This window comes from Pseudopipra pipra, chromosome 17, assembly GCF_036250125.1.
Source record: "Pseudopipra pipra isolate bDixPip1 chromosome 17, bDixPip1.hap1, whole genome shotgun sequence".
Lineage (NCBI taxonomy): Eukaryota > Metazoa > Chordata > Aves > Passeriformes > Pipridae > Pseudopipra > Pseudopipra pipra.
In genome coordinates, this window is record NC_087565.1 from 14,998,432 (window position 1) to 15,255,227 (window position 256,796).

The window sequence follows — 256,796 nt, forward strand, 5'->3', positions numbered from 1 at the left end:
TGCAGCTCTAAAGCTCCCTGCTGTTAGACAGAGAGGAATCCTTTACTCAAGGATTGTTCTGCTCGTGCCTTTTTATGTCCTCTACAGTCTCTGGGACAGGGACCCACCTCTAGCACCTCTCTGGTGGGACAAGGGCAAAGCCCTTCCCCAACCCCCCACAACCCTCAGAGGTGTCAGAAGAGGAGACAGGGCTCAGTCACAGGAGTAATAAAGAGGAATGTTTGATACCTCTGATCAACCGTTTGCTGGAGCAGGGATGATTCCTGGGCTTTGCCTCACCCTGCTCCTGGCTTCTGAGTCAGCTGGAAACACAAAGAAACTGAGAAAAGATTTCTTTGGTACCCAGAAATTACCTTCCTTCCCCATTTGTCTTCATGTTTTCCTCTATTTCATGAGACCCTTCTTAACCCAGCTGCACCAAACTTCCTCCTGCGGCCTGATCTTCCCTCAAAGGCATTCCTCACACTGGCACAGAGAGATCAGTGCTGCTTCCAAAAAAACCGCATGCTTTCCACTGCTGTTGCTGTGCTTGTCATACAAGATTGTCCTTCGGGATCCTTGGTTTGCATGGTTTTGTCTGCATTATGTACATTAATCCCGGGCATGTCTTGTATACAACAGCAAACAAGAACAAGTAAAATGCTCTTTTCCAAAACTCAACTTCACTGGAAGCGCAGTACTGAGGTATCTCACCAACACGTGCTCGAGCCATCTAAGTGCTGTGACTTTCTGATCTGGGCTTGAGAGGTCCCACACGGATAACCTCTCTGTGCCTAATCACTCATGGGGTTTGCAGCGTGGGGCCTTGGACATCCCTTTCGCAATTCGTAGCCTGCTGCTTCCCATTGCTTTTCCTGATGCTTCTGCTCACTGTTGGGAAAGACCAGAACTGGCACAATCTCCATATAAATAAAATTAATCCCAATTCTCTCAAAATATCTTTGTCACAAGTGTAAGGGAACAAAGGGAAGGTGGAGCTGAAGGGACCCCAGGGTGACAGGACACAACCAAGGACCCTTCTGAGACATCTCTGCTGAAGACCAGCAGCTGGAGGAACCCAGGTGGCTTTGCCATCCTGCATGTTGCGGTGAAAGGCATGTTACAGGAGACCGAGAGTCAGCTGGCAGTGGGGAGAAGGGAATAACATGACATGGAGGGGAAAGAGAATAGAAACATGGGACAGCTCCAGCACTGCCACCCTGATGTCCTGCTGCTCACCCACGCAGGCATGTCCTGCAGTGAGCTGGGCTTCAGGCTGATCTCCAGAGCTGAGCTTACTGCACAGCCTGGATCCACACTGGAGAACTTGGATATTCCTGGATCTTGCCCAGCCTCTATAAACCGTAACCAACCCAGGAGGAGCTGTGGCTGCCCCATCCCTGGAAGTGTTCAAGGCCACGTTGGCCAGGGCTTGGAACAACCTGCTCTAGTGGAAGGTGTCCCTGCCCATGGCAGAGGATGTTGGAACTGAATGATCCTTAAGGTCCCTCCCAACCTAAACCGTTCTGTGATTCTGTTACTTTTGGAGCTAAATCTGTCCTGTCATTCTGTTTGTGGAACTCCTCCACGAGCAGACCCTCAGATTGTTTTGGATGCTGAAGTTTTGCTGCAAAACCAACGATACATAGTAATACCATGTCACCTGCAGAGGACAGCTACCTGCAGCAAAGACAGCTGTCTGAGCTGCTTCATTGTCCACAACAGAACAGAAATGCATTTGATACCATGGCAATCAAAATTGTGGTTTTATTTACATGCATTTCATATGACAGTATTTTCATAGGGCAGGTATTATACAGGAAAATTAGGTAGACTCATAACCAGCTTTAGATTTTTCCAAACTTAAATTTTATACAATTACTTGAACAAAGTAATTTCTCCTCTAACACTGATACAATGCTCACTTGGAGAGAAGGAACAGGGATCTGTTGCACTGCAGTCGCAGTCACTTTTGACCTAGGATTTTGTTGAACTGTGAGTGTGGTGAGAAAGAGATAGGCGGGCAATTGGTCATAGATGTGATAGACAGGATGGGGGTGCACAGGAGTCACCCTCTCCTCCTCGACTCCGAGGATATGGAGCCCCAGCTGTGCCGGGAATGGTCCTGGTGGGTGAAGGTCCATGGCTGCTCAGGAACTGTTGTCACACGGGATGCTCCCTCAGGCAGCAGGTCAGCTCTGACAGGACAATCTGCACCTGAAAATGCTGTGGCCACTGGAGAGCCCTTTGTGGACAGTATGTGTCAGTGCTCTGGTACTCCTACTCCATCTGCCCTCTGCACAGGTGTGCTTCACTTTTAGATGTTTCCCTGCCTCTCTGAAACCAGCTCTGCCTGTCAGAGCTCTCCTTTCTCTGGCTAGGTGCAGATTTCCATCACTGAAGTTTAGAAGAAGTTTCCAAAACTGCTGAAAACACCTGGGTACTACAGGAGCTCTTCCCACTCCACCTGATTCTTTGCAAAACCTTACAAAACTCTCAGTGTTTTTGATGTTCATAAAAGAGATGCAGCTTTCCTCTCGTGGTGTTTACTGAGGCCTGACTCCCCTTTCTCTCTAGCCAGTGTCCGGGGTCAGTCCTGTTGGGTTGGGCAGCAGGCAGAAGGAGGCTCTCAGATGGTCCAGCCAGAAGGACCCAGTAGGCACCTGGAGGGTCCAAGCTCCTCCAGCAGCAGCTGAACAGCTGACACTGAATGGGCACTTTCAGACTTGCTGCCCCAGCTGAAGGACCCTCAGAGAGACACTGGCAGGGCTGCAGAATGTTGGTCATCATCCCTGGAGCTAGGGACCAGAACCTGCTGCCCCACCTATAGCAGCAGCTCTCTGCCTTCATCTGCCCCTGACAGTCCCCAGTCCCCTGAAAGATGGAGCAGGACATGCTGCTGGTGGTCCTTGCTGGAGGGCAGGAATGCCCTGTGTGCCCAGGGCTGCTCTTCAGCAGGTCCCTGTGACCAGGGGCAGTGGGGGAGCCTGAGTGGCACCAACAGTGTGACTGACCACTCTGACAGTCCCAGCAGCACCTGGCCATCCAGAGTGGTGGGAGCAAGGTGGGCTCCAGCTCCTCTCCGTGCCTGGGCAGCAAACGGACAGTGATGGGAACAAAATAGCGCAGCCAAGGGCCAGAGCAGGCTCATTCCCTCTAGCTGCAGGACGGCAGCACTGGCTTCTGCCTCATCCCCCCTTCGGGCTTTCACCCCCAGCCATCAGTGCTTGATGCACATGGGAGAGCAGCAGCACCTACAGCCAACAAGGCAGTTTGTTACTTGTGCTCTTGAGGGGCATCCAGCCCTTGTGAGAAACACTGATAAACTGCTCACACTCAGTGGCAGAGCCTGGCTCCAGTTTATCCCCATGCAAAACCAGTGTGCATCGATGAGGAGCAATGCGAGCCTGGGCAGAGACAAGCTGATCGTGTTCCAGATGATATATTGTTATATTTGGCAAAGGCATCTATTTTTTTAAATTTATTTGTTTGTGTTTATTTTGTTCCTGTATTGTTTTTCTTAGCCCCTTTGTATTTTGTGTTCTGAGCTGCTCACTGACAATTTCAAGTCAAAGTTTCAGCACAAACTCTGCTTCAGAGATGTCACATGCCTGCAAGGGCCTGGCTGAAATCAGCACAGGGACTCTGCACACATTCTGTCTCTGGAATACAGCCCTGTGTTTCCCAATGTCCATCTTACCTGCATTGAAGAAAACATCAGGTATTTCTTGGTACCTCACATTAAATTTATCAAGTCTTATCACAACAGATGGGCTCAAGTACCAGGGACACTGGGCCAAATAGCAGATTAAGGGTTTCCATATCAAATACATCTGTGCTATACTGATGCTGCTTTTAAACAGAGAAAATGGGAAATAATTCAGAATACCTTTACTTATCTTAGCATTGACCTTGTGACCTAAGTACTATCTTCCAATTGTTTTCAGTTTTCTCTTTTTTGCAACATAGGCCATGATCCAGCAGAGCACTTTGGAACATGCTTTATTTTAAGATTATGAATAATTGCTGCGAAATTGTACCTCGGGGCACATGAATGCCCTTTTGAATCAAGACCAAAGTCTTTTTACTGCCAAACATATACACAGTTTCCAGCATCGGAAGTTGGTGAATTCAGTTAATAAGGAGGAATTTCATCTTTCAAAGTGTTTTGTGATATTTCATGCAAAGTATTGCTGTGACAACTGATCAGGTATTTTGCAGCTGAGCACAGTGAATCTCTGTGCCGGAGGGGCAGATCTGGTCTGGGACAGACCAGAAACACCCAGATCTCCCCCAGTGAGGTTCAACACACGGAATTGCCACCTTCCCTTCCTGTGGAGCCTGATAAGGTCTGCTCCAAGACACGTGAAGTGTTATGAACACTCCAGCTTTGGGCAGTGACCAACTCTAGTGCTGACGACAGAAAAATAAATAAATAGATTGGTGTCCCTGTGGTGAAGAAAGTCTCTTCTTGGTGGCACGGAACACAATGTGCCAAAGACAACGTTCTGAAGTGCTGCACCCCCGTCCCAGCTGAGGGGATTTGGAACAGCAAACAGCACTGGTGTTGCCATTGGCTGGCACTGCCATGCTCCTCTCAGGGGTGGCTGCTCTTCAGCAGAGCATGAAAACACCTCTGTCCTTGCTCAGCCCCACACGTGAGGCTTCACGTAGGATGTTCTGAGATCCACGGCTGGCGGATGGCAGGAATGATTAGTCTGATTTATCTGCCATGGGGCCCCAACTGCCCCAAAACGACCCACCTGCTCCCCATGTCCAATGGCCACAAGTGTCAGAGGGTGAGTTACAAACACATGGGTGTCACAGAGACCCTTGGGAGGAAGGTCAGGTGTGACTGGTGTGATCATCAAATCAAGGAGCAAGAGAACCATAAGCAGACATACATATATAATATGTACAGTGGCCATAGATGCATTTGCACCATGAAGGAAATCAACAAATTTTAGACCACAGAAAATTATCACTCAGGAATTTTTTAGTGCCAGGTGTCTCTAAGTTGCCAGTAAAAAGAACAGGAAATGTCCAAACATGGGCTGACTGAAGTGGTGCAGCTGTCAGCTGGGGTGTTCTTTCTTCACTTGATTTCAGACATGAAATGCAGAAGCATTCTTGTATTTTCACTACATGCTGCAGACAGAAAATGATCTCAGTAGTGTTTGAGTTGGTTTGTACATTTTCTCTCACTCTCTTCAGCTGTTCCAATAGACTCACCAGTACAAAAACATGGAGCTAGAGTACTGCCATGAATTCAGTCGGCAGAAAATCCCAAGCTTCTCTGTAGGAATGACCTGATTTAGACTTTCGGAGTAGACTGAGATAAGGCAGTGGAAGGAAGGCCCTGAACATACCCAAATGTTCTCCATATGGTTTGCAGTCTGTGGTGTGTGGTTTTTCACAAATCTGTGGAGTACTGCTAGAATATCTCCAAAAGGTGTCTAAGAAAATTAAGCCCATTACCACCAAGCTCAAATTTACCACGGAGGAGGCTGAACCTCTCTAAGAAAACCATTGGGGGGTGTACAAGTTGTTAGAGGAAGAATTTGTTAGAGGTGTTGAAAACCATTGCTCTGGGAAAGATAGGGAAGTGAAGATATCAGCATCATCATCAACTGTTTTTTCCTTTGCTAATGTTCTAGAACTTGGCTTTGGAAAGACTGAAATTATTAGCAAGATTCTCCCAAAAGAAAAGTGTGCTCCTGGCATTCCTGTAACAAGGACTGGGCTGCTTGCAATGCAAATAAATGAAAAATAAAAAAAAAAACCACAAAACAAGAGCAGGGAGCTGCATGTTGGTGCTGCTGACTTCCCTGGTGCTGCCTGGGGTGGTGAGTGCAGAACATCTGGGTGGGGCTCCCCCAGGGCTGGAGAAGAGGCCACTTCAGAACATGCACATCACTTGGGTTGGTGTGTGTCAGCATTGTTCAGACAACAGGTCACCTGGGAGGTGCTACAATATTGTGGCTCCAGCAGCATCTGCACTCCTGGGGTCCTTCAGGCCAATGATGAAACTGTTGGTTCTCCTGGCTCCGTGAACTAGGGAGACCACTGGGACTTTATCCACCTGGTGGCCCCTGGCTACAAGAAATTCTATATCTTCTTCAGGAAACTCACCTGTAGGGATTTTAAAAGGGGAGTTTTTAACTGCAAACAGCGTTGCCTGTGATGTGAAGCTCTGTCTAACCCTGCTGGGATCTGGCGTGGGGGGGAACCTGCCTGCAGCCCCTTCAGAAGGTTCCAGCTGGGCAAGCCAAGGGTCAAGGGGCCACTGCTTTGTGCCATGGGGTGTGACAGGATCTGCAAGACCATTTAAGGATGTGGAAGATTCTCCTCTTTGGAAAAAGGGGAAAATACATTGTTGGCAACAAATGTAGTTATTCTTAGAGAACAGGAGGCAATGCCCACTGCCCACTCTGAGTTACAAATAAGAATATTAACAATTTTTAGTCAAAATAAAATTCAAGGCAGCTGAAACCAAATGACAGTAAAACAAGTTGTTAAATGATAAACTGTGTGCTAATCCTTCCAACTTGCCCTGCACACATTTCTTAATCTTCCAGGCATCTACCTTAGGCTGCTGCTCTTCTGCTTCTATTTTGTTAATTTGATGGTTTGTAATTTCTGTATGAATAGAAGTGCCCGAGGTCATGGAGCTGGGGATCCAGCTGGACAAAACCGAGCAGGCACACAGAAACCCCACTGGTATTTAAGCTCTATACATTGCACATGTGTCTTAACATGTACCTTATTGATGTCAAAATGTCCAAACCCACAAATTAGGATGTTCTGAAGTTTTCAATTTGTTTTAATTACATCCTAGTTTTCAAGTCTGCAGGTCACACTAGACAGACCCCTTTTAGATTTTCCTCTAAAATGGGAAAGCCCAGAAACTTTGGCTATTTGGTGTGAAATGAGAACCAAATTTCACTTATGGTTTGCCCTGATTGGTACCAGGCTGTGTGAAAAACATCAGATAGACCAAGACTTGCAATATCAAGGACAAGAGCTGACAGTACAGTCTCAGAGTGCCAGCACTGATGCTGCACTTCCAGCACTGTCAAGCCACAAACCTTGCCATAAGCCTTGTCTTCTCCCCAGTTGCTGGAATTAAGGGACATGGGCTGGAAAGTGAAGGAATATAATTTATGGCAGTGGTAATAAAGTGTAGGAAGCTTTCAGAACCTGTCTGGTGTTTATTTGGGTATCCTCAGTGGCATCAGATTGCCAAAAAGTTTTAAGGCCAGGACAAGGCTGCTACCAGGAGGGAGTAGGGATGGAGGGAGGGCTGGGGAGAAGCACCTGAAAGAGCTCAGACTGGTGGTATTGGACAAGCCAGGGAGCATTTCCAGGATGGAGAAGGCATAGCTTAGCAAGGGCTCCAGGCTTTGAAGAAGCTGGATTCTGCTTTTTGTCTTCTCCAAAACCCTCTACAGCCATGGGAGCCCTAGAACACAGTGAGCTGTGCTCGGGGCTGAGGCACTTCCATAGCAGTATGCCAAGAAAATCCTACCCTTTTCCTAAACACACACTGGATTTGTAGGCTGCACCCCACCCACTGTCCATACTCACTGTCAACCTGCAAGGTGTTGGACTGAAGCTGTGGGTGAAGTCGACCAAGTGACAAACTTTCACTCAGATTCTTGTGAAATGTTAAAACATTTACCAAAACCTGCAAGAGAACAAAATACCCTCAATAACAAAAAAAAAAAAAGTGGCAAGAATAGGAGAGGCCAGCTTCCTAAGCATCCCACAATTTGGTGGCTCCAACATCTGCAGATGCAGCAGGCAAAGAAGATTTTCAACCATTTAACAAACTGCATGCACACACTAAGAGGTCCTTGAAATAGGGCCTGTATGTTGTTGGTGGAAAAGTAGGAAATTTTCAGGATTGCATGGGCTTTTTGTCACATAGTTCCTGCCAAACTAGCAGAGTTGTGTGTCTGGAACATGATGTAATCTGTAAATAAGTGTTTCTTACAGCCAAAAGCTCAGCATGTGCCTTCTCCAAACAAAGCACCAGGAAGCGATGCTTGGCTTCGGTTTTGCTCTGAATAATGCTTTCTAAAAGGTAAGGAAACTGAGAGCTGTTCTTGTGCCTTTCTTTTTAGCTAAAAAAAATGTTGTACATGCAGTCAAGCTATTGGCAAGTACTTCACCTCATTACAAATCATAAATTAAGAGGAGCTGCCCAATTTATAGCAAGTGTTGAGCAGGGAGGAATTCAGTCAGGAATGCAGTAAAAGGAACTTTTCATAAGGAAAAGGGCTAAAGGGTGCCAGTTTCCTGTAACTCTCTGAATACAAAGTGTTCCTTTTTTTCTTAATGATCCTTAAGATGAGCTTTGAACAGATATGAATGACAAAAACCATTACAGATTTTGCCAAAATGCTTCTCCTCTACAACTATGAGTGGTGCCACCAGGAAAGGTACAAGAGAAGTAAACTGGTGGCTCTTAGAGATTTGAGACACCAAAAGTGTGGAAGTGGTGGCATCAAAGATTGATCTGGTAGTCCTGTGGCCACCAGTTTTGGCACAGCCTGGGACAATTAGGAAGGAAAAGGCTGCACTGTGGGAGGGGACCCTACTCAGCCTTGAGCTCAGTAGCTACTCTAAGAGGACACAGCACTGACCTGGACGATGCTGCTCAAGGCTCTCTCCCCGTTGTTGGCCCCCAGACACAGGTACGTCCCACACATGCCCTCAGAAGGCCTCACAATGGTGGGCAGCAAGAAGGACAGGGGCCGTTTCCGAGGCTGAATGAGATTTTGCTGCAGTTGAAGAAAAGACACCCCAAAAATGTCAACAAGCTGACTCTTACAGAGGGACCATGGAACCAGTCACCCACTTTGAAAGTACCAGCCCAGCAAAGTGGGATGGTTTTACAATACACAAGGCAGCACTGAAAGCCACCAGTGCGGTCCATAATTGTTTCGTTCCAAGACCTGAAGATTTTTTTGCTGCTATATGTTACTTTTTAACCTGCGGAGCAACAATTCATGAATTCATTAAGTGCACACAATTGCTTAAAGTACATCTGGACTGCAGGGAAAATAGGTAACTATCACTTGATAAAATTGCCTTGTAATGATAACTAACTGATACACATGGAGCCTTCTGTTTCCTCTTTCAGTACTCATGTAGTGAAAAACAGCAGCTTTCTACAGACTATTGTCTCTCAGTTATCAGTAAGGCATTAAATAGGCTCCCTGTTGTGAAGATGAGAATAAAATTGAAAAAAAAAAAAAGATGCAGGTAGCCCAAATAAAGAATTTGTCATGTCATTCATTACCGGCCTGGAAATGGAGTGGTTCATTGCTTTGTTTTGCCAGGAGAAGTCCAACATCTGGCTGTTGAGGAGGATTCCAGAGGGTGTTATGATTCCACTGCCAAAGGGACGATTCAAAGAACTGAAAAGAAACACAAAGAAGTCTTGTAAAAATCATCCCAGAGATTTTTGTACACCTTGAGGCTTTTAGGGCTCCAACTTTCCATCCCATCTTGGCTTGATAGAGACTCTTTGGGGGTTCTTTAGGACTGGTTAGATGTGAGGAGTAACAGTTTCCATGTACTTAGGAGTAGGAACCACGTGGGGCATAGCAGCTCTGTCCCTCCCTGTGTTTAAGGATTCTCCTTGATGTGATGGATCTGCCTCCATGCCCACACCATCCTCAAATTTGGCCATCACTTCTTCCCCAGCAGATTCAGGCCCCTCCAGCCCTGTTTCAATATGAGAAGGCTACAGGATTGCACGGGGCAGAGCAGCACCACCCCACACATCTCCACCCCACTGCTCTGTTGCAGGACTAACTGGGACAGAACAGCCAAGCTGCTCCAGGGCTGCTCCCATCCTGTCCTGTTGAACCTGCTTTCTTCTCCCTGCTCCCGCCCCCTGAGCACACTGTGGAGGGAAGAAGTAAATCCTTTACCTCACAACTGTGATGATGAAGTCGTCGGGCCCCATGACAAGGACCTGGCTGGCAGCTGGGCCGCTCTCCACGGAGAAGTGAGGGATGTGGAGATCGGATGGGAAGGACTGGGAGTCATTAATCAGCTGGCGTAGGGAATTAGCTTCTGATTTACTTCAGCAAGGAGGGAGGGAGAGAAGGAAGCAAGCCATGAGCCTGGGAAGCTGGACATCTCCTGGTCTCTCTGCAGGGTACAGCTACACAGTTTGTACTGCAGTGTTCCCTGAGGGGCTGCACTGGGACAGGAGCTCCTTTGGTTCACCCCATAGAAGGAGACAAGATGGCTCAGTATGCACAGAGAGGCAATGCTGTGGACCTTCAAAGGCTCTGTCTACCTGTGTTTACCCTCATCAGAAGTAAATACCCCCCCAAAGGACAAGGTGGCACTCCCAGCTGAATGCTAGCACTCAGGAGGAGGGCAAGTCAGGACCATCTCTGGCCACCAATCATGGCTAAACCTGGCTCTGAGGTGGGAGGCTAGGCTGAAACCCCAGGCCTGGTCTCTCCCACACATCTGGGTGTTCTGCAAGGCACCGACCACTACGGTGGGGCAGGGAGAGGCAGAAATAGCTTTTCTGGCCATGCCTATGCCCATGGTCATGGCTGTTTGTCGGACCCACTGAGAGGGAATGTTTACAGGTGTGAGGAAGTGGAAGGAACCCTTAGGTTCAAGCTGGATGCAGCAAACCTCTGTGTGAGGACATCCTGTGACCCATCCCCAGAGCCCTGGGGTATCAGCTGTGATCTTTGTGGAAGAGTGATCCCTGGGAGGGCACTCAAAGACTGACCTTTCCTCAGTAAAACAGAAAAAGCTCAGGGCACAGCAAACCCAGAAATGATATCAACCACACATCTTGCAACTGTCACTGTGCCAGTCACCTCAGACCTACCTCACCATCCCTTCTGCTGTGTGAGCGATGGACATGTCACCAGACGGGTCTCCCAGGTTGCTCGCTAGACTCAGGGCTATTTTTAACGTCTAAAGAAAGAAAAGAAAGAAAAGAGAAGAGAAGAAAGAAGGAGGAGAGCAGAAGGTGAGGGGGGGGGGAGGAGGGAAAGGAGAGGGAGGAGGGAAAGAGACCGGAGAGGAGGGAACGGAAGGGAAGGCAAAATGTGCTGTGGGAGCTGAGTGTATCCAGAAGTGTTTGTACAGTCACAGAATCACAGATGGGTTTGGATGGAAGGGACCTTAAAGATCTTGTTCCAACTCCTGCCATGGACAGGGCCACCTCCCACTAGACCAGGTTGCTCCAAGCCCCGTCCAACCTGGCCTTGGACACTTCCAGGGATGGGGCAGCCACAGCTTCTCTGGGCAACCTGTGCCAGGGCCTCCCCACCGTCACAGCCAAGAATTTCTTCCAAACATCCCATCTAACCCTGTCCTCTGTCAGTGGGAAGCCACAAATGGAACATACTTGGCAGGAGCTGACACCCAGCTCAGTGGTTCAGCTTCATTGCCAGCTGGCAGGCAGGTCACCAGGATGCCATTTACTTTCTATTTCCTTTCCTAAGTGGTCACCACAACAGCAGAGACCAGACTGAATCCCAGTGGGAGAGTGGGTCCTAGGCTCACTATTGCCTCTGGGTGCCAGCTCTGCTGGCGCAGCACCAGTGCCGAGCAGAAATAAGCTGTTCTGCTCACTAGCTGCTACCCAGCTCCTAGTTATAAGCCATCCAAAGTGTTTGAGCAGAAAGCATTAGTCCCAGCAAACTTTGGGAAATGATGGTGTGAAAGGAAGAAGGGATCTGGTTTCTCAAACATGCAGAATCCTGCCTAAGCCAGTTGATTAAATACGGGAAGATACAATTTCAAAAGACACAGTTTATCCAGCCCTAGGATTACATCACGGCCATAGGAGAGCCACAAGGAACAAGGCTCATCAACGGAGCCAGCCTGTGCTGAGCAGAAACACACTTGACTTTCAGCTTGCAGGTCTTGCCACGGTCATTCAAGATTCAAGACAGTCCACTCCCCTGCAGGCAGATAGCAAGGTGTGACTGTGGTTCGGAATGTACCACAAAGCAACAGCTTCTCCTCAGTTATCTACTGGTGTAGAGTGTAGAACATGATTAACTTCTGGAGAATGTGGTGTTTCCATGCAGCAGTCTCCAGACCATCACACCATACAGGGATGTACAAGGGCTTGATGGCCAAGGAAGAGCTCCACTGAAACAAGCAGAGCATGTTCACCCCTCAGGCACAGATTAAGGACATCTTGGTCCTGGCTGTTCCAGGGCTGGATACTTGGTGCTGGCCTAGCACTGAGCCTCAGCCACATGTTCAGCTGTGTGACCCCAAGTAACCAGGGTTACACATCTCCTGAAGTGACTGCCTTTGATCTGGAGGTTGGAGTTCCAGGATAATCAACAGCTGAAACTCTTGGCCTGGTGCAAATGCAGAGCAAACAGACTCACCCAAAGCTTCCTGAAGAGAGCTCAAAATAGCCCAGGTGAGTAAAACTTTTGTGTCTCTGCAAAGGCCTGGCAGTGTGTAACACTCTTATAGTTTTCCTTTTACTTTTTCAGCCTCCGGTGAATTTTTTCCACACCAACCTGGCTGGGGTGGAGTAAGGTTCAGGCTTTATTGTTCGCTGGCTCAGACCTGAACGAGCGCCCTATTGAAACGCTAACGACTTTCTCTCTGCAAGGAGCAGGACTCTTCCGTTTCCCTCTACCCGAGGCCGGCGGGGGCGGGGAGGGGGGGGAAGGAAGAACTCAGGTTTGGTGGATTTTTTTTCCTCCTCCTTTCTTTTTCCCTCGGGGGGAGGGTCTTGGTTTCTCCGCGGCTCTCGGGGCGCGGGGTGGGGACGGGGTCGGAGCTCGGACGGGCGGCTGGTTTTCTTCTATCTTCGAGGAAGACCCCGTTTCGCACCCGAGTCCCCGCACTCTGCTCTGCTCTACTGCCTGTATTTGCCTCGAATTCATCGAAAAGCCAGTGTGGGGGAGCCTGTGGGGGAAGAGCCGCCCTTCTCCTCCTCTTTTTTTTTTTTTTTTTTCCCGTGACGGCAGCAGCCAGCACCTTTTGACGAGGAAAGGAACCCACAGCCGGAGCCAGCCTTTGCCAGCGTGAGTCCACGGCGGGAAGCGGCCCCTTCCCTTCTCCCGCTGCCCGAGCCCCGGGCCCGCTCGGCCGCCTCCGTGTGGGACCCGCGGCCAGGCCGGACAGCGCCCCCTGCCGGCCACGGAGCGACACCGCCCCCCGTCCAACAGCGCCCCCTGCCGGGAGCGGCGGTAACTGCGCCGACGGGCAGAAAGGACTCGATCGCTTTGGTGCAAGTTGGTTACGGGATTGTTGCTTGGTTTTTTGTTGTGTTACCTATATATGTATTTTTTCTTCTTCAATAAATAGCTGTTATTTTTTCTTTTCCACACCTTTCGACTGAAGCCCCTTAATTTCAAAGTTATAATTACTCAGAGGGAGGAGCTTGATTGTTTTTCCCATATCCTGCCCTCCTAATGAAACATTTCTGTATCGTTAAACTGAGACAAACACCTCCAGCTGTTACCTTTTTGCTGAGAAATAATAAATTCCAAGCACCTGCTGTCCTGCCTGCTAGAAGGATGTGGTTAAATCCTTGACTGAAATTCCCAACTCATAAAGCCCAGCTGTGGATCTGTGAAGCATCTCAGAGCATAACTCTGCTTACAGAGCAAGTGCCAAACCAATTGCTTGACCTCCTAGGAAGCTACAACGTTTTGGTAGGGCTGACAGTCCTAAATATTGGAAAAAATCTGGACCACAGAGATCATGAGGTGGGCAAAAATGTAAATATTTTCTTAAAATATGAAGTATTGGGTCAGTTCTCCTTGTTGTCACCACATATAGGCTTTTGCTTGTAGCACTCCTTTCAGTGCCTTTAGGTGCTCTGGAATGGCCAGGGCCATTGGAGCTAAGAGATGAAGGAACTAGATGGGACCACCCTCAGGTGCTGTGGGGTCATTCTGAAGAGATGACTGCATATGGGCAAAAGCCGCAGTTTGTTCTGAGAAAGCTCTGCCTGAGCAAGAAAGAGCTCAGCTGAGCAGGAGACTCCAGCCACTGCACCTCCCTGAGACAGCAGCACCACTCAGTTTTACACCTTAGCAGTCTATTTGCTCGCTCTCCTGTGGGAATTGCCTACGAACATTTCTGTACAATCAAGGAATAAATAAATTTTTCTCTAGCAGCACAAGCAATTCAGCCAATTATTGAACCTCTTCTTACCTCTGCTATCCAGTGCAAGTTATTCCCCCTGGATCCTTTGCTTGTGATGTTAAAGCCCTCGAGGATGTTCAGTGCTGTGATCAGTGCAGGACCTGCATGTGGAGGTGGGGGGCTGAAAACAAGGTGACCTGTGGAGGGAAGAAGAGAAGAATGAAGCTGCTTTTGTCAGATACTGTCCAGTTAGAACACTCTCTGAGCTAGTGTCCTTGAGGACAGGGAAATCCTTCCAGATTCAAGGGGAAATAACAGAAAGCAACATGATTTGAGAAGGATTTTTCAGAACATTCCTGTTGTATCTTGCTCTTTCTTTATGAAGGATTAAAGAAGCCCAAATAGGAATGCTTTTTTAACATCTGAGATTCAGCTCTTATTGGTTGGCTTTTGGTTTCTGGACTGAGTATGGAAAAATAGAGATAGAATCATGAAATGGTTTGGGTTGGAAAGGAAGGGACCTTAAAGTTCATTCAACACCAACCCCCTGCCATGGGTAGGGACTCCTTCCACTAGACCAGGTTGCTCCAAGCCCAGTTCCAACCTGGCCTTGGGACACTTCCAGAGATGGGGCAGCCAGAGCTTCTCTGGGAAACCTGTGCCAGGGCCTCACCAACTTCATAGGGAAGAATTGCTTCCTAACTACAGAATTGCTTCTATACCTCTCCTCTTTTAGTTTGAAACCACCCCCATTCTCCTGTCACTATCTGCCCATGTTAAAAGTCGCATTCCCTGTTTTTATAAGCCCCCTTTAAGTACTGAAAGGCTGTGTATAAAACAGGTTTGCAACATTACAGCTATAAGGAGAGTAAATATAGGGATTGCTAGAAAAGAAAGACATTTTAGAAACTTCTTGCATAAAGTCAGCTTTTCTCCCTTGTAGCTCAAGTTTGGGAACTGTCTTCAGATGTAGCTGCTGGCCTATGACCCAGCTTCTTATGCAGACATTGCATCAAGATGGACCATGTTGCACCTTCACACTTCAACACTATCAAAATACCATTTGTCACTATCATGGGAAAAAACATTTCAAAGTACTGAAAACCTCCTGAACCCATGATGCATCACTGTCAGCAGGCAAGAGCAGGAAGCTGCGTAGAAGGACTTTCTGCAGACACATGAGCACAGCTTTAACTTCAGCTCTTGTTAAATACTGTTGGCACCTCTTGCCAGGTGAAGCAAATGTTTACCTGGAGTTGCATGACAATGAGTCACAGTTTACCTCGATAGACTGTGTGGATGGGATCCTCCACTGTGACACTGTAATTGCTGAAGTCTTCCTCCACCAAGACTCCACCGTAGTTGTTGACCTGCATGAGAGTAAAGCAGCACACACTGAGCAGGCTGGGTCAAGGCTCTCTATGCTCCTCGTGCTGGGCCAGAGGGACTCACACCTCACTGTCAAACAAACACCATTGAGATTCCCAAGCCAAGTGCCACGTTCCTTGGGATAACCTGCAAATCTGTGCTTTCATGGCCTTGTTGGCCTGGCTCACCATTCACCAGTGTGGGAAGGCTCTGCAGCTCACCCACCTCAGGGGTGCTCTGAAGATGTTCTGCCTGCCCAGGAAGACGGGGACTGGCACTGCCCTGCAGTCTTCTCTGCCCTGGGTGGCAAGCACGAGTGTGTTAAGGTTTAGAGTTATATATAGATCCAGGAGAGAAGGAACCTGGGTGTAGCAGGTGGCCATCACTAGAAATCTCAATTAAAAAAATCACAATTCCCACTCTATTTGAAATTATTTCAGGTGACCGTGGGTCTGCTATAGCCTTGGTCCTCCTGTAAGACTCTCCTAGAGGTACAATTTACTAGGGTTGTTAATTTTCATGAACATGGTAAAGATGGGCGACTCCCTCCACTGCAGGTCTTCTGTTGTTGAGTCATGATGGAGATGAGGTAGGACCATCAGAGGATGGTCAGACACTGGAAACAGGATCCTCAGGGCAGTGGTCACAGCCCCAACCCTGCCAGAGCTTATGGAACATTTGGACAACATTCTCAGGCACATGGTGGAATTGCTGGGGTGTCCTGTGCAGAGCCAAGAGTTGGACTCAATGATCCTTGTAGGTCACTTCCAACTCAGGATATTCTATGATTCCATGATTCTATGAGTTGCACTCTGCTGATCTTAACCTGCCCTGAAGGAGGTGACACTGTTAGTGTACAGGTGCTAACGGGCCAACTCCTTTCTTCCACCCAGGAGAAGCCACACAGCCTGGTTAGATGTTCTGCTGGGGTGAATTGCTGCTGTAAGTCCTTTGGATTCTCATTCAAAAAAAGGTAGGAACAAACCACCTGTGTGTGCTCTGATCTCTAACCCAGCCAGCTTACTTGGCAGCAAAACTTCTCTGGCAGAACTGGATGAATCACTGGACAAGGAAAGCTAATGCAGGGCATGTTGTGGAGCCAGCATGTCAAACCAACCCAAAGTGGCTAAAGATGTCTCTCCTACTTGAGATCCCCATTTCCTTCTCAGGGAAAAGGCCGGTTGAACTCAAGGGCTGTGCTGAGCCACCGGTGCCTGTGCCAAGAGCTGCTTCCTTGGAGCCCGGCCAGCAGAGACCAGGGCAGGAGGAGCAGGATGGCGCAGAAACGGGAGAAGCCCCAGTCAGCCACACGCTGCAGACACCATCTCAAATTCCCCAGAGAGCACTTTTTTGCACCTGTGCCTGGAAGCAAAGGGTGGGGCATTTTGGAGCAGTGCTTGATTTTACCACATGGATGTCTTCCCTGTGGGAAGCCAGCACTTTGCTCTGCAGCCAAAGCTGGAATTGTGTACTGAATGCTAGAGCTTGCCAGGGTCTTTGGTGTGGCAACCCTAGGCCTTGCTCCTCCATAGAGAATTTGTGTTTCCCTGCAGCAGCCCCAGGTCAGGGAAATGGGGTGACAAAGCAAGGTTTAGCTGAAGAGATGCTTACAAGTTTGGGACTTTTCCTGTTCCTCATCCTTCACCTGCGCTGTGGCCCAGGTGAACTGTATATTTCCAAACACAGAGCTCACAAATCTCTAAGGCTTGAGCAGAGTGAACCCATTCCAGATTACTCACCAGATACTGAAGATGCATCACTTGAACCACAGCGGTTGGAAAAAACAGTGCTGCCAACCACTCTGACTGCAGCCACACAAGTATAAAAGTTGTGGTTTTTTTTTTTTAACAGAATAAGTGCTTCGTTTGTCATTGATATTTTTTCCAGAGCACATCTAACAACAAGAGTTAAACTAGGGCAACCCCACGTGGGACCAAGCCTGTCTAATCCTCTGTTCACATGGCTCAGTTTTATTTTTAAACCATCTTCCTAGAGTCTTTATCTTATAGTCCCATTAATGACAACAACAACAACAACTTGTTTCTCATCAGTGGGGCACCTCTAATTCTGGGGGAAAAGGGGTTGCCACTTAAACTAACACAGCCCAGAGGGGCCTTATAATTTTTTTTCCTTCAAAAAAACAGTCTCTCCTGGTTATAGAGGAATTGGAGGTTTCACTTCTGAGGGCTGTGGGAATGGCCTGTGTGTCACTTACAGCACTGCAGGGACGGGGACAGAAAAGAAAAAGGAGGTTCCATGCATCTGTCCTCATCATTGTGCTGACACTTGGCTTTTCTCCTTGGGCAGGTGACATAGCAAGTGGCAGCCCCACCCCAGTAGGAGATAGGGACAGTCCTGGCTCACCTCAGAGATCATCTCCTGGGTCAAGTTTCCGCTGTAGAAGGCTGACACCCCTTCTGCCCCCACCAGCTCCAGGACGGCCGCGAGATCCAGGCGCCGGACAAACGTGCCAGGCAGGAGGGGCTGCCCATCCGGCAGGAACAGCTCCCGGAATCGGTCAGAGTAGTTCAGGTCCTTCAGTTCACTCAGGGCTTTGGCTGAAGGTGAGAAGGGGAAAGACATCCAGAAACAGTAGGGATCAGGAAGGTGCAGGGGACCTGGAGTCACTGTGCACCCACTGGGGATGTTGGGGGCTTGCTGCTGCCTCTGGCCCTATTGCAAAACTAGAGGGAGGCTGGATCATGGATCCATTGGAGCTGCAAAGGAAACACAAAGAAGCCTCAGTGCCCTTCCCTGCCTGACCCTGGGTGCTGCCCAGTGTGGGCTGCTCTGACCTGGCTCTGACCAGCCATAGCAAAAGGCTCCAGTTTTGCTGCTACCATGCTCTGACCATGGCTTATGTATTGCTCAGCTCCCAACATCATCCATCTCCAGGTCCAAAGAGCCTTGATTTCCCATGAATAACCACCTATATCCCCAGCTGCCTCACACCCCAGTGCAGTGGCCAGTGGGCCGCCCTGTGCTGAGCAGTCACCCTTGGCTTCCCATCAGGTACTCACCCAAATCATGTGTGACATTAAAGCCGTTCTGGGCAACACCAGCTGCGAGGTCCAGCAGCTCGGACCACGGGAGTCTGCCAAAGGACAAGGAGAAACATGCCTTGGGGGTGCAGTGGGGCAGGGTGGTGGGGAGCAAGTGCAGGGCTCAGCTCTATGGTCAGGGGCTCTTAAAAGACCAGGCTATGGGGACAGCAGTGGCCAAAAGGAGCACTGAGCTTTCAGTGGTTGTTTCTTCTTAACAGGATCATCTCAGTGCTCCAGGATGTGCACCAGAGAGGAATGGCAGTACATGGATGGGGAAAGGGGCATCTCAGGAGCAAAATCTGAAGCCAGGCTCTGGCCCTGAGCAAGTCATCTAGATCCCTCCCTCTCTATCCCAACAGGGCACTAAGGGCAGCCACAGTTCCTAGGATCCAGCTAAGGAGAGAATAAAAATACACAGACAAGCATGGAAATGTGCTGTGCCTGTGTCCAAGAGAATGTTTATTATCCGTCCTGTTAGCCAGAATTTCACTTTACAGAAAACCTGACCAAGCGAATTCTTTCTTTTGTACATTAAGTATCAAAAAATGAACATCTTTTTCAACACAAGCCTCCAAGTACCTCTCAGCTAATGGTTTTGACTGGTGGCTGAGAACATTATCTGATGGCAAGGCCTTGTGTGCTCCCAGCTCTCCAGTGGGGACCCCAGGGCACAGCCTGTGCCAGCCTTGTGTCTTACCTGCCATGTAACTGATGTGCCTGGTGCATCCCTTGTATCATGCCTGGCACCCCCACGAGCAGACCTGGCTGTAAAATAGGAAGGACAAAAAGGAAGAATAGTCTCCTTTCCATGAGGACATAGCACATGGTCCCCAAATGCAAGTCAAGGAGATGCAAGTCATGCTCGCTTTGGAACTATCTGCATAGTTCCTAATTGTGTAACAACACAATTAGGGAATAAAAGGTTTTGGAAGGAAAGAGTCAAATTCAATCTTGTTCTCAACCCAGTTTGGTCAGGAGAAATAACTCAGCAGGATGACCTGGGATTATGCTCCTTCTTGGAGCTCTTGTTCTCCTGGTTCTCCCCTGCCAGAGGGACATACCTCTCTACTCCCCAAGCCCTGCAGGCATTTTGGGGCTGAAAAGGCAATATTTTCCTTGGATTCCCCATGTCTGTAAGGCCCAGGAACTCTGATGGTAAGAGGCCTCCTGTTGCTTTGCTGGGCATCTGCCCTCAGCCTGAGGGTTGCAGGGAGGAGAGCTGGAGACAGCAGCCCTGAAGGGGTGGCTGTGGGACACTGGTCCTCACCTTGGTGTCCTGCTGCAGGTCCCCTTCCAAAGGGATGCCCAGGGGAGCCACCTCACGGAAGTCAATCACCCAGCTCCTGTTCTTCCGGATGTCGTGGACCAGCATCACCCCACCCCTGCAGCGAGAGGGGGGTCAGGGCACGGCACCGGCTGTTCCTGCAACAGCTGCTGCCGTAGAGCCAAAATGAAGAGTGTGAGTGCCACTGGGGCCAGCATGACAGGTCACTGTGGTAGGTCACCAGCCCCAGCTGGTGTGGGGAATGCTGCTGTCCTTCCCCAGAGCACATACCAGGACAGCCAAGGCAGAGCCAGTGTGGGATGCAGGCAGCCCTGTGCTGAGCTTGGTGAGGCTGGATCAGTCCCTGCCAGCCTGGCCAGGGAGCTACTGGCTCTGTTCCAATGCCAGGTGGGGAAAATCTGGGATTTTCTTTCTAATATGAGCAGTTTTGCAACAAAAGAGAGTGTTTGTTTACACCAGCAATGGGTGGTGCAGCTGGAGCAGGTATTAGATGGCTGTGGTTTATGCAATACTGCTGAGCCCTCCTGCAGAGCCAGGAGCATAAGGCTCATGTGGATGCCACCCTGGGGATGAGGGTTGGAAGAAGGCCATCCCTCACTGCCATGCCTCCCTGGCAGCTGCCTAGAGCTGGTATTGGACCCCGATCTCAGGAGCACAGCTTATGGAGGGGAGAACTCAGGCTCTGAAAGCACTGGGACTGAGCGTTGCCAGCTCCTAGCACACTCACAGTGGGGCTTGTTAGCCCTCTTGAGCCTGGGGCTTCCTGGCAGCCACTATGGCAGACAGAGCTTTTCCCTCCCTGGGAGTCTCTGTCCTTCACTGTCAACAAGGTGCACAGGAAGGGTCTCTGTCCCTGTGCAGACAAGGACACATCCACCACCTGATGTCAGAGACCTAGTACTACACGCTGGATCTCATGCTGCCATGAAGGCACTTCTCAGCTGAGAGGGACTTTTCACAAGATAGTTGCCCAGAGAAGCTGTGGCTGCCCCATCCTTGGAAGTGTTCAAGGCCAGGTTGAACAGGGCTTGGAGCAACATGGGATAGTGAAAGGTGTCCCTGCCCACGGCAGAGGGATGGAATGAGAAGAGCTTTAAGGTCCCTTCCCATTCTGGGATTCTATGAAACCACTTCCTTGAGGACAACTGGAGGTGACAGCCCAGGGTGAGTGACCAACACTTACCCTCCAAGCCCTGAGGTGTGGGGGTTGACGATGCCTGCGCAGAGGGCTGAGGCGATGGCTGCGTCCACCGAGGAGCCCTGCCTGCCCAGCACCTCCGTGCCCAGCGCCGTGCAGGGCGCCGCGTCCGTCACCACGGCGCCACGGTGGAAGAGCTGCCGGAAGAGCAGAGCGGTTGTGCCCAGGGAGCAGTGCCAGTGCAGCCCAGATCTTCACCCAGCAATGTGGGACCTGAAGCCTGAGGCCAGTGCCAAAGTCGTGGCTGATCTGCATTTTAAGGTGCCTCCAAATGCTGGTGGGAGTCATATGTCCCTTGGCACACCACTGCTCCAGGGCAGCTGCGTGTAGCCATGCCATCAGCTCAAACAACTTACAACAGCAGACATGCTAAGCTGGGGAAGCCACAACTCCGTCTCCCACAACCCCAGAGCAAGGTCAGACTAATCCTCAAGAGCAATGGGTGACCAATGAGTGCTGTCACTGCGTTGCAGGAGGTGGTCACTGGGAAGGGGAATATAGCTACAAAGAATGCAGCGTCCCCCTCAGTACCATGATTTGCTCTCATCCTTCCCTGGTACCAGCACCAGTGCTAATGCAGTCACAGGATGTTTTAAAAGCTTGATTTTAACCCAGTGGTACAAAGGTGATGGCGATTACTGGCTGCCCATGACCCTTCCCAGGCTGTAGTACTTGGCAGATATTCTGCAGGAAGATCCAAGCCCATGGCCATGCTGCCTTTGCTCTGCAGTCGAGCAATGAGCTGTGGGACACATTAGCAGAAGGTTCACTTCTGTTTTCAGTTACTTCCCTGCTTGGTCCTGGATGGATCTTCCAGAGATTATGGGCATTTATGCCCATAATCCATAAAACTCTCTCCAAGTGGACAAGATGCCTACTGTCTAAATAAGGACTGTTTTTGGAAAGCACTCACACCAGGCTCAAACCTCAGCTGGAGTCATGGCAGTGGGGCTGTGTGTTCCCCCCCAGCAGCACCCTCAAACAGCCCCCCACACCCTGGCCACTGGGCAGGCACTGAGCCCAGCTTGGCTCTCCAAGCACAACCTCCAGGTGCAGTAAAAAGTTTTTGAGACAATTTGGGGTACAGACTCAGCACCCAGGGCCTTGCTGACACTGGCTGTGGCTCACCAGCACTCACCCTGCCAAACTGTGGACAGGAGGAAAGTTAGGGAGCTTCTCCTATTTTTGGAGCCAAAGCCAGCGTTTTGTCTTACCTGAGGGTCCCCAAAATAGATCTGCATGATGAGGGCCACCGTGACGCCCGTGGCGAAGGTCAGGCAGGCAGTGATGATGACAGTCAGCCCATCCTGCCGGCAGCTGCAGTCTCCAGAGAAAGGGTCCTTGCTGGTCTCCTGGAGAGGGGACACGTCCTGGCTTCCCATCTCCGAGGAGGATGAGGGCAGGCGCTGGAGACGTGCAGACTTCAGGAAGGAGTCTGGGTCTTTGTGGGCAGCAGGGAGAAAACAAGTGTGAGTTATTGAGCAACTCAGGACTCTTATTGCAGTGTTTACCCAGCACTAATGTTACATGGAGCCCCTTCCAGCATGGCTATCACCTTCCCCATTGATCACAGCTCTCAAGAGCCTTTCTGGCTCAGATGCTGCTTTCGGTCATTTTACTGATCCTTTAGTTTAGCTCTAGTTATTCCAAACTGACTTCCCTAGAGATTAAGAGAGACAAAAACCGCCTGAATTTTGCTCCATTTCAGTCCATTCATCAGTCTTCGGTGATGGGCCCAGTTGCTGCTCTGCTTGAAGGGGTCCTTAGTGCTGACTTGCAAAGAGGTCTCTGAAATGCAGCAGGACTGAAGAAAAGGAAATTTAGATATAAAAAAAAAAGAATCCAGCAGCTTTATGCAGAGCTGTTTTCAGCTAAAGCACCTGAGCAAAACAGAGGCAAAGCAAAACGTGGCCTGGGCACAGAAAATACCTCTAGGGAAGCATGGAAAGGTGAGGGCAGAGAGGAGCAAACCTGCAAACTGGAGGCCTCAGGACATTCACCCGCTCCGACGGCAGGAAGGACTCTGCTTTAATTCCTTGCTTCCTCTGAAGGATGAGGCCCACTGGGAAATGAAGCCACTCACCCCAATGCCTGGCTCCAAGATGGCAAAGCAGTGGGGCAGGGGCTTGCTGGGCAGCAAACACAGCTCATCAGGATGAAAAAGTCTCTTTTTTGCTCTGAAAGGTGCCTTGACCCTCTGCGAGTGTCAGCTGCCACCTTCACAGCCAGGAGGACACCTGAGCATGTCCTGCCTGTCCCCCATCACTGCTGGGCACATGGAGCTGCTGGGGCAGCTGTGAGGACGTGCTCATCCCTGCCAGGCACTGAAAGAACCAAGCAGCTCAGGGCACCATCCAGGGCTCCTGGATGAATCTTTTCATGGGCTGCAGTGCCCTGCACACCTGTGGTGGGAAAAAGAGGAGCACTAAATGGAAAAGACAAGATGAGAAGCTTGTCCCTCCACACAGGAGATGTTTCCTGGATTTGGAAAGGGAGAAGGGAGTGAGCCCGAAAGCCCGCATTCCCCATCACCCTGCCTGCCTCTGTCTGCTCTGGCAGGTGGTGTCACCATGGGGACAGCCAGCCCAGTCCTCGCTGTGACATTAACAAGACTTCCTAGGTGCAGCTCTTCTGGGGCCAGGAAGGGAGGTAGTTTTAGTTTCAGTGATGCTGCGAGCAGGAGTAAACTCCCCACAGCCAGGGAATCCCCTCAGGGTGAATTTAATCTCATTCATGCTGTGGTGGTTTAGGAGTGCAAGGAGGAAATGCTCAGCTTTCCCAGACTGTGCCTCTGAGCACTCACTGAGCCCCTCACCAGCTTTTCTGGTCTAAGTGAGTTGGGCCTGCAGCGTGTGGGCAGAGTGGGAGGACTGGCTGGTGGCCTTGGGTGGGAGCCACGACAGGCCTAGCAGGGGATGCCATTGGGGAGGGATGTCACATACAGCCCATGGCACCTCCAAGCGAGGCCTCAGCCCCACCAGTGGGGCAACAGCAAGGAGTGAGCTGGGCTCCTCTGCTCAGTCCATCTAGGACACCGGCCCTCTGCTCTGCTCCTGTAGGTCTGGTGACAGGCCAGCCCAGCACGAGGGGACATGAACACCAGGGAGCAACCATAGGAGAGGGCAGGCCACAGCCGTGCCACCGCACAGAAGCACCTTTGTTCTCCACCACAGACATCTCATGTGGCCCTAGTCACTTAGTCTCCGTGACCACCAGCGCTGTATGGGGAGAGCAGGGCCATGGTTTGGGGACAGGAGCAGCTGGAAGGGCTCGGTCGGGAGCACTGGGGGCCAGGAGCAGCCTGCACAGCCAATGTGCAGGTGCCCATCCCCCCACCAATGTCCACCCTTTGAAAGACAAGCCACCAAACCACATTTGGCTTTCATGGGGTCTGTGAAGAAGATGTGGCTTCACAGCGGAACCAATGCTTTCGGGAACCAGGGGCACCTCAGCTCTGGAGCCGCTGCAGAGGGGACAGCAGAGAGTGGAGCCACCCACGGGCTCTGAGCCATGGAGGACAGCTAGCTCCTGCAACACAGTGTTGGGCAAGTGTGTTTCCACGTCAGGAGAGTAGGAGCCCCTCCAGCCACCCCATCTGTGGGCACCAGCACAGCCAAAACCATATCGAATTCTGGGTGTGACACGAGAGGCCTAGTGCTCCCAGAAGAGCTGTTCCCGCACACCTGTATGCAGCGGCTTTATCCCAACGGCACCAGAGGGCACAGGGCAAAAACGGGCGATGGGAGCTTCACCTGTGGGCACAGTGGGACAGGGCAGAGGGCAAGGGGTGAGAACATGGGCCTGGGGAGTTGGATGTGTACAGCTGAACTGCAAAGCAACCCCGGAGGACGAAGGGCAATTCTGATGGGAGAAACTCGACACGGGGGAGAACTGTTTCTCTCAACTATAGAGGAGGAAGCAATCAGTTAAAAAGAGGCAGAGGGTCTTCTCATGGATTAAAGGATCACCTGACTTTATTCCAGCCGACCACCAGTGGAGAGATACCCAAGGAGCATCCCAGGTGGAGGGATGATGAAAGAGCATCCCAGATGGAGGGATGCCCAAGGAGCATCCCAGGAGGCCATACCCGAGAGGTCCAGACTGGAAGGCCAAGCTGGCTGTGAGAGAGCTCACTCCAGGCTGCCCTGGGATGCTCGGTGGCGAACCCCTGAATCTCTAGCTGCCTTCCGCGCCCGCTGCTCCCGGCCCGCCCCCGCAGGGTGACCGCGGGACCAGGGCACAGGGAGCCCGGGGAGCCCCTCCCGGGGAGCGGGGTCGGGGAGGTTGGGGGGCCCGGGGGCCGCGGGCGGGCGCTGCCGCCGCCCCTCACCCGTGTCCTGCTCGCCCAGGAACGCGTCCTCCTCCTTGCGGGCGCGGAGGCTGCTCTCGGCCGCGCCGCCCGGCTCCTCCTCGGGCAGCCGCGGGAAGCTGGTGATGCTCATGTAATCCACGGGCGAGCCGGCGGCCAAGGCCCGCTGCCGGCCAGGCACCGCCTCCGCCGCCGCCGGCACCGCCATCGCCGGGGCCCACCGGGCCCACCGCGCCGGTCCAACGGAGCCGCACCGCGCCGGGCCGGGCGTGGCCGCCGGAAGGGGCCGGGCCCGAGGGCGGCTCTTCCCGCGGGGTGGCAGCGCCGGGGACGGCCTGGGGCCCGGCCGGGGCTGAGCTTCCCTTAGCTCCTGACCCGCAGCGGGGGCAGCAGCCCCAGTCCCCCCAGGCCAGGGGCGTTCGCGGTCCGGGCCAAGCCGCTAGGGGAGCTGGGTCCAAGATTTCTTAGTCCTGCCTCCAGAAGGCTGGAAGAGCTTCCCGAGAGACTTTGTGTCGCCGCTGATTGAAAGCAGCCTGTAGCAGGGGGGCTCGCATGTGACATGTCACCTATGACCACGGGGCAAGGGGGGTCCAACCCCAGGGGGACCATCAGCAAGAGACGCGGTGACATTGCCACTGAGCGATGTCTCTGCTCTCCCATAACCTTCCGACGTGGGTTGCTCGTGAAGGCCCTCTGGGGCTGAGAGCTGAGGACCGAGTTCCCCTCTGCGGAACAGCAGGTTTGTTTGGTGTTTGCAGGTGAAGCTGGCCAGGCCCACCTGGCACTGGTGTCTCTCCCTGCTCCTGGCTCCAGCAGCACCCGCACAGGTATCAGGAGGGGCTGAGGCTGCCGGGCAGCACAGCTGGTCCGCACGGGGCCAGAACTGGAGCCATACCTGGGGCAGACCTGAGCTGAAATATTTAATTTCCCCCCCTACAGTTCTTTTGGAAGTTGACCTAAAAAAAACCCAGTAAAATAACTGGAAGATGGAAGAGGTTGTTTCTTTTCATGGCTCCAAGCTTGTGAAAATCCGTTATCCCCGTAACAACACTGGCCTCTCTCAGCTTGGCACACACTCTTGGCTTTTTGGCTGCCAGGTATGAAAAATCTTTCTACTGCCCTAATCTCTCCTGGACATCTGTTGTTTTGGGAGACAGAGCATGTGGAGTGCTGGGCTGTTTGGCTCTGGGGAAGTCACCTGAGAGGTATGTGTCCTACTTTCTCATCCTCTAATGAGCCAGCTAATACTCTCCACTCTTCCCTGCATGAGCAGCTCCATTAGCTCAGTGCTTCTCAACACGGGGAGATGTAAACCTTCCTTTGCTGTGGCGGTAGTAAGGTTTTGGTTGTGCCTTCAGTGGCCTGAGGGCATAATGGCCACTGCCAGTTAGTAACTAAATAAATAGGAATAAGAATAGGTTCGTTTGGCTTCTACAAGCCAGTCTCAGCCTGCTCCACTTTCAGGCATCTCTCCAGTGTCCCCATCCTCAGCAGTTGGAGGGGGGTCCCTTCCCCACCACTGCAGCTCCTCTAAGGCTAGGCGTGTGTCCATACTGAATCCTCCTCCACCCACTGCCTGGCAGAGAATTAACAGATCAACCCAACAAACAAATCCAAACCAATTGGTTGTGGCAGGAGTACCCACCTCAGCCCCTCTGGCCGGTGAGCCGGCCATGTCCCGGCTGGCTGGCACGACCAGCCCCGTCACACCCGCGTGGTGGCTGTGGTGGGGCAGGAGGTCAGACCCCGCTCAGTGAGGGGTAACGTGACTGTATCTGACCACAGATCACATTCAGTGGGGCTACAGACCGAGCCCCAACGGGGATCAGTGGAGCTGCTCCTCCTCGGAGCTGAGGGTCAGCAGACAGGGGCTCCCCTGAGGAAACTCCTCAAGGCTGAGAGCCCTCATTGTGTGAGGGATTGTGCATTCTGGGTTACCCTTCTGAAATCGTGGGAATTCTTACAGTTGGGTAGTTCCAATTCGATATAATGAATGTGTATTCAAATGTTGGCCAAGCTTTAATTGGCTTATTTGGTTTATCTGGTTTAACTGGTTTATAAAATAAATTCATTTGAATATATTATTTGTCTCAATTTTATAAGCCTCTGCAATATATGTAGAGAGCAGAATGCCAGCAACAGTGAGCCCAGCCTTTGCAAGCTTAGAAATCAAGCTGTGGAACTGCGGAGGTGCTAACACCCCATGGAGGAACAGTGGTGTGCTGCCACGCCAACAGGCACCGCTCGCTCTAAGGACATCCCAAGGACTGCTGAAGGCAAGTGACAGCAGCAGCATTCCCTTGCTGGGCCAACCCCCAGGTAACCGGTTTTGGTCATGCTGGTTTGCATGTTTAGCTGGGCTCTGACAGCTGGTGCTGGCGAGACTTGAGATACCCAGTGGCACAGCCACTCCCCCCAACACCCCTTTGCACCCACACTGGTTTCCTCCCTTTAACACTGAAAGTAACCTGCATTAGTTTTAACAGATTGTACTCTTGAAGCCCGAAAGAGACCAACAGAAACTTCTCTTCCAGTTCCACACCAGAATACACTTGCTGCTCATGTCCCAGTGAGGTTAGGCTGGGGAATATCTCCCTCTCCTTCCAGCCAGGGACTGGCTGCTCTTTGGTGAAAGTCAAAGCGATGTTCCTGCATGTCTGCAGCTAGCAGGGAGCTTCACCGAGCCCGTGGGCAGTGCAGCCTCTTCTCTGCACCCTCTTGTCAGCTCCATAAGGATACAGCTCCTGGTGGATCTGTGTCCCGACAGCTGTGGCTTCCATAGCGCAGCTCTCCAGCACAGGAAGGACATATTTGTCCCCAGGTTGCTGCTCCATGCAAAGACCCCCCACCAGCCATTGGTTCACTCTCCTTCCCATCAAGGAGAAGAGAGGGCAGAGCAAGCTCATTGTGCCAATCCAGAAGTGCTGAGGGCAGAGGTGCTGCCCAAGCCCTGCTCTCCCATGGCAGTCCCTACTCCAGTCCTCCTGAGCTCAAGTTCTGCCTCAGCTTGCAGCCACTAGAACTGCAAAGAAGTGCAAAGCACAAGAAACTCAGCTGGTGGGAGCACAGGCAAGCAAGGAACAGAGCAAAGGGGCAGGGAAGCAGCTCTGCACATGTTACAGCAGTGCTCAGAGTCCTGCTCCAGACCAGCCTGGAGCACTCTGGAATGCAGCAGTGGCTCTGCCATGACTGTGTGTCACGTGGCAGGGACACCTGCTGAAGGAGCAGAACAGTTTAAACAGGCAACACTTGGCTGAACCTGCTTAATTGAAGGATGGATCTAAGCATTATCTACTACTGTCACTACGAATGCTTCTGGCCTCTTTTGAAAGTGCAGGACTTGAGCCTGCAGCACAAGAGATTTGAGAATCCCCAAAATTTTTACCAAAAAATCAAACTCTGAAAGAAATTCCACGCTCCCACCATTTTATGAAACATCAAAGACCAGACGATACAGAAGCTGCACAGTGGGTTATTCAGGCAACATTTATTAGAGTATTTCAAGTATACAATGGTTTTACTGATGGCTGTGAGCAGCTAAGATGCAGATGCCAGCAGGAAAGGGTGACCTAGAACTAGCAGGCTGTGCAATTCTTGTGGAAAGTTAATGGTTTCAGCTGATAGAAAAGGAAAAGAAAAGTAGCAGACTAAAAGTTTAAGCAAGTTTGGGGATGGAGAGGAGAAAATATAGAAGTTATTATTTGAAATCATTTACTTAAATTGGCCACTCACATATAGCAGAAGCTGTCTGCTATTGCACTCTTCCCTTGGCATCCCAAGGACCTAAAATAGCCAGGGGTGTTTTTTCCACCAAGAACAGACAGCATTTTCCCTGGTAAGAATGGAGGCCTGCACTGGTGGGCAACTCCAGAGCCCTGGCTCAGCACTTGGAGATTGAGATCCCTGGCTTTGCACACTCACAGGTGAGAGCCAGGCTGTGGCACTTCCACCAGTGAGGAGGCAAAGCAGACTTGCAGCAAGAGCACACTAAACTATCAACCCCTTACTATAAGGCAGCTTTAGGTCAGGACTCTTTTTGGGTGCCTGAGCTGTTTAGAAAAGCAAGGACCACATGGCAACAAGACTACAAGGTCCTCTGACAAAAACAAGGACTGTGCGTATTTCCCAAGAACTATTTCTGAAAGACACTTCCTTAAAAATATCTTAATGCAGAGATTCCCCTTTGATGCACAAAAAGAGCACAACTAGGGAGGGACTGAACTATGAAGTGACCAAGCACCTCACAAATCAGAAGCTGTGTACTCTGCCAGACTTGCAAGTCTGCATTTAAGATAATAGCTGCCTCAATTGTGTCTTAGTCTCCTGCATTTATTAACAAGGAGCAGTCAAATTCAAGAGCTTAAAACCAAATAAATTTAAATGCTAATATTTAAGAGGGTATCTCCAGAATGACTGTCCTTTGAGACTATGAAGCTCTGAGGTATGTGATAGCAACTTGGTAGTCAGGCTGGCAGAGTGCAGTGGAGCTTCCGAGCTTCTTGAATACATCTTGGTTAACCAAATGAATCAATTCTTCCTAGCAAAATTGCTTAAAAATTTCTCTTCAGCAAAAAGCATTTAAAAATTCTGATCGACGGCTGATTTGCAAGTAAAATAAAAAAATATTAGAAATGGTTAACAACATAGTCTGTTTAATCAAATCAGATCTGATTACTACAAAAACATGCCAAGGGCAGCCACCAGCTCATGTCCTGGGTGCTGCCATGCCCTCTGCCCACATACCTACAACTGCTTTTGAAACACTGTTTGTCTAAAGGACAACCATGGAAGACAAGTCAGGATTTAATGACAGATTTCAAACAGATGGGCATACATACATTAAATTAACAGATTCAACCTTCAGCACACAGCAGTTTGTAGAGTTACTGGCTAGAGTCACAGAAAGTTACACATGTGAACAGTCTTGAACCACTTCCAAAAATTCCAATGGCTTTTTAATAGTTCCAATAATTCATGGGTATATAAAACAGAGACAGGCTTCTCCAGCAGAAGAGTTGGGGCTCCTCCAGGCTAATCAGACCTCTGGTCTGGAACTGGTTTGGCTTCCCCACCTTCCCACCAGTCCACTAAAGACTAGGACTTATTAAAACCTTCTTGATTTACTGACTACTGATTTAACAGGCAAATGCTGCAGACTGTGTCAATCATAGTGGATGGCAGTATAGAAGATTATCCAAACAACCTGTGGGGAGGAAAGGAAGCGAAGTTTATCTGGATACCTCTGGAGGGGGTTCAGACAGCTAACAAGCCTCAGGCTTTGCTCTCAATAGAGGACTGAGGACTGAATTCCAGCTTTGAGATGGTCTTGGGGAGATTTCAGGATCACCACATGGCACAAACGGTGGCATCCAACTTGCTTGACCTCTGGAGTGCCCAGCCTCTCCACATTAAACTCCACCACAGCCCCTCTGGTGATTTAGAACACCACCAAACCAAGTGCTGTGATTAGAGACTTGAGTGAGGGGAGTAAGGAAAACAAAGACATTCAAAACACCAGCTTAACTAGCTCTATATGGAACTCCACCAGGATATCTGGGACAGAGGATGGGAAAACATAAAAGTGGTAGATGTAAAAGTACAGCTGCCTGTTCCTACATCCTTTCTTACAGAGAAATCCCAGGCACTGGCACTGTATTTTATAGCCAGTAGCCATTGGATTTTGTGATTTTCTTTCCCAAATCAATGTCACTTATTTGATAATGTTAACACATCTCTTCTCTCACCACCTCACCTGCCCTCCTTCCAGATCTCTTCCCTCAGAAAGTGCACAAACACAATTCACTAATCAACTTGAGAAAAGCAAGAGGAATTACCAGAAACAGTGCAAAAGATGTCATGAATCCTTCCTTTGTTAGCTCCCACGTCCCGCCATACTCCTCCTCATCTATCTGCTGGAAGCTACTGAAGTAGAGGTACAGAACACCAGCATTGATCAGGCAGAATCTGGAGGAAAGAGGTTAGGAACTGTCACTCCAGTGATATAGGTTGCAGATATCCCACATACCATACAGTGAAATATCTTTCATCCACAGGGGAAGCAAAGAGGAACTCTTCCTGCAACGTTTCCCAGGCAGCTCAATCACCTCCTTGAAAAGCCCCTCCAGGTCAGCTTGCCATAGTATGCCAGGGTGGGATGAAGTTCACCTCACAAGGCACAACCTACTCCTAGTAGGGCTCAACAGGCAGAAGTCAAAAGCTGGAAGTATCCTCCAATCCGCAAACCTGCACATTTTCCTGTCCTGGAGATCCACAGTCCTGCTCCCACAGAGAATTCAATCTCCTTGTGTGTGCTGCTTGATTCTGAGGCTGCTGAGAGGGAAGACTGTTGCTTTCATGCTCAGGGTAACATCCCTGTGAACACCAAATGTGATGGCTTGGAGACGAGAGCCAGGAAGACTCAACAGTGCCCTGAGCCCCAGCACTGGGGCCCAACCTGAGCCAGCTCTCAGTGCTCTCCAGTCTGTGCTGACAGTTGGGCTGCAGCAGAGAGAACAAACGTGTTCCTGTTTGTCCTTAGATTTGCTTGGCTTTACACCGCCCCAGCTTAGGGCTGGGGCAGCCTGGAAAGGGACAGGATGGTGTCCTGAAAGGAAGGCTGTATGGGAAGGGTGGTATGAGAACACACACACAGTCAGTCACCAGCTGAGAGCAGCTGTGTGACTGCAACAGCACAGAGAAACCACACACATGCTTCCAGCAGCTTTTAGTTTTCCATACTACACCAAATCACTCTTATTAACATTAAGCACAGGAATTCTTCTCCCGGGCAACTAGCAATAGGACAAGAGGATACAGTCTTAAGCTGTTCCCAGGGGGGCTTAGGTTGGACATTAGGAAGAGATTCTACACAGAAAGAGTAATTGGACATTGGAATGGGCTGCCCAGGGAGGTGGTGGAGTCATGGTCCCTGGAGGTGTTTAAGAAGAGACTGGATGTGGCATTCAGTGTGCTGGTCTAGTTGACAAGGTGGTGTTGGGTCATAGGTTGGACTCTATGATCTCAGAGGTCTTTTCCAACCTAGTTGATTCTGTGAATTGGCTTAGGTGCCTGAAGGTGCTTTGTGAATTAATGGATGACTATGTAAGGACATGCTCACCTACCCCACACCTGTTTCTGGGGGCACTTCAGATTCATTTCTTTGATGTAACTATTGAGTTCCTGCTGGAGCATTGACCCTTCGCTTCCTTGGCACAGCCAGGACACTCGGGAGGAGGGACAAGATGACAAGTGAATTTTGCCTAAGAAAAGCTGTGAGTCAAGCTCCAGCTTGACTGTGAGACCTTGGCCAGGCAGAGATACTTGAAAATGGAGACAGCTCAGAGCAGACCCAGCACCTTCCCAGAGCCCATGTCCAGAGCGCAGGGCTGCATTCCCATCTCTGCTGTCCCTCAGAGGCTTTCAGGCACGTGTCCGCGCCAAACAGATTTTCAGTTCATAACTCACTGCAGCCTTCAGACACCCATGGGGAAGTGACCTGGCTCCCACATCCTGTGGGGATCCGATGCACATGCCCCCTTCTAGGCACTGCCTTCCCCCACACCACAGCTGGAAGAGCTGCATTGGGAAGCGCTGCCTGAGCACTGCCAGTGCCGCTCTGCCTGCCTGGGACCTGCGGCCTCTGGGGCTTTGAAGAAACCTTTCCTTCTTCACAAAGAAGCTGCCCCTCTTATCTGCTGACAGAGCCTCTTCTCCGAGCAGGGCTCCTGCCTCAAAGACAAGGACTACCACACCTCTACAGACATTCCTTCTTGGGAGATCACACCAGGCACCACACAGCCCCTGTTCACACGTGCAGGACACACATCCCAAGTCAACTAAAATTCCTGTTCCCTTCTTCTGCCCCCACCCCCCTTAACAAAATAAATAATAAATTAAAAAAGCATAAATCAGGCTGAGGAGAAGGAGGCTGATGGACATGTTATGATTTGGATGAATTTCATGGCAACGAACAGCCTGGAATGCAATGCTGGCTGTCAGACATAGCAGGCAGAGCCAGCCCACTGCTCACAGCACAGCCTCGAACAGGCTCTGAGTCCAGTCCAAACGTGGGAAAGTACATGAGACAGAAAAGGAAATAAACCTTACACTGCTATTCCCACGAAGCCCTTCAGTGGAACTACTCCCCAGATGATTCCCAAAATAACTGCAATGATCTGCCGGAACCAGTAGATTACATCTAAAAACTCGTCCTGAGGAGATAAAGCACAAGAAAGATTTTGGCATATATTATGTTTCCTTTTTTTAAAGCATCACAGAATTGACAGGTAAGAATTGAACACACTGAACACTTAGTTCTCCATTAAGAGTATAAGATATTGCATTAGAACAGATAAAAACCACTTAGGGCATTGTGCATCCTGGGCTTCTCTGCTTCCAAATTAAATACCCGGCTTTGTCCTCTGATGGGTGAACTGCAGAGGTGAACAAGTACCGAGCCTCCTTGTTTACTAAAGATTCAATAAAAGTTCACTGGAATAAAAGTTTAAAGAGTTGTTTGTGCTTTAAGACTGTTACGGCAACTCTCCAGCCAGGCCCTCCCGTGCTCATGAGCTCCCAGAACCCAGAGCAGCGCCCAGCCCAGCTGTACCTCACTCCTGTGCCTCCCAAGCAGCAGGGACGTGCTCACTGCTGTTTGTCCAAGGGACCACACCGCTGCACTACTGCAGCTGGACAGTGCTGGCTCACACTTTAAATAAGATTTACTTAAGCTCACATACCTTCACCCAGCCTCCCCAAGGCTGGGATTGTCCCACCATACCCCAAACACCAACAGCCTTTGTGATGTTACTGTAGGATGTGCCAGTTGTTTGGTTCCATGTGGAAGACTTGAATCCATGTCGAGTAAAGACACTTCCCTTGGTCACTACACTGGTCAGTCAGTTCAGCCTTCAGTTCACATCCTACTGCACCAAAACGTGGGCGCAGCTGTCATTGGCCCCCTGCTGACTCTGAAATTCCAGCCCCATCAATCATAGCGGAGGGGCAGGGACAGACGAGCCCTACCAGTTCTGGGAGTAACAGGTTAAGGCAAAAGTGACAGAGTCTGTTCCCCAAGGAAATGCCGCGCAGATCGTGCACTTTCCCCACGCCGAAAGGCAAAGCCAAAGGCAGGGAGCAGAGATCCTGGAACACACATGGTGTGCCCGGGCCGTGCCAGGGATATGGCAGGGGCCGGGACACGGCAGGAGCTCAGGGCAGCTCGTGGCCGTGCTGCTGGGAGGCAGCAGCAGGGAGAAGCACCGAGCAGGAGCACGGCAGCACATGGGAGACACGCACAGGAAAACTGAAAGTGGATTCAGTTTCTAGTTTTCCTTTAGTTACACGAATTAATTTTTTATTTAATCCAGGAAGAGTTTAACCCACAAGCCAAATGTAACTGAGGTATCCTAACAGTAATGCAGGTTGTGCTTCCTTGGCTCCCCGCCCGTTGGCGCTGCGGGCACCGGCCCGGCAGGGGCTTTACCCGAGCTCAGCGATGGCGGCTCCTCCGACCCCCCCGCGGGACGGAGCCGCCCCAGGCCCCCCCGAGCCCGCACCTCACGGCCCCCCGACCCCCAGGGCCCACCTTGTCGTGCCAGGCGGAGTCGCTGCGCAGCGCTTTGCCCCACACGGAGCCGCGCCCGGCCGCGCCGCCGTTGGCCACCGCGTGGTGCTGCGGGTGCGGCGGCTCGTCCCGGCGCCGCCCGCCGCTCATCCCGCTCAGCCGGAACCGCCCGGACCCTCCTCGGGACCCGCCCGGACCCTCCGGACCCTCGGCCCGGAACCAACCCCGGCCCCGCCCGCGCTCCGCCAATGGCGCCGCCGCCCTACGGCGGCCGAGAGGGGCCAGGGCAGGACGGGCGGGGCCAGGGCAGGACGGGCGGGGCCAGGGCCCGGCTCCTCCTTCGGGAACAGGGAATGGGAAAGGGAAAGGGGGGCGGGGAAGGGGCAGGGGAAGGCTCAGCCTGGAGGGGCCGCTCTTCGGCGGAAAGGCGAGACAGCAGCCTCCCGGTTGTCCCCACGTGTTGGGGGGGAGAGGGACCTTGGGACCCCCGAAGCACCTGCTGAGCCTGCGAACGGGGCCGCGTGGGGATCCCGGGATCTCGGACAATCCCACGGGATCCCGGACAGCTTCGCCTGCGGCACATTGTCACCATGCGACGCCGTCGGCTCACGGCTCACAGCCAGGCTTTGGAGACGCCCCAGCTCCTCCCTGGGGACGGGCTGGGGGGTGGGGAGCAGGGCAGCTTTTGGGACACACACGGTTGTGCCGCTCATTAGCTGGTGATCTGAGCAGACCTTACAGCAGCCGAACATACGGCGGCTGTGGCTCAAGTAATGACATGTGGAGTTCTAAAGATTTGACTAATTTTTATATTCTTGCCTTCCAAGAGCAGTGGTGCTCAAGCCACTCACACTCATCATGGAAAAACATATTGAGAATTATTTCTGCATGGCGTGGGCTGGATATTTGGTTGGGATTGACTCTCTGTTATCCTCTTCAGGGTGTGATTATGTGGGCATAATAATCTACTTCCCAATTACCATTAAATAAAAATCTGTACTATTGACTTTGACATATGGTCTGATTTGCACGTTAATTTGGGCAGAGGCATCTTTCTAATAATTTTCAAGAATCTGATCATAACATGCCTTGCTGCTGATTCCAACAGGATCTTTTGGGGCAGACTGACCCTCCCTGGGCCCTGTGGGGTTGGCAGAGGGAGCAGGCAGACAAGTCCTTCTCCCAGGCCTCAGATCACTTCCAGCCAAGGCCACGTAATTTAAATACAGATTATGCAAGATACTTATGGACTTCAAAAGTATCTTGCCCTGATCCAGCCATCAGACCTCTGATCACATGTCCAGCCCCTTGGGCATTTGCCTCATGCCAGAGGCTGGTTCAAGCCAAGGGACCCACATGGCATTGGCAAGAAGGGACGTGTGTGTCATCGCTGTATCTCTGGCAGATCCTGTGCCTCTGACCCCACACCATGGCAGGGCCAGGTCCCACGTGTCCTGGTTCCAGCCTTGCTCCTGGGACACTCCTCGGGTGCCTGGGCCGTAGCAGCCCCAGCTACTCTGCACCTTCTGCTCTGTGATGGACTCACCGAGGGCAGGGGGAGGTGACAGCTGCAGCTGCAGCTCTTCCAGGCCTCAGGCTGTGTCCTAAGCAGGTGAGGAGTGCCACTGTCCCCAGCTCTGTGCTCCTCCCCCAGGCCATTTCACAGGGATAGAAACATTTGCACAATAATGAAACACCTGGATCAGGGAACTGATTTAAAATTCACATGCTAAACAAAATGTCTTGTTTTACTCTATTTCCATTGCCTGATACAACTGGCCAGAGAAAAGCAAATTAAATTTGGGCTTGAAAGGGCCAGAAGGAGGCAGGAGAGGTGCCAGAGTGTGTCCTGAGGGTACAAGCAGCCCCCAGTAAGGGATGGGTGTTGGCAGACACTTGGAAATGGGGGAGAAGGATGACATGGAGAGCCCTGGGCACAGGCAGGGGAAGGCAGGAAGAGCTGGATAGGGCTCAAGGGACAGCATGAGGTGGCCCAGCAGCAGCCCCTTGTGTGCACACAGCTGCAGAGGCTGCAAAGCCTTCAAGGAGTTGACATGTCCATGCTGCCCTTCTCCAGCAGCTCCCCTCTGCAGGGGCCCAGCCTGACACTTGCTCAGTAGTGAGGAATTGGGGCTCAGTGAGGGACGGTGGCCACCCCGAAGTGGCTGGAGGATGGCTCCTAGGACCGCCTGGACCAAACTGAGACCAGGATTCTTCTCCAGCACAGAAAACCCGGGGACCAACCACAGGGTGGCAGCTCGGGCTGGCTGACTCCCGGTTCTTTTTCTTTCTTTCTTTTTTGTTTCTTTCCTTAAATTTTTAATAAAAAGATAAACCTTTCTGGGGACCCCCTGTGCAGCTCACCGGTATGACAAAGGTTCTGTGCTCTCCCTGGCTCGCCTCTGCCCTGGCACTGCACTCGGCAGCATTTCCAGCCCCATTCCTACATTTGGCCAGCTCCTGATCCCGCTTCTTGTCCTTTGACGGGGCTGCAGGCACATGCCTGCAGGACTATGATGAGGCTCAAGGTTGCTGATGAGAAGGAATCGTGAGCAGAACCTGTTGCCCTGGAGAGGTGTCTCAGAATTGGTGCCTTCCTGCCTCGAGAGAAGGGTAGGAACTCCCCATCCCTGTTCCTCTGGGCTCTGGATCCCTGCTTGGGAATGGGGCAGCTACCTAGCTGTTCTCTGCTCCAGGTCACTTTTTAGAGGGCCTTTGAGGGGCTGTTTTACGGGGTCCTTCTGGGGTCTCACAGCCCAGGGCAGCGGCAGAAGTCAGCGCTGATGGCTGGTCCTTCTGGCCACCCTTCCCTTTGCGTAGCCTCAAGGACCGTTGGCAGAGGTTTTCGGCCACTCGTGGTGCAGCCTGCGAACATCCTCCGGCCTCTCCACGGACCCCACGGGCCGCTGCTCTTCCAGCAGCCCCACGCCTGCCCCAGGGACCCACCCCTGCCCCAGGGACCCACCCCGGCCACACCATCGCAGCCAGAGCTGTCCAAACAGCCGTGGGCCCCCGGCTGGTGTCACCCGTCGCTGCCCACGGCTTCTCCAGAGAGTGGCATCCCTGTGTCCCCTGGCTGGGATGCGCAGGGGCGCCCACGGGGACGCGCCGGTTCACAGCCCCCCGGTGCCAGCGCGCGGGACGGGGGGCACGTGTGGGCCACTCCTTTCGTCTATATAAGGCCGTCCCGCCGGCCCTGCCCCGCGGCCCTGGTCCCGCCGCATTCTTCTGCCTTGTATGGGCCGAGTCGGGTCGGGGCGGGCCGGGACCCGCTGGCCGCCCGCCCCGCAGACCCGCGTCCCGCAGAACCGCGCCGACCGCCTCGCAGCTCCGGCAGCTCCCGCAGCTCCCGCAGCTCTCTGCTCTGGGACAGGTGAGGCGGCTCCGCCGGGGCCCGCCCCGGGACAGGAGCGAGCGGCCACGGCGGGGAGGGGGGCGGCCCCGGGCGGGATGGAGAGAGCGGGTGGGATGGAGCGGGCGGGATGGAGCGGGCGGGATGGAGCGGGCGGGATGAAGCCCGGGGCTGTCCCGGTGGACCGGGCGGGATGGAGCCGGGGAGAGCGGATGGAGCAGCCCCGATCGTCTCGGGAGAGCGGAGGGAGCAGAGGGAGGCAGCTCCGCCGCTCCTCCAGCTCTGCGGTGCTGGAGCTGATGCCGAGGTCAGCCCTGGGACCGGGGTGACTCGGCGGCAGGATTCCCGGTGAGCCCTGCCGGGCACCCTCTGCCCGGGAAACCTCTTGCCAGGCCCGGCAGGCGTGTCCGGGCGACGGCAGGTGAGGGGGAACTGTCAGGCTCTGGGGAACTGTCCGCAATGCCTCGGAGTTGGGACATCCCAGCTTCCCCGGCATGGCACAGCTAGAGGAGCAGATCCTGCCGCCCGCGGTTGCACACGCCTCCTGGTCTGTGAGAACTGTTCCTGTCTGGAACATCTGCTTTTCCCCTAAGTCCTTTTGCTGATGGCCAGAGGCAAGATCTGGATGCATGCGTGATGCTCCAGAGATCTCCCCAGTGACCTGGGAGCAATGTCAGGCAATAAACTGCTGTAAGGCAGAAAAGCCTTATTTAGCTAATTTTCCTCAGCCTTAAACACAGAGGGATGTTGGGTTTTTTAGCCTTTCCCATGAAAACATGAGGTCCTCTTGGCTTCCTTCCCGGCATGCCCTTTTGGTACAAAATGTTTCAACTGTGATAAAAGCCAGGGATACTCTAAAACGTGGATGTGTAGGAGAAGGCGGCAGCTGGAGCAGCATTCTTTGGAGTGGAACATCCCCGAGTGTCAACAACCACCGCTGCTGACCAAAGATGGTTGGGTTCCTTCAGTTGCTGGAATTTTTTTCCTTTCTCTCTGGCAGGCTCTGTGTGCCGTAGGAGGAGTTTGTGGTCACCTCCCCCTCGGAGGCGCTGCGGCCAGATTTCCCTGCAGAGGTGAGCAGGGAAAATACCAAGCCCTGGGAAAATACCCTGGGAAAATACCAAGCCCTGGTCAGGGCATGTTATGCTGCTGGCCCAAGGCCATGAAGTCCTTCAGCCCCGTGGTCCATTTCCCAGCCTCCTGAGCATCAGAAGGTGCTGGGTGTTGGGTCCTTTGCATACTGAGGTTGCCTGTGCACAGGCTTCTTCTCGTGGAGGCTGCAGAAGACTTGCTGTTTGGAAGGGTTTGCATGTGCAACATGGGCACTGTGAGGTCCTTGTTCCCTAAACTTGGCAGGAAGGAGCTGGTCCAGAAATGTTCTGCTGAACTCGAAGCTGAGCTCCACAGCTGTGCATGGGCCTGGAGAGGTCCCCAGTGTCTGGTGAGAACTCAGGGAGGGCTGGGATGAACTCTGCCTCCCGGGGGTCACTGTATGCTTTGCTCTGCCTCCTGACTCCTGCCCTGCTCCTTCCTTGCTGGCATCAGTGCTGGTGGCTGTGGCTGGAATGGAGACATAGCTCAGGGCTCAGGTTCTGCTTTCTCTTCACCTCCAAGCCCCCTTTGCCCATCTCTAATAAGGCAATAAAAGTAGCAGAACGGCAGCTGCCTCCACTCCTGCAGTGTTGAGCGGACCGGGGACTCCTCACGCAGTTCCTGGAGCCTCTGGCTGGCAGTGTGGCTCCCCTGGCACCAGAACCCGTTGCTCAGTGGAGCTGAGCAATGCCACATCCCAAGTGCATCCTGAGAAGGGCTGTGCTGGAGGAAAGGGGTAGTTTAACAACAAATTAGGCAGGGAAGATGAACTGCTGCCTGCTCTTCCTCCAGTGTGACCCCCTGGTCCATGTGTCCTGCTGTCTTGCAAGGCAGGATATCTGCTCAGAGGCAGTCCCAGTGCTGGGAGAGGTGCCTGCAGATGGCAAAGCTTTACAGGTGGAATGATACCCTGGCTGCAGCACTGCCCTGCAGCGTCCTGTGCCACAGTGGGATGCTGCAGGGCACCACCTCACCCCTGCTGGCCCTCATGCCACCTTGGGAGAGGGGGTGGCAACTGCTGCCTGTGCAGGGCTGTCAGGGGCTGAGGTGTGGGTGGCTGTGTGTGGTGGAGGGCCCGTCCTTGCCCACCAGTGAACATGGCTGTGTCATGGCTTGCCAGGACTTGCAACTTCTTTTGGAAAGTGGCATTGGGCAGAGATTTAACCACAGTCCCCCTGAGGAGCCATTGTTCACCCTGCAGGGATGTCCCTTGGGACAGCCCAGGCTGTTGGAATCACTTTTTCCCTCCCTGACCAAAAGCATCCAGCACACCGTGCCTCTCACTGCCCAGTGGAGCTGGGTGGAGTGGGTGATGTCCCTGCCCGGCTGTGCCAGGTGGCAGCAGGCAGGACGGAGGAGGATGGGGATGGGATGGGGCTGCCTGCCCTGGCAGCATTGCCACGTCCCTTTGGCTTGTCCCACCCTCCCCAGCGTGGCCTGGAAGCAGCACCAGGATGTAGTTGCTTGTTTGTTTTTTACCAAGGAGAAAACACATGGGAGTTTATATTTCTGATAACTGTGGATCTTTTCCTCTTTCTCTTTAAAACTAAACTGTTTACTAATTTCTGAACTCTTTAAGCCAGCCACATGGTCCCTTGGGTCTGGCTCTCAGGTGGGGGAGGCACAAGCCTTGTGGTACAGGAGGCTGGGAGATGGTCTTGGCAGGAGCAGTGGCAGAAGGACAAGGAAATAAGAGCAGCTGGTGATGGGGTGACTTTGGGATCAGACCAGCACATGGCTTTGTGGTGTCACTCCAGCACTCACCTCCTCAGCTCTGCTGCCCAGGATCTCCAGTTCCTGGGCTGGAGCAGTGCTGGGATGGGGCTTTCAGTGGGGATCAGCAGAAGCAGGACCAGTGTCAGTGGGTTTGCCTCTTGCTGCAGAGGAAGCTGAAGGTTTGGTGGTGCACCATTTATCCGAGCTGAATCCATGCCAGCATGCAGGGCATCAGGGCTGGGCATTCCCTGAAACACTCTCGGCATGGGGATTTGGGGAATCCCAGAAAGCATGGCCTCGAGGACCAGGGCAGCATGTTTGCCCCAGTCAAACCAGGTCTCACTGCGGATCCCTTCTATCTCATACACAGGAACCTTTCCCCACACTGGCCCAAAAAAGTCTCTTCCCAAGTCCCAGCCAGCCCAAGGAAGCTGTCTAACAGCAGAGGTAGAATGACTGAGCTGGACCTGGGGACTGAGCATCTTTCCAGGGCATATTTTGGATCAAACAGCAGATCCATGTGCTGTTAAAATCGTACTTAATCCCCTTAAGGAGCACCATCCCTCTGGAGAGGTCTCGATCTGGTTACAGCCAGGGCAAGGTAAATATTTGGATAAGAGTAATTCCTGTGGTGAGATCAAAACTCATGCTTATTTCTCTAGTCTTCTGCTAATAATTCTGCTAATAATTTTGTGTGTTTTGAAAGTGGAGCCCAGTGCCGTGGGCCAGCTGCAGAGCTTTTATTGCTGGTTCTGATGGCCTGGTAGAGCTGAGGTGTTGAACTGAGCTTCACTGCACTGCTGCTGTGGGGTGTCACCCTGGGGATGTCACTGGCATGTGACGGTGCCTGGCAGGGCTGTCCTGCTGCAAAGAGCTTTATGGTGCAGTAGTGCCAGAGGAAACAGTGGGCAGAGATGGGCTGGGGGGGGTGAGGTCTCCTGGCCACCCTGTGTGGGCACAGCTGGGCTCCCAAGTCCTGTTGCTCCCCTTGGCTAGCCGGTGACAAATGTCTCTTCCCTGGTGGGCACTGGGAAAGGATGTAGGGTTAGGAGGATGGTGGGGTGATTCAGTGGCTGCTGTCAGGTGTTGGGTGCAGTGCAAGAGAAGGGGCTGAGGGCAGTGTGGATTCCATCCCAGTGCCACAGCCACTGGGGAATATGAGGGACAAGGGAGGACTGTTTCCTGGGGACTGTCTCCTCCAGGCACGTCCCCTGCAGTTAAAGGGCCATGCTTGGGTTTGGTGGATGCTCCCGCAGTGGGATGGGACCGTTGTCGGGGTGTGGGAAGAGTCCCCAGCCCTGTCTGAGCTTGGCTGGTTGCCAAGGTGTGTATAACTGGGATTTGGCACTGCCTACCGCCCCTGGAATGTCCTTCCAGCCCAGCCCAGCTAGGGGAGCCTGGGGACCACAGAAGGCTGGGGACCAGGCTGGTGGCTGCACCAGCCCCTGCCTCTGCTCCCCCTTGAAAGAGTATAGCAGGAGGGAAGGGAGAGAGTGGAAAGAGAGTCCAGTGTGGGGGGCAATGGGGAAGCTTTGGAAGGGCAGGGGAAGGCTGTTTTTGTTCTGCCCTGGTCTGTGCCGGTGCCAGAGTCCTGCTGGAAGGGGTGCTCCCCAAAGTTCCACAGTCCCCCTGAGGCAGCACTAAGGACCCTGATGGGAAGCAGATCCCAGAGCAGCCAACCCGGGGGGTCCAGGCCTGCAGGATGGTCTTGGCCCACAGCTCACTGGGGGTGTTGCTTTGTGTTGCTTCATGTGGCATGACGTGGCTCCTGAATTGCATCTGTCCCAGGGCAGGGCAGGAGCCCAGGTCCCTGCTGCCCACCAGGCATGGGGCACACAGAGCACAGGACTGATACTCTGCTCTTCCCCCGGAATTCCTTCATAATCCATTAATTTACCATTGCCCTCGCAGCTGCTCCCCAAACCAGACGCTGCCCCAGATGAGGAAACTGAGGCCCAGGGCTGTGTGTGAGGGAGGAATGGCTGCAGCAAGCACAAGGGCTTGGAGCAGTGAAGCTTCCCTGGGCTGACCTCGGGCCAGCCTGTACCGCAGGACCATCCCAGCCTGTCCCACAGGACCTTCCCTCTGCCAAGCTGGGCTTTGCTGGCATCCTGCTGAGTTATACCTGGCAAGATTCCCCTGGGAGAAGCCTGAGCATCCTCCTCTCAGTCAGTGTAGGTGGTTGCTGGGCATACTGAGCACCCCATACAGACCCATTTTGGGTCCCCAGCATCCACAGTGCAGGGTGTCCCAAACACTGACTGCATCCTTCAGCCTGGTAATGTGGGGATATCACCAGCCCCCTGCTCAGAGACTGTGAGGGAGCCTGGGTGCCATCCCAAGGTGGTAGTGGGCTCTGTGCTCTAGTCCTGTTCCTGCTGGGGGCTGGAACCCCCACCTTGGAAGGATGAGGTAGGTTTCCTGCCTTGGTGGTGCTTGCAGTTCACATGGTCCCTTTGCCATTGGCCATGGTACACATGTTGCCCCAGCTGTGTTCCCAAAGGTCTGTCTGTCCCACTGCTGTGTTCCCAAAGGTCTGTCTGTCCCACTGCTGCCTTCCCTGGGCTCTTCTCTTCTCCTGGCATTCATTAACTGTAACAAGAGCACCAGTGCTCAGCGTCCCACAATCCTGGTACTGCTTGGCCTCTCTCCCCTGCCCTGGAGGGGCTCTGTAGCCCCTTGAGGTTAATAGTCCCCTCTCCCCTCTGCTTCAGGGCCCTTCCCATGGGCTCCCCAGGCAGGGTGGGGGGCACCTGGGCAGGGAGAGCAGTGGCAAGTGGCCTTTGACCTGGCAGGAGGTGGGATGGATGGATGGATGAATGGATGGATGGATGGATGGATGGATGGATGGATGGATGGATGGATGGATGGACAGAGGGGGATGGGAAGCAGTGGTATGTGAGGAATGTGCCCATAGCAGATAACCCCTTCCTGCTGGGTGCTGGGTGCTGGGGCTGCTTCTCTGCCACAACATGGAGGGTTTGAGGTAAACTCACCAATCCAGGAGCTGGGCTGGGGCTTGGGAGAGCCCTGCCAGGGTGAGGGGAGGCTGGAGGGGCATGGCCATGATCTACCCAAAATGGCCAGACACCCATCCCCATAGCCCCCTGGGACTGGCACCCAGATGGGTGCTGGGCTGGGCATCTCTCCCTGTGCCCATAAGTAAAGGGGACAGGCAGCAAGTGGGCTTGGGGGCTGCCTGCAACCCCTGGGGAAGGAGTGCTAGTGGGCACTGCCTGCGCTGGGACTGCCCAGGGGACTTATCAGAGCCCAAGTCTTGCCTGTCTCCATGTCCGAGCATGTGACCTCCTTATCTCCCTGTTCCCAAACTGTGTGACAGCCAGGGAAACTGAGGCATGGGATTGGGGCTGCCAGAAGTTTTATGTTCCTGCCCCTGCTCCAGTGCTCCAGCCTCCTGATGCTCCTGTCCCCAGGTACCCCCCCAGCTGCCAAGATGTCCAGCAAACGTGCCAAAGCCAAGACCACCAAGAAGCGCCCCCAGCGCGCCACCTCCAATGTCTTCGCTATGTTCGACCAGTCGCAGATCCAGGAGTTCAAGGAAGCCTTCAACATGATTGACCAGAACCGTGATGGCTTCATCGACAAGGAGGATCTGCACGACATGCTGGCGTCCCTTGGTGAGGAGGCCCTGCCCTTGCAGCCCCTCTGCTCCCAGCATCTCTTCAGGAGTAGGGGGAGCTGCTGGGTGACCTAATACCCACACCCAGTGCTGGAGACCAGCTGTGGTGGGATGCTCCAAAACCTGCAGGGGAATTCTCTGCTGGCACCAGCTGACCACAGAAAGTGCATTTGTGAGACACCCAAGGGCAGCAGCTTGGTGTGCTGCTTTTACAGCCGTGCTCACCAGAAGTGAAGAGACCCTTCGGGCTGAAGAAGCTCTGCTCTGGGAGGGAGCATGAGCTGCAGGCAGAGTAGAATGTCACCTGAGGTTGTCCCTTCCTGTTGCTCTCATCTGGGGTAACAAAGGCTAGTTCCCATGCTGGTGTTCCCTCGACTATAGTTCCCTCGACTGGTTGAGACATGCAGGTCTGTCCCCACACCCCACCTGGAGCTTGTTTTCCTCTGCTGCAGACCGTGGCTCCCTCCTCCTGCTCCCAGCCGTACCTTCACTGCACTTTGGGAGGTCTGTCAATGATTGACCTGGCAGCCAAACCTGTTCTGGAGGTCCTGGCTGGCCCTGGGAGGAATCTCCCTCCTCTCATTGAGCTGGAGCTCTGGGAGCAGAGAGGGGCCAGTGCTGGGGGCACAGACCTCAGCAGAGGAGGTTAAACCACGATAGGACAGGGGCTGGGGACATCAGCAGCATGAGGCTTGTGTGGGGACATTGCTCCCTCTCTCCATGGGAGGGCTGGGTGTCAGCTGCCAGGGGAGTGGGAAAAACCATGGGTTTCGTTCCCAGTAACCCCTAAATTAATTACTGCATCTCCCCCAAGGCAGAGCTTGGTTACAGATATGGATTATAGCATGGAGGGAGATGCTGAGGGGGGAGCACTGGGCACTGCAGAAACCCCCTCCCCATGTTTATGGGGTGGTGAACAAGAGCCAGCAAATTAATTTGCAATGAAAAAAAGCCCCGTCCAGCTGAGTGCATGGGCTGGCCATTGCAATGGGAGCTGGGGGAACAAGGGCTAGCACCCACCCCCCTGCCTGTGTCCCACAGGGAAGAACCCCACTGACGAGTACCTGGAGGGGATGATGAGTGAGGCGCCGGGGCCCATCAACTTCACCATGTTCCTCACCATGTTTGGGGAGAAGCTGAACGGCACTGACCCGGAGGACGTGATCCGCAACGCCTTCGCCTGCTTCGATGAGGAGGCGTCAGGTACAGCAGGGCCCTGCACGCAGCCCCTCGGGCACGCAGCCCCTCAGGCATGCAGCCAGGGTGAGGGCTGGGGCCAAACCCTTGGGGACAGGCCCCAAGCAGCTCCAGAGTGGGAGAGCTGGACAGGGAGAGGGGAGGAAGGTGCTGCCACTCAGCCCTCATGGTGTCCCCTGCTAACGCTGTCCCCTGTCCTCCCTGCAGGCTTCATCCATGAGGACCACCTGCGTGAACTGCTGACCACCATGGGGGACCGGTTCACCGATGAGGAGGTGGATGAGATGTACCGGGAGGCGCCCATCGACAAGAAGGGCAACTTCAACTATGTGGAATTCACCCGCATCCTGAAGCACGGGGCCAAGGACAAGGACGATTAGAGCCCTGGGCCACTCACCCCTTCTGCCTCCTCCTGTGCACTTCCCCCACCCCTTGGCCACCCTTGTTGTCCCACAGCAGATTCTCCCCATGGGAAACACCTTCCAGGACCAGCCCACATCAGGACAAGCTTAGAGGGAACACACTCCTGTCACTGTGCCACTATGTGCCCATCCATCAGCCTCAGCCCTCCCCTCCCATCACCTCTGCCATCTACAGGCTCACCCAACTAAGCCCCCCAGCCTGGCTGTGTCGCCCCCCCCCCCCCCAGCAGCCATTGACCCCCTCAAAGCCACCACACCATTGGTCCCTGGGGCCGGGGTGAACATCCCCCACTGGCCTGCAGGGATTTGGGCTGGCTTGAGCCTAAGCGATCCCCATCTCAGGGCCATAACACAGAGGGAAAGCATCTCTCCCCTCTCCTCTCATGCTCTCCTCCTTCAGGAAAGAAACCCCTCTTTGTTCCTCCTCCCTGGCTGTTTTATTGCTTTAGAGCCTGATATCTGAGGGATTCAGGAAGCTGAAGTGGTGTATAAAGCCCGATGGGTGTGATAGAGATGTGCTGTGTGTGGCTCCCTCGTGACCAGTGCCATGCTGTGCTGCTGCCTGTCAGGTTTCAGAGGTTGGTTTGGGCATTACATGTCCCCACCTTGCTACCATTGTCAGCCAGGGCCCCTTCCAGTGGGACAGCCAGTTTTCAGAGACAAATGGTTCCCAATCTGTGTAAAATCAGCTTGAGCATCATTTTCTGCCTTTGCTGGTGGGATGAGAGTCACTCTGCTCAGCCCCAGCATCGGGGTGGGCTGAGAGACACTTGGGAAAGTGCTGGCCATGCTTCCCCCATCAGCTTATCCAGGGTCCTAGGGGCTTAGTCACCCTGAGAAGATGGGGGGAGGGGGTGGGCAAGAGACAGAGAGGGTAAGAAATGGGGATGGGATTTGTCCCCTTGATTTGGTTATTTATCACCACCCTGACAAGAGTGCTTCTGCCTTCCAAAGTTTCTGTCTTAAAGTGCTTCTTTAAGTCCGCCCATCTCCCTGGCCTGGAGGGAGGGATGAGTTTCCTGCAATTCTTTATTTAAAATGGGGAGGAAATGTGATGAGAAACCCACAAAACTGGTGAGGGCACAATGCATGGCAGAGAGGCTCCCACTGCTGAGAAAGCTTGGATGAAGTCTGTGCAAGCTCTGTGGGCACATGCTGCTAGGATCAGAGGTGTCAGAAACCTGCCAGGCCCCAGGTAATGCTCTCATCTGAGAGATAACCCATGACTGAAAAGCTTCTCCTTGGTCTCAGTCCTTCTATTTTGCAGGCACTGCCAACACCAGGAAAAAGGAACTAAATTGTCAGGGACACAGAGATGTGAAAGGCTGAACCTGCACTCTCCCAGGGAGCTCCCCAGGGACAGGGCTCGTGCTCTGCAGCAGCAGTGCCAAACCAGCCCACGGATGCCAAGCTCCTTGCCTAACTTCATGCTGTACCAGGGAAAAAACACTTCCAGAGCAAATTTCCATGCTGCTGGGAGGAAGGATGCTTTATAAAATCCTCCTTCCCTGAAATGCAGATGTCACTTTGGGGCAGGCAGGCTGATGCTGGAGCTGTGGGCGGACTGTCTTCTGGGGGTAGCTGCATACAGGAGGGATGTTCAGCCCCACTGATCCCAGGAGATCACCTTGTGTGACCAGCCCAGGTTCTCGCAGTGCCGCGAGTGGGATGGACGTGGTGGCTGATCCCAGCTGTGGGCACTGCCGGCCCCAGCTGGGAGCTGCCACAGGCTCTAGCATGGGGCTCTCAGAAGTGCTGCCTTGAGCAGCTGCCAAAACTGTTGGGTCTGAGCTGCCCTGTTGCTGGAACGGCCATGGTGACACCACAGGACTCTCAGGACAGGGCGTCCTTCAACCCTGAGGCAGCAAAGCAGAGGAAATTTGTTAGTGGACACTGGGGTACATATGGGAAGAGTAAATAAACCTGTTCCACTGGCACAGAAGCTGTGGCTGCCCCATCCCTGGAAGTGTCCAAGGCCAGGTTGGATGGGGCTTGGAGCAACCCTGTTTAGTGGAAGGTGTCCCTGCCCATAGCAGGGATGTGGAATGAGATGACCTTTAAGGTCCCTTCCAGCCCAAACCATTCCGGGACTTGATGATTCTGTGAAACTCCAAAACTACTTGGGCTCATGTGAACCTCATGCAGTTCAACCAGGCCAAGTGCAAGGTCCTGTATCTGGGTCAGGGCAACCCCCAGCATCAGCACAGGCTGGGGGCTGGGTGGGTTGAGAGCAGCCCTGGGGAGAGGGACTTGGGGGTCCTGGTGGGTGACAAATTGGATGTGACTTGGCCAACTGCCCTGGCAGCCCAGAAAGTCAGCTGTACCCTGGGCTGAATCAGAAGTAGCGTGGGCAGCAGGTCAACCTGACCTGACTAATTTCAAAGGTATTAAATAGCATCGAAATAAAACAACATTTAATTTCAGAAGTGGTTGTTTGGGGCAGGGGAACATCAACTTAAGCAAATAACCCTGCTTTTGGGTCAATCTAGAAGAGCTGTCCACAGTGGGAAAGTGTGTCCTGATGCTCAGAGGGCCCCTCCTGTGTGTCAGTTCGTGCCCATGGCCCCTGGGTCTGTTCCTGGGCACTGCTGAGCAGAGCCTGGCCCCGTCCTTTCTGCACCCTCCCTCCAGGTATTTATCCACACAGATGAGATCCCCTGAGCCTGCTCTGCTCCGGGCTGGGCAGTCCCAGCTCTCTCAGCCTCTCCTCATGGCAGAGATGCTCCAGTCCCTCCATCACCTTCATGGCCCTGTGCTGGACTCTCTCCAGTCTGTCCCAGTCTCTTGTACTGGGCAGCCCAGCTCTGGGCCCAGCACTCCAGAGGTGGCCTCAGCAGTGCAGAGCAGAGGGGAAGGGTCCCCAGCCTCCAGCAGCTGTGACACTGCTCCCAGTACAGCCCAGGACACCCTGACCCAGGAGTGTTTTTTTCTCCAGTGCTATAAACTCCATCCTAGTGTCCCCAGAGCACCACAGCTCCTCTTTCCCTGTCCAATGATGCAGGTTAGAGAAATATCAGAGGGGCAAAGGGTACGGCAGTACCTGCTGAGAGAGGGTCTGTCCTTCCCTGTGCTCTCTGGGAAGAACAACAGGAACAGCAGAGCTTCCTCGTGGGAAGGGGCAGGAGGAGATGGAGGGGCTGCAGTGCCCAAATGTAGGGCTCCAGCACAGTGCCCAAATGTAGGGCTCCAGTGTTGGAGCCCAGCTCCCAGGGGAATCCCAGTCCTACTGGGGAAATTCCAGCCTGCAGGGGTCCACTGGCCCTGAGCAGGGAGCAGGACCCACTGCTGGATGCAGTGGCCCCCAGGGCAGGGCGGCAGCAAACAGCCAGCACAGCCCACCACAAATCCACCACAATCCATTTTTTTCCTTGCTAAAAATGAAGATTTACATATCACAGGGTGGGCAAAGGGTAGAGAGAATCCTGACTGAGATGGGTCAGTACCCTGGGAGGCTGCCTGGGGACTCCAGCATCCCCCCTGGGGTTCCCAGCATCCCTCTGGGAGTTCCAGCTTCCCCTGGATATCCAGCATCCCCCCTCAGGCTCTTGCTGGCTGATTGTTGTTGAAATTGCTGAAGTTTAATAGTATTATCATGTCAGTGGGCCTGGGCAGGGCTCAGCCTGGACAAGCTTGCAGTGGGAATGGGCAGGGAGATGCCCCACAGCCCCTGCCCTGGCCCCTCATCCCAGAGGCTCCTCATTCCCCATCAGTTGGGAGCTCCCTGGCTCCTGTGCCAGGCTGGGCTTGCCCAGGGATTTAGGTTGCCCTCATGCTGCACTCAGAAACCCAGTGGGATTTTTCCAAAGCTCCTTCCACACTACCAGTCCAGGGAGCACAGGGGGGTGGGAGGGCCTGAGGGGGCTCATGGCTGTTTCCTGGTTGTCTCAATTTGGCAGCTTTTTCCAGAAGGTGGGAGCAGAAGTAGACTGCTTGGAAGGATAATCCTGTTGGGGCACAGTGGCTGACACAGACCATTGGGGGTGTCCAGGGGGGGGCCTGCAGTGTCACCCACCAGGAACTGGCTGCACAGGGAGGAGAGCAGGCAGGATGAACCCTGCCTGGTGATGGCCCTGGTTCGGAGTGGGCAGAAGTCAGCCTGGTGTGAGAGGACTGGAGGGGCCAGGGGATGCTCCCTGGCCGGTGTGACCCTGCAGTGTGTGGCATGTGCATCCAAGGCTCCCACCCCTCACTTGTGCTTCACCAGCCCTAGCTCTGTTGGCATTAATGGAGCAAAAGCAGGTTGAGGCGCAGTTTCACTCAGGACATGGTAGATTCAGCAGCAATTAAACAAATACTTTAAGGAATTCTCCTTTTTTTTTTTTTTCTCCAATTTAATCCTTTATTGCACCACGCAAACTGGCCATAAAAGAATGAGTTTTGCATCTTTTCTCAAAAGGAAAGGATCCCCATCTTTTGCCCTGTGAACATCAAAAGAGGGGAGGGAGGGGAGCCACAGCACAGCCTGCAGAGGTGGTGGAGCCTAGCAGGGGGGAGCTGCCCCAAGGCCAACTCCTGCACCAGGGTGATATGGAGTGGGATCTGGTGACCTCGGGGTGTTGTGCCCACCAGCACACAGGTCCCTGGGGAATGCACACATGTGTGTGGGGCTTGGCTTGGCAAGGATGAGCAATGGAGGGGCAATGGACATTCCAAAAAGAACATCTCCAAGAGGACATTCCCAAGACAGGGATCTCTGCTGGCAGGCCTCTGGGCTGGCTGCTGGACAGGGTCATCTTGGCTTCCCGTAGTGGAACTTCTCCATTGCAGGAGCTGAGATGTGCCATCGGTGCTCAGAGCAGCTCTTCTCTCTGTCGTTCCCACTGATAAAGATACCATTCCAGGGTGTCCATGATGGACATGTCCCCTCTGGGCTCAGCTGAGCACCCTCTGGGCAGAGGGTGATGGTGTGACTTAGCCCTGCATCTCAGGAGGGCACAGAGCTATGGTGGGGAAATCCCATGGGAGCCACATCCCAGACCAGCAGCAGGCTTGCATGCAAACAGAGAGATTTGGTTCCCAAAATCCAAAAGGTGACCTTGGGCTCTGCTGTGGTGGGGGGGAGGCACAGGGAGAGCAGGGGCAGCCCAGAAGGGCTTCCAGAGACCTTGCCAAGCCTGATGGCCATGGCATGGTGGGAGTTCCACCTGGTGCCTCCTTGGTCATCACCATTGCTTGGACACACCTTCCACTGTCATGGGAACAGTGATGTGCCGAGCTTCTGCTCAGATTTCCTATCTAGTAAGACACCAAAGAAACCACTGGTGGTGCCTCATGGTGGTCTAAGGTCCCCAGGGCTGTCACCCACACCTGCCCCCACAGCTGCTGTCCCAAGGCCTAGCCCTGTCCCCTGCTCACAGACACCAGTAACCCGCCGGGGCTCAGCGATAGGATTCAGCTAGGGGGAAAGAGCCTGTGCAGTGCCTTGTGGAGTGTCCCTGGGTGGGTATCCCTGAATGGGAGTCCCTAGGTTGGAGTCCCGAGGTGGGTAACCCGAGGTGAGGGTGTTCCCGGGTGGGTGTCCCTGTGTTAGGTGTCCCTAGGTGGGTATCCCTGCATGGATGTCCCTGGGTGGATGTCCCAGGTGGCTCCAGGTGGATGCCCGTGTGCAGGTGTCCCCAGGTGGGTGTCCCTGGGTGGGTGTCCCCGGGGGGTGCCCTCGGGTGGGTGCCCCTGTGCGGGTGCAGCTCCATGTGGGGGTTCTGCAGAGCCGGGCGGGTGTGGGGTCTCCGAGACTCCCTCTCTCCCTCCCCGCTCCCGCCGGGGGCTGTGTCCGAGAGCGGGGGCCGAGCCCCATCCTCGCCGCGGGGCCGTGCGGGCAGGGGTCTGCCGGCGCCAGGTACCGGCTGGGGCTCGGAGGGGCGGGGGGACCCCGGTGCCCGGTGACAGCCGGGGGCGGGCGGGCCGGGGCCGGGGGCGGGGGGCCCGGCGAGTTCCTGCCTCCTCGGGAACAAAGGGAACTCTGTCTCGGCATCTGTCACCGCCGCCCACCCAAAACTTTCCGCCGCGCCCGGCCGCCCGGCCGCCGCCGCGGGACGGCCCCGCACCGGCCCCGGCACCGAGAGCCCGGCGCGGCCCATGCGAGCGCCCAGGCGGCGGCGCGGGGGTGAGGCAAAGATGGATCCCGGGGGGCGCGGGGGGAGCGGGGCGGCCCCGCGCCTTTGTGCGGGACGGAACTGGACGGGCCGCGCCGCCGCCTCGCAAAGTTTGCGGGAGCCGCGGGCGGGGGGTCCCGCCCGCCCCGCGCCCGCTGTAACTTGGCCGGCGGAGTTTGCCCGGCCGGGGGTGCCCGGGGCCGGCGGCGGAGTGCGGGGTGTGAGGCCGCGGCCACTTTGCAGTTCCTCTGCCCCCCCGTGCCCGGGGGGGCCGCGGCTGCCGCTCCCCCGCTTTGTGTCGGCGCCGCGGTACCTGTTGCGGCCGGAGGGGCTGCGGGGCCCGGCCCGCCCCGCACCGCCGAGCCCCCGCACCGCAGCCCGAGCCGAGCCGAGCCCCCGGCCCGTGACAGCCGCCCCCGCCTCCATCCCCGCCACACAATGACCCCGCGTGGTTCCTCTCCCACTCTCCAGTTTCGGCCTCTTTCTCCTGCTGAGATTGTTTTTATTTTTAACTTCCCCTCTTCACCGCTCCCCCTCCCCCGCTTTATTTGTTTTTTTTGCCCCCTGCGGTGCCCCCCGAATCCCGAGTGACCCCCGAACCCTGAGCGCCCCGGAGCCCCACGCTGGGGTCCCCCGCATCCCGGGGCTCTGGTCGATGCCGCTGTTGTCCCCCGGAGCCAGTCGCTTGTCCCCCCCCGGGCGTCTCTGCCTCTGGATTCCCCCCCGGCGGGGCACAGAGGGGGTGAGACCCCTCCGTTGGAGGGGGTGGGGGATCGGTTGGAACTCCCCCCTCCCTCCCCTGGCCGGACACTGCCTGATGCTCCCTTTGGCTCCCTCTTGCCAGGCTTTAGCCAGGAGGGACCCGCGGGCAGCTCCACCATGTCGGACAGTGACCCGGGGGAGGAAGACGGCGCCACGTCCCCTGACCCCCTGCAGTCCAAGAGGAAGAGAAGGGGCAACCTGCCCAAGGAGTCTGTGAAGATCCTGCGGGACTGGCTGTACGAGCACCGTTTCAACGCCTACCCCTCGGAGCAGGAGAAGCTCAGCCTCTCAGGGCAGACCAGCCTCTCTGTGCTGCAGGTAGGAGCCAGCCCCCACCCGCTGGGGACACTGCTGGGAACGGTGCTGGGGCCACTGTCATGCTGCATGGGACTCGAGAACCCCACCAATGCTCCCAAAGGACTTGGCACGCCGGGACCACTTGCCTCTGAAGGGCAGCGAGGAGGCAAGGGAGGGGATGTTGGGAAAGCAAAACCACCTGTATGACGGGTGGGAAACGTCTTTTGGGGAGACGTCTGAACCCCGGGGGACCAGCTTTATGGCAGTGCTGCAACACAGAATTTTGGCTGGCCAGAAGATGGAGTGAGAACTGGAGTGGGGACAGGCTGAACAATACCTTATTGTTAGTAAAAGCTGCACAGGTAGGAGGGTTTTGGGGAGTGCTATTTTATGCTGTTCCCCTGGACACACCCATCAGAGGCCAGGGTGACCACCCCCTGAGAACAGAGCTGGGCAGGGGACAGTCCTGAGGCTGGGCGTGGCCAGGAGTTGGACTTGATGAGCCTCATGGGTTCCTTCCAACTCAGCATGTTCTATGATTTTAACCATCCCAGGGGGGAGAGGCTGGGCTGGGCTTTGAGCTCAGGTGCACTGTTAAGTACTGGTTGGCTCACCTGGCCCCAGTTAGAGTGGGAGCATGTGCATCCCCAGTTGTATTAAGGGGAGCCCAGGTGGGGACTCCTGCCCAGGAGTCCCTTTGTCCTGCTCCCGGCTGATATTCTTCTTGTGGCACCATGATGGGTGCCCAGGCAGGAGCCCTGGCCAGCCCTGGGGGTGAGTAGTGCTTGTCCTTCCTGCTCTGGTGTGCTCCCTGCTTGTGGTTAGAGTGTCTGGGAGAGTTGCCTGCAGCTGCTTGTCCCTGTACTCCATGCACAGCCCTGTGTGCTTTGAGCCCTGTTCTCCCTCTCCCAGTCTGGCAGGGGGGAAATGAACGGGGGCTTTGCTCAGTTCTCTGGTTCTAGGGATACAATGGAGTGCAGGGGAGCAGGCAAGGGCCAGTGGGTTTGCAGCTGGACTCCTGAAGCTTCCTCTGCACCTCTGGCTCCTGTTCCTGTGGCTCAGCATGGTCCTAGTCAGCCAACCTGGACACGGGAGTGCAGGCAGGGCTGTCTGCTTTCCCTTTTCCTGGCCAGCAAGGCAAACTTGCTTATTAATTTTAATGTATTTCTGTAAGTGCTGGCTGTGCCACAGGTGTGTGTCGGGCAGCTGCTCCCAGGAGAGGCTGGAGCTCCTGGGAGGGCTCGAGGCAGAGTGGTGGGGGAGCAGCAGTGGGTTTGCAGCTGTAAGAATCTGGGCTTGTCCTGTCCCAGGCAGATATGGCAGTGCCTGGCACACGGTGTTACCCCAGGGCTTGTGGCAGTGGGACTGGCACTGTCTGTGCCCTGAGCCCTGTGGGACCCAAGAGGGGGGTGGCACATGTGTGGGCTTATGCTGAGGTGTGGCCTTGCCATGTGCTGGCTACTGTTTGCCCCCGTGGACCACCACAGCCAGCATGTGCCCCTGAGGGGGCTGCCCTGTACCCCTGGGCAAAGGGTCCCAGCCTGGTGACATTCCCAGGGCCAGCTGAGGACTGACACTGGGATTTCTGTCCGTTTGAGGGGATGCAGTGGGATACTGTGGGGAAGCTCCATCTGCTGTTGGGCTGAAGGAGTGGGACACCTCATGGTGTGGCTGTGGGGTTCAATCTGTTGGTGCTGATCTGACCTCTCCAAGAGCCCCTGGAGCACAGGGCTCTGCTGCAGCCGCTGGCCAATCCCCCCGGGTCTTTCTTTGTGCATCCCCCTGCCTGCTCCATTGGCCTGGGGAGCTGGAGCCAGGCACTGGCAGACAGGGAGCAGGGAGACTGGGAAGCCATGTGCCTCCTTTGAAGAATATTGGGAGGTAAGAAAGTGGCACCTGCTCCCAATGAGGCTTCCCAGATAGCAGCTTTCCAAGCCTGTGCCCTGCTGTGGGGATGGATGGGCTTTTCCTCCATGTGGAGGGGATGCTGCTCTTGCAGTGGTAGGAGAACAGACACTGCTTAAAGGGACGGGGTGGTGTGGGCTGGTGGGATGGCTGTGGTTAAAAAGGGATGGCCGTGGTTAAAAAAACAATAAGCTGCTTCAAAGCCGGAGCATAAGCCAGCTCCTGGGTGGGTGACACCAGTGGTTGTGTGTGCCCATCTCTGTGCTATGTTCCCCAATGAGAATTGAATGCTGGAAGGAGCATGGTGGGGAAGACAGGCAGGGTTTTAGGGAGTTCTCAGCACTGTGGAGTTGGTCAGGTTTTTTGTTGCCAGTGCAGCCCTCTGGTTGGGGATCACAGTGGTGGATGCTCGTGGGATCATAGGATCATGTCACGGGGACTCAGCTAAGGCTTGCAAGGGAGGAGGTTTGGAAGGAGAAAGGAAGTGAGACTGGTGCATTTGAGAGTTTTAATGCCAAATATTGTCTTAAGGACAGAAAAAGGACAACTGAAATCTTGCTGTGATTGAAGCTGTGGCAAGTTCTCTCTCTGAGGGAAATATTTCCCATAGCTGTTGAGTCAGGAAAGATCAAACATTTTCCCCCCTGATTTATTCTATTCTAACTGTTTTCTAGGAAGAAGGCAGTTATTTTAATGTAGCATTTTATATAAAGGTGCTGAAACAATCCATGGCTGAGGCTGAATTCATGGCAGCTAGGTTCCGAAGAGCTACCAGAGGTGCAGCCTCTGTGGTGTGCAAATGTTTGGAAGAACCTTTGCCGTGAGCTGTGCCCCTGCTTGTGGGCAGGAGGCACTGGAAAGTGTCTGTGCAGCCACTGTCCCGGCCCCATTAGAGGGTGGGGGGCTGCAGCTCCATCAGCTGATGGTTTCTAGGGCTTCCATCCATGCAGCCTCAGTGTTCCTGTCCAGGTCGGCAGCACGTTGGCACTGGCATCAGCGTGGAAACAGTTGGGCGTGCCAAGCTCCTGGATGGGTCACCTGGAGAAGGAAGAACTGTACCCAGCCTGGGACCTGCAGGATGGGCTCTGAGCTGGCTCTGTGCAGTGCCAAGTCCTCTGGCTGGGGCGATGGCAGGAGCTGTGCCCGCTTCACCTGTCTGAACCTGGGCACAGGCAGGGGCCAGGACTCTGGGGCTGTGCTGTGGGGTCAGCACTGAGCCCATCCTTCCCTGGGGGGCAGCTCTGCTCAGGAACCACTGCAGCTCCTGTGGCTCCCTGCAGTCGTGCTGTGGCTTGCGGGGTGGCTGGGCCCCAAGGCTGCTCAGGCTGTGCTCACTCTGTGCTGCAATGGAGAGAAGGTGCCAGCAGTGCCGTGGGGGCACAGTCCCTGCAGGGTGGGCTGGCAGGGCTTGGGGGAGCGTTGCACCACGGGCAGCCGGTACAGGGGTGCAGGGAGGAAGGGGCTGCCTAGGCTGGCGGTGCCAGGCAGGAAGCAGCTGGTGTTGGGGTTTCCGTGGGTGCCAGCAGTAGTTCTGCCTCTTTGGAGCCCCATGGGAAGGAGGTGCTGAGCTGGGGGGGGGACCTGTGGTAGGTGGGGTGTGTGGATGCTGTTTGCTGGATCTGGGGGAGCTGCTTCTGGCTTGACTTGGGGCTGCAACCCTCCAGCCAGCACTGTGCCCATGTGGCAGCCCTGGGCTGACCCCACTGTGTTCCTCTCTCCTCCCAGATCTGCAACTGGTTCATCAATGCTCGGAGGCGTCTGCTCCCGGACATGCTGCGCAAGGATGGGAAGGACCCCAACCAGTTCACCATCTCCCGCCGGGGGGGCAAAGCCGGCGACGTGGCCCTGCCGCGGGGGGCTGGCTCCGGGATGCTGGTGGTCCCTCCGGTGGGGGCCTCCAAGGTGCTGTCGGTGTGCCCACAGGTACTGTGCCACCCGGCCCAGGCGCTGGCGGTGGTGAGCACCCACAGCCCCGAGTGGGAGAAGCCTCCTGGGCCACGAGCAGAGCTGGACCCTGTCCCCAAAGCACCAGTGGGTGCCACCAGCAGCACCCTGACCCTGCTAGCGCGGGCTGAGGCTGCCAGCCCCACCCCCGGACTCTTCAACACGCCACCCCCCACACCCCCTGAGCTCTTCAGTGACGACTTCAGCAGCTTCCAGCTGCTGGTGGAGGTGGCTCTGCAGAAGGCAGCTGAGCTGGAGCGGCAGCGGCAGGGTGGGCAGCTGCCCCTGTCTCCCCACACTGAGCCCCCAGGAGCCTCCAAATAACCCCCGGGCTGGGTTCCGCAGGGCGCCCTTCCCTGGGGGTGCCTGACTCTCCCAGCCTCGTGCACCTCTGACCAGCCCATCCCAGAAGTGGACTCTGGCCTCCCAGGGGGCTCTGGTCTCTCTTGTCAGCCAAGGAGGGGAGAAGGACTGTCCCATCACACCATCCTCCTGCTGGGAGATGCGCTGACCGCTGAGGGTGGTGCCCCAGGTGACAGTTGTGACCAGACCTTTGCAGCATGCTGACCTGTCCCTGCCACGCTGCCGGAGCCGTCACTATGGAGCTCCCCTGGAAAACCTGCTGAGTTCTTCCTCTCTCCTGCAAACAAGGGTCCAGCCAGCACCATTTTTTCAGGAGGAGAAAGAGAGAACTTATTTTTTTAAGTGTTGGTATCTATTTTAAGGACTATGGATGAAAAGTTTTTTTGTCTCCCAAATCTCTGATCCCTTCCCCCTTTTTTTTTCCTTTTGTTTTGGGGGGCCCTTTCTGGTTCCTGGTCCTGACCAGGAGCCCTGCCTTGCCCAGGGAAGGGCAAAGTACAGATGAACTGGAAACCTGGAGTCTCTGGTATTTTATCATAAGGAAAAAATGGGACCCTCCTCTTCCAATTTAGGGTGTTCTGGATGCTGTCAGTAGAAATCTCTGTGGTGCTGTTTAGCAAGTTTTGTTGAAACATTTTCCCTTTAATTGTGATTTATTACATGATTATTATTTTTTTTTCATCTGTAAGCATTTCCACAACTTCCCCATGTTTCCTTCGAGTTCCTGCTGAATGTGCGCACGTTGTGTCCAGAGCAGCAAGTGCATTGCCGAGCCTGCAAGGTGCTGACAGCAGGCTGAGCAAAGCTGAGACTGGGAATTTTATACCAACTTCTTTTTCTTTTCTTTTTTTTTTTTTTTAACCTTTGGAAAGGGGCATGTTGCGGGCATGGCCAGTGCATTTGGTGAGTGCAGCCCAGGGCTCCTGCGAGACCTCATAGCCAAGTGCTGATGAGCTGCACTGGGAAGGCTGAGGATGGATTTGCTGCTTCCTGTCCTCTCCCTCCTGTTCTCACTCTCCGAGTGTGGCTGTCCTGTGCTGGGGACCTCTGGTGACAAACTGGTGCCTGCTGGGAGCTGCTGGGCCCCCCCAGCCTGGGCTGGGGTGGTTTTTGGGCTCTGGGCAGCTCTTGGCTGGGCATCTCTTGTTGTCCCTGGGTGCTGTGCTGGTCCCAGGGCCCAGGCATTGCTGGTTCCTTTAAGATGTAAGTTAATAGTGCTGTGTATGCACTGTGCTACCTGTCCTGAGAAGCCCTAATCACAGGTAATTAGCCTGATGAGTCGCATGACTAGAGCTGAAAAGGGCTGCAGGACCTGGTGCTATGCAGTGTCTGGAGCCAGCGGTGTTGGGGGAGCAGCACTGGGGGTGATGGAGCTGGAAGGGAAAAGCACTGATTTGGGGGACTGGTGTTCCCACCCCCCTTTCTTCAGAAAGAAGGTGCCAAGGGAGAGGGGATCCCCAGTGCTGGTGGGGGCTGTTGAAAGGCTTCCCAAGGTGTGTCACCTTGGCCACATGCAGTGCTAGGATGGCTCTGGCTCCAGCACTGGGCAGAGGGCACCATATCAGGTGAGTGGTGCCCATTGTGTGCCTGTGGCCATCCCTTTCCTCACCACCAGCCTTTGCCCTCTGTCTCTTTTCTGGGGAAAGCCCTGAATTTTGACTCCCTCCCTTGTTTCACCCCCCTGCAGCCCTGTCCCTCCACCCAGGGAGGGAGAGGCTTTTTGGCCTCCTCCCCCTGATCTTGCCCCAGTCAAACCAAAATGGTTTCCTTCCCCCAGGGCTGTGCCTGTGCCAGGGGCTGGTGCTGCTGCTGTGGGATGGACCAGGAAGAGTGGTGAGGGCAGGGATTATTGGAATGAAATTATGGAGGAAAAAAACCCCTACTGTAAATATATTTTTCTTTGTTTTTCTGTTGTCAAATAAAAGGTTTTTAGTTTTGGTTGTTTTTTTTTAAAATACGAGCTGTGTGTCAGACTGGACTGTCATTTGTGAGTGTCTCACTTGATCCTCCCCCACCACCAGCTCTGCCCACACATTCTGACACTCAGCCAAAGGAGCTTTGGAGCTGGAACACTGATGAGGTGGGAATATGGGGCCAGTGCCCGGCACAGCTCTCTGCCCATCCCACTGTCGTTTGGACTCAGGAGGTATATGCTCACTTCCCATAGGGTCTGATCCCGGTGTTGGGAGCCAGGAAGCATTTGGCAGCAGCAGAAGTTGGTGTGTTTGTGTCTTCCCTCCTGGTTGGCAGGGACAGGTAAGCCAGCACAGCTCTGGGGGCAGGAGCCTTGGGAGGGGTGTGAGGGTCTCGCAGAGCAGCAGCTCCCACCAGCTTTGCCACAGCAGGCAGGGAACGGACCAAAGGTTCGTACTGCTGCCACAAGTCAGAGATCCTGAGCTGGAAGGGCTCCTTGAGTCCAACTCCTGGCCCTGCACAGACACTCCAACAATCCCCCCCTGTCCCTCAGAGTGTTGTCCAAAGCCTCCTGGAGCTCTGGCAGCCTTGGGGCCGTGCCCACTGCCCTGGGGAACCTGGTCAGTGCCCAACCACCCTCTGGGGGAAGAACCTTTTCCTGAGATCCAACCTCACCCTGCCCTGACACAGCTCCAGCTGTTCCCTTGGGTCCTGTTCTCTGTGTCAGGGCTGTGACATGCTGGCAGCACAGGCACTGCAGCAAGGGGGGCTCAGGGTGCCCCAGGGGTCACCAGCCCTGCACACACAGGGCTGCAGTCCATGCCAGCTCCCTGCCATGGTGGGGGTGCCAGCCCCAGCCCCTTGCAGCCCTCTCACCCCTTCCTGGGCTGTATGGTGACCCCTGGAGCTCTGGGCGGGGGCTGGGCAGGGATGGAGGCACCAGGCCTCCAGCCAGGCCTCACTCCTGCAGCTCCAGGGAAAACCCTGGGCCACCACGGTGTCAGGAATAGCACCAGGCTGTCCCCCACTTTCCATGGGCCACTGGTGCTTTGTGCTTGTGGTGAGGGATGTGGAATGGGGCATGTTCCCATGGAGAATGGGAGGTTGGAGCCGGGACTCAGCCAGGGCAGGGTCTGCAGCCCACCTCAGGGGTCTGCAAAGTGACAGATGGTCATAGCTGGGGGAACCACAGCTGGTGCCCCCCAGCTCTGCTGCCTGTCCTGTGGCTTCAAGCAGCACCTCAGGGCTCCTGAGCTGCACAGAGGTGCCTTTGCCAGCCATCAGTCCCTGGGGACCTGCAGACACGACAGGCAGAGCCTCAGGGAGCTGGACCCACCACCATGGGGAAGGGACCCCTGGCCCCAGCAGGGGTCAGGACACAGCGCTGCGGGCGATGGGGCCCGGCTGGCACTGAGCGACGTTACAGGGGAGAGAGGCACTGGTCTGACCTATCCCACCCTCAATACCTTCCAGGGCAGCAGCTGGGACCGGTGTGATGGCAGGAGGGGCCCTGCTCTGTCCCAGCCCTGGGCACACTCAACAGCCTCGTTAATGCCACATTTTCGTACTTAAAAGAATCATCGAACGGTTTGCAGTGGGAGGGACTTTAAAGACGATTCAGTCCCACCCCCTGCCATGGGCAGAGACACCTTCCACTAGACCGGGTTGCTCCAAGCCCCATCCAAGCTGGCCTTGAACACTTCCAGGGATGGGGCAGCCACAGCTTCTCTGGGCAACCTGTGCCAGGGCCTCACCACCCTCACATTGTGACATTTCTTCCCAATATCCCACCTCACCCTGCCCTCTGGCGCTCGGAATCCATTCTCCCTTGTCCTGTCCCTCCACACCCTTGTCCCAAGTCCCTCTCCAGCCACCTTGGAGCCCCTTTAGGCACTGGAAGGAGCTGTAAGGTCTCCTGGAACCTGCTCTTCTCCAGGCTCGACACCCCCAGCTCTCCCAGCCTTTCACAGTTCTTACATCACTGCCAACACTGCCCCAAAAATACCCACAGGTGGGTCAGGCCCCGGGCCCCCATCCCTGGCAGCTGCACCCCCATTGCTGAGGCTGTGCCTCGAAGCAGCAGGGACCCCCCCGAGGGTCCCCGAGCCCCGCACGTGTGGCCGGGGCAGCAAAAACCCACCCGGCTCCTCTTGCCGGGATCACCCGGGAGCGTGTCGTGGAATGGCCTCCCGGGGAGGCGCTAGCCCGGCTCCCGAGCCCCGGTTTGACGGGGGGGACCGGAGGCACCTGAGCAGAATGTGCGGGGCCGGTGCCGCGGGGCCCACGTGCATTCACAGAGAAAGAGGCGCTACGGGGGAGCCCCGGGGAACAGCTGCTGTGTCAGCGGCTCCTGGGCCGGGAGAGCCCGGGGCTGCAGCGCCGGCCGCGGCACGGAGCGGGATAGGGACCGGGCACGGGGAGGGCACACTCCGGGACATGGACTGAGTCTCCCCCACCCCCCCCCGGACCCTCCCCCGCCCGGGCCCTCGGGGGCGGGGCTGGCCTTGCCTGCAACTAGGTATGTGTTGTGATTGGTTGGCAGGACCAGTCGCCCCCCCCACGAGTTATTCCCGGAAGTATGTTTGACACAAGGCCACACCCCCGTGTCCGCTGGAGGCGGCCATTTTGTTCCGCCCGCCATCTTATGATAGGGCGCAGCCATTTTGTGAAACGTCATGCCGCTCTGTGATTGGCTGGCAGCCATCTCGTGACACTAGGGTACCCACGTGATCTCAGGCAGCCCTGTGATTGGCTGCGTGCTCCCTCTGGCCTCAGGTAAGAATTATATACGTGATAGTGGAATTGTCATTTAAGGGCGTGTTTAAATACGTGTAAGAAATTTTTTTTGTTTATGTGTTATGCACCTATTTATATATGTAACACTTTACCGCGTGTTTAAATATGTGTAAGACATTTTTTCTATATGTTATGCATTTATTTATATATGTAACACTTTATCCCTGTATTTGTATGTATATATGTATGTACTGCATATATATGTAATTTAATATAGTTATGTAATTAACAATGTAACAGCATTTATGAAGCTGTAGGGATTAGGTAATTTTAATATATTTAATATATTTTAATATAAATTACATGATACTGTATAATAATATATAAACACATAAATATTATTTATATTTATTATTATGCAACTAATATAAATGATATCTATAACACACAGGTGAGCAGGTAAAGCCCGGGGGGGGGGGTGCTCTGCCATCCCCAGCGTGACCACAGAGGGCACGAACACGCGGGCCCTGTGAGGCTGCGCAGGGGGCAGGACCCCACCCTGCCCTGCCCACCCCACCCCGAGGAACAGCCTCGTGTCCCCCTGCCCTGGGATGTGGCCCTTCCACAGATCAGACCAGGGGCAGTGCGTTGGTTTTGGGGTAAATAACCCACTCTCTGCACTCCTGGGAGCTCTTCTCTCTGAGGGGCAGCAAACAAACAAGTCAGGTGGGCACAGCTCCCCCAAGCTCCCAACCCACTGCCCACCCAGCGACCCAGCCCGGGGCTGTGACTGTCACTGAACAATTTGGGGGGCTGGGCTGGTGCTCACTGACCCTGGAAAGGGGCAGCTCTCAAGGACAGCTCCCAGCAGCAGCCTCAGCCACTTTGGGAAGAGTAAATAAAACAAAAATTTAAAAAGTTAAAAGAAAAAAAATCACATTTCCCTGGTATTCCCTAAAAGAGCATCTTTGCAACCCTTCCAAAAACCCGACAGCGCAAGACAACAGTGTTTCTACCCACACAGAATCATTAAGGTTATAAGAGGCCTGCAAGATAAGAGTCTAGCCTTTAACCAAATCCCCCTGTGCTCACTAACCCCTCTCCCCAGGTGCCACCTGGGAACACCTTCGGGACACATCCAGGGATGGTGCCTCCAGCATTGCCCTGGGCAGCCCATGCCCGGGCCTGACCACCCTTTCCATGAAGAAGTTTTCCCCAATATCCAACCTCCTCTGGCACAACTTGAGGCTGTTTCCTCTTGTCCTGTCCTTTGTTCCGTGAGAAGAGCCTGACCCCCACCTCAACCCAGTGCTGAATTTGAATCACATCATGGCCAACCTCTGATGGGAATCCAGCCCCATGTTTCAGAGTTTAGGGTTGTGGGCAGAAACATCTCATGGACAACTCAGGACAGCACACAAACGCTCAGACAGCATTCAGGATTTCACTTTTATTTAATTTTTGCTTTCTGGATCACCACCACTCTCACTGAAACCTCTGGGATTCCACCTCCACCCCCATGACAGTAGCATACAATCTCCCAACTTGTTCAAACATGAAGAAAAAAAAATCCCCAGCAAGATCCCTCAGGATGGGACAAAAACCTTTAGTGGGAGGGAGTGGCAAAGAATCACATAGTGGCAGCTCTGGCTCCGAGAAGCCAGAAAAGGAGACTTACAAAGGGAAAAACGGGTTAAAAAATATTTAGCAATCCTTCCTCTACCCAGAGAGCAGGGAGATAAGGAAAAAATAGTCATCTGCTTACACACAGGGTATATATTTTTACACACACTTTTACACACATCTAGATATAGTACATGTAAAAATATATGCTATACATCAGCCCACCCTCACCTAGGTGTGTCCCACCTGCATGGGGTGCATGGGCAGGTATACGTGTGTAGGAATTACTATACAGGTACTACTAAGTGTCTATGTGCATATGTACACATCGTACAGGCCGGTGGCCGCTCCTGCCCCCCTCTCTGTACACACACAGATCACCCACCCCAGCACCAGGATGCTCCCCTGCCCTCCCCCGGTCCCACCCACTCAAACAGGTCCCCCTGTGCAGCAGCTTCTTTCTCAACAAGCGATTCAAGGGAGGTAACTTGGGAAAGGAATGAGAAGAAAAATCGAAGTGATGTGGCTCGTGTTCTGTGGTCCTTCAGCTCCACTCCTATGCCTGGAGGAAGGTCCAGCTCTCAGGATCAGTTGCTCGCTGTCCCTTCCCCCCTTGCCAGGTTATTGCACGTTTGCTTCTGGGCTGCATTTTAACCCCTCTGTACATTCTACAGGCCCCAGCATCTTCTCCCTCCCATAAACAGAGGATACAACCCCCCGCCCCCAAATCCTTGCCCACCCCAATATCCCATCCCAAGGAACACAAACCCCGAGGAAGGCTGCTGGCTGGCAGAGTGCAGCAGGAGTGCACACCAATGGGTGTTCTCTGCAGGAACGGGGGTTTGGAACACGGGAACTGAAGCCATGCAAAGAGTGGGAAAAAGGGAGCAAGGGGAAGGAAAAATAAAGGATGAGAAGGGCAAAACAGATCTAAGGAGGAGAAAGAATACAGCATGGCAAGTGCTCAAGGCTTCATGTTTTCTTGTCCTCTTCTTGTAAACAAGCTAATAATTTTCATGAGATAGAACAAGTAAAAAGACTGAAGTTCCAGGTCGAGGGGCTGGAGTTCCCAGGAGTCTGTCCAGTCCATTCAGCGACACCACAGCCAGGGAGAAAACGAGGGGCATTTTTTTCTTTTCTTTTTTTTTTCTTTTTTTTTTTTTTTTTGTTAAAATCTTCATTACTTAAAGCTGAGAGAAAAAAGCCAACTCAGGAGCCCTTTTCAAGGATGGCTCATTGTCTAGACTGAATAAATCACACTAGTTTCAAGAGAACCTTTTTTTTCCTTTTTAATGACTTATAAAACCCACCCGGTGCCGTGCTCTGCCCGTGGCTCAGAGGCGGGTCTGTGCCTCGGGGACGTAGATCTCGATGCTGTCGGCGCTCTCCGTGGCCGAGTTCTGCCGCACCGACGCCGCGCGCTTGGCCGCCATCAGACGTTTCCGCGCCTCCTGCCGCTGCTTGTCCGAGTCGGAGCCTTTGTCCCGGTTCAGCTGCGATTTGGACTTGGCTGGCTTCTTTGGCACTGGAGGGGGTGGTTTCTTCTCTTCCTTTAGGGAGACAGTAAGGAAAACCCCAAATCTAAAATAAACATGCACAGACAGATGCCTGCTCTGACCTGGTAGGGACTTTAGGTGTGAGGGACTGAGCAGTGAGATCCAGTGTCAGGGGAGAGAAGCAGGAGCAGCTCTTGAGCAAAACACACCTAAAAACCAGCTGCCCCAGTTTCTAGAGATGTGCCATTTTGCATTTCACAGACTCATAGAATGTCTCTGAGTTACAAAGGACCTACGAGACTCGTGGAATCACAGAATGGTTTGGGCTGGAAGATCATCCAGTTTCACCCCCCCTGCCATGGGCAGGGATACCTTCCACTAGACCATGTTCCTCCAAGCCCCGTCCAACCTGGCCTTGAACACTTCCATGGACAGGGAGTCCACAACCCAGAGGTTGATGATCCACAGACAGGATCATCGAGTCCAACTCCTGGCCCTGCAGAGACACCTCAACAGTCCCACCGTGTCCCTGAGAGTGCTGTCCAGACGCTCCTGGAGCTCTGGCAGCCTTGGGGCTGTGACTACTGCCCTGGGGAGCCTGTTCAGTGCCCGACCACCTTCTAGGGGAAGAACCTTTTCCTGATATCCAACCTAAACCTCCCCCAACACAGCTCCACGCAGCTTCCACGGTACAGGGGCCTTCTGAGGTGGCCTGGAGTTCAGAGGTTGTGTCTGGCCGAGCTGGAGGTCAGAGCACAGCACAGGCGGCAAGAAAACATGACTTGATCTGGAACTGCAAAATTTTAATATGCTGCCCTGCCCTGAGCCACAGTCCTTCTACCCTTACCTGCAGAGCCAGGGACACCACCTCTTCTGCATTTTCAAAAGGTTCCAGTTGTTTTCTACACTACTCAGGTACTAGGAATAGTTAAACCCATTCACCCACTGCTGGGAACACTGGAGGCCCCTGCAGCACTGGTCACCACTCTGGGCTCTCTCCATCCCAACAGCTTTTCCCCTTGTACAAAACTGTTCCCAATTTTACTCAAGAAGAATGGCTTCAGTACCTTGCAAGGCTGTGAGACCATTCAAGTGCCAGATGGCAAAAGTCCTTGAGAGCATCTGTCTGCAGACAGAAATAGATACCCAAAATTGTCTGCAAGGTGCTCTGGCCACTCTCCAGTGCCCCACACTCACCTTTCTCTCTGGTGTCTCTGCCAATTGCCAGCTATTTGCTTTCAGGTGGTACAGCTCATCAAACTTCATGCTGATGTCTTCAATGGACAACTGAAGGAGATCCCAAAATCCAGCCAAATCCTGGGCTGTGGGTCTGGGATTGGCATTAGGGTTCTAGAAGGGAAAGCATTAAAAAACCCCCTTGAGAACAAACATACCTTCCTGCAAGCAGAGCAGCCTGCAACCATATTTTACCTTTTACCCTTTCACGCCTGCCTGCAACCAAAACCATCAAGAACCCACAGGAGACACCAGCCCTGAGCATGCAGACACCCAAAGTCATCATTTACAGCCCAAAACACTTCTGCCAAGCTCAGGAAGCAGAGGTACTGACTGCACTTCTACAGCAGCCTGAAGAATAGCCCTGAGATAGACACTCTCTGCTGGCACTAATCCCACAGCAGGAACCCCCACCTGAAGGTCCCCAGCATGGGAATCAAAGCCAGAACACAGAGATCCTGATTTCAGGGTGGGAAATAATGGAAGTGGACACACCACAACACAGACACAGCTCTGATGCCTGGAGAATTCACATGCAGATGTACAGCACTCCAAGGAGCCAAACAGAGCTTTCATGAGCAAAATTACTTTGCTCCATTCCCCCCCAAAACAATGTGAAAGCACCAGTACTTCTCAGGCTAGGGTAAAAAAATTTTAAGTAGCTTAAATTTCTTCCAGGAACAGGATTTTCCCAGTTCCCAGACAGCTGAACTGCCATCGTCAGCCCTGGAAAGCCTGGGATCACATTGGAGCAACTCAGCACAAAGCTCTGCTGATAGCCTGGCAGCCTGTGGTGCTGCTGCTCAGCTGTGATCAGCCAGAGATCAGCAGGCAAATGCTCAGCACTTTACCCTCTCCTTCTCATGTTTCTCTGGGATTATTTTGCATGTAAAGGGGAATTCACCTCTGAGAAAGTTGGCAAAATCCATAAAGCTCGAGGGGAAAACAAACCCACAGATTCCATCAATCCACATTAGCCCTGTTCAGCTCTGAACAAGGGCAAACCCCTACATTCCCTTTGCAGAAATCGATTCCACACTGGTCACTGTGTGACCAGTGTGACAATTCTGTCGGGACAGTTTTACCAACCACATCATCTACACACAAAGGAAGCATATCTGGTCAAGAGTAGGCTTTCCAAACAGTCCCTCCTCTTTAGCCAAACCTCAGCAGTTCACCCCAAAAAGCCCTTGAGAAGCAGCAGGTTAAGCCAGCCCTCACCCACCGTGGCATTGACCTGAGGCTACAGCTGCACTGCCCTTGTTTTCAGTGACAGCAGCCTGTTAATACCTCACCATGTTCCTGTAGTGCTGCTGAAGCAGATATATTCCCTCTCAGAAACCAGAAGAGACAAATCCAGACTCACCAAGTTTTGTTCACAGAGGCCATGGAATTGCTGGAACTTCTGTGACATTAGTAATTGTGCACTGCCCACTGCACTCAGGACTTTTCCTAAGACTGTGGGTGAGGAAAAAAGAAAAAGACTTCATTTGAATGGAGTATTAAATGCAGCAATAAACTCCAGTGTTTCTGAAGCAAAGAAACACTCAAGTTATTAGAAAAACAGTTTCAGAGATCTTCAGGCACTAAGTGCTCTCAGGGAGAGATGATATTTTGAAACTACATTTGTCTTTACCATCTCTTAATGCTCCTTCTGGTAGGCCAAAAGTAGACCAGGCTGAGGACATTACAACACCCAAGATGGCAGAAAGTTCTTTAAACTGCCCTCAACCCCTCAGGAGCCACCAGCACCACCTGTGAGTAGGTCTGCTGGCACCTCCTCACAGATCACATCCTGCTCTTCCACCCCTGCACGAGGTGAAGGTGGCAAAGGGCAGGAGACCTGTCTGCAACCTCCGTGTACCAGCAGGGATTAACATACTGAGGACAGGACTTCTGACACCCAGGACTTCATGCTCCTAACAGGTTTTCCAAGCAGCCTTTGGGCATGGCTCATTAGTGCAAATACACTGTTTGGGTTCTTCCCTTCCAAAGGCAGGTTCAGAGCCTCCCCCACTCCTGGGCCTGCAGCTCCATCACTAGCGGGGACCAGCTGAGCCCCACTCTCCCCCTGCTCTGCTGCTGCACCTGAGCTAGTTCAGAGTGTTTGGAAATCTTAGTGGGACAAGCGTGTGCTGGGCTCACTCACACCCACCAAGGGTTTGGTTACAGGATCTACCAGCAGATTGTTCTTAGAGGTCACAGCTCACATGAGTGTTGGTGTGTTTCCTTGTCAGAGCACTCCTGCCACAGGTCAAACCAGGTCACCCCGAGGCAGGGAGATCCCTGGCAAGGCCTGCACCCTTGGCAGCCAGGGCAGCACTACAGGGCAATCGGATTAGGCATTAGCTCCCCGGGCCCCAGCAGTGACAGTGAGCTAAAACTGAGCCTCACCTTTGTTTCACCTTTCTCAGGTATTAAAAACATAAAAACCAGACTCCATACAAAGATCCTGCCCTCTGCAACCCTGTCACCCACTCCTGTCACTCTACATGCACCATAGGCATGATTCCCACTGCAAAAAGCTCACAGTTTGTCAACTCATTTGAAAATAATGAAACAAGCCCAACTGGGACTGAACCCAATAATATCAAGTGGCCTTGTGTTCCCTGTGCATATGCTTTTGGTGTATTCAGCACAAATTCAGTGAGGCTTTCCCATATGAAGAAACCTCCACTTTCCTATAAAGACAAGTTCATCAACTGAACATATGAAACAAGCTCAAAAGTTGTGTTCATTTTGTCCCACTGCCAGATAAGCTTTTCCCTGTTTGAATGTAATGCGTGAGGCTTGGAGAGATCCCACAACCTCCCTGAAAGCTTTTCCCATTTAACTTCTTTTAAGATTAAATCCATTTAAGCTTTTAGCAGTTTCGAGTAGTCAGAAGCCACATCATCCCGTGCACGTCTTACATGCTGCATGACAGCCTTATTTCTTATTCCATTTGCTAGAGGAAGTTACCTTATCCTTTCCAAGGAAAAAGTGTTCCTTATCCCATCCTCACCTCCATGCTCTGCCTCTGTGGGCTTCAAGTAATTTCACAGAATCAAGGAATGGTTTGGGTTGGAAGGCCATCTCATTCCTACTCCCTGCCATGGTCAAGGACACCTTCCACCAGGCCAGGTTGCTCCAACAACACCCATCCAACCTGGCCTTGCTCACTTCCAGGGATGCGGCAGCCACAGGTGCTGCCAGGCTGCTCCAGTTCAGAGGCTGCCAACACCCACCTTCCTCAGAGAGATTGTTCTCTTTGGTCTCCTGGTCCATCTGACGGCACCAGCCTTCCAAGCGCTCTGTCTCTGCCTGCAGCAGCTTCAGGAACCAGAACCCATCCCGCCGGCAGGCCCCGGGCTGCGTGGGCTCCGATGGCGATGTGGAGGTCTCAAGCCAGGGGTCAGGAGGAGGAAGGGAAGAAGGCTCCAGGGCTGGGTCATTGTTTTCTCCATAGGAGAGGTTTCTCTTAATCTGTGAGGGCTTGGCTGGTTGCCTGGTGGCGGCATCAACACCAATGGAGTTGTGCTGGGGGCACTCAGCGAGGCTTCTCTCAGATGATTTACAGTTGGAGTTATTGGGCTCCTGTGTGTCAGAGTCTGTGTCCTGTTTGGAGGACATGCTGCGAGAGTGGCTGTTTCTAGAGAGATCAAAAGCAAACATTCAATAGCAGGACTCAACCTGGCCAGCCTCCCGCACTGACAGTGAAATCCATTTGGTTTATGCCTACAGTGGAGCCTCACCCTGCCCCTCCTCACACACAGACACACCACACACTCAGACAGACAGAATTATAAGGTTGCCTGCTTACTGCAATCGGCCGTTCAGACGAGAGGGCTGACGCACATCTATAATTACAGCTTGTATTTTTTTATTTTTTTATTTAATGTCAAGCTCCTATTGATTTGGCTGTTACAGAACAAGTGGTTTTTGCAGTGGGTACGTGCTGTGGAGGAAGAGCTCTCCATGGGCCCCATTCAACACCACTCACTGGCACAAAGCAGGGAAGAAGGTCTAAGCAGAAGTGGGGGAAGCACAATTTAAAAGAAAGAAAACTACACAAGGTTGCGTCTCACTTACCGCCACTCGTCCTCTACCTGTACCCCGATGGACTGGAATTTGGTGGCTGGTGGAGGAGGCTCCTCTTTTGCCACTGGCTGAAGGCAGTCAACCTTATTAAACAAAAAAAATACAGACAAAAACAGACACAAGAACTCGCTGCTGGAATTCACATTAGTAGACCGGGGTGCTGCACACACACAGAGCAATGCTGACACCACACGCCAACGGGAGGGTTGTCTAAGGAGAGGCATGAGGCTACTGCTCAGCTCTGCTCCCACCTGAGGATCAGGGCTGTGTCCTCCGGGCTGCTGCCAGGTACCTGCTCTAAGAGCCCACCCACCTGTGTCTGCATGGCAGGGCAGGGCCGTGTGTCCCTGTGTGTGTGCCATCCCACATGGGCAAGGGCCAAGGGATTCAAGTGGGGACAGAGAGCTGATTGAGACTGACAGCAAAGCCCTGCTTCCTCTCTCCCAGGGACTGACACCCTCCACAGCTCCAGATAAGAGGGTTAGAAGGTTTTAGGAAAGAAATCTAGGTGGCTTGGGAACTAGCTCAGAGAAGAGGAGAAGATGGCACTCAGCCTCTCAATGCATGTTCTCTCACCTTGCTGCCCTTCCAGCAGGTGTTCTGCCCCACTAACCCTGCAGAGAAGCTTCACTGTCACCTGTACCTCACTGGCCGGGTAGCCTTGCTGTAAAGCTGATGGAGAACTTGTTCAGCACACACACGGTGGCTCAAAGCTCAGATCCTACATTTAAAGCTGCTCAAGTTCCCATCTGCAGGAAACAGCCCTGAACCAGCACCTGGGACAGAACAAGAGCTGATAGCCACCTGTAACTAAGAAACCTGTCCCCAGAGGAGGGTGCAGCTCCAGAGGATGCAGTTTTGCTGACTACAGCATGGATTTACATGGGTTCTCATTTGACCACAAAATCAACAGCTCATTTCCACAGACTTAAATGCTTCCAGGAAGGGAAGCAGCAACCTGCTGGGAATGGTGGACAGCAAGGAATTGATCCCTCCTGCCTACAGCTCTGGGACCACGTGGCACTGCAGCAGCCCATCCCATGTGGATGTTAAGCAGAAGGTCCCTAGAACCATGGCAGACAAGGAGCAGGCTGATGGGAAGGAGTACAAAGTACAGGCAGACCAGCAGCAAAAGGCCTCTTCAGAGGTACTCACTCAGTTAACATGATCCCACTGCTCTCGGAAACACTAAATTTGTACTAAAAGAACTTAGTCCTTTCTGGGCTGTTATGGGAAGGTGCTACTGTCCCTCACCCCAGGAACACAGGCAGTTAGTCTGACAAGGCAGTGAGTGTCTCTTGCTATTCTAAGTGAGCTCAGATGCACACTTGGTCACAGAAAAGGCACACGCTAAATGGATGGGGTAAGGACATTCCTTGGGACAAAGGAGAACAAACTACTCCATACTTGTATGCCTATAGACGACAGCTTTCTTTTGGGGATATTCTCCACTTTAGGCTCTTCGCTAGTCAGAGTCCCTTTGTCACTTTTCAAAGTTGCATTTTTCTGAGGTAACTCTGGAGTGTCTCTGGCTGGAGTCACGACGCTCCCCCTCGTCACACTGGGTGTCCTGGTGCTGTCCAAGCTGTCCGAGGAATTGCTGAGCCCTGACTGGCTGGTCACCTCACTCTTGTGGTCCTGGCTGTCCAGGTAGGTGTCCTGGGCTGATTCAGTGCTGCTCTGCACAGTGACAGAGATGAACGGCTTTGATGTGGTCCGTGGTGGGACAGGAGGTGGAGTCTTTTTATATGCCACTAGGCATGATGAACCTGCAGTGACGGAGGTGGGAAGAATGGAGAATGCAAAAGACAGATTGGAGAGAGAGAAAGAGATACAGTGAAAGAGAAAGAAAAAGCAAGTCAGTCACAACATTCAAGAGGCACCTCCAAGCAGCAGCTGGAGGCAGAGAAGCAGAACCAGCCCACAGCCAGCAGCTCACACTGGGGACCCAAACCAAAGCATAGGGGAAGCGGAAGGCAGAGCCAGAGCTAGCTTGCAAAAGAAGTCAAAAGGAATACCATGATGTGTGAAAATCTGGAAATAGAGAAGAGGGATAGAAAAGCCTCCCAAGACTGCTACAGGGTTTGGCAGGTGTAAGCCTCCACAGGGGGAAAATATTCTTTGTCTAAACCCTATGTTTTAGTGTCCTAGAACAGCCAAGTGTCTCAGTTCTTTGTCCCATCAGTTGACAAGTTTCAGTGTCTGGATCAGGGTGACAGTTTTTCCTATAAAAATGGAAAAAAGCCATAAGTATGTTAGATGCTGATTGTAGGAATATATCTGAAGTACCTGACAAACCTGTCTGCTATGTGCTAAAGGAGAAGACACCACCTGGACACAACAGTCCAAGGGTGGCTACTCCATGACTCCAGTTCCAAGCAGCTGCGAGGCTGGAGATGCTGGCACAGAGCACACGTATCCACCACAGGTATGGATACACACATGCCTGGCCACACAGATCAGAGGAGCACCCACATGAACCTGGCCACAACCACAGCCTCATCTTCCTCCTGTCACTGGCTTGACAGAATGGAAGTCCACTGATGAAAATACATGTAAAAGGTGGATCCTGCAGGCATGTTTAGGCTCTCAGTCTGCCAGGGATATACAAGCCCCTGAGGCCACAGTCCCACTCCAGCTGCTGTCCACCCAGGACAGGCTGCAATGGGCAGGGCATGGCCAAACACACTGACCAGCCACCTAACCACACACAGCTGACCCCTTTTATCCCCTTAACCCTGTACTTCCCACTCTTGGTCTTCCCCAAATGACCGAATGCTCTTATCCTACCTTTGGTGTCTCCCCTGAAGTCCTGTACAATCCCAAACTGCTTTTCCTCTACACCCCATAACACATCCCAGCCCCTGCCAGCAGCCTCCTCGGTCTGAAAGATCTACAGTTTCTCCCCATGGCTCACAGTGACATGTGTCAGACCTGGGCACCGAGGCTGAGGCTCTGCTGGGACAACCCCCAGAGGGGCCTGGGCAGTGCTCAGGGGTTCTTGGCTTGGTGACCCACCTGCCATCATCTGTCCCTACTCTAAGGTTGTGCAGATGGGCCTCTGGAATCAACCTGGGAGAAGCCCAGCAGGGTGTGATCTGAGCTTCTGCTGTTGTCTGAGCCTTCATGGGTGTGTGGAGGAGCTCTGTCACATCTAACATTGCCCTGCTTCTGGGCATCACCAGAGAGGCTCCATCACCCTCCTTGCACAGCACTGCCCCACCACTGCTTCACCTTCTGTGAGGGCCACATTCCCAGAGTGGGAAAAGGTGCTGCTGCCAGGTTTCTCGCAAGGGGTCTTTAGGTCTGTGTGGCTCTGGCATGCCAAGCCCTCTGGTCCCACTCTCCCGGCAGGGAGCTGAAAGATTGCATGGATGCAGGTTTTGGGGGAATCCCTGACCAGTCAGCCCAGGGTTACCCTTCTCTTGCCTCACTGTCTTGGTGGTGGGCCACAGCCAGGCTTTGTCCTGCAGGTTGGGCAGGAAGCTTTGCTGCTCTAGGTTGGGAACAGATCAGCTCCATGACCACCCTGGGTCACAGAGAGCCAGGCTGGCCTGAGCTGTACCTTACACGTGAAAAGGAAACGTGTCCCTGCCCTGGACACGGTGAGGCAGCACATCACTGAGGCACAGCTACAGGGCAGCCCCTTTCCCACATCAGTGACAAACCAAGTGTCCCTAAGTCACTGCAGTACAATGATGTGGGAAGCTCTGATGGTGGCAGGGCTGCCACTCTCCTTGGTTCCTTGCCCCAATCCATAGTCCTTGGTCTCCAGCAAAGGGATTCTGTCCCTCAAATTGAACCCCATGCATTATCTTGGTCCATGCACACCTTTTCCCAGGCCCTGACACACAGATGTTGTCAGGTACCAGCTCAAACTCTGCCAGGTCACCCAGCACCATAGAAGGGCTGTACAAACTTAAAACCAGTTCTTAAGTGTTTTCCTAGTACAGCTCTGATGGCTGCAGGGGCTAGGATTCCCTTAGGTTCTTTCCATGCTTCAATCCATATTCCCTGATCTCAGTAAAGTTTTGCACCTCAAATTGCAAGCTCCTACATCCCAGTCCCATATACAACCTCGCCAAAACCTGTGGACAGTGACTGATATATATACATATATATGCAAATACAGATAATTTTCATTAAACGATACTCTTAATTTTACCATTTCCACCCCTTAAGTAACCACTAGCATATTAACAAATTTAGTACCAGATTAGACCAGTCCCCTGTTAGGAATCCTTTGACTATTTAGAAGTGCAAGGGCAGGCAGAGGTACCTGCTGCTCCCCAACATTACCCTCCACCCCCAAACCTCCTGCATGCCCTGGGCAGCTCCCAGGAGGGCACCTGACAGATGTTTTGATGTTTCAGGACAATTAGACAATCTGTTCCATGGATAGTTTTAGCACAGTTAACTGAGAAGTATCAAATGAACCTGATCCAAATGGATTACAGGTATGGAAAGGGATGTTTCAGGTGACAGGAGCCTCCTGGCAGCTTCTGTTTCTGTCCAGACAGCTGCCTGTCTGTGGAGCCTGAACACACTTGAGGGGCATCCAAGAGGGGGATTTCAGCTGCCTCAACTGTTTCCAATGGGACCAGAGCCAATCCCAAGCAACCCTGGGAGCCGTATTCCCTGTGGAGCAACTGCACAGCTCCACCCCAGGCCTTACTGACAGTATTTGGATGTGCCCGTATTTACATATCCCAACATTTACTGTATTAACAGCTAAAGTTACACTTCAAAGGAGGAACCTAAATGGGAGGGATTATGGCAGGAGGAGATCTGTGTTTCCAAAAGCATTTCTGTACCCCAAGACGCTGAGCAGCCCTGACAGTGACACAGTGCTGCCTTGTGTTACTGTACCAGGGCTACAGCAGCTCCAGGCCAGGGCAAGCCACAGCCACTCAAACTGGTGAAAACATGTCCATGTGCCCCTTCAGTTAAGTACCTCCCTACTCCATATGACTTCCGTCCTTCGCCAGGGACAGGGCCCAGCCCACAAACTGCAGGGTCTCCTGCCACCCACGGGCTCTGTGACACCGCTGTGCTCAGGGCCAGACTGCTGGCAGCACTATGGTGGCTTGGCTGGCACCTTCATGAGGAGCTCATCTCAGGTTTCCCTGCTGCTGACACCAACAGGGCTGTAACTGGGGAAAGGAAATCGATGGCTATCTGACAGTCAACAGTGCAGTGAGGCAAAACAAGGGGAGGGCACCGCCGCACAGAAAGGCAGCAGATCCTGGGGGAGATCAGGAGTGTTCAGGGTCAGTAACTAGACCCAAATTCCTTCTCCCACCTACCAACAGACAGCACAAACTGTTTGTACTGCTCTGTTTACAGAGGGAAACTGCAGCATCCCCCTTGGCTTGTTCATGGGAATCCCTTTGTGCCATCCCACTTGACTGAAGGGCAGCACAGGCTCTGCTAGAAGGGAAACACCCGGGACCAACAAAACACACCCCTGCTCATGTACATGTGGTCAAAGGGTTGACTATGAGAGCTGTAAGTTTAAGGCTCTAAGAAACATTGCAAATGAAAAATGCAAAAAGATCAGGAGCTTTGAAGAGCTAGGGATGCATTTATTAGTGCAATTGCAAATTAACCCCACTGAAGCCCTCCAGAACCATAAAACAGGACTTCTGAATGCCCAGCAAACCCAGAAAACACCCCTTCCCTAAATGCATTTCAAAAGCACAAGTCAGAGCAAGCCCACCTAGAACAGTCTGCCCTTGGCCCTCAACACAACTCTTAACTAAGGTTCAGTGTTTCTTGCATCTGTGGGAAGAGACAAACATATTGAGGAAGCCAACAGCATCCCAGTGTTTCCACAGGAAATGCAGGTAGCATGCCCTCCTTGCTCAGAGGCCATTTATACCAGTCAGGAGCATTCCAGTTGCTGACTTACTCTTCCAAAGGGCTACAGCGCATCAGGGCATAGATCTGCTCTGGAGTTGCTGCAAGTCACAGTCTGTTATATTTTAAAATCAGCTTGTGCTGTAATGTGGAACTACAATCCCCATGGGTACTGGAACAGGCACACACTTCTGCAGAACCATCAGCTCAGTCTGCTTGGCAACATCAGCAAACGCCCCAAAAAGGTGCAGAACAAGGAAGTGTGGAAGTTGTGCTTAAGCTTCCAGCTTTGCAGCACTAGGCTATTCCTGCTCACAGGATCTTCTAAGGTTTATTTCAGCAAGTTGTTGGAATTGAAAACGTGCTGTGGATGACTGATTTTGGGGGGGAAGGATGTTTGTTTATAGCCTTCCGTCATTATTTTTAGAAAGCAGCGAGTTTCCAAATTTGCACCTTCCACCTGCCCTGGAGGCTTGGGCAATCCCCACTGATGTAGCCCCAGGCAGAGGAGCTGTGTCTGCAGAGCCTTACACCGGACAGTCCTCCAAGACCCTCAAAAAACAGCTGGGCATGCTGGGATCTTCTCCCTGTCCTTCCAAAGAGCCAGGCATTTGATTCTTGGAAGACTATACATAGAGTAATAAGAGAATACTAAATCCAGCCCGTCTTAAGAGGCCCCTGTTCACACCCCACCAGGCTGTTACCTGCTCAGTACCTAGAAGCACCAGGATCACAGCCAAGTTATTTGGGTTCAGATTTAAATATCATAATTGCCCTCAAGTGTGTCTGCATGAAGTGCTCAGTTGTTCCACTGCTTTTGCTGATTCAATACAGCCTGGTGACACTTCTCATCATTCCAGGAACTTCAAGGACCTATTCAAACCATCCTCATTTTTGTTAAATCACCTCAAAGGCGCCCAGTCAGAGTCAGCTGTGCAGTGAGTTCAACTGCCCTCAAACATCAGCAGGGCTAATTGTTATCACTGTCCTGCTCTGTGCATCCCCCCTTCTCCTTGGGAAGAGCTGAAGGAATGACCTCTGTTCCTCGCAAAGCAGAATGCCCCAAAATAATCCCTTCTACAAGACAAGCTCATTTGCCTTTTAAATAAAACAACCCTTGGTCTCCCAAGGGTTGGTCTTCCAGTTGCATGGCTTTGGGCTGGCCTTTGCCACAGGATCTCCCTGCTGGAAGGAGCTGTGTTTGGAGGCAGTTTTCAATAGCAAAGGGAACTGCGACAGCTGCATTCCAAGAAGCCTGACCTCTGATTTTCATCAGCTCAAGGAACACTTCAAGGTTGGAGCTTTAATGAACTGCAGAATGCTTTACTTGTAGAGAGTTGAAGTGAAAATGATCCCCAGTTACAATTACTACTGAAGACAATACAGACACTGATTGATTTTATGGTTCACAACAATCCCTTCAGACCTGATTTTTTTCATAAAACAACATTTCTAGCCATTACAGCCATGGCCAAAGAATACAGGTCTCCTCAAACCTGTATTTGGTCTGTAGAGAAGCTATTTTGAATATTCTGCAGATTGAATGTCAAGATACCTTTAAGATACCAGGTGGAGGCACAGATGAGAAACCTAGCCAAATTTTGTTAGTGAACAGGAAAATTACAGAAGTCAGAAATCATAAAGGCTTAGGTTGGAAGAGCCTTAAAGCTCATCCCATTCCACTGTCTGCCACGGGCAGGGACACCTTCCATTAGACCAGGTTCCTCCAAGCCCCATCCAACCTGGCCTTGGACACTTCCAGGGATGGGGCAGCCACAGCTTCTCTGGGCAACCTGTGCCAGGGCCACGCCACTCTGACAAGGGAGAATTTCTTCCCTAATATCTAATTTAAATCTCTCCTCTTTCAGTTTAAAACCATTCCTCTTTGTCTTATCACTATCTGTCCACGTAAAAAATCAGTCTCCCATATAACTCCATCTGAACACAATGGGAAATCCCCATGAAGATGTCATCTCTTGCTCTGACAGAATGACTGTCTTTAGAGTGCCAGAGAAATTTTAAAAGAAGTCTTACTGTGGTTAAACAAAACTACTCCTGGAAAGCAAAGACAAGCGGCTGCATTTGTTCAGAAAGACAGTTTTTGGAAATGCTATAAACACCTTCTGCCTCAGTGTTTCCCTTCATGAATCTTAGTAGCACTGATCTTTGAAAAAAGAAAAATCTCACCTTGATACTACACAGGTAACAGGCACCTGATGGGGAAATGCTGCTGACTGACTAGGCTGGGGGAGCCAGGGAAGGGCCATGGGCTCTCCTGCCAGCCCTCTATCCATGCTGCAGTCTGACCCTCAGCAGCAGCAGCATCCTGGAGAGAGCAGCTCCCCCACATCACTATCCAAATCACATGCTGCCTCCACAGGGGCTGATGGTGTCCACAGAGCCCTGCAGAGTGACCAGCCAGGCAGAGCCCTTGAACTTTCAGATAACCCAAAGAAACACTAACGCTTCACCAGCTCCCACAGCCTTTGGCTTTGCTTACTGTACCTGCTGTTTATTTATCATGAAGCTGATTCACAAGCCAGGCTCTGCTTTAAGTCTGGGGACAGGGCATTCTCCAGGAGCTCCTCCCAGCAGCAGCACCAGGGAATAGCCCTCATCCATGTGCACTACAGCCCTGTGCATCCAAATCACCTTGAGTAGTTTGAAGGGGGTCAATGGAGATATTCAACATTCCCCTTGTTATTGACCTACCCATCCTCAGCTTTCAGCCCCGGCACAGCTCAGCAGGCAGAGCAGCAGTGTTTGGGCATGGCTGGAGTGACAACTGGGACAAGGGGACCACTGTGGGCTTGTCGCTTCTCCCATCTTACAATTATCTTGTTCCCAGGACAGATAACCAGGCCTTGGGCTCTCTGCCCCCATCCCTCCCCACAGGCAATGGGACCTGTCACATCAGCCCCTGGATTCCAGGCAGAAGCAAGAGCATCACAGTGGCATCAGCAGGCACAGCAAAGAGGCCACACCGAGAGCAGGCACGTCTGCAGTAGGGACCAAGGAGAGCTGAGGGGCAGCAGGCTGGTGTCACATCCTGGCACCCCAAGGCAGGAGTGTCACTCCTACTACTGCAGCTGTTCCTACCACCAGCTATGGAAGACGAGCAACATCACTCAGGGTTGTACCTCTCTCCCTTTTCCTGACCCAACCAGCTCTGGAATGGCTGTTGCTATTTCCCCTTGAACAGCCTCAACTCACTTGTGAGACAAGTACAGAGGGGAGATACAGAGGGGAGAACCATTCCTCCCACTCAAGCTCTTCTGGGAGCAGCCACAATCCAACACATACCTGACCCACACTCAGCTCCCCACTGGCACAACCTGTACCAGGATTGCAGGCTGCATTTCAGCAATCTGGCATTTTGTTGCAGAAAGAAATAATTTTTTAGCTTTAAGCAAACACCTTAAAGCTCCCCAGTGCAGCAAGAGAAGCTGTCACAGGAAGCCCTTCCATGTTTGCAGGAACACAGGATTAAACAGACCTGTGCAAATAGGTCTTCGCTTTCCAGCTGGGAAACCGCTTGCAAGTGCTGCTCCAGCAAGCACAAAGCTGGTAGATCCATCACCTCGTGCTCCTGTTCAGGTCCAGCACCCAACCCTGGTCACAGCACTCCTGCACATCCCCCCTGCTGGCAGGACCCATGTATCCATCTGCTATTAGGAAACGAGGGCCGGCCCTGCACTTGCCCAACCACTGCCAAGTAAGCAAGCTCATGCATATCCCTGAAACGAAAGAACAGGACAAATCTGCAGGAAAAGGACCTCAGACTCAAGGGAGCATCTCTCAGATGCTGCAGTCAAATGCAAATAAAGAAGCTAAAGGCTCTCTCTGAACATCAGCCGTGCATTTGTAGACTAACAGTAGAGCTCTCATCCAGAAATCCATCACAACATACTTTGTACAACCACTTGTGTTCTATGGTCACCCATGACAGAGATGCCCTCAGGGAGAGCTGCAGTGTCCCTATGCAGTGAGACTCCCAGGGAGTGCCCAGAGCAGGCAGGGGGCTCAGGTGGCAGTATCCTGTCACTTCGGGTTGCACAAACCTCAGCAGCCAGTTCTGATTAGAGACCCAGTCCCTGTACTTTGGAGGGGGGAGCAGGAACACTACCTAGGGAAGGAAAAGCTGAAAACTGTGATATCTTTACATGAGAGACCTAGGATTTTTCCATGTACCAGAAGTTTGAGCATCACTGAGATGCTCCAGTTTGGAATTCCTGCACAGGGAAAAGATAATAAGCACTGATACACTGAGAACTGTTACACAGGGAAGACAAGGCAGCTCGTTTTTTTAAAAAGAGCCTCTTGTAGAAGGTCATAAATTTAAAAGAGGCATGAAGCAGAACCACAGACACTCCCAAACCCATCTGCAGCAACTATTACTGGAGCTGCTGTGTTTTAGAAGCAGCAGCTTCTAAAACTGATTTCTCCCCACCCTCCCCAAAGTGATTGTCAGCAGGGGTTTTAAAGCAAGTTGCAACAGTGGTAAGAAACTCCAGCCTGCTCCAGCCACGAATCCAGCAAGAGTCCATCTGCCCTGAGGGACTCAGGCAGGTCTCCAAACCAGCTAGCGCAGAGCAGTGGCCTAAAGGAGCATTCCCTGCCGCTCCCTGCCCAAGGGCTTAATTCATTAACAAGAACCAAGATTCCCCAAATCAACCATTCTGCCTCAAGAAGTCACTGGGAAGACAAACACCATGGTCCCAAGGGAGCATGGTCCCAAGGGAAGTGGAATTGCATCTCTGATGGGTTGGGGGTGCCTGGACCCCAGGGACAGGGCCCTTTGCCTCTCACCTGCCAGCTCACTGCCCATTTAGTGCTGGCACACACCTTTTTCCAGAGGGGTGAAGGGTTGGTCCACCAGATCGGAGTTCCTTTGCTCTGTGCTGGGACTCAGGCTGTGCTTACCTCTCCCCCCTCCCCCCCAGCACCCTCCCTAAAAAGGGGTGATGCTTTGGGAGCTTAACACACCAAGAGAGGTGAAGCAGCACAGCTAAATGGAGCCCAAGCCCACAGAGCCCTGGGATCTCCGACTATCAGCCATGCTTCTGTAGTCTCCACCAAGCCCAGGGCCCTGCTCCAGGAATTCAGTCATGACAGCAGAAGAGTCCCCAGCAGCATACAGACTGTCCTGCCAGCGTGGGCACAATGGAGTCACCACGGAGTCCTCCTGCTGCCAGATCTTGCCTGGCCCCACCAGCAAAGCCAGGCCTGCAGAGTTGCCAAACCAGCCAAGAGCTCACCCAGGCAGGCCAGAAGCTTGAGCTGCTCCATGACCACACCTGGCCCTTCCCCAGGCAGATCCCTGGGCATGCAGACCCTATGGCACAGAATAGGAAGCAGAGGCTATCAGAGAAATGCCAGTGGAACTCAAACCCATGGCAGGTTTCACAAGTGTAGAAAGCTCTTGGCAACAGCAGCCCAGCTGGACTTTAAAGCTGCTCTCAGACACATCATTTCTGCCCACTGGCCTTTGTGCAGGGGGTGCAAAACTGGCGGTACCACAGTGCCAAGGGGCCCCCAAACTATGAGACCCAGCAAGACTCACTGCATCAGCCGGCAGCCTCTTTGCTACACAGACACCCCACTGAGCCCTCTCCTCACCTCAGGACCCACTCACAGCTCCATGCTGGCTCTGACCCTGGCTAAGCTCTGAACCATCCATGCCACAGAGGATTTCTAGAGACAGCAGACACTTCCATCAGACCCTGCCACTGGAACAGGTCACTGCAGCCAGTGCCAGATAAGAGAAAGTGAGACTCGACAGACAGGAGCACACACCACCTCACAGAGCCCACCTAGGGTCAGCAGCTCAGCATCCCACCACTCGCAGGGCTCCAGGAGACACGAGGACCCTTTCAAGCACTATAAGGGCCACAGCTTAGTGACCATGTATCAGCCTGCACTGAAAGGTGCTGCCACAACAAGAGCAACAACTCTTTCTGCTAATGCATCAAAGCATCCTCCTATTCCAGAGAACCGTGCCTGCAGCATCTCACCCAGGTGCGGCAAATAAAGCTTAGGACTAGCACAAGGAACTGTCCACTGGACTCAACCATGAACAGGTTGTCACTGCAGCAGCATGACCACACAGTGCTCAGGGCAGCTCCAACACCATCAGCCAGGAGACTGGAAACAAGAGTGACCCAGTTAACAGAACAGGAGAGAGAAAAGGCAATTGAAGTTATCTAGAGACTGGCATTCCAGAGAATATTTTTCAGGAATAGCACTTATTGCAGGCCCTATTCCTCCTTGCTTTTAGACACATACTATGGCAGTCCTGAAACACCGATTCACTCGCTATGGGACTGCAGATTCTGTGGCTGCCAACTGCACACTGAAGCTTTTTGTCTGGGCTAGTTTGGGCTCTCTCTGTATGAGAGAGGCCTTGTGCAGAGCAAGAACCACACAGGACATCCCAGACCATGGATAACAGGGGAAGTGAGCACTGGGCTGAACTGAGTGCCACAGAATTCCTGTCACACAGCAGTGTGCTCCTCTCCCTGTTAATGTCGCCCTTTCTGCAAGGTTTGCTCAGGGTTATGGCAGCACAGACATGAAATCAGGGCATAAATGTGAACCAGATGTGAATTAACCAGTGCCCCAAGATTGCAGGCTTCTCCCCCTCTCCTTTCCCCACCAAAGGATGTTATCCTGCTGCTCTGCAAAGCAGCAAACTGCACAGAGCAGGGGAGGCCTTTGGAGGAGACACCAGCCTACAGAATGACTGCGAATCCTCCGTGTACCCACTACTACAGCCACTTCTAAGTGCACTGAGAGTATTAGCATTAATTAAAGTGTTTAAGAAAGCTAGTGTAATTAGGCAGGTCTTACTAGTTTTCCTTCAAGCTAGCAGTTTCCAGAATATCCTGCAGAAGTAAGTCCCACCAGCTAATTATGCACTTCATAACATATCCTCTCTCTTCACCATCACTTCACTTCATGCACTGCCACATCACTCAGAGGATGGCATATGTGGATGCTTTTAACTTGCTTCCCTGCCACTGCAGAAGTCCAGGGAATCTCAACACACCTCCTCAAAGTCACAGCCAGTCAAAATCCATATGGCTAGAAATGGCTTAGAAACTATGGTAAACTAAGCCCGTTCTTGTCTATGTCAAAGCTCAGCAGCTCAAATGCACTATTTCAGGATATGCCGATTGCTAAACCCCAAATCAAGTCATTCCCAAGCACCTGCTCACGTGTCAAAGGAGACACATCACAAGTTCTCAATGTACAGGCAGTGGCTGAATCTTGAGCAATAACCCAAGTCCTCCCTCTCAGAAAGGTGCATGTGTCAGTCCAGCATGGTACAGATGACACAGTTACTCTGTGGGAGTTCCCACACACCTCTTTCAGCCCAGTGACCATCCTTGCAGCCCATCAGGAACCACTTTGTCCAGGATCTTTTAACAGATGCAGGAACACAAATTTCTCCTGTACAGCAGAATCACACCTAAAGGTTTAGGGCAACCAAGCCCACAGACACTACTGTGGTCCATGGAAGCTTTTACAAAAACTGTCCAGTTGCTGAGGCAATATTGGCACATTCCCACCGATGGACAGTCCTGGAAGCAGGGTGGATGAGTTACTATCATTTTAAGTGTGCCACTAAACACTGTTCACAGAAGAGCTGGCCAAGAGGGTGCTGAAAACACTGATGGCAGCCAGCAGCTTGTCAACACAGAGTTGTGATAACAGGAGCAGGCCTGCGCTGATGTCAGCCATCGCCGAGCTCCCTCTACAACGAAGAGGGCTCCCAGGGGATTGCTCCATCCCCAAGAACAGCAAGCAACTCTCTAGCCTACCTAAAAGATCCAGAGGTTGCCGTCATTGTTGCCAAAAAACCCTCAAGGCAAGAAGAATTAAATTTCTCCATCACTTTGATCAGCATCAGGATTTGCATCACAGTTGTCAGTTACTGTATCCCAAATTTTATCTGATGCGGGTAATCTGCTCACAGGAAGATATTTCAGCTATTTTAGGCAAGGGAAGCATTCAGTGATGCCACCAGGAGCAGCACAGGCGGTTTTCCCAGACCATTATGAAAAACCCTCCCCACACCCAGATGACTAGAAATTCTTTGTAAGCTGAAAACAAACCCCACCCTGTACCCATAGGGCGAGGGAAAGCACATGTGTCAGCAGCTGAGGAGACAGCAATGAACACAGCCTCTTCACCAGGGAGATGGGAAGGGATCAGGCTGGACTCATCTCCCTACCAAAAATTCCAGCCCTTAGTCAACACTCTTTCCACTCGGACATTGGCTGTCAGGCAGTCAGCAGAGATTTACATCTTCAAAGCTACAATCATCAAGAGGTTTTAATAGATTCAATTGAAGCTATTTCCTCCTTTAAGTATGTACAAACTGAGATGTGGCAACATTATGTTAATATTGAAGAATCAAAGTTAAAATTGCTGGGAAACTTCTGTTGGCTGAGGGACAGGACAAATTTTGCATGTTAGAGAAAGCTATTCCATATTCTAATTCACTGTTTAACATGATATTAGTTATGAGATTAAAAAATATCACATGAACAAATATAGGAAAGGCTGTAGCAGGCGGCTCCCTCTTCATTAGCATTAAATTTGACAGTGGTTCAGCTGCTGCACCATATTCTGGTCTGATCTGGCAAGGAAGGGAAGTACTCAGAGTCAGAGCAGGCAATTAAGCAAATATTCCAACCTTCTAATCCTTTTGAGTAGGGTGCTGGGGAGCTTTGGAAAGCACAGCTGTGATCATTGATTGGATTTCTGAATGCTCTCACACAAACTAAGCCCCAGATACCACAGAGCCCAGCTGACTTTGCTCCCCAGCCAAGCAGAGGTACAGAGGAACAGTGCCATGTGTCCCCAGTGTCACTGCTCACACTATTCTCCCAGAGGCCAAGAGTCCCCAGCTTTGACTCCTTAAGAATTTCAAATATCACAAGTACTCCCAGAACAATGGATACCCCAAAGGAGGGGGGATCCGGACTAAACCCAGCACTTTCTGGAACACTTCATTTCGGGAATTGAGCAGGCCATTTGACAAAGGAGCCACTGTGCAGGCTCCAGTTCTGAAGTGAAAGAGCTCAACAAATCCCAGGTGTGGACCCAGAGCCTTCTCTAAGCACATCTGAGGCTCCAATATCTGTGACCTACATAGATTTCAGCCACCACCAAGTCTTCATCTTCACAGCTTGGTTTGCTTTTCTTGGAAGCTCCAAACCACCACGTTCTTAGTTCACAGGCCTGAAGAGTCCCCATAAGCTCTCATGTTCAGATCCCAGATCACTACTTTGCAGCCACAAATATGGGTAGCAAGGTCTGCATTCATGGGTACAGAATCTGTTCGCCCATGCTCACCTGGTCCCTCCAGCCTGCAGAACCTGCCATGAAGATATTCTGAGGATCTGAGACTATAACTAGAAAAGGGACACAATGGAGGGGTGAGTGCAGAGCCACATCCACTGAACAGATTTAGTTTTAGGCAACAAAACTAAAGCACTGGCTTAGTCATGCTGTTCGTACGCCATTGTGTGCCACGGCACTCAGGTCCTACTCCCTTCTGTCCTACAATTCAGTATGTGACAATGACTCCCTGGCCTTCCAAGGAGGGTTAACAGTAAACCCCAACCTCCAGCAAAAGCATTAAATGTCACTGGAGCATCCCCTGCTGCTTTCAGGAACCTGCTCACCATAGAACAGACCACTTTCCTGCCTTGGAAGCTACATGCCAAAAGAATTCTTGGCTTAATTTCCCATCTTGCTTATATTTATTCCTGTTTCCAAATGAGTGATCTTCTCTCCCTCCACTCCTTTCAACTTACCCATTGTATAGCTCCAACTACAAAGTAAACAACATCCACACCAAACTGAGAAGTCTCAGGGTGTTCTGCAGGATATTCCAAAAATCTTCTTCCCAAGACTTCACCTGTAAACACTAAGTACCAACCAGATGAAGTAGACCTTTCAGCACTTGTATTTTTGCTTTTCCTCATTTGCCTCATGACACTAAAGCAGGTAATGAGTGATTTAGAGTGGCTTGAAGAAGGCAATGAGAATGATCCAGTCAGACTGTTCTGAAGGTATTCCTGCAAGAGGCAGTTTACCAAAGGTGTTTTTGGAAGAAGCCACTCCTTGCTGAAGCACAGCTTTTTGAACTTCCTGAAAAACAGTGTTTACTTGGTCTCCCAGAGCCAGAAGGGCCTCCAGATCTGCTGGAAGACACACCACAGCAGCCTTGAAAGAAGCCTATCCACAATGCTCCCTTTTTCCTGCTCATCTTCTCCTAGCACATACAACAATTCCACAGGGCTCTCAGGCACCTGCTCTCATGGCAGGCACCACAAAGAGCAGTAGGGTTTTTGGGAATGCAAAGTCCCTGCTCCAAACAGGCACAGAAGCCTTTGGTCAGTTCCAAAGTAGACTAACCAGGAACTACAATGGGGCCATGGCAAAAACACAGGATCTGCTGGACTCTTAATCTGAAGTTCCAGATAGGTATTCATGGAGCTTTTGCTACAGGTCTTCAGAGTCACAACCCTGCCCCAGAGCTGTGCTACCAGCCTGCCGAGAACACACTCAAGAGGTTCAGCAAGCTGGTGCTTGGGCTGTTGCTAACCATGTCCATACCCATCTCTTTCCCCTTTCCCCCAGCCCTGTTACAGCCCAGAGGTAAGGACAGCTCTAAAGCAAACAGGCCACATTCTTCCTGCAAGGGCAGGATGGAGTGAGCAAACCAAACTGCTCCTTGCAGAGACCTCCTTACCCAAGCAAGGACAAAATGGTTTTGGAGAAAACCAGCTTGGAGTTTTTAAACAACTCCTGGCAGTCAGAACCTGACCTTGCTCCCACGATACACCAAGGTGAGCACGCTGCCATCAGCTCTCTGTGAAAAATCTCACCTCTACATTTCTCCAAAAATCCCAGCCAAACTAGACACTCCAAAGATTGCCCAAGGCTGGAGTTATTCCTCAACTTGGCCATCTCTCCACACTTGGTCTGGGAACAATTTTAGGCTTGGAACGCATTACTGCATTCAAGCGACCACTCCCTGTCATGCCAGTTGTCCAACCCTCAGACCAGCTGTAGGATGAAATTCCTAGGAACAGCGAAATGCCAATCTTTGGATGCAGTGCTTTGCAGGGCAGTCACCAGCTTGGCTTCTGCCACATTCAGCTCAAAGAGATTGCTGAGAACAGCTACACCACTCTACTGACCATGTCAGCTACTCAGGGTTAGTCCAGCAAGGGCTTTCACCTGAAGTGGCCTTGTGAAACACGAACCACCAGCCAAAAATAACCCAACTGTGATCATAGACCCAGAGCAGCACCGGACTTGTGGGGCACAGCAAGGGGTCAGTCAAGGAGCAGGTCTCCAATTATCTGCTCAACAGATTTGACTGCCAGGAAGACCCTCCACCAGTCAGAATATGGCAAGGTACACCAAGACATGGTGCCTCTGAGGGGGACATGGCAGGAGGGACACTGCTCTGCCCTTGTCACTCTAGCATGAAGCACAGACTCTCAGAACATACAGTGGTCCCAGTATCATTTGTAAGGGGATCATGCACTTTCGTGCTCAGGGTCACTCCTGCTGTCTGTGATACCGCATTGGGAAACAAACCTGCTCAATTCCTGCTTCTACATTTTCCTGGAAAGCACTTTCAAGAAAACATTCAAGTTGTTTATGCACCAGAGGCGCAGTTTCAGAGGAATCACTGCCCAGTCAAGTTTCTTGGATCTGGGACACATCAGAAGACTTAAGACAGACACATTGGATGCTGATTGAAGATGAAGGTCAGTGGAACAGGATGTCCCTACCGGGTCTCCTCTGTACAGCTCTGGCAGCCAGGCAGGAGGAACACTGTGAATGTGCTGTCAGGAAGACACTGACACAGCAGGGAGAAGGGTTGTCATGGTGATGTAAACAGGGAGTGCTGAAACTCCCACGCAGTCCAGGTTAATGGAGACCTAGAGCATATGCTGCAGAGATAATTTTCCTCCTCAATATACCTAAAGACTGTTCTCAGCTCTGTCACTGTATGACAGCAAGAGAAAAATCTCCTTTATCCCCCAACAGCCTTTCCAAAGCCCAAACCAACCACGAATGCTTTTGAAGATAAATTAACAGTCCTGTGGCAAGCAAAGGGGTAGGACAATACCAAGTAAGTGCCTGGTTCACCCCCAGAAACACGTAAGGTCTCCCTGCCCCGCAGCCACCTCCCCAGAGCCCTCACGCTGCCTGCAGGGATGGGGCTCCACCTGCTCCAGCGGCATCACAGCACGTGCTGGAGGTGCCAGCTGCACTGGGATTAGCTTTTTGTGGCCTTCCAGGGAGGCTAGGACAGCCCTTCTCTCAGAGTGCCCATGCTCCACATACAGGGACTGGTATGTCCAGCACCATCATCACACCAAGAACAAATCCAATCCTCAGGGATGTTTCTATTCCTGTCCCAGACACCTAGCAGACACAGGATGCCTAGGAGATGACAGCAGACAAACTTCATACCTACAAGCCAAAGGCTTGAGATGGTGAAAACAACTTTGTATCAGAGCAGCCATAGGAAAAAACATTCAACCTCCTTTCAGCAACAGATTCAGTTCTATTTCTTTAGCTGTAACCATGACACACAGCACAGCAGAAGAAACAAAACAGTAACACGTTATTTTGGATATTGCTTTGTAAACAGATGTGTGGCCAGTTATCTAATTGTGGGAATACTAATATGAGTAGGCTTGGAGCAGCAGAGCATTTGCAGGGTTACTTCACTCAGAGCATCTTGCATCATCTCCATCAGGAAATTTCCACGGAGTGCAATGTCAGCAGCTTGTGCTGCAATACACCTGGGAGAATCTGTGAGGTGCCATCTCCCTTGGGTACCACAGGACTGCCCCCTCCCACTCCAGCCACCAACAGACACAACCACGAAGACATTTACAGGAGGTACTTCCTCAGCTAATTGTTAATTACATGAATTGACAAGAGATCTGACTCAGCTGCTATAGAGCCTCATGAAAGCTGGGCCTCCTACTCCCTGCAGCAGGAATGCCTTCTCCATGGGGAAAGGGTGTAGCAACAGCAGTGAGTCACCTTCCAGACACAGCAGGCCACTACTTGGACAGGATTTATGTTAGGACAGCCTACTGACTGCAGTATGATCTGTCTGCCCTGGCAGCTTCATACCAGGCAGTCATTACTGGGAACACTTTGAAAAGCTGCATACGGCTCACTCGGGCACCACAGGGCACAACATGAAAACAAGCAGCAACACTAAAGGGAGGCCTTCCACACAAGTTAACACCGTGTGATGAGATCCAGGGACAGAGGATCACAATCAATACCAGTGAGATCAAAGGGAAGACTGAAAGAGAAGCCCACAATTAGATGGGTGGCCCAATACAGAATATCTCATGAGTCACACAGTCACTTGCTCCACTACCACCAGTGTCACAGCCACAGATCTGAAACACAGAGCACCCCCCAAAGCTGCTTCTGGCGGGACACATGCCTGGCACAGCAGTGTCTCCCCTCAGGATTTTTCAGTTTGAGAGAGAGTTTCAGAAGTGCTCCCTGTTCAGAATTCAAGGACAGAGTTCAATGCTATGGCAGTGCAGAAGCAAATGCCTTGATACAACTCTTTTGGGAGTTTTGGACAAGTAGTGAGCTCTGCACAGATGCACCACTGAAGCCCAGTTCTGCAGGCACAGATGTGCACACACATACTATTTCAGTGAGAAGTCAAGAATGCATTGGGCAGCTGAGTACTCACATCCAAACTAAAACCACCCCTGCGATTTATTGTCCAAAGGACTCCAGTCTGAACTTTCTCTTTGCTCACTTCTTCAGTGATCTTAAAGTATGAACATGATTTAAAGGAAGTTTTAACAGAGTATGAATTCACATGATCAGTTGAAGCCTTGCCTTACCAGACTACCTTTTCTTCCATCCATTACATTCTAGGATGCCTGTCCGTTGCCTATCCAGGTAGAATGCAGCAGTAGCCCTCCTTATTACCACACTCAGCAGGGAAAAGCAGAAACAGCACTTCTCAAAGCTAGAGATGGTCTCCCCTGAGCAAATGATCCTGCACTTCCTTATCCTGGATATTATCAGAGAATGCTCACAAGAATCTGACTAAGGAGAGAACTGCTTTATGGTTTAATTCAGCAGCCCCTGCTGGAACAAATGAATGCGCCTTAGGCTTTGTTTCCTGCACATCAGATGTCAGGAGTTTCAAAACACTGAAACTATTTGACACTTGCTTTAGATTTTCCATATATAATATAAATCCTCTGTGCATTAGGATCAGAACAGTCCATAGTTCAGGTGTCTGTGTGAGAGCAGTAAAGTGCAAAGAGCACTGCAATGGATTAATAATCGCTTCTGAAGTTGGAAAGCTCTCAGTCTGACTGTGGTAGGTGTAAGTCAGACTCCATCCTGCCGTGCCCCTATGGCATTGTGTTTGTGCAGCCCTTGGACAGAGAGGGCTGTTGACCTGTTGTTTCCCTGAAGGTGCCAGGGAACAAGATGGAAAACTGAGCAAACCAGAAGGCACAACCAGAAACTGTGGAGGCAGACCACACTTCGAAAATCCCCCAAAAGCCATTAAGTGTAAGTTTCCCCACATTAAGATGACCCAGCTGTCCCCCTTCCTGCCAGTAAGCACTGCAGGGGACTCTGTGCAGTCCCCCGAGGTGAATGACGAGCACTGCTGCCTCTCAAGGCCAGGCACACAACCACAGCCTCAGCACACACAGCAAGGCAACTGCCCTCTGAGGAGCAGGGACAAAGCTGGAATGACACCACTTCAACAGAGTAATTTCCAGTATGTTTGAGAACACTGCATAGATTTTCATGCCCTGGTACCTAGCAGGATACCAGGCAGCAACTCAGATGTGCTTAATAAGCACTCTGCTTAATCAATACTAGAAAAAATCAGACCTCCTAATCAGAAACTCCCGATTACATAAATTTATTTGCATGTTTTATCAATGCGACTTCACCATACAGACAGCTAAGAAATTTGTTCATAAATCTCACCTGTAAGAGGAAAAAGGAACTTTAATTTTTAGATACTGAACATGCAGAAACTGTGCAGAGAGACTAGAGTTCCCATATGCGCAAGTTCTACTGCAGAACATGCAGAGTTCCCCCTTCAACAGACACTGCTGGACTACTTCCTTCCCAGACTTCTGACTGTAGCTACATGGAAACCCCAACTCTGATGTTCAGTACATAAGAAATGCAGGAAAGCAGCAACCAAAGGATTTGCACATGGAGTTCAGAGCTGCAGTCAGTGCTTCCGAGCAAGAGAGACTTCCCTGGCAACCTTCCAAGCCTGTTCACTGGACCTCGACGCATTACATAAGGCAAACTCCAAATCAAGGCAGCCATAAGCACCACATTCCAAGGGCAGGGCCAGGTTTGGCAGGAATCAGCTGTGGCACAGATGGACAGGCTTGAAGAACTTCAGTACAAGAAGCCAACTGAAGAGCAGCCATTGACCTTTCAAATAAGACAGACAGTTGGTAACCTGAAGCCAACTGCACGGAGACAACATGCAGAATATATGACCATAGGTGTGCCCATGTCACAGCACAGCACACACAGGGATCTCCTAAACCAGCACAGACCAGCTTCCTCCTGAAAACATTCACTCTCCATGAAAACCTCAAAGGACTTGGAAAACCTGGTCATGGGCTTAAGTTACGGCTTCCAGGGACACAGTGCTGGAAGTTACACAACGATTTAGTTTGGAAGGGACCTTAAAGACCATCCAGTTCCAACCCCTGCCATGGGCAGGGACACCTCCCACAGCCTCTAGGGCCAGGTGTACAGGCTTTCAAGTTTACCAGCTAGTCCTGAGTTTCTTGCAATCCTGCAAACAGGATTAAGCACCAGCCAGCCTTAACACAGTTAAATTGTCAGCTCAGCTTTCAGGAGCACAGACCAAGCGATGCCTGACAGCACCACCAGCTGTGCTTCCCTCCGAGCTTTAAAGTTTCTCACAGTGTTGCACAACCCACTGCACACCAAGTCTGCCTAAAATATGCAAATATTGACACAGAAGTGATTCACAGTCCTGAAGTGTGTCATTGGCTAGACAAGGAGATCTTTAAGACTGAAAGCAGCCAAGTGCCACCCTTGTCCACTCTGTGCTTGCCCCACATGTGGCACCACATCAGCACACAGTGCGCTCAGAGTGAGCGTAAAGAGCGCAGGCAGACCTTGGCTCACTCAGGTATTTTCCTTCTGCTGAGGGGTTAGAAAAGCATGAACAAGACCAAGCAAATGCATTTCTCTTCACAGCAGCAGGAATGACTCTTGTCTTTTGTCACTCTCTGACCAGCAGTTACCAAGAGATGAAGAGAGACAGCAACAACAACAAAAACGTCCTACTCTGTAATTCTGAAGCATGGCAGCTTAGCCAGGCGAGAACCTAAGGCTTCCAGACATTAAGTAACCTCACCTTTAGTCATCTGCTTAAGAGCACTTGCCAGCTCTGCAGCATCTCTTCTCTATATATGTGCTTTGAGCACAAATCTGTATTTGTTAACCTCCATCTCTGGGTGAAGCTTGCAGGAGCTGTTACCTGTACACAGGTACACACAGCCATGGCTGCAACAGGATCCGGCTGCTCTGGTTTCACAGCCTTTATCAGAGATCACACACAACAACAACAACAACAACAACGTGATTTTCTCTCCAGGTCGTGGCTTGTACCAGGCAATTTGCTGACTTACCATCTGAACAAGCACTCAGTGTCACAACCCTGAACTAGCTCCTGCTGCAAGAATGCCCAAAACTTCAGTGCTGGAAAAATGTCCAGACAGACTTGTAGCAATTTTCAATTTATCTTTCAGACAGGAATGCCACTTCCCTTTAAATATATTTTGCAGAATTATTCTACAAAAATTGTCAGTGCCCACTCACTCTTCCCTTTAAGTCTGGACACTCCTCAGCACTGTAGGTGGATAGGTGACCACCTTCTACAAAAATGGCTTTTAAAACTTGCTTGAGTGACAGGTCTGAATTTCAGAGAACTCAGCAGACCACCACATTAATTTATATAATATTAGGTTTTATGTTTCTGTTCTGATCCTCAAACACTCACTCTACCTTGGTTAGCACCTCAGCTTTTCCTTCTTTTCCTTTTTCAGAGGCCAGCTGAGCCCACCTAAGGGGTTCAAGAAACCTGCAGATTCTGAGGGAAGGGGTTTGGCAAAGGGGAAAAGAACATCACAAGGTTAAAACACCTGCACTGCAATCTAAGGTGGTCAATGCAAGCAAGTGAGAGGCTGCAGACCAGGAGGCAGGAAAGCTGGTGCACTGGCACTTGCACAGCTGTGGTAGAGGACAGGGTCTCTGCCTCTCCTAATCTGCTCCCTGAAGCAGCACAACACTGACCTCATTTTCCTTTGGCTTTGTAGCAGCAACCATGGAAAAAGCAACACCCAGTGATGTGCCACTCAGAGCTCCTCCCATTCAGCCCATTCCAGAGCTGGATAACCCTACTTCTCACCTGCACAAGATACCTGCCAGAAGCAACAGGGAAAGGAGAAGAGCTTCCAGGCTCCCCAACACAGGGCCATTAATTCAGTTAGGTTCTTCACATTTTTGAAAGACAGGTACATGAGCAGTCTACACAGCACCTGCTGACAGACTCACAGGACATCCTGTGTTATTCAGAGTCCAGCAGTGGACATGGTATAGTGGTCAGGTTATCTGATGGCACTGATGGCACTGCCAAAAGTCATCACTGGCCTAAGAACAGAGCAACCGAGGCCATCTGATCACAGACTCATCCACAGAATTCTCCCCAGTTAACCTTCTAGGGCACAAATTCAGGAGATAAGGAACTCCACGAAGTCTTATCCTGAAAGAATAAACCACAGCAACTTGCTCATGTATTGAAGGAATTTGATGGGGCTAACTGTTTAGACAAGCCCATGACTAAGGACAGAACTAGTTTCCTTCCAGGAAGCAATCTATTCATAGCCTTTAATGGAAATCCAAATACTTGGGAATTAGCTGTTTCGGTGTATTAAGGGAAACTTCATCTTCCCCTTCCCATAGATGAGGCAGTTTTCTACACACACTGAAAATGGAAAACATGCTAAAATACAGCAAAACTTACAAACTATGCACAGTTTGTAGGTGAGCTTTTAGCTCCTTTCCTAAACAGCATCTGTCTGCCCACTGCAGTAGTAAATGGGTATACTACATCATTTCTCACATCAGTAGTGGAGTAGGAGCCTTAAAATCACAGCTGTAATTCAGGTTCATTTAAAAGCTTTCAGTCTTCACTGAAACCTATTGAACTGCTCTGTTTTCTGCTCCCAGCTATTGATTACTGGGGTGGGTCAGGTGAGGGGGAGTATGAACAACTGCCTTCCAGCCACTTCTGAGTGATGCCACAGCTTGTGACATCACGACTGTCTCCATGGCAGCACAGCAACACAACTGAATTGAAACAGGAGGAGGCCAATTAGAACAAGAAACCTCCTTTGTAGTTGGAACCATAGTAATTAACAGAAATAAGAGCAGCTGTTATAGAAAGGACATTGTTCCAACAATAAAAACCTTGCTTTTAACTTGCCAGGTGAACCCAAGACACCCAAACCACGGCTAAGTACAAAAGTCCTTCCAGACTGGAAACCCCATGATATCATTAGCTGCATTTCCAGCTCTACAGAACGCTAAGCACAGCCTGGATCTGTGAGGTCATTTTTCATCTCCCCTCACATCAAGTTCTCCTCTCCACTGGAGCCTGCCTACACTCTTAGGAGGCTGCTCAGCACATCACGCTCAAGGAAAGCCCCCTAGCTGAAGTGCTTTCAGCCTTCTACATTTAGCAGACATATCTCTGTGGAGGGCACACAAAAGAAACCAACACCAGGCCACCAACCCACAGTGACTCATGCCAGCTAAGTCTCTACCTTCAAGGATGAAGCATACTCAGGGTTTGGAACAGATGATATGAACAAGATCTGGACCCTCTAAGTATGTACATTGTTTTGTTTTCAATCTCCAAATCAAGAGACACACAGGAGCAATCTCAGCTATTGTCAGTTAAGTTGTGACAGTGCAGTTGGGGGCACATTAAGCCAAATGTGACTCTGACTGATCTCCATCCTACGGTGCACTTACGGCAGTCCCAGAGATAAGGCAGCTGCTCTATTGCTCCAGAGTGGCCAGGAACAACACACAGCTCATAAAAATTCCCCAGGGAGAGCCCACACTGTTAGGAGTGTACCACAGTCAGGCTCTTAGCCTTAGGCACCTCTACTAGATTCAGCCCAATAAAGACCAGCTACATTCTGTACATTTACCCCATTTTTCTTTTCCCAGGCAAGCCTAAAAGCTGCAGCAGGCCAGGAACAAGCTGAGTGTAAACTTTCCTAGAAAACAAGCTTGAAGGTGTAAGGCACAGCACAAAGTCAGGGCACCTGGAGTGAGGAGACCTGCACCAACACAGAAGCTCAAGCACAGCGACACAGCATGTGCTTTGGCTGGAGATGAAACCTTCATGGGTAATGCTGCTTCCCACAGCTCCTGTGAGCACACCTACTGTGCTGTTCTGCAATTCCATGGCAAAGTGAGGCCTTCACTGCTGGCAGGGGAGAGAGAGCACATAGGTCCCTAGTACTGGCACACTCATGGCATGTGGAGGCTGGGCAGCAATCTGGTTAACAGCTGCTTTGTGATATGAGGCACAGCTGGCTAAAACTGAGTCACCTTAAAAAAAATACTGAAAAGCATCACACCATAAGAATTAGGATAAAAGATTTAACTGGTATCTTCACAACTGCAGCGGAAGCAGTTCTCAGTCATAATTCAGTCAAGTGAGTCTTTGTACAGAACACTTCCAGTCCCTATATCTCAGTCAAGTGCAGTTATTTCACACACAGAGGCAGAACTTGAGGTAAGGCATTAACAGTGACTGGGGTTCCTGCTGGGATTCACCCTGCCATTAAAAACAAGGCATCCTCTGGCACACATCTGAGAAATGGGACAATGGGACTTCCTCAAGCCTCTGTCACTCGTGAACACAGCTGGTTCAAACAGCAGACATACCTTCCCGCACACAGCTTCTGCCAGGCAGCACCCGACTGGTTCCAGCTTTCACAAGCTGGAGCTCAACTGTAGGTCAAAAGGCTGTAGGTCACTTTTTAGTTCATTCTGGCCTCAGTGCTCCTGGTTTACCAGCTCATTCACCCAGAACTGCAGTCACATGCACCTGCTGCCTGAACACACCATCACCCACAACCAGGGGATGTTTGTTAACAGAGCAAGAAACTAGAACAGAGCAGAAAACATGATTTACTGTATGAACCAGGCCTTACTGCAGTAGAAAAAGCCATTAGCTACAGAAAGGAAAGAAACCAGGCAGAGGCAGAAATAACCAGCTTTCTAAAGTTATTTTTAGAGCTGCCTCCACCAACACTAAAGATATTCAGAGCTGTTGAAAAAAAGTAAATCAAAGGTAAGCACACAAATAGTGCCAGAAGAAAGCAGACAGTGCTTCAAAGTTACTGTTGCCACCAGTGCAGCAGCTGCAATTGCTGGCCCAGTTCTGTCCTTTGATTTGGGACAGCATCATTATCCTGGGCTCTGCTTTGCTCTGTCAATGAGCTCAGGGGAGCTGTGCCACCTGCGTGCTAGAATGCAGCAGGACAGTGTCACCCAGGCAGTCACTGCTGTGGGACAGGCTGAGCACAGCCTGGACAGGGGAAAGGACAGGCAGCACTTCCATTCCCTTTGTACAAGGGGCTGTTATCACAGAATCAGCTAGGTTGAAAAGGCCTCTGAGATCGAGTCCAACCTATGACCGAATACCACCCTGTCAACCAAATCATGGCAGTCCAGTCTTTCCTTAAACACTTCCAGAGACGGTGACTGCGCCACCTCCCTGGGCAGGCAATCCCAATGTCTAATCACCCTTTCTGTGAAGAAATTCCTCCTGATGTCCTCCCCTGGCACACCTTGAGGCCGTTTCCTCTCATCCTGTCCCTTGTTCCCTGGGAGCAGAGCCCGACCCCCCTCTCTCCTGTCAGGGAGTTGTACAGAGCGAGAAGGTCCCTCCTGAGCCTCCTTTTTCCAGGCTGAGCCCCCCAGCTCCCTCAGCTGCTCCTCATCAGATCTGAGCTCCAGCCCCTCCCCCAGCTCCGTTCCCTTCCCTGGACGGCCAGGATGACAGGCTGAGCACTGTCCCCGCACACTGACAGAGCACAGGGCGCTCTCTCCGAGCAGGAGCCGGAGCTCTCCCAGCTCAGCTCCGCCGGGCACGGGGGCGGCCCGGTCCGCGCTCACCTCGCCCTACGGCCCTGCTGCAAAGCGCGGCGGCCGCAAAGCGCGGCCGGGCCGAGCCGGGCCGGGCCGGGGCCGCCGCCCTCCTCCGGGGAGCCCCGAGGGACCCCGGCCGGGACAGCGGCACCGCGAGAGCCCCGAGGGATCCCGCGAGCAGGGCAGTCCCTGTCCTGTTTGTGCGGCTCTGGGAAATCCACTACACACAAGCACTGGGCATCTCCCAACTCCAGCCCACGGTTCCCGGGGTCCGACAGAATCATTAAGGCTGGAAAAGACCTCCGAGATCACCCAGTTCAACCCGTGACTGAACACCATCTTGTCAACTAAACCAGCACACTGAGTGCAACTTCCTCTGCCTCCCTTTTATCTCCTAACCCTGCAGATTTCTTCAGTCCTGATGTCAACTTTGTCCCACAGAAGCACTGCAAACAGGAATTGAAGCACCACATAGATGAACAGCCAGAAAACAGGGATCCCTCCCAGCTGGTGCCTGCACAGGGACCCAATGGGTCAGATGGAACACGGGACTATCAGACCAGAGTGTTCACCAAACCCACACAGCTGTGCACGGCTGACAGGGAACAGCATTCATAGCAGCAGCCACAGGCAAGGTGACTGCTGACATCTCCATCCAAGCCTTCTGTTTCCCTTCCCCAAAGCTCCAATTCCCCCCAGTCAGCCTGAGTTAGTGTTTGACTTGAGCAAGAACAAGTCCTGTGAGAGAGCAGGGCTCTAAGGGCTGCTCTGGCAGCCTCCCCTTAGCAACCCAGGGCACTCTGCAGCACTTATCTCCAGCGAGGACCTTAACAGAGCAGCGATAAAAGCTAATGTGTGGGGTAACAGTGCTGTTAGCAACAGTGCCTCTGGAATGGCTGACAAGATTGCAGGGTGACAGCGAGACGCAGACATGGAGCCTGGTGCCAAGCGCAAAGGCCAACAGCAACAGGCTGCTGGTGAACAGAGCTCTGCTTCCCAGCATCCAGGATTCCCCGCTCAAGGCCTGGCTCTTGGCATGCTGCAAACTTGAGGGTCACCGAAACTAAATACTTTGGAAATAAAGTAGCTACTTTGTCCAGGACCAGAGCTAAAGAGGTGCAAGCACTGTCCAACACCAAGGGATCAGCTTTTCAGGCACTGGGAAGAGTTCTCCAGCTCTGTTTGACCAGTACTCATCTCCTCAAATCTACCTGGAAAGTTCCAGTCCACACTGTACAAGCTGGGCATTACAGCAGCCCTGCACTGCCAGGGAGCTTGCTTTGCTCAGAGCAGCAGCGCTAAGAGGCCAGAAATCCCAGCCCAGGGCCCACTGCTGGAGTGGCAGGTCAAACAAGACAGCACTGGCAGCTGTTCAATAGAGCACACCAAAATCTGGGAGAGTTCCTGGACAGAAATGTTGTGACTTGGGACCCCGTGTTTGGGCCAAGCTGAGAAATTGAAAAGCCTCAGGGTTCAAACAAGGAAAGGGAGGCTTCCCAACAAAACAGCTACTCAAGCGACCTCACAGCTCTGCAATAATGTGCTGGCTCCCGAGCTGTCCCCACACATGCTGTTCTCCATAGAAGCAGCACTGACTAGTCTGGCAGCCAAGCAGGCAGGACACAGCAAAACAGAGACCTTCAGGAGAGGGTCCAGGGACTCCCTTGGGGACAGTTCCACAGCAGCTTTTGGGACACTTTCTCTAGCTTCAGACTCAAATAGTTGTCTTATGTGTAGGGCCTAAGAGGGATGTAACATCCATGCTTTAATGTTCCAATTTTAACGCATTTGTAGATATGCCCACTCCGGGTAAGAAGTTTAGGCTTGGAGTTCCCTCCTGAACACAGCAAATACCTGGCTGGGCTTTGTTCAGTAAGATCTCAACCACTTTCAGAATAGAAAAAACCCAAGGCAAATACTACTTAGAAGTTTGACTCATCTTATGACAACAACTTGCAATAAGAATTCCCTTTTATCAACTCTGAAATACTTTTCAGCTTTCATCAAACATCGCTTTCCACTATGACAGTGCATCAGTAAAAAGGCATAAGCAACTTCTGATCTTCACTTTAATTCCAGCTCTGACAGACCTGCACCACAGGTAAGAATTTACCTTTGAAACATTCACCACTCAAGTTTCTCAGTCGACTTCAAACTGGAGAGACAAAACAGTAGCTTAAGCTTTGATCTCTTAGAAGGAGGTTCAGAAAAGATCACTGCAGTGAAACCTGGATGTCTTAATGAAGAGCACTAAACAGGATACACAAGATTGATTGTCAACACATCCTTGATGTAAATACTAGTGCTAAGGTTTAAAATTTATGCACTTTCACAGTGTTCCCTGTCGCAGCAGGCCTAGCTCAGGTGAGTCCCTTGAGAGACTGGTTTCAATTTCTTGGTGTTGCCAGAGCCGACAAATTTCACCCTCCTGAGACTCTGCAGAGCAGTGGGGATAACACAGCTCCTGTGTGCACGTCTGCTCAGGTGACACTGCAGCACCTGTGAGGGCATTGGGCACCCTGCATCTCAGCAGGGGCACGTGCCCCTCTGGCACATGCCTTTATAGGCAATTCATGGTGCAAGACTAAGCTCAGCAGCAAGAAGGTAAGTAGGAGAGAATCAAAACTCAGTTGTCTTCCTTCACAGTATTAAAATGTACAGAAGTTTGGGAAGAGGTCTGGCAGTGCATAGCCCGCAGCCCTATCCCTCTCCAGAAATCCAACAGTTTCTGGGCCTGGGGGACCGATAGCTCCCCCAAGACTGTTTGTCACTTGTCCTTGACAGCAGACTAGCACTTACCTCACTGGTTCTAGTGGAAATCACAAATGCTGTTGCAATAGTGCCTTTTGGATTTCTAAACCAGACTCTGGCAGAGCAGAAGTGAAGCACAGGCCTGAGCACCTGGTCAGGACTTCAGCCATGGGGCTGCTGTTCCTCTTGCCCCTGGCTTCTCCAGGGGACAGACTGCACCCATCTGCACTAAACACAATTAATTAATTCTGCAACAAAATGAAGCAGACAGAATTTCCACTCTCCTAAATATTTTCTTCTCTCCTAAACAAGCCCATCTGCAAATCCTCAAAAAACTTCCACTTGTTTAAAGGCAGCTTATGTCAAACCCTGGTAATCACTTTTCCCTCTCTCTGGGTGGCAGGCTGGCATGGAGACTGGGAAAGAAGGGGAGGATAAACTCAATCTTTCATGAACTGTTCTGGAGAGACCCAGATGAGAATTCACCATTCTCATCCCCAAGTGCAACTACAGCCCTCACAGTATCTGACCGCCTGAATTCTAATCGCCTTTCACAGCGAACAGCAATCATACTTAGCATTGCTCCCCTCCCTTTTAAATCTGCTCTGATGGGAAACACACTGACAACTTTTCACTGCAGAAATTAAAGTGGATTTTTCTTGAACAAGGCCACCCGCCTGCACAGCCTTAATCCTTCCAGCTCACATATGTCCCCGTAACTTGCACTGCTCTGAATCCAATTATGCCTCCTCAATCCATTAAAAAATATTTGAGGCTGTTGTGCAGGTTGCGCTGAGCAAGAGTATCAGCTAAAGAGGCACTAGCAAGCCCTGCTTGATGCCTTCCCTCTGCAGGCGTGCATGGAGTGGGTTATTAGAAAAATTAAATGTCACAGAGTGACTTTCACAAGGCCCAGTGAACTAGTTCCAAACTACAGAAGTCAGGGCTTAGACGACAGGAAAATCCATACAGCAGACAAGACTTGACACAGAGTTATTTGTAAGCGCCTGGCAGTTATTAGTTGTCCATTACAGGCTTTTACAGTTCTCTTGCTCTGGCAACACACACAGCTAGGAACAAGCTCATGGAGCAGCTGGTCTCCCATGCATTACACTGGAAGAGCAGAATAACCCTGAACGAAGTCGTCAGAAGTGTCCACAAATCTAAACTGCACGCACAGATCAATCACCAGAGTACCCAAGGACTCTCACACAGCTGTGAGTGAATCACAAGCTGACAGTGTGTGCCAGGACACTGGCTACGGTTCCACACCGGTACCTGTTGGCCTCCCAGTGCTCCGCACTTTACGAAATTCCATTGTATTCTCCAGACAGACAATCCACATATCACAGAAACCAAGTTCTTCCATTATCATCTTTGCTGATCAGGGTCTGGCAGAGGCTGCACAGGGTCTCCTTGTCCTTTCCAAGCTGGCAGTGCCCAGCAGTTACACCCAGCACTTCCACGGCCATGCTACAGATCCCAGCATCCTGAGCTATACCACAAACTTACACTGCCACTACAGAAGTGGGACAGAAGTAGCAAGCTGGATGCAAAAATAGCAGATGGCAGTTTAGCACTTGCACCTTATAGATGAATTTTTAGGTTTTCCATGACTGCAACACATCAAACAAATTCTGCACGTAACCCTCTTCTGAATACTAAGGTACATGTACATCAATACTTTATCTGAAAGCCAAGCAGACTGCATTTGATCACTAGTTAAACTTACTTTTCTCCACGCGTTCAAGAACATGTAACTTCATAGCACCAAATTCCTGTTGAAGAGGAATTACCAACAAAGTAATTTGGACCCTCTGGAGTCAAGTCTGCCAACTTACACGACTTGGCAATCTGGCTTGTTAACATCCCACATGATTGGAATTTATTTTAGGATCCAATGCCACATGCCGTGAGGTTTTTTTTTTTCCCCTTTTCTTCTTTTCCTTCCCCAAATGACAAGCTAAAGCCCAAGATTCAGAGGTCCTAATTCCATTCCTGTCTCTAAAACGCACACCCTGGGGTCAAGGTCCTTTGCAGAATAAGTAATATTAGTCCTATCAACGGCATCCTGCAAATAATTCTCCTTTTTGAGCCTCTCATTGAAGACTGGAGTAGAAATTAAGAGCCACATTTACTTACTGCTCACAACCAACCCAACATCCCCACCCTCCTGCATGGCACACCAATGGTGAGCTGCACCTGCAGTTAAATCCGGAGGGATTCAGCCTCAGCTCTCGGACAGGTCGGGCACCTCGACGCTAGGGTGCTACACTAGGTACCTTTAACCAGGACTTGTTCTCCCAGGCTAAAAAAAGAGACTTTCCAGAGCCAGCTCTGGCCGGGAGGTGCCAGCTCTCTGCGCTGCGAAATGTCAGCCTTCAGCTTCGTGCCTCGCCCAGGCAATTCCCTTTTCTTTTTCGGAAGAATCTGAACGCCTCCCCAAAGAAGGGGCCCGTGTTCCCCGCTAGGGAACACACTTAGGGAAGCGCCGCTTCCTTCCCTCCAGCACAGGGAGGGATCTCCTTAAGGGCCCGAAGCATCGGGCTAGGCACCCGGCCCCCGACCCTGTCCCCGACCCTGCACGGCCCCCGCAGGGTCGGGGACAGCGGGCTCGGCGCTCCGGGGCTGGCAGGGGGGCAGAGCCCGGCCCCCCGCGGCCCAGGCGACATGCGGGGGAGGATAGAGCAACCCCCCGCACCCCTCCCCACCCCGGAGCCGAGCGGGGCGGCAGCGGGACCCCCCCGCGGCGGCCGAGCAGGTCCCACGGAGGGCTGGGACGCGCGTGGGAAGCGGAAGGGGCGGCGGGCCCGGCAAGCGGCGGAGCAGCAGCAGGAGCGAGGGAGGGAGAGGGCGGCACCCCCGCCCGCAGCCATGCAGGGCCCGGCCCGGCCCCCCGCCCGCGCGGTCACTCACATTGCCTGAGGAGCTCCAGACACAAAGCCATGGGAGACACAAAGAGGGGCGGAGGGGACCGGAGAGACGCGGGGGGCGCGGGGCGGGGGCGCTCGGCCCGGCCTGGGTCCCGCGGAGGGGAGGAAGAGGAGGACGAGCCGCAGGCCGGGGCCGCTCCGGCTGCTCGTGCGGCCGCCGCTGGAGGAGGGAGGAGACGCGCGGAGCCGCCGCCGCACTCACCGCGCCCGCCGCTCCGGCCGCGCGCCCGGGCGGGGCCGCGCATTAAACCCCCGCCCCGCCCCCGCCGCGCGGCCCCGCCCCGCGCGGGTCCCCCCGCCCCGCCGGCCCCGCGGGAGCGCGCTCGGCGCACCGGGACCCGCGGCACCCCCGCGTCCCGCTCGCTGCCGACGGGGCGGGGGTGCCGCTGGCCGCTCCCGCACCGGCGCTGCCGCGGGGGAGCCGGGCGCTGCTGAACAAAGCGGGCGCCGCTCCCACCCCACGCGGAAGCTTTGTCTCCTTGTCGCGTTGACATCTTCCCCGGCGCGGCCCCGGCTCCACCCACGCGCGAACGTGGGTTTGGATGAAAGAGCCCCCGTGTCCCCCCCGCTCCAGCCGCTCCTGCCCCCGGCGCCGGGCGCGGGTGGGACCCGCGTGGCCGGTGGGCGTCTACCCACCCGCCACGCACCTGCTGCAGGATCGCCAGGAGGAGTCCTCCGGGGCAAGGGGACATACATGGAAAGGAAACAGCGGGACGGGGAGGTTTTCCTTGAGGGTGTTTTCCCCTGGTACGAGAGATTTGCTGGTGGAGTTCTGCCCCGATGGGCACGGGGAGGGGGAGTGGAGCCTCACTGGGTGCGGGTGCCGTGCTTGGGGTTGTGCCTTATGCCTCCCCTTGGGCTGCCTGAGCAGGGCTGATGGGGGATGAGGGTGCGGAGGGGAGCGGGGCTGGCACAGCGTGCAGGCTGCGGGAAGAACCTGCCTGGGCAGAGCCACCCCGAGTTGGCACCCTGGGCACAGACGTGCTGGGTGGTGGAGCAGTGTCCAGCTCCATCCCTCCGATCCTGTTCTGAGACACATGGAACTGAGCACCCAGTTCGCCTGGACATGGGGCTGGGGATATTTCTGCAAGACCAGAGCCACGCCATGTAGTGTCTGACTGAGATGGGCAGCTGGTGCCCGCCAGCCCACCATAGTGTGGGCACTGCCCAGCGGCGCTGCCCGCGGGTGCTTGGCCCTGGGCAGGGCTCCTGGCTGTGCGGGGAGCGGTGCTGCCACGTGGCTCCCGCCAGCAGCACGTGTGCCGCCCCGGCTCCTCGCTGCTACCATCACTTCTTGAGTGCTGTGATTTATTGATGACTCCCTGGGTTCCCAGCACTAGGAGAAGGGCTAGTCTGCAGCAAGGAGCAATCAAAGCGCCGTGGGAAACACTACACTGAGCTCACGCGCTGAGCCATCGCCCCCCTCGGCGTTCAGAGACCGAACTGCTGCAGCTTTGCTGCTTCTGCTTTAGGAAGCAGCAGCACAATGGGGCTGAAGGAGGATCTGGTCGCGTCAGCCCTGAGCCTGAGGACCAACAGCCCAGGGCCTCCCCCCTCCGCTGCCTACAGAAGAAAACAAGGAAACTTGTTTTCAGTTCGGGGGCTCCCAGGCAACGAGTGGGGAGCAGCTCAGGATTGAGAGCCCCTCATCCACATGGACTGCGAAGCCCTGAGCCAAACTCTTCCTGAATCCTCAGGAATACCCATGTCATGGCTCAGTAGATGGAAAAGGTAATGGAAGAGCATGAAGGAGAGGAAAAGCAATGCCAAAGGAGAACTACATACAAAGAAACCCATTTGCCTGTGATGTCTGACATCCTGCAAATGCTCCAGGCTGTTTGCATGGCCTCGCTCAACCCCACCCAGCCCAGTTCTCCTGGTACAGGTGTGTGTGCCTCAGCTAAGGCCATCGGTCGCTGCTGCCCCAGTGATGGCACAAGCCCTGTGGCCACAGGGAGCCGCAGAGAGGGGCTGAGCAACGCCGACAGCAGGGACACAAAGCAGCACCTGAGGCTGTCTGGTGTCAGGGCAGCTCTGTGCTCACTTGGCTCACATGGATGGCCAGTGTGTGGGGGTGGCACCAGGCCCCTCGGCCTGAGGAGAGACCTCAGGTGTCTGCGTACATGGAAAATTGCCCCCCACCCAGCTCTCCTCATGGGCAGAGCACTGCACCATGCATGAATTCCTGTTGCTGCCCTTCCAGAGGCCCCAAACGAGCCAAGGCACCCCTTGGTGCTTTGATTTCTTCTCTCCCATGAGCACTACTGACTCCCTTTCCTGCTATCAAGGCTGATAAAAGCAAGCAACAAGAAGGACTTGGCTTTCTGACCATATCAGCAAAGGGAAATGCTGGCAGCTGCCTTTGTTTCTACTCTTTTGTAGATGGTCCCTGCTGGGAGAAGGCAGGCTTGGCCAGGACCTTGGAGCTATGCTCACCTCCCCTGCATCTGTTTGTGCCAGCACAACATCATGTGTGGCTGCAGCTCCCCCCTTCCTGGGGATCTGGGCGAGTGATATTTCTGTGGACTCAAACCCATTGCAACTGTTTTGGGGTGCCAGATATGTGCCTGCAGCAGGCAATGAGCTTGCTGCCTGTGGAAAAGCTGAAATCTGGCAGCAAAGAGCACCAAGCACAGAAAGACAGGGACGATTTGGGTTTGGGGGTGGAGCTGAGAGCGAGGTTGTAGCCACGGTACAGCTTCCTGGGGGAAAGAGAAAAGGGAGTGCTGGCTGGGCACAGGGCGGTGGTGGAGTTTCCATAATAACAAGGAAAAGATTAGAGGTGAAAAATGAACTGGCAAATGTGGAGAAAAACAGCTGTCATAAATTTCTTTGTGTCACACACACATGAATACACTACAGAACATGTGTACGTGTCCTTTTTTCCTTTGCAATGACAGAGCGTGCAACAGAAATCTCTCCCTGGTGTGTGTGCGTGCACATAGAAACACACACACACACAGACACACACTCTCTCCCTCTAATCCCTTTCCTGCTTGTATGTCAGAGAAAGCTATTTCTGGAACGTGAAATCTAGGTCAAAAAGGAGAAAATCTGAAGGGAATGATAAAAGTCCCTCCCAAAGACCATGTGGGGTCAGCGTGGGCCAGTGTGATTAGTGAAGGGGCTGCAGTGGTGCTTCATCCCTCAGCCCTGGACACTCATGTGCAGGTGGAGCAATGGCTCCTGGCCTGGTGTGAGTTCTCTTTGCCTTCACACCGCTGCTTCTTTCCCACACAGAAGAGAAGGCCATGACAGCTGAGAGGAACAAAAATCACCTTCCTACACAGAAACCAAATTCACTGCGCACAGAGGAGAAGGAGGAGGAGGAAGAGCTACACGACTTTCCCGGAAGCCACATGGCTTTCCCAGAAGCTGTGGAAACTCATTCCACAGTGAGACAACCCTTGGAGATTGGGCCAGCACAATGCTGTGACACCGCACAAGTGTGTGCAGGCACTTTGTCCTTCCTCCACTAAGCACGGCCCCGTTGCCCCTGCAAAAGAGCATCAGTGCCAGGGGACCGGGCTGGCACCTGCCTTCTCCTGGGACAAGGCAGGGTTCCCAGCACAGCCATGGGCCTACGAGCCAGCTTTCCAATTTAGTGATAAAAAGGGAAACAAAAGCAACACAAAGAAGACAGGAAGTAGGTGGGAGGCAGAAGGCAGCTATTCTGTCCCAACCTTAGGAGTATTTCTCCTGGTTAGTGCTCTCTTGCCCAGCCTGGGCTTGGCAAAGTTCTGGCATATGGATGGGCCAGAAGATGCATGCAGCCTTGCCCTCCCTGGAAGAGATCTGGACACAGGATAAGGAGCTGGGAACGTGGGCTTTCTGGGATCAGGCTGCCGAATCCCAGGGCAGGATGCTCTGAGTGTGCAGTTACCAGATGGCACACAGAGGACTGGGGAAAGCTCAAGCAGGAACTGGCTTGGTGTTAGCTTTCCCTGCTGTCTTTGCTTTGCTCACCTCTGCTTTCCTGTTTTCCCTGGATATCAAATATTCCACTCTGCATTGCAAGTAGTCTATTAAACAAGCAATTCCCACAGCTGCCTCTACTAAGCAGGAGCCGGGGCTGGGGATCCCTTTATGATGCTCCTGGCCGGCGTGGCTGTCACCACACGCCTGGCAATTAGAGGAATAGGTTCCACTGGGGCTTTTGAATCTCCGGCTGAGCAAGGCACAAAGCTTTGTTTAAGGCTGATCAAGGGCAGCTCATCATCTGTCTCGCTGGCTGTCAAATGGGAGCTAATTGCTTTGTAATCTGCCGGTGACACAGGCATTAATGGGAGGAGCTGTGGCAGAGGTTTGACAGCTGTCAGGGCTCTCCCCTGGCCGTGTTCCCCACACAGACCTCGGGACTGGCACTCTTCTGAAATGGAGCTTGTTGCCCCTCCTGTACCATCCTGCCCTCGGATGGTGCCTGAATCCTTTTGCTTTAAGATCCAACCCCCACCTACCCTCAAGGAGCGAGAAGCCTGTGTCAGCCCCAGCACTGCTGTTGCTGGTGCCTCTTAAGGATGTGTCCTAACAGAGACAAAAGCCAAAACCCCTGTCTGGGAACTGGGCCCATGGTGGTTCCCGTTCCTCTGGGCTGGTGCACAGATTCTGGGTACAGGAGGATGGGATGTAAGCAGGTGAGGGCTCTCAGTTGTTTCACCCCAGAGTCTTGCGTGGAGCCTTGCCATGAGCACCTGCAGGTGATGGTGCATCCACTTCTCTCTGTTGGTCCAGATTGATGCTGCCAAGCTGAGGTACCAACCTGCTGCTTGGGAGGCCCCTCTCCTACACCACTAACCACGTAGATGCACAGATGCAAGGAAAGGGACCTGGGGGTGCTGGTTGACAGCAGCTGAGCACAAGCCAGCATGTGTCCAGGTGAGCGAGAAGGCCAATGACATCCTGGCTTGTACCAGTCCTAATGTGGCCAGCAGAGCAGGGCAGTGACCATCCCCCTGCACTGTGGTCATGCCTCCAATCCTGGGCTCACTTTTTCAGGCCCTTCACGGCAAGAAAGACATTGAGGTGCTGGAGCGTGTCCAGGGAATGGAACGGAGCTGGGGAAGGGTCTGGAGCACAAGTTGCAGCTAAGGGAGCTGTGAGGGCTCATCCAGGAGAAAAGGAGGCTCAGGGGGAACCTTCTCACTCTCTACAACTCTTTGACAGGAGAGGGGAGACAGGTGGGATTCAGTCTCTGCTCCCACGGAGGAAGTGACAGGATGACAGGAAATAGCCTCAAGTTGCACCAGGGGAGGTTTAGATTGAATAATAGGGAAAGTTACTTCATGGAAATGGTGGTCAGGCATTGGAACAGGCTGCCCAAGGCAGAGGTGGAGGCACTACCCCCAGAAATGTGGGTCCCTTCCAATTTAGAATATTCTGTGAACTTCCTATGAATTCTGTGAGCGAGTGTTCAAAAAACATGTGGATGAGGCACTCAGGGACATGGTTTAGTGATGGGCTTGGCAGTGCTGTATTAACATCCTGGGGCAAATACTTGCCTTCCTTGCTTCCCACCTGAGTGCTAAGTGCCTGGGGCAGCACTGGGGAGGGCAGAGCGGTCCTGACAGGGAGTGCAGGCAGCTCCCCCAGTCATCCCGGAGGTGCTGGGTGCTCTGGCCATGCAGGAAGGGGAGGGCTCAGCCCGAGGCACAGCCAGCTCTGGCCAGGCATCTGGGAAAGGGCCCCATGCTGGCGCGGAACTGGGAGCAGCCTACTGGGAGAGATGGCCGGGCTGGAGAGAAACCAGCAGAACACGGTTGCCCACAGCCTCACCCTGACCCCGGGGCATGGAGTCAGTCCTGACTAACACTGCAGGGAGAGGCCAGGCTCTTGTCCAGTATAGTAATTTCTAATCAAGAGATGAGATGAATAATCCTGGCCTCCAGCACCCGGTGGGTGTCTGCAGCCAGGGACAACTGCAATGGCTCAGCACAGGGGTGCTGGGCTCTGGGGCTCAGGAAGGCTCGTTAGTGCCCTGAAACTCAGCAGAAGACCTGTTCTTACCCCACAGCCAGAGATGTTAGGGTCTCACTATCTGTCATGATAGAGTCACAGAGTGGTTTGGGTTGAAAGGGACCTTAAAGCTCACCCAATTCTAAACCTCTGTCCTGGGCAGGGACACTTTCCACTAGACCAAGCCCTGTCCAACCTGGCCTTGAACATTTCCAGGGATGGGGCAGCCACAGCTTCTCTAGGCAACCTGTTCCAGTGCCCCACTAACCTTTGAGTAAAGAACTTTTTCCTAACATTCAATCTAAATCTCTCCTCTTTTAGTTTAAAACCATTTCCCCTTGTCTTATCACTATCTGCCTGTGTAAAAAGTCCCTCTATCTCTTTTTTAATAAGCCCCTTTAGATACTGGAAGGCTACAACGGAGTCTCCATTGATGGTGAGGGGAAAATAGGAGTTGATTTGTCAGACACCTACATGGCTCCTCTGATTCTGTCATGGGAAAGAAAGCAGTTGGAGTCAGTTCAGACAAGGGGTGAACTCCCAGGATCTCACTGTAGACATTTTGAGACTAGTCTCTAGGTAGCAGCCCCAGGGCGGGGTGCACTAGGGTGATGCTGTCTGCCTGTCACCTCTGTCACCCTGCCTGCAGGGGAAGGGTCCTGGGCTCAGATCCAGGCTGCCCGGGCTTCTGGGCAGGGTCAGACCTGCCTGTGGCTCTGCTGGGCAAAATCACAAATCCTGTGGATATGGAGGGGGCAAATTCTCACCATTTATCTTTTTCCCAAGCTCTGATTAGAAAGACTTGTTTCCGGGGGTCCTGCCTGTGCAAGAACCTGCAAAGAAGTTCATGGTGAGCCCCGAAGCCTTGTCACACCTCCACCACTGAGGGATGGAGGCAAACACCTCCTGCCCTCCCTCTTCCCATCAGCCCCAATTCCTTTCTCTGGCTGATGGGGCTGCAGAGACTGGATACAAGCAGACCTTGGGGAAGCCAGTGCAATCTCTGATGGAGTTTTGTTCCCAAGAGTTTCAGAGAGAGGTTAAACCTGCCAACAGCAGCCCGGATTGGAGCAACGAGAGATGCATTGTGGTGAGGAGAAGGAGGAGGATGGAAGCTATTCCTAGTGTAGGGCAGCAGGGCTGCTGCCTGTGCTGCAGGTTCCCTTGCCCTCACAACCCTGGAGGGGTTAGGGCACAGAGGGAGGCCAGTGCTTCTGGGCAAGGTGGGGGTCCCAGAAGAGGGTCCAGCTGCAGCACTCAGGCTCAGGTATGGCTTGACTGAACAAAGGTATGGAGCTCTCGTGGACCTCTACAGGCTGTGCCAGCCATGCCAGACAGATCCCAGCATGGAGTCATTGAATGGTTTGGGTTGGAAGGGACCTCAAAGATCATTCAGTCACATCCCCCTGCCATGGGTGGGGACACCTTCCACCAGACCAGGTTGCTCCAAGCCCTGTCCAACCTGGCCTTGAACACTTCCCAGCATAGGGCAGCTACAGCTTCTCTGGGCAACCTGTGCCAGGGCCTCCCCACCCTCACATTGTGATATTTCTTTCCAGTATCCCATCTAACCCTGCCCTCTGGCAGTGGGAAGTCATTGCCCCTTGCCCGATCCCTCCAGGCCCTTGTCCCAAGTCCCTCTCCAGCTCCCTTGCAGCCCCCTTAGGCACTGGAAGGTGCTCTAAGGTCTCCCTGAAGCCTTCTTTTCTCTGGGCAGAACACCCCCAGCTCTCCCAGCCTGGCTCCAGAACAGAGGTGCTCCAGCCCTTTGGAGCATCTCCGTGGCCTTTTCTGGACTTGCTCCAACAGTTCCATGTCCTTCTGATGTTGGGGACCCCAGAGCTGGAGGCAGCCCTGCTCCTGGCGTCTCATGAGAGCAGAGTAGAGGGGGGGAAGAAGTCCCTCCCTTGACCTGCTGCTGACACTTCTTTTGATGCAGAACCCGGAGCCTGTGTGTCATTCCAGGACCCGCAAACAGCTGTTGGCCACCTTCTCCAGCACAGAGCAAGCCCCCATAAGCCCATAGAAGTCACAGACAGCCATGGCTGGGGATGCAGGAACCTGAGCTCAGTGCCTCGCATGCTCGACAGCTCCCAGGCGGCCAACAGCAGCGTCCTCTGTCCCTTCTCCCCCCCGGCCTCCGCCCCGTCCCCTGGTCCCTCATTGTGACCGGCACTCACTGCTGTTGGTGGGCAGGGTCCTGCTGCCGCTGAGGCTGCCCGTCTGGGGCGGGGAGATGGAGCGGACGGAGCCCGTGTCCTCCTCCTGGGAGCAGCCCGCCTGGATGGCGCGGAGGTAGCTGTGGCTCCGGGATCGGAAGTAGCTGGGCAGAGGCAGGTCCAGCACCTCCGCAGCCGCCGACTCGGCTTCGCTGTAGGTCGGGTCGCAGACCGCCTCGTACTGCTCCCCCAGCTCCGGCTCGGGTGCCTGCACGGGAAGAGGGGCGGCCTCAGTCAGCCCCTGCCTGCGGGCCGCCCTTCTCTTCCCTCCTGCTCCTCGCCCTGCTGCCACTCCTGCGTGGTCCTGCTCGTGGCAGGTACCGCGGGAGGTGCAGTGGTTGGTGCTGCTGGGGTGCAAGGTGCCCGGGCTCTCTGCTGCAAGAGGGAAGAGGAGGCCCTCCTTGGAGGCGAGAGCGTCCCTGCTTGTGGAGTAGGAGAGACTTACCGCAGCAGTGCTTGTGAAACATCCCCCAGCCCCTGATGGTGAGGCTGAGAGCACGTGAGGCTAAAATCCTAGTCCAGCATCTGCCAGGTCCCCCTGTCCCAGCACAGGTGGGAGACCCCACCAGGGCAGGCAAGCTCCTGATGGGGGGAGATGGGGAGAGAGAAAGGAGGAGGTGTGGGCTGGGGGACAGCCCCCACCCTTGCCCAGGGACAGGCTGCCTGGGCTGGGTCTGGGTGGCACCTCAGAACCCATCCCAGCCTCATCTGCAGTGAGGGCCAGGAGAGGGCTCAGCAGCCAACTGCAGTAGACTGGGCAGGGGCAATTCTGCCACTGCCCCCACCTCCCTCCCCAATGCCCCAGCCCTGCCCATGGCAGTAGCTGGGCAAACTTGGACTTGCAAGAAGCTCAGCCAGATCAAACCAGAGCCAGGCCAGAGCAGACTATTCTGAAATACAGGTGAGAGATGCTAAGACTGGCCCTGTTGCCCACTTCTATCTCTCCTGACCCTTTCTTTCTCCTGACACTCAAGGACATTGATCCTGCCCAGCTTTGGCATCTGAGCTCCATAGCTCAAGAAGTGCATCTGCTTCCCCTCTAAAACTGAAGTCCCTAAGCCCCTGCTGGGTCCAGGACCAAGCTCTCCATCTGCCCTGCAGTGCCTGCTGCCTCCTTCTCCTCCTCTTTTCCTCTTCCTCCTGCTGCTGGCCTGGGCATGGGCTGACTCCAGAAGCTGCCTCACACCCCACCGTGGGTGTCCCCACTGACCCGAGAAAGCTCCATGAGGAAGGATGAGGGAAACGCCAGCGGGACAATACCTGCTCTCCATGGGTAAATATCTGAGGGATAAGTGAGGGGGGTCCAAACATCTGGAAGAAAGAGTTGGAGAAGGTTAAAGGCCAAGAACAAGGGAGCCCCTCACACAGACACTCACTGCACAGGGACTGAGGACAAGGGGAGCGGGTGGCCCGTCCCCTGGGGCCACCAATGCTGACACTTCAGTACAAACTTCAGAGCTCATAAGCTGCCGAGTGAGGTGTCTCACAGGCCCCTCAAACAGTGGCATGGACACAGCACAGCAAAGCTCCACAGGACATCTCAACCATAGGAGAAGCTGCTGCCATCTTCAGCCTGCTGTATGCACCATATATCCATGTATATACACAGGGGACACTGTAGACACACAGTGCTGGGACACCCCTTGGCACACATGGACAGCTAGGCAAGGTGTGGCTCCCAGTGAGCACCTCTGGGAAGCCCCCAGCATGGCCAGGAGCAGCAATGGGCCTCTGCAGCCCACAGAGCCAGTGTGCTCCATGCATGCTCCACATCAGGGAAACCGTCCTTCACCCTCACGGGGCTGGACTGGCCACCTCGCTGCTGTCTCTGCTGACCCCGAGCCAGAAGAAGCCACACAAGCTGCACTGCCTTCCCACCACAGCAAAGCTACGGCACACATTTGGCATGCGGACAGACCCCTGAGAGACAATGCACTGCCCGTGGGGAGAAATGCCACTTCCTCCTCCTCTGCTTCTCTAGTCTGCAGAGCACATCCACTTCTGGGCTCTGCCCTGCGTGACCTACCCTGCTCATGCCCAAGATGACCCATCTTGGGAAGAATCCAGGTTCAAAGTGTACCTGAGGGAAGAGGCTTGGCTCTGGGGGATAGTCTGGCCTGTCTACGCAGTGGGGCTTGGCAGTTTTGGGGTCACCAGCTGGCTCTCTTTGGCCACCTTGGTGTGATGGGGGATGCTGACATGCACACCTGGTGAATCCCTGACTGCCAGAGGTCTGCAAGGTGGAGCCGAGTGGGGACAAAACCAAGCAGAGGGGACTTGTCTGTCATAGCAGGGGATACTTCGGTCTGGCTGGACAAACAAGAAAGGTGTTGGAGGTCACACAAAGGTGAGGGCAGGGGTGGAACTGCCTCTGGCACTGACACTAGTGGCTGAAACAGCTCCATCCTGGATCAACAGACATGCAGTTCATAGGAGGTCTCTCAATCCCAACCAGCTGGAGCTGAACTCTCTGGGATTTGGAGGACAATGGCAGAGTGCATGTGATGGCTGCAGCACCACGTCTGAGCAGTTGCTGTGGCAGTTGGTGTGCCCCCAGCATCCCAGTGCCACCAGTCTGTCTCTGAGGTGGCTGCCTGGGCAGCTCCTGCTGTGTCATGGGCTTCTCAGACCATTCAGCTCCAAGACCCTTTTGATGATTCCATGGGGTGCAGCACTCAACTGACTCGACTGCAGAACAGAAGCTCTAGACATGGATAGAGCATAGATCCGTTGTCTTCTGCAGAGACCTGGCTTCAGGCACGGACCGACATGCAAAGGACAAGGACACGATGGTCCTGATGCCCTCTGTGCACTGAGACACGCAGCAATTGCTGCTGCTGCACAAGGGACGAGACTGACCACAGGGAACAGGTTTGCCCAGCAATGCCCTGTGCTCCTCCCAAGCTCTCCTCCAAGGGCTCCAACTGCTCTGGGACAGCAGGAGGTACCAGCCATGGGGCCAGAGGGGCTGGGCTGGGCCAGAGGAGGCCTCAGAGCCCCACACAGCTGGCACAGGGGAACACTGGCAGGACATACACTGCTCAGCCCCCCTCATCCCTGGGTCCCTGGTGCCCAGCCCACTGCTGCAACCCCTCCTCGTGCTGCCGCCTGTGGTCACTGCACACAGGCAGGGCAGGCCCGTGTGGGCATATGTTCCCAGCAGACAAGCATGAACAGAGATGGGGCATGACAGAGGCCCAGGGTGATAGCGGACCCGCTGGGTGAAGCCTGTGGAGCCATTCCTGCCCTGGGACCTTCACCCGCACACTGAAAGGGCTGAGATAAGCACATGGGACCTCTGCAAAGGCTTGTCCTGGCATGAGTTATCTCGTGGCCTGTGAGGCAGCTGTCTTAGAGCCACCTGAGCCAGGAAGAGCTCCAGAGTAATCCCAAGACCATTGTGTAGGGAGTTAAACCCAGTTTGCACCAACTGCATTCCAGACACTGGGATCAGGGCATGAGTCCACCCTGTGACAAGGGGTTTGCCACCCACTACCGGCACCTCACAGGCATCCTCGGCTTTGCCAATCCCATGGGGTCCAGGAATATCCAAGAGAGACATCCCCAGCTAGCTAGGAGTTCAGCATCATGAATTAAAAGCACCTTGTTCCCGGGTCCAGTCTGCTGTATGAGGGATGAGGTCCTGAGCTGAGCAGGGTCACTGTCCCTGGTGACCCAGTGCTGCAGTGTCCCAGGCTGGACAGTAGCAGGTGAGGTTGGCCCAGGCTCTGTACCCACCCACTGGGCATGAGGGGTTTGCAGCAGGGTTGGACAGACTTGCAGGTGGCTTCTAGGGGGTGACACGGTGGAACCCTGCACCTGGAGCAGCCCTGAGCTTGATCCAGTGCTGTGGAGCACTGCTCTGGGCTTCCATACCTGTGGCAGAACAACTTTGGCTGCACCAGCAGTGTGAGAGGAGGCAAAGCTGGAGGGAGGAGGTCTAATATGAATCATGATTAAGTAGGTGGCCTTGACACTTTGGTAAAGCTGCCAGGGAACAGCCTGTGCAGTTCCTGGAGTGCAGCCAGTGCCTTGTTTTGAAGGGGGAAGAAGATGATGTTCCCTCTGCCCTGAGCTGGCCTCTCTTGCCGGGCTGTGCTGGCAGAGCCGGTCAGCACTTCAGCACCTCACCTGGTTGATGCAGCTGGACTCATTGACGCTGTCAGAGATCTGGTTGTATTCTTCCTCCCAGGTTGGGAACTTCGGAGGTAGGAGGATCTCGACAGAGTCCAGGCGGTCCAGGCTCCTGCCAGCAGAGAGGGAGGATGTGAGGGGTGACCCCATAGTGGGGGCAGTGCTGGGGCTATGCTGGAGCAGAGCCAGACCACTCCTGCCCATGGCCAGATCACCCCTGCCCACGGCCCCTCTGCCAGGCACTGGCACTGTGCAGCACGGAGACAATGCTGGGTACCACGTCCACTGCTTGGTCCCTGGAGTAGAAGGAAATGCTTCCTCACCTTGCCAGCCCCTGGAATAGCCTGGCACACAGGTGAAGGGTTGTTGGGTGCAGCAGAAGGAGAGGGGACAAGATTTTGGGTCCCACTGACCCCAGGAATGCACTGCAGGATGCCAGGTTAGTCCAGCTGAACTCCAAGGAGCACATAGGATCTGTGCCAGCCTCCAGAGTCACAGCACTGCCTGGACTGGTGGGAAGGGAGTGAGAGGTGGGATGAGAAATGACTTTTAAATGATGTTTTGTGGATTTTGCAACTGGAAACTTCTGCAAGATATATACATACATATATATATACACACACATATATCTATATAGATACATAGATATATAGATATATAAAAATTTGTGTAGAGGAACCCAAAAAATTATCTGGAAGAAGTCCAAGGGGAGCCAGCCTGGAATGACAGTGATGCAGTAGCAGGGGGGCAGTATTTCCAGAGCACCTTTGCTGCAGACTCTGGGAGAAAGTCTGTCCCCATGTCCTGGGGCTTGTTGGCAGCCTCTGTGCAGGAGAACAGGGATGTCACTGAGCACGACCCAATGCAGACCTCAGCTATGGTCTCAGCTCAGATCCAGGCACACAGAGGCTGGAGGGATATGGAGGGATGCAGGAGGAAGAGGAGGGATGTGGGAAGGATGGACTCGCCTGTTCATCTCTTCCACCACGAGACCCTGTGTGTAGGGTCCTTGTCACTGACTGGGTGGACACGGTGTAGGACATGGTCAGCGATGCTAACCCGGGAGATCTATGGGGATTTTCCTGTTGGAATTTCCTGGAATGGCCTCTGGTCCTGACAGAGGCCCCGTGTAGTGCTTCTTCCCCCCCATCTGTCACAGCTGTGGGTGCAGAGGTCTATCTGTCACTTGCCTGGGGGACAGCGAAGCTGAGGGCAGGGCAGAGCCCTGTGCAGCATCTGGGCCTCCCACAGCACAGTCTCCATCCTGGAGTGGGATGAGAGAGTGAGCCCTCCCTTCTGCCAGGGAAGATGAAGGAGACACCCAGTCCCTGGGACCCACTGAGCAGCCCAAAGGCCATGTGAAGCCCTAAGCCTTGTGCTCTCCGCTGACTGACAGGTTTCCCTCATGCTGACAATCTCTTGTCTGTGAGCTCACACGGTAAGCCAGCGGTGCCCTGGAGTGGGCAGCATCCCTCCCTGTGCTACTCCACTGCCCTTCACCCTGCCCTGCCCTTGCAGCCTGCCCGCGGGGAAACTGAGTCACAGAGAGCGGCCAACAGGCCTTGGAGGGGCAGAGGCCCTCGCAGAGGCACGGATCGTAGCTCCTTGCTCTGTGCCTTGCCCTGGCTCTGGGTGTCTCTGTGGCCCCCCTCGTGCCAGCCACATTCCGGTGTTCCCTGGCTGGTGGAGCCCGGGGCTCCCCGACGGGCGGCGAGGGCCGGTCACCAGGTGGCGGCCGCGCTCCGCTCCAGCCCCGGCTCCAGCCCCGGCCCCAGCTCCGGCTCCAGCTCTGGCTCCGTCCCGGGCAGGGCCCCGCTGCAGAGCCCCCTTCGCCCCTCAGGGTCCTGCCTCCGGCAGAGCTCCAGCCGGGACGAACCCTGACCGGAGCCCCCTGGGGCCCCCCGCTTCCCACAGCCACATCCCTGCGGCCCCGACCCCCTGCGCTCCCCAGACCTTTCCCAGCACTGTCCCGTGCTCCAGCTGAGCCCAGCGCTCAAGGCAGCTCAGATCCCGATGGACATGGTCGGGATGGGCAATGAGGAACCCCAGCCTCTCTACGTAGGTATTTTGCACCAGAGACCCCATGACCCCTCTCTGCTCCTCTGAGGCTGACGGGAAGGCTGGGAATAGGGATGGATCTACAGCAGGCATTTCTAAGGCTCCCCACAGTTAATTTTGTCACCGTCTCTCAGAAGAAAGCAGCATCTGATCTCAATCTGAAGCCTCCATGAGGGTTCCCCACACTGCCTGCACCCAGCTTCCCTCTGCCTGCTGAGCCTCAGGAGTTCATATGCGATGGTTCCTGCTTCCTCTTGCCCCTCCGTACCACTCACACCCTCCAAAGCTGCAACATCCAAAACACTGACAGTCTCCAGGTGCCTTGTCCTGGGAAGTGGAGCAGCTGGTGAGGACACAGCACAGCATCACCACTGGTCATGGGCCACACACCTCCCGTCCTGCAGCCCCTTCTGGCCCAGCAAAACTTGTGCCGTGTTCCCCTGGCTCTCCTGTGTGGCTGGCTCAAATCACTGTGGGTCTTCCTCCCTCAGCACCTGGTGCCTAACCTCTCAGCTCTTCTCTCCTGGCCTCAGGATATCACCCAGCCCAGTGTGCCAACTTTCTGGCTGGTCACAGGGTCCTTGGGACACCTGTGGAGTAAAGCCACTGGGCTGTGTGCCAAGTGTCCTGAGCCATGCTGGGTCAGCAGCTTTTATGTCCAAGTGGCATCATGAGGTTGGGATCTCTGTACTCCCCCAGAGGAGAAGATGCTTGGAGAGGAAATCCCCACAGCTCCAATCAGAAGAGTGCTCTCCCCATCACTGAGCAGACAGGGACCTGGAGCAGCTCCTAATGCCAGGGCTATCTGGAGTCACCAGGATGGGGAGCTCTCTCCATTCCTCTGCCACATCTCCTCCTGTCCCACTTTTCTCTTCATGTCTCTGCCCCTGCCTGAGCTGGGGTGCAGGAGCCCTGCTGGGCTCTGATCCCCACTTGGAGCCTCTGTGGGGTGCTGCTGCTGGCCAGACCCCAAGGCCTGCTCCAGGGGTGGCCCTGGGAACCCATGCAGAGCTCCTGGAGGAGCTCCAGCGTTACCTTTGTGTGGTGCTCTGCTCACTCAGGGACTGTTGGGTGGCCTTGAGGTAACTCTGCCTCCGAGCTGCAGTTTTTGGGGATGGTTTGGGGCTGTTTTCTGAGTCTTCACTATCATCATCCCCCATGGCTTTGATGTAACTCCCGCTCCGCATGCGCCGGCACGGGATCTCGCTGTCCTTGTCCCTGGACAGCGTGTTGTTCCACTCCCCCTGAGGCACCTACAAGAGGAAGGAGAGCATAAGCAGATGTGAGGGATGGCACCTCTGGGACCAAAGGGATCATGGGAACTTGGGGGGATTGCTGGACTTTCCACTGGAGTGCAGTGGGAATGGGCAACATAACTCCTTTACAATCCTCCCTTACCACTTCATGCCAGGCAGCCCTGGGTTTGGTGGCTTCTGTTTCAGCACATCACAGCCATTCCCCCTGCTGCAGCAGACCACCTCCACCCCAGACATGCTCACACAGCCAGTACAAGCTGCACAATGCCAGATGTAAGGGGGAGGGAGGAGGGAGTCTCACCAGGCCTGTGTGGGGCATTGGGACAGAAGCAGTCATGGGTGTTCATCATACAGACCATGTCACTGAACATAAAAGTGCTGTTGTAGAGCAGGGCTTGTGAGTCAGAGCCCAGACGGGTTCTAACACCCTTTTAGATTTCTGAGTTGAATGTGACTCTGAGTGGCTGAAATTAATTTCTGAAGCCAAGTCAGGCTCTCACAAGTCCCTCTGGAGCAGCCCAGGCACACAGACCTTGTGCTGGCCTCTCTGCACAAAGATGAGCAGCACCTTCAGCAAGAGAATCGCTTCTAACTCTACTAAGATGGCAACTGCACAATTAATTCAAGGCAGACACGGTCGCTTGATCCCTCACTAGAGATGGGTGAGCTGATGGTCCCACTGGAGGCTTGAAGCACTGAACAACCACAGTAACCAACACCCCACCTGCCCATCCTGTGAAGGGTTTGTGTGGGGGAATGGAGACAGAGCCAAGGTGCCCAGAACGGACCAGGACAAGAGCCACACATGGTGTGGGACAGGTAAGGAGAAAGACGCGGAAGCTCGAGTTGCCAGGAGCAAGCCTTGGCTTTGTGGCTTGCTCAGATTGCAGCTGGCCTTTGTCCTGCCCTTGAGAGATGTGGCCAGGGAGAAGCAAGGACAGATGTGAAGATGCAGCAATGTCCATGCCATGCTGATCCCAGGGAGTCTGCCCCAGGGAGCAGCAGGTGGGTGGGTGCCATGGGAAGCAGCAATGGGTCTTGTGCTGAGCACACCTCATGCTGCTGAGGAACATCCACATTGGCTGTGCTGGATGGAGCTGCTGGATCTGCTCAGATCCCCAGGGAGCAATGGGATTAAGCAGTCGGTGTTCATACAGTGCTCTGGGGATGCAGAGTTGTGCTGCAGCTGTGATGAGCCAGAGCTGTTAAATGCTGCGTGGTGCCTTTTCCCACCCCTGTTCATAGCAGGTATGTTCTGTGGGAGCCAGAGCCAGTCTGAGGATCTGTCTGATGCTGTTGGGGTGCAGCATCTTCAGGTGAGGTTTAGATCCTCAGGTAGTGGCTGCTCGTGGTCCTGAGAGCACCTGGGCTGTGTCCAGGCTCAATCCACACACAACAGCTCAGCTCACACCAAGAGCTCTCTTGTGCCCGAAGAAGCAGGGCCTCAGCCCATGTCCTGCCATCCTGCTGCCTCCTCTGTGTGTCCAGGAGAAGGCAAGGTGTGGAACAAAGCCCAAACAGCCTGTGGGTGATGGGGCTCCTGTCAGGAGTGTGCCCATGACGCAGCACTGGGATTATTGGGGGGCATGGAACACCGGCTGATGCCGGTGTGTGAGATCCAGGTGGGGTCTAATGGAGAGTGAGTCTTCCACATGAGACCCACACCCGGCCAGGCCTCCCTGGCCCCACTTGCTGCTGGTGAGGGTTTTCCCATCTCTTTCCACCCTGCCTCCTGCAATCTTTGTGCTTGGCCGTAGCTCCCAGGCTGGCTGCTTGCATGAGTGTCCAGCTCAGGGGCTGCGGGTGTTTCCATCAGGTTCCTACAAATGTAAGAGCCCAGAGCCCTTTCCCAGCTGGGTGTGAGCCCTGCCTCTGCCCCAGCCTCTGTCCATACTGGTGGCCTTGAGGCCAGCCAGGAGGGACTGCACTGGCTCCAGCTAAGTCCTGCCATGAGAGGGATCCCAACAGGTTACTGGGATGTCTGGCTCTGTTCCTAAAGGAGACAAGGGCCCTGAGAAAGCACTTTTATACCCATCACCTTGCTGTCAGGTCTGACTGGAGACTGCGTTTTGCTGTTTGCCTTTTCCTCGGGGTGAGCTGCAGCTCCTGCCTGCGGGGGTCTCGGACTAGCACGAGGCTGGGGCGTGGGCAGGCGGGCCTGGCCTGGCGGAGGAGGCAGAGTGTGCCAGCAGCTGGGTTGCTCAGCAGAGCAGGGACTGCACGGCCGTGCAGGGGCAAACGCTGGATGGTGTGGGGCAGTGAGGGGAGCTGGGCTCAGCCCAGGACAGTGGGGATGTTAAGAGCTCAGGCTACTGTGGCTGCTCCAGTGCCACTGCTCAAGGGCAGGGCCAGGGGCTGCTCAGTTCCGCCATGGCTGGTGCATTTGCCTCCTGGCCTCTGGCCCTGTTGGCTCTCTCGGCAAAGCTGCACAAAAGAGTTTCAATGTGTCTCTGCTGGTGCAGCCTGTGAGCCAGGCAGCCCCCAGCACTGCCTGCCCTGTACAGACCCTGTCCCTGTCCTAGGGACAGCCTCCCCGTGGCATCGTGACAGCCTGCTGGTCCTCACCAAGCTGCCTATTTCTCCTTTCCCTGCCTCTCTGTTGTTTTTCACTTTGGCAAGACAGCAAGACACAGCTGTCAGGGGGCTCCACATTCCAGTTCAGCAGTCAAAGGGAAGGAAGATGCTTGGCAGGACACCCTCTGAAGCCACTACCCTAGTCTGGATTGTGTCCCACCTCTGCCTGCATACAGAGTCCAGGAGGAGCTCTTGCTCCTGAGGGACAGAGTGCTGGACAAATGTTTCATAAGTGTCACACCTGAAAAGACAAGCAGGTGCCCTTGTGGACCTCCAAAAGCAGTATAGGTACTTGAGGTGCTCTTCAGGGTCTTTTGGGGTGCTTCTCTGCACTGTCAGGCCCCTGAGGATGTAAGGAGCCTGTCCCACAGTCTGAAGCTCTGCGATGGGGGTGATGAGCCCAAAGCAGCTCCTGTGGTCAAGGACAGACCTTGACAGTGGTCAGTGAGGCCCCTTGATGGCAGCGGCATTCCTGGCAGGTGAGACTCCAGGCTCTGAGCACAGCTCATGTGTCACAAACAGGACCAAGTGGACCTGAAGGCACCCAGGCCTGGCCCAGAGCAGCTCAGGAGGCTCCTCACTGGCAGTAGGACTCTGCTGCCCTTCTTGCTGCTCTCCCAGGTGTGGGTTTGGTTTTGCCCATGGTGTTCTGGCTGGTGTGGAGGGCGTGGATATAAGAGCACTTGTCAAGAGCACTTGTGGAGGCTTGGGGATACACCTGCCCTGAGGCTGCATGGAGGTAAAGAGCAGGCAGCAGAGGTGGTCTTCCAGGCTGCAGGATGTGGATCTTTCTGCCCAGTCGTGGTCTGTGTGGTGCCATGCGGTGCATGTGGGATTCAGGCATGTGTCCATCCCTGGAACTGGGGTTCACTGCTGCCACAATGCTGAATGTCACAAACCAGCAGCACTGTCTGGCTCTGCTGCTCTCCTGCCATGAGCAGAGCATGGAGGGAAAAGGGAAGGGGTCACATGGGCATCCCCCAAAAGAGAGGGGAGTGGAGGGAAGGGGAAGGCTCCACTCCTGGGCTCTGGACAGGGGTGCAGAAGCTGCACCGCTCCCACAGTTTCTGGAGGAAGAAACTTGCAGAGCAAACAGCGTTTCCATTCACACATGTGCCAGCTCTGACATGCAGCTCAGCCCCGCCACACATGGACATGCACCACCCAGGAGCGCTCTGCCAAGCTTGAGGGCTGGACACAGCGGGCAGGGACGCACGGGCCATGCACAGGCTGCACTGAGGTGGGCACACTGCTGCTCCCTCCAGGGCCGCCTCCCTCGGGGTCAGCCGTGGACTCAGCCACATCCTTGAGAAAGCAAACCAGAGCCCTTGGGCCTCGGCTGTCCTTCTGGCAGGGCACCCTCTAGGAAGGACCTGGGCTGGATTCCTGCTCCATGGCAGCTAGGTGGGGCTGGCAGGAGGCTGCAAGCATCCACTGAGTGGCTGGCACTGAACAGGCCACCCAGTCTGGATTATGAACTATTTTTGGGGGTCCTGGGGCCTAAGGAAGTTCTGGTGTGGTGTGACTGTAAACTAATCTGGATGATGCATGAGGTTAATGGTGACTGTCCCCTGGGAGCCCTCACACTGCCTGTCCCTTTGGTATGATCCTGGGATCCACAGCTTTTGCTCACCCCTGCCTGGGTCATCTCCCACTCCAAGGAGCTTCCTAGCCATAGGGATCCTGACCCCTCAGCCTCTTTCCTTGTGCTGCCAGCCACATGTGGGGCCCATGGAGATGGGGGAATAGGGCATGGAGAACACAGTCTCCCTCCTTGGGGACTCTGCTCTAAGGATAGAGCTGTGTCACCTGCGGGACTGATCCCAAGAAACCCCTGATGACGATGGGACAGGGCTGGACCTCGAGCTGGATGATTACCATCTCTCATGTCTGGGTATGGGGATGGGCCTGGAAACATCACATGAATCCCCAGTAGTCCCCAGTGAAGCCCAAGACTACCCAGAGTCTGCAAATGGGGTAGGAGAGGTGAATAGGCTGAGGGGCTTGCCCAACCTGGAGGCTGGGGTGTCCTGTTTGTCCTCATCCCACTCCTCCTGCCCTCCCTCATGTCCCTTTACCTCTGGGACCCACCAGGCATTTCTGCCTGGCAGCAGCCCCATCCACAACAGGGCAGGGCCCCTGTGCTCCCCAGGCACTGGGCAGGCAAATCCCTGTGGTTCCTCCCTGTGGCACATGCAGGGAGTGGGCTTGTCCTGTCCCCAGGTGGAGCATGGCCTTGCAAAAGGATGTTTCCCACACACCAGCTGCAGACATGACTTCTCCATTACCAGTGTAGCCCCTTTCCCGTGCTGAGGAGAGGTCTGGATACAATCACCCCATGCTACCATGAGGTTCCTGAGCCCTGTGCCCTGATCTCTGTGGCTCACATGGGTACAAGATCAGCCTGAGCACCTGTGACCTGTCAGCTTGCGGGGGCACCGAACATCGTGTTTTCTGGGTGCCAGGAGTCTTGGCTTTGCTCTAGTGAGATGCTGTTGGCCGCAGGGGCTGCCCCAGGCACTCGGGAGGTTGGTTGCACCCTGGTGTCCCCCAGTGCCCCTACAGCCATGGCAGTCATGGCTGTTGGCTGCTCACTACCCACTCCAAGTCCGGTGGCACAGGCTACTGCCCCTGTCTGATGGTCCCAGGAGGGTCAGGGTCAGGGTGGGAGGGAGCTGGGCAAAAGCTTCCCCTCAATACAAGATCCCTACCTGGGTGCTGCCTGCGTCGGTCGGCCCGGGGCTGAGGGGCTGGTCCCACTTCTGTGGGGGCTCGCTCGGCTGCAGCGGGGCACCCGTGTCCTCCCAGCTGAGTGGTGGGGCTGCCCAGCTGCTGGCTGGGCTCGTGCCACCCAGCTGTGCCCACAGCCCTGCGTCAGGCTGTCGAGAAACGGAGGCTCATTATATGGGGGGGAAGGATGGCCAGGGCAGCCTCACATCCCCAGCTGGGGCCAGACTCCGAGAGGCAAGGGGCTGTCGGAGCTGCCTGATGGGCTCTGCGCTGCAGGCCGAGGGGAACAGGGTCCGTAGAGAGTATGGCTGCAGCTCTTTGACCTCAAACACTTAACTGGAAAGAGGGGGCAAAGAAAAAGAAACCAGGCCAAGACCATTTTTCCTGATGATGTTCCTGATAAGTTCAGTCCCTTGGAAGTTTGATTTGCAGCCGTGGCCAGAACAGTATTGGAAACAGAGTGTGCTTCAATAACTCACTGGTCTTTAAAGCTTGTAAGCTTGCTGGGCATAATCAGGGGAGCCCATGGCACCTCTTCATTAAAGGGATGCTGGAGATTTACATACACAGATTGGTCCCCTCCTCCCCCCATCCAGGTCTGGCTTATTTGTCTTCATTCCTCTCTCTAGGGCACAACCAGGTTCATGTCGTTCAAGCACCGCTTTTGGAATCTGCCACAGTGACCTGGAGCTGTTGGTGATGGGGTTTCAAACCAGCATTAGCCATGCAGGCCACGGCCATGCAAGCTGGGGGCTGGCATTGCCCCCCTGCCCCCAGCCCTGCTCCGCGTGGGCGAGTGAGGCAGCGGTCGGTCCTACCAGCACTCCGGGGAAGCTGGGCAGAGTGGGGCTTACTGGGCACGCCGGCACGTCCTTGTGATGCGTGGATATAAGGGGTAAGTGTTAGTTATTGCTGGGGATCTTCAGCCCGTGGGGTGGTGGAGCAGGAGTCTCCATGGGAGTGGGGCTGGAGCTTGGGGAGCTGTGTCCAAGTGAGGTGTGAGACACGGCCGCTCAGCATGTCCAGCTGCACGGGCACCCACTGGGAACAACCATATGTGGGCAGCTACATACCCACCTGCCCAAGAGTGTTCCCCTCAGCATCTTCAGGGTCTGGGCAGGCAGTGGGGGCAATGTGTGGGGCCTGCAGCAAATGGGGATCGCAGCAGAGGGTGTGGCATGGCACATGCCCTCCTCCCCTCGCTGCCATGGGACAGCACAGGGACGGGGGGGGGGGGGGGGGTGTGCTGGGACAATGATGCAGCTGTGGGAGATGGACCCCACGTGCACCAGTGTCCCCGCAGGAGGAGTGGGGGTCTATTCCTGGGGCCCCTCCCGGGCCTCTCCTGGCAGTGTGACCTTAGGTGGCAGCTGAACCGCCTGGAGATGTTTGATAAGGTCACATGGGCAATAGGGTGCCCAGCGAGAGGATGTCCCCTGAACTCCTGTGCTCTCCCTGCATGGACCATGCCATGCCCTACCCTGGCACCCACCTGCAGGTAGTGGTAGGCCAAGTCCTGGTGGCAGGACTTGGATTTGAGCAAGGCTTTGTCAATGGTGGCAGAGGCCTTCTGGCACACCTCCCGGGCATGGCTGAGCGTCAGCGTGGACCAGGAGCCTCGCTTGATGTAGTTGGAGTCGTTGTTGATGGGGATATTGGTGCAAGGGGTGACTTTGAGGTCGTTATTGCTCTTGGAGGATTTCAGCATGTGCTCGCTGATGGTGTTGTAGGCGTGCATGAAGTACTTTGGCTGGCTGTGGTCAGGCTGCCGGCCCAGCGTCATGAGCCCCATGGGGTTGCGGTAGCTGCAGGTATCGCTGTCCAGGTTGTCATCTGAGCTCCACCAGCCAGAGATGTTGGACCTGGTCCTGCGCTTGGGCTCAGAGGTTTTCGCTCGGTCCTTGCTCTTGCTCCTCCGGTTTTGCTTGGTGTCATCTGCCCCCTTCTTCCCATTCACGTTGCCCTTGGTGGGGCCCTCCAGAGATTGGGACTTGGCGAAGAGCTTCTGCACAGAGTGGACAAGGTGCCGGATGCGCCCAGGGCTCTCGCTCCGGTGCTTCGCGTCACTCCGCTGGAACTGGAGGGTGCTGAAGCCATCCCTGTGGATGGGCAGCTGCTTCTCAAACTGATCAAGGAGGTTTGCAGGCAGGCGGTTGATCTTTGTGGCTTGAGCATGGCTCGGAAAAGGGTTGTCGTCCGGGACCTCGAAGTGGGAGTTGTAATGAATGCGGGGGAAAGTGCTGCTGTTGGAGATCTGGTTGTTGAGTGGAAGGAGACAGTCACCATGGAGCGTGTTCTGGGCTGGGAATCGGGGATCCATGGTGAAGGAGTCGGTGGGGCTGAGGAGATAAGGGTTCCTGTCCTGGGGGGCATAAAGAGAGTCTTGAGGGGAGTCCAGGTTATCAGAGAGGTGGCGGCTTCTGTTATCTCCTAAGCCCTTCATGGTCCCAGTGCTTCCCAGACCATCACTCAGGGACGGTGTAGCAGACTCCTCGCAGGAGCACTGGCCCCGCTGTCCCGCAGACTTTCCTGTACCTGGAGGAAGAGGACAGATGCTGAGAGCCAGATGGGAATCCCTCTGGCAGCCCAGGGGGCATCCCCGTGGGGGCTGTCCCAGCTCTGAAAGCAAATGCCACCAAGGTTATAGAACAAAGGAGAGAAGCAGGATAGGAGAGAGCTGACACGGCAGGAGGGGAGGAGAAGGGGCATGAAACCAGGCACTGAGGAGAACAGGGCACAGCAGAGGAGGAGGGGCAGGATTCACTCTCTTTGTTAAATAACCATGTGCAGCATCAGAACACCAGCAGCGCTGTTAAGCAGCCTGTGATTGAGCACTGAGGCACACAGGCACGGCAACTGCAGAGACAGAGTCCCCTCCCCAGCAGTGTGACAAAAGCTGGCAGGGCACTGCCAGCAGATCCCTGCTCTGTCCCATTTGCTCAAGGGGCTGGGGAAAAACCTGCTGTCAGACACTGCACCGGTCTGCCCTGAGCCCAGGCAGCCTAGAGCCGACCACCTCATCCTCTGCCCAGTGTTTCTGTGGTGCCAGGATCTCGGGTCTGGCAGCCTCTGCTCATGCAGCTGCGCTAATACGAGGTGATGGCAAATGCCTCCTCTCAACCACTGCCAGGCTTGTGGCATGTTTTACCCCGGAGCACAGTGTGTCAGTAGCTCTGCGAGAGCAGAGGTTTCTGAGGACTCAGCGCCTGACCTGAGAAGCTGTTTGCTGTTCAGATGATGATTCCTGCCGTGCTGCATGACTCCTGAGGAGCTGTGTCACCCTCCAAGCCTGCCCATCGTCCCTGATACTGTCCCCTCTGCCACAGCAAGGGGCTGAGGTTGGCCACCTTTGGCCCATTTGGCAGGTACAGGATCCCTGCAGGGTGGCAGAGGGGCAGCTGGACAGAAGGAAGGGAGTCAGGGGACATCCTCACTGAAGGTCTCCCCAGTGGTCTTACCCCATCCTGCTTGGCTCAGAGGGATCCTCATCTGCACCCTCATCTGGGTTATACAGGAAAAAATGACAAACCTTTTGGGGCTGCTTAAAAAGAATCAATAAACATTTATGTGAATTGAGTTGTCAATCAGTGAGTTGATTTTCCATACTTAAAACCTACTTGAATAGGTGATGAACTCTTATTGGAACTTGAATAAATGAACTCTTATTTCCTTTTAGCTTAGTTTCTTAGTTCCTTTTTGGTTTAGTTTGAGAGGAAGAGTGACTTTTAATACAGCTAGATAGGGGGAACAGTTTTAAACTAAAAGAACAGAGCTTTAGATTAGATATTAGGAAGAAATTCTTCCCTGTGAGGGTAGTGAAGCCCTGGCACAGGTTGCCCAGAGAAGCTGTGGCTGCCCCATCCCTGGAAGTGTTCAGGGCCAGATTGGAGAGGGCTTGGAGCAACCTGGGATAGTGGGAGGAAATAGCAAAATTAAAGAAATGTAAATCTGTGCCATGCAATGAAGGCCTGACGTGCAGGGGAGGAGGAGTGGTGCCAGGGGCTGGGCTGCCTTCAGGTCTTCGAGAGGCAGAGGCGCAGGGAGGAAAAACTGAGGGGCTAGGGATGAGTGGGAAAGGAGGGAAAGAGAAGCTTCTGGAGGGGCAGGAGCAGAAAGGATGGGAATGTGGGAGCAGGGGAGGGCAGGGAGCTCCCTCTCTCCCAGACTGGTGAGTCCTTGCCAAGGGTGGACACTCGCTTCTATATGGCAGGGAGTTCATTGCTTCTTTCTCCTCCTGTGGACTCCTGCTGGGGTGTCACAGGTCCTGATCCTCCTGCCTGTCCTTCCAGCTCTGGGATCCCTTTCCTTGCTGGCCAGGGATGTGTCTGCTGCTGGGCATGTGTTGGGGGCAGGGCTGCCCCCCCCCCCCAGCTCCTGGTGCCCACTATGCTGTGTTTGCTGCCTCCTCTGTCAGCTGATCTCCCTTTAAGATGGATTAAACTGTTTTCTTACATTTCAGTTACTCTCTGCAATCCATAGCACTTTCTTGAGACGTGGGGTCACAGAAGGGAAAAGTCCAATTAGCTTCTTCCCTGCCATCTTTTTAATTTGAACAGATGAAAAAGCTTGAAACTAAATCTCCCAAATCCATGATCCTTCAGCTCACAGACTGGGCAAGGGCTGCCTCCCAGGGCAGCTGCCCAGTGCCCCCAGTGTGTCTTCCTGCCCTGAGCCAGGCACCACAGCAGGGGGGTGGCCTGTCCCCCACCACAGAGGGGACACTCAGGGTCATCACAAGACAAGACCTGAGTAGCAGATGGTTGCAGCAGGGGCTGCCAGGGTGAGGACAGGACCCCTGAGCCCATGGGAAGGGGCTGGTCTTGCCCCATTACTTCCCTTCCCCTCAGCCTATTTTCTCAGGGCTGACCTTCCTCTTCCCAGTGACTTTGCTGATGCTCAGAGGTCTCTGAGGTGAAGCAGGTAAACTGACCTGACCTGATTTATGACACTTTTGTGTGTCCCAAACCTCAGCTGGAGGCAGCCTCCTCTTGGGCATGGTTCACAGCAGCAGCATGGGAGCTGCCTGCAGGCTTGGATGGGCTGCACCCAATTCAGCTCCAGCAGCTCCAGACACTGGGCAGGGGATGGAATTACATCAGAGAATCATGCAATGGTTTGCATTGGAAGGGACCTCATCCTTCCAAATCCCTGCCATGGGCAGGGACACCTTCCTCTAGACCAGGTTGCTCCAAGCCCTGTCCAACCTGGACTTGAGCACTTCCAGGCATGGATCCCCCACCAGCAGCTGTGATCAGCTTCTGTGCTGGGGCTCTACATGACAAGGGACTTGGGCAAACCAATGTCACTGTCCGTTTTGCCCTCTCCCTTTGAACTTTTGTGGCGGATGTGGGTTTTAGGACAAGCTGCCCTTTTTCTATTGTCTAAAATTCCGCAAACCCACCTTAAACCATCTTATCCTGAGGGCATGGAGAAGACAGGTCAGAGGACAGGGCAGACCCTTTCAGCAAGGACATACAGCCCCTCACCTTGCCAGCCTCACCACACCTCGCTGCTCTCTACTTCTATCTGTTTCCAGGCTCTCACTTTGCAGTTGGCTGGTGTTTGCCAGCCTGATGTGTGGCAGAGGGGTCCTGGGGGTGCTGCAGGTCACCAGGCAAGGTGGCTCCCTCTCAGCAAGCCTGGCAGATCACAGGGAGCTCCAAAAGCACCCCATGTTCTGTATTTCTGCTCCTTGTGTGTAGAGTGTTGGGGGTGCAGGCTGAGCGCGGGGTGCACCCTGAGCATGGGACCTTACACTCCTGTAGAACCAGGGAGCTGCAAACACTGGGCTGGTGGCTAATCTCACCCTCCACAGGCAGCTGTGGGGGATGGCTTGGTGCTGCTGCCCTCCCTCCCTTCTCCCCTGCCCCTGGCACACATCTTCCACACAAGGACTCCTTGTCCTCTCCCTGGCTGCCCTCCTCTGCTGACACAGCTATCACTGCTGCAGCTGAGCGATGCCTTGACACAGAAATGGGCACTCGAAGAGCTCTTTAAGTGGTGCTGAGGCCCTGGCACAGGTAGCCCAAAGAAGCTGTGGCTGCCCTGTGAACTGGATGAGCTTTAAGGTCTCTTCCATTCCAAACCAGTCTGTGACTCTGATTCTTCCTCCCCAAAACCACAGCAAAAAGCATCATCTCCCCTTCCCTTTCTTTCTTCTTCTCTCTGCCTCCCCCTCACAGCTCTGCCATAGATCTCCTGCTATTCCCATCAGCAGAGCTTTCCAACAGCTTCTAAGTTTATTCCCTGTGGAAATGCCAAAGCCACTGCCCACATACTGCATCCATGCTAAATGGAAGGAGAGATCTACTACCCCTTGGGAGAGCTGGGTTCTCTCATCCCCAGCTGCCACATCTCATGTGAAGGACATAATGCACCACAAAATCACTGCACCTGTACACAACACCTGGCACCAGACACAGTGAGACCTGGGTCCAGATGGTGCCAGCAGAAGTCAGAGACTCTATCCTTAGGCTCCTTGGCAGGCATTGATATAACCCCCTGTGTGGGTGGGGAGCATTTCTTGAGCTCACAGCCAAAGCAGGGTTCACCTGGACAGGGCTCGTTGGGGATGGACATGTGTGAACAGGGTGTGTGTGACAAGACATGTAAGAACAGGACAGGGGAGAGATTGGTGAAAGTCAGCTGTATCCTGGGCTCATCCCACGGTGTGGGCAGTAGGTGAGGGGGGTTTCCACCCCTCTGCCCCACTCAGGTGAGACTCCACCTGCGGGGCTGCCTCCAGCCCTGGGGTCCCCAGCATCAGAAGGACATGGAACTGTTGGAGCAAGTCCAGAGGAGGCCATGGAGATGCTCCGAGGGTTGGAGCGCCTCTGCTCTGGAGCCAAGCTGGGAGAGCTGGGGGTGTTCACCTGGGGAAAGGAAGGCTCCTTCCAGGGCCTAAAGGGGCTCCAAGAGAGTTGGAGAGGAACTTTGGACAAGGGCCTGGAGTGACAGGACAAGGGGGAATGGCTTCCCACTGTCAAAGGGCAGGGTGAGATGGGATACTGGGAAGAAATATCACAATGTGAGGGTGGTGAGGCCCTGGCACAGGGAAGCTGTGGCTGCCCCATCCCTGGAAGTGTCCAAGGCCAGGTTGGATGGGACTTAGAGCAACCTGGTTTAGCGGAATATGTCCCTGCCCATGGCAGGGGGCTGGAATGAGATGGTTTCTAAGGTCCCTTCCAACCCAAACTCTTTGATAATTCTCTGGTTCTCTGATTCTATGTACTCCTGAGGCAGGGCTGGCCACGAAGGAGGAGGAGCCATTTGGGTGCTGCTCAGGAGAAACGGGCAGAAGTATCAGGAGAAGCAGCAGTGTGTAAAATGGGACTGCTCAGGGCACACATCCTTCAGAAGACACCCCTGACTGACAGGGCTGCAGGCACCCTTTAGAGTCATCTAGTCCTCCCCTCTGCCAATCAGATTTTCCAGGGCTCCACATACTGCGCTCTCCCACATAAACCCTGGCCCAGCCATCCAAGCTGGCTGCAAACACAGAGGTGGCTTTTATATATAGAAACCAGCAGCATGCTAACAACCGGCTGGAGAAGGAATAGAGGATTTGCAACCCGCAGAAGAAAAATGCCTCCCCTCACCCTGCTGCAAGAAGCTTAAAAGATTGTGTACTGTGGTGTAGGTGACGTGGGTCTGCCCACACGCACGGAGTCAAACGTTCCCTGAATTAGCAGGAACACTTGATGTGGCGTTCGGCGAGGGGGGCCGCCGGCTGCCAGAGCCCTGCATTAATGATGATTCAGAGTTCAGAATCTGATCGCGGGGGATAAAAATAGTCAGCTTCTGCTTAGAACAATTCATTACACAACAGACCTTCCTCCAGCCTCCCCCTGCCGCTTGCTGCTCCCCGGGATGTTTTCCACTGCTGCCTGGGGAGCTCTGTCCTGGGGTAGAGGATGCCAGGGCTGAGCAGCAGCACTGCCCATCCTGGGATGAAGTCAGGGGCTCCTGAGGAGGAGTTAATGTCACATGGATGTTCCCACTGCGACAGTATCACCAGAACCAGGCACTCTCTGCACAGCAATGGAGGGGAGACAGTAGCCACACGTCTCACCTGTGAGAGATCCCTCCTTGGGAGATGGGGAATCGCTTTAGAGGACTAGTCTGCCCATTGCCTGCGGGTGTCCCAGGGGCTCACCCAGCCCATCCTCAACCCCTTGCCAGGCAGCTCTCACCAGATGGACCAAACCCCAGCACTGGCAGCGTTGGTGTGTGAGCTCGACGGAGTGTGTGGCGCTGATCCCTCAGCACTGCTGTGTCCCAGGGGAAGGATCTCCTCACATTTCATCTCACATCTGAATAAATGGCTTGTGCCTTTAGAATGTGGGATCTGCTCACAGGTCCTGAGGTCTCACAGTCGCTGAATATTGCCCTATTGCCACCCATACCTGTGGTCTCCTGCTTGTTCTTCAGGCCAAGGGCCATCTCTGCTGGGACTGCCTGCTGGTGCACACTGGGGCGATAAGGAGGGATGGGATCTGACTGGTGCCATCCCAAAACAGATGAGGAATAATTTATCTTCCTTAAATGCTCTAAATGCTTTTTTTTTTTGGTATCAGCACAGCCCAATGCTGTGAAAGTCAAAGGTTGTAATATGACAGAGATTTTTAACTTCAGGTGTTGGCTAAGCTGGAGGAGCAGATGAACTCCTGAGAGACACAGAGAACTTATTTCCATGCTAATGTCATTGGTAATATAGTCAACTCTTAAGGGAGCAAAACCCCAGAAACTTCACAACCTATTTGTCTGTCCCTAAATAGAAGTTTCTCAAAGTTCTCCATGACATGGGATCTGCTCTGAAGCAAGAAATGCAAAGCATTAAGTAGGTCAGATGAGATAAATGAGACAGATAATAAAGGGATTTTTCCGTAAGACAGCAGGAGAGCTGATGAGGTGGTTGGAATGGAAGGACCAGGGCAGCAAACGTGCCTTTGTCTTTGAAACCCACCTGCACTTGGGGCACATGCTGGAGACCACAAGGGTGGTCATGTCCTGCTCATGTGGAAAAGCAGCTAATGAGAACATTCTGGACCAAACCTGACCTATTCTGGTCAGGGCTGTTCAAGGTGCCTGGAGGGGGTGGGGGAATGTTTGCAAAGACCCCTGTGGAGCAAAGCCCTTACCTTGCCTATGCTATGACTCCCAGGGAGTCCACATTTGAACTGAAAACTTGTGACAGAGAGGAAGACAGAGACTCTGCTTGGCCTCCTGTGCTACCACCCTGCCCAAGCCCCATCTGACTCTTCCTGCCTCACTGTGCTGCCAGAGCAAGCAGCAGTCCCCAGACTGGGGGCACCAAGGACCACAACGGGGAGGAGGAGGTCCAGCCTGGAGAAGGGGAGACTGAGGTTAGACCTCATTAGGGTCTGCAGCTTCCTCACGAGGGGCAGTGGAGGGGCAGCACCGATCTCTGCTCTCTGTGACCAGCGACAGCACTCGAAGGAACAGGTGGAGCTGTGTCAGGGGAGGGTTTGGTTGGATCTCAGGAAAAGGTTCTTCCCCCAGAGGGTGGTTGGGCACTGACCAGGCTCCCCAGGGCAGTGGGCACGGCCCCAAGGCTGCCAGAGCTCCAGGAGGGTTTGGACAACACTCTGAGGGACAGGAGGGGATTGTTGGGGTGTCCTGTGCAGGGCCAGGAGTTGGACTTGATGGTCCTTGTGGGTACCTTCTCACTCAGGATATCCCGTGATTCTATGATTCTGTATCTCCTTGCCCTCGATGTTTGTGGCAGAGTAGTTACAGCATGCTCCAAATGATGAGGGCTGTCACTTCTGCACCATCAGGTCTCTGCTGCTGTGCAAGGATGTTGCTTTGCTCCAGGACAGATGTTCTCACTGCTTAAATGTCCAAATGAAGCCAGACATGTCCAGATGATGCTAGGCAGGGCCCTCCCTGCATTTGGGATGCAGTATAGAGATGCTCTTTGGCAGCGGATTTGCTCAGTGCCTTAAACAAAGCAGCTCCTCTTGCGTGAGGGTCCTGGGGCAAAGAAGAGCGGGAGGGAGAAGCCAGCAGCTCCCTCTGCCATTCCCTCAGAGCACAGACTGGGACCATCCACAGCCTCCTGCATGCTTGGAGCTCGGGAACACTTCCTTTGTCTCAAAGTGGGTCAGTGCGGAGGCGTGACGTTACTATAGCAATAGGGATGAGATTTCATAACTTTATTTTGTGAGGGGCGTGTTGCAGGATTCACTACTAGATGGTTGGAGAATTGTCATTGAATCACCCTCCCAGCTCCCCTTCCCCAGTCTCCTCCTCCCTCCTGCTCCACTACCCTTGTCCACAAACACACAGCTGGGTCTGTCCCCCACATCCCTGTTTCTGTAGTCCCAAAGTCACCCCTGGGCCATACTGTACCTCTCACAGCTTGCTGGGCTAGAGGACTAGGCCGGATTCAGTATACTGTGCACCATGTGTCTCTCTGGGCTCCAGGGCTGTCCCTCATGAAGACCTGCTGGGCAGAGAGAAAAGGGAAAATATGTTCAGGTCACAGAGATCAGAGAGGCATCTTCCTGATGAACATCCCAAGCCACAGTCTCGATGCCGTAAACACAGGATAGTTCTGCCTGACACTGAGATTGTGCCAGTTCAGTCCTAGCAAAGACACAGGGCAAACAGGAGACAGCACCTTCCTCACATTCCTATGTGAGGAAGCAGAGGCAATGCCCATGGGAGCAGGGGAAGATGTGGAAGTGAGTCCCATGTCCCTCTGTGGGTCACATGGACTGAGAGGATGGACTGGAAATCAGCCAAGTGGGGAGGAAAACATCCAAAGTGCCCCTGCTCCTTGTCTGGGGGCTCATGGCTGGGGTGATCCCCTTCATGGGAAAGTGCCCTTTGACTTTCCTGCCCTTGTTTCTTTGTCATGGAATAACCCCCTAAGGGCCCCCTTTGCAGCCCTGGGCAGGGGGGATCCTGTAACCCTCTGTGCCTCATGCTCTGGGCTGTGCCCTTGAGTTGAGCCCTGGGAGAGCAGACACTGGAGAGACACAAAGGAATATCCTGGGGATAAACACCTGGCTAGGGTGGCAGATGGCAGCCTTTGGTGTTCCCTTTGGCGTGTCCCAGCTATGCACTGCCAAAACCCGCGTCTGACTCTCACCTAGTGATGCTGCTCATTGAACCCCTGCTCGAGCAGCTCACACTGGAAACCCTGTAAATCTCTCCCATCTGGTCACTAGGTGCTACTGTGCTGCAGCTAAAGCCTTCTGCTTCTTCCTTTCCTGCCATCCACCATCAGCCACACTGCAAACAACTGGAAAAATACTCCCTGCAGAAAAAGTCAGGTAAATAAAGAAAGGAAAAACCCCCAGTGATTCTTAGTGTCCTCAAAATCCTATGCACCGCACAGTGAACATAGCCTGAATTACCTAATCAGTGAGGTTAAATACTATTTGGGATTTACATCAACAAATATCCAAGCGTTTCTATCCTGGACTACGAGGTTCTGGGACAAACTGAGGAACTCAGCCTCTTGCTGCTGGGAAGTAAGAGATGGGAATGGCCTGGGAACTCAAAAGAGGAGTCAGCCTTCCTAGGACAGCTTTTTCATTCCAAATTGAACAGAGGTGGCCATCTGGGTTTGAGAAGGCCTGTCTAGAGCTCAAGGGGGGATTAAAATAGGTGAACCCCAGTTTCTTGGCTGGGAGGATACATGGAAAGCCAGGACAAGGATATGAACCTTGGCAATTTTTCGAAGAAAGCTGGATCTGAGTACTGGACCTGACTGCCTCTCTGATGATGCAAAAGATGACCAAACTGGTGCCCCAGTGCCAGAGATGAAACAACAGCTCTTTGTAGAGAGATGGGCACTGCAGTGCCCATGAGACTCCGCTCTGTCACCTGCCACCGTCCAGCAACAGGGGTTTTATCCTCAGGTTAACTCATGCCTGGGTGGATTACAGACATCCCAGGTGCATTTATGCTTGGGTTATGGCAGAGACACCGTGTTTCCTTCAAACATGCTCAAAAGTCCTCCTTAGAATGTGCTCCAAGGAAGCAAAGACTAGATAGATGGATAGGTACAGTGCAAGTAGAGAATAAGAGGACTTTTTGTCCACTGAGAGGCTCTCATGGTGGATATCCCAACAGACAGAAGAATGGAAAGCCTGGGAAAATCAGAAGACCACCCTCCTAAATCTGGTACAAACCCTCATCACCTTCCCACCTGAACCCCAATACTGTGGAGAGAATGATTAAAGGAAAGGTGCAGGCCCTGGGACAGCCAAACAGGAGGAAGGGCAGCCACATCTGCCCCCAGAGCTCATCTGTCTTCTACACCAAAACACCTGTTTTTTTGTTTCCTGCTGCTGAGTCTGGGCCAGGGCCATGAAAGCAGAGACACATGCTGATCCAGAAAGTGCAGCTCATGTGCCCCTTCCTAACCCAGGAGGCCTCTGTTGTGGAGATATCAGCTCTTAAAAGCAAGGAACAATTCCCCACCCCAAATCCAGACATTCCTGAGCTCAAGATGTCAGTGAGGTGCCAGGTCGCTGCCAACAGCCCACTGCTCCCAGCACTGTGTGGATGCAGCTCTGTGTGACTGTGACAGGACTACTTGTGACACGTCCAGGTCCCACAGACAGCCATCAGCAGCCACTGCACTGACACCATCTGGCCGTTTCACAGCTCTCTCCATGGGAAAGGTGAATTCCAGCTACTAGTGAGCTGTGCTAGGTTTGAGCCAGTGTAGAGCCTGTGACAGCCACCAGCACAGCCAGTATCCATGGCCAGTGCTGCCTCCAGCCGCCCAGAGCATCAGCACCACTGATCGCTGTCACCTGCTATCGCTGTCCTGCTCTAAAGCTGTGATGGAGGGTAGCACTATGTACCACTAGACCCACTCATGTCCATCATGGAAGCCATCAGCATCTGCTAGGAATGGTCTCAGCATCCCTCCTGGGTGCACAGATATCCACCACAAGCACCCAGCGTCCTGTATCACCACCAGTAGCTATTGGGATGGAAGTATCTGTTCAGTGCTGACATCACTCATCACATCTGTGCCTGTCACCAGCACTCTCAGGGTACCCCAGACACCCAAGAACAGTGCCAATCCAGGCACCCCTTTGCACATCTGATATGTGGGAGGAGGAAAATGTCTGGGTGCCAGGCCTCCCCTCACCCAGCAGGTTCCTCATACTAAATGATGCCATTGAAGCTCTGGAAGAAGAAGCACGCTGGTGTGTAACACTGCTTTTCCCTTTGCATGCTGCTCTTGCACTGGAAAAGTGGCACTATAATTGCTTTTAATTAATATCAGCGTCAACGCCCCAAGGAAATGCAAATGAACAATTGTGCCACCTGCACAACTACATTATGTTACTGACCAGCCATTCACCTCCATCATCCCTCTTTCTCCCTCCAGCATCTCCCTCTTCTTCCCATTCTCATGGGTGGGACGCTCATGGCTGCTGTATGACAGGGTGGGATTGAAGGCAATGCATGGAAGGCCATGAGAGGTGCTGTAAGCTCAGGCAAGTGGACTGCAGAGCAAGGGAATGGTGGGGAGCAGGGGGGAGCTGGGATCCCTGAGTTTCCAGGCAATGAAGGCACAGAATGATGGAGGAAGCAGCCAAGGGTCCATCCAGGGTGGTATGCTCACTCCCATGTTGTTGCTTGCTCAGGGTTGTCCTGCTGGTGAACTGATGATCCTTCCCCATGTGATTCAAGACCGTTTTGGTGAACTGGGGTCTCAGACGCTCTGCAGCAAAGCCTCACTGGAGAATCAGCTCGTGATTATTGCCCCTCCAAGCCTAGGATGGGAGCTCGTGATTATTGCCCCTCCGAGTCTAGGAGAGGAGGGCCACAGACTGCTCTGCTGTAGCCTGTGTGATTCTGTTGGCCTTGAGGTGTGGCTGGAGAAGATCTTGAAATGACTGATGTGGCATTCCTGATCCTTGCTATTGCCACCTTAGAGATGGCTGCAGCTCAACAATGGAAAGTGAAGGATCCAGTCCTGCTGAGCTCTGAGGAAGGCGCTCCTCTCTAGGAGCCCAGAAGGTTCCTGGAGAGATGCCTTGTCAGCAGAGGAGTTGTTTGGGTCATGGGAGCAGGGAAACGAGGTTACAGCACACAGCAGGGGCTGTTCCTCTTCCTGTTCACCTGACAGGAAGGTGCCCTGAACACAAGGACAATGTGCACTTATCCTGCCTAAGATTTATGGAAGCTGGAGTCAGCAAGAGGCTGAGTGCATCATGACTCCCAAAGATGTAAAGACTGACCCAAATGCCACATCACTGTCAACTAAGAGGAACCCCAAGATGGACATGAGGAACATGGTGGCTCAACAGTTGGACACATCTGTACAGAATGATGGTTAAAGTGAGACCCTGCCTTGGTCAGTGCAGGACATGGCAGTAGAAGCAGGGCCTGTGTGTGGCACCGACAGTGTCTTACTAGAAAAGAGGGTCCATTTCTGTCAGCTCGCTATCTGGGTAGATGTCCATAGAATCATGCAATCATTAAAGTTGGAAAAGCCCTTTAAGATCATCAAGTTCAACCATTAACCCAGCACTGCCAAGCTCCTAAACCGTGCCCACGGGTGCCATGTCCATATGTTTTTTGAACACTTCCAGGGATGGTGACTCCACCACTACTCTGGGCAGCCTGTTCCAGTGCCTGACCACCCTTTCTGCGAAGAAATTTTCCCTAATATCCAATCTAATATGAGTGACTGTGGAAAAAGATGGAGGCACGTTGACCCAAAGCCAAAGAAAAGCATATTTCCAGTCCTACAGTTGCACTTACATTCTGCTTGGGAATATATGGACTTAACTATCTCTGCCGGCTCTTATTCTAACCCTTGGCTGATTAGCAAAGCCAGAGCACATAGGGTTGGATTGCAGAGGTGGGTTAGCCAGCCAGAGCTGGAATGTGGCTGTGGAGTAAAGAGAAGGCCAGAAGCACTGGCTCGGAGCCACCTCTGGTGCTGCCCAGCCTGTCCCCAGCCTGCGGCTCAGCACAGGCTGTTCTTGCTGCTCTCCTCACCCAGGGAACCTGGGATTCTGCTCCTGCCTGGGGCCTGGAGCAGGGTGGGCTGCAAAGTGCCATGTCCTGACCACACTGAGAGCCAACCTGCTTCCCAGTGTCAGGAACACCTGAAGGGTCTGTCCATGCCACTGCTCCTTGCTCCCCCTCCCTGACTATCCCTTGTCAGCCTGAGCAGACAAAGAACAACATCTCTCACTGGGGCTGTGCACAACCTGATATGGCCACCCAAAATCTCAGTAAAAATTCCCTAAACCAGGTCTCCCACACTACCACTTGTCAGAAAGTCCTACGCTTGTGTTGTCCCGCTGAGAAGCCCTTGGCATTGTCCCTTCCCTGGCTCCGGCAACCCTCTGTGCTACAAAGCTCCTGGAATGTCACCCGGGATAACTCACATCACCCACAGGGTACCACGGAGGTAGAAACACTTGGACCTCCCTGGGGCAGGTCCCTGCTCTGTGCTGATCACAGCTGCCTCTTGGCAAGGGATGGAAAGGATGAAGTACCTGGAGAAGCCGTCTGTGGCAGACCCAGGTAAGGGCAGACCGCACTGAGTGGTGCTGAGCTGTGTCGTGTTGCTGTGTTGCTCTGCTCTGCCTACTGTCACACTGACTGTCACTGCCTTGCAGTGGATCAATTCATAGCAACTCCTTGGGATGAGCGGGGCTGGTGGCCATGGGGTTGTGCTGGTGGCCACAGGGTTGTGCTGGTGGCCACAGGGTTGTGCTGGTGGCTGCAGGGCTGTGCTGGAGGGGAGGCCTTGCTGTGGCAGTCAGGGCTGCTCCATGCTCCTGTGAGTGCTGAGCAGCCGTGTTGCCGCTGTGGAGTGGAGGATGCTGGCGCTCCGATAGCAAGGAGAGCTCTGCAGGTGCCGCATTTAATGATTACGATGAGTAATTCCTTTTCAGTCCTTTAATCAGTCACTTTTAATTAGTGTGCCAATAGTTTTTTCCTTAGCAAACAGCTCTTTCAAGAAGGGTTTTTGCTGCATCTGCTGGGTTGGGAAAGCACCGTTCCCTGACAGGGCTCTGTGTTAGTTCTTCAGCAGGAGGCTCCTCCTGTGGAGGCTGTAGGACTGGGCACATGTGCAGCGCATAGCACAGGTCCTGCCTTGGCCCACACCCAGCAGGGAAGACCCTTGATGCTGAGATGGAGGCATTCCTGGAGGTGCCCCAGGCTGGTGGCATCCTGGACATTGTGTTTTCCAGAGGACCCAAAGACTGGCTTTCTCCTCTTGTGGGCAAGGACATCCTCCTTATCCACATCCCTTTCAGCCTTTTTAATTTCTCCTTTGAAACTTCCTTAGCTTTGTGATTCTGATATCTCAGAGCAGTGAGTTTCACAGGTGAATTTTGCCTGTGGAAAATGATTCTTCCTTGATTCCTTTCTGGATGCTTTGTCCTCATGTTAGGGAACAGAGTCACCAAAGCAGCTGTTCTCTGTGTTGGGGCAGGCTCTGCTTCTCAGATCCCAGCCCATGTCGCCCCTCTCACAGAGGTGTCCTCAGCTGTAGAGGCCTGTTTATGGTGCAGGTATTTCCCTGGTACTCTGGACACAGCTGTGTGCCTAGGCACTGGTGGTTGTAGGTCACTCAGCCCCAGATTCAAAGCAAATGCCCAGATGCCCCTTTCCTATCTCATCTCCATGTCACTGAACTCCTACTTAGATGATCCTACATCTATACATCAGCATCCAGCTATTGGGCCAAAAGGTTTGCTTTCATTTTCCTTTGAATAATGTCAGCCTACACTTCCTTTTGGTGGCCTTTCCCTCTCCCTGGCTGGGCTTTTTCCTCTTCCCAGGGGCCTTTGCCCTCTGCCCTCAGAGTACCACTGTTCCTTGCTCCTTTCCGCTCTGGATCAAGGGAAGCTCTGTCTCTCTGAAAGGCCCCAGCCTCTTCCCTTTTCCTGCCCAGGGTGGGATGTCCAGGCTGGCCCAGATTCCCATGAGTCACCAGCAAATCTCAGCTTCCTTCTGCAGGCACCCCAATTACAGGGCAAGACTAGCAGAAGCAAGCTTATACTTACAAGGCTAATGAAAATTAATCATGCCTCCCCCTCCCTTTCCTGGGGGAATAGTCATGTCCAGGAAAGAGATTATAAAAGCATTATGGGCGACTGCTGTGCTGGGCTTTGGCACTACCCAGGAGGCTGTGGAGGGGCTGTGGGCTGTGTTTGCAGGTCACCTGGAACTCAAGGGTTAAAAGTACCCAAAAATGAAGTGCTGCCTGTTCTCCCCCTCTCTGCTGCTGGCTGAGGCAGGGCACAGATGGAGCCTGGAGCCTGCATGGAGCCAGGCAGGCTGGAGAGCCTTTCTGTGCTTTTCCAGGCAGCTGCAGCTTCTCCCTGAGCCTGGACCCCTCTGGCATCATCTGTCTCCTTGCAAACAGAGAATGGGGGGGTCATAGTCCAGGGACTCCCAGCCCACCCAGCCCAGGGGAGTTCCTCAGGGTGGCCCAGCACAGTCCAGTTGGATCCAGGCAGGCAGGAGCCAGTGGCTCCAGGCTGCTGCACAGTGAAGGGATGGAGAACAAGGCTGTGCACATGGCCAGATGGAGGAAAACACATCAGGGACTACTTCATGTTGCATAAGTGTGGAAAACCAGAGCATTCTGTACCCACTGGAGCCACTGGTTCTGGAGACTGCTGCAGTACATGGATGAACCCTGGTAAGTGCAGAAACCATCACTCTTGTTCAAACTATCACCCTTACTCAGGGGAAACTGAGGCACAGGAGGAGGCAGATCAGCTATGGAGAAAAGGATGGACCTCCTGTCCGTTGAACTGTGCCCAGAGCCAGCTCCTGTGGTCCCTGCTGTGCAAGGAGTTCCCAGGGATGTAGTGTCACACACCCTGAGTCCAGAGCTGAGCTCAGAGCTGACCAATCTGCCTGCCCACCACTCCCCGCCGCTTACCACATCCCATCGCTTTCCAGGCTTAAAGATCTCCACATCCATGATCAGCCTCTCCCTCCCTGAGGCTGCACCGGTTGGGAGTTGGGAAAAGACAAGGAAGGGGCAGATTGCCTGGATCAGGATCCGGGATGGGAAGAGATGAAGACCAGGCTCCAGTGGATCAGAGTCTGGGATGGATGGAGGGCAGTGAGGACCAGGCTCCAGAGCCAGGCTGTAGAGCTGCTCCCAGGCCTGTTCAGGGGAGTGCCACTAGAGGAGCCCATCCCGTGGCTCCCACCACCTGTCACAATAATTAACTGTTGCTGTGGAGAAGACAGGAAAGGAGCAGGAGGTCAATTTTCCATTTCCCAGTTGTGTATAACCAGTTCCTAGCAGGCAGCCTGAAAATAAATCTCCATCAGTCCCGTAACCTCTTAATTAACATCACCAGTTACAACACGTACTCCCCAGCCCAGACACAGCTGAGCGCAGTGACTTGATGTAAAGGAGATGGAGGCGGGGCTGGGGTACAGCTGGTGGGAATTCTCCAGCTGGAAATTCTAGCCATGCTGTCCAACATGCTGAACTTGTCCTGCTCAGACAGGGAACCTCTGCCTCAGCTTCCCTTGTAGTGCTCCAGGACAAGGAGAGCTGCTGGGAACTCCCCCAGAACCAGCTGCCCTTGGGGCAGCTGGCATGGATGACAGAAAGAAATTTGGTGGAACAACTGGAGTTTCTTTTTTCTTTTGCATAGTCTGGAATAAAGAAGAAAAGAAGGTCCTGTGGGTGAAACATTAGATTAGAGGGATGGAACACCTCTCCCATTAGGAAAGGCTGAGAGAGCTGGGGTTGTTCAGCCTGGAGGACAGAAGGCTCCAGGGAGGACAGAAGGCTCAGAGCCCCTTCCAGTGCCCAAAGGGGCTGCAAGAGAGCTGGAGAGAGACTTTGGACAAGGCCTGGATTGACAGGACGGGGGGAATGGCTTCCCACTGCCAGAGGGCAGGGTGAGATGGGATACTGGGAAGAAATATCACAATGTGAGGGTGGTGAAGCCCTGGCACAGGTTGGCCAGAGAAGCTGTGGCTGCCCCATCCCTGGAAGTGTCCAAGGCCAGGTTGAACGGGACTTAGAGCAACCTGGTTTAGTGGAATGTGTCCCTGCCCATGGCACGGGGCTGGAATGAGATGAGCTTTAAGGTCCCTCCCAGTCTCATGATTCTGCAGTTCTGTTTTTGATTTTCTCCCCATTAGTGATTTCTCTCCCATGCTGTCCCCTCCCCCTCAGAGATGACCTGGCACAGAATGGACACACTCACTGCCAGCATCAGCCCATGTGAGGAAAGGAAGGAGATGGGATGAAGGAATCCAGTTCTGCTCCTACCGTCATCATGCTTGGCACTTATCCTGAAAGCACCGTGCAAACATTAACTAATTAATCCTCTGAACACTCCTGGGAGGAAGAGTTGCATTGACATGGCTCCTATTCTAGACGCCTGATAAATGCAAAGGATGGTTGGGCCAGGAGACACCAGACAGGCAAAACTGGCAGGTCATGGTGGTTCCTCTGCTCTTCCTGCTGCACGTGGCAGGGCTGGGGAGGCAGGAGATGTGCTGGGAATCATCTATGTGCTCTGGGATGGAGAGGGGACAGCCACGGAGGAGGTGGGGTGGAGACCATAGCAGGGACTGGGGCAGAAATACTTGAAGAGAGAGTAAAACTAGAGAAGAATGAGAGGAAGATTATGAGCCCTGTTGTCCTCACAGACAGACAGACTGCTTCCAGTTCCAGCTTTGATGGGATTTTATAAGTATCATAAAATTAGATTAAATGGAAGGAACTCTGACACTGCTGCTGAGGCATCCTGGAGGGAAGTATTGAGAGAAAGCATTTTGACTTTAAAAAAAATGGATTTTCACTTGCACAGTTTGGCAGGCGAGTTCCCCAGAGGATCTAAAAAATCAAAACGTGAGTTTCCAGCCTAAACATCCCCAAACACTGCACCACTTTTGGTGTCCTTTAGCTGAGCTCTTTCTTCTTCACCCTCGTGTTTACCCAGGAATGCATCCCCTTTCTTTCAAACAAGCCAGGCATCCTCGGGATTTGCAAGGCTGACTGTGCTCCCTTAGGATTGGCCTTGCTGGGATCCTGCATTTAATGCTTCCTTACCTTCCCCCCTAAATCCTTTTGGAGCTCATATGCCAGGATCCCACTCCCTGGGTCCATAAGGTATGCCCTGCATGCAGCACTCCTGGCATCCGGCTGTTGGGAAAGACCCTGGCTGCAGGGAAACCCCCATGCCAAGGGATGCAGATCCATCCAGGGAACCTGGCCATGTTTGCCACTGGGGCTGGCTGGGGACCCACATCACTCCTGTTTTCAGCCTCTGACCTCTTGGACTTTTCCAACCTGAGTATTCCAGGGGATCCCCAGGGGTGTGGGATCTCCAAAGTCCAGCCAAGGTCCTGCTGTTTTCTCACGACTGGAATTCAGTTGGACTCACCTACTGTGCCTAAAATTAGAGCTGCTAAATTTTTAAACACAGCAGCATGTGAAGAGACCAGAGGCTCTTCCCCATCACCTGCCCACAGGTCTGGAGAGACACAGTCCATCTGCCTAAATTCTCACCATCTCTTAATGGTGTTTTTTCTGGAGGTGGCTATACCTCAATTGGATAAGCCTGGCAAAAACCTGCCATGGAGCTGGCTGGACTTTTGGAGTGGACCTGGACCCACCTCATACAGACACAGGTGCTCCTGGTAGAAGGACATGTTTTGTTCTGGTCCCCCTGCACACAGAGGCAGATTCCAGGATAATCAGTTCCTGTTCCTCCAAGGGGCCCCACATCCAGTGGAAAAGCTCCTTTTGGACTGGAAGGTTTCCAGTCAGCTGCCACTGTTCCACAGAATCACAGAATGTTCTGTTTTGCTGTTTTTTTCCCCACAAGGTTACTGGTCTGGTGCAACACAGGAGAGCCCCGGAGGATACTATGAGGGGAAAGGGAAGGGTGAGCTGTGTAGGGGTGGCAGGACAGCCCTTTGCTCAGGCAGCTGGGTCACGGATGGTAATGCTGAGCCCTCCAAGTTCCTCACCAAAGCAGAGGGACGAAACATGAAATCCTGACTATTTGCAAAGTAAAACCCAACTAAGAAGGACATCAGACCCTGACTGCAGCAAACAGGTTCCAGATATCTGAGGTCCTTCCGAGGGAGCTGTGGGCTCTCCTTTCTTTTCGCAGTTTTAGGCCACCTTTTAGCAGTTTAAACACATTCTTGCCATTTCCCAATCTGAAGCACACCCATGTGCAGCAGCCACTGTCCACAGCTGCCATCCAAAACCATGGCAGCCCCTGTGTGTCCCCTGGAGCCCCTCTGTGTCCCCTGGAGCAAGCCTCAGCCCTGGGACAGGGTTACTGCAGCAGGAGCAGAGCTGGCGCTCCCCTCTGCTCACACACCGTGTCCCATCTGGAATGGGGATGCAGGAAAATAAATGCATTTTCCAGTGTGGTTCAGAGGCCTTCACTGAGGACTTCGGGTGCTAAAATCACCCATTTACTCTAAAACAACTTGCCCAGAGAAGCTGTGGCTGCCCTATCCTTGGAAGTGTTCAAGGGCCAGGTAGGATGGGACTTGAAGCAATCTGGTCTGCTTCAAAGTAGGAGGTATCCCAGCCCAGAGCAGGGTGGTGGAACTGCATGGTCTTTAATATCCCTTCCCATCTAAACCACCCTGTGATCTACTCTGCTCAGCTCAGCCCCTCCTCTGGGTGCCCATGTGGCAGCAATGCCCCATGCAAGCAGCCGTCCCCTCATCACAGAGGGGGAAACTGAGGCACAGCAGCACACCCTGACAGGCTCTGCAGGGCTGCAGCCAAGTGTGCAGCTTCTCAGCTCCCTCCCTGCCTCTGTCCAGTTGAGTAATTCACCTCTCAGCCCAGGACTCCAGAAAATTCTTCTTCAGTCTGTTATATAGCAAGAAACAGGAAAAAATGTCTACTGGAATGCTGATCCCAACATGCAGCTGTGGGGTCCACCAACACTGGATAGTGTTGTGTGTCTGCAGTTCATGGTGAAGCAGAACTGAGATCAAATTTGGGAGGCTGAGGTTCTGCAGCTGAAAAGGATCTGTGAGCTACCTACAGCGAGAGAGTGAGCTGGAGAGGGGACAGAATCACAAAATCATAAAATCATTAGAGTTGGAAAAGCCCTGTGAGGTCATCGAGTCCAACCATTAATCCAGCACTGCCAGGTCCACCACTAAACCATGTCCCCAAGTGCAACATCCACACATCTTTTGAACACCTCCAGGGATGGTGATTCTACCACTCTCTTGGGCAGCCTGTCCCAATGACAACCCTTTCAGTGAAGAAATTTTCCCTAATATCCAACATAAACCTCCCCTGGCACAACTCCAGGCCATTTCCTCTTGTCCTAAAATATATCCAGGGACACCAGCAGCCTTTGCACACTGTGGACTCCTTTGTGCTTTGGGAACATCCCACTCTGGGACGAGTACTGGTCCCCAGTCCCAGCATGGCAACCTCATGCTCCCAAGCTGTAGGGTACCCAGGTGGCCCCAGCCAGCACCCTGCTCCAGTTTGGGAACTAGGGTACAGCCACCCACCTGCTGCAGCCAGAGCAGCTCCCATGGGAAGGCTGTCACTGCGGGCTGCCAATGTCACAAATCCTCCAACGGGGCCATAGCTGACATGCTCACCCTTGAGCTTTACACATTTTCAGGGTCACGTATTTCCTTGTTTCTGAGGCACACAGTGGACAGGAGAGGGGGCAGCTGTGCCAGGCTCTGTGCCCCGCAGACATCTGAGTGGGGCCAGCGCAGCTCCACTGCTGACTGCATGAGCATCACAGCCCCATCAGCAGCACCGGCTCCCCAAGGTTAAACCCTGCCAGAGCCACAAGCCAGTGGGAATAACAGCCTGGGGACCAGGGCAGGCCGATGCCAGGCACTGGTAGGCACCCAGCAGCCTGAACACAGGTCACCACTGGGCGAAGGAGATCTGGCTGAGCTGAATGTGGGAGGACAGGGTGTGGGATGTAGGAGGGATGTGGCTGTCTCACCACACACACAGCTCCATAAATCATGGGGAATATATGTAACCCCTGCTTCCCAGCCTGTCGCAGGAGCTGGGTGAGATTCTCCTCTCTGGCTGCTGGGGCACAGTCCTGGCAGAATGACTCCTAGTGCTGCCATGTGGCCGAGGACCATGGGGCTGGTGGAAGAAGGGCTCCCTGGCACTGCTGCTGCCCGGGGTGCCTGTGAGCATCCTGTGCCCATCCCCAGCTTCCAGGGCCTCAGGAGCTCCCTGTGGAACCACCTCTTCTACTCAGGCAATTCCACCCCAATGTCTGGGGGCTCAGGCTCTGCCCCACCACAGAGCACTGCTGTGGTCTCCTTCCTTGGACACAGGACAGCTGCTCCTGAGCAAGCTGCTGGCATGAAACATCTGCCTACAGACCTGACAGCGCCCTTCCCAAGCCAGGAGATCAGGTAGGTATTAGGTGAGGCCCTGAGCCAAGACATGGAGCAGCTCCAGACAGAAAGGAGTGATCAGAAACAGTCCTGGGCTCACTCCGGAAAGGGCAGGGACAGCACCCATGGACCAAGACAAACCCAAGACACAGACTGCTCACAAGACAAGGAGGTTATAAACAACCAAAGCCCATTTACCAAGAATTTATAGCAGATGTGTCTCAAATCCCCCCAACACTGTCTCAGAACCAGGATTCACAGCCACAACATACACTACTGCCACACCTGCTCTCAGCAACTCCTCTGGTCCTCCTTTCCCCACTGTTGCTAAAGCACCTGGCCTGCAGAAAATAAGACAGGAAAAAGCCACCAGCAAAATAACATTTTTTGCTTGCAAACACTGCTTTGCAAAGCCAGGCTGTCTCCTGCTCCACAGGTGAGGGAGCATCTGGCCCATGACCTGGACCTGTAGGGCCTTGAGAGCCCTCCAGCCTGGGAGACTCCCCCTACCTGGAAGGGGGTGAAGCAGTGAGGGGCTGTTGTGTCACATAGCAATTCAGACACAAAGACCCAAGGCTGCAGGAGTCCCTCTGGGGGAGGGAACCAGCATCACCCACATACTCCCTGAGCCCATCCAGAAGCTCTTCCAGGGGGGGCACAGCGTCCCCCCACACACCCTGAGCCCAGCCTGGAGCCCCTCTGGGAGAACCCAAGCATCCCTCACACACCCTAGCCAAGAGCCTCCCTCCAGCCAAGTCTCTGCATGCTGCAGTGTCACTTTGTGCTTCCACAGGAAATTGCCGAAACTTTTCCCCCAGCTCAGAGCTCAGTAGTCAGTTTGTTCCTTCCCAAACCTCCTCAGCAGTGAGCAGCGCCTGAACCCCTTGGCTCACACTCGGGGGGGGGTCTCCACACCCCAGCTTCTGGAGCTCTGGCAACACCCCAGCTTGTTCTCCTGTATTTAATCAGCAAAGCTCTGGCCTCCTGATCACAGCATTCCGACGGTGTGCCAAACAGCCTGGAAAAGCAGAAGGAAGCAAATAAACCTCAGCATGCGGTGTTTACAAATTCCTCAATCTCTGGTTTTCTAGAAAGTCAAACGTGACACCTGAGCATCCAGCATTGATTGTCCTGCTCTCCTGGGTCTGGCGACATGAAGTGTTTCCAAAACCACCTCTGGGCCCCTCTGCAGAACCCCTCCTGACATCCCACAGAGCGCGCGAAACCCGGGCCCATGGCTGCTCTGTGTCAGGAAGGATGGAGGAGGCCAGGGCCACCACAGGCGCCTGCACAGCCGGTCCCTGGGGGGACACAGGCTCTCAGCTGTGCTGGAGGACCCCACTCTTTCTAGGTATGCCTCCCACTGCTGAAGATAAAGGGAGCCATAGACGAGGTAGGTGAGTCAACCCTGATCTGGATGTTCCCAGGGATGGATCCTGCTGCTGGTGCACAGCTCCTGCTGGGGGCCCTGCCTGGACCTGGCCAGCTGCGAGCTGGGCAGCGCCTGCCATCACACCCCTCCTCCAGCTCAGCCCCTCTCTTAAACCTACCACAGCCCCCTGCCCCCAGGCACTCTCCCCACTCCCCTGGCCTCTCCCAAAGGCCAGTCCCTCCCAGGAGCAGTGCTGGGAAGAGCTGATGCTGGTTATCTGGGTGACAGGATTGCCTCCCCCTGTCCCTGCGTGCACATGCCTGCACACATGGGCTGACACTCACACACACGCACTGGGCACGTGCTGACACAATTCCTCAGGCTGTGACAACAATCCAGAGCCACCACAAGTGCCCAAGAGAAGGGGGAGCAAAGAAGCGGGAGACAAACCCATTGAGAAGACCCCAGGGGTCCTCGGGTGACAGGAGAAGATTGGGGACACATAGGATGACAAAGTCCCTGATGGGCAGGCTCCCTGGGATCTGCCGACTCCCTCTCCATAACTCTCCTTGCACATGCCAGTGGACTCCGGAGCTGGTGTAGGGTGGGTGGGCTGTGTCCCTCAACCCACTCATGCCAGAGGTCAGTTGCCTTCTTAACTTTGGCATCAGCACTGGCAGTGTTGATGTGCACTGGATGTGCCAGTCTGTGTGTCTCTGTGCTCCTGCTCAGGGGAGGGGACAGCTGAGCGGAGCAGGAGGGGGCACAGGTTCCTGCCTAGCACTGTCCCAGGGGCTGCCTGCACCCCCACAGCCTTGTGGCATGGAGGAACTGGTGGCACATGGAGAATCTGGGGGCACATGGAGGCTTTGGGGGCACATGGAGGCTTTGGGGGCACACGGAGGAACTGGTGGCACACGGAGGAGCTGGAGGCACACAGAGGAGATGGGGGCATGCAGAGGAGCTGGGGGCACATGGAGCAGAGCTGGCAGCAGGAATGCTTGTCCAAGGCTGCTGGCACCTCCTGTTTGTGACACCTGGTGTTTTTGCTGAGGTGGACACTGAGAGGTCATGCCTTCTTCCAGGGATGCTTCTGCACCTGGGCTCTGGAGATGTTTCTCTCCAAATCCCTCTTAAGTCACTTAAACCTTTTGGTGCCTCAATTCCCCATCACTAAAGCGAGGCTTATCCTATTTCCTCTGCCTGGCTTACCAGGAGAGCTCATAAGCCACTCAGGACCGGAAGAGTCTCTGAATATGGATTTCTGGCTGGCTGGCACAGTGGGGCCTGGGCTCATTAGGGATTAACGTGATCACTGTTCTGTGTCTGGCAAGCAGAAGCCTGAGGGTGTGTGTTCCAGTGCTCAGAGCTGGGAGTGTTACAGGGATGACACAACACACGCTTCCAAGGCTACCTTGTCATTCCTGATCCATTCCCATGTAAGGAGCATGGTGGGCTCAGCTCAGGCATCCACAGACACCAATTTATCTTGTGCTGTTATCTGACAATAGACTATTTGCTAAGGGGTCACGATGGGTGACAAACACCCTTCAAAGACTGTGGTGTCGGTGTGTTGACATGTATTTACACTGTAGAAAAGCATAACACCTCAAGTGAGAGGGATGGTCACCTACAAACACCCTCCTCTCGCACTTCCCCTGATGTGTTCCTGTTCCTGTCCTTCAGGGGTAGCTGCATAAGGATGATGTGAATAAACAGGGAGTTTACAGAGGAAACAAGATGGTGTTGGACACATCTGACCATCAGACATCCCTAAACCACCCTAAACCACTACCCTCAGACCCGAAAAACTCTAAACCACCATGGCTGAACATTCACCCCTCTGCTGCTCCCCACCATGGTGATCTAGCAGCAGAAACTCTCCGATGAGAAGTGCAGAGCAATGGGACTGCTGCACAAAGTGGGTGTATCAGGCAGTGCTCCAAGTCAGATCCTGGAGAGACCGAGGGTCTGGGAGGTGGATTTCAAGGAGACTCATGGAGGGTTTTTCTCTAAGCTTGGGAGAAAGATGGCCTGTTCCTGTTGCCTCTATCTGTCCTCCTGCCCTCGCTGTGCTGCAGTGCTGGCTGTGTCCCAGGGTGTGTGCCCAGTGAGGAACTGGCCACAGTGGTAGGAAGCAGTTCCTTATCTCAACCAGAACCATGGGACTTCAGCCCACAGCATTACAGCCCACACATACTCTGAAAAGTCAGAAACAACACTTGGGGCAGGAGAATCTGAGAACCCCATTAATGCCAGGTTGGTTGAGGGTTTGTGAGTGCCTTGCACCTGAACGAGAGCAACTCAAGAGTGTCTGAGCTGCAGCTGGGACACAGGTCTGGCACAACAGCCCTGTGAGCACACCAGGAAAGCTGCTGCTTAGCATCTGAAGTGATGTGTTAATGTAAGATGAGAATATACTGGGCTCTACCCAGTCCTGCCTTTGGAACCATTTATCATCAGGGCAGCCTGTGCTGATGGCTGGAAGTGCAATGTGCTGCCAGGCAGGGTGAGCTGACATCATCAGAAACACCTCTGGAGCCAGGACAACATCAGGATGCTATGGAGCACCAGCTGGAAATGGCTTCTGACCATGTCCCCCTTGCCCCTCTGCACACATGGAGATGGTTAGAGACACCATGTCCCTGTGGGAGGTGACATGGCCATCTCTTCACATTCCATTATTGAGGATCTTTCTTTCCCAACTCTCTCAAGGGGCAGGACACTCCACCCTTGCTTTGCACAGGTTTTGCTGTAAGTGCCTCATTCAGGATTCTGGAAGAACCACGTGATGGACTTGGGAGGGCATATTCATAGCCTCATACCCAGGTCCAGCCTCTCATCTGACTTTTGGGTTTGCCCTGTCCCAGAGCCAGTGCCTGCTGGGGGCTGGAGGGGCCAGGAGGGTGTATGGTCCTGCATGGATGTGTATGGTCCCAGCAGTCCTGGGCATCCGTGCCTGCCAGTTGGCATCTGCCAGAGAGCAGGATTGACAGCCAACCTCCAACAGCTCCAGTGCGTAGGCACCAGAAGCCAGAGCATCACATGCACAGGCTATGGTGAGACAAGGAGGTGATGCTGCTGGTGCAGGGCTCCCACTGACAGCCTGTGCCCAGCTGGGCTGAGAGCAGGAGTCCTGAGCTGAAGCTGGCACAGTGGGCCAGAACTCACCCTCAGAAGGTCAGCAGAGGGGCTTGTGCCTGAGGATGGAACAACAGAGCAAAGGTGAAAGGACATGCACACTGCAGGGACGCTTCAGCCCTTTTCCTTTTGGGAGGAACCATCCTGGCTGTCCTTTCTTCCCTTTCCCTTTCCTCTTGCGATCTATAGATCTCAAAGTGCTTCTGAGGACTTCAGAAGGGACAGCAGGACATGATAATCTGCTCCTTCCAGACCTGCTGCAGCCTGGACTCCTGCCGAACACCCTCACGGCCCACTGGGGACTGGGGCTGGTGGGAGACACAGGCAAATACTGTGGCACTTGTTAATGCAACTCCTCTGTGGAAACGTGGTCAGCAGTGACTGATCAGCAAAACCACAAGGAACAAATCCTCTGCATGATGAGCAAGTACAGAGCCACCCTCTGCACACCACCTGAGGACATGCATGCTTCACCTCCAGGACCTGGGACAGGCCATGCTGTGCCCCTCTCATTCCCACCACTGCATCCCACTCTGAAAACGCTGCCTGACTCATTACAAGGCAAGTTTGGAAGCATTATTTTTCCACCAAGAACATGAAATAGTTTTTTGGCAGGGGGACCATGTGCTCACCAGAGCTGCCTGGTCTTCTCTACCTAGGGTGGGGTGGAGAGCAGAACCAGGGGAAAGAGAAGGACTTGAGCAGAGCCAGGATGTCTGTGCTGGCAGCTGCCTCAGCTTCCCAGCCATCTGGGGTTATCCAAGAACAGCTGTCAGTGTCATGCATGGTCAAAGGCAGTTGGAAACACAAGGAGGAGTGTGGAAGAGTGTGAGGGGCAAGGACATGCGGTCACTCACCTCCCTTGCCTCCTCCTGCCTCCCCAGCACTGGCATCCAGCCCCCCCAGCTCCAAGGGCCTTGGCCAGAGGCCTCTGCGACCCCCATCAGCTGGAGGGTTTTCTGAAGATGCTGATGTTGGAAGTGGAGGCAGTGAAGTGACAGAGCTGGGGGATTTGAGCCCAGTGGAAGTCCACGAACAAGATTCCTGGAGAGGGACCACTGCACCCCTCTGAGTCCAGCTCTACAGGGGTGGCATGATCCTGCCACGGGCTCAGCACTGGCTGGAGCCTGCACAGTCCCTGCTCAGGGCCCTCCACCCCAGAGAGACACTGGTGCCATATCTAATGTAGCAAGCTGGGACCTGGGCAAACACAGCTCGCTCTGGGCTTGGTGTCACCATGACCCAGGAGCTATTGAAACCCTAGTTCATACATTAAACCCTCCCATGCTCTGAGGTCTCTGCAGGGCACAGCAGTGGGCAGCAGCCACCCACCCTCTGCTTGGAGCTCTTGTGCATGCCAAACCTCTGCCTTCATAGGGAGAGGGGGGGCTCAGCATCCTCAAGCATCCCTTGAGGCCTGTCCTGCAGTTGACCAATTGCCCAGTCTGAGAGCAGGGCGTGCATATATGCCTCTTGAAGACAGAGCCATGCTTGCCTCTGCAGCAGCATCTCCTCGGGACAGGACACTGAGGGTAATGCTGCTCTTGTGCCTGTGCTGCACCAGAAGAGGCAGGAGGAGAGCAAACACCTTCCCATCTCTCCAAATAACTACAGAGTCCCTGAATCCCAAGAGCTCTTCTGATTTCAGAAGATAATCCCTGAGGAACCCCAGGGTTTAATTTGCTGTTGACAATCCAGACAGTGACTACGTCACCTGTTTGGTACCTGGCTTGTCATTAGGGTCCCTGTAGACGGTACTTTTCTGGAGCTGACACAGATGTGCTCATTTGTCCCAATCCAAGCAGCACATGCACTCCTAGGTCTCTCCCCAGGGACCTGGCACAGCACTGGAACCCTCCATGAGGCCATGCTTGCTGGCACCTGTGGGGTCCCTTATTGCCCCAGAAGGGCATGTGGACCCAGGAAAGAGGTTCTCTGGGGTCACCGCCATGAGCCTTGCCCCTGTCACCAGTTTAGCTCTGCTGTCATTCCCAGCACTGCCATCTTCCCTGTCCCTGCCATCATCGCTGTCCCTATCATCATCTCTGTCCCTGTCATCATCCCCAGCACTGCCATCATCCCTGTCCCTGCTGTCAGCCCCAGTCCCTCCATCAGCTTCCAGCCTCTCCAGCACAGGCAAGTGGCCCAGACAGGGAATTTCACTTCCTGCAGACAAAGTCTGGCACCTCCAGGCTATGGTGTGTGTGACTCAGGGAGCTGGGCTAAGGTAGGTCATGATGCCCTCCCCAGTGTCAGCAATGGCTCTTGTCCCTGTGCCCAGCCAGCTTCACATCACCCACCCATCCCCTTCTCCCTGCCAGGGCTGGGGACATGGCCCAGTTCAGTGTGCCCCTGTCACTGCAGACTGAGTCCAGTCTGAACAGAGCCATGTGGGGAAAGGCCAGAGCTTGTCCCGCTCCTGGGGTCTCTCATTGTTGTCGCCCACCAGCACCACCATGGTCAGCAAGTAGGTGAGTGATGCAGGTGATCCTTTGGCTTCATTTAAGAAGGAACCAACACCCCAAAGAGCACAGGCAGCAGGCAGGGATGGCATCAGGGTCTGCTTCTGCCTTTGCAGCATGGGATCCCTGGGTCTGTTGGGAGTCAGGAGGAGGAGCAGGATGGGAGCAGGTCAGCTGGTACCAGCCCTGGGGAGGATGGGCAGCTCCAACCTCAGCACTGGGCAGCCTCTTGGGGCTCTTTGTGCCCTGTTTTGTGCAGGAATGCACAGAGCAGGTTTGTGTAATTTCCAGTGCTCAATAACCATCAATCTTAATTTGCTTATAAAAGTCTCTTCCCGTAGAAAATACTTTTCTAGCACCAAATGTCCCTGGATCCCTGTTAAGACGCCCAACCACTGGAGAGGAGCAGCACAGACAGGAGGGCTGTTCCCCAGAGGAAGCTCCAGCAGCTCTCCAGACTGGGAGGCAAGCTCGGAATTCCAGAGGGCAGTCAGACCCCAAGTGACAGCTTTCTGGCTGAGATGCATCACCTGGATGAACTAATATTTCTTCTGCCGTCAATTAATCTGTGGTTGGGGAGGGGGTTGTGCAGGGGACGGGGGACTCAGCAGTGATGAGTTGGCACAGCGTGTTGGGTGCTGCTTGGCATGGGAGAGGAGGGGTAGAACTCCCTGGACATGCAGCTTTATTCAGTCCCTCAGCAGCCTTTCACTAGCCCACAGATGTGACAAAAGCGTGTGAAGTTTAAGCTCCCTGGCACACCAGTGCATCCTGTGAGCCCTGCTCCCTCCTCCCTCCACCCTGCCAGGGCTTGGACCCTCATTCCGATGCTGCCAACCCATCCTCGGGGCTTGCAGGACCTCCCATTGGGAATGTACAGGGGATGCTCTTCCTGTGCTCACAGCACTGCACCGATCCTGCATCCCTGCACTAATCCTGCTCTCCTAACCCTGCTCTGCCTTGGAGCACTGCTCAGCCCGACCCCTGCACCAGGACCTCTGGCATCCTGCTGTGCTGGTGTGGCTCTGTGCTGGTGTGACAGTGCTGTTGTGCCACCACGGACATAGGAATCCCCATCCTGACCCCACCACTGTCCCCCTGGGTCAGTGTGCCACCTGGAAGGCACAGAGGGACCACAGAATGGGAACAGCCCCTAAGACCTAGTACTCTGCTGAAGATGTGGGTTTGAGCTGCTGGGGCTTTGGCCACAAATTTTCCCACAGTTGATAATTCCTTTCAAGTCCTGAGAATCAGCCTCTCCTCATAATCTCTGGTTTGCTTCATCACCAGGTGTAATGAGTTCAAACCAACAGTGCTGAGCACCTTGTAGAGCTCCACTGGCCCTGCTGCTTGTGGACCAGAAATGAGGGCTCCCTTCCAGATGTGTAATACCCAGTTTTCCTTCAGCTTCTTCATGTGTTCTCCTAGCTACTCCTGCTCACCTCTAGCTACTTTATTATGATGCTGTCATAGGTTTGAAAAGAGATGTTGGAATTTTCTTTTTCTTCCCTAGGGTCCCGTCCCCCCCATCTGTTTCTTCCGGGATGGGGGATTCGGGCAGGGGGTGGGTTGGAGCGGGGCCGCCCGTGCGGGGCAGAGGAGGAGCGCGGACAGGAGGAGGTCTCGTGGGGAAGCGTGTGGCCACAGAAGCAGCTGGGGAGTCCTTTGTTCGGGGGCTTTTGGGGTTTGGTCCGGGACCGGACAGAGTGGGAGCCCGGTTTTTGGCCACCTCGTTCTCTTTTCCCGAGAGGAAGTTTTTTTTTCCCCACGGGACACCTCGCAGAGGACGACTGAGAGAGAGAGACCGACCCATCTCGGAGCGAGGTATTCTGCTTTCAAGACTGCCTGTGGGAAAAGGACTTTTTTTCATTGCTGCCTGCGAGCATACGTGGCTGCGAGCAGCTTTTGAACTGCCGGGACAGTCCTGCCTTTCCCCCACCCCCTCCCTGCGCTGCAGCGGGTTTTCTCCCCCCCGCCCCCCCGATTTGGGACTTTGTTTTGTTTCTTCTGAAAGTTTTTATTGCACCATTTGTTGTTTATTCAGATTTTGTTAATGAAAAACTGTTTCTCTTCCTTTTCCACACTTCCACCTGAAGTCTCTTAATTTCTAAGTTGTAATCTTGTTGAACTAAGACAGATGCATTCAACTTCCTAGAAGCTGGAGCTGTTCTTTGACCTTCAGCCTCAGAAAATTGATCTGTCAGGCTCACAGAGGTGCATGGTTTTCCAGACATCTTATGCCTGTGACTTGGGTGGTGAGGCCCTGGCATAGGTTGCCCAGAGAAGCTGTGGCTGCCCATGCCTGGGCTTGGAGCAACCCGGTCTGATGGAAGATGTCCCTGCCCGTGGCAGGAAGTGGAACAAGTTTATCTTTAAGGTCCCTTCCAACCCAAGCCATTCTGTGATTCCATGGGTACCACACCAAAATGGAGATTTCAGCATCCTGGAAGGAGACAGCCAGTCACCTGAAGCCGGCACTGTGACATGCTCCCTGAGTCGAGGAGACTTTCTGAGTCCCATCGCACCTCATGCAGAGTTTTACCTGAGACTGCAGCACCCCATTAGCTCCCAGCAATAGCACACAAGGGCCGATGCGGGGAGGAGGCATCGAGCCCATGTGTGTGAGCTGCAGCAGCTCGGGTCCTCGGGTACCGTGAGAGCCACAGAAGACAAGGACACACTCACTGGCTTTCCATGAGGCAGCCAACAGTGCTTTTCCCTGTCCCCATCATCCTATTCAAGGAGGGAGCACAGCAGGGGACTAGCAGGGCTGGCAGGGGTCCTGGCTCTGCTGTCTCGGGGACCAGCCTCCCCTCCCAGCATGTGCTAGGAGGCAGCAGGACTTGTCTGCCCTGGCTCTGAGGTCCGTGCCACTGCAGACCCCCCCACACATCTGGGAAAATCAGGGATCCTTGAGAGGCTTTCTGAGACTAAAAGCCACCGGCACACCCCCACGGCCCCCAAGGCCAACCTGCTGCTGGACACCAGCCAGGGGCTGCGGTGTGGAAGTCAGTGACACTTCCCTGCCACCAACAGCTTAACTCATCATAACAGCTTCATTCATCAAAGGTGTTCTCACAAATATTGGTTGTGCCTTGTATTTCCCCCACATCCATCCCTGACTGGGCAACGTCCACGCTGCTGGCAGGACGGGGCAGAGGCAGGTCCCCACTGGGCTCCTCTGTGTCACACTGGTGGCAGCAGGACCAGCTTCACACTGTGCTTACAGCCACTGCTGCCCTTGGTCTCCAGCACTCCCCAGCTGGTTTAGGTTTTATTCCTGAGTCCCAGCACTTGGGCAGAGCCAGCTGAAGTCAGGACTGCCCCGGGCAGAATCTGCCACGTGCCACCAGCAGCCAGAAGGGGGGTTGGGAAGTCGTTCCCACATGGAGAGAGCTGCCCCGAGTGTCTCCAGAAGCCACAGGGCTGGCGACAGCTCCCTGGATGGCTGAGGGGCTCCTTCCCAAGGCTCCCGGCCCCCACGGACCCTGTTAGCTCCAGCTCACTGCTTGGCTGCCTTTGGGACTGTGTCCAGCTGCATGCCTGAGGGTCCTGCCTGCTGAGCCCCCTGGATGCCACATTGCTCCTGCCAGCTCCATGGGCCACAGTGTGTTCAATGTCACCTTCCCGAGCTGTGCTGGGAACAGGCTAAGCTGGGAAGGCACAGATTGTGCAACTCTGGAGGCCGGAGGCTCCCAAACCTCTGATCCTGCACCAGCAGCAGCTCCAGAGACATCTGCTGACATTCAGAGCCCTGGGCTTGGATGCACGAGGTCTACATTTGCACAGTTTGCAGCAGGGAGCTCAGAGCCTTCTATTTATTTTTACAAATGGGAAGAAAACCCCACATTTACCTGTAGTCAGTTCTCATTCCCAGTGGTCACCAACCAGTCAACCTCCTCCTTGGCTGTGAATGTGCCTGTTCCCAGAGACTCATCTGGCTGGCCTAGGTGTACCCCTGGTTGTTCCATCAGGAGTGTCCCTCTGTGCCCATTCCAGCTTGAGGAGAAGGGGCCGTGGTGGTGGGTGCCAGTTGACATGGGGGTCAGCAAGCTGGCTCTGTGGTGCCAGGGCCACTGGCTCAGCTCCTGCCCAGCCTGGAGTCGTGCCTCCTTTATCCTGCCAGCCCAGACAGTGCTGCTTTGGGTAGTGGAGCAGCACAGGGGTGTGACAGCAGCAACTCTACAGACCTAAAAATAGCCTTTCCAGTCCCACAGTGCACTCCACGACACCTTCACCTGGCACCAGACCTGCTAATTGCTCCAGTGACTGCAGACAGCAAACAGAAATAAACACCCAGGGACGGAGCTTGGGCAGCTCTGGCAGAGCTCTGTGCTGTCCTATTTGTGTAGAAAACCCATAGAGCTCCCCTGCATGGCTCGATCTCCACAAGATGCTGCTGATCAGGATTTGGCAGTGCTCATACCAACAGGCAGCAAGACACCCAGGTGTGCCCAGAGCAGCCTGTGAGTGCCATCAACATTCCTGCCCACCAGGGCCATCCTCTGTGCGTGGCACATGGAGATGCTGGAGTGTTGCTTAGGCTCTGGCTTGACCTCCCTCTGAAGAGCCTCAGGTGATGGCAACTGTCCCTGCGCTCTCTGCAATTCTTTGCGCTCTCTGCAATTCTTTGCGCTCTCTGCCATAACAGCCCTATGAGCCATGAAAAGTCATCCTGTAGGAGAGTCCTTTATCAAGCCTTGCCTAGTGCTTGCAGATGGCCAAGGGCCAGCTGTCACCAGGAGCCAGACCATCCTGTGGCACCAGGTTCCATGTTCTGTCCCAGCTCTCTGGGTGGCTGAAGGCAGGCAGAGAGCTCTGTCAGGGGTCCCAGGTCAGGTTCACAGTCCACACATCTCGCTGAAGGGATTTATTGTTTTTGCATGAGGACAACACTCTGTGTGATCAATGGGATCAGTGGGATATGCCATCACTGCCAATTACTGAATAATGTTACCTTACACAGCTCATCAACTCCTGCTCCAACCACTCTGAAAACACACTGTTTTGCCTCGCTGTTGATGGGCAGGAATTTCATTCCAGGTAATTTCTCCCAGAGACTTCACTTTCTCAGGTCTTCTCCACAAATCCACCAAACAATCATGTCAGCAAGACCCAGAGATTGTTCGGGCCATAGATCCTTCAGCAAACGGCCACTAAACCTCTGCCCTTGGCTGTACGCACATCAGCTGCAGCAGGGAAATGTTTAATAAGGGCAAAGGAGACACTGTAGCATGTGATTTCTCACAGTGTTTCACCCCAAAAGACATGAAGGACAAGAACATTGTCTGGAAGCTCTGGGGGAGATACAGAACTGGTAAATAGCAAAGGAAACGAGCACCTATGGCCTTCACAACACTTGTCTCAGCAGTTTCTTGACAGACTTGAGCTCATTTTTCCCTTTTGGCCACTGTAAAATGTGAGTATGAACCGAGCAGTGACAGAAAGAGCCCTGGCACCATGGGTAAATCACTGCTCAATCCACCACTGCCCTGGGGAGCCTGTTCCAGTGGCTGACCACCTTTTCCTAATATCCAGCCTATACCCCTCTGAGCTCCTAAAACCCTGCAATCTGTTGGTTGGCAGTGGCTTGGAGCTGACAAAGGGGGAGATTTCCAAATTATCTGGTGGTCAGACACTCTCTTCACCGCCCTCTGTGCTCCCAGAGCATTGGCACAAGTCATGATAGTATATATATATATATATATATATATATTTACACATATAAAATTGGAATCAAAGACCCCTCAAGTCATCAAAAACCTGCTTTTCTTGCATGGCTCCGACTCTGTCGGTGCTCCCACCACTCCCACATGTGCAAGGGCAGTTGATGTGTTCTCCCAACCCTGCTCTGCCAGCACATGAGGAGGAACAGGAGGATATGCAAGGAGAATGATAGATTTGTGAGAACCTCTGATAGCCTGGGAACAGCACGGCCATACCAGGGGTGACCACTGTGGGTGACAGGGATAAGAAAAAGGAGCAGAGCAAGAGAGTGAATGTCTCCCAAAGCAGTCCCTGTGTTTGGGGGCTTTATTTGGGGGTTTCATAGCCCACTGAACTTCTCATGCCTTGAGAGCAGCCTGCAGGGTCACAGCCCTGTCCCGTGAGACCAGACCTGGCTTTTGACACCCTCAATTCTCCTCTGGTCACCGCTCAACCTGCCAAGCACATCCCAGGAGGTCCCAAGGCCCCATCACCTTCATGGAGCACAGGGACCCAGCGTCCTTCTTTCAGAGGTAAAATTTTACTCCTCTGCCTGAAACAAAAGTAGAAACACCCAACCTTCTCCCTTCTAATTGGGTCTCCCATTCCAGCTCCAGAAATACCAGCAGCCTTTTTGTTCCCATAAGATCTGAGAGGGACTTTTTAAGGTGACAGGTAAACTCTATCTAAAATGACCTCAGGATCAGGTGAAACAACCGTTTCTGACCCTCAGAAACAGCCTCCCAGCATAAAAGAAGTGCTGAGCATCCATTTTTCGTTCCATTGGATTCTTATCCTGAGGATATCTGTCCTCTGTGCCCACCTAAAGGGGTAATATATTCTATTTTATCACTCTGTGTTGAAGTTGAAACACTTTGGCCAGGTTTCCCCTGTTTCACTCATATTAATTTCTATAGCCCCTTGGATAATTTTTCAGTGAAAGCCCTGACAGTGCCTTCCTTAGCCCTCTTTGTGGAAAACGACAATTTCTGGACAGATGAACATGCAAAAGGAAGAAAAAAAAGAGAAAGAAACAAAAAGAAAGAAGAAATCTCTCAGCATAGGAACCCCGTGTTCAAGTTATATGTGATATATTGTTATGCCACGTGGATTCATCTAGGACACAGGCTACTGCAGTATATGGCTGGGGAAACATGGAATTAGGGACCAAGGAAATATGGAATTAGGGGAAAGCTGAGCTCCTGCAGGTCACCACTGCTGCCGGAGCTGATCATGTTTTGCTCCTGGACCTGCTGCAGGACCTTGCAAGGACTCTCATCTTTACCACATCCTGCAGGTAGGTTCCACAGCTGCTCCTGCTCCACATCCTACTGGGATGTGACATTCTGATACACACACCCCTCTTGGGAAGAAGCCCTTTCACCCCAGCACACGGGACACTGTGGTTTTTTTTTTAAGCAGGTGCTGTTGTATTATGGTTTTAGCAGATACCTGAGATCATGCACCTGTGTAAGAACTTCGCTGAAGGCAGAAGGAAGGGTCTAAACATGGAATAGAGGGTAGAGGAGGCATGGGAGAGGTGTGAGCAGTACTGGGGTTCCCATGTCAGTGATGGAGCACTCAGCAATCTAACAAAACTGAAATCCTAGCTAAATCACAGAATCACAGACCGCTCATTCCAAACCCCCTGCCATGGACAGGGACACCTCCCACTAAAACAGGTTGCTCCAAGCTCCATCCAGCCTGGTCTTGGACACTTCCAGGGAAAAACTGCAAGAGCAAACCCTCTGCAAACCCTCTGCAACTTCACAGCCAAATAAACAGAGCTCCTTGTGACCCTTGTGCTTGGCAGACTGTGTCCATGTGGCCCCCTCCAGCAGATGGAAGGGGGCTCAGTCTCTCTGGGATGAGCCTGCACAAACATCCCCCTCCCCTCCTCGCTCTCCTCACCCAACACCCCGTGCACTGGCGGTGCTGGAATGTTACGCTGTTTGCTTCCATTGAATCACAGTGCAAAGGCTGCTTCCCAGCCTCCCCAAGGTGATTGCAGGCAGTCTGGGATGAGATGGTCACAGAAGGACCCTGGCTCCTCTCCATAAAGCTTTTCCACAAGGATCCGGAGAGCACTGTTTCCAGTGCTGTGCTCTGTGGCTCGGCTCAGGCACTGCCGGAGCCTGGTGTCACCAGGGTGTTTGTTTCCCAGCATGTTATTCACTGATTTTATTCTCCAGCCAAGAGAGTTTTGCAAATAATAACAAAAAGGGATGAATGAGATGGCATGGGATGATTAACCAGGACCATCAAAGATGGGCTAGCACCTGCACTGCTGGCAGCACAAGCACCTGGCAAGCAACAGGCTGTATCCCACATTCATTCCTCTGCTGGAGGGGCTGCCCTTAATCAGAGTCAGAGTGGTTTGGGTTGAAAGGGAACTTACAGACCATCTTGTTACTTGCCCTACCATGGGCAGGGACACCTTCCACTAGACCAGGTTGATACAAGGCTCGTCCAACCTGGCCTTGAACAATTCCAGGGATTGGGCAGCCAGAGCTGCTCTGGGCAACCTGTGCCATTGTCCCACCATCCTTAACAGACCGTTTGGCACTGACCATTCCCCACCATCAAATAGCTCAGCGAAGCCAGTTCTTGCTAACAGTCTCTCCTCTTGTGTTGTTGTGTTCAGGTTTTTGCTCTCCGTACAGCTGAAACTCCTAGATTTATCCCTGCTCTCCAAACACCTTGCCACAACAGTTGGGATTTGATGCTGTTATAATCGTTCCAGACTTTAAAAATAAGCCCTGCCTTTCGCTAGCACATGGTTCTCCCCGTACAACAACAGACACCAGAACTTTCAATTAAGTTTCTGGAAGCAGTGCTGAAGCACACATGACTCATTTCACAAGTGCACTAACGAGTGAAACGATCCTGTTTTTTGCCAGATCTCCACTTATCAGGAAACAAACAGTATCTGATGTCTTTCTTTCTTTCTACATTGATGAAAATAACACCCTTCTCTGTCACCACTGAACTTGGGTAGGAATCGTCCAGCTGAATATTCTAATATTTGATAACAACCCTGCCAGCACAGAGCTGACTCATTCTATGGCATGTGCTGCTCCCTGAGGATTGCTTTCAGCACAGCGAACAATTAGCTGGTTCATTCATCCCAGCTTGAGAATGGCAAATACTTACAGGACCACAGGCATGCTCCTAATGGGAGGGATTTATCAACACTCGTAGTTGTTGCTCCTGTAATTAATCTCATGCTCTTTCCACACACACTCACCCTCTGCTCAAACTCCTGCTCCCAACTCCCAGCCACTTTTCCTTATGCTCAGAAAGTCATAGAAATAATTCTGATTTCTGGTCAGTGACATGGAAATGATCAGACAAGATCAAGATGTCATTTGGGGCTCTGGTCCCCAGCATTCCTTAGATTCTGCCTGTGGTTCCTGTGAGGCACAGCAGAGGGGTCCAGCCCGAGCAGAGCATAGAGGTCCAGTCCCAGCTCCAGCTCCAGCCCGTGATCCCCATGGGCCTGTGACAAGGATGACACACACCCCCCAGGTGGTACCCATGAGCCTGTTTCCACACCAACCCAGGGACACACATCTGCTCCATACCAAGGGAGCTGCTGGCTCATCCCTGGTGTGCCCACAGGCAGTCCCACACCCTGGGAGCAGAGCCCTGGTGACTCCATCTCTGGGTCTTGGATATAAACAGGGGACTGTCTTAGTCTCCTGCACAGGTTGGGGACATGGGGAAGATCGTTTGTCCCAAGGTCATGTGGTGAGCATAAGAGTTGTGGCATCTGGGATTCCTGGCATGAGGCTTTAGGAACTGGAGGCACAAGCAGTCACTAACCCCTCCAGCACACCTTCCAATGGAGGGGTACCTCCATTGCTGACCCCTGGCACATATTCCTGCACATCTGCTCTGCCTTCTTGCTGCCATTACTTTCCTGCCTCGGTGATCTCACAGTACCCAGGCACAGCCCAGGCTCTCGGTGTCTCAGGGCTGTTGCCCCTGAGTCCCTGCCTCTGGGGGGGGGCTCAGCATCCCTCTGAGATCTGCCTCCTGACTGGTTTGGCTGTGAGCTCTTGGCAACCCAATCCCTGCTGTACCTCTCCTTCCAGACACTGCTCAGGAGCACATCAGACACCTGTAGCCTCCAGATCACAGGGAGAAGATGGCACATACCTGGCAATAAGCATTTCTGTACATCCTTGAAAAAGACACAGCTCCTGGGATTTTCTGCCTCTAATTTTCTCCTTTCCAAGTCTCTAGACTTCGGCTCCAACTGGAGATTTATTTTACTATGTGTTCATTGCTGTAGTTATTGCCAGTGTGAAGACGGTGTCCTCAGCACAAATGAATACAGTGCTGAATTCAACAGCAGCATCCTTGTAACTACCACCCAAAAACATGCCATGGAAACCAGGGGGAAGGGGGGATACTCAGGTAAGGATGAGAGGGCCCAACCCCAGTGTCCTCAGGAATTGCCCCCAGTGCCTCAGAGGGCAGGACCCCATGGCCTGGCTGGCTGTGAGGAGCTGTCCTGTGGCTGCAGAGGGCTGGTCCTGCCACCCTGCTGCCAGCCTGGGCTGGTCACCCTCCTGGGAAAGGGCAAACATCCCCACAGCTGCCATTGCTGCTTTTGGGGTAAACTCCATCCCCACAGATGTGGGGGATCCCTGCAGGGGATGGAACAGGGATGCCTCCATGTCACATCTCTACTGTCACCACGAGGCTGATGGCACAGAGCACACCTGTGTATGACAGAATGGATTGGGTTTAAAGGGACCTTAAAGCTCCTCTCATTCCAGCTCCCTTTCATAGGTAGGGATACCTTCCACTAGGAACATGTGTTCACCTTTACAGCCCAGGATTGTGCGAGGTGCCTGGGGACACAGCCTGACCCTGGTCTGGGATGCCAGAGCTCTGCTGAAATCTGGGTCCCATCACAGGTGGCTCTGGCTCATGGTCCATCCTACTCTGCTCTCCCTGGAGCAGCTCCAGCAGCCCCTGGTTGCATGGGCAGATACCCATGTTATCCACACTCCTCCTCACCAGCCCATGCTGGCCAGTAATGGCAGCTGTCCCAGGAACTTGCCAGCTGTGTGTCTCAACCATCCCAGTTTCCAGCACAGGCTGATGACCTACAGGGCACAAGGGCATGGACAGACACCAACCATTTGTGCTTCCCCACTTCTCAGGGTGCCACATCCCTTGGGGCTGGGACTGACATGCTGGGGCATTGGTGCCCTGTGGCCTTGGTGCTTGGTGCCATCAGTGCCCATTCTCCCAGTGGCTCTACACTGGCCGGGCATGGACATGGGATGGTGGGCACCTCGCTTCCGAGTTGCTGGGAAAGTCTTCCAGTTATTGCTTTCATCCTCACCTGTACCAGTGACTTGATCCTGACAACTGAGGCAAGACAGTTCATGGTTTCTTTGCAGGAGACTGGGACATTCTTCATGGAAAGGCAGATACCAGCACAGGCTGCCCAGGGCAGAGGTGGAGTCATCGGCCCTGAAGGGATTTAAAAGAGATGTAGATGTGGCACTTGGGGACATGGTTTAGGGTGGGCTTGGCAGTACTGAGATAATGGTTAGACTTGATCTTAGAGGGCTTTTCCCACCTTAATGATTCCATGATTCTATGAAATTTCCTTCTAAAAGCTACCCAGTCACATCCCTGCTGCATTCAGCCTTCAGCTCCCTCCTCCCAGAGCCAACACAAACTCCCCTGGCGCTCAGGAGTTGGGACAAGGACCTTCTGCCTGACCCACAGACTGCACTCCCCTCTCTCAGCCTCACAGTATTTCTGCAAGTGCCTCCAGGAAGGGCTACTGCTGTGATCGAAGCAAGGTAACACCTTCCTAGAGCGTGCCCTGACCAAGGGAGAACAATTGGCGTGGAGACACTGAATCTGATTGCTTTCATTAAATACAGGACAAAAACTGGGGAGAGGTGGCTCAATTTGCAATGGATTTTGTTGATTTGAAGTGACTTCTGCTGTGGTAGGTGTGTTGGACATTAAACATGCTGGACTGAAACTGCAAGGTTTTGGGTTTAACATTGAAACCTCACAAATGAAAAGAAAGTGAGCATCAGCAGGAGGATCAGAGAATGCCTAGGGGCATGAGGGTCTTCAGGTTCCACTGGATTAAACACTTCAGAGTGGAATTTTTGGGTTTTACTTTGTTCAGAAGGGTCACTGTGGCCCAACCCAAACCAGTTCCCTCTGTGCCTCTCAGTACTGTCCTAGGGAATCTGCTCCTGTGTAAGGGGGGAAAAAGCACAGAATCATAAAATCACGGAATCACAGAATCACAGTTATCCTGAGTTGGAAGAGACCTCTGAGCATCATCGAGTCCAGCTCCTGGCCCTGGACAGGATACTCCTAAGACTCACATGAAATGATTCACCTGGTAAGAGCTCACCTGGACCAGGGCAAGGACTTCAGACTTGGGGCTTGGCTGGAGCAGAGCAGAGCAAAGTGAAGCCCCCCCATAATCCTGCTCAGACCCTCACTGACAAACCTGCAGCAAATCCCTGCTCACCTCCCCCTGCACATGAAAACCAGGGACCATTAGCACTGAATGGATGGTAAAGAATTGAAATCAGCTCGGAGGCAATTCCGAGGGCAGAGGCGAGGCAAAATTAAGCAGCTTATTATTTTTATTTAATGCCAGTATTGTGCACACAGATGAATAATTGGTGTGTGGGGCTCTGTGTGCGAGGCTGTTATGAAGTTTAATTCATTAGTGCCTGTAAAGTGCCTCGAACTCGTGAGATGAAAGGTGTCCTCTGAGCACCAAGAGCTTACAGCTCGAGCACTGTGGATCTTTAATAAGGATATTGAACGACTCCTCTGAGCCAGCACATTGCTTTTTAACTTCTTTATGACTGTTTTTACAAGCAGTATCCTAGAGAGCCAAAAAAGTAAAAAAAGTTGAAAGAAAAAGCCCCATCAGAGCACACAGCTGGCTCTGCACAGCCATGGACTAGGGGGACGGCTCTGCCATCCTCAGCTGTCTGCTCGTGGGGACCACTCTGAGGGGTCTGTCACCTCCCCAGTGACAGAGCTGTGACAGCTCTGGGGATGTCACTGGGTGAACGCTGAGAGGGACAGGTGGGGAGAGAGGAAAGTCCAGTGGAAGATGGGGACTGCTGGCTGGGTGTCTGGTTTGCCTGCAGGGTCACAGCCCAGAGGCCTGGTTTTTCTCCATGCCCTGAGTTTGAGTGATGTGTGAGGAGGTGACAGTGGAGGCCTTCCAGCCATTCCTGCCATCTGCCCATCCCTGCCATCTGCCCATCCCTGCCATCCATCCACCCATCCCTGGCAGCCTGCACTCACCTCCCCTGGCACAGCCTGACAGTGGGGTGATTGTAAGATGACTGGTTTTCATAGAATCCCAGAATGCTTTGGGTTGGGAGGGACCTTAAAGATCATACAGTTTCACCCCCTGCCCTGGGCAGGGACACCTTCCACTAGCCCAGGTTGCTTCAAACCCCATCCAACCTGGCCTTGCACACTTGCAGGGATGGGGCAGCCACAGCTTCCCTGGGTAACTTGTGCCAGAGCCTCCCCACCCTCACAGGGAAGAATTTCTTCCCAGTATCCCATGTGACCCTGACCTCTGGCAGTGGGAAGCCATTTCCCCTTGTCCTGTCACTCCAGACCCTTGTCCAAAGTCCCTCTCCAGCTCCCTTGGAGCCACTTTAGCACTGGAACGGGCTCATAGTTCTCCTGGGAGCCTTCTCTTCTCCAGCCTGAACACCCCCAGCTCTCCCAGAGGCTTCTCCCAATGTTTCTGATAGCATCATCTCTCCGCTCAGTGCAGCCACTTGCTCTATGACAAAACCATTACACTTGGCCAGGCTCCATGAAGCCCAGGCACACAGACTCTTTGAACACCTGCTTCTTCCACATCCATCTTCCTGTAGCTACTGTTGCTCAGTTACCTGGTAAGGAACCTCAGCCACGAATCCACAGAAAACCCTTCCCTGCCCTAGCCAGGTGAGAAGAGCTTTCCCTATCCAAAGTCCCACCTGTGCCATCTCCAATTCCTTCTGTATTTCCCATCAACTACCATGGGCTTTGAAAAAAAAAGCCTGTACTGGGAAGAGAGTGGTAACTGTCTACAAAGGATGAGGGACATGGCAAATCTCCAAGTGACCAGGAAAGTGGCAACTTATTCCACTGAAGGAAAAATTGACCCTCCGAGGGGAAAGCCATGACCTCCTCACCTGCCTTCCATTCGTCCTTCTTCAAATGTTGCTGCTACCAGCTAAACTCTCCCATTACCCTCAGAGCCTGAGTTGCCAGATGGCTCCATAAAGGAAGCATCTCCCTGCCTTGACGTGCTGGGAATGCTAGAGCTGGGGATAAACCATGGCCTCACCTTTGCTCAAAGGAGAGAAGGATTCATCGCTGACTTTAATTATCCCAAAACCTCTTTACTTGGAGGAAAATAAAATATTTATCAGGGACTTCTGGCTCTGGCAATGGAGATCATACTAGAATTAAATTTTTAGATGTCTGTAAAATTTAACTGGCTTTATTGTGGGGCAGTTTCTGTCTCTGAGAATGAGAAGCGTTTCTCTGACCAGCGCTAGCCTGGCCTCTGGAGGGATGTCCTTCAGGCATCCCCAGTGCTACCCAGGGACCAACCCAGGCTGGTGTCACTGTGCCACCAGCTCCGCCCCAGTCTGAAGGGCAGTGGCTGCCAGTGGCATAGCTGGACAGAAGGCAGTCGGTGTTGTCAATGTGTCCCTCGAGCGGGTGGCAGTCGTGGCATGGATGGGTACCAGAGAGGCTGATCCGTGTGGGAGAGGACGGAGCTGGGCAGCACTGTTGGGTCATGTCTGTCCTCAGCAGGGCTGGGGCTCAGCCCAGCTCCACAGCCCATCCCCAGCTCCGCTCACATCACCTGATGGATGTGGCAGGTCCTCACAGCTGCTCAACATGTGCCTCTGAAAGATCCTGCTCCTGCGAGATGTCCCCAACTTCCGTGAGGTTCTTCCATGGACAGCCTTTGGCTCTCTCCTAGTGCTCATTCCCTACTGAAATCCATCCCATGCCCAAGCCTGAGCCTAGCTCACCCCTGCCCTGGCAGTGTCCTTCTTGACCAAGGTGCCTGGGACAATGTCCTCCTGGGCAGAGGAGCTTCCTCCAGACACTTGGAAAACCACATGCCCTGGGATTGGATGCTGTGGTGCCAACATGGGCATCCATGCACACTGTTCCCACTAGGGAGGAGCTGGGGGCACAGATCAGATTATAATGAGTAAACTAGTCATTATCCTACACTAGCCTTGTGGAAAACCCCCTCTCCCTCTTCCATGCATGTGGACTGATGTGTTTCAGTTCTCTCGCTCCTGGAAGTGATGCTTTATGTCTGAATAGAAGCCAAGGATGGTGAAACTGTCCCATCAAAGGGATGGAGACCCACTGTCCTGCTCGGGATGTTCCCATCAGGCAGCTTTTCCAGGCTGTGCCCTGCAGAGACTGGGCTTGCTGTGTCCTGCCGGTTTGAGCACTGGTTTAGCTGGAAATCCAGATCTCTGGGCTTCTACTTCTTACTCTCACGCTGTGCTTTTCCTGTTGAGGCTGACAGCTTTGCCAAAGCTTGGGAAACAGGATTTCTCTTTGCTCTTATCCCTGGAGCAGAAATGCACAAGTGGCAGGGAAAGAAATCTGGAGAGGCTGAACCACAACTTGGAAATCCAGAGGGATTCAGGTCTGGCATGACAGGGATCACCCGGCAGCCTCACTGCCAAGTAAAATACTACACTGAGATCAGAATCAACCCAAGGAGCTTGGAAACACATCCTATCCCCTCCATGCTGTCCTTGGGCTCTGAGCTCCACATATGCTCCCCCAGTTCCCTGCCCTCCCCTAACGTGCTGCCTTCCTAGTAATTTAATGGTTTCCTTTTCCAGCCAGCCCTGTCCATGTAGTTTTTTCATTTCAGGATTAATGTCCCCAACTCCAAAGGCTTTCCAAAGGCTTACGCAGACATCAAGGAGGTAACCCTTCCCTTTCCAGCAGGCAGGAACCTCCCTGGCATCACTAATGGAATTAAACAGAGACATCAAAGGAGTTCTTGGAGCTGATGTGAGCAGGGGAAGGCAGAGACGTTCCAAGACCCAGCAGTCTTTCACATTTAAAGAGGACAAATCCTGCTGAGATTTCTCCTTCAAGGGAAAAGAGGATGGAAGCACGAGGGTTCCAGAGGTCCTACAGGGTGCAGATGTGCCGGTGCAAGGCAAGGCTGAGGGTGACGAGCACTCACTGAGTCCCCCAGGGACACCCCAGACCCACATCATCATCCAGCACGGGGGAGTCCCTGCTGGCCCCAGGGGCACGTTGGCTCTCTGAGGCACCTGTGCTCTGCTTGTGTCCCCAAGGAGAGCTAGGCAGCCAAGGCAGGTCCTGCAGGTGCCTTGGGATCTCACCAGTGCCCTACTGGCCATAGTGGGTATGTGGCCCACTCCCATGCATGTGCTGCATTCCCACTCAGCTCAACACAACCCTCTGGTTCTAAACGCACTTGATCCCCTTCTCAAATAGGGCCTTGCTCCCATTGGATCCATCAGCCCACAGATTGAGTATGCAACACAAGGCTGCAGAGGATTCATGGAGCAACTGCCTGGATGGAAAGAGCGAATATAAGTCAAGGCAGGCTCTGGGACACAAGAGCCTGCTGTGACAGAAACATTTCAGAGTATCTCAGTTAATTAGTACTTAATTGGCTTCAACGCTTTGACAAACTGCTCAAGGCCCACAAGCTGGTCTGTGTGTCCCTGTTTGGGCAGCTTGGCCCAGCCTGTTCTGGCTCCAAGGGAGGCTGCACAGGGAGCTGCACGGTTAACTCAACCCCTGCAATCCTTTCCTCATCCCTTGTGGGAAGGTTTTAATATCCACCCTTTCCAAGTGAAACACATGGAGACGCCAGGGATGAAAGAGAGATGGTGACACGATGTCATTTCAGGTGACTTTGAACACCTAAGATCCCTGAGGGCTGGTGGAGGGTGGAAGAGGCACAGTGGGATGGGGAGGAATGACATAGGAGCCCAGGGCACTGCAGGATGGGATGGGGGGGTTGGTTTGGCTGTGGGAGCCCAGGGGAACACAGGATAGGATGGGGGGGATGAGTGGAATGGCTATGAGAGCCCAGGACACCACAGGGTAGGATGGGAATGGGGGGATGGCTGTGGGAGCCCAGGGCACCGCAGGGCACTCTGCTGGTGGCAGGTCCAGGGCTGTCCCTGTCAGGCTGGGCAGGCACCAGCAGGACTGTGGGTCTTGGAGATGGGCATCCTGAGCCTTGTCAGAGCCCACTGACCTGGGGTTGTGGACTGAGCACTGGTGAACCTTCCCTGCCTGCTGGGAGCTGGGGGACCCTCAGAACAGGGGGTACTCCCAACCATGGCTTGTCAGTCCCAGGCTGGGACTCACCAGACCCCCGCAGCACTGGCTGAACGCAGCGTCCTCTCTTGCCTGGCTGCTTGGGCAGTCTCTGTGGCTTGTCCTGTCCGTGTGAGCCATGTCCAGTCCCACACGGCCAGAGGTGAGTGACGCTGCCCACGGAAGGGAGGTATTTGGCCCCAGTAAGCATTGGAGGTGAAGGGAGCATGAAGGGATCCCAGAGGATCCTCCCTAGTCCTGATCCCCAGTAAGAAATGTAGGTGAAGGAAGGATGAAGGATGCTAAAGGATGGAGTGATCCTCCCTAGCCCTCATGCAGACCCCAGACATCCTGCAGGCAACAACCAAGAGACGCCCAAGCAGGCACACAGAGGGAGAAAAACATAAGGAGACATCATGGGAGAACAGAATCCTTCAAGAGGAGGGATTGGGCCATGGCGGGTGCAAACCCCCCAGCTGGAGGTATGGTACAGCTCATGCCCTTCTCCACAACAGCTCCCCAAGCTCCAAAACAGCTCCCTGGCCCCAGGAACAGTTCTGGATGAACACACAGACTGACAGAATATACAGACAAACCCCAGGAATTAATGATGCAGGAATTACGGAAACCTTTTTGGTTGATGGGAACCCCCAAATTTCCCCCAGGAGGTCACTCTGCGGCCACCACAGCAGCTGGGGAGTGGTGGTGGTAGCCAGGATCTCTGCCAGCGTGACAGGGGACCAGGACAGGGACTGCAGTCATTCCAGGGAGTCAATGACTGGGAGTCAATTCCAGTCATTCCAGGGAGGCATTATGGAGTGGTGAAGGACACACCAATGCAATGTTGGCCTCTTGCAGTCCTGTCTCCTACAAGCTCTTCTCCCCTCTCCCAGGTGCTTCCAAGCAAATCGCTGATCCGGAATTGTGGCTCCAGGGATGAACATCCCATCTTCCCTTGGGCACCCCATATCAGCCCTGGGTCACCAACCTGGGGCGTCCAGCAGAATGGAGAAGCCTCTGCTGTGCCCACAGTGGGATGTTCACAGGGCATGGGGGCACTGGGCTCACACACTGGTGACAGCTCAGGTGAGGGGCTACCCCAGGGGCACCAGAAGGGCATCCTGATGGGTACAACAGGACTGACACTCAGGGTTCATAACAAGCCAGGAAGGATAGGCCCCACATCCAGGTCCCATATATTCCCCTGCTCTGTCCCTTAACTCTGCTCCATAGAAGTGGAGGAGGTGAAGTTCCTGCAGAAGCTGTGACATCCCAACACCAATGAGTAACTGGGTGTGTGGGGGTTTGTGGAGGGACATGGTCTGGGTGAGCTTGACTCACAAGTGTGGGGTGGAGGGGGGATCAGGACCCATAGGTGGAGGTTTGGGGGGCAGTTTGGACACATAGATGGGTGTTTGGGCCCCATAAATGGGGTTTTGGGAGCTGTTTGAGTCCATAGATGGGGGTCAGCGAGTGTTGGGACCCATCAATGGGGGATTGGAGGGGTGTTTAGATCCATAAATGGGGGTTTGGACCCCATAGATGGGGGTCAGGGGGGCACTGGGCTCCATAGATGTGGATTTGAGGGGTGCAGGGACCCACAGATGAGAGTTTGAGGGACACCATCACCCTGACCTGATGGGGTTCAGGGGTGCATTGGGGCCCCTAAATGTGGGGCAGAGGAGTTTTGAGACCATATATAGGGGTCAGGGTACACTTGGAGGGCACGGGACCCACAGGTGGGCTTGGGGAGCAGTTCAAGGGTGGGGCAAAACCTCCAGTGGGGCCTCTTGTGGGGCAGGGACCATCCCCTGGCTGATGTGTGGGGCCCCACAGTGGCACTTGAGGCAGACGTGGGGCAGGCACTGACCTTTCCCTTTCCAGCTGGTCATGGAGCATTGTCTGGGCTTGGATTCCAAGGATGAGCGACAGCACCACAGACGGCAGAGCTGTGGGGCACAGCCATGGGGCAGAGCTGTGGGGCACCCAATGCATTCCCCCAGTGCAAAAGAGGCTGCTGCAGGAGGTGAAGGTTGTGGCCATGCATGGTTAGCCCTGGAGCAATCATGGACCGGAGAGCTGGAAGCATCTGTGTAGGAACATGGCACAGAGCTGCCATCGGTGGAAAGGTTTGCAGGTAGGAGCCCAGAACAATCTTTCCCTGAACAAAACAACTTCTAATCCTATTTTTACACTGTGGTAGTAACGTGCCCTACAATTCCCGGGGTGGCTCTTACAGGAAGAGACACATCGCACACAGAAAAGGAAAAACCCATCCTGAGCCCTGAGGGATGCAGGGCTGAAGAGGATGGGTTATGGGCAGAGACTGAAGAAATTTAATTTGTATGGCCTAGAAAGCTGATGCTGGAGGGGGAACAGGATCACACTGTATAAATATCTGAAGGGCAGTTGTGTGAAGAAGGGTAAAAAAGTGATGCATGCAGCAGCCGTGGGAGGAATGTGATGGACCAGAGCCGGGAACGCCTTCCTGAGGGAGCAGCAGGCTGGTACAGCCTGGTGGGCAGGGAGCAGGGAATGTGCCAAAGCCTGCACAGGGCTCCCAGGGCAGGACTGGAGAGGATCAGTCTGGCATGAGCAGTTCATGGCCCTGACATGGGCCGGGGACTTAGGTGGCACTGTCCCCAGCAGTGACCAGCCCACCAGTGCTGAGGTGGCAGTGGGTGCTGCTCCTGCCGGCTCAGCACAGAGCTCTGGCACGGCTCCGGGTGCTCTGGCAGAGCCTGACCTCCCCGTTCCCTTTGCCATCACAGCTTCCCAAAGGATAGAACAATTAAGGTTGGTAAAGCCTTCTGAGGTCATTGAGTCCAACCACTAACCCAGCATCACCACCATGGTCACCATTAACACATGTCCCCAGGTGCCACATCCACATGCTTTTTGAACACTTCCAGAGATGGTAACTCCATCATTGCCCTGGGCAGACTGTTACAATGGCAACCTTTTCTGTAAAGAAATTTCCTCTAACATCCAATCCAAACCTATCCTGGCACAACCCGAGGACCAATGCATTGAAAACCCTAATCCTTCCTAGCACAGAAATTCCCTGCAGAATTCCAGCCTGAAGATGACCTGCTTCCTCTTGGCCATAAGGAACTTGCCCAGGCAGCCCAGGTTGGGGCTGTTTTGGGTGTTCTTGGAGCACAACAACCCTGGGCTGGGTTGTGTGGGAAGAGCCCAACGCTGTGATAATGCCAGAATGAAGTGCACTCCATTGCTGTCTGTGTTCCCGACCCTCTCCCTGCTCTTCCCTGCAAATGCAAACTGCTTTTTACCATCATATTTTCTTCTTCTTCTTCAAAATAAAAAAAAAAGGTTTTTCTCTCTGTTGTTGCCATGTGCAAACCCACACAAACACCAGGAAAAACCAGCTCTGTCTCCGCAGAGCCCATGCCTGCAGAGCCTCTGTCACACAGGCAGAGCTGGAAAACAGAGAAAAATAGATTTTCCCTTCAGCCCTTTCAGACACATGACTGAAACTTATTATAGCAATAACAGGCACAAGGGGTTCAGAAAGGCTGGTCCCTCTGTGTTTCTCCCTTCACTGATGAACCCCTTCACCAGTTTAAGTGGGGCAGGTTCTGCTGCCAGCTGCCCCCAGAGCACAACAGTGCTTGGGAATGAACCTCCCAGGGCAAGGAATCCTTCAGACTGTGATCTTACTGGGAGGGAAGCCCACACTGTTGGGAAGAGCATGCAGAGATGGTTCTCAGTCAAACCCGCCGAGGGAGGTGGGGCTGTTCAGCCTGGAGAAGAGAAGGCTCCAGGGAGAACTCAGAGCCCCTTTTAGTCCCTAAAGGGGCTCCAATGGAGCTGGAGAGAGACTTTGAACAAGGGCCTGGAGTGACAGGACAAGGAAAAATGGCTTCCCACTGACAGGGTTCAAGGCCAGGTTGGACAGGGCTTGGAGCAACCTGGTCTAGTGGAAGGTGTCCCTGCCCATGGCCAGGGTGTGGAATGAGATGGTCTTTAAGGTCCTTTCCAACCCAAACCATTCTGTGATTCTAGGATTTACCTGGGATTTACAGCTGATTTACCTGGCTCTGAGGCCAGTGGATCTTCCTGACCCACCAGTTTATCAACAACACAGCACAAAACACAGAAATCGTGTGTGCTGGTGCCAGCAGCTCTCCTTCTCCTCTCTCTCCCTCTCCTCCTTCTCCTCCTCCAGCCTCATCTACCACCCCAACACTGGAGAACCATGTTGGGAGGCAGGAGCTCCAGCAGATTAGCCTCAGGGATGATTATCCTTGTATTCGCTTACCTCCAAAGGGCTTAAAACACAAGCACTTTTGGATATTCCCAAGTGTACCTGTAATTACCTAGGTTACTGGGAGGAGTGGAATCAGTGTTGTAATTCCTGCACAGCCAGCTGTGGGCTGTCACCCACTTCTTCCCAGACCTGTTAAATAACCCAAGTAGGCCAGACTTTCCCCCTTTGAGTGTGTGTCCACCCCAGACTTTGCTCCCTCCTCTCTGCTTTGATGACAGGGTACTCCCAAACAGCAGTTGCAGGCTGGCTCCATTTCTAGCAGGCAGGGAAGGGGGAAGCATCCCAATGCCTGGGCACAGCAGCCAACTCACAGCACAAAGAGAACAGTGACAAAAAAGAGGCACAGGGCAGGTGTCACTCTTCATTTGATCCTGATGGATCCATTCTAGAGGAGTGGTGGATAACACAGCTGGGAATGCGTGCCTCTGTCCCTGGGCTCTCCTCAGACGCTGGGGCTCCCTGACTCAGAGCTGTGCCCCACACTGTCCTTGCTCCCCAGGCCGAGCTGGGCTCCTGAGGACAGAGCCAGGGCAGCAGCACCCGCTGGGCACCACAGAATCACTGAATCCCAGAATGCTTTGGGTTGGGAGGGATCTTAAAGCTCTGGCAGAGGGTGGAACAGGATGGCCAAGATGAGAATCATCCCTCTCCAGCCCCCCCTGGCTTTGGCTCCCAGCAGGCATACAGCTGCAACCTCAGCCCTAAAAGAGCTTTTCCTCCCACCTCCCTGGATCCTCTGCCCAGAGCACCTCAAGGTGCTGGCTAGGGGGTTCTGGTGCCACTAAGAGCTCCCCAGGGCTCAGCACAGGGTGCTCCCGGGGCCAAGGGTATTGGGATGGACACTGTTTGGACATGGAGCCACTTCTGGGCCAGTGCATCCCACACTCCATGTTACCGCAAAGCAACGAGAAAGAAACAAGCTCCAAGAGAGATCCAGGGACAGAACTCCCTGTCTGCCTGCCCTGGTCCATGGGAGCGAGCTCTATGGAGCTGCAGGTCTGAGCTGGGTTAGGATGCCCAAAGGACTGCACCAAGCAGCATGTATGGATTAGGATGGGGGAAGAAACTCCAGCTGTTCTTGAATGAGGGATCCAGCCTTTGTCACCCCCAGGTGCTCCTCTGCCCCAGTTACAGCTCCCATCCAGACCAGGAAGTGCTGCTCCCAGTCCAGCACATTGCTCAACCCAGCAGCCACTGGGCACTGCATGGGGGGAAGCCGCCTGTCCCCCGGTAAGTCCCTGCACCCCCAGTGAGTGCTCAGCCTGGTCAGGGGAGACATAAGCTCCCACCTTCTTCCTAGGGCCAAGAGGGATCTGCTTTTTTCTACCTTAATTTCCTTCCCTGGCTGTCTCCACAGCCCCAGGACCCTCTGCCATGCAGACATTATCATGATATCCCCTGTTTCCCTTTCCCCAAGCCCAGGCCATGCTGTTTCAGGGCTGGGCAGGTGAACAGTGAGCGTGGGCAGGCACTCGCAGAGCCCTGGCTAGGAGGGGCTGTTTGAACATCTAATTAGATCTCAGCAAACTTCCTGTATGTGAAGCTCCAGCCCTGCCACCCCCTCAAGACATCGTCCATGCCTGGATTGCTGTCTGATTCCCATCTACATAATTCACCATAATCCTTAGAACTGACTCCAGCGCGGAGGCTCAGCACACGGCTCACTGGGTTTGATCCCCACTCCAGCAGCACTAACGAGGCTGATGGCACATAGCAGGAGCACACGGATAGCTCAGAGGCAGGGATACAGCATTAATCCCACCATATGCTTTCAACCCGCTCCACTCTTCCACCCTCACCACAAAATGCAGCAATGGGGGAGACCAAAACCCAAGGGAGGAAGAGGAGAGGAGCAAGGCTGTCCCCTTGGGTGGGTGGGTTCACACCATGTGCCCCCCTCAGGTCCGAGCTGTGGGCAGGGCAGGGCTTGGTGGGGCTGGGGGGCCCAAGAGGAGCTGAGATTCTGGGTGAGGGGAGGGGACAGCTCCTGTCAGAGATGTGGCACCTGGTCTCATTCGCAGGAACAGCCCATCTACCCCGACCCAACACACGGGGACAGGCGGACATGACATCGGACCCTGTGTGTGCAGCATCCCACTGACACCCTTCCAAATATCCCATGTACCTGCAACTGTCTCTCACTGTCAGACCTGCAAGAGGGGGAGAGTCCTGCCAGCCTGCCCAGGTACCCCACATGTGTTCCCACAGGGCAGGTACAAGCAGCACCCCTTTTCCTGCCTATTTCCACTGGTAGGCTGCTGGAGCTGGGGTTCATTCCACCAGTGCAGAGCACTTAGCACGGTGTGGGGCATTCCCACATCACTCCCACTCCTCTGGGCATCACTCCAGCCCTCCAGGTGTGTGATGGGAGAGGGGAGTCGGGAGGGAACCTAAATGCCCCCAAGTTCCCCTCCACTGCCTGTCAGCCCTGGGCGTTGGCAGGAGGAGGCAGAATGGGTTTCAGAGAGGTTTCTGGAGAGCCCAGAGCTCAGAGGAGGATGGTGCCTGCCCTGCCTCTTGCTGGCAGGATGAGCCCAAGCATCCACAGCTCCTTCTGCCTCCGCACTGGGAAGGGAATAGCTCAGGAGAGGAGGCACTCAGCTACCATTCATCCAGGAACAGCCTCCTCAGCTTTAGGGGTTGTTGGAAAGGGCTTGAGCCACCAGCCAGGAAGTGCCCTCCAGCCCTCAAAGCTTGGTGGTGCCTGCACCATCCTGGCTGTGGGAAGCAAACCCTGCCATGGCTTGGGATCTGTTAGCAGGGAAAGGTGCTCTGCAGAGGCATTTAGAGCCCAGATTAGCTGTACTGGGCTCAATCTGAGATTTTGACAGCGGATGCCAAATTTATTTTCAAATGCACTCTGGAAATGTCAGCTTGCTGGTCGGAAGGAATCGGGTACATGCTCCCTTTTAAATAGCACCAAGCATATGGGAGGAGGATGATTAGATTGCTTCCAAGCTGCCAAATTTCTTTGCTGCAGCTAAAAATCTTCCCCAAAATGTCCCAGCCCACAGTGTTTCTCACCACTGAAGTCTGTGCAGAGACTTTGCCATTGACACTTGTCCTCTGAGCAAGAAAACACATCCCTCTGGTGCGGTCCCAGGGGGTCCCAGCTCTCGACAGCTGTGGGTTCTCCTGACTCCTGTTGGACACTGGAGCAACTCTTCGTCTCCTGCTGCCCTACCCTGGAGTGGGGGCAGAGTTCTCTTCACAGAATCCCAGAATGATTTGGGTTGGAAGGGACCTTAAAGCTCATCTCTGGGTGTCCCTTAAAGCCATGGGCAGGGGCACCTTCCATAGTCCAGGTTGCTCCAGCACTCCAGCAGCCCAGAAGCTGTTTGCAAGCCTGAAGGGAAGCAGTGAAAGCCCCTTTAGCTCCTGGGAGATAAAGCCCCAGGCTTCCATGGAATGGCTTGCTGCATTGTTTCCACCAGCTGGGACATCAGTGCTCCCAGCAACGGATCCCTCACAGGTCCCACTATGACTCTTCCAGGTGACAGTGCAAGCGACAGCTCCAGAAGAAGCAGTGCTCCCTCTGCTCCCACTGCCCACATATGGGGTTCAGGCCCACGTTCAGCTGGGGGAAAGAGGGTGGGAGGAGATGGGGTTGTGCTCTGGGCTCCTCAGTCAGCGCTGCAGAAGGGACATATGTCCTGTTTGGGTCAGGGCACACAGCCCAGCAATTCCATCACGTTCTCTACAGACCCACCTTCATTTTAGGGAAAGCAGTGGAAGCCACCTCAGCTCACTTTTCCCAGGGCCAGCAGCCCAAAGTGTAAAGCAGCAGCACTGATGATGTCTCTCATTCCAGCCTCAGCGAAGGGGTTATCCTGGGATCACCCAAACCTTCCCTGCCCCACTGAGAGACTGAGGAGGGCACAAATAGCTGTTCTGTGCCTGGCAGGGGGTTCCTTCTCTCCTTAGGTGACACTAAAATTTCTGCGGGGAGCAGAGCATGGGAGCCTTCCTGGGCTCCTGGGGGAGGTTGTGGCCAGCATCCGTTTCCAAATCCAGGAATGCTGTCCACTCCCACCCAGCCTGTGGGAATTACTGCCAGCCCCATGCAGAGAACAGTCAGGACCAGGCACACACTGTCCCTCCAAAACCAGCCTCCACCAGCCATCCTCACTCTCCCAGCAAGACCTGAGGGGACCAGAAGCCATGTTCTCCCTTTGGGGAGGTCCCTGCAAAACCTTGGGATCCTATTCCTGGCCCTCTCTCTGGTGCCCCCGTGCCAAACATCCACCCGCTGATCACACGGGGATTTCCTGGATCACAGGCACTGAAATCTCACTGTTCTACACTTCATCTACCTCCCCATAGTGCTCTCCATGCCCAGGACTCAGAGGAAGGCGCAAAGTGACATCAGCAGTTCACAGAATCACAGATTACATTGAGTAGGAAGGGATCCCACAAGGATCATCCAGTCCAACCCTCAGCCTTGCAAGGGACCATTCCCAAGAGTCACACCATGTGATGGATGATACCATATCATCCAAACATTCCTGGAGCTCTGGCAGCCTTGGGGCTGTGCCCACTGCCCTGGGGAGCCTGGTCAGTGCCCAACCACCCTTTGGGGGAAGAACTTTTTCCTGAGATCCAGCCTGACCCTGCTCTGACACAACTCCAGGCCATTCCCTGGGTGCTGTCCCTGGTCCCCCCAGAGCAGAGCTCAGTCCCTGCCCCTCCTCTCCCCTTGTTGAACTTCCCATGGGTGGTGAGTGCCCAGTCCTCTCATTTGTCAAGGTCTCTCTGCAGGGCCTCCCTGCCCTCGAGGGACTCAACAGCCCCTCCCAGTTTTGGGTCATCTGCAAACTTGCTCTATGTCCCTTCCAGTGCTGTGTCCAAGTCATTGATGGAGATGTTGGAGAGCACAGGGCCCAAGACGGAGCCCTGGGGAACCCCAGTAGTGACAGGTCACAGTCTGATGTCACCCCAATCACTGTCACCCTCTGTGCCCGACCCCAGAGCCAATTGCTCAGCCAGCACAGGATGTGTTTATGCAGCTGTGGGCTGGACAGTTTGTCCAGAAGGATCTGGGGAGAGACAGGATCAAAAGCTTTACAAAATCCAGAAAGATCACATCAACTGGCTTCCCTTGACCAGCCAGGTGGGTCACCTTGTCATAGGAGGAAACCAGGTTGGATAAGCAGGACTTTCCTGTCCTGAAGCCCTGCTGGCTGTGACCAATGACTGCCTTGTCTTTCAAGTGGTTTTCAATCCCTCCCAGAATAATCTTCTCCATAACTTTACCAGGCACTGAGGTGAGACTGGCAGGCCTGTAGTTTCTGGGATCCTCATTCTTACCCTTCTCAAAAATCAGGAGAACATTCAGCAGCTTCCTGTTAGCTGGAACCTCCCTGGATTCCCAAGACCGCTCAAAAATCATCGAAAGAGGTTTTGCTATGACATCAACAGCTCTTTGAGGATTCTGGAATGAATCCCATCAGGCCACAGAGATTTGTAGGGATCCATCTGGAGCAGTAGATCCCACACAAGTTCAGCATTGACTGGGAGTTGGTCATTCTTGCAGTCATAGTCCTCCAGCTCAGGGCACTGAGACCCTCTAGGTCTGTCATCTATGCTGATGACAGAGGCAAAGAAGGCATTAAACAGCTTTTCTTTGTCTCTGTCCCTGTGTGGGAAGTCACCATCCTCATTGTGGAATGGGTCAAGGATATTTCTATATTGCCTATTGCCATCAATGTATTTGAAAAATTCTTTTTATTGTCCCCCACATTTCTGGCAGCTTCAACTCCAGCTGAGCTTTGGCTGCACAGATTTTCTCCCTACAGTGACAAGCAGCATCTCTGTATTCTTCCCATGTCGCTTGACCTTGCTTCCACTGGGCACACACCTTCCTTTTTTGCCTTATTTCCAAGAGAAAGATCCCTGCTCAGCCACGCCAGCCTTCTGCCTGTCCCTGCTCAGCAGGCTGGGGAAATACAGTGTATTGGAAGGTGGCAGCAAGCCCCAAACCAGTGGGGAGCAGAGCATCACCTCCTCCATGGTCCCTGGGCAGAGCTCTGTCCTCAGGGCACACTGACAAAGCGGTGCCACAAGGGGTCCCACAAGCCCACCTGGCAGGGGCAGCGTCCCGGTGCCAGGAACCGGCCCAGAACACGCTGTCAGGGCAGGAGCAGGAGGAGTGTGGAGCCCAAGCAGCGGGAATGGGGTGGCACAGCTGCTTCCAGCTCTGCTCCCAGCCCACACGCTGCCGTGTGGCAGGTGGGAGGTTTTTCTCTGCATCGCAAATCGCTTCTTGTTTGAGTGCTGCAGTGCTTGCTGCTTGGAAGGAAAACAACCCCTCTGGAGCAAGCCAAGGGGTCCAGAGCAGCACCAGCACCTACTGTTGCCCCAGACAGGTCCTGGCGCTGTCCCCCAGGTGCCTGGCTCTGTAGATAAAGCCAAAGCTTCCCTGGCAGGCAGCCTGGCCGGGAGCAGGACCAGCCATTCCTATTTCCCTGTGCTTGTCTCCAGCACAGACAGCCCCAGCCGAGCTCTCCTTTCAGATCTGGGAAGCTGGAGGAGGAGGAGAAGGCAGAGGGAAGAAGGCTCCCCTATCTGCGGGGACTGGCTGGCAGCAGGGCTGTGGGAAATGGGTAGAGCAACCCTGAGAGAGTGGGCCAGATGTTGCGGGGGTGCCCATGCTGTGGGGATTTGGATGCAGTCAAAGGACCCAGGCTGGGGGAAAAGTGGAGTAGGGGTGGGGGAGATTTGTTCCATTTTGGTGTCTGGTATTGGGCAAGCTGCTCACCTCTGCCTGGTCTGTGCAGGGTCTCTGCACTGAGCCCCATGAACAGGGCTGCCCCTTTCCCAGAGCAGTGATTCCATTGTTATTGGAATCATTGTCCAGATTATTGCCAATCCTAGCAGGTGCACAGCACTAGCACCCAGCACCTGCTTCACACACCTGACAGCTTGTTCTCCTGCCAGGTACATGGCACTGCTGCATGTGATGATCTGGGAATCCACAGAAAAGCAATCCCCACGTGCACAAATTCCCCGATCACCAGGGTTTTGGGAGCCACCTTAATGCTGGGTACCACTATCCAAGGAGAGAGAGGTTGGGTTTGTCCTCCTCAGGGACTCAGGGATGGGGGAGTCCAGAGACTGTCTGCAGGGTCCTTTCCAAGTGACAAGCCTTCGGTGGGGGTGGGTCAGCCCTGGGTGATGAACGGGGCCAGAGCACTGGGGAGCCCAGATTCAGTAAATGTCGAGGGAGCCCCTCAGGAGGAAAACATCTGCCTCTAAAAGCCATGACTCTCACTCTAGGCCCTGGGACACTGAGCAAAGGGGAGGTGAAGTGAGCCCTCAAGGGGCTCTCACAAGGGGCAAAACATACCTGTAAGTTTGGCTGAGTCCTAGTGGGACCGTTCATGTTGATGAGAGATGAGAGGAGAAAGAATAAAACCAGAAAACCCTAAAAACAAGGGACAGCATTCCCCAGCAGCAGAGTCATGTCTGGGGCAGGGAACTGTGGGTGGATTTCAGGCACCAAAGCTTCTGAGAATCAGCGATGGGGAAGGTGCCAGATCCACCTGTCCTTGGCCAAACTACCTCGCAGGTCTGGCTCTGCCCTATTCTCCCTACCACAGCATCCACCACCTCACCTCTCTGAATTCAGGTAACTCAACTCTTTAGAACAAATGTCCATCCATCCATCCATCCATCCATCCATCCATCCATCCATCCATCCATCCATCCATCCATCCATCCATCCATCCCTCGGTCCACCTGACCATTCATGGTTTCCTCTTTCATCTCCACACAACCAAAACCCATTGCCTGTCTGGATTGCTGTTTATCAAGGTGACTATAATGATCTCCACTTATTCACTCCAGTATGTGTCTGGGGGATTCTCCACAGGGAAGAAGGTGTGCCCTGATTTGGGGTCAGCCAGAAGATGGATCTGCAGAAGTCTGTTTTGACAGACACTGCTTTGAAAATGTGGTTTGGGGCAACAGACACCAATCCTTCACATCCATCCTTGGCTTTATCCAGTCTCCAAATTAGCAAATGTCACCACCTTGCCTGTGCAGGGGGTACCTCCTAGTGGCACAGGCTGGACAGGAACACTTCCCATGCACACATCCTTGGCCTGATCCTCGAGCCTCACAGGAACACAAGTAAAGACCTCTCCAGGGCTCTCCCCCTCTCACATCCCAGTTGGAGAGGAAGAACCATATCTGTCTCTGCCCCCATGGCACAGCTTTCCCAGCATGCCGGGCAGGGGCTGGGGGCACCAGGCAGGTCACCACAGGAAGGACCATGGCTCCTGGGCACAGGGGACAGGCTGCAAGTCCCTCACCTCAAGCACAGAGCACCTGGCACCCGGCTCTTGCCTCCCAGCATCGCCCACAGTAGCAGTGTGGGACTGGGCTTGGCATCAGAACATCAAATTCCAAAGAGCTGTGGCATGCCAACAGACTTCCAGGGAGGAGCATTTCTCCCCATCATCGCTCCCCTGATCAGGAGCAACAGGAGAGGCTGGGGGCACAGAGGGGCACACACACGCTGGAGTTATACGGGGATTTTGTTTTCCTCACCCTTTCCTTATAGATCAGAGAAAAGGGGAAAAAAGATGGAAAAAATAGCAAAATAAAGCAAACCAAACAACTCCAATTTCTATCTTAATGAATAAATGAAATGCATCCCAAGAGGCAATTAAGTGCTCCGAACCAAACATATGTCACCTACATAAAAAAAAGAACCCAGAGAGAAATCCAGCAGCTGCAATGAAGGGAAAGAGGCATCTGGGTAACTGCTGGAGAGCAGGGGATCAGGGCTGGTGCTCCCACCGTGGTGTTTGGGTCCCTCAGGAGGGGGGAGTTCCACCATTGTGGGGGTCCCAAAGGCCCCAGGTGTGTTCCCAGGGGCTTCTCCTATGCTAAGGACATCACTCTGCCCTTTGCAACCATCCACCTTTGTGACCTATGGGGACTGGGACCATTTGCTCCTCCAGAGAACACCCAAGCCTATCTGATCTCCTTTCCTTTGTCCCTGTCACTGTCCTTGCAGCGTGGCTGTATCTCAGCCATCACCAGACACGTGCCCAGTTGACACTGGTGGGCTTTGCTGCTGCTGCCTGCACTGGAGAAGGGCTTCTCTGCAGTGCACAGGGGCAGAGGGTTGTGACAGTTGGGCATGACCTCAATCCTCATCCCAACACAGTAGCCACCCCAGGTGCACAGTCCATCTCCATGGATGTATGCCTGACCTCCATCCTCATCCCCAAACCTCCTTCAGACCCCTGCACCACTGCCAGAGCCTTGATGTTGAGGAGACACATCCAGGATGAGAACCACATGCTTCTTTTCCTTCAGTGCCCAAAGTCCTCTTTTACTGGCCCAAACAGGGGGCAAAAAGACCAATGCAGTTAAAAAACACCATGGATTTTCCTGTGACAACTCATAGCAGCAGCTGCACTGAGGAAGCCCCGTGCTGTGAAGACCCTGGCCTCTCAACACTCTGAGCTCTTTGGAGAAAGCTGCGTTTTACTTCTGGTGCCATGGTCAGGACAAGGGCACCCACAGCAGCCCCTACATCCCCTTGCACCCCTCAGGGTCCCACAGCTGTTGGCTAGTGACAGGCTGTGAGGGAAAAGCCCCTTACACACTCTTGATCCTCACTGGGTTTTCTGACCATCTTTTCCCTTTGGGAGGCCAAATCCAGACTCTTTGAATGTTTGAGTTTTGGGATGAAAAGGGCTGAAAAGCTGATGTCACTTTTTGGAACACGGCAGGAAATCTTTCCTGATGTGGGGAAGACATGGGATTGATTCTTCTGTAGGTCTGCCCTGCCTACTCACCGTGCCTACTGCACCCTTTCGGCTGCGACAACCCTGCCCAAATCCAGAGCACTACCCTTTGCACAGTTTATCTCTCTCCTTGAGTGAGGAATACAGGCTTCCCATGGGTTGGAGAGGGCTGAGACGTTCCCTGCAGGAGCCTCCTTCTCGGGGTTCTCGGAGGGGGTTAAGCCTCTGCATCCTGCTTTTGCCTACCCTGCCCACAGCGAGCCCGGAACCTTGGGGACCATGTCAGGAGCTAATGGCAGAGAGCAGAGAGCAAACCATGGCAAGGGGCAGCCCCACGGATCCTATGGACCCTATGCCTATGGGGTGTGGGTGCTCCGGGTCTGCTCACCACTTGGCTCATGGCTGCCTGGTCCCCATGGTCAATGACCCTGAATTATTATTAATCACAGAATCATAGAATCAACTGGATTGGAAAAGACTCCTGAGATCATCAAGTCCAACCCTTGATCCAACCCTGCCGTGCTTCCCAGACCATGGCACTGATGCCACATCCAGTCTCACCTTAAACACCTCCAGGGACGGTGAATCCACCCCTCCCTGCCCAGCCCATTCCAATGGCTGATCACTCTCTCTGGAAAAAATTGCTTCCTAATATCCAACCTAAACCTCCCCTGCCACAGCTGAAGACCCAGCCCTCTTGTCCTACTGCTGGTTCCTGGGAGAAGAGCCCCACCCCCACCTGGCTACAACCTCCTGTCAGGGAGTTGCAGAGAGTCAGGAGGTCTCCCCTGAGCCTCCCCTTCTCCAAGCTCAACAACCCCAGCTCCCTCAGCCTCTCCTCACAGGACTTGTGTTCGAGTCCCTTCCCCAGCCTCTTTGCTCTTCTCTGGACCTGCTCCAGCACCTCAGGTCCAGAGTCCCTGTGCTCTGGCACTGCTCCAACCACTGGCCACCATCACAGCCATCACCTAGAGCACACACGGTCACAGCTCTCCCTGCAACCAGACACACCCATAACAGTGTCCTCAAGCCACCCCCTGCCCCTGGCCCTGAGGCCATGCCAGCACCTCACACCAGCTCACCCCGAACAGCCCCTGTGCCCCCTGCCCTTCCAGCAGTGCTTCTCCCCTTCACTGCCATGCAGCGCTCAGCCTACTCTCACCTCACAGAACAAGCACCCTGAGAGAGGAGCACCCACAGCTTCCTAGCACCCACAGTCTCCTCCAGCCTCTCACCCCAAGGAACCCCCTGGAGCTTGGTCATGGGGGACTAAGGTACCCCCATGAGGGTCCTGCCCCAGCCTGGGCCTGCCTGCGGTGCCCGAGCACTCACAGTCTGGATGTGGCTTTCCAAGATGACACAACTCTCCAAGAGGACACAGCTCTCTGAGGTGACACAGCTCTCTGAGGTGATGCTGCTTCAGGACGCTGCCGTCATCCGCAGGCTGGGGGACACGGGTGGCCCATGCACTGCAGGATGGGCAGAGCTGGGCGGCAGCTCTGTGACCACACTCACTGGGCACCCCGGGCTGAGGAGGGAAAACACAAGCATGAATCCAGCAAGAGGTAGAGCAAAGGAACTCGACAGGGATGCAAGTCCATCCCTGGCTTCTCCAGCCCTGCTCCAAGTGTGGCCATGGACTCATTAGTTCATCAGGAACAACCAGTCCAGTGAATAGGTGGCAGTCACACTGCTGAGGTCAAGTCCTAAATGTCACCTGAAACCCCACTGGGGTCCTGTCCAAACGGACAGCACCATTTCCCTGACTCTAGGGGCTCTGTGGCTGTCAGAGACCAAGGACTGGGCTCCGGCTTTATGAAGGTGCTCAGGAATGGCAACAGCCTCCATCCATGCAAAACTTTTGCCTTAGAACTGCTCATACACTTAAAATCATGGAATCATTAAGGTTGGAAAAAGCCTCTAAAATCATTGAGTGCAGCCATTAACCCAGCACTGCCAAGGCCACAACGAACCCATGTCTCCATGTGCCACATCCACATGCCTTTGGAACACTTCCAGGAACAGCGACTCCACCACTGCCCTGGGCAGCCTGTTCCGATGCCTGACCCCCCTTTCCATGAAATTTTCCCTAATATCGAATCTAAACCTCCCGGAGCCTGTGCCACCAAAACAGGGCACCCTCCCGCTGCTGTCTGCCAGCCTGGCTCACACACCAGTGACACATGCATCTGTCCTCCCCGTGCACTTCCAAAAGAGCAGTTTACACCCTGATCAGATTAGAGGAAGAAAATTGCATTGCAATAAATCCAGGGAGGGAACTGGCTGCCGAGGCTTTAATCGGAAGACAGCCTTCAAGATAAGAGCATTAAGTGAGGATGAAGAAGCCTTGGTGCATGGATGGTCTGAGCTGGTCCCTCATCTGAAACGCAGCAGAGTGGGGCCGGCTTGCTGTGCCTTGGCACCTGGGAGCAGCTCAGCACATCCCATCAGATATGACCAGTCTCTCCATGCCTGCAGGAGAGTGGGGAGCTCCAAGAAGGGCAGGGCACAGGACACAGAGCATTGCTCCTAAAGTACATATCTCATATAAGGAGCTTGAAATCCCAAGTGGGAAGAAAGACAGCACAGTCCTCACTGGAAGACCCTAGAGTAGGGTGGAATCTGTTCCACAGTCCCTCTTTCCAGTGAGGGGATCTGGCACCTCCCAGCTCCGGCTGTACTTCAGCCCCAAGTGGACATTGGTTTCCCTTCTCTGGGAAGTCCTTCTTCTATCTCTGGAATGTGGACCAAGAGGCAAAGTGCACTCTGCAGGGCTCTGCTCCTCCCTCAGAGCCTCAGACTCCCTGAGAGCCATCCCCACCCAGGTGACCTTCAGCCCCAGCCCATGCACCAGAGATGAAATAGGAGCTGCTGCAGCAAGGCAGGCACAAGCTACTTGCTCTCCAACTTGCTCCTCTGGGAAAGCCAGGCATTCTTCCTACCTCATGTCCCTGTAGAGATAATCCCCACAGCAGCACCAGGGGAGAGGGAGGGAAGCAGTGTCCACCTTGGATGAAAGCCGAGGAGAGCCATCTGCTCCCATACATGATTTGCACCTGAAGAACCTGTGTCAGATGGGCAGAAGCAACCTGGAATGTGATCAGTGGTGAGATCTCAGGGGGAAGCCCCCTCTCCTGCCACAGTGACCAGTTTGGCAGCAGTGGGGACTGAACATGGGGGCAGCGGCAGGCACGGGCCCTCCTGTGCTCTGCTGCCTCAGCCCCGGCTCAGCCAGAGATGGATGGAGACAGCCCTGCAGCCTGGTGTAAGTAATTGAGGGAAGAACATTTGTAAGGCAGGAGACAGCTGGATTAAAAAGGTGAAGCCCAAAAAGCCTTAAATGAAAAGAGAATCATTGATGATGGATGAGAAAGCAGTACCCAAGTCCAGCTTCTCTCTGGATGTGCTGGTGAACAGCAGCAAGGCAAGAAGAGCTGACATCAAAACACCGAAAGAACTTGGGCAGCCACAGGGGCTTAGGATCATAGAATCACTGAGGATGTAAAAGCCCTCTAAGATCATCAACTCCAACCCTTAACCCAGCACTGCCAAACCCACCACTAAGTCAAGTGTCACGTTCCCATACTTTTTGAACGCTTCCAGGGATGGTGACTCCACCACTGCCCTGGGCAGCCTGTTTCCATGCCTGACCACCCTTTCCATGAAGAAATTTTCCCTAATATCCAACCTAAACCTCCCCTGGAACACCTTGAGGCTATTTCCTCTCATTCTGTCAATTGTTACCTGGGAGAAAAGCCTGACATGGCCCCCCCCCGGCTCCATGCTCCTGTCAGGGAGCTGTAGAGAGCAAGAAGGTTCCCCCTGAGCCTCCTTTTCTCCAGGATGAGTCCCCCCAGCTCCCTCAGCTGTTCCTGGTGCTCGAGACTCTTCTCCAGCTCCATTTCCTTTCTCTGGACACACAGGCTGTGTACCAGGTGTGCCCAGGTGACACTGCTGCCCTGCACAGCCCCGCCGGTGCCTCTTCCCCTGCGGTGCCAGGCCCTGGCCCTGCCTCTGCAGAGCAGAGCTCCCCAAACATCTGTTGTGTGCTTCTTGAGGGCACCCAGAGACCACACAGACACACTAGAAAGGTCATTACTGCAGTTTGCTTTGCTAATTGCTGCTGATCAAATGTTTTCTTGGCAAGGGGGGAAATACATTTGGGTTGAAAAAAAGTAAATTGAGTTTGTAAGACAGAAGAATTCCAAACTTCTCTGTTTGCACCAGAGGCCGAGCAGACACAGCCCCCTGTAAAGGCTGTGTCAAGGTGAGGTGGCCTGGTCAGAGCCTTGAGGTCCCAGCCAAGATGGGGAGAGAGTGGAGGAGCCAAGGTGAGCCACTGCCTACAACTGAGGAGGGTCAGACTTGTCAGCCCTGGAGTGGCCTCCTCGCCCCATCACAGGGAGGACAGAGAGGAAGGTCACAGTCTCATCACTCCAACATCCCCCTTTGTGACTTTCCCCATTCTTGTGTTACCACTGCAGTCATTGGACCCTAGGCCCATCGCAAGGCACAAACTGCTGTGCCACCTCCCTGTCTGACATCAGGTCACTGCCACGCCACCTCCACACCCTCCTGGCACAGCCCAGGGATCATCTCCCCACAAAGACCAAGGCAGCCTCCAACAGGCTCTAATTCTTGTTCCCTCAGCCCCAAACACCAACCAGAGCCTCCCCGTCCCAGCTGGATTTGGTTGTGGGCAAGCTGGAAAGGACAGGGGGGACGTCTGAACTCCAAAGGTACCTCAGTATCCCAGCAAGGCAAATACCCCCCAAAATGGCCCCCAGCAGCTGTATGGCAGTGCAGGGGTTCATTGGCTCTGTGTTCCCAGCGCTCCTTGGAGGTGAGGAATAATCTCACACTGCTGAGGTCTGTGATGGGAGCACACAGCAAACCCTGGGCCCCAGGAAACCCTAGTGGGGGGTGAGGCTTAGGACCCCCATCCCAGACTGCTGGAGGAAGTGGGAGCAGCTCCTGGGCTCATGGCCAGGCAGTTCAGGGAAAGCAGAAGGAAACCCAGACCTCAGCCATGGCCCCTGGCTGGGAATGCCAGAGGGAAAATCCGTGTATCTGCATCAGGCGTGGATCCAGCCCCCTCATACACCTCATCACCCACAGCTCCCTCCCACAGCTGGTGTCCCCTCCATGCAGCACCACAGGCAGGAGCACACGGACCCTGGCATGGGGAGGGGGCACCTGGGGTTGATGGGCAGCAGCTGCTGCAGGTGCTTCCTGCAGGGTACTGTCATCGCTAAGGGACACTGCCATCACTGAGGGAAACTGCCATCACCATGAGGCACTGTCATGGCTGAGGGCACTGCCATCGCTGAGTGTCACTGCTATTGCTGAGGGTCACTGCCATCACCGTGGAGCACTGCCATCACTGAGGGACACTGTCATTGCTGAGGGTCACTGCCATCACCGTGGAGCACTGCCATCACTGAGGGACACTGTCATTGCTGAGGGACACTGCCCATCACTGCAGGGCACTGCCACTGCTGAGGGACACTGCCATTGCTGCAGGGCACTGCCATCACTGCCCGCCTCGCCAGACTGTTCCCTCCATCTGCCGAGCCCAGCACAGTTATTTTGTGTTTCCCAGTTGGATCAGATCGACTCTTCCCCTTTAATGCAATGAGCGCGCTGAGCTGGAACAAACCTGGTCTGTGTGCAGAGGCCGGGCAGGGTATGGGGGGCACTGTGGGGGCCCCGTGGGGAGCCACAACCAGGACAGGTCTGGCAGCCAGCACAGCCTCAGCTCCCACCCCGTGCCTCACACGTGCCCACACACACCTCCCCACCACTCCAGGGTTGAGGACCTGAGCATGGACAGGTACCTCTTGAGTGAAGAGCTTCCTCCTCAGACCTCAGTCCAGGCACAGCTCTGCTCTTTTCCTCCTTTCCTTGCCCATTTCCCATACTGCTTGACTGTCTTTCCAGCTAATTACCCCTCCGTCCTGCAGGCACGAGCCACGTGGCAGCTGGCATCTGCACCAACTCCCAGAAACGACCTTGGCAGCTCAGAGGACAGCGGGAGCCTTTCTGCCTTCCAGGCTTCCCCTGAGGCAGACAAGGATCCTCCAACGGGAGGGACAACGTGCACTTCCAGCCCCGCAGTTGCTGCTCTCCAGTGCAAGCTCAGCTCTGCCAGCTCCAGAGGAACCGAGGCCGCAGTTTCCGTGCTGGGACTGTCACCTCCACTGGGACCCCCCAGCACCATTCCCCTGAAGAAACTTCCTGGCTAGATTTACTACCAGTCTCAGGCTTGGAAATCTTTCTCCCCCACTTTTCCAACCCCAGTTTCATGGCAGTACAGCCCAGAGACAGGTCTGGTTGCATCCCCGTGGAAGGTGTGCTGTGGAGAGGGGACTCAGCCACACCGTGGAGGAGCAAGAGTTGGATGTGGGGTCCTTTAGGGAGCAATTTGGGTGGGTGGCATCACTGCCACTGTCCCAAAGTGCTTCTTCTCTGGTGCGAGGTGAGGTGGAGCAGAGAGGAGGAAGCTCAGCAGAAGACACACTGAAGCTCTCTGGGATGACAGCCCTAGGTAACACCCAACCTTGACCTGACAGAACACCTCCAGAGCCCCGTGGCTGGGAGACTCCCAGGGTGGAGGGTCAGCAGGCACCAGCTGGCACAGCCGTGCTGCCCTGCTGGTCCCAGAGAGGACAACGACACATGGAGCCAAGGTCCAGCTGCAGTCACAGGCAGTGCCAGGACGTGTAGGGATGCATGGGGCATTCCCTCACCTGGGCAGAGGAGGGGATGTGGGATGCCCTTGGCAGCTTGCATCCTGCCCTGCTGGGAGGAAGGGCAGGGAGGATGGGCAGCAGGCAGGGTTGAGGGGTGGACATGCTGAGGAATTCCAGAGAATGAGGGTTCCATGGGGCTGCCCATCCATGGAACCAGGCCAGAACCAGGTCAGTGCCCAGCCAGCTTTGTTTCACACCTCCACTCAGCCCAAGTTTGTTCTGACCTGAGTGCCAAAGGCTCATCTGCTTCCCAAGCTTCTGTGGTACTTTGGGAAATGCTCCCTACAAGTGACACATTCTCAGGTGCTTGGGCTGCATGGGGTGAGGTACTGGACTCCTCAGGAACTGAGATGGTGGCACAAGTGTCCCCATCCTGAGGACCTCAGCACCCTCCTGGCTGGGTTGCTGGCTTCCCCTTGGGCCTCACCCGGGTCCAGCTGTCTGTGCCGATGGGTTTCCTTCAGTTGCCTCCCCAAACAAAACCCGCCAGCTCCCTCCAGCTACCATATTTGAAGATTCCTTTTGCTTAAAATGGTAACCAAGCCCCTGCCATGAGGGGCTTGCTCCTGCCCTGCTGTAATAAAGAGGGAAGATGAAAAGACCAGGGGAAAAATTGCTTCTGCAGCACCTCACTGTCGCTCTAGCTCTATGCTCTCTGTCCTTATTCCTCATTCTCCTTTCCAGGAGCTGTCTGTAACCCTTTGATAACACTCTCCTCTCTCCCAAAAGCTGTGAGTCCCCTCCTGCCTGTGTCACCAGAGACACATCACACGACACATGACACTTTGATGTCAGGATAATGTAGAGACCCAGCACCGTGTGCATGTGTGACATACAAAGAGCCAGTTTTGTCCCAGATTTTGTAATGCAGGGAGAAAAAGGGAAAACTAGGGGGGGAAAAAAATCTTAAAATGAATTCTCCCTGTCCAACACACACACACAGAACTGCTCTGGGCAGCCTGGGACACCAGCGCCAGGGGTGAGCCAGGGACATGTAGGGCCCTGCGGACTCTGGGGGTCCTGCACATTGCCCTGCCCTGAGGGGGACTCTGAGCCCTGGGGACAGCCCTGACAAGTTTCTGTGCCCAGAGGTGACACCTTGCATCCTGGCGAGTGTGGGGCAGCTGCCAACCACCCCCTTACAGCAAAACAAGCAGCTCCAAACCATAGGTTTGGCCAAAAGCTGTTTGAAGATGGATTTGCAGGAACACCTTACCCACTGGCAGTGCAGGTACCAGGGCTGCCCTGTTGAACCTGGCACCTTCAGCAGCCCATGTCCCTGTGGGGCTGCTGCCAGCAGCCCTGGAGTCCCTGCTCCAGGCTGGCAGGTGCCTGTGGAGCCCCCAGAAATCTCCCATGTTCCCTCTGTACAGCCCCTCTGACTGAGGAGGGGTTTCTCTGATTCACATGAGCTGGGACATTCCTGGTTAGGATGGAGGACAATCCCCTTCCCTGCTCTGCCAGTGTGGGAGCAGCCCTGGCTCCGGCCCACAGCCCCAGCCTTGGTAAACCTCCCCAACCCCGGGGACCAAGCCCTGACCCCTCCAGTCCCACATGGTTTGGGACAAGCACAGGTAGGAATTGTCCCAAGAGATGGTTTGGATGCATCCAGCATCCGAAGAAGATAGGTGGGCACAAGGAAGTCTGTTCTTAGTCCCTAGGGTCGCCCACTTTTGGCCTCAGTGTCAGCAGGGACACATACAACTGCAGACGTGGTCTAACCATGCAGGATGAACAGAGCAGCGCCCACAGACCCAGCGCGCTGCATTCCCCCAGGCCCCACGGCATGCAGCACTGTCAGGAAAGCAGGTAGAGCTCAATGTCCCCCATGGGTCCCCTCCCCACCTCTCACACTCCAGCATTGTTTCCATTTCAACCTTCACATCCTGCTCCTGCAATGGCTTCGCAACCAGCTTGGCACATGCACCCTCCCAGGTACCTCTGCAGGCCAGACCTGTGTGTGCTGCCAGTGCACGGAGGGAGAGGGTTTTGATCCTACTGACCCCCTAGTTCATCTAAACCAGTGCCAATGCTGGTGTCAGCATACCCACTGCACATGGAGTGGCTGGATCCAGATCCACTGCAGGAGGGGAGGACCTGTGGTGGGTTGGCCCCTGGTTTGCCTAAACCAGCCAGTGAATGCCTGGGGCCACCAACATCTCCGAGAGGGGAGTGTGACAAGCGTGGCAGGCTGGAAGGCAAAGCCCATGGCAGTGATGACAAGCTCCTTGTGACTATCTCTTCTCTGGATGGACAATGTACAAAGGTCCTGCTCCATGGTGATTCTGCTCCGCACAGTGACCCTGCTCCTCATGGTGATCCTGCTCCTCATGGTGATCCTGCTCCTCATGGTGATCCTGCTCCTCATGGTGACACTGCTCCATGGTGACTTTGCTCCTGTGCTTTGTTCACTCCAAACCATCCATAGCCAGGCCTGGCTTGAAGCTTGTCTTCCAGGAACATCTGGTTCACCCCCACAGCAGCTCTCCCCTGCTGACTTGGAAGCTTCTGTAAGACCAGGGACTGCAGTGACTGCAGCTCCTGAGGCTCCTCACTCCCTGCTGCAGCCACACTGCCCCTTCATCCCACAGACACCTCCTCCTGCTCCTCTGGGAGCTGAGTGGCTCTCACCATCCCCTCCATAAACATGTGGGCAGCCGCCTCGGAGTGCAGCTGTGGGGGGAGTTGCAAGAATGAGCTCCAAAACCGGAGCATGTGGCTCTTGAAGACTCCACAGGTGTGACTGCAGCCTTCCTGCAAAGTCACTTCCTTTCTCCTTCTCCCTCTGGCTCTGCTGCAGACTCTCAGCACTGGGGGAGCTGTGGAGAGCTGGGACGGGGGACGGGGGGGGGGGGGGGGGGGACGACGGACACCACAGACACAATGATGCCCTGCTTGTTTGAGTTGCTCACCTGCCCTCTCCGAATGCTCCAGACCCTCCCTAGTAATGGGAATCAGAGAGAGAGACGTCGGGTTTATCTAAGCCAGAGTCACTAGGAGCCCCGGAACCCTGCTCCGTCATTAGCAGTGACTAAAGCACAGTGAGTCACTACTGCCATTATCAACACTCTTCTAAAGGCTGGGGAAATGCAGCAGGAAGGTGCTGTTCCTTGAAGTCACTGCTTGTAGCTGTTTCCTTCCATCAAGATCTCTGCTCTGGACCTGGGACTGGCTCTGACCCCCCAGTCTGCCCCACGGGCACCTGCCCCCTGGGCCAGGCTCTTCATGTCAGGGTTGACAATATGAGCCATGTCTGCCCCACTCCCACCAGCCCCTCTGTGCTTCAGTCTGCTCCTCGCATTGAGCCATTTATAAAGGTTAATGCATGCAGGACAGATATGCTTTTCCCAAGCTAATTGATGCTAAGACACCACCACGAAGGAGCTGCTCAGTATCACCCGCACCGTGGTGAGGGCAGCATGACCCTGTCCCACATGCTGCTGCTCTCCAGTCCCTTGGTCTGCACAATGCCAATCCTGCCTGTCACCCCTGCTCATAAACCCAGAGCTTCCTGTGACCCCAACATCTGTGGTCATGCCCCTGCCTGTGACCTTTCTCCCAGCTCAGCCCCATCCACACCATGGCCACTGCCCTGTCTGCTGCTCTCGCACATGCAGAGAAGCTGCTGTGACTCCCCCTGTGAGTCCCCATCTCTATCCCCACCTCTGCCTTCCTCCTGTGTGAGGATGTGTCTGAGGGCCACATGGAGACACTGGCACATGGGATAGGCTGTGGCCATCACAGCAAACTTCTGCTCCATGTGCAGCTCTAGATGGCCCCAGTTCAGCCCATTTCTGTGCTGGCCTCCTCTCCCTGTCCATCCAGCCTGCATCTGCTCCTGCTCACCACCTTGTCCTCTGCTTGCCACATGCCCTCATCCCCTCTTCCTTCACATCTTATTTTTCAGCTTTTTGGTGTTTTTTTCCTCCCTTCTGCTCCCAGGTCTCATTTTATCATCAGCCTTGAAAACACACTCACCAGTACACCTAAGACCAGACCCACATTGGGATATGTTTGCCCTGTGGGGCTTCCCTAAACCCAGCCCATCCCAACTCTGGTGTGGCTGTGCCCAGTTGGCTCACCAGTGGTGCAAAGGGCTCTGGTGACCAAGCACACTGCCCTGCTACCACCACCACCTCAGGAACACCTGTGAGACAGCTGTGTGCTGGGTGGCTTACACTTAGCGCCACAAAGAGAAATGAAAATGCCAAAACTCTGGAAAAGGCAGAGGAGGAATTGGACCTAAGACACAAGGGCAGAGCAATTGCTGCAGGGACCAAGAGGACCCTGCACACAGCCCTCATCCCTGCCTGGACATGGTACTGGCCAGGAGAACTCTGCTCTATGAACCATCCCCGTGTCGTGCCCAGGCTTCAGGGCTAGACACTCAGATCTTCCTATTCAAACGGATTACAAATTACTGTCTGATCCACTAATTGGGATGGGAAGATGAGTGTGCTTCTGACAGTGCTGTTTAGTAGCCATTTAGAAATTGCTCTGAAGGCAGCAAGGTGTCATGAGCACACCGCAGCAAGGAGCCACATCTGCTCCAGCCAGTGAGCCCAGGACCACCCCACCAGGACCACCCTGCCAGCCTTATACTGCCAGCAGCTCTGCCCGACCTAATCCCAGCTCCCACAGTGAGTCCTGCCCTGCTGTAGAGCCCACCCAGCTCCCAGGGATGTCCCCTGTCCATTTGGCTCCCAGCCCTGCTGCCATTACTTCGTATTTATTTAACAAAATTAAAACCTGCTTAGTGAGGCCAATGAATGCGGAGGAGACAAACCAGATCTGCCTGGTGCTGCCAGGGAAGGGCAGCTTGGTGCCAGGCTGGAGCCGCCTGCGCTGTCTCAGGGGGACACAGACCCTCCTTCCCATGACTGGGAAGTCACACCAGGGACTGGTCAGCAGCACAGCAAGCACATCCAGTTCTTGGGGTTCCCCTTACCTCCTGCTTGGCCACTGGTGGCAGGGAGGTGGATCTGGCTGGGGAAAGACTTCATGAGGAAAGACCTGTGTTGAGATGGGACTGCCCGAGAGGCATGGGCGATGGGGTCCTTGCACATGCTGATAGGTATGGCCAGACCTCTGAGTAGACCTCCCAGCCCTGTGTCCACCAGTCTGGCACAGGGGCAGCAGCCCTTTGCCTTTGTGTTTTGAGTGATGGCAAGTGTGTGGAGACTGCTCTGAACCCCTCCCATAGAGCATCCAGGGACAGGACACTGCCCCAGCCCAGGAGCAGCAGCAGGGCCACTGCATCCCCTTCTGAGCTCTTGCTGTCCCTGGCAGGGGCCGTGTCCCATATAGTTCCCTACAGGACCTTGATTCTTTCTCCTGGGTTAGAAACTTCCTCCAGATCAGGTAGGAGGACAGGTGGGTCCAGGACCACCTCAGGAATGGCTCTACAGCTCTGGCCTTCCCAAAAGTCATCCTACTGCTGATCCCCATTCCACAGCACCACATCCCTTTCAAATCTCAAACCACTGATGGGTTGTAGTGGTTTGGACTTTGTTTTCCCCAGAGGCTAAGAGAAGTGGTAGACCCCAAGGGGTGGAAACCCTTGGAAGTTTTGAAGTTCTGCCCAATGGCCGCTCCTGCAGAAATGTAAACATATCACAACCAGACCGGAAGAGATGAGTTGTAGTTTTGTTGTTGTAGGAGAGGTGGCCATGTTGTAGAGCCACGAGGAAAGGGGCTCTAAGCCCCTTGGGCCCTTTGGGGCCTCCCAGCCCCTGGCTGGGGGGCTGCGGGGACCTGGAACAGCATAAAGCTGGGCTAGGTGCCTGTAGTTATGCCGGGAGATGTTTTTCTCCATGGGCACAGAGTAGCAGCTGGCACTGACCAGAGAAATGGTGGCAGAGAGCCAGGACTGATAAGACCTGAACTGAAGGAGCAGCAGAAGCAACATGCAACACCAGAGAAAAGACTCCTGGAAGACAGCCGGGAGAAAGAGAGCCAGCAGCTGAGAGACAGAGTTTGGGGTAAGACTGTACCAGATCCCCCAAAACTCCCTTGGAGACCCTCTTGGAGAAGAGGGACATAGACTTCTGTTAAGAAGAGTTTTAGACATGCAGCACTAGAGAGAGAGAGAGGAGCTGAGAAGCTCAGAGACGTCCCGGAGCTGGACCGGGACGGCCAGATGGAATGCAGGGGGAGTTGACCTTGGCTCCCCCCCCTCCTTGCACTGCTGCCACGGTGGCAGCCTGAGAGACAGGGCACAGAGGCCCTGCAAGAGATACCAGACCATCACGAAGACCCCCCTGTGTCTTCGTGATATGACGTGGTGAAACGACCTTGTCTGGGGTTACGAAGCCCACGGAAGACCCCTTTGCCTGTGTCAAGGGGGCCGAGGGAGAGTTTGGATACCTCCCTTGTGAGTGCTGGCAGAAAGCCAGCAATCAGCTGCTGCATGTGGAGAAGACAGACAGACTGCTGCCTCAGAAGATGCTGCTGCTTAAAGACTGGAAGGGATCTGTCCTTCTTTCCCTCCTGGACTTTTATTTGGAGGGGAGAAGAGATCTGGTCCATTGTAAATACTATATGTCATGGTAGAGATAGTTTGTGATCGTGTGTATAATGTGATATGGTATTTATTTGTACAGTCATTGTAATATATTCCCTTTCCCCCACTTTGAGTCTGGTGTGTTTTGTCTGGAAAAGCCCATCTCACATTAGGTTGAGATGAGGGAGGGGGATGGAGCAAGAGAATTAGATTTTGGGGCTATCTCAAACCATGACATGGGCACAAAGTCGGACAGCTCAGCTCCCTCCCAAAGTGCTCCAAGACTTTCCACAGGAGAGAGCACAGAGCCAGAGCTTGAAAGTACAAGCTTCATCCTCAGGGCACCAAGGCAGGGATCCCCCTGCCCTTCACCCTTCTAGGACCCACCCTGGGGTCTCCAACCCTGCTCAGCCCCAGGTGCTCCCTGCAATCCCTGGGCACTGAGCCCTGACCCTGCATTACCCAACAAAGGAATGCAAATCCCCTGGGAAAGCAGAGGGAGGGGACAGGAAGGCTCAGGTCCAGGTCCAGGCACCCACAGAGGAGCAGCTTCATCACAGCGCCAGGCCCAGCCACTACTAGAGGAGTTACAGTAGCATGAATGAGTGCTTTCAGTTTTAATGAAGTCAATCTACCTGTAAAAGCTATTTATACAATCTGAGAGAAAACAGGACTTGCAGCCACATTTTTATGTCATATGAGCGTGTTTTTTCCAGACACCAATTTCCCAGGGATGCCAGCACAGCAGCTGGGAGAAGAGCACCCAGTGCCCAAACTACAGTCCCTCACCACACCAGTTACATGTGGAGCTCCATGGACTTCCAGGGGAGGCAAGATTCCACATTCCCATTATGATAGTAGTTAAAAAAAAAGTGAATTTTGATGGAAAAATAGACATTGTCTTTTCTCTGCTGGGGAGGGGACATCAGAACAAGGTGCTCAGGGAGGTGATGACAAGCCCCTGTCCAGCAAAGACCCCAGGCACCTGGGCTCTCCCTTTCCCTCCTGCTCCCATCCCAAGTGGTGAACCTATCCTGCCAGCCAGGCTCTCACAGGAAGAGCTGTGCCAGGGCTGCCTCTAGTCCTCAGCAGGTCCCTGTCTGCTTTGCCAGTAAAGGATCATTTTTCCAGTGCCTTCCATTACTCTTGGACCAAGGTACAGGTGCCCTGGCTTCTTTCCAGTTTCACCTTTCCAACCACTGGGGAAAACAGGAGAGTTGGAGCCTGCTTCATACTTGAGATGACCTCAAATCCACAGTTTTGGATTTGTTCTTCCCTCCTCCTTGTGAATCCTGTGAAATTCCCCTTCCCAAGCAATACCAGCCAAGGTCCTGCTGCCAGAGGCCCCCAGGGCTCCGTGGGGAGCAGCACCATGCCTATGCTGGTCCTTCGTGCCTGCAGGAGAGGATAAATGGAGTCATCCTACATAGAAATGTCCAGCTGACCAGAAAGCCATCCCATCCCATCTGCAGAGAGAGGAAGGTACAGGAATGGCATTGGAAGTTAAAACGTGTCAAGGGAAAAGCAAGTCTTTCCTCCGCACAAGGCAGGTTGGGGCTCTGAGGGCTCTGTGCTGGGCAGCAGCTGCTCTGATTCTCAGGGGGAGGCAGAGGAGGGATGACCTGGGGGTCTCCCTGGCCACACAGCTGCCAGGATACTGCAGAGCACTGGGGACCCTCTTTGAGGGGTACCTGGGCTGGGTCCAGGGCAGAGCTGAGTCCTTGTCAGCTACGATGATGGTTTGGTCTCCACCATTCTGGCTTTGCAATCAAAAATGCCTCTTCATACTCTGGCAGCATTTCCAAGGGCAGGAGATGCCATGTACCGTGGGAGCCTCCAGCATCACCCCTGCTCCTCTTGCCCTGTTCCCAGCAGCTCTGTGACAGCCTGGTGGGTCTCGGGAAAACTGGGAGGTTTCTAACACCCCTCCTACACTGGGGCCTCACCACAGGTTACTACAGGGACGCCCAGACAGGCTCCTGTGCCAGCACTGAGGCAGGAGAGTCCCACCTGCACCCCTTTGCACTCCACAGATCCAGACACTGGCCAGGGCAGGCACTCAGGGTGGGCCGGGGCTCTTCCTTGCACCAAGTTCCACAGGGCCACAATGTGCTGTGACTTCTTCTCATGGAAAGGGTCCTGATGTAAACTGATGGTCCCAGGCATGCCCTCAGGGAGTCACTCCCTGCCCAGTGTGTGGGAAGACAAAGCAGCTGCCCTTCTCCCTTCTGCCATTCTCACTCCTGGGAGAGAGCCCCAAGACCTGAGCCCTGAGCCTGAGGTACATGAACATCCCTTCCCAGGGATGTTACAACAGCCTTCCAGCTCCAGTGGAAACCAGTAGATCAGTGTAAAGAGGAATTTGTGGAATTAAATTTACTTTTCCCTTTCTCTGAAATTTGCCTTTGTCCACAGACCCTCGGTTGTTCCTGCAGTGGTCTGTGGGATGCTAAAGGAGCACCCACTGCACACAGCACACACACAGATCCACCCTGGACCAAGATGGGAGCCTGGCAGAGGGACCCTTATGGAACTGGTGGGTGCTTGGTCTGAGCCCATCCCTGTGGAGGAATTGGAAGTGGCTGGAAGGAGTGTGGATGCCAAACATTTCTGGTTGCTGGCAGGGGCAAAAATGGCTGGATTTGGTGGTTTTGATGTCAGAACCCCTAAGCAGGAGTTCCCATAGAACCATAGAATCTCCTGAGTGGGAAGGGACCCCCAAGGATCATCGAGTCCAACCCCTGGCCCTAAACAGGAGAGAATGCCACAGAATGTGCCTGAGAGTGTTGTCCAAATGCTCCTTGAGCTCTGTCAGGTTTGGGATCGTGACCATTTCCCCAGTGAGCCTGTTCCAGTGCCTAACCATGCTCTGGGTGAAGAACATAAAGGGTGTATAAAGACTTCCCTGGGAGTGTGATCCATGCTCAGCTCCTGCCAGCATCACCTCCCCAAGCCTCTCCTCCTGTAGGGTCCCCCACAGCCACCAACCCCACAGAAGAGGAGAGGAGACATGGTCATCTAGCAAGGGCAGCAAGCACTGCAAGGGAGGGAGCCAACCACTCAGGGCTCCCCACCTGGAAGTGGCTCAACCTTTGCTGGGACAAGCAGTGCCACCAAAGTAGGGCTGCTGGGCTCCCGGGGCCGTGGCAGCACAGCGGCTTCCTTGGCACGGAACAGGGCGTCTCTTCTAATTATATCAGCTCTGTCCCACAAAGAGCAGCTGGGAGCTGGGGTGCCCTATTTACACAGCCCTTCTCTGGGCCCAGCAGCTGCAGTGCTGGCAGACAGCCCGCCCCCAGCCCTGGTACTGGGATGGTCCCCCTCAGCGGCTGGAGGAGGGGAGCAGCAGCCAACTCCACACCCAGTCAGGATGGCCTGGCACAGCCTGGATGGGCATTTGCTTCTGGGAGGCAGCCGGTTGCATGGGTCTGGGTCAGTGTCCAGTGGATTGGTGGTCTCTCTTCACCCCATTCTCCAGCACCTGGACTGGCTCCTACTGGACTCCCTGAAGGCTGAGTGATCCCACACTGCCAACAAGGTCTGAGCACCAGAGCAGCACACTGAGGCCAGCAGGATCCTCCTGCAAGACACTGAAGCCTGTGGCCAGGGCAGGCGTGTCCTCACTCACCACCTCCCACAGGCATCCATGCTGGAGCCATGGAGCGGTCTGCAGGACAGGGACTCCAGCTACCTCTGAATAGCTCATCTCGTTCCACCCCCTGCCATGGACAGGGACACCTTCCACTAGACCAGGTTGCTCCAAACTCCGTCCAACCTGGTCTTGAACACTTCCAGGAATAGGGCATGGATATTAGCCCTGTGTCAAGAGCCACTGGAGGTGGCTGGAGCCATCAGGAGGTAACTGCCACCTCAGGCAGCACCCAGGCTCTGCCATGAGCAAACTACTCCTGCCCGTGATGGGACAACTGGAATGAACACACTGATGCTGGGGTTATTCTTCAGTTTGGAGAGTGCCAGGCAAGGGACTGGGCAGGAGCCAAGGGCACTCAGAGCTGGTGCCACAGGGGGGCACAGAGGAGGGGGTGACAAGGGGTTGGTGGATCCCACCCAAAGTTCTCTGTGTTCATCTCCCAGAAATTTCACTGTGCTCTGGAGATCCTGGCACAGTTCCCCCTCTCCTCATGCAGGATCTCTGGATGCTCCAGTCAGCAGCCTGCCCAAACGATGCTGGAGACTCAGCCCCCCTGCATATATGCTTCAAGATGCCCCTTGGACCCGCCTGGGAGCTGGGCCTGGGGGATCCCCTCCTGCCCTGCACCCCAGCTCAGCCATGTCCCCAGAGACACTGCTGTTGGGGTGCTGCTGGCAGGTGTGATCCCGCTCCAGGGGGCTGACAGGTTCCCTGATTCCAATCCCAGGGAAGCCCAGGGGCTGGGGAGAGGCTGGGGGCTGCCTAGCCCCTGCCACCCAGGGGGATGATGGTTTAATCCCCCTACGTTATTTCAGTTGCTAGGTGATCAAATTATCCATCTGCTTGTGACAGCACGGGAGAGCGCTGTGAGTCAGTCCCTTCCACAGCCAGCAAAAGGGGTTCACTCCAGCCTACCTCCAGCCTGTCCTGGGTCCCTCCGTGCTCACAGGGTGCTCTGATGGCAGAGCCTGCCATGCACAGGGGAAGTAGGTCTTGCCCAGATAAGTCAGGCTGCCATGGGGCGGTGGGCATCTTCCCACATGCTTCTGGAGAACGGGACCCCTGTGGCATCCTGGAGAGCACGGTCGAGCTGTGTCCTCACTGCACCACCTGGAAGGAGGGGTTTGTTCTATTATATTGGATTGGACGTTAGGAAGAAATTCTTCCCTGTAAAGGTGGTGGTGAGGCACTGGCATGGGTTGCCCAGACAAGCTGTGGCTGCCTCATCCCTGGAAGTGTTCAAGGCCAGGTTGGATGGGGCATGATCTAGTGGAAGGTGTCTCTGCCCATGGCAGACAGTGGAACGAGATGGTCTTCAAGGTCCCTGTTGTAAGTTCCCTTCCAACACAAACCATTCTGTGATTATGTGCTTCATTCCAGAGCAACTTTGAGGGATCAGATGAGCCCCAGTAGAAGCACAGGCAGGTTTGGTGTTACTCTCTGGGACAGCCCAGCACTGTCAGCACAGCCACCCAAGCACCTTCCCCCCCTCCTCAGGGACATCACACTATGAACCCAGGGAAAGACATCAGGCTGCTCAAGACAGCAAGGCAGAAAGGTAACACTTTGAGAGAAAATACCATTTTCATAAAGTGTTTGAAGTCATTTGGAGGAGGAAAGTGGGAAGGAAGAGAAATAAGAGTGTGTGGATGTGTGTGTGTGTGTGTGTGTGTGTGTGATGCATGCATATGTGAGAGAGTGACAACAGGAGCCTCCCTCCCTGCAGAGGAGAAACCATCTCAGTTTTTCAGGTTTGGTAGAGTGTTGAGACACTGGGAAATTAAAGCAGTGCCCACAAAACCTGTTTGGAAAGTCCAGTTTCCTTAAACGTAGGTGCTGCACAGACCCTTCTGCTGCCAATGGGCACACATTGGGCTGGTGAGGTGCTGGGGGCTACACAGGACCCCTATCCCCTGCCACATGCAACCTGCATGATCTGAAGCCCACCAAGGCCAGTGGAAATCTCCTGTGAGATACATGGGCCTTTGCAGGAGCATCACTGGCCACGTGGAACTTTGCTGCAGGGATAGAGCAGGGTGGCCACCCCAGGGTTTGCCCGTCCCAAAGAAGAAGCCCTGCAGCAGGGTGAGGAACACCATGCAGGGTAGAAAAGGAACAGAACCATGGCAGAGCAGCTGGGAGCTGCCCCAAACTACCTTCTCTGCCTTCTGCCACTGCACATTGGCGAAAGACCCTCTGCTCGTCCGCTCCCTCTCACCCCCCACACCCTGTGCCATGCCAGGAGCTCAGCCAGCACTGAGGAACCCACACAGCATCCCAAACCCAGTGCCATGCAACCCAAACCCCAGGAGCTGGGCTGGTGGCCTCCATGCTGCTCTCCACAGCTCTCCCAGGTCCCCCAGCAGCTATCACGACTTCTTAGTGCAAAGAGACTCATTAATGAAGTGGAAAAGGAGGAGGAGGAGCAGGCTGAATGGTCTGTCCTAAGGGACAGTGCAGCAACGAGGAGGAGAGGGTTCAGCATTGATCTCAGGATAAGCAGCCACTGGAGAGAGAGAGAGGAACAACTGTCCGGAAAATAAGTGGGGGTGGAAAGGATGAGGGGTGCAGCTGGCTGGGCAGCCAGTTGGGGGTGGAAGCCATGGAGGTGTGGGCAGGAGGAGCACAGGGAAGGGATGCTGCCTGCAGTGTCACACAGTCCCAGCCACAACACCCTTCACCAAAAGGCAGGAGGCAAAGGGGGGCCTGCAGAGCCATGGGCAGGAGGATTGGGTCCTGGGGGATACCCATGACTCCCCTCCCAGGGCTCTTGACCCCAGCTGCACTCCTTGTCCCGGACCTCAAGTCTCTCCATCCTGCAGGGCACGATCCCTTTGCCAGTGCCTGGCGCCCTGGCACGGCCATGAGCCTGCAGCTTCCCAGCAGCAGCACTGGTGGAGGGAGGAAGTCCGGCTGGGCTATGTGGGAAGGACGTTTTTCTCCAGCTTAGTGGTTCCTAGTTTCCAAACTGTCTCTGCAAGGGGCTGGCTGCTGTGCTTGTTGGCAGTACTGCCAGGGGCTGGGGGGAACCACTGGCCCCTGGCCACCAGCCCCTGGCTGGCTTGCCGTGGGGCAGTGGGCACAGAGCCCCAGAAGTGGGTTTCTCCAGCCCACTGGTTGGCAGTGCTGGAGGCTGCTGGATAGCGATGGGAGGGGAACGTTTCCATCCCCACCTCACAGCTCCAAGCAGAGGAGAGGAAACATCAGAGGGGCAGGGGCTACAGTCAGCAGCTCCACTGCAGCTGCTTCTGCAGCTCTGAAGTCTTGCACTGTTCCTTGGGTTCCTGAACCCAGGGAGCCCCGGTCTGCAGCAGCTTCCTGTCTCCAGGTCACACAGGGTCACACAGAAGGCTTGGCTCCCCATGGCTCTGAGTTATCACCTGGGCCTCCACTGCTCCTGTAGGGCAGCAGGAAGGCTGCTCTCCTCTGCTCACAGCACACGAACAGACTTGAGTGCTGGGGACAGGACTCCCATGCTCCAGGAAAGGTCTGAGGAGCTCACAGGGAGCTTGGGTGCTCTACTCCTGGCCAGACCTGCTGCCCCATCATGCAGGGCACAAACCTTCTGTGAGCATCATTGCCTCAGAAGTATCACCCCCTCAGGAAGCATCGCCCTCCTCGCTGAGCAGGGGGAGGACACAGCCATAGTGCTGTGGTGGGTCTGTCTATCCATGCCCTCCACATAGCCAGCATGCTGCCCGGAAAGCACAACCCAAACCTTAGCCTGCCATGAAATCATTTTTCCCACCCCAGAGGCTTTTCCCCACAGCAAGCAAGGACAGGCAGGGAATGGTATTGGTGGCTATGAGCCGACAGCTGAGAAACTGTCCACATTCCAGCCAGCTGAAACATCTCCTAAGACATCCCTGGGCTTCGACCTCTTCCCAAACCAGCAGCAGTGCCCAACTGAGACAGAAGGAGGGTGGGTTATTTAGAAAATGCCAAACCAGCCCTTTCTGATTGTTCAGAAAATCATCTTGCTGTTCAGAACACGAAAATCACTGGATAAAGGACCTTGTCTACTAACTGTGCCTGCTCAGCTCTAACACCAGCCCTGAGTCCCAGCTGCCCCAGCAGCTCTGCCCCAGGAAGAAGGTGGTCCCTGGGGCCTGGCCTGCTCCCCGGAGGATGAGAGGTACTGTCCCCCCACAATTTGGGTCAGCCGAGGGTGGGAGCAGGGCAGCAGGTCCCTGTCCCACAGGTGCTGGGCACCTGGCTGAGGTGCCATCTCAAAGAATTGCCCAGATGAACCACCAGAGCAGCCATCCCCTCATACTTCTCTACCATGAGGATTAATTGGACAAGGAAAATGGTGAGGGAGCATCAGCTTCATTCCTGCAGTGAAAACTGTGCCATTAAAATCCTCTTTCCTATGACACACACTGAGCCTATTTCCGTAACAGTTTGGCAGGGGAATAACATTACTGAGCCTATAAATACCTTGTGAGGTGCTGCTCTGGTGACGGAGCAGCAGGAAGTGGCCCTTGCCCACCCTGTGCTGGCCCTGCAGCCTCCTGGGAAGGCACAGGTACCACCACCACGGGAGAATTGAGGGTGATGGACAGGAGAACATAGGAGGGCTGTCCCAGTCCTGGGGGACAGTGATGGGTTGGGAGAGGACTGTGGTTGATGGGAACAGGGCAAGAGCTGTGCAAGCCCTGGAGACACTGGAGGGGACAGAGCTGAGCCAAGGGAGCATAGGGATAAGAAGATGGTAGAAAGCATTGGCACCCCGAGGATGTTCCCAAAGCAAACTGTGAAGGTCCCTGCAGCTGCAGCCAAGGACTTTGGTCTGACCCAAACCAGGCTGACACACAACCAACTCATCTTTGTCCTCCTCATAGGGACCCCAGGCACAGAGGGGGGTCTCACACCAGAGGAGGCAGCAACAGAGACTCTTCAGGGCACAAGTTGATGCTCTAAAACACCCCAGGGACACTTGCCACATGTTCTTCCCAGCTGCCCCATCACAGAGGGAAGCTGCTCCCTGCAGATCCCTGGCCATCAGCTGGGTCATCCCAGAGACCCAAAGTGAGGAATCAGCAACCATCTCCAGTGCCTGCTCCTCTACCAAGGCCCTGAGACAGTGTGGGTGAAGAAAACACCCCACAACAGCTGAGAGGGAAGTGGTGGGGAGAGGGTTCCAGCCTCCCAGTCCCCCAGCCCCACTGCAGGCTGTGCAGGGAGGGGAATGGCTGGAGCTGTGGTGCTGCCATCCCGTTGTCACCTGCCAAGGGACACGGTGTGGGTGGTCCCTGTCCCACAGAGACACACCGAGACAAATGGCTGAGGGATTTGGATATTAAATATTTGACATAAGGGGACTTTCATCACAGGTCTTACCACTCCTCCTGAGCACAAGTGCCAACACCGTTCCTGAAAGCTCCTGGGTCCCTCCTGTAGAGCGCTCTGAGTCCTCACCAACTGCCCTACGGACAGCACAGGAGATATCAGGGGACATCAAACCCAAAGACAGTTTCTGGAGGCCTGAGGCAATAGCGTCCTTCTATGTAAGAGTCCCCCAAGGGATGCATAGAAAGGCCCACACTCCCCAGAGACTGCAGAAGCAAGACCCAGGGGACATCTAAACCATCTGACAGCAGAGTGTAGGTTTGGGGCTGCTTGTCACCTGCCCCCCGCCATGCCACCCACAACCAGAGGGCATAAACCCACTGAGATCATAGAATCACAGAAACATGGACTGGTTTGGGTTGTAAAGGACCTTAAATACCACCTAGTTTCAACCCTCTGCCACAAGATGACCATAACAGCTCTGGAAGTTGTGCTGCGCTTCCTTCGAGCATCTGGAAAGCTTGGCAAGGAGCTGCAGCAAGCCAGGCTTCATTTGGGGAAAGCTCTCAGGAAAGGCCAATTTCCTGACAGTCAATGATCCAGACCCACCAGCCAGTCACAAGAAAGGCTGACATCCATGGGAGCCTGCTTGAGCACGGGAGAGCTCAGTCTGGTGGGAACCTTCTCTCTGCAATGTCTCTACAGCAAGAAGAGGAGCAGGATCTTCTCTTGCACACCCAAAACTGTAACACAAGGTCACACACAGAGCCCACAGGAATTTCTGCAGGTAGTTGCATGGTTGGGGTAGCCAAAGTCACTGCCCACAGAGGAGCCTGACTGACCTCCCAAACCAGACATGTGAGCAGGCACAAAGTGTGGAATACAGACATCTGCAAAACCCTGTCACATTTATGCCATGGAGAGCTGGACATGCCAAGCCCAGGCTGCAGGAGGTTGGTGCAAATCCCAGGAGTGTTGTTTCAGCAAAGCTCTGCTGTACATAACCAGCTTTTGGCAAGACACAGAACCTCAAACAGCAGTTCAAGCCAAGTGCTTCCCTTACAGACTCAAGCAGAACCTTCACGTCCATTTACTCTGCATAAAACTAAAAACGCCCCCAAAATGAAGAATAATCAAACAGTCTCTCTGCCCAAAACAACTCTGACCACTGCAGTGATGGCCTGTGATCACCTGCAGCCCCTTCCCTTTCAGTGAGTCTGACCAGAGCTCCCTCTCCAACAGCTACCTCATGGAGGTGGGCAATGCTCAGCCTGCCTGGGGTGACCCAGGTCACCCCACTGTGCTCCCGGGGACCAGATGTGTTGCCCCAGGGTGCGCAGCTGCAGCAAGGGGCTACCCTCTGCCCCTCGCCCTGGCATGGCTGGTCAGGGAACCCAGCCAGCTGCAGCTCAGCCTTGGATCCAGGCTGGACAATGGTGAGAAGAAAAACCTCACCAAGCTCTGAATCAGCTCCTTGAACCCCATAAAAAAAAGCAAATGGGAGTCAGCCCAGCTTCTGGCAGCCTGGCACAGCCTCGCCTGGGGCTGATGGCACTCGGCATGAGCTGGCGGCTCTGGCCTGAGCCAGGCAGTGAAACCTGGGACACAGGTGGCTGCCGGGGCACACAGCCCTCCCAGGGACACATCCTTGTGGGCTGCTCCCCTCTGTGGATGGCGAGGGGATGATGCGGGCAGCGAGGAAGGCAGCTGCCATCTGGATCCCGAGCTATCCATTTTTGTGGTGGCAGCAGCGGCTCAGCACTGGGAGAGGCCCGATTGTGGGCAGATTAGAGGGGACACGGCGTGTTCATCCCCATCCTGCTGTGCTGCCACTACCCAGGCTGGAAATAAAGCCTCATTTTTCATGCAAAGATGCACAATGGTTAACAGGGAAAATTTGCCTGGGAGGCATGCAGGTAGCAAACCAATTTCCAAACCGGTCTCCAATTACTACTGATGGTTATTTGATTTACATTTTTTTGTGGCTTGCCAGATGTTGATTCTCCAAGGGTGAAATTCCACCCAGAATAAGGGTGTAGGAAGGTGCAGAAGTCTCCTGCTGCAGAGTGGCATGTTTCCCTGGAGCTGCTCTGTTCCTCACCACTTGCAGCTTCCAACTGTACCATGCGTCATGGACAGCGAGAGGAGTGAGGAAGCTGAGCTGCTGCAGAGACCAGAGCCACATCTGCCAAACCCACAGCTGGAAAAGCCTCATCTTCTTGCTGGCATAAGCAGCAGCCCCACGTTCCAGAGCAGGACTGGCGGCTCCTACCAGGCGATAACTTCCTGCAGGAAGCCCCTGAGCTGGCTCTGTGTTTGGCTTTGGAGAAGAAGCAGTCAGAGGTGGATTTGCAAGGGTCTGGGAGTCCATTTTGCAGGAAGTGCTCCAAGATGCCTAGGTCCCGCGGAATGCCAGCCCGGCACATCTGCACAGACACGGCTGCTCACAGTGCCACAGGTGCTTGCCACACACCAGGGTAGGGGCATGGTGTTGGGAAGGTCACCAGGGCTATGATCCTCAAAGGCACATGGTGTCAAACTCCAATGGAAATGATGGCAACAAGGCTCTAAATCCTGCTCTTGCCTGGGCCTCATCTCGGACCGGAGCTTCCTAAGTGCGTCATGCCCATAGGAGACGTTGTCATGTGGCATCTCTCTCCTGGAGGGGACTGGCACGTGGGGGGGACATTCGTCTGCCCCTCCAAAAGTCTAATGCAAATGCAATGATCCAACCACCACCCCAGGGCTGATCCGGGTCCTTGTTGCAGAGGGGCACAGGGGGGGCACGCAGGGAGCCTACCAACCACATCCACAGGGACAGCGGGCGCTGCCCTGCCAGGCACAACTGCTCGCTGCAGACCAGCTCCATTCCCTGCTGTCTCCATTCCCCACAGCCCTGCTGGCCCTGGGCAACCCAGAGCATCTTTACGTGGGAGATCCAGCAGGAAGAGGACTGCGGATCAGACAGACGGGTGAAGAGTCGGGCAATGGACTGAGGGTTGGGCAAGTCTGCCCACAAGCACAGCACACTGCAAAGCATCCCGTCCCAGGAAAAGGGGAGAGTACATCCCGGGCACGGCAAACATAGGCCAGGGTCGTACTCATTGCCAGTGACTGCTCATGGGATAGGGACAGTTGCCTGGAGATGGCCAGGGGGTGCAGCCAGGATGGGGCCCGGGGGGAGCAGGCAGCCTGGGTACATGTGTGCTCACAGACCCCACGCACCTCCCCACACGTGCCTGCTCCCTCCAACATCCCTATGTGTTCCCTGGCGCACGTCCCCAGCCCCCCACGCCCCCTCACTGCACGCACACCCGCAGGTAACACATCATCACCTACCGGAGCACACGCGTGCGTGCACCACTCAGCCCCCAGCAGCACACACGCATATCCAAGCGGCACACGCACCCCCGAGCACAGCGCACGCAGGCGCGGGCCGTGCACACCCGCACGCTCGGGCTGGGGCCGCTCCTCCGCACAGGCTCGATGCGGTGGGCACGCACGGGGAAACGGGGCCACGCTAAGCCCCGCACCCGACACCGGCCGCGCACGGTGGGTCTCGCACCCGACACAGACGCCCACACGGGCTCCGCAGCGGGTCCCACACACACGCACGGGGCCGTGGGTTCCCGCACATGCACATATATGTGCTGTGGGTAACGGAGGCAGCGGCGTGGCCGGGCTCTACCGTGGATCCTGCACCCCTGCGCAGCCGCGGCCCCGCCACGCCGCAGCCCACACCGGCACCCGGCCGCCCGCTGCCCCGCATGGACACGCGTGGGGTGGGATGGGCCACGCCCCCCGGGGGTGCGGGATCTCTCTCTCTCTCTCTCTCTCTCTCTCTCTCTCTCTCTCTCACACACACACACACACACACACGCACACACACACACACACACACACACATACGCTCTGAGCCCGGTTGGTCTGCAGCCACTTAACTCCTTGTTGCCCGTTCCCGCACCAGCCAGCGCAGCCCTGCATCAGCCAACCCCTTCCCCGCACCGTCCAGCCATCCAACCCGCACCGTCCCTTCCAAGCCCCTTCCAAGCACCGTCCGGACCTTCGCCCAGCACCGTCCATCCCTCCATCCCGCACCGTCCAACCCGTTTCCCATATCGTCTGTACCTTCGGTCCGCACCGTCCATCCCCGCACGCCCAGCGCCGGCCCGGTTCCGCACCGCCCTTCCGCGAGGGCTGCGCCTCCCGCCCCGCTCCCGGCGCCCCCGGCCCGGCCGCCTCTGGCCCCGCCGCAGCCCCCTCCTCACCTGGCCTGGTTGTGGGGGTCCCGCGGCGGGGCAGCGCCCGCTCCTCGCAGCGCCCCGGCGGGCTGGGCAGGGGGCTCGGCTCGGCTCGGCTCGGCCCGGCCCGGCCCTGGCCCCGGCCCCGGCCCCGGCCGCTGGCCGGCCCCTCTGCCCCCCTGCCCGCGGCGCGGTGCGGCCGCCTCGCCCCTATGCGGAGGCTCCAGCGGCACCGAGGCGATGCCCATTCATTCAGCTTGGCCCCCGCAGCCCTCCCCTTCCGCCCCGCGCCCCAGCCGCCTGCATGGAGGAGGCTGGCGATGCTGCAGCGGTACCCAGAGCCCCCGGAGAGCACAGTGCGGAGAGGAGGGAGGGAGAGGAGGAGGAAGGAGAGCAGAAGGAGGGAAGAGGAAAGAGGGAGATGGCTACCCCCAAAACCAGAGCTGGATCTGTAGAAGACTCTGGGATTTCCACAAGGAAATCAGGGCAGGGAATGGAGCGGGGCCGGCGCAGCAAACCGCCCCCCCCCCGCCAGCCCGGCACAGCACCTCCAGCTCGGCACCCAGGAATGCTGCCGGAGTGGCAAGGGCAAGCCAAAGGCTGCGGACTGCGGGTGGTGGGCACGGCTCCGCACAGGGCCAGGGCAGGGGCAGGGCCCCCGCGGAACTGAAATGTGCTCCTCTAAGCCAAGGCTGACCCAGCCGGGGGGCACCAGCCACTCCAGCCAGGACCTTGGCTTTAAGGACATGGAAAGCTCGGGAGGCACCTTTTGATGGTGTTGCCGACCTGGTGCACAGGGTCTGCATGCTTGGCCCCACACCTACCCTTGCACCCTCCCAACTTTGCTCAGACACCCCCTTGCAGAGCCACGACCCCCCCTAATGCACTGGGGTCCCAGTGTCCTGAGCTCCAGGATAACATCCTGCACGCCACATCAAAATTTCTCAGCTTTTCCTAATCTGGGTCTTGCTTAACCCTCTGGAAAATAATCCACTGACCATCTGCCACAGTGAAATTCATTTACAACCTTGTACAAATTAGGCTCAACTGTTCACTTGCTGCTCCTCTTCTGCTCAGGGTTTTTGGTCACTGTGGTGCATGTGTCTTCCTTCCCATGGGCTGGGGATGACCTTGCCCTGGGCTGGAGGTGACCTTGCCCTGGGCTGGGATGACCTTGTCATGGGCTAGAGATGACCTTGTGAGCACTGGGCTGCAGAGCAATGCTTGTTCCTCACATGTTCTTGGATCTCAGGGTGCTTTGCTCCTGGCTGGATGGCAGGTATTTCCTGTGCCCAGCCTGCCTACCCTCCCAGGGACTGCTGAGGATCCTTTCTAGGGGAACAGCCTCTCTATTTGGATGCCCTTCAAGGTGTGTGCAGGGCAGGTGATGACCTTTCAGGTACACCGAGCAGATGGGTCCATGCAGGACAGAGAGCAAGAGCTCTTGGACTTCCCTCTGCCAGGGATTCCCAACCTGGCTTCAGGAGATCCAGGTATTGATCCAGGTATTGGTGGTTTCAGAGGTAATTGCAAATCCACAGACCTTGATGCTTTGGGATGCCTGACCAGGGCTGTCCCATGGGAAGTGAGGTGATCAGAGAGACAGGACCGCTCGTCTCTGTAAAATAACTCTGCAGCTGCCATGCACCTGCATTAGAGCCTGGACTGAGGGGTGAGCACAATGCTGGGAGCAGCTATCACAGGTATTTTCCCATCCCTTTGCCCTGGTGCTTTTGCAAATGGAGAGCTGGCTTCCTGGGGAAGAGGCTTCACTCTCCTAGGAAAATAGAAATATACAGATTTTTTTTCCTTCCTGTAGCAGATTCAGCAAAAGTGCAGCTGCCTTCCCAGTCCTGAATACAGAATTGACCATTCAGTTCATCCCTAAGGGGAAATGACCCAGCAGAAAGGAACAATGAGCCCCACAGTGCTCTCTGCACCCTCCAAAATCTTTCTCAACCCTGACATTTTCCTCTCCCAACTTCCAAGGGTGCCTGGCTCCGTTTGCAGGGCAAAGGCTTCCTGCATGCTTCCAAGCCCCCTCTCTGTAAGTCTATCAGCTTCAAAATGTTTTTTGTTCTTAAATTGCAATTAGGCAGGTTACTTGTCAATGGTGGAGCCTGGGGTCCAGAGGCACTGGGACAAAAAGAGCAGGAGATGGGTGAGTAGCTGAGTGAAAGGCATCCAGCTGCCTCAGGGGGAAAGGACATTCCATCTCTGCCAAAAGCATGGAGGGTCTGGATCCCAGTAGTGGGACCAAGCAGCCTAGAATCTTTTGGCTGTGAGAGGCAATACCTTTTCCATCATCCACAGCCCTCCCGAGCCTTATGTCAGCCCCAAGGGGCTGAAAGAACATGAAGAAGAAGTTGTAATTGATGTTATTTGCTGTTGATTTTACTGTGAGTGTTTGGGTGCTCCTCAGAAAAGTCCCTTGGTGTCCTAAGAAGCCCAGAGCCAGGTGCAATGCTGGGGGAATGGAGACCAGCCCTGGCAGGCTGACATGCTTCCCTGCTGTGGTTTCAGTTAGCAACCCAGCAAAGCCCATGTGGAGGAAAAAGATGGTGAGATAAGGAGGGATATTGGATTTAGGAGGAAATTTAGGAAGAAATTATTTTATAATATTTGGGAGGCCCCGGCACAAGTTGCCCAGGGAAGCTGTGGCTGCCCCATCCCTGCAAGTGTTCAACCCAAAGGTTGGATGGGGCTTGAAGCAACCTGGTCTAGTGGAAGGTGTCCCTGCCCAAGGCAGGGGGGTGGAACTGGATGATCCATAAGGTCCCTGGCCACCCAAACCATTCTGGGATTCTATGACTCTATGAATGAAGGGCAACTGGGGAAGTTTGTCTGCAAAAGACCTCAAAGCCTCACTTCTGACATGTACAGGAGTCAAGAGGGGGCTTGGACACCTACAGGAAAGCTGCAGGCAACTGTATAGGCTTTTCCAAGTGAAGACAAATGGTTCTCATTCCTGGTGATGAAGGAGGGAGAATCAGGGGGGGCACAGGAAGAGGTGATACATTCAAGGCAAAAGGGGAGCAATCTTTCCAGAACTGGTGTGATAAGCACTGGTTAACATGGCTGCTGCTGCTAGGCCAGAGAACAGAGCATAGCAGGAATCAAATGGCAACATACCTGAATCCAGGTGAATATTTTAGCCTGAGGAATTGATATAAAGGATTTAGCTGGAAGCAGTGATGTAGAGACCATGTGAGACTCTAGCGTAGCTGGGAGGAGGAAGCTGAGCTCGAGGTGGTGCAGAGCAATGGAGCACAGAGGGTTTGTCTGGGTGGGAGGGATGGGGGAAGTCTTTGGAGTGAGGTGAGGAACTCTGCTCTCAGTGTGCTAAAACTGGGCTGAAGGCTGACCCTCTACCAGGAAATGTCAACCAGGCTGGCTGGTTTTTTTGGAAGAAAGAGACAAGTCTGGCACAGCACAGTGGATCTGAGGGTCACCATAGTGATAGCAGCTGGAACTGGTGGGTGGTGGAGATTAGCCAGCTACAGCATTTGAAAGGGGAACAGAGAGGGCTGAGGGACAGGATGCTGTGGGCATCTGGCAGAAGAAGGAGGTGGGGGTAAGGGAGAGGCAGGGGAGCAGAGATGACAAGGGCAGGTAGAAAACCAGGGAAGGGCATCAGAGAAGCATTCTAAGCCTTTCTAAGGCTGAATGTGTGGAGACATGGAGAAAGATCAGAGATGAAGACTGAGCAGAGCTTTGAAATCTTTGGGAGAAACCTGGACACAGGACTCTGCTGAGCAGGCAGGACAGAATGCAGGGACAGTGTGAGTGTGGATGTGGAGAAGGAGGAGACCTGGGACATGGGGCAGCAGTCCGAGGGGATCTCTCCAGGCTTAGAGATGTTTGTGCTGTAAACCTGAGAGTTTCTGGCACTGGTTAGGGGGAGAACAGGGCAGAGCAGAGCAGGGAAAGAGTGTGAGGAGTCTGTTACCATGGGAGGGAGGTGATGGTGCTGCCAGGAGAAATAGAGGGATCCAGAAGAGTCCCACCAAGGTGGCAAGGAAGAACAGAAGAGGATGAGGGTTGACAAGTCAGGATCTCTTACATCCCTTATGACAGTGGCAGGATGCTGTGTGGGAGGCCAACTAGTTGAGAAGAACAGGGTCATTTAGGGAGGAGAAGGCAGAAACAAATTCCAAAGGAACTGTTTTGAGTTGATTTGGCTTGAGCTGGGGACTTGTACCATGGCACTGTATGATACAAGGGCACTCAGAGTGTGTGACCACCCTGGTCAGAGTAAGGCCGTTCTATCTGGTGTTTTATCATCCTGGGAGTTTAGCTGGTGATGGCTTTGCAGCCCATAGGAGAGGCTGAGAGTGTCATTTGCAACTTTCTGCTATTAAGCAGGAACAAATTCTCTGGCACTGGATTACTGCTGTCGCCAAAGGTGACATAGTGTGTCAAGGATACCACTGACCATTTCAGTCATAATGGGACCAACATTCACTGCCAACACGTGAAATGACCTGTCTGGCTTTGCACAGGAAGCAAGGCTGGGGAGGGACAGGATGACAACGTGTGGAGAGGGAGGTTGGAGGAGAGGGAGCAAGAGATGAGGCAATACTGAGGGATGGACACAGTGCTGAGCATGCACAAAGCAATGTTGGGGTTGCTGAGTCTACAGGGACCCTGAGTCAAACAACCATGACTGACTCAGGACCTGGAGGGATAAGGAGGAGGCAAGTGAATGCAGGTGAGGGCATTGCAGATGCTTGGGGTCCAGACTGCAGTGCTCTCAGCCACATGGAGGGGCAGGAAAGGGGAGCTGCCCTGAACACTTGGCATCCCCCAGGCTCATCAAGCTCTGAGCGATGTGGCTCTTCCAGTGAGATCCTACAACCCCTCAGGGTGCTGCAGATACCTCTGGGGACCAATGAGGGGTGAAAGGCCATAAAATCCATGGTGGGCTGTAAGAGATGAGAGGTGCATGCCCAGGGGTGGCAGACCTTCCTCCTCTACCCACCAAGCAGAGGACAGGCCTGGTTTGCTTTGTTCCTCTCTCCGCAAATCTCTCAGAAGTCAGACACTGGTGAGTCACAGCCTGTTAGTGAAACCTTGTGCTTAAAACCTCTGTCTCCCTGTGCCCCTGCCTTGCTGTGAAGTGGCAGCTCCTACAAAGTCTGTTTCACCATGAAGGAACGGTCCATCACACCAGCCTCTACTATCCTTCGTCGCAAAATTCCTTCTAACCAGGTAATGGTTCATTTGAGGCAATGTGGCTTTGCTGGAAGTTTAAAGTCTACGTTATCTCTGAGGACAGATGAGGGGGTTATTCCATGGGCATCTACATGCAGATCAGGGGTCTCTTGCTCTCTTGGGGACCATCAGCACAATTGAGGAGAGATGAGTTCCACATAGGCAAGATGCATCATCTACAGTTGGTGAGATCTTGGAATAAAACTGCCCTGTGCTCTACCTCAGAGCGCATGTAAAATAGGGCACAGCAAGTACTGAATACCCTAAAGGTTGAGATAAGTAGACTAAGGTCAGTCTGACTCTCACTCTCACATATAAAACGTTCAGTTTGATACATGGTGTGCCAAGCAACGAGCATGGGAGGGCTGAGAGTATAAGGTCATCTCTAGTTATCCTCAAGGATGACGGGGAGGAAGGCTGAGAAGTAATGGGATAAAACTGAAGGAAAGAGCTTAGTAAGATTCAGAAAGATCATGCACTTAAGGAACAGAGGAGCATCTGCAGCCACGTTAAGCCAGAGGAGGAAGCAAATAAGGGACTGCAGGTCTGCTGCAGCCCAAGAGCTGCCACCTGGGACCTGGCCTCAGGGGCAGGCCTGCAGGGTTAGTGCCCTAGAACAGTAGAATATTCTGAGCTGAAAGGAACCCACAAAGATCATAGAGTCCAACTCCTGGCCCTGCACAGGACACCCCAACAATCTTACCATGTGTCTGAGAGAGTTGTTGCAAAGGCTCCTTGAACTCTGGCAGCTTTGAGGCCATGACCACTGCCCTGGGGAGCCTGTTCAGTGCCCAAACACCCTCTCGATGAGGAACATTAAGGGTGCATAAGGACTTCTTTGGGAGCGTGTGCCATGAGCCACTGTTGGACATACGGTATCAGACCAGACACCAGCTTCACCATTGAGCTCCAACCCCTTCCCATGCCAGAGCAGGGCCAGGAAGCCCAGGGGCACGAGGGCAGGGCAGAGGGGAGCGTCCTGTATCCCTCAGGGCCTTTGACCTGCAGGATGGCCCTGAGGTGCCAGAGCTTTGCAGGGGTTTGCTCCTGGAGACTGACTCTTGCTGCTCTTCTCTGCTGCCAGCCTGGTGGCAGAGCTCAAGGGAGGTACTGCAAACAGGGAAGGACAGAACGTTGCTCTGCCAAGAGTGCAGTGAGTAGTTAGCTAATTCAAGGCAGGAATCTCTTCTGGAAAGGGAAGATGGGGAGGAAGTGACTTGTTCTATAGGGATGAGACTGAGGATGCTGTATGGCAGTGAGGCTCCCTGTGCTCCCTGACTCCTGCTCCCATACGGGCTCTGGGCTGCAGCTGCAAGAGCCCACAAACTCCTGTTTGCCCACTGAACCAGTGGCCAAGTCCTTGGGCTGTGAAAATTCCTGGGCTTGACTAATAGGGTTCCTTCAGCCAGGGATCAGAGCATCCCACTGGCTCTAGCACCAAGTTTCACCCCCACATCATTGTACATTGAGTTCCTGCTGCTCCAGCAGTGCTGGGGGTGGTGAAGCCCTGGGTCACCCACTCTGCCTTGGGTCCCATCCAGCATCACTGCCAACCTCCCCATGGATGAGTGCCTGTGCAAGAATGGCGAGGTGGCCCTTCCTGAGGCTGTAAACACCGCAGGAAGGAGGGATGACAGGTACCTCCATATCGCAACTGAGATCAGTTCCTAGATGCTTGTTGCTTGGCAGCCAAAGGCTTAGAAATGTCAATTTCTAATTAAAATCTACACACCCTCCCCAAAACCCAGTATTTTTATACCCTGTTCTCAGCAGTGGTGGGCATGGCAATAGCTCCCAGTATGCCAACACCCAGGAACAAGTCATATTCCTGCCAGGGAGGATGCAGGTGAGATACACGAACCAGCCAAGCAGAAGGGCATCCAATTAAAAAATAGAGATGCCAGCTCATAAGAAGAGAGATGGAAGATGTGACCCAGAAATAGAAACAGGGAAGGCTTCACTGGAGCACATGGCAAGGTGCCAACCACAGAAATGACGGCAGTGTGATGGGTGTCCCATGGGAGACGGAAGTGCTGGGGCCTGGACCTGAGGACGGGGCCACAGAGGAGCAGGCAGCATACCTCTCCAGAGCAGTGTCAGCACCCAGCATTTCCCTCCCCTGGGGACCCATGTCTTCTCCTGGAACCAGGAGCCTGTGCTGGTCAGTGCTGACTGAAAATCATAGAATTACAGAATGGTTTGGGTTGGAGAGACCTTAAAGCTCATCTCATTCTATCCCTCTGCCATGAGCAGGGACACCTTCCACTAGACTACGTTCCTCCAAGCTCTGTCCAACTTGGCCTTGAAACCTTCCAGGCATGGGGCAGCCACAGCTTCTCTGGGCAACCTGTGCTAGGAGCTTACCACACTCACAGGGAAGAATTTCCTCCCAATATCCAATCTAATCATGCCCAGTGGGGTTTCTTTATAGGAACTGGTGTTTTGCAGCACTGGGAGCAGAGTCTCAGGGTGAGTTGACATGTCCCAGGCAGTGTGGCTGTCACCCAGCCCAGTCTCTGGTTCTGCTTTGGGCAGGAACACAGTAAATCCACACCCTGTGGCCTAAGCATGAAAAAACTCAGCCTCACTGAGTAGTAAAATGAGATAAATTAGAATTTTTTTACTCCAAGTCAATGGATTACAGATTTGGAGGGGCTGAAAATAAGAATTGTTAGCAGTTGTATTGGCTTTTGGTATCTAAATCTTTAGAGTTTGTATTTCTAAGCTCTTGCTCCATGAAAATAATGACAAGGAGGTAGGGGGAAATGCACTAGGACTCTCCCAGTAGAGCCACCCTGCCACCAGACCATGGCCAGCACTGGGGCTCTCAGAAGCGAACAGCCTCACTGGAGAAGTTTTGGTTTTGGTTGGTTTTGTTGGGATTTTTTTGCCTTTTTTTTTAAGTTTGCAGAACCTCTTTTTAGCATTTTCTCACAGAATAATTCCAGGTTTCTGCTTCCAAGTGACATTCAGTTTCCACATCTGAGCTAGGGATAAAATGAATATTTTTACAACCTGACTGAATTCAAACCAAAACGTTCAGAAATGATGAAACTGTCATCTATGGAGCCAAGCAGAGGTGGGCAGGCAGCTACAGCTGGGTTGTGACTGGGGAGTTTGATTTGCCCAGTTCAGAATGAAGAAATGTCCAGTTTGTCCAGATGCTGGCTGCCCAGCACAGCCCAGTGACTGCCCAGCACGGTCAGGGGTACCCGATGGAGTCAGGTCCTGGACCAGCCTCAGTGCACATCCTGGGCAGGGGATCTGACCATTTTGGGGGTGCTCTACCCCAGCAAATCAGCCCTGGTACCAGGCTCATCTCTGCCATCGCGCTGCCTCCCTTCATCTGTATTCAGGTGATCTCAGAAGACGTTTGATTGGCAGGTCGTACCCAACACATTTGCTTTTAAGTTTTTCCAGTTACCTCATAAAAGACATTCTTATAAAAAGGACTTTAAGGCCTTATTTTCCTCAGGTGGAGCACAGACCCCTGACATGGGGGCAGTGGGAGATGTGTCATTGAGCAACCTGGTCCAGTGGAAGGTGTCCCTGTCCATGGCAGGGGGTGGAACGAGATGAGCTTTAAGGTCCCTTCCGACCCAAACCTCTCTGTTGTTCTATGATAGATACACCAAGAACAACACTTATTTTGAAGGGTCTAATATCTAATGCTGTAAAATCATCCTCTGACTAGTAAGGTCAAAGTGTTCCATAGTGAACAATGGGACCTTTTTTCCTTTGTGTGCATAATGGTCACACTCAATTAGTTAGATTCAGTTAGCCCTGGGTTTGCTCAACTCTCATCCTTCAGCATATTGTGGCCTCTAAAATCTCCAAATCCCATCTCCAAATCCCTCTCCTAGCTAAAACAAAGATAAAATAGATTTTGCCTTCCTGTTTTGCAGGTTTCTTTGGGGAAAGGCAGCTGGGGAAAGAAACAGCTTTTAGCTGGAGAGAAGAAATGCAGCTTCCAAGTAAGTGTCAGGTTGGAGTTCCCTCAAGAAAAGTCATATTTCCATGGACTGGGAAGCAGCAAACACATGGGATCACTGAGCTTTCCCAGTGCAATTAGCTTTGTACCAGTGTGTGGGGAAATCTAGGAGCGTTGTTCCTGAATATTTCTTTAGCTGGATGCAGGGGTGTCCCCTGTCAGGAGGAGCTGGGGATAAGGTGGGGAATATGGCTGGTTGAGAGGTGCAGCATCAGCATCCTGTAGGCAAGGACCTACAGTTAATTATCTAAAAAAACCAACTATAAGCTTAATAAAAGCCTATAAAAGCTTTATAAAAGCCTAATAGAAATAGAAATAGCTGTGCTTTGTTTTCAAAATCACTTACAACACAGATCATTATTAGTCTAATTATCTCCCTGCAGCGTGGAGATGCCATGTTTTTGAGTTTTGTTTTTGGTTTTTTTTTTTGTTTGTTTGTTTGTTTTGTTTTTGTTTTTTGGTTTTTTTGGGGGTTTTTTTTGTATTTTTCAGACACAGGAAGCACACAGGGCACATTTTGGAGATTGAATAAAAAGGTAATTGTAGAAGGCAGGGAAAGCTATGCTATCTCAACGCCCAGGGCTGACCCGTGCCCCAGGTGCCCATTTCACTGCTGCCCTTCCAACTTCAGATCCTGGACCCAAGAGCAATGAGGTAAACCCAAGACTGGACTGTGGGTGGGGCCAGAGCTGTGGTACCCCTTGCACAGGATGCTGAAGGTGCCATGAATGAACAGGAATAGAGCGAGACCAGAAAACTGCTTGAAAGAGAAACTCGTGAAGGTTCAACAAGTGTGAAAAGCAAATAAATGGAAATAAATGAAATCCATGGGCAGGTTATTAAATATCCAGAAACCAGGTCTGTGTTGTGAAGCCCCTGAGCTGAAGACACTGAATGTGGACCATGAACCTGAGGACTTGCTGCTGAGGGTGGTTTTGGGAGGAGAAACCAATGAGGTATTGGAGGCAAGTGAGAACATGCTCCGCTCCCAGTCCTGCCTGGGCCACCTCAGGGTGATTCGGGGACATTGTCTTGTCCTGAGCTGCAGAGGGACAGACATGCCTGTGGCCAGGGACATGTGGGACAGGCTCACAGCACGGACACTCCAGCCCAGGCATGCATTATGAGACTGGCACTCCCCTTTATACCAAATCCTTCAACTGGAATCTTTAAAATGCACAGACACCCTTAAACCTGGAAGTATCCAAGGCCAGGTTGGATGGAGCTTGGAGCAACTTGTCTAGTGGAAGGTATCCCTGCCCATGGCAGGGGAGGTGGAATGAAATGAGCTTTAAGGTCCCTTCCAACCCAAACCTTCCATGATCCTATTGTTCCATGAAATTCACATTCTGTGTTCAAAGCACTTATATGAATGAGAGAATAAAGCCAAATGATGAAAAGGAGATTTTTCTAAACTATCTTGCCATTGTTAGTGACACATGTACTTTTTCCCTGACAGCCACTTATTCTCCTTTACTGATAATGTGTCCATTTCCTGGTGGCTGCTGCTACCTGGGAGAGACTGAGTGCATGAATGACAGGATCTCCAGCACTGCCCAGAGTCCCTCCTGAGCTGCTTACGGAGAAGCAGAGCCTGGCCCAGAGCCCACTGATGTTTGCAGAGGTGCCACTGGGGTGTGGGGGCCTCCAGGTGAGCAGTGAGACAGGAGTGACTTGGGGAGCAGCTGAACCAAACAGTGCTTTGCACTGGGGCTCCCAAGCAGGCATCATCTGTGGTGCTTCAGGCATGGCCCGGGGTCTTCTCCATCCTCCAAGGGCACCAGGGGGGCACACAGGACTTCCCTGGAGCTGAGGCCACCCAGCTGGGATGCAGTCGCTTTGACTTTGTGTACCTGGAGCTTGCCTGCTGCAGCCCTTCTGTCTCCATCTGCTGCAGATGGAGCCAGGGATGACCCTGCAGGAGTTATTCCATGGGCACGGCAATTGCTCCTGCCCTTCATGGTGCCGGCACCTGTGCAGTGTGACATGGACTCCACAGACATACTTGCCAGGATGGAAATGGACACTTCATTATTTTGACATCACTTCAAATTCCACAATCTGAGGTAGCTGTTCAGACTATCCTATGCCCTATAACCCAGCCCAGGCTCTGTACCGTGCCCTCACCTGCCTCTGCGGGAGCTCCCTGCCCTGTGCCAAGTGGAGGTGCGTGGTGAAGGGTGCTGTGCTCTCTGGCATCTGCATCTCTGGGTGCAGCTGCCTGCCAAGATCCGTGGGAGAGAGGGGATGCAGAGTTAATGCCATCAGCCTGGCATCCACCCTGTGGAGGGCAGAGGAGGGGCTGGCAGGGCACATGTCCAGGAGGTGCAGCGCTTCCTCCCTGTGCGCGTGATCTGGACATCAGTGCTGAACCCTCACCCTCTCGGCACTTTCCCAGTTCCAGGTACTACCAGCAAGTTCTGACACAACCCTGAAAAGCAGGAGAAAGAAATTGATGGATTCCAGCCTCATGAGGATGGATGGGTTCTGTCTACCTGCCAGGATCACCTGCTTAGCATATATATGGAAAACCCAGTGGAATAAAGAACTCCAGACTTGCCTCCTGGCCAGGAAAACTGAGCAGCAGGACAGCCCTGGGGACAGTTTAGTTCAGACTGCACCAGCAAGGTGTCTCTTCTGCCACTGCTGCAGGTGTTGGACAGGAACCAGTGGCCACGGCATTGTTTGGGATGGGGACAGTGACAGAGCTGCACCTTGGAGGGAAACAAATACTCAGTGATGCTGTGACCCTGCATCCTGGGAATCCCAGAATTCCAGAATGGTTTGGGTTGGAAGGGACCTGAAAGACCATCGTATTCCACCACCTCTTGCCATGGGCCCATGGAAAATCCTGGCACTCCCAACAGCTCCAGCTCTGGTACTGGGACAGCACCTGCCTCATCCCTGTGTTTCTGCCACCCTTGCAAAGAGCGGGAGCCTCGAGGGACACAAGGGACTCCCACCTGCAGCCTCTCTGGAGCAGTTGCAAGCAAGGTGGTGGCAACCAGTCACAGTCATGAGCGCGTGCCCAGGACGTGGTGTCACAGCATTGTCACAACAATGCTGGCAGGAAGGGACACCCCTGACTCCTCTGGCCACCAGCAGGCAAGGACAGGAAAGGATAGCAAGAGAGATGGTGTCTAGGTGTACCTACCAGTGCTTGAGACTTGGAAACTGCATTTAATAAGAAACTGTCACATTTTGAAACCTGCATCAATCCTAGCTCAAGGAAAAAACTGTCTCATCAAAAGACCATTTCCAGAATAAATAGAATTTGGAAAACAAAAGTGCAAATTTTAAAATAAAATGCTAAAAATTTAAAATAAAATACTCATTCCATCACTTTCCCAGGGATACAAATCATATTTCTTTACATTTTTATCACCCATCAGCACTGTGCAACACGCACCAGGCACACAGTGGGGCAGATGATTCTAGCTCTTCCATTAGTTTATTCCCATTATTGTATTTGTTTTACAACATTCTGAACAGCTTTTACTTAGTGTTGATTGAAACATCTTATTTTCTGGATCAAAGTATTGCTTTGTGTTTTAATGAAATACCTTGACACAATAGCTTTGTGTTAGTCGAAAATCATTATAGAATATATTGAAAGCTGCTGGTCCTCTCATTAGCATGCTGTGTGCTTGTCTTCCCATCTTGTTCAAAGTGTCAAAACATTTCACTACGGAAAAATTTCATTAGAATATATCGGTGGTGGTTGTACACATGGCGATGTGGCTTTGGATGTGATGTGTATGCTGGACCAGTATCAAAATTACAACAACGGTGAAAATTAAAGGCTTGAAAGTAAAATTAATGTTGAGCGCAATTGTTGTTTCCCCAGAGAAAATTTTTTACATACATTTTGCCCAAATTCCACCCTATTTCTCCCCTTCCTTACCTGTCCATTCACAAAGTGCTCTATTTCTATAGATTTATTCCTCTGCTTGTCTTTACACTTGTATATGTCCCTTTTTTCCACTCAAAGGGTGACTAACGTGCAGTGGAACAGGGAACTCCTCTTTGTCAGGCTCCTCATCCCTCATTATGAGTATGACAATCATCCGGTTTTCACAACAGATTCGCAAAATACTACAAACATTTTCACTAAAAATGGCCAGTTTCTCTAATCCCTGGGAAAAGTATAAAAAAGAAATTAAAAACTTTGTGTGATCTGAATTGTTCTCAGTCTGGAAATATCCATTTTGTGACTCTCAGAGAAAAGGCTCAATTTTAAGAACAAAAATCTCAGACGTGGAAGAACAGTAGCAGAATTTCTGGCTGTGAAGAGCCGAGCTCCTGCTTTTCCCTGCCCACCTGAGCTCACAGTTCAGTGCCACTTGCTTTGGCAGTGCAGAGGACAAAAGGCTTTTTGGCTGGATTAATCTGGAGCCACATAGTCCCCTCGTACAGGGACTGCCCATGGTGCCTCCCTCGGCTCCTGCAGATGGAAATGTGCTCTCTGTGCTCGGTGAGAGTCTTATTTATTGCACTACAGCTGAACCATGAAAGGTTTTTTAATGCTTTTCCACCCTCTGCTCACATCCCGCACCTCTGTTTATCCAGCCATGTGCTCCCTGGCAGTTCTCTGCCTGGGTCTGTCTGTCTGGTGATTCACCTCCCATCACATCCTCGGAGCTGCTCCTGCTGCAGCCGTTGCCTGTGGAGTCACACGGAATCACTGTGCTCTGTGTGTGAGCACGTGCCTGAGACAAGGAATTAATGGAGAAACCCAATTTCATTATGCATCATTTTTTTGGCTGCTATCATATTGCAGGACAAGGTGACTGCCGCAGGAAGACAACTGGAAATGGCTCTGACAAGCTGTAAATTGGCTGTGGTGAGGACAGAGCTGTTCCTCAGTCCAGGCTCCTGTCACACACAGCTCACTTCACTTCAGCCAGTTTGGAAGGGTTTTGTCCAGTCAGCTGCAATATAATCCAGGGCTGGACTTCCCAGAGCCAAAGCAGGAGCAGACCAGGAGAGAAGGGTCTGGGGGCACAGGGAGGTGGACAGGGAAGGGCTGGGCATGACACCAGCACCTCCCATGGGAATCCATCCTGGGCTTCCCAGGTGTGGGCTCAAACCAGACCATGGACCATCCCATGCTTTCGTGTATCTTCACAGATCCAGTGACACAAAGGCTTTGTTCTCAGAAAAAAATAATGGAAGGGAACTGTCTCATCAGAAAAGTCACAGGCTGTTGGTGGGTGGGACCTGCTCCTGTGGGGTCCTTGGGGCACGGATGGGGAGCTGAGGGGACAGGGGCATAAGGCAGCACTAGTTGTTTACTCTGTCTCACCGCACAGGAGCTAATCCAGCAGAGATGCTATCACACAGAGGGTTTAAAACATGCAAAAGGCAGGATCTATCGTAAAAATGTGAGAGGGAATTGTGGAGAATAAAGGAATTCAGGATGGGGAAAATCGAACATCCAAGATGGTGATCTGCACACATTCTCAGCAGTCTCTGGACAAGCAGTGCTACCTCAATATGGCAGCTGGAAAAGGAGGTTTGGTTTATTGTGTTCCCAACACCTCCTCAGGCATCCTCTGCTGGCCACAGGCTCTTCTGGCAGCAAAGCCTTGAGCTTTTAAGTTCATTTCCTCAATACCTCTAACACAGGTATTCCTACTTCCACTCCTCAGAGTGGTACCTGCTCTTTCCACAGCAAGTGTATCATAGAAACAGAGTCACTGGATGGTTTGGGTTGGGAGAGACTCTAAAGCTCATTTCATTCTAACCCCTGCCATTGGCAGGGACACCTTCCACTAGACCAGATTGCTCCAAGTCCCATCCATCCTGGCCTTGAACACTTCCAGGGATGGGAAGCAGTGCCTTGAGCCCACAGTCTAGTACAGTGTTGGATGCTGTGCATGGATGGAGGAGGTCACTCCGTGCTTCTCTGTCCCCAGTCTTTGATAGTGAGGTGCAAGGGATGACCACGCTAGCCCAAGCATGCTTTCCCCAGGCTGCAAATCCAGACAGAAGCAGAGCAGGAATTCCCAGCCAGGTGCTCCAAGCCATATTTTGTTCACCTGGTATATATAAAGCAAGGCTTTGGCTCACTGCCCTATTCATTCTGCACTACAGGTCAAAGGAAAATACCCTTTTCAGTGTGGTAATGCCAGCTGGGGCCCAGCGAGGGCAGGGGGACATGGTTGGTGGGGAAGGGGGGTCAGCAGGGTCTGTCCCAGGGTACCTGGGCAGGGGAGTAGGGCAAGCAGGTTCAGAGTCGCCGTCACCAGGATGAGAGGAAACAGCCTCAAGTTGTGCCAGGGGAGGATTAGATCAGATATTAGGGAAAATTTCTTCACTGAAAAGGTGGTCAGGCACTGGAACAGCAACCCTAACCCTAACCCTAACCCTAACCCTAACCCTGTGGATGTAGCACTTGAGGCGTGGTTTAGTGGTGAAGATGGTGGTGGTGCTGGGTTGATGGTTGGACTCAATGATCTCAGAGGTCTTTTCCAACCTTGATGATTCCATGACTCTATGATTCTATGGTCAGACAAGTCACTGGTGATGACACAGGTCCAAAGCCAAACCAGGCAGGAGAGTCAGGGAGCTGGGGCCAGGATCAGCCAGGTGTTGTGCTGGTAAACAGGGTCAGGCACAGCCCAGTGCCCACCCAGCAAAGCCAGGCAAGGTAGTAGGTCAGGGCTGGAGCCAGACAGGCCCTCAGGTCACAGTGCAGGGCAGGGAACTGTGTCTGTGCAGGCACAGCTGTGATGGGATCAGCCCTCACTGAGCCTCCTGCAGTGCTCTGGTCCCACCCCCAGGGCCCAAGGACAGGGGCCATCCTGTAGCCTTGCCACACAAGCCTCCGTGCAGGGGATGCTCTGGGGACCCAGAGGTGCAGGTGCCAGGATGGCAGAACTCAAGCCCTGCAGAGAAGATGGCACTGGCACTTGCAGCTGTGGGTGATGGCACCCAGGAAGCAACATCCCTCAGCTCAGGGGTCAGATAGACTTTTGACAGTTTTGGTGTGATGGGGTGAAGCTGCCCACCCCCCACATGTCAACACAGGTACACAAACCCAGCAATACACCTCCCAGAAGCCTCATATGAGAAACCAAGAAATGTCACTCTGGTCCACACAGGTAGTGAATGCCCAGCAACCAGCATAGAACAGGGATGTGTCAGGGGAGATGGGAAAATGCTGAAGGCATTGGGGGACACTCTCTTTTCACCCCTATCCTGCCAGTTCCAGGCTCTTCTGGGGTCTCACCAGGCAGGGTTGGGGCTCCACAGCCCACCCAGGGTCAGGAGTCAGCCAAGACCCAAGAATGAGGTGCATAGGCTTCTTTAACTCCCATAGAGGAAAATATTTCCCCATTCTTTGTTAATATTTTGCTTCCAAATAACTGTTGCTCAGAAGTGTGTTGAGGATAAAAGCAACACTGGAGGAACAGATGTGGAGAAGCTGAGTGGGAGGCAGCTGGGACAGGCTGGCTGCAGTGCAAGTTGATCTCCCAAATCCCAGAGTTAAATTGAGCTTGGGATGGGAAGCAGTGTCAAGTCCATCCAGCACTGTTACTTGGGGGAGGGTGCCCTTGCTGTTACTTCCCTGCTCCCCTCACTGATTCTCACACCTCTGTGTAACTCAGACCCTGGATGAGTCCAAGTACTCTTCCAGGACAGGACCCTGGTCTTCCTCAGAGCACGAGAAGAGGCAAAAACAGTTGGTTGGACTTCTTTTGGAGTTTTCAGGAAACTTAATGGCAAGCTGTGCTGGTAGTATTTGTCCCCCTGGGAGACCAAAGTTTAGATATAAAGGACAGAAAGACTCAAATGAACTGGAGACCATCTTAGCACTAAAGTGGTGGATAAGGCACATATGGGGCAGTAGGATCCTGAGTGAGGGCATCAGGAATGGGCGAGCAGAACCTGCAGCCATGCAGCCATGCAGACAGGGCAGACAGAACATTTCACAGACTCCTACAGAAACTGCCCACGTTGCCCCAAGACTCACCACCCCACTCTGCCCACTGCATTTTTGAGGCAGTTACATTCCCTGTTCTCCTCTCTCAGGCAGCAGCAGCTGCTGGCAGAGCACATGGCCACCCTGCTGCCAGGTGGCCTTGGGAGCTGACAGATCCTTCATCTGAAACTGCCTCAGCAAAGTGACAATCCCAGCAGGGACTGCCCCCAGCTGTGGCACCCCGAAAGGGTGGCTGTGAGGATGGTAGGGCAGCACCTCGGGCAGTGAGTGGCACGTGTTGGCAACACACAGAGTTCAGGGTTCACGCCCCAGCTCCATCCTGCCCTCTCTGACTCCTTTGCTGCCTCTTAATCCAGCCCTCAGTCAAGCACCAGCTAGGAGAGGTCCAGGACATGTAGGGAACTTCCTCCACTGTTGTAGCCCTGGGGTGAACCTGCCCCACTCTGCCAGTGGCCCCAGGGCCACAGGGAGCCCTTCAGCAGCAGCAACAGAGCACAGCCCCTCTTACACAGTACGATTTGGGGTCCTGGTGGTCTTGATGACATCAGGCAACTACCTCATGCTGATGTAACTGGTGTTTTCCAGTGATTGCTCAGAACCAAGTCCAGCATCTTACTGTATCCATCACTATCCCAGACATTATTTACAGAGGACATTCTTTCCATTACTTCACCTCATCTGTCCTCACTTTTCCCAAAAATTCTTACAGGCTGATCATGGTCTTTGATGGTTTCCCTTAGATCAAAGGTCATTAGTGGAGACCCTGGGCCCTGCTGTGCTCTTCTGAATGGACTGTTTCCTGTGAAGCCCCTCAGGGCTGATGACAGTGTCAGTGGACACTGGAGAAACCTCTTCTTGCTAAAGATTTTGAATCCTCAAAAACATGTCCTCTCTTTACCTGACAGCTTCTGTCAGATGCTGCAGGTACAACCAGGGCAGGAATTGATTTGGGGGAGCAGGAGAGAGGGTGGAGGCAGCACAACATATTTTACTGCTAAATTATGGTCTTCCTTCAGCTTTCCTTGACCCCAGCAATGACTAGAGGAGGGACACTGTCCTTCTCTCACCCCTCTGTGCTGTTGCTGCAGTGCACATTGCCCCTCCAGAGCCCTCCTGCAAATGAAGGCTGATCCAGCTCCTTCCTCCCCACCCTGGGCAGCTCCCTACAAAGAGAGGCCTCCTCTCACCCTTCCCAGTCATTTCCCACTCATCACTCTGACTCCATTCCCTGCAAACCTGTGTGCTGCTGTTTGCAAACTCTGAGCCTGTGTTCTGTCCTGGAATGACCAGGTCCTCTGTCAGGTCAAGAGCATCAGGGCAACTCATGCTCCATGAGCCAGTTTTTGTGTTTACCTTTGGGGAGTGAATCCTGATTGGTTTAGGGTTCATTCTGTGTCCTTCTGGTGGCCTTCTGAGCTTTTTCCCCATCTCTGAATTGCTGAAAGACCTTGCCTCCTATCAGGAATCCATTAGCCCTGGCAATGTTGCCTCTTCAGATTCACAAGAGCCATGAATTCTCTGCGCTGATTTCTGCACTCATTGAAAGGTGCCACTCAGCTCCTTGGGTTTTATGAAGGGTGCAGAACTCCTCAATTTTCCATAATTCCCTGTGATCATCATCTTCCTCTGCCTGGGTTGATTGAGAGTATCACAAACATCCTGTGCTTCTGGCCCTCTGTGTGAGGCATGAAACTGCCTTCTCTCAGCCTTCCCTCTCCTCACTCACTGCTTGCAGAAAGAAAGTCATCACCCACCCCACCCCCTTCCCAGGAGCTGTGCCTTGTACAGGACTGTAGCAGCCCCCTGCTTGCCTTTGGGGTCTCTCTCCAGCCTCTGTGTCAGCCACAGTTATCTGATACCCACCTTCTAATGCCAGGCCTGGTCACAGCATGGCAGCCCAGACCCTGTGAAGACCCTGAAGCCTTCACCCTGCTTGGCAGAGCTGAGGGATGCTTCCTCCTTTGCCTAGAGATGGTGGCATCCCTCTCTGCTTGTTCCTGTAGGGCAGCCCTGTGGTTTGGGGCTCCCTGCTCATATGCCCTGGGGGTCTTGCACATGGTTGCAGTGGCAGTGCCATACCACAGCAGAAGGGTTTGGGATGGGCTGAGTGAAGGTACCCTGGGGCATGCTGTCCTGGAAGGGTGCCTTTCCAGAGTCTTGGAAGACTCACTCAATACACCTGTATTCCTTCTTGCCATCCAGGATGGGGGGCACAGACCAGTAAAGCCTTTGTCCCTGGGCATAAAGAGCAGCATGACTGGGACCATCTGCAGCCTCAGCCAGGGGCTCCTCTGAGCACCACACCTGAGCTCCTCCATCATCCACCTCCCTCAGAACAGCCCATCATCTCAGCTTGGGTGGCCATAAGGACTCTGAGGACCAGGACACACACACAGATGTTAACAGGCAGAGCGGAACAACGACACAAATGCCCCATCACACAGGACTCAGAGTGCTGAAGTGCTGAGGTGACCATCTCATTCTTGGGATTGATGGAGCCTGTCCCAAAGTCTTCATATCCTCCACCAGCCCAGGGCTGGAAGATTCAGAGATGCCAGTGCCCTCAGAGCCAGCTGAGTCACAGAGCCATTGCACAGCATGTGACGGGAGGAGGTGATCTGAGGATCTGCTTTGAGGAGATCTGTCACCTGTCACAGCCTCACCTGGTGCCCTGGTGAGAGGGGCCAAAGCAGCTGATGTCAGGGTGAGCAGGGCACATGGCAGTCATTATGCAGAGACTGTGGAGGAGTGAAGGAGCTCTCAGAGCCACCAGTGCTGCTGATTGCAGCCCTGCAGCCTTGCCCAGCACTGGCTCCCCCAGTCCTGCTCAAAGCAAGGGCATCATGGCACGAGGGCTGACACCACCTCAGGTGAGGCTGAACCCTGCAAACCTCCTCTGCCCACAGGTTGTTCATGGAGGATCCCAAATCCTCCCAAGGAGCACACCCCATCTTTTCCTTATGCAATGTCACTAAAATGACTGAAACTTGCTAAATATTGAGACTTGCTATGATTAGTTGTCCCCCAATGCATCAAACACCCATCACCACCACCATACTGCAAGCTCTCCACTCTTGCTTGCCACCAGAACAGCAAAGGATGATGCACAGTCTGGAGCATACCTTCTCCTCCTCCACCCCTGTTGCCTCCTCCTGTCAGCACTGCTGAGGAAGGCAGGTGAGGTCCTGCCAAGGCACAGCACTTGCCTCATTCTGCCATTAAACATCACGTCAGGGCAGTGATGAGCTGCTGTTTGGGCTGAGTGCTGGCGCTGGGCCGGCGTGAGAGCAGACCCGGTGCACAGGGCACTGCGTGTGCCTCCACACCGAGGACACGAGGGATGAGGGGACACACAGTACCCACTAAGAGGTGCAAAGGTCTCAGGTGGCCTGTGGTTTTGGAGCTGTACTGCTTCCCCTTATCTTGTCTGCTAGAGAAGGGACTTGTGGGTCCCAGTTCTGTCAGCCCCGTTTTCAGGCTTCACTGGAGAGAGATGGGAGCACCACTGGCAGCAGGATCAGCACCACTGCGCAGGTGGAAGGGGGAGTGGTGGTCTCCAGGGGAGACCAGCGTTAGCCTTAAATGCCCAGCTCAGATTACGAACCCTCAGAGCAGCCACTCTCTCTCAATGTGTTTTAGTGTCGCTGCAATAAAAGCAAAGCTAACACTCCCCTCTGCTGCATCCCTTTGTGCAGCTGATGCGCACTTAATGGGCTACACCTGCAGCTGGGCCTGGATGTGAGCTGTGGCAGGCGTGCATCAGGGAGGAGGTCTCATGACATGGTCAGAAATTATTCCCCTTCTGACCTTTACGCTCAGAGCAAGAAAAAGATGATCTTGATCTAAATTGGAGCCTTGAGGAGTTGAGCAACTTTTAACCTGTCTCTTAAAGATTTTTCTTTTAAGAACACCCAAGAAAGTGTCTGTCGTGGTAGAACATATACCCAACTCACTTGATTCCAGTGAGCAATGTACTCCTGCCCAGCAAGCAGCCTGGGAAATCAAAAAGCCAGCACCAGCCACTGACAAGAATTGCACAGGCATGAGCTCAGTGATCGGAAAAGTCGGGAGCCACAACACTGGCTGCAGGAGGCCCTCTCCCTGGGACATGGCTCTAGAGGGAACTGCATATCTTGTGCACTGCTGGTCATGGACACAGTCTGTTCTTGGCACACAGGAGGCAGAACAGTCATCTGCTCCTTTCTGCTAAGGCACCCCATTCTCCTTGACAGAACAGTGACAGGGTAAGATAGGACTCTGGAGGCTAACCTGCCCTCTGTCACCATTTGCCTTGGGAGGGAGAATCCTTTGAGTTTCTCTTACTTTTTTACACAAATCATGGATTTCTGTTCAAGATTTTCACCTTGGTCTCAGCTTTGGGACAGTGCTGCTGCTGCCCTGAGGCTGGAGCAATGGTGGCAGGTTGGTTTGTGTCACACTGCCCGCTCTTGCCAGGTCCCTGCACATGGGGTGACTTGTGGGGGCACAGCCTGTGGCTCAATTGTGCCTCTGGAGGGAGCTCAGCCAAGAGTCTCTGGCTTGAATTGAGCCATTGTGCCCCTGCCCTTCATCCCAGAGATCTTGGGGTGGCAGAGCAAAGTGAGGTTCAGGCAGAGCTGAATGTTTGTGCCCCAGGGCTGGGAGCTGCTGACCCTGGTACATGTGGTCTGGGAGCATCAGTGGCTGTGCTACACTGCCAGCCAAGTATCCCCAAGGATCTGAGAGGCTGGAGAGGTCCCACTGGACTCAGGACAGACATGAGCTGTGCTACACATACCAGTGCCTCCAGCCACCTTCTGATGGCTATAACCCTGCTCACCCCCCCTATTCCTCCCTCCCATGGAGTGTGCCACAGCACAGCACCAGCCGCCCCTGCAGCATTCCCAGCTCAGGCTTTTGAAGTCTTGTCATCCTGGACAAGGCTGTAGAGAAGAAAATGAGTCAGTCCAGAGATTTGTCCTGCTGCTCTCCTTGCTGCAACCACCCAAGAGAGATGGGTGAGAGGTGATGTGGGTCTGCAGAGAAGGGGTAAGGTGTGTGTCACCTTGCCTAGCAGCCCAGGACATGGCACACCACAGTGCTCCCAATGGCTTGGCAGTGACAGCATCAGGTGGCTGGAACCAGCTGGCTCAGGGAGGGCACTGAGCCTCCAAGGCAGTCTGTAGAGAATTCCTGAATAATTCAGGACAGACTTTTTACACCAGGCAAACCCAGCGAGATCCAATTGGCAGATTGGGTTAGTGAGGAGAGATAAGCCAATCCACTTAGGGGCTTTGCTGAATTGCATGTGGCTAAACCAGATTAGGGGCAGATGCTTGGACGGTTGAAGGTGGGACAGGGCTGGGGGGCCAGGACACAGCGCCAGGGCTTCCCTCGCAGTAATCTCTGCAGTCTCTAGGGACAGTACTAGTGGAAGAGCTGTAAAGTAGCACTCATATAGAGGGATGGATTAAATGGGAGACTTGGGGGTAGCATTAGGCATGAATATCTGCTTTGGCTCATCCTGGGAATCTCATACCCGCCCTTCTGCAAAGAAAGGTGATGCACCAGGTGCTTGGCCCCTCTGCCAAGTGCTGCCTCCGACTTTGGTGGGTCCCATGGCAGTGATATTTGCTTGTGGTCATTCATCATAGAATCACAGAATGATTTGGGTGGCAAGGGACCTTAAAGATCATCCAATTCCACTCCTCTGCCATGGGCAGACACAGCTTCCACTGTCCCATGTCGCTCCATGCCCCATCCAACCTGGCCTTGGACACTTCCAGGGATGGGGCAGCCACAGCTGCTCTGGGCAACCTGTGCTAGGGCCTCACCACCCTCACAGGGAAGAATTTCTTCCCAATATCCCATCTAACCTTGCTCCCTGTCAATCAGAAGCCATTCCCCCATGTCCTGACCCTCTAGGTCCTTGTCCAAAGTCCCTCTCCAGCTCTCTTGGAGCCCCTTTAGGCACTGGAAGGAACTCTAAGGTCTTTCCAGAGCCTTCTCTTCTCCAGGCCAAACAACTCCAGCTCTTTCAGCCTGCCTCCATAGCAGAGGTGCTCCAACCCTCAGAGCTGCGGCTGCCCCATCCCTGGAAGTGTCCAAGACCAAGCTGGATGGGTCTTGGAGCAACCTGGTCTAGTGGAAGGTGTCCCTGCCCATGGCAGGGCGTTGGAAGGAGATGAGCTTTAACACTCCTTCCAACCCACACCATTCTGGGATTCATTCATTCTATGATCCATCCTTCTTCCCCTTGATTCCTGCAATTCTCCCTGCTCCTTCCCTTTCTCTTCAGCTACATTCAAAGTCGATGGTGCCAGAGAACCTGTACTTACCTGCTGCTGCTGCTGCTGGTGGGCACTGCCAGCACCGGGCACGCAGCAGGAATGTGGGTGTGTTCAGGCTGCAGGTGGCACCTGGGGCAGGTACAGGGCTTTGCCCTGAGCCAGCCCTTGGCGAGCGCTGCAGCCGCAGCCACCCCCTCGGAGCAGGGTTTGCTCCAGTGAATGAATGAGGCAGCAGATGAATATTCAGAACTGGCAAAGCAGATCACTTTCAGCTAAATTTGATCACAATACAGGATAAATTAAGCCCCGGGATGAATGCATCTAAAATGAAGATTAAAAGAACTCACTGTACAAAGTCAGGAAAGTAGGTTTAGCCAAAATCTGACAATGTACACAAACAGATAAAAATAAAGTTCCTTTCACTGAGCAAATAATGAGGTTGGGATCAGCCTCTTTCCAAGTTCCTATGGAAACATGGCTTTTTTTCTTTTTAATTTAAAAATAAAGGGGGTGGGGGGAGAATGCCTAGGAAACGAACGATGCTCAAAAGGTCCATGAATAGAGGGAGAGGCTCACCATGAGTGATATCTAATGGGAAAATTACCTCACATCAAGGGAGGCCCATGGAGGGCAGGTGGGGGGCTGCCAGTCCTTAGCCCCCACCCCTCACCGCCCCACCCCCACTCAGGGAGTTGCAAGGTCAGCACAGCACCAGCCCCAGCACTGGGGCAGATGATGCCCAGAACCATTGCAGCTTGCTGAGGTCCTGAATCAGGGCATGGGCTCTTTTAGCAGCTGGGAGATGGGTGAGGAGGAGGAAGCATTTGGTTTTGCCATGGGAGCACAGAACTGGAGACCTTTCAGGGGACTGATGAGAGGAATGGGGGCTCACATCACATCTGCTCACAACCTTAGAAAGATCCAGATTATTGTGGGCCCCTAAAGCAAAGCCAGGAACAGCACAACTGGGGAAACTGAGGCAGGGACCTGGCAGAGTAACCTGCCTGCAGGCTGCCAGGGGGCTGCCACTACAGCCAAGCTGGGTACCTGCTCCCAGCCATGGGCATCATCTCTCACTGGTGGTAAATCAGGCATCGGTGTAACCACCAAGGGTCCCCACAGCATCCCTGTCCCAGGGGACCTATTCCCTCATCCTCGCATCTCCTCGTGTGTGTGCTGGGCAGGCAGCTCCATTCCTGGGTGAGTAGCATCGCTTTAGGGTTGGTTTCCCCCTCTGCCAGTGTGGGAGAGAAGAGGTCCTGCAGGAGGTGAAGGGCCTTGCTGAGCTCACTGTAGCCTGTTCCTGCTTTATCTACCACCAGCTGGGGACAGCCCCAATCTCTCTGGGGGCAGACTGGGCACAGCAGCACAGTGCAGAGGCTGTTTGCCCCAAACCACTCAAACCCAGACACCCAACTCCCAGGGATCCAAGAATTTTGGAAAGCCATCAGACCACCAGGTGCCCCTGGCAGGTGCCTCACTCTTGCAGACACACAGTTTGCAGAGCAGAAGATGAGAGGGCTGACACCAAGTCTATTGGGAGTCTCTGGCAGGTGAGAGGAAAGAATTAACATACGGAAAATGGGGGAGGAAAGGAGCATGTCTGGGACTGTTATGACTGAGCAGACAGGTAAAGCTGGGGAGCTTCTAAATAAATCCCCCTCCCAACCCAACCACTCTTCTGGGGAGGCTCAAATGCCCTCAGAACACCAGGAGCTGGTCCCTGGGGCTGGGGAGGGTGGTGGGGTCCCAGGCAGGGTGACAGGGGACACTGAGCAGGACAGCAGCTCCCTGAGAAGCACCCTGAACCCATCACCATAGCACTGGGAATGGGAGCCCCATCCACCTGCAGTGCTGGGGCTGGAATCAGGAAGAGCCATGGCAGAAGGATTCTGCCATCCTTCAATTCTTTGCTGAGGAACCTGATGACCACAGGCACTGTGATTCTCCCTCTGTCTCCCTCCTACACCCATCTCAGGGGGGTTTACTGAACCATCTCTGTCCTTTGACATGAAAAAGTCATCAGTGCTGGACCCAGCATGAGGCAGGGTACGAGTGATCCCAGGGGACAGGGATGAGGCAGGCGGCCATGGAGCAGGCAAAGGCCAGGATTTCCAAATGCCTGGAATCAAGCACACTCCAGCGAGGATTTTGAGAAAGGGACTTACAGAAGGAGATGGGCACTTGCCTGGCAGCAGGAGGTGGGCTGTGGGGTGCATCCCCTCAGAAAGTTGTGTGGACAGGAGGTGCCAACCCAACGTGGGCAGGAAAGAACCTGATGCCCACAGCAACAGGTGCAGAGCTGGGGCATCGCAACCCTCAGCCCTCCTTGGGGGTGCCCTGCTTGGAGCATCCATGCTTCCCTCTCACTAGTGAACCATTCCCAGCCTGCCATTCAGTCGTAGCTCCTGTGCCCTACCCCAGGGTACCCCAGGGGAGCTCCATCCCCCGAGATAGCTCTGCCCATCACACCAGTGCCAGCCAGAGAGGAGCTGCTTTGCTGAGGGATCACCGCAGGCAGAACAAGGTCTTGGTCAGGCAAATGACTGCTTACAGCAATGTCCAGATTTAGCCCTGGAATAAACAGTGATTTGACCTCCTAGGACCGCAGCCAGCTGGGCAAACAAGACTGCCTTGGGCTGGGGTTGTCCCTGAGGGCAAGGGACAGAGCAGGGTCTGGTAGGAGTGCAGAGCTGCATCCCACTCCAGCACCAGCATCCCAGCCCAGCCCATGAGCCTCAACAACTACCTGGGGGTTTTATACAAAGCAACAGCCGAGATCACTGACGAATCCCAGCCCTGTTCCCCTTTCCAGCAGCAGCAGTGCTCACCAGGTTTGAAAACTCACCAGGACTCAGCTCTGTGCTCACAGGCTGGTGCCCTCAGCACAATGTCCAGGTTTGCATGCCCAGTTTGAGTGGCAAGGTTACAGCCTTGGCTGGTAAGACACGAATCCTGCACACCAACATCCTGGAAGGTTCCAGGATGACTTCCTACCCTCCACACATCCCCATCCCACCCCATGGCAAAACCTACAGTCATGTGACCTTTTACTGGAAACCACTGCTGCATCAGGAATATTTATTTAGCTATTTTTTACTTAAAGCTCAGGTTGGAAAAACAAAATAATAATGATTTTGCCTTTCAAGGGGCTTTCTGCAGGCAAGGAGAAAAACAGGATTCAGAGGGAGTGAAAGGAAGGCCCAGCTGCAAGAGACCCTCCTCCTGGTTCCCAGGCTCTTCCTCATTTCTCTAGGTTCCTTTATGATTCCACTGTGCTCAGAGGGTCTCATCCCCTGTTTCCTCTGCCCTAAAGGAAAACTCGTCTGTGTATCTGAAACGCTAAATCTCTCTTGGCTTCCCCACATGAGCATTTGTTTCATATCCCGGGATTTTGGCCCACAGCCCCAAGCAGGGGAAGAACTCAAAGAGGTGGAAGAAACAAACTGGTGTCAGGGCTATAGATGGGCTGTGGTTAAGGGGCAGTTCCCGGGGTCCGGAGGTCATATGTGCTTTCAGAAATCACCATGACCTGCCTTCCAGCTGCACCAGTGCCCTACACTGTGTAATGACCTCCCCATGGTGTCCAAAGAGCTGGACCACAGAGCAGTCCTACTGTCCGTCTATGGCAGGGAGTGCAGTTTGGAGTGGGGATCATCTGTATGACCCCTGTTGCAGAGAAGCATCACCCAGTGTCAGGAGCAGAAAAATCCAGGCATTCTGCTCCCCATTTCTCACTCCTTGGCCTGAGGAAGCCCTGATCATATACAGAGTTGCAGTGTCACACAGGTGCTGAGCTTTTCCAATTAGTGGCACTCATTAAAATAAGTGCTACATTAATTATTGACGGGTGGCAGCTTGACCTCCAGGTCTGCCACTTGGCAAAACTAACACTTGAGTTGGCTCCCACTCTGGGAACTTCCCGGAGCCCTGGAGTTCAGTGGGGATATGTGCAGCATGGGCACCATCCCAGGTGTGCTCCCTCCTCCTTGCTGGAGAATTGAAAAGAGACACCCTGCCTGAGGGTATCAACCACAGGCCACGAGAGGCCAGACAGCTTCTCTCCTCCAAATGCCCCTGCCCCTCTTCCTGCCCCGCACCAAATCCTGGGAGAGACCCCAGCACGTCACAGCTCTGACAGGTCATTAAGCATGGAGCATGTGGTGTGGGAGAGTTGTCCTACAGAGACCTACAGGGGGGTTCAGGACCAGCATGACCATGGGGAATGCCTAACCAGCATGTTCTCCCAAAACTACGGAGGCATTGGAAAGCAGGAGGTGGTATCAGGATGCAGCAACTCCAGAACTGCCTTCACTGAGGCTGCCAGGACATAGATGCTCCTGGACACAGCTTGTCCCACGTTTCCCTACCTGTGCCCGTCTGCTCTCCTTCCAGGTTGGAGTTAAGCCCATCCAGCTCCCCTGTGACTCCACTGGGTTGGTTTCACTGCATTCCCACCTGTGCCATGGTGGTCCTGGTGCCATACAGAACTGCATCCTTGACCGTGGGCCGGGCTGTCTGGATGTAAACCCCTCCTACCCAAGGACTACTGAGAACATCCCTGTGTTCAAGCATTTTGCACAAGGCTAATAGTTTTGAGGAATGGCAGCTTTTGGCTCTTTCTCCAAAGAAGAGTGTAGGGCTGGCAGTGCCAGTGGAAGCTGCAAAACTGGGAGAGGAGTTTGGACAAATCCCTCTCATGTCTTAACCTCTTACAGAAGCCAGAATACAGCCCATGGCTGGCCTGTGTGACAGAAACTCTGTTCTGCTGCAAGTTTTGGTCTTTCCCCTTTCACTGAATTGATGGTCATTGACACACGATGCAGAGGGACTGACTGGTTCCTTCAATGTTGCCCACAGGAATTAAATTCCAGCAGACTGCAGCCAAAGTCAGCTTGTTCCTGTTTCCTGTTTCCTGTTGCTGTTAGCAGTAGTGGGACCTGGACAGCAAGTATCCTTTAGACTCTCTACATTCATTTCCACCCTCACAGGTACAGGAATAAAAGGGTCATATTGTGTGACAGATTCTAAGATCACAGAATCATTGAAACATGGCATGGTTTGGGTTGGAAGAGACCTTAAAGACCATCTTGTTCTACCCCCCCTGCCATAGGTAGGCACACCTTCCACCTGCCCAGGTTGCTCCAAGCCCTGTCCAACCCAGCCTTGGACACTTGCAGGGATGGGGCAGCCACAGCTTCTCTGGGCAACCTGTGCCAGGGCCTCATCACTCTCACAGGGAAGAATTTCATCCCAATATCCCATCTAACCCTGCCCTCTGTCAGTCAGAAGCCATTCCCCCTTGTCCTGTCACTCCAGGCCCTTGTTCCAAGTCCCTCTCCAGCTCTCTTGCAGCCCCTTTAGGCCCTGCAAGGGGCTCTAAGGTCTCCCTGGAGCCTTCTCTTCTCCAGGTGAACACCCCCAGCTCTCCCAGCCTGTCTCCAGAGCAGGGGGGCTCCAGCCCTTGGAGAATCTCTGTGGCCTCTGGACTTTCTTCAACAGATCTCTAACAAGCAGCTACTTTTTTATAATTCCTGCCTCAAAATCAGGATCATGCTTAAGAAATAAGGTGGTTTTGATAGAGTCATCAGAGGTGCACTACAGGTCACCTCTCATCCTGAACTTGTCCTGCTGCAGTTTCAGTGAACTCCTTCTTAGTTGCTCAACCTGGCAGATTTCTTCCTCATTTTTCTAAAAATGTGTATGTTTAAAAAGCTCCACCCAAGCCTTACTTGAAAGCCACATGAAATTTTCATGTTGTCAGTCTATGGGGACAAGTTTAATGATGTTTAATAAAGGCTGATGGTTCCTGAACTTCACAGCAGAGTTTCTTCACAGACTCCCTGGTGGAGGGAGTGCTCATCCTCACTATTTTTTTCACTTGACTTGTCAGCATGAGGAACAAGCTCTTGTGAGCTACGTGGCAACCGTGCTCATGAGACAGCAGAGCAAACAGCCTGTAGTTGTGGATATTTTGTGTAAATGAGTCAGCATGGTCAAAATATGTGTTCTAAGTTTTAAACCCCAATACTATCAGGTTTTATGCTGAATCAAGATAGTCTGCGTTGGAGATCCAGCAAAATGCTCTGCTCAGGAGGTGTCTGCAGGTGGATAGTATGAGAAGATGTGGGTAAAGCCAATAGAACTAGACAGGACACAACCCAGTGTGATTGTGTAACAGGCTCTGTCAGCGCTCACCTGAGAGACCAAACAGCTTGTGAGGAGCAAAGTTTGCAGAAGAGTTGCTTGAGGAAGAAAAGCATAGTTTTTGCTCAAGGAAACTTTGCTGCCAGGAGAAACTCAGCATAGGAGAAGATTCTTTCCCATAGATAGCGTTATGTGTGTCTCTCTCTCCATGCCTGTCGGGGAGGCTGATTGCTTCTTACAAGAAGAGATAGTTTTCACAGACATGCTTGAGGCCGCTGCTGGGGACAGGGAGACAATGAAGTGCAGGGGACAATTCAGCTTTGATGTTATGCACATGAAAGGTGTTGATATAAAAGAGAACAAGCTCTCTGTGCTTTTTTTGCCCAGTGTGAATTAGCACAGTATTTTAGTGTTTTTAACTTTGGGAAATAAACTTTCCCTTATTACCTTAGCTGTGGCTTGGTATCTGGGGTACCTGTGTGCATATCAATTCTCACACAGCTGCACCTGCAGTACAGGTCTGTTCAGCACCCCAGGACTGCCTGAGCAGAGCCTCCAGCACAATGACAGAGGGACCCCAGTCCAGACCTGTATGTCCACCAGCCCAGCTTGGAACCAAGTGCACCAATGAGCCACTTACAGCTTTAAGAACCACTTCACACCTGCTCTGGGTCAAGCACCAGGCTATCCACATGTAACACTCCATAAGCACCTGACAGTTGCTCCCAGCATATCCAGAATGCTTCTGGAGACTGCTCTGAAACATCAATCTGAAGGGCTGGACTGTGTTTTTGTCTAATGCACGGCAGACTCCCAGTTTGGTGGGGAGGAGCCTTCCTGGGCACCTCACATATGAGAGCTGAGAGCCATCAGTCTGAGATCTGGGAGCCAAATGGGACCTCAGACCTTGTCTGTTCAGGAGATTGGAAGTCACTGGGATAACAAAGACCACCCAGGGCTCAGATATGACATCAAGCTTGTTATTTTCAAATTCCTGTGGATCAAGACAGATAGCAGGATGGTGGGGAAGGGTCAAAGCAATCATTTCCCTTCCACAGCTGGAATCACAGCCAAAGCTGGGGGACCAACTAGGACCATTGCTTCACACATCAGGATGCAACTGAATAGGAGCCAGTTTTGTGCACTGCCAAGTGACCAAACAGCAGTTATTCATGGCCCATTTTTCCGTGGGCTTATCTGCTTAGAGGAAAGGTGGAAGGATGCAAACAGAATATACCAAAGGAGTTATAGATCTTGAATCCAGAGTTCTTGGCTTTGAAAAATGTCAATAGTGAATGCCTCTGGGCTGCAAGACCAAAAGGCATCCCTGAGAACAGCACGAGGCAAAGAAGCAAGTAGACACATCTTAGTCAAGGGGAGCTACCCCAGGACTGTGCCATCACCTCCCAGATAGACTGGGAGTATCTCCCAGTCTCAGCGAGAGACACAAGGGGAGGTCCCTGCTGAAGAATGATCAATCAAGGCTTCAGCTGGTTCCACTCAGAGGGGCAGGTCCATGACAGGGACACTCACACTGGATGTGCAGAGCCAGTGCTTCTGTTACAGCACAGTTGACTGGTGTGCACAGGAGGGACCCTGCCCAGGCGTGCAGTGCCATCAGCACACACAGGCTGCTGGTGTCCACCTTCCCCTTCTCCCCACGCTCTGGGATGAATGGGCACTGCACCGGGATCTGCTGTACCAGCAGCTCCATCCCTTAGAAATCAGGGTGGAAATAATCTCAGCCCAGAGAGCAAAACCATCATCTGCTGTGCTGCTGTGACAGGAACAGCTCCTTGGCTCCCAGGGGCCAAGCTCACCCTTGGGGCACCACCAGTGTGCCACTCACCGGTGGGACTGCAGATCCATGTGGGGTTTGTGGTCCTGCAGAACCTCTCTGGGGCAGGAGCTGAAGCGTCAGCCCAGGTCTTGCACTTCTGTTCAGAGATCTGAAAGGAGGCCTTCAGACACTGCCCAAGACCAGTGGGAGCCACAGGTCCCCCCTGTCCTACATTCAGAGGCACAGTACCATCTGGTTATTTTGGGCTGACCACCTGCCTCCTCCTCCTCTCTTCAGCAACAGCAGCTCTTTGCCAAGAGAGTGTGATGGAAGGGCTGCAGGCAGAAGGCTCCTTGCCAGCCCCTCGGTGGAGTAGTACTGCCTTTGGCCTCCTGTCCCTTCACCTCTGGCTCAGCCCCACCTGCCACTGAGGCATCCCTGAACAGAATGGTCCTCAGGCCTTGGTCAACAGCTTGTCCTCTCCTGGGGGCACCAGGAGCTCCAGCCAGAGAGCAGATACTGGCAGCACACAGCAGTCAAAGGACCAGAACAGTCATCAGCAGCTTGGACAGCCCTGGGCACTGTATAGACACTGTGCTGGCCAGGACATCAGGATTATCTTTGGCCATTAGCTAAAAGCACTATGGGAGTGCTGGCATCCACCTGGAAAGCCATCAAGGACAGGCATGAGGAAACTTCTCGTCAAGAAGAGCTTCTGTTGCTCAGCATTTGCTCCTGTGAGGCTTTGATCTAGACCCTTGGTTCCCCTTGAAATAACAAACCTTTTATATTCAATATCTTTATACTTGGAAGGAGAGCAGAGGAATTCTGGCTTCCCAAGGAAGTTCATTTGCACACTTGGCTTGATCAAGCAGGACAGTCAGACCACAGAGGGTTTAGGTGCTCAGACCACAGTGTCTTGTGGCAATTTAAGGGAGCAGAAGGGTACAATAAAATAGACTCAGGCCACCCTGATGCAGATGACCTCTTCCAGACAGCACCCTTGAGTCCCACTCTGGCACCTGGCAAGGAAATTTGAGTGTGCCCACCCAACACTGCAGAAACTCCACAAACCCTTGCTGGGCTGTTGGTGTGTTGGTCCCCTCACCAGCTCACACCATGGAGAATAAAGCTGGCAGCAGCCTGGCAGCGTCAGAAGGAGCAGGCAAGCCCAGTGCTAACTAGGAGGAATATTTCCTTCTCATGGGGAAAAAAATTTCCCTCCACAGCAGACCATGCTGGGTCAGGAGTCACTACAAACTCACCTACCTTAGTCCCATGACCCTGGAGAACATCTTGGCAAGGGTGGGCATCTCTTAGACCCCCTTCCAGTGCCTAAAGGGTGCTTATGAAAAAGAAGAAAAGGAACTTTTCACATTGGCAGATAGTGATAGGACAAGGGGGAATGGCTTTAAACTACAAGAGCAGAGATTTAGATTAGATCTTAGGAAGAAATTCCTCCCTGTGAGGGTGGTGAGGCCCTGGCACAGGTTGCCCAGAGAAGCTGTGGCTGTCCCATGCCTGAAAGTGTCCAAGGCCAGGTTGGACAGGGCTTGGAGTGACCTGGTCTAGAGGAAGCTGTCCCTACCCATGGCAGGAGGTGGAAGTGGATGGTCTTTAAGGTCCCTTCCAACTCAAACCATTCTGTGATTCTGTGTTTCCATGACCTTGCCCCCTTGCCACTGCAGGGCCCACCCAGAGGCCCCCATGGCATCATGTCCTGGTGGGCATCTGCAGGCACTGCCTCTGCAGAGCTGCTGACACCAGGCACCACGCACGGGCTGCACAGGGAGGGAAGGGTGACCTTGTCCTATATTTTAAAGGCCACTTTTCATCTACAAAAAGCAGCCAAATGAGGGCAGCAGCAGGGAGGAGAAGGGATGAGAAGTGCAATGCGGCACAAGGCACAGCCGATGCCTCTGCACTCCACAGCCTCTCTTCCCTCCCTGGCACAGCAGGTGCTGGAAAGAGGGTGCCCTGCTGACTCCTGCCCTTCCCCACTGCCCATTCTGCCCTAAGAAAGCAAGGGATGTGTGGGGAACAGGAGCCGTGAGGTGCAGGGAGGGCATCAGGGCTGTGCAGGAGGATTTGAGCGTGGACCCACAGCTCTGAGTCGGAGTTCCTGAGTCACTTCCACCAGGCAATGAAGTAGCACCTCTGGCACTCCCTAACAGCAACCACAGCATCCTCCCCCCCCCTCCCCCCAAGTCCTGGGCCAGCCCTGTACTGTGTCTCAAACACCCAGGGAGTTCCAAATCCCACCAGAAATGTGAATGAGGACCCGAGCACATCCCACACATATCCCGAACATGATAGTCCTTAATTTATCAATGAAAGGTAAGAATGCTCTGCAAGACAACCAGATTGCCCACTCCAAATGTGTTCCCCACCATGGTTCAAAGTCTCAGGCCATAAATGGAAAAACCTAGTGCATGGTCAGCTTTTCTAGGGAATACCTGTCTGCCACACACAGACACCTTCCTACTCACTTCCCAAGGGTTCTTCAGGGATGTGTTCTACCCCAGTGAGCAACACGATCCCCAGGGAAGGGGCTGGACTTTGGTCCTGGCTGTCCAGGGTTGGGAGAGGTGTCCTGGCTGTCCCATCTGCTGGCACAGAACTGGGGAAGGAGAGTTCCTCCAAGCACTTGGTAGGTCTCAGCCTTGCATTGCATCTGTGAACTTTCAGTCCAGGCTCTGGAAAGCACCTCAAAGATATTCTTAAGCATTTTGCTGCTTCAGAGCTTTAATGACAGTGCACCACTTGGTTGGCAGGAGTCAGAGTTTCCCTCCTCACTAGGAGCCGAGCATTAGGAGAAGAAAGGAAAGCTGCATTAGGAGTTGATGGTTTCCATTCAGTCTCCCATTTGCTGGGAGGAAAGATTGCTCAAGTGCAGCCATTATAGAAGAAAGCAGGTCCTGCCTTCCAGCCCCCAAACTGGAAGGCTTACTCAGGTTTAAACAATTCAAGAGTTCCTAGAAAAAAAGGCCAAGGTGACTGCAGAGGAAAGGACGGAAGGTCAGAGCAGGAGTGCCAAGGGGACATGACTACTGCACCTTTACTTCACAGGCAAAACATTGCTCTGCACACAGGACCCTGCTAAAGCCCAGCCTCAGGCATTGCAGGGCCCTCTCTGTGTCTTCCTGCATGATGTGCATATATGTAAATGTGCTGAAGTGGCATTGGAGTGAGGACAGGCTGGAAAGTAGCTGGTGCATTATACTCTTAATATCTTCTTTCCATCCGCTCCTTCCACGCTGCCTCCTGGCCCTCCTGAACTTTGATAGTGCCACTACTTGCGACGTTTTCTCCCAGGCTGCTGGGAGACCGTGTCACTGGGGATGAGGGAGCCAGAACTAGGAGAATGTTTCCAAAACACTGAGGTGCTGCTCAACGGGCACAGGCAGGGTGGTCAGCCCATGAGGCTCTGGCTGTTCAAAGGATCGGGCTCCCTGCAGATGCCCTCAGCAAAGTTCTCAGATGTTTTTGCCTCCAGAAGTGGCCACAATTTGAAGCAAAAAAGGAGGTTGCATTCTCCTCCCAGGTAAGGAGTAACAGGAAAAGAGGAAATGGCCTCAAGTTGGGGTGAGGTTTAGATTGGATATTACGGAAAATTTCTTCAAAGAAAGGGTGGTCAGGCATTGGAACAGGCTGCCCAGGGCAGTGGTGGAGTCATCATTCCTGGAGGTGTTCAAAAACATGTGGTTGTGGCAACTGGGGACGTGGTTTAGTGGTGAACATGGCAGAGCTGGGGAAATGGATGGGCTTGATGATCTTAGAGGTCTTTTCCAACCTTAATGATTCCAGGATTGTCTGATAATTTCCAAAAGGGTATTGTGTCCTTGCTGGCGCAGTCACTGGCTTTGGGGTCAGACTTGGGCTCTATTTCCATGGGATCAGCTCCTTTGGGATAGACTCAGGGCAGCAATCCATAAGGGTCTGAATAGAGCCGAACATGGGAATAGAGGTTCCTTTCGGTAAACACCAACCTACCCTTAGTGCCAGAACACTGACATGTACCCCATGCTATGCCAGCTGGGCCAATCTGAATGGAGACTGGACAGTAACTTACAGCACTAGGGTGGAAAAGAGACATCTGGATAAGCTGGAGAAAAAAATAAACAAAAGAAATTCAGTCACAAAGCTACTTCTGTGAAAATCTACCACGTGTCTGGAAGGAAAGGTGAGTCCCGAGGCTGTGCTGTGCTGCAGAGGTGTAGGCCAAGCTCCTGCAAGGCCCTGGGGAGCAGCAATGGGCTGTTGAGAGCTGCCTTCCATCCCCTCACCTGGTGCCAAGACAGGAGCTGAGGATCCCAGCAAAACCGGTGAGGAAATGAGCCCTCCAGGCAGCCACAGGAGCAGTTGTGTTACTGATTGGTTTTACAAGGGATTAGGCTAGGTCAGTCATTAATATTAATGTCTGGGTAAATTATGCATGCTGTGCATTTGTATGAAGCATCCCCCAGCGATGCTCTTTGCACTGTCAGCCAGCCCCCACCAAGCACCAGCAGGACCAGTGGCACCAGCAGCCTGCTCAAAGAGCTGGGGCTGTTTGTTCAAACTTTTTATTGTACTAAAAAAAAAAAACTCAAAGCAAATATGAAAACAGCCTGGCCTGGGGAGCTGAGCCCTCCTGCCAATGGAAAGTAGAGTCTGATGACAGGAGGGACAAACAGCACCATCACCTCCCATCACCACACATCATATGCGTGACAGAGAAGACAAAAGGAGGGTCCCTCCACCACAGAACCATAGAATCATGGAATGGTTTGTGTGGGAAGAGACCTTAAAGCCTATCTTGCTCCACCCCCCTGCCATGGGCAGGGACACCTTCCATTAGACCAGGTTGCTCCAATCTCTGTCCAACCTGGCCTTGAAGTTCCAGGGAAGGGGCAGCCACAGTTTCTCTGGGCAGCCTGTGCTGGGAGCCCCAGAGACGGCCACAGGTGAACTTTGAAAAGAGCAGGGTAGATCAGGCCGAGGGTAAGGAAAAGGCCACCTTCAGATCACCCATCCTCTGCCCAGGACGAACCGATCCTTAGCCTGGCCTAGAGGCCACAGTCCTATCGCAGCCTAGATCTAGTCTTCCCTATCTCCTTCCCACATCTGTCTCTATTTTTTTCTCACAAGATGCTTGGCTCCTTGAATTCTGCTCATCTCCTGTTACTGCTCATATGAGCCTAAATCACATCATCATATCATCACCAAGCTATGCGCCTGATTTTCTGGTACACTGTGTCCTCGTTGGGAGGCAGCTCCGTGCAGCCCAGTGCTCCATTCAGTAGGAGCCAGGGAAATTGTGTTGCCATGAGCAAAGTAACATTCCTCTCTCTCATTTTCTACATGCTCCCAACACCCTGCACAGCACCATGGACAGGACCTGGATGGCCACTTTGAGCCCCTACTCTCAAGTCACACACAGAGATTTCCTGTGGGCAGAGCTCTGCACACTGCTCCTCTGCTCCATGTCCCGCACCCCATGGTACAGCCTCATCCTGAGATACCAGGGCTGTGCTGCCGAGCAGCAGGAGCTGCAAAGGGAGCTCTGCTCCTTCTCCTTCACATCACTGCTGTGATCATGTCCCTCTGGGGCATGTGCGAGGGACCACAGAATTGTTTAGATTGGAAAAGGCCTCTAAGATCAAGTCCAACTCAGCACTGCTAATGCCTCCACTAAGCCATGTCCACAAGTGCCACATCCACAACTTTTTTGAACACTGCCAGGAATGATGACTCCACCACTGCCTTGGGCAGCCCATTCAATGCCTGACCACCCTTTCTGTGAAGAAATTTTCCCTAATATGCAATCTAAATATCCCCTGGCACAACTTGAGGCTACCAGAACCAAGACACTCTATACAGAGAGCAAAGCACCACTGGAGCACCCCACTGCCCCCTTGACCACATGTGGCCATGCTGCCCACGCAGCCAGGTGGTCAGGGTGCCATAGCAGGGCCCTGGAGCTCCCTTCTTGCCTGACCTGTGACAAGGATGGAGGCACAGACAGAAAGGAGTTCATGGCTGAGAAACTTCACAGCGTCAGCGCTCAGTGGGGAGAGATCATGGCAGGAGCCACAGCCTGTCTACCACTCACCCCAAATCCCTGGAGTGGTGTCAAGTGCCACACTTGGAGCACAAGACCTTTAGCCAAGAGATAGTCTCCAGCCTCAGCACTGTGAGTGCAGATGCTCCCCACAGGTGTTTGTAGTGAAGGAGATTGACATGGATAAGACACAGAAGTTGCAAGAAGCAGAGACAAGACCCTCATGTGGGACACAGGCATCCAGAAGAACTGCTCAGTCCCCAGTGGGCAAGCCACCTTTCAGAACAGCCCTCCTGTTCTTCCAGCTACCCTGAGCACACCAAGGAGGGAGGAACAAGGACGCTGCCACCTCCAACCCACAGATCCCTCCCCATCAGGGCTCACAGCATGAGAACAAGGCAGATGTTGCACTCCCCTGGCCAGTCACATACTGAGAGTTTCCTCTGCCAGAGGTTGCAGATATTTGTGCATTTCTCTTTCATAGTTCTGGTCTTTACAACACCTCTTGAGAAGCCGCTTCACAAGCAAACTGGGTGCTGGTGGAAGGATGCTTCAAGGTCATCAGGCACTTCCCAGAAGCTCGATGGAAGCTCTCCCAGGTCCCACCTCTCCTTCACATCTCTCTGGTTTTTCAAAGAGGCTATTCAGCAGTTCCTGTTTACCGGAGATACAGGCACACCCTCACCATTCCCAGATATCATCCCATCACCCACCACAGTCCCACCTGTCACTGAAGAGCACGTGCAGGGACACTGACACACACATTGGGTACCCTGGGATCGCAGGACATGTGGGCTAAGGAGGAGGCAGACAGACCGACAGCACTGACGAAGGGGGAAGCCTTGGCAGGGCCAGGTGAGTTACCTGACCAGGTGTAGTCACGAGAGCTCCTGGAGGACCACAGTCACCCAGAGCTGAAATTCTGAGGTCCCTTGCAGGCCCCCTCAGCTGTCCCAGCAGCCCAGCACAAGGACAAGGGGGCAGACAGCCCTGGTCCTGCCCGTGGTGGACAGCAGAGGCCCCCCAGCAGCAGGTGACAGCCCTGCCCACGGTCTCCAGGAAAGAGGAATGAGTCAGTGCACAAAGGCCGCTCATGCATGGTGTGGGTGGAGCAGAGCTACAATTTCTTCCCCAGGAGATTACACTCCATTGCAAAGTCCTTTTTATTTATTTCTTCTTATGAAGCACAGCAATTACTTGCTCCTCAACTCCTCCGCACCTGGGGCTCCTACACGTGGGTAGAGGACACTCACTGCTCCTCCCACTGTGCCAGGCAGGCAGCACAGCACTCAGCCAGCGCTAGGAACTTCTTCCAGGACCGATGTGACACCAAGGAGTCGGGGCTCCACCACCAGGCTCACCTCTGGGCCACAAGCCACCTGCACTCCCAATGCCACCTCAAGTCCTGAGCAGGACACGCAGCAGTGGGCAGACAGCAGGTACCAGTGTTGTCCAACAGTCAGATGCAGCTTGGCTGGGGCATTGGCAGGGGAGAAGCAGGAGAAGCCAGGAGAATGTTTGAAGAAGCCTTTGGGCTCCTTCTGGCTCTGTCACACTCCCACTGCACCAGCTGAGATCATGTCACCCAGTTTCCTCAGTGAAATGCAAGCATAACTCACTGCTACCTCCAGACAAACAGAGCTCTTAGTGCTTGGGACACTCCACAACACTTCCCAGGGACAACTGTGAACTCCACCCTCAGAACAGGGCCTCTCACACAGTCAGGGCCAGCTCATAGCCTGTGAAGGGGAGCAGTCCTCACCCGCGCCTGCAGGACCCTAGTCCTGCTCCTGAAGGGGTGGCCACGACCTCCTCCTGCTCTGCCCGTGCTGGATCCTGCCCTGCCTGGGACCAGGGCTCAGGGACAGATAAAAAAATGAACTTGTTGTGAAGGCACTTGCTGCAGGGCTGTCAGAAGCAGTGCTGGTCACAAGCCACGCTGTCCCTTGGGAAGGGGACAGGGCTGACGACAGCACCCAGCTCACACCACACTCAAATATTAGGCTTCCAGCAGCATCACAAGAGAGCGCAGGGCTCCTCTATGGAGAATTGGCTAGCAGGACAAGGGCATATGGATATAGCTAAAGCTATGGACGAGCTGTTAGAATATAGAACACGGCTTGTCTAGGCCGGTGAGAAAATCTGAGATAGCAAAGCTACAGTGTCCTTGTACGTGCTAGTTGGCTGGTAAACAGGACGTTGTGATTAGCAAAACAAAAGCAACTAAGAGCCACCTGTGTCAACAAAAGAAGGGAGTAAAGGCTGAATCAACATTTAAGCAAGAACCAATAATGAGCTTAGCTTTTGCAATATGTATGAGCTAATTATAAAGCATATATTAAGCTGTTAGCAGTGATCAATAAACGAAGCTTGCTGATTCTCATATTGAGCGTCTCTCTCTTCCCTCGTCGTGACACTCCTCCATGAGCAGCTTCAGGCACTGCTGCAAGAGAACAGATAATTGAACAGATATTGTCCAGACAGGATCAGAAGGAAAGCAGAACCACACCAGGAAAGGTGACCTCAAGGAAAAGCTCCTCCTGTTGTTCTCTACACGAGCCCTCCTTGCTTGGAAAGACACAGGGAGAAGGATTATTTCCTGAAGTCTTCATAGCACATGGCAGCTGCACAGGGACTGACAAGCAGAGCAGTGCCACCAAAAGGGTGACACAGCCTCAGCAGGGCCCAGGGAAGGACCAATGCCCCGTATGCTGTCAGGAGGTGCCCCCCCGGGCAGCCTGCATCCCTCAGCCCCAGCACAGCCAGCAGCCTGCAGGACAAATTGGCTGTTCCTGCTTTCCATCCATCTCCCCCACAGCATACGGTGGAGTTCAGGGCAATATCGAGGTACCCCTTGGGCAGGTTGCTCCTCACACACGTTACCCTTCAGCTCAGGAGCACATCCAGCTGAAAGGGCTGGAAGAGGGATGTCCTTCCAGCTCTGCCCCATCGCAGCACCCTCCCCCCCACCCCTATCCTGTTGTGCTTTGGGGGAAATCCTGCCACTCCAAGTCATCTTCCCACCAGCACATTTCCCTCACTGGGACCTCCCATGGGTACCCAGTTGGCTCTGTTCCCTGCTGTGAGCTGCAGAGACCCTTCCCTGGCTCTGGCTACTCACAGACCCAGGACTGAGCTCTTCACTGCCTGGAGCTCTGTTCCCAGCACATCACAGGGAAGAAGAGCTGTGGAGGTGGAGGCAGAGATTGTCTTCCTCCATCCCATCTCTCCAGCCATCAACTCAGTCAGATTTTGCTGTCCTTCCTCATACCAGACACAACCTTGCTTCCTCCAAATCACACAGTCAGCTATCCATCCTACCTGCAGCACCCCTCACCTTATTCAAATATCTCAAAAAACTGTGTTCCTTGTGTCTTCCTGCTAAATCCAAGCAAGCATTCACATTCCATCTCCTAAAACCTGCTACTGATCCATCTCCCAAACACAGAGGCCACTGTCTACAGAGGGGAAAGCCTTCAGAGCAAACCACTGCTCTCCTCCCAAGATCTGTGCAGGTTCAACCAGCACAGTGCTCTCTCTCCTGGAGATCCCACTGTGTATTTTCTTGGGTGCTGGGCTCCAAAGCTGGGAGGGAGTGGAATACTTCCAACACCTTCTCAGCCCAGTCCATGGCCCCTCCAGTCCTTCAGCCCCACACACCTCAGCATCTCTACACCTTCTTCACACCTCTGACGAGCTAGATCTAATCAGTGCCCTCATCCCTCAGCCCAGGCACAGTCTCCATCCCTGGCTTTGACTCTGCTGGTTCTCCAGGGCAAAGAGCTCTTCTGCTGATGTCGTGTCAGTGAAGGACCAGCCACACCACTCTGGGCACTTTGCTTATACATCTATACCCCATCACACAGAACAGGTTCCTGTCACATCTTGTGGTCCAGGTCTGTGCAGCCACCGTACCAGCAGGAGTCAGTGGTTGAGGGCAGGTACCTTGGGCACTCATCTATCCACTCATTCCCATTCCCTTTGGGAAGCAATCAGGTCAGGGAGACAGGAAAGTCATGAAAAGCTTTCATCTACTGCATTTCCCCATCAGTTCACAGTAGAAGCAGGGAAGGTCAGGATAAGCAGCATTGGGCAAAACCAGTCAGGTGGGAAGGAAGAGAAACAGCTTTGAAAGCCAGGCACAGACACAGGGTATGGGTTAACAGCAGTTGTCATGCAGCAGCTGAGCAGGAGATCCTGTTCCTTGGTGCTTGCCTCACCTCCACTACCTGCAGGACAAGCATAGCTCCTGCTGGCTTCACTTTATGGTCACAAGCCTTTGCCATGAGCACCACAGTCAGGGCTGTGCGGGTTCTGTCCCAGCAGCCAGGCTGGATGCAGCAACCCCTGCTCACACACCAAACAAACCCACTTCACTGCCTTGCAACAGTGCTCTGATTTCCGAGACATCCTTAGAACATCCAGCTTCAGCCACACTCACTCCTTCCTCCATGGAGCACTTTACATCTGCTTTACAACAGTGCCCACTCAGCACATTGGAGAAGGACCCGGGCTGGCTGCAGCCCCAGAGCCCCTCCCTAGGGGTGCCTCTCTCCAAAACCTCCCCTCCTGCCCTGCAAGAACAGAAATCACAAGCCTTGAGTCCCCCCCATCACCAACCATGTGACGAGAGAGAGAAAAGGTTCTGAGGAGCACTAGGAGGAACCAGGGGAAGAAGCAGAGCTCAAACCCACCCAGCTGCTGAGCACCTTCAGCTGCGTGATGAGCACACTGGCAGCTCACCTCTGTGAGCATCCACACACCTAAGGCTGCACACACATGCCAATCAACTCTGAGGGACCCTCCTTGGGGACACTGGTAAAGCCACCAAAAGATGCTTTTTACGTCAGAGGAACATGGAAAAAACTGTGGTTTACTGCTGACATGAGACAAAACCTGCTGTCTGCTCTCAGTCCTGAAGCATGGGAATACTGATGGAGTTAAGTCCCATTAAAGTTGGATTAGGACCCCTGACACAATCAGAGGAGTTGTCTGGTCTTTTGAAGTAGCAATAAAAGTTTTGTCACTGAAGAAGCAAAGGAAGAGGGAGGAAAAATGTAAATCAAAGGTTTTCTTTGGGAGTTTAAAAGAATCTTTGCAGTGAACGGTGGATAATAAGGAAGGTGGAACATCTTCTTGCTAATGCAGGAGAGCTCTTGACTTACCCAATTCTGCTGAGGAATGAAATGAGGGAGAGCCCCAGAAGGAACATTAGTTCACACTGGTTATTGGTCTTGTTAAGAAAATAAGTCCATTAAATGAACACACTTGGGTAGTGTGAAGTTTCAGCAGCGATGAACATGCATAGCGCTTTCCAGTGAGCTCATGCTAATGAAATAAAGCCAGTAGAGGCCCCCAGTGACCACCCAGCACAGCTGGGTGATGTGTTTAACCAGTCCCTGCTGCACTGACTGCATGTGGAAGGTCTCTCAGAAGTCTGTGAATCTCAGCAGATTCTCAAGTGATGCTTTTTAAATCCTGAAGGGGCTGTTAGAAAAACAAAACAAAATTACCCCCAGACAAGGGGCTGTGTTTTAAACAAATGGAAGAAGTGAGCCCAAGAGGCCACCCAGCACTTCTGCCTGACTCCTCTCCCCAGCTGCTGCAAGGTTTCCAGCTCATCCTCACTCCATCTCCTCCTGCCCAGATGCCAGGAATTCACTTCAGCGAGATTTGTGGATCTCACAGAGATGGTCAGCAGTCCTGTGGCAAGAGCCCATGTCACTGTACCCCACTCTGTCACTACTCTGCTCTAGAGCCGCTGCTCTTCCCTGGAGAGAGCAATCCCCACAGGCAGAGCAGGAGATCCCATCAGGGTCCCCTCGGCACAAGAATGGGTCATTGTATGTGTTTAAGCAGCTCACATCAGCCTGAAGGGCACAAGAACTTGTGCAGAGAAGGATCAGGCAATGCTAAGTGAATACACATTAATGTGGCCACATAAAATCCTCCATCAAACCGTATTAAAGAACAATTCACTTCCTGTTACTGGAAACAGTCAACCTCTGCTTGAAGGGAACAACCATCCCTGAAATGCAGGTTGTCGCAGAACTACGCGGTGCACAGCCTGCTCTGTTGCTCCATGGAGTGGGTAATACTGGGTGCTGGAGCAGCCAGTCCCTTTCAGATCATGAGGAATCAGGGCCTCAGCATGTGTGAAGCATCAGCTTCAAGCTGGGATGTCCAGTACAACTTGGGATGTCACAGTGTTCACTGATGAGGCAATGCTCCCAGGAATAACCACCTGCTATAAAGAATTCCTTGGACTGACTGGAGCAGGACTGTCTCCAGCCAGGCATGAGTATTCACTGTCACTGAGTACTTAAAACATATGGATGGATCAGGAACACAAAGTTGTTCATGTAGCACAGATGCAGAAATTCCAACATCTGACACCAAACCTGTGAGGATGGAGCCACCCAGAGGTCCCTCTCCTGCTCTGAAACCCCTGCTCTGTAAAGTTTGTTTTGAAGGCTGTGCTGCTGCCATCAATGCTCCTCATGGGAACCCCACCAGGAGGGCCAAGCAAGCAGCCCCCCCTCCCAGAACACAGGTAATGGTTTTTTTTGGGGAAGCAGTAAAAACTCCCACTGTTAACAAGACTGCTCCTGGAACATTAACTCACAAGCTTCTTACCAGGCCAGTGAAGTGATGAGCAACTTTCACAGTAAAGGCAGAGTCCCACAGATAATTTGTATCTCTGCTGACCTTCCACTTGCAGAATTAGCTTGGGGCACTTCACAGTGATGCCTGAAACACAATTAACGGGAACCCCCACTGTTTAGAATCCCAGAATGGCTTGAGTTGGAAGGGATCTTAAACATTATCTCATTCCACCCCCTCCTGTGGGAAGGGACACCTTCCACTATCCCAGGTCTCTCCAAGCCCCTTCCAACCTGGCCTTGGACACTTCCAGGGATGGGGCAGCCATAGCTGCTCTGGGCAACCTGTGCCAGGGCCTCACCACCCTCACAGGGAAGA

At 53.6% G+C, this 256,796-nt stretch overlaps 5 protein-coding genes and 2 long non-coding RNA genes across 18 annotated transcripts; 3 read left to right on the plus strand and 4 right to left on the minus strand.

Moving 5' to 3' along the window:
- Window positions 1–3,965: 3,965 nt before the first annotated feature.
- Window positions 3,966–25,569, minus strand: GGT7 (gamma-glutamyltransferase 7). 2 transcript variants are annotated; one of them, XM_064674421.1, is made up of 15 exons: window positions 25,323–25,569; window positions 22,207–22,433; window positions 20,978–21,129; window positions 19,777–19,891; window positions 19,207–19,274; window positions 18,486–18,559; window positions 17,830–18,023; window positions 15,380–15,467; window positions 14,167–14,294; window positions 10,853–10,941; window positions 9,924–10,076; window positions 9,287–9,404; window positions 8,628–8,765; window positions 7,567–7,666; window positions 3,966–5,127 (listed from the first exon to the last, which is right to left on the minus strand). In XM_064674421.1, the coding sequence occupies exons 1-15, from the start codon at window positions 25,507–25,509 to the stop codon at window positions 5,075–5,077; spliced, it is 1,884 nt and encodes a 627-aa protein (XP_064530491.1). In that variant the 5' UTR covers window positions 25,510–25,569; the 3' UTR covers window positions 3,966–5,074. The 2 variants fall into 2 exon arrangements, with proteins under 2 accessions (XP_064530491.1, XP_064530490.1); XM_064674420.1 differs by having other exon boundaries at window positions 3,966–6,111.
- A 241-nt stretch (window positions 25,570–25,810) lies between these two features.
- LOC135423803 (uncharacterized) lies at window positions 25,811–29,482 on the plus strand. Its single transcript, XR_010434957.1, has 2 exons — window positions 25,811–26,506; window positions 27,405–29,482. It is a non-coding gene; the product is annotated as an uncharacterized LOC135423803 (long non-coding RNA).
- A 757-nt stretch (window positions 29,483–30,239) lies between these two features.
- Window positions 30,240–35,131, minus strand: RAB5IF (RAB5 interacting factor). The gene is made up of 4 exons (XM_064674426.1): window positions 34,888–35,131; window positions 33,408–33,511; window positions 31,136–31,265; window positions 30,240–30,504 (listed from the first exon to the last, which is right to left on the minus strand). Exons 1-4 carry the CDS (start codon window positions 35,014–35,016, stop codon window positions 30,463–30,465), a joined length of 405 nt encoding a protein of 134 aa, XP_064530496.1. The 5' UTR covers window positions 35,017–35,131; the 3' UTR covers window positions 30,240–30,462.
- A 2,989-nt stretch (window positions 35,132–38,120) lies between these two features.
- Window positions 38,121–46,797, plus strand: MYL9 (myosin light chain 9). Its single transcript, XM_064674427.1, has 5 exons — window positions 38,121–38,239; window positions 39,219–39,291; window positions 44,461–44,664; window positions 45,708–45,869; window positions 46,071–46,797. The coding sequence occupies exons 3-5, from the start codon at window positions 44,481–44,483 to the stop codon at window positions 46,241–46,243; spliced, it is 519 nt and encodes a 172-aa protein (XP_064530497.1). The 5' UTR covers window positions 38,121–38,239; window positions 39,219–39,291; window positions 44,461–44,480; the 3' UTR covers window positions 46,244–46,797.
- A 5,392-nt stretch (window positions 46,798–52,189) lies between these two features.
- Window positions 52,190–59,603, plus strand: TGIF2 (TGFB induced factor homeobox 2). Its single transcript, XM_064674428.1, has 3 exons — window positions 52,190–52,388; window positions 53,222–53,457; window positions 57,067–59,603. The coding sequence occupies exons 1-3, from the start codon at window positions 52,361–52,363 to the stop codon at window positions 57,607–57,609; spliced, it is 807 nt and encodes a 268-aa protein (XP_064530498.1). The 5' UTR covers window positions 52,190–52,360; the 3' UTR covers window positions 57,610–59,603.
- Window positions 59,604–63,733: 4,130 nt separating this feature from the next.
- Window positions 63,734–212,870, minus strand: DLGAP4 (DLG associated protein 4). Of its 11 annotated transcripts, XM_064674431.1 has the most exons (15): window positions 165,916–166,046; window positions 134,862–134,955; window positions 125,980–127,022; window positions 124,469–124,636; window positions 118,963–119,180; window positions 115,867–115,981; window positions 112,996–113,046; window positions 111,697–111,943; window positions 72,141–72,502; window positions 70,725–70,816; window positions 69,881–70,284; window positions 68,020–68,111; window positions 66,615–66,767; window positions 65,232–65,471; window positions 63,734–64,483 (listed from the first exon to the last, which is right to left on the minus strand). In XM_064674431.1, exons 3-14 carry the CDS (start codon window positions 126,928–126,930, stop codon window positions 65,256–65,258), a joined length of 3,069 nt encoding a protein of 1,022 aa, XP_064530501.1. In that variant the 5' UTR covers window positions 126,931–127,022; window positions 134,862–134,955; window positions 165,916–166,046; the 3' UTR covers window positions 63,734–64,483; window positions 65,232–65,255. The 11 variants fall into 11 exon arrangements, with proteins under 11 accessions (XP_064530501.1, XP_064530500.1, XP_064530499.1 ...); XM_064674430.1 differs by lacking the exon at window positions 165,916–166,046 and adding an exon at window positions 212,451–212,870 and having other exon boundaries at window positions 63,734–65,471; XM_064674429.1 differs by having other exon boundaries at window positions 63,734–65,471.
- On the minus strand, window positions 91,551–95,084 carry LOC135423808 (uncharacterized). The gene is made up of 2 exons (XR_010434958.1): window positions 94,117–95,084; window positions 91,551–93,798 (listed from the first exon to the last, which is right to left on the minus strand). It is a non-coding gene; the product is annotated as an uncharacterized LOC135423808 (long non-coding RNA).
- Window positions 212,871–256,796: the final 43,926 nt, after the last annotated feature.

What these genes read in the sequence shown, in the direction of transcription:
- GGT7 (XM_064674420.1), bottom strand. Translation starts at nt 25,509, where the DNA reads ATGGCGGTGCCGGCGGCGGCGGAGGCGGTGCCTGGCCGGCAGCGGGCC. An exon ending in GCACATCAGTTACATGGCAG is followed by an intron (nt 18,560 to 19,206) that starts GTAAGACACAAG and finishes GTCCTTTGGCAG; the next exon opens with ACTCCCGTGGTCCGAGCTGC. An exon ending in CCCAGGAGATGATCTCTGAG is followed by an intron (nt 15,468 to 17,829) that starts GTGAGCCAGGAC and finishes ACTCTCATGCAG; the next exon opens with GTCAACAACTACGGTGGAGT.
- RAB5IF (XM_064674426.1), bottom strand. Translation starts at nt 35,016, where the DNA reads ATGAGCGGCGGGCGGCGCCGGGACGAGCCGCCGCACCCGCAGCACCAC. An exon ending in GGCTTCGTGGGAATAGCAGT is followed by an intron (nt 31,266 to 33,407) that starts GTAAGGTTTATT and finishes TCTTTCCTCCAG; the next exon opens with ATTCTGCCTGATCAATGCTG. An exon ending in CATCTTTTGCACTGTTTCTG is followed by an intron (nt 30,505 to 31,135) that starts GTAATTCCTCTT and finishes TCCTCCCCACAG; the next exon opens with GTTGTTTGGATAATCTTCTA.
- MYL9 (XM_064674427.1), top strand. Translation starts at nt 44,481, where the DNA reads ATGTCCAGCAAACGTGCCAAAGCCAAGACCACCAAGAAGCGCCCCCAG. An exon ending in CGACATGCTGGCGTCCCTTG is followed by an intron (nt 44,665 to 45,707) that starts GTGAGGAGGCCC and finishes TGTGTCCCACAG; the next exon opens with GGAAGAACCCCACTGACGAG. An exon ending in CTTCGATGAGGAGGCGTCAG is followed by an intron (nt 45,870 to 46,070) that starts GTACAGCAGGGC and finishes TCCTCCCTGCAG; the next exon opens with GCTTCATCCATGAGGACCAC.
- TGIF2 (XM_064674428.1), top strand. Translation starts at nt 52,361, where the DNA reads ATGCGAGCGCCCAGGCGGCGGCGCGGGG. An exon ending in GCCCAGGCGGCGGCGCGGGG is followed by an intron (nt 52,389 to 53,221) that starts GTGAGGCAAAGA and finishes CCCTCTTGCCAG; the next exon opens with GCTTTAGCCAGGAGGGACCC. An exon ending in CCAGCCTCTCTGTGCTGCAG is followed by an intron (nt 53,458 to 57,066) that starts GTAGGAGCCAGC and finishes CTCTCCTCCCAG; the next exon opens with ATCTGCAACTGGTTCATCAA.
- DLGAP4 (XM_064674430.1), bottom strand. Translation starts at nt 126,930, where the DNA reads ATGAAGGGCTTAGGAGATAACAGAAGCCGCCACCTCTCTGATAACCTG. An exon ending in CCGACGCAGGCAGCACCCAG is followed by an intron (nt 119,181 to 124,468) that starts GTAGGGATCTTG and finishes TTCCTCTTGTAG; the next exon opens with GTGCCTCAGGGGGAGTGGAA. An exon ending in AGTCCAGCTGCATCAACCAG is followed by an intron (nt 113,047 to 115,866) that starts GTGAGGTGCTGA and finishes TCTTTCTTCCAG; the next exon opens with ATGTTTGGACCCCCCTCACT.